Source organism: Sus scrofa, chromosome 6 (genome assembly GCF_000003025.6).
Source record: "Sus scrofa isolate TJ Tabasco breed Duroc chromosome 6, Sscrofa11.1, whole genome shotgun sequence".
NCBI classification, from domain to species: domain Eukaryota; kingdom Metazoa; phylum Chordata; class Mammalia; order Artiodactyla; family Suidae; genus Sus; species Sus scrofa.
In genome coordinates this window covers 83,074,959-83,359,877 of record NC_010448.4, presented here as the reverse complement: position 1 = coordinate 83,359,877, position 284,919 = coordinate 83,074,959, and the positions used below count along the sequence as shown (strand labels likewise).

The 284,919-nt window shown below is 49.0% G+C and overlaps 6 protein-coding genes and 1 pseudogene across 15 annotated transcripts in view; 4 read left to right on the top strand and 3 right to left on the bottom strand.

Annotated features, from left to right (window-relative positions):
- STMN1 (stathmin 1) overlaps positions 1–3,474 on the top strand; it is a 6,143-nt gene extending 2,669 nt beyond the window's left edge. For 2 of the 3 annotated variants that reach the window (XM_005665112.3, XM_005665114.3), the window contains exons 3-5: positions 60–232; positions 2,329–2,520; positions 2,949–3,474. In XM_005665112.3, coding sequence (XP_005665169.1) covers positions 60–232; positions 2,329–2,520; positions 2,949–3,020 — 437 coding nt within the window. In that variant the 3' untranslated portion in view covers positions 3,021–3,474. 3 annotated transcript variants of the gene reach the window in all.
- PAQR7 (progestin and adipoQ receptor family member VII) lies at positions 30,311–41,470 on the top strand. 4 transcript variants are annotated; one of them, NM_213739.1, is made up of 3 exons: positions 30,311–30,348; positions 34,774–34,869; positions 39,379–41,466. In NM_213739.1, exon 3 carries the CDS (start codon positions 39,400–39,402, stop codon positions 40,450–40,452), a length of 1,053 nt encoding a protein of 350 aa, NP_998904.1. In that variant the 5' UTR covers positions 30,311–30,348; positions 34,774–34,869; positions 39,379–39,399; the 3' UTR covers positions 40,453–41,466. The 4 variants fall into 4 exon arrangements, with proteins under 4 accessions (NP_998904.1, XP_020949109.1, XP_020949108.1 ...); XM_021093450.1 differs by lacking the exon at positions 30,311–30,348 and adding an exon at positions 30,701–30,794 and having other exon boundaries at positions 39,379–41,470; XM_021093449.1 differs by lacking the exon at positions 30,311–30,348 and adding an exon at positions 30,714–30,853 and having other exon boundaries at positions 39,379–41,470.
- On the top strand, positions 43,236–82,901 carry AUNIP (aurora kinase A and ninein interacting protein). Its single transcript, XM_013999063.2, has 3 exons — positions 43,236–43,661; positions 79,063–79,204; positions 80,930–82,901. The coding sequence occupies exons 1-3, from the start codon at positions 43,578–43,580 to the stop codon at positions 81,769–81,771; spliced, it is 1,068 nt and encodes a 355-aa protein (XP_013854517.1). The 5' UTR covers positions 43,236–43,577; the 3' UTR covers positions 81,772–82,901.
- Positions 43,674–45,226, top strand: LOC110261117 (annotated as a pseudogene).
- MTFR1L (mitochondrial fission regulator 1 like) lies at positions 82,104–94,527 on the bottom strand. Of its 5 annotated transcripts, none has more exons than XM_021095596.1 (7): positions 94,389–94,527; positions 91,388–91,523; positions 90,838–90,942; positions 88,415–88,524; positions 87,976–88,187; positions 86,357–86,678; positions 82,104–84,328 (listed from the first exon to the last, which is right to left on the bottom strand). In XM_021095596.1, the coding sequence occupies exons 2-7, from the start codon at positions 91,400–91,402 to the stop codon at positions 84,223–84,225; spliced, it is 870 nt and encodes a 289-aa protein (XP_020951255.1). In that variant the 5' UTR covers positions 91,403–91,523; positions 94,389–94,527; the 3' UTR covers positions 82,104–84,222. The 5 variants fall into 5 exon arrangements, with proteins under 5 accessions (XP_020951255.1, XP_020951256.1, XP_003127758.1 ...); XM_021095597.1 differs by having other exon boundaries at positions 94,379–94,509; XM_021095598.1 differs by having other exon boundaries at positions 82,908–84,328; positions 86,357–86,642; positions 94,389–94,518.
- Positions 97,130–112,944, bottom strand: SELENON (selenoprotein N). The gene is made up of 13 exons (XM_021095600.1): positions 112,775–112,944; positions 112,611–112,620; positions 111,983–112,103; positions 108,085–108,218; positions 105,526–105,738; positions 105,202–105,326; positions 104,558–104,695; positions 102,904–102,985; positions 102,331–102,519; positions 101,852–101,957; positions 100,666–100,778; positions 100,471–100,572; positions 97,130–99,055 (listed from the first exon to the last, which is right to left on the bottom strand). The coding sequence occupies exons 1-13, from the start codon at positions 112,942–112,944 to the stop codon at positions 98,885–98,887; spliced, it is 1,674 nt and encodes a 557-aa protein (XP_020951259.1). The 3' UTR covers positions 97,130–98,884.
- MAN1C1 (mannosidase alpha class 1C member 1) lies at positions 131,230–269,936 on the bottom strand. The gene is made up of 12 exons (XM_021095595.1): positions 268,370–269,936; positions 214,073–214,169; positions 164,701–164,816; positions 162,459–162,539; positions 157,937–158,031; positions 151,454–151,586; positions 147,977–148,070; positions 143,028–143,143; positions 137,126–137,345; positions 134,682–134,854; positions 132,961–133,076; positions 131,230–131,993 (listed from the first exon to the last, which is right to left on the bottom strand). The coding sequence occupies exons 1-12, from the start codon at positions 268,889–268,891 to the stop codon at positions 131,873–131,875; spliced, it is 1,884 nt and encodes a 627-aa protein (XP_020951254.1). The 5' UTR covers positions 268,892–269,936; the 3' UTR covers positions 131,230–131,872.

Below are 284,919 nucleotides of genomic sequence, written 5' to 3'. Positions count from 1 at the left end.
ACAGGAAAACTATTTTTCTGAGTGTGTTATAAATATGATATAAAAATCATAAAATCCAGATATCCAGGTGAAGGAGCTGGAGAAGCGTGCCTCAGGCCAGGCTTTTGAGCTGATTCTCAGCCCTCGATCAAAAGAATCCGTCCCAGAATTCCCCCTTTCCCCTCCAAAGAAGAAGGATCTTTCCCTGGAGGAAATTCAGAAGAAATTAGAAGCTGCAGAAGAAAGACGCAAGGTAAACATCAGTTCACAGAAAGCAGGGTATTTTTTTAATGTAATGTGGCAAATCTGTTTTATTTCCATAACAAGAGGAAAACAGAATTGTGGCTAGATATGCCAGTGGGAGGAATAAATACCAGTTATCATTTACTGGGCTCCTGTTACACGTACCCTCTCCTGTACTCTCATTGTCCTCCTTTTCTGCAGTGACGCTGGAGAGTAGGTGTGCTCTGAAAGACCAGATTAGAAAATGGTCTTGGGAATGTAAGTCATTTTCCCAAGTCATATAGCTAGTGAGTGTCGGAGCCAGAATTCACACCCAGGTCTGTCTGAAACCAAAGTTCATGCTTCTCATGCTTTCTCTTTGAAAAATAGATTTGTTGGTGGAAGATTCTTTTTTTCTTTTTGTCTCTATGTTTTGGGGTTTTGATATGTTTTTTGGGTTCGTGTGTGTGTGTGGTTTTTTATTTTGTTTTGTCTTTTGAGACCTGGACAATAAAAACATTTTAAATTGCTAGTAATGTGATTGTGTTGCTCAGCTGGCTCACTGATATCGTGACAGCTCTTTTCCTTTTTTTTTTTTTTTTAGGGCCGAACTCGTGGCATATGGAATTTCCCACGCTAGGGGTTGAATTGGAGCTACAGCTGCCAGCCTACGCCACAGCCACAGCAATGTGGGATCTGAGCCGTGTCTGCGACCTATACCACAGCTCACAGCCGGATCCTTAACTCCCTGAGCGAGGCCAGGCATTGAACCCGCATCCTCATGGATGCTAGTCGGGTTCGTTACCCGCTAAGCACAATGGGAACTGCTAGCTCTTCTCTTTTCTAAGCACCTCTGTTATAAAGTAGCCATCTAAACACTGATCGGAAAAGTCAGCAAACGTTAATGTGCTTGTTATAGAAAAATTGAGAACCACAGAAGTTTATAAATAGGAAATTAAAAGTATTCATTATCCTCCTTCACAGAAATAACTGTTGTTAACCTTTTGGTGTATTTCCCTCTATTTAGTGTTATTCTATTCATTAAGAACTTTACATAAATTTTCATTTAGTCCCCCCTTCCAATAACCCTGATTGAAGTAAGTGGTTTAATTTTTAAATTAGTGGGATGAAGGAGTAGTAACCTGCCTGCTACCAACACAGCTAGTGCTTTGAAGTCTGGTACATTTAAACCACACACACACATTTGGGTCCCTTTTTAAGCTGCTGTAGCACGTACTGTGCATCTTTCAGTGCCACATGTTTTATGTATGTGCGCTGACCCACTGTCAGCACTGAATTACTTCCCCAGGAAGAGGCTGTTTGGAGTGGTGCTTCATCTCCTACCTGCTCTGCTGTTTAGTGTGAGTTGGTGGAGTTTGATGATGAAATTCACATAGTTTGAGTTCATGGAAGAGATGCAGCCGAAGGCTGGACAGATACTTTTTAAGGAATTAACCCTGACCCTGTAGTCATTAGCCTGTGCTTTACATAGTAACTGGCTAAATATAGTGAAACTCTTATCACGACTGGGGTTTTGCAGAAAAGAATTAACAGAACCAGTGGCAGATGCTCCAAGGTTTTCCGGCAAGTTGATGCATCCAAACACATAGGAATCTGTTTGGTAACAAGCGATTCTGAGTGTTTTGAAGGAGGTGCCGTGGTAACAGAACTCCAGTGGTCTGGAAGTTAACGCAGCTTCCACAGAGAACAGTTAACAAGCTTTTCCTTGAAATAAAACTTCTGGTTTAAATAGTAATCTGGAGGCTTAGTCTGAAATTTCTGTCATTTCCATGTATTTTCTTTTTATTGGTATGGTTATATTTTTTATAATGAACTCATATTCTTTAGGGTAGCCTTTGAAGTTAAAAAACCAGACTTTCTTACAGTAAAATGCCATTCCTAAATGCGTATCACTCTGGTTATCTTGATACCATTACGCAGTAAATCTTTCAAAGATTTCCTTAAGGAGTAATTGGGCAAGACTCTGAAGAAACATGGGCAGCTGGAGTTAAATACAAATACTAGAAAAAGAATGTAATTTTCACAGTATTTTGCTAATTTCTTTTGTGATTGTAACTGATACTAAAGAAGGTTTCAGAGACTCTAGCCTATTAAACTTTTTTCCAGTCCCATGAAGCTGAGGTCTTGAAGCAGCTTGCTGAGAAACGGGAGCACGAGAAGGAGGTGCTTCAGAAAGCAATCGAGGAGAACAACAATTTCAGTAAAATGGCGGAGGAGAAGCTGACCCACAAAATGGAAGCCAACAAAGAGAACCGAGAGGCGCAGATGGCCGCCAAGCTGGAACGTTTGCGGGAGAAGGTTGGTGTCTCTTCGTGGCTTTGAGGGGGTTAAGCGCTTGGAGTTCAATGCACCGCTGAAGTGGCTTGAACTCTTGACCTTGATCACACGCTTGGTGTCTTTGTCATCGATTTGGGGGCCTAACATGTTAAATCAGAGGCATCTTATTTTAAATTAAGGTGGAATATTCGGTAATTTCCAACACAACTGAACATTCTTTGAAAGAACAATAGCAAGCTCAGTCATTAAGTCCCATGAGTGACCCAGGAAGTTCAAAGATGATGTCTTAGAACTCTAATTATGTGATTCCCATGGTGTATAATTATATAATACTAGCATATTATTATGTGTATTGTATAACATATTTACTGATGCCGAGTTGAGCCTGTTGCGGGTGGGACTTGGCAGGCTTTTTTACTTGACTGATGATACATACTGTTTCTTTACAGGACAAGCACATTGAAGAAGTGCGGAAGAACAAAGAATCCAAAGACCCTGCTGATGAGACTGAAGCTGACTAATTTGTTCTGAGAACTGACTTTCTCCCCCTCCCCTTCCTAAATATCCAAAGACTGTACTGGCCAGTGTCATTTTACTTTTGCCCTCCTGACAAATATTCTAGAAGCTGAGTAGGACTGTATAGGTAGATCCAGACTGTATGATGTTGTTTTAGGGGCTAAAGGGGAGAAACTGAAAGTGTTTTACTCTTTTTCTAAAGTGTTGAAGTCTTTCTAATGTAGCTATTTTTCTTGTTGCATCTTTTCTACTTCAGTACACTTGGTGTACTGGGTTAATGGCTAGTACTGTATTGGCTCTGTGAAAACATGTTTGTGAAAAGAGTATGTAGTGGCTTCTTTCAAATTGTTAGATGCTGAATATCTGTTCACTTTTAAATCCCAATTCTGTCCCAATCTTACCAGATGCTACTGTACTTGAATGGTTAATAAAACTGCACAGTGCTGTTGGTGGCAGTGACTTCTTTCTCTCTGAGTAATAACCTGTCAAGTGAAAAAGACCCTCCTAGTTTATATTTATTCCAGATGGGGCCTTTAGGCTGGTGGAAATACCCAGCACACACATCACTGCGAGTTCTCTGCGTTCTCTGCCCTGGAGTTTCTCGCTCCAGAGTTGTTTGCATTGTCTTCTGCCACAATCGTCACTTTGTTGTGATGCCTCGGCCCAGATCAGCTGTTAGGATAGTCTTTGAGATGTTTATTTGCACACAAGCATTTTTTGTTTTAGTGTCCCCATTAAAAAGACAGGCTAAATGTGCAAGTGTTTATAGAGAACAGTTTAGAGAAAACTTAAGATCCTAGTTAGGGATAATTGATGGTTTATTTGCTTCATGTTCCAGCTGGGGGTTGGGGGCATCCTAATTCTTTCTTGCCTTAGGAGCCATGACTTGAGAATCAAAAGATTAATAGAACTTTCTGTGCCACTGTAGCAACTCCTATGAACTGAGAAAGGGAACCTTATGTTCTAGAACAGCAGTGACTTGAGTGGTTAAGTTTGGCTGTTGCTGCTTCTCGTATCCAGAGGCTACAGTAGTCACAGTTGTCACAGGATTGCCTCTCAATTCTGGGAAAGCTCTTGGAGGCTTTCCTAGGCTATTTGGGAAATAGCCTTAATTGCGTATGATTGTTTGCTTCTCAGCTATCTGTGGAAAGATCTTAGAAGCCACACACCTACAGTGAGTTTGCAGGATGACGGCTGACACTGCACTGTTGTCATCTTCAGTGCTGCCATGCTCATGCCGCAGTAGCTCTTGATTTGGGTTTTACAAAAATTATAAGGATAATAATAGCCTATCAACTTCCTCCTATGTTGCTAGGATTAAAGGAATGTGTGTATATATAAAGAGCACACTGGAACTGTCTTTAGTGTATATTTAGCTGTATATGATGTCAGTTATTTTCAACCAGAGGCTAGTGAGTGAGCTAAGTTTATACTCGAGTTGGAAATGACTGCAGCTTCTGTGAGCCTTGAATTGACTTAAAAATTTACAAGGTGATTAGTTAATTGTAGGGGTTCTGAAAAAATGCTGAATTTAAAGAGTTGTGGCCACGCAGGGCAAACAGGAACAAGATCAAGTGTAGTTGAGTGTCATGATGGCAGTATCTAAACAAAGAGGCCAAGGTGAGTCCTGTGTGCAGCTGCTCAGCACTGTTCCCGCTCAGCCCATGGTGTTTAGTAGGTGTCAGAGGTCTATGTGAGTGAGATGCTGCCTATGGGAACCTTTAAAGCCAGGCTATAAAGATGACTGAAGATAGAAATTTGGAGTAATGATACCAGGTGTCTTACAGATGGCAGTGAGTGTGTTCATTTGGGACAAGTAGGGGAGGGAACAGCTCAACAAAAAACAAGAAGAGGGTCAAGATGGGGCTGAGGGATCCCCAGTTACAGCCAACCCCACAGCACCCCTGACTTCATATCAAAAGTGGTCCCGAGCTCCCACCTCCAGACAGTGACTGTCACAGGGAACTGAAGGGGTTGCATTTTAGCCACAAAGTCAGAAGCCCTGGCTTTTCTATTTCACCTCCGACCTTTGGAGAGGTGCTAGTCCTGGGCCTCAGTTTCCTCCAGTATCAAATGAGAGGGTTGAGCTCAGTGAAGTGATTTCCACTCAAATTCTTTGCCTGTAACTTTGAGGAAAGGAGGGCTGGTGGGTATCCAGGAGCTTCTGGGGAGGTCTGTGTGCTTTCCTGGGCCTGCGTATTCTTATCCCGTCCTCCGTGTGAGCCAGGCTGGCCGTTCCTGACAACACTTCTGTTCCGGGTTAGTCTCGAAAGGCCAGTCATCAGACTGCAGCCTGGGGGCTCTCACCACAGAGCACATGACATTCCCTGGGCTTGAGTGGAAAACGAGGTGGCTTTTGTACTTGCACATAGTGATTGATGGGCCTCGGCGCAAATGTGAGATTTGGGGGATGTGAGAAGGCCCTTAAATCCACATTTAACAAGCAACTAGAATGTGCCCTGCACTGAGCTATGTGCTAGTGATGGGAAGATGAAATGGGGTCCCAGCGCATCCTGTAAGTATGCATGAAGGGGCAGGAGGGTTGTGGACCACTTTGCTGAAAATGCAGGCTGGACCACACGCCAGTACTGGCCAAGTGTGTTTGGTGGTTTGGTGGAGAACATTACTCAGGCTCGGGTGGTCTGGGGAGCCTGACAGAGGAGGGAAGACTTGAGCCCGTCCTTTGAGGAGTCAGATATGGACCCAAGCACGCACTTGATGAGGACATGCCGTGGTTACTGGCTCATGGCAGGCTCTGGTAAAGGTCCCCTCTCCATCTCCTTTGTCCTAAGCAGTGGGGCTTTAGAACACAGGACAAAGGCTTGAGGGAGAGAAAATGGAGGCAGGATGAATTGGAGAGAGAGAAGGTGATGGAGACCACAGTGGAAGGCCGCCAGAGCCGTATGGGACAAGGGGGTGAGCATCCGAGCTGGAGGGGGCCACTGGGCTCTGGAGACACTGCGCCAAGGGACTGCGAAACTCACTGCTGACTGTGGGAAATGGGAGGAGAAAGAAACCGCTGCGCAGTGGATGGGAAATGGTGGCTCGGGTCATAAGCTGCTGAGGGTGGAGCAGTAACTTTCAGGCATCGTTATCCCTTCCAGTCCAACCTGTGAGGTAGGTGCGCTGCCGTCACCATGGCACAGAGAAGCAGACGAGTCTCGGAAGGTGAAGTAACTTCCCCAAGCTTCCAAGCTGGTTGGGGTCTAACTTGGGCACTCTGGCTCTAGGCCCTGCACAGGGAGGGCACTCTGGCAGCTCGGCATCCCTCTCTTGTCCTGACCAATCCCCTCTGCCCCAGATTCAGCCAGTGCTGCCACTCTCAAAAAGGCAATTAGTGGAGTTCCCGTCGTGGCACAGTGGTTAATGAATCCGACTAGGAACCGTGGGGTTGCGGGTTCCATCCCCAGCCTTGCTCAGTGAGTTAAGGATCCAGCATTGCCGTGAACTGTGGTGTAGGTTGCAGACGTGGCTCGGATCCCGAGTTGCTGTGGCTCTGGTGTAGACTGGTGGCTACAGCTCCGATTGGACCCCTAGCCTGGGAATTTCCATATGCTGTGAGAGCGGCCCAAAGAAATGGCAAAAAGAAAAAAAAAAAAAAAAAAAGCAATTAGTGACCATCTCCTGGTATTCTGGGGAAGAGAGGTTTCATACCACCCCCCCACCAGCCCTTTATAAAGCTGTTCTGTCCTACTGTGTGTATTGTTCTCCCAGTGGAGAGTTCTGATTTCCAGAGATGCTTTAATACCCTGGGTAACTTTGTCCTCCCAGATAATCACTTGGCTACCTGACTGGTTTCTGAATCACTCTTAAATGTGATTGGTTTGGGAACTGCAAGAAGATAAGGCCAGGTTGCATTGGAGGAGCTTTCCTCTTTGGACGGGAGGCTGCATTAGGTGCCCTGGAGATTCCCTTCCAAGTTCAAGACGGCTGTTGCGGTTAGATTACAGAACCCTGAGAGCAGGGACCATGTCTTGGCCATGGAGGACTCCTTCACTGAGCTGAACTTCAAGGCCCCAGAAATGGTGCTGGCCCTTCAGTCTCTTGCCCTCTGCCTCCTCCACCTTTGACCAGATCAAACAGAAGGTCCACAGAGTCCCCGTGGCTGAGGCCTCTGCCAGTGGAAGCTGGTATTCTGTACTTAAGCAGCACAAGGAAGGTTATCAGACTTACTTGATACAGGTACCCAGATTTGTAAAAGTTGTAGAGTTTGATGAACTATAAAATGCAGCAGCCTCACCAGAGGGGCTCTCCCGGTGCGGTCAAGAGAAGTACCCTCCTGGAGTTCCTGTCATGGCTCAGCAGTTAACATCCATGAGGATGCAGGTTTGATCCCTGGCCTCACTCAGTGGGTTAAGGATCCAGCATTGCTGTGAGCCGTGGTGTAGTGTAGGCAGCAGACTGGGCTCAGATCCCGCATTGCTGTGGGTTTGGCATAGGCCGGCAGCTACAGCTCTGATTCAACCCCTAGCCAGGAAAACCTCCAGATACCATAGATGCGGCCCTAAAAAGACAGAAGCCCCTCCCCAAAAAAAGGCAGTACCTTCCCTATCTTTGGGCACCAGATCCTACTAGGGACAAACAAGCAGGATGAGAAATGGATCCAAAGGGAGAAGAAACATAGGCAGGAGACTAGCCAGAGGCCCGTGGCCCTCACTGCAGAATGGTGGGTGCGAGGATGGGCTGAGCCTCTGCGGAGCAGCTGCCCCTGAGCCCAGGCTTCCAACCTGTGGCCTCCCACTCCCCTTTTGGTGAGAAGCTCCAGTATCACTGGGGTTGGGGAAGGCCTGCGGAGTTCTCTGCTAAGCCTAGGCTCCCTCTTAGGTGTTTTCATAGCTCTCTGTACTTCATGGCAGCAGCTAATAATTATTGTCATGATCTCAGTGGGTCCCCAGAACAGCCCTATGACATGATATCAGGCAAGAAATGAGGTAACTGAGACAGATTAGGTTATTTGCCCAAAGTGATGTAACTGGCCAGAGGTGGAATTAGGAATCAATCCCAAACTTTTAACCTCCTCGCTGTACTGCAGCCCATGTGTCACAAGTGAATTCATTATCAGTTATTCACATATGTCTCCCTAGTTAGAAGGAAGGGTCCCCCAGAGCTGTGCCTGTCACATTCATCACTGGATTTCCAGCACCGAGCCTGGCATATGGTAGGAGGTTAATATGGGTCAAATCAAAGCATTATGGGTGGGTGGTGACTCCTCTGGGCACCTGCTTTGTTCTTGCCCTAGGTGGACCCCATGGAGAGTCAGCCCAGTTTTCTAGCAGCAAAGGCTGGCTCTGTCCTGGCTTTGCAGGCTGGCGTTGGAGGCGCCCAATCCTTAACAGCATACTCCTAGATCCAGAAGCACCAACTAGGGGGCCTGCAACCTGAGTCGCTCTGCAGGCATGCTGTCTTCAGGCCGTGCTCTGCTTTAAATTTTTACATTTGTTGATAATTCCACTGGAAAATATGATTTCAGGCTTATCTTGAAAAACCAGATCTGGCAACCCTGGGTTCAGAGTCCACACCCAGTCATAATCAGCAGACTCTGGGCAGATGCTGCCCCCTTGTGGTGGGATGTGTGCCCTACAGCTCTCCTTCCTCTGGCCCACCCACTTTGGTCCTTAAATACCAGCTTGGAGTTAACAGTCCCTGACAGAAGACCTTCACGTCCCTAGTCAGTCAAATTTTTGTTTAGGTTGAAAGTTCAATAAGTACAAAGGATATAGAAAAGAGACCCTCCCTCCTCCGATGGCCCCCAACTCCCCTCTCTGAGGGTCCCTGTGTCTCCTTCCACAGGCATGCTGCCCTACTATGATCACAGTCCCCAGACACTTGCAGGCATCTCTTGCCGGTGGGACACCAGCTGAGTATCATAGGCACGTGGCACTTTTTCAAAATACAGAGAGTCAGGACCTTTGTCAGACCCTTGAGGTAGAATTTCTAAAATTGGAGTCCAGGTGTCTAGATTTTTCAAAAACCCACAGTGTTTTCTGTTCCTCAGCCAAGCAGAGACCTCTGTACTCAGAGGCAACATCCCAAACACAGGCCCCATTCTCCAGGCCCCCACAGTCTGGGGGAGGTAGGCCTGGAGCCCCAAACATCGAGGCTGCTGCTCAGAGTTGTGCAGCAGCCAGCACCCAGCCCAGGCCTAAAATTTGGCCAGACCCTCAAACCCAGGCCCACCCCACTGCAGAGAAGTAAGCGCCATTTTTAAATTTTCCATGTCAACCATTCAATATGAAGACAAGGAGACCTGTGTTGTGTTAGGGGCACAGATGGGGGCTCATCTGGTCCACTCCAGACCCAAGATGACTTCCTGTAGGAGGTGATGCTTGGGCCAAGTTTAGCACAGGGATTAGAAGCAAAGAAGACACAACTGTACCCTGTACTTCTCTCTCTCAAGTTCACTCCACTCCATCCCCCATCTCACACTCCCTGTGCTTATCAGGGGCCACCAACGGGGACACTTTTTAATTTTTTTATTACTTAATGAATTTTACTACATTTGTAAGGGGGACACTTTTTAATAATGCACAGCAACAAGGCCCTGGGAGACAGACTAGGGTGGAAGGAATGGTCCATGCATAATTCAGATCAGGGTGCCTGGCTTGGGGCTGCTTGGGAGGCATGGGGGCCTCTCCGGAGACCTTCCACAAAGCCAGAGTCCACCTCTCAGCAACCCGAATCAATACCATGAAAGAGCAGTCCTGGGACCACTGCCAGTCCACAAAATGTGACTGGTATGCAATGAGATAAGTCTGGAAATTGAAAGTAAGCATTTAGAAACTTTCGTAACAATCCTACAAGGTCTGTTGAAGACTATTAAAGTTGAGGATAGTTTTCGGCATCTTTTTTTTTTTTTTTCCATTTTATTTCCTAAAAACATTATTATAATATACATAACACAAAATATACCATATTAACCATTTTTAAGTGTACAATTCAGTGGCATTAAGTACATTCACAATGTTGTATAACCATGACCCCTATCTAGTGTACTTAGTTAATTTTACAAAAGTCTAATTCTTAGCAGATTAAAAAACATTGTTTTTAGTCTAAGAAGCAGTGACCTAAATCTTGACCTATAGGCTCCCCAAAGTCTTGATGTTTTGGGGGAAATAGGCACCTGATTACAGGGCTTGATTCATTGTTTAGTTTCATTTCCTGAAACTGTTGAGTAGAAATTTGCCTCAGAGAGCAGGGCTGCTGAGGCCCAGGTTCCTGGGCTAGAGGTGTGGGGGATGGTAGGGAGGCAGGGGGGCATCGCGCTGCCTTGGGCTGGGGCAGGAGGCGGGGGTCTCTATGGACAGGGCTGCCCTGTGCTCCTGGGGCCAGGAGGCCGGTGGAGAGGCCGCAGGGGTGTCTGGCAGGCTTTCCTCCTGACTCAGCTGGGGGAGGCTCTTGCTCAGAATTCCAGGAATGTCAGCTCCAGTTGGGAGGGTCCTCTGTGACCAGTGTCTTCCATCCTTGTTTAGAGGAAGAGCTTGAGGCCAGAGAGAGGATGGCCCAAGGTTACAGCCACTTAGTGTGGATCCTTTATCCAGGCCTTTCAATTCCCTGGCAGAAGTGGGGCAGAGTTTTTTTGGAGTCCCACAGAATGGGGTTCAAGTTCTAGCACTCTTCGCTCTTCAAGGGGCCTTGGGCATCTGTACCCTCACCTGTGAAATGGGGATAATCCCTCTCAGGCTGGATGAGTATTGAGTCTGTGCTGGGTTTAGTGAAGTGCCTAGCACAGGGCCTGGGCAGGACAATCAGCCCCCTGCCTCTCCCAGCTCTTCCTGCCCAGAGAGCCTCATCTCAGTCTGTTTGCCCTCCCTGTGGCTGAGGGGACAGAGGCGAGCAGACCCTCTCCCTCTGGACTGCAGAGACCAGGAAGCTCAGAATCCACTGGTCATCCCTTCACTCTTCTGCCAACTCTCTGGGCATCTTAGAGACATTTCTATCCTTTCTGGGGCTCATGATGTTTGTAAAATGAGGGAGTTGAACCAGAAGAACTTGAATCCACTTTGGGCAGCATGTGCTAAAGTTCAGATGCTTTACATTTCTGTATCTTCTGTGGGAGCGTCAAACTCCCAGCAGGTCAGACTGGGCTGCCCCTGGGTTACCAGCCACCTGTCTCTGTCAGTCGTTGCCTCTTTGCACTTTCTCCTTCCTTCCTGTCTCTCTTTCCTCCTCCTGTTACGGCTAAGATCTTTTGAGCACTTGCTATTTGTCCCTATACCATATAAGCATTTAACATATTCATTCTTATTGAATCCTTAAAACATTCTTGTAAATTAAGTATTCTTACTCTGTTTCCACTCGAGGAAACAGGTTCCGAGAGGTTACCGGCACCGACCTCATGGCTGCTTAGTGGCTGAGCCAGCAGAGGGCGCTCTCAACATCATTCCCAAGATGGTCAGGTCACTTTCTGGCTCAATATGGTACCTGTCTGAACTCACCTCCTCCCTCCTGTCTCTCCCAAATGGGCTCTCACGACCAGCCAGAGACCCTCCGCTGGCAGGATCACTTGGGGAGTCAGGGAGGAGGGTTTGGATGTTGGTGGAAAGATGATCGCCAGTTGGTTCCAGTTTCTGACTTGTATCTCGAGTATCATGTCCCCTATCTCTAATCTCCTTCCTCTTCTTTATCTTTACATGTCCAAGGGCTGGAAGGACCCCCAAGGGGACACCCAAAACCAGTCCCTTCGTTCATTCATTTATTCACTGAACAAATACTGAATCTTCCTACATACCAGACACAGCGTTAAGCCCTGGGGATATGACTCTGCATGAAGTAGATATGGATGAAAAGCATTGCCTGCCGTGTCAGTAAACAAAGGATGCTGCAGCCATCACGTCCCTGCAGCTGCCTCCTATGGTGAAGCCTAAGGGAACTCAGGATGGGAAAGAACGGGATACTGGCCCTAGATAGCTAAGGCCTATCAAAGGGATGATTTTCAGACTCTTGCATCTTCCCATACATAAAGAAATTCATTAACCTGAGATACCTAGTGTTCTTTAATTAACATTAACCTTTGAAGTTCTGACTACCTGGTTTTTGTTACAAAACTCCTATATATTCTGGCTCCTCCCTCACTCTTGGGAGCTGTCCCTCTGAGCTATTTGAAAGGCTGCCTCCCAGGCTTGAAGTCCTTAGAGACTCTGTCGGATAAAACATAATTCTTGGGAGTTCCAAATCTGACTAGTATCCCTGAGGACGCAGGTTTGATTCCTGGCCTCGCTCAGTGGGTTAAGGATCCAACATGGCTGTGAGCTGTGGTGTAGGTCAGGTGGTGCAGACACGGCTCGGATCTGGTGTTGCTGTGGCTGTGGGGTAGGCCGGCGGCTACAGCTCTGATTTGACCCTAGCCTGGGAACCTCATATGCCATGGGTGTGGTCCTAAAAAGAGAACCAACTCCCCCCCCAAAAAAATCATAACTCTCCACTTTTTGGTTGTGCTTTTTTTTTTTTTTTTTTTTCAGTCAATGCAGACAAGGTCTCTACCTTCATGAGCTTACATTCTGGTGGAGAAAGACAGCAGAGACGGTTATGAGGAGCGCGTGGAGAAAATGAAAGGGGTCATGTAATAGGCAGTGACTGTGACAAGGCGTGAGGGGTCTCCGCAGATACGTGAGGTGGGGGGAGGCAGTGCACTCCTGGCAGAGGAAACAGTGCAAAGGCCCAAAGGTAGGACCCAGCAGGTGTGAGGAAAGAGCACACACGGTCCTCGGGGCTGGATGGGTGAGCGGGGGCCTGGTGCGAGCAAGGTGGTCTGGGGTTGAGGGGAGGCCCAGCTGTGCCAGCCTGTGGGCCAGGACGGGGTTGCATTATATTCTGTGTGTGACATGAAGCCTCTAGGGCCTCTAGCGGGGAGTGGTGTGATGGGACTATGTTTGGGCAGGATCCTTCAGCCGCCGTAAGCAGGGATGTAACGGGAGCAGGGATGCAGGAGGGAAAGTTAAGGGTAGTTTGGACCAAGGTGAGGTCAATGGGACCAAGAGATAAGGTCTGATTCAGCATCGATGTCACCATGGAGCTAATAGAATGTTGACAGGCTGGATGTGGGCAGTGGGGTGAGGGATGACCCCCAGGTTTTTCACTTGGGCAGCTGAGTGGAGGCGTCATCTACTCCAGGGAAGAAGTCTGAAGGAGTTCCCATCAGGGCTCAGTGGTAAGAACCCGATGACTATCCATGAAGATGCATTCGATCCCTGGCCTCGCTCAGTGGGTCAGGGATCCTGTGTTGCCCGGAGCTGTAGTGTAGGTTGCAGACACGGCTCAGATCTGGCGTTGCTGTGGCTGTGGTGTAGGCCGGCAGCTGAAGCTCCGACTCAGCCCCTAGCCTGGGAGCGTCCATAGGCTGTGGGTGTGGCCCTAAAAAAAGAAAAGAAAACAAAACAAAACAAAAAAAATGAAAGAAGGGAGGAAGAAGCAATGACTGCATTTTGCTATCATGGCAGACCTTCCCGGCCGCCCTCTCAGTATCCATTCTCTCCTTCCTTGTCACCGAAGCCTGACAGGCTTTGCTTTAAGAATGGATTTTTTGGGAGTTCCCGTCGTGGCGCACTGGTTAACGAATCCAACTAGGAACCATGAGGTTGTGGGTTCGGTCCCTGCCCTTGCTCAGTGGGTTAAGGATCCGGCGTTGCCGTGAGCTGTGGTGTAGGTTGCAGACGCGGCTCGGATCCCACATTGCTGTGGCTCTGGCGTAGGCTGGTGGCTACAGCTCCGATTCGACCCCTAGCCTGGGAACCTCCATATGCGGCGGGAGAGGCCCTAGAAATGGCAAAAAGACAAAAAAAAAAAAAAAAAAAAAGAATGGATCTTTTGCCCTTTTCCCATCCTCCTCCTTCCTGCCTGGAATGGAGACACTCTGTGACCACGGGGTCACATGATCAGACGGTCGCAGCAAGGGAGATTAATGGAGCCTGGGTCCTTGTACACCAATGAGCTGACACACCAGTCTTGGACCCCCTACCCCCAGGGTCTTGCTATGGGAAGAAAATTAATCCTCTTATTTGTTTAAATCACTATTCGTGGCTTTTCATTGTGCGCTGCTGAATATGGTTATAGCTAATGGAGTCATGCTGAGTTTGAGATTTGAGGGAGAAGCAAGAATTCAGTCATTCATTCAAGAAATGTTTACTGGGGAGTTCTCATCGTGGCTCAGTGGTTAATGAATCCAACTAGGAACCATGAGGTTGCGGGTTCGATCCCTGCCCTTGCTCAGTGAGTTAAGGATCTGACGTTGCCGTGAGCTGTGGTGTAGGTCGCAGACACAGCTCGGATCCCACGTTGCTGTGGCTCTGATGTAGGCCGGTGGCTACAGCTCCTATTCGACCCCTAGCCTGGGAACCTCCATATGCTGCAGAAACGGCCCTAGAAATGGCAAAAAAAAAAGAAAGAAAGAAATGTTTGCTGAGGACCTATTATGTGCCAGGCACTATTCCAGGTGCTGAGAATTCAACAGTGAATAAACGAGGCAAAAATGCCTGCCCTCAAGGAGTTTATACTCTGGCGTAATCTGGAAGCCAGACTTGAGTTCTGGGCTGGGCATTCTCATGTCACCCAAAGGTGGTAAGATTTGAAGGACAGACAGGTGATGGGGCTGGCATGTGGCATTGGTCAATGAATTTCTCTAGTGTTTTCTATGAGCCAAACGCTGCATTCTCTATGAGCCCTCATTTTGCAGGAAGGTTAGGAAATCAGCCCCAGTCACACAGCTAATAAGTAAGTGGCCGTGTCAGAATTTGAACCCGGGTCTTCTGACTCCAGAAGCTCCACCGTAGTCACTGTCCCCTTGGGCAAACTCATGGCCTTCTTTCCCACGTCCCTTTCGGTCATTGCTTGACAAATCATTTCCTGATTTCTCCTTTCTTCTTGCTTTAGACAGGGATTGTGTCTCTTGCTCATCTGCCTGTTCTAGGCAACTAAAAAAAGCCCAGCACCCTTCATTCATTTTTCAAAAAAGTTTCTTTGCACTGAGTGCTAGGAAGGCAGGCCAAATCACAGAACAACACACCCAGCCCAGGAGGGGACACACAAATAATAGTGTGATGGATGTTGGTATCAGAGGAGTCAGCAGAAGCCCAGGAAAGGGCAACCAAGTCAGATTGGAGTTGTGGGACCCGTCAGGGAGGGCTTCCTGGAGGAGTTTCCACTTGAGCTGAGTCCCACAGGAGAAACAGGAGTTGAGCAGGTAAGAGAAGCAGCAGTGGGTGTGGTGCATGGAGGGCTGAGAGAGGCAAGGTGGCCACATGTGGAGAGTGACTGGACTGTGGATAGAGGGGGAGTAGTGAGGCCTGGGGCTGGGAGGACACACAAGGCCTTGTCAGCTGGGACAGGGAGTTTGGACATGAATTGGGGAGTCACTGATGGGGGGTGAGCAGGGTGGGTCCAGGTCAGATTGGTCTGGGCAGCCCTTAAGCCCTGTTGATGGAGCGAACACACGAAAGAAGGAGTGATAATTATGGGGTTCCGTGCAGGGAAGGGGGTGGTTAAATGAGATGACAGTGGAAGGACAGGGCAGGTAGGCAGGCACCCGGATGCTGGACAGCCACTTCTCTCACCAACTCCGCCACGGCTGCCCTGCCTGGCCCAGCACCGTCACGCGAGGGTATAACTCCCCCACAGCTGCCCCACCGCTGGAGTTGGGTTCTCCATCCTAGCGCTCTGCCCAATGTCAGCTGCATCAACATGCAAGAAGCCACTGCTACCTTGTTGCAAGCTCTTCACCCTCGATGGCTGTGGCAGGTGCAAAGCTGGCTTTTGAGGGAATGGATGCCCCCAGTGTCAGGGGGAATGTGGGACAGGACAGATACGTGAGCAATGAACTCAGAGCAAGAGCGACGTCCTGACCCTGAAGGGTGCCCTTGACCCAGGCCGACATGGGGAAGATCCCCCATCATGTCCTGTCTCACGGCCTCAGATGGCCCCAAGGAATACCCCGCTCCCTTCATCAAAGCTCCACCAAACTCTAAGACCAAGAGAGAGGATGACCCAGCCCTGCCCCCCACCAGCATCTGGGCCTGGCCGACTTGAGAGACAGCCTCATAGAGATACTGACAAAAGGAGGTTATAGCTTCACTACCGCAGCTGGGAGGGGGCTGGGGCTTCATATGGGAGGGGGAGGGACACTGTCCTATGTCACCCTGGACCCGGAGCCTGAGATGGCCCTGTGTCTTCCTCCTTCCCAGAGAAGGGCTGATCTTTTGGTGGTCAGGAGGTTGCCCTTGGCAACAAGAGGTCCAGATGCAGGAAACCCTCTGGTCCCATGCCCTTTTCCCCCTGCCATCCTCAATGTGCCAGGCAAGGCAAGAAGCCCTGCTTCATGCTTTTGTACAGCAGTCTTATCCAAGCGGAATATGCTCCAAGACCCCAGTGGATGCCTGAAACTGCAAATAGTGCCAAATCCTATCTCTACACATGATGGGTTTTTTTTTTTTTTTTATCATAGGTATACATGCATACCTATGACAAATGTTAACTTATAAGTTAGGCACAGTAAGAGATTAATGACAATAATAAAATAGAACAATTACAACGATATACTGTAAAAAATGTTATGTGAATGTGGTCTTTGTCTCTGTCTCTCTCAAAATATCTTATTGTAGGGCGTTCCCTGGTGGCTTAGTAGTTTAGGATTCCTCATTGTCACTGCTGTGACTTGGGTTTTAAAATTTGTTTGTGTTCATCAGTTTTCTTTTGTTAGTTTTCTCTCTTTGCAACGAGGTGTTTAAGACAAAATTCATTTTTACAAATATTTAGAGAAATAAATTCTCAAAGAAGATCTAATCAATTGGTCACAATTTAACTTAACTTTGCTAATAAAAGTATCATATGCTATTAAAACCCTAAGCACCAGAGTTCCCATTGTGGCTCAGTGGTTAACAAATCCGATTAGGACCCATGAGGTTGCAGGTTTGATCCCTGCCCTTGCTCAGTGGGTTAACGATCCAGCGTTGCCATGAGCTGTGGTGTAGGTTGCAGATGCGGCTCGGATCCTGTGTTGCTGTGGCTCTGGCGTTAGACCCCTAGCCTGGGAACCTCCATATGCCGAGGGAGTGGCCCTAGAAAAGGCAAAAAGACAAAAACAAACAAAAAAACAAACCCTAAGAACCAACATATCTCTTTTTACTTTGGCTATTAGGAAGCTCAAATCTAAATTTAACACATTCTATCTGACATTTAAAATTTAATTTTACCCTCCACTTTGTTTCTGATCTTCATTTTTTAGTTTACTTATTCTGTGCTAAAGCATCTTTTTAAAATAGGAAGTCATCTCATACTCTTTTTGCCTTTCCATCTTAACATGACCCTCATGTTAAGTGTCTCATAAATTTCTCATAAGTCACTTGTAAATTTTGTAGTCTCAGGTGCGACAGCAAAACTAGCATGAATTTCTTTAGCTCCTTACAATTTCATGGATAGAGGATTCGATCAACCTCTCTCCTTACTTAGTCCATAACTTTCACCCTTTCATTTAAAGGAAGCCCTTTATGCTTTTCTTTGGCATATCTGAATTGCCAGCATCACTGCTCTCGAGCTTTGGGACCATTATTAAGTAAAATAAGTGTCCCTTGAACTCAAGCACTGTTACTGAGTGAGTAATGGGCAGGATGTGCTGGACAAAGGGATGATTCTCGGCCTGAGAAGGACGAAGTGGGATTTCATCACGTGACTCAGAACAGTGCACAGGTGAAACTTGTGAATGGTTTATTTTTGTCAATTTCTGTTTTATATTTTCCAATCACGGTTGTCATGGGTAACTGAAACCCAGGAAAGGGAAACTGCGAATAACGGGGAACTATTGTACTTACTGTTCCCCTGATAATCACTCAAATGTTGCCTTATCCACAGCAAGGCCTTCCCTGGTCACCCTCCCTAAAACAGCCACCTCCCTGCCCCCATGTCACACCCTTTTCCTTACCCTGCCTCATTGTATTCACAGCCTCGATATATATTCTCTTTCTCCCATTAGGAGACCCGTGTCCTAGGTGACTAGGTGACTCAGGTCTGTAGTGTCCTGAGTCTGTCCTGTCCTGGCCCTAACACCTGGAAAAGGGCCCAGCACACACTAAGTGAAGTGCTCCATGAATCCTTGTTGAAGGAAGACAGTTGGACCACTGATGAAGTCTGTGTGGCCCAAAACAGGTGTGTGTCCCTCCACCCCCCTTGCCATGACCTTTATCTGTGTCCAGCTCTGAGGCACCACATCTCCTACCAGCTGTCAGAGGGAGAGTGGAAATTTCCATTTGAAGCTGGAATGTTAGCCATGTTCCTTTAGCTGGGCTGGAGGGGCTACAAGGAAATTTTCATGAACCGCGTCTGGCAGCCTGATGGAGTGGGTGGGGAGTCCAGGGAAGGCCAGGGGTGTCGTGGACCTTGGCACCTGCCCCTGGCCCAGACCGGAGAGCAGCATCCCTGTCTGCAGATCAGGAACCCCACCTGGGCTGCTCTCACATGAGGAGGTCCAGCCTGCCAGGGCCTGGGGGGGTCCTCCAACCCTGGAGCCAGGGTGATCTTTAGCCATCATCAAGTTTAAGACTTTCCTTTCTTTTCTTTTTTTTTAGGGCCACAACTGTGGTGTATGGAAGTTCCCAGGCTAGGGGGCAAATCAGAACTTCAGCTGGAGCCAATGCCAGATCTGAGCCACATCCAAGACTTACACTGCAGCTGGTGGCAGCTCGGGATCCTTAACCCACTGAGCAAGGCCAGGGATTGAACCCGCAACCTCATGGTTCCTAGTCGGATTCATTAACCGCTGAGCCATGACGGGAACATGTCAGATTCTTTTTTTTTTTTTTTTTGTCTTTTTGCCATTTTTTGGGCCGCTCCCGCGGCATATGGAGGTTCCCAGGCTAGGGGTCGAATCGGAGCTGTAGCCACTGGCCTAGGCCAGAGCCACAGCAACGCAGGATCCAAGCCGTGTCTGCAACCTACACCACAGCTCACGGCAATGCCGGATCGTTAACCCACTGAGCAAGGGCAGGGATCGAACCCGCAACCTCATGGTTCCTAGTCAAATTCGTTAACCACTGCACCACAACGGGAACTCCACATGTCAGCTTCTTAACCTGCAGAGCTGCAATGGGAACTCTGGGCCCTTCCTTTTCAAGATGGAGAAACTGAGGCCCAGAGAGGAGAGGCGATTTGTCCCAGGTCGCACAGAAAGTTAGTGATAGACCATGGACTCCAAAGCACTGCACTGCCTGGGTCTTTGCTTCTCTTCTTTTCCATTCCTTCCCTCCCTCCTGCCTTTCCCTCGCACAGTCCCCCAGCTAAGCTTTCCCAAGGGCCACTTTGGGCCAGCCCAGTGCCCCGGGCCCTGAACTCCCTGCCCTGGAACCTCAGGCCTTGAGGCTGTGTCCTTGCCACTTCCTCCTATGAAACTTCCAGAGCTCCCTGCCCCTCTGCCTCATGCCCTGTCCCTGGCACCAACTTTGCTACACATTTGAAAATCCCGATGCCCTGCTTGCTCCCCATATCCTTTAGATCCGAAGGTCTGGGGATGGGGTCCAGGCAGCATTATTTCTTTTAAAGATCTGGGTGATTCCATTCAGTAACTGTTTTGGCCTTGATAAACATTGCTTCCACCTCCTGTCTTTTGGCCCCAGACTGCAGATTACCTGGCAATTTCTTCTTCTTCTTCTTTTTTTTTTTTTTTTCTAGATCTGCTTTGTGGATGCATGGACCTGAGCCTCAGGCAGACCTCAGCTGAGCAAATCCTTCTCCGTCCTGCTTCTTCCCTTTTCCCAGCGGGGCTTCCAATCTGACAAGACTGCATGGTCTGACCTGCCTCACCACCACCAGGTACTCATTAAATATTTGCTGTTAATGATGGCGGTGACCTCAGCCTAGCCAAAAAGGATCTTTGACCTGGAAGAGAGAAAAGAGCTCTGGTGTCAGGCAAACCTGGAGTCTTATTCTAGGCAGTTCTGTTTGCTGTTTCTGGGTCTTTGTTTACTCAGCTATGAGGCAGGGGTTGAGCAGGGGGTGAAAATATCTACCTGGTAGTTTGCTGTAAAACCCAAAGGTACTACTTATTGTAGGTAAAGGGTCCAGCAGCTCCCCAATCTGTTTCCCTGGGAAGAGGCTGCTCTTGTCCAGATGGTGGGGAATGCTGACTGTTTGCATGGGTGGGAAGTGGAGCCTTAGGAAAGAAGGTGGCTGTGAGCCTTGGGACAAGGACCCTGCCCAGGGGGGCTTCTTCCCAGGGCAAGGCACCTGCAGCAGAGAGGTGCATGGGGGGGCTCAGAAGCGGAGGGGTGGGGGGGTCCTACTGGATCAGCTGGAGAGTGCCACCTCCCTGCCTGGGGTGCAGTGTGAAGTGCCCGGTGGGGCTTTCTCTTGGGAACCCACAAAAGCACCCCATGAGGATAGAATCTTCATCTGTGTACCTGCCATGCTTCTAAGCACCAAAGCTCAATTACAACCACACCAGACAAAGACGACTTGTTCTACTTCTATCTCTTCCTCTGAGCTATCAGAGGGGAGAAGCTTTAGACTGAATAGAATATGCCAATTTTAATGGAAAACAGGACTGGGCTTTTTGAGACCTGGACAATGAGACCCAAGAGGGAAACAGGCCACAGGAGCAGCTCAAGCAGGAGCAAGGTGTTCAGAGAAATTAAGGGGGCCTCTGCAAGAATGAACCAGGGGGCTGCCCTGTGCCAGGCAGAGTCTGGCTCCTTCAGTGACTGGCTCCCCTGATGTTCGTACTCTGAAGCCAGAACGTGCTGGGCATTGATGGAACTGCTGCCAGATTCCTATGCCGCCTTGGCAAGGCCCTTTGTTTCTCTGAGCCTCAGTTCCCCTAGCTGTGAACTGCCTGCTTTTATTATTTTTTATTTTTTATTTTTTTGTCTTTTTAGGGCCACACCTGCAGCACATAGGGATTCCCAGGCTAGGGGTCAAATCCGAGCTGTAGCCACTGGCCTCCACCACAGCCCAGCAACACCAGATCCAAGCCCTGTCTGCAACCTACACCACAGCTAACAGTAATGTGGATCCTTAACCCACTGAGCAAGACCAGGGATCGAAACTGTCATCATGGATGCTAGTCAGAATCGTTTCTGCTGAGCCATGATGGGAACTCCTGAACTGCCTGTTTTTATTTTATTTTATTTTTGTTTGCCTTTTTCTAGGACTGCACCCATGGCATATGGAGGTTTCCAGGCTAGGGGTCTAATCGGAGCTGTAGCCGCCGGCCTATGCCAGAGCCACAACAACGCAGGATCCGAGCTACGTCTGTGACCTACACTACAGCTCACCACAACGCCAGAATCTTTAACCCACTGAGCAAGGCCAGGGATCGAATCCGCAACCTCGTGGTTCCTAGTCGGATTCATTAACCACTGAGCCACAATGGGAACTCTGTGAACTGCCTCTTTTTAAAGGGCCCTGCCAGATTTTGCCAGACTGTAAAAACATATGAGATCTCTTAGTTGCAAGCAGGAAAATGTGTCCTGAGACCAAAGCCTGAAACAAATTCTGGTGGGCCTCAGCAAGTCAGGTAGCAAGCTGAAAATTGATCTCTGAGAGTGAGGAAATTTAAAAAAAGATCAATGTATTGTTTGGGTTTTAATTGCAATGTTATTTGTAATAATTTTATTGACATAATTTACATCCTCAAAATTTACCCATTAAGAGTATAAGTCAGTGACTTTTAGTGAGTGTACAGAGTTGTACAACCATCACCACAACATAATTTTATTTATTTATTTATTTAGTCTTTTTAGGGCCTGAAGGTTCGCAGGCTAGGGGTCGAATCAGAACTGTAGCCACTGGCCTATGGCACAACCACAGCAACACCAGATCTGACTCGCGTCTGCAACCTACACCACAGCTCATGGCAATGCCGGATCTTTAGCCCACTGAGCAAGGCCAGGGATGGAACCTTCGTCCTCATGGATACTAGTCAGATTCATTTCTGCTGAGTCACGACGGGAACTCCACTTAATTTTAGAACATTCAATCATCCAAAGAGATCATTCATACCTGTTCCTACCCCCAGTCCTGGCACCACTAATCTGCTCTTCTGTCTTATAGATTTCCCTTTTCTGGCAAATCTATTTCATATAAATGGAATTGTGTGGTTTTTGCATCTGGCTTCTTTCACTGAGCGTAATGTTTCTGAGACTCATCCATACGGTAGGATGGATCAGTACTTCAATCTTTTTTATGGCCAAACAACATTCTATTGTATGCATATACTTCATTTCACTTGTTTTTTCATTATCAATAGATGTTTGGGTTGTTTCCACCTTTGGGGCTATTATGAATAATCCTTTGAACATTTGTGTTTAAGTGTTTGTGTGGACATATGTTTTCAATTTGCTCAAGCAGACTCCTGGGAGTGGAATTGCTAGCCCATAGGACAAGTCTATGTTACTTCTTTGAGGAGCTGCCATATTGTTTTCCAAAGTGGCTGTATCATTTTTACAGTCCCATCAACAGTGTATGAGCAGTGTTCCAATTTCTTCATTTCCTTGGCACCTGTTATCTCTTTTTAATTATAGCCATTCTAGAGGGTGTGAAGTAGTAACTCACTGTGGTTTGGATTTGCATTCCTGTAATGACTAAAGTTCCTGAGCATCTTCTCATGTGCTTATTGGCCATTCATAAATCCTCTCTGGTGAAATATTCAGATAATTTGCTCATTTAAAAATTAACTTATTGAGGAGTTCCCGACGTGGCGCAGCAGAAACGAATCTGACTAGGAACCATGAGGTTTCAGGCTCAATCCCTGGCCTCACTCAGTGGGTTAAGGATCCAGCATTGCCGTGAGCTGTGGTGTAGGTCGAAGACGCAGCTCGGATCTGGCATTGCTGTGGCTGCGGTGTAGGCCGGCAGCTGTAGCTCCGATTCGACCCCTAGCCTGGGAACCTCCATATGCCACTGGTGTGGCCCTAAAAAAAAAAAAAAAAGAAATTGACTTATTGAGACTTTCTGCTGTGGTGCAGTAGGTTAGGTAAGTTGCTGCTGCTATTGCATAGGTTGCAGATGTGGCTCAGATCTGGTGTTGCCATGGCTGTGGCATAGGCCTCAGCTACAGCTCCAATTTGACCTCCTAGCCCCGGAACTTCCATATGCCACAGTGCAGCAAAAAAAATTATTTTTTAATTGAGTTGTAAGAGTTCTTTATATATTCTAGATACAAGTTCTTTAGCAGATACATGATATTTGGGGATGTTTTTATCCCAGTCTGAGTTGCCTTTTTTAAGGGAATTTATCATAATGTAAGAGTTTATTTTTGGACTCTCAGTTCTATTCCATTGATCTATATATCTGTTCTTATGCTAGTACACGTGTTTTGGTTACATGGTTTGTAGTATATTTTTTTGTTTTTCTTATCTATTTTTTGATAATGCGTGTGTATGTCTTTATATAAATATTATATGTAATATAATATATAATATAATAATTACATATTATGTATATATGTTGTATATATTTTTAAAATTAGGGCTGCATCCATGGCATATGTAAGTTCCCAGGCTAGGGTCAAACTGGAGCTGCAGCTGCTGGCCTCCACCATAGCGACGGCAACACCAAGTCTGAGCTGCATCTGCAACCTACACTGCAGCTTACAGCAATGCCGGATCCCTAACCCACTGAGGGGGGCCAGGGATCCAACTGACACTAGTTGGGTTCGTTATCGCTGAGCTACAACGAGAACTCCTTGATAGTATATTTTGAAACCTATTCTTATGCCAGTATTATAGTGTTTTGGTTATATGGGCTGATAATATGTGTTGAAATAGTGAAGTATAAATCCTCCTCTTTGTTCTTCTTTTTCAGAATTGTTTTGCTTATTTTATGTCCAATGTATTTTTATAATTTAGGGTCAGATTTGGAGGCTGGATCAGGATCAGCTTTCCAATTTCGGCAAAAAAAAAAAAAAAATCTGCTGGGGGCTTGCTAGGAATTGAACTGAGTATATAAGTCAATTTGGGGGAAACTACTATCTTGACAATATTGAATTTTTCTTTCTTTTTTTTTTTTTTTGTCTTTTCTAGGGCTGCTTCCTGTGGCATATGGAGGTTCCCAGGGTAGGGGTTGAATAGGAGCTGTAGCCGCCAGCCTACACCACAACCACAGCAATGCCAGATCCGAGCCGCGTCTTCGACCTACACCACAGCTCACGGCAATGCTGGATCCTTAACCCACTGAGCGAGGCCAGAGATTGAACCTGCAACCTCATGGTTCCTAGTCGGATTCGTGAACCGCTGCACCCCAACGGCAACTCCAATATTGAGTTTTTCAATCCATGACCCTAAACTGTCTCTCCATATATTTATATCTTTTACAATTCCTTTCAGTAATATTTTGTAGATTTCAATACTACAAAATATTTCTCAATACTTCTTTTTTTTTTCTTTCCTTTTTCAGCCATACCCACAGCATATGGAAGTTTCCGAGCTAGGGGTTGAATTGGAAGCCGCAGCTGAGGCCTACGCTACAGTCTCACCAGATCTGAGCCGCATCTGCAACCTGTGCTGCAGCTTCAGCAACGCCAGATCCTAACCTGAAGTGAGGATGAGGAGGAGTAGAGACACTGCCAATTGACATGTAGAGTGAACAAGAGTACAACCTGATTTAAACTGCCGAGGTGGTGGTGTTGTTACTGTGGCATAACCTAGCTCATCCTGACTAGTATATGGATGCATGTCGAAAAAGATGAATGAAACCCAAGAGCAAGATGTTCAATTCTATCTCCTCAAAAACTCTGAAAAATAATGTCTGAAAATGGACTGCAAAAGGAAGGAAGTGAGATTCAAGGCAGCTAGAGTGTTAGAAGCGGGGATTGTGGGCGAATTGTTCCTCTTTTGGCATCCTGGACCCAATTCCAATATCTGTGTGAACTGAGGAGAGGGGACTCCCACACCAGACCAAGCAATCCTCAAACACCAGCAGGGTTTCTGAGAATTCAACAATTCTGACAGCATCAGATTCCACAGGTTAAGGGCTCAGTCCTAGAAAACAACACCTCTTCCCCACTTCAGATGCCAGTCACAAGCCTAGATTATCACCTGTGCTTCTAATCAACCAGCTGTAGATCAGAGGTTCCAGTGACCCGCCTCCTTGGGTTTGATTAATTTGCTAGAGTGGTTCATGGGACTCAGGGAAATACTTATATTTACCAGTTCATTATAAGACATGATAAAGGATATAGAGGAACAGCCAGATGAAGAGATACAGAGAGTGAAAACTGAAAACCCCAATCTTCTAATTATGACTTGGTCTTTGTGGTTACAAGTCCCTGCCCAGGAGCCAACCCAGAGTTACTTCAATAGAAAAAATCAGGCTCCTGGTATTCTTATCACTTAGGAATTTATGAAGATTTTAGGGACCCTATATCAGGAACGGGTTCAAAGGCAAATATTAGAACAAGAGATGGGGAGTTCCTGCTATGGCCCAGCAGTAACAAACCTGACTGGTATCCATGAGAATGTGGGTTCAATCCCTGGCCTTGCTCAGTGGAGTAAGGATCTGATGTTGATGTGAGCTGCAGTGTAGGTCGCAGACATGGCTCGGATCCTGCATTGCTATGGCTATGGTGTTGGCTGGGAGCTGTAGCCTGAGAACTTCCATATGCCATGGTTGTGGCCTTAAAAAGAAAAGAAAAAAAAAAAAAAAAGGGTTCAACATCTCTGTGGTAGCCTGCCTCCAGGATGGTACCCAATAACCTTCTGCATGGTTAAATGATAACGTATTCGGGAGTTCCCGTCGTGGCGCAGTGGTTAACGAATCCAACTAGGAACCATGAGGTTGCGGGTTTGGTCCCTGCCCTTGCTCAGTGGGTTAACGATCCGGCGTTGCCGTGAGCTGTGGTGTAGGTTGCAGACGCAGCTCGGATCCCACGTTGCTGTGGCTCTGGCGTAGGCCAGTAGCTACAGCTCCGATTCGACCCCTAGCCTGGGAACTTCCATATGCCGCGGGAGCAGCCCAAAGAAATAGCAAAAAGACCCCAAAAAAAAAAAAATGATAACGTATTCATGTTCTTTCTGCTCACTAACCCCCAGGTCAGCCAATCTGACCAACACCAGAGCGTGAGGGCTGCTCCTCAGGTGTTAACTGTCTGCATTTCTAGTCTGAACCAAAGCTGGCAGCTGAACTGCAGCCTCCAAGAGAGCCCTGAGGCCAGAAAGTGGAGGCAGGCCTGGCGGGTCTTTGGAGTGGGGCTCAGGTCAGCACATTTGGAACTGTCTTCCACTGCTAGGGCAGAAATCTGAGGTGGTGTGACCTGGGCCACTCACGTGTACCACATGGAGGTAGCCACCGCGGGGCCTCCCATCTGCTGGTCCCTTGCCTCCCTTGCTGAGAGCAGAGTGTATCCACCAGCCAGTGGCTTACAACGCACCTCCCCGGTCCCAAGACATCCCAGGACACCTCCAACCTCTTTCAGCTGAGGCCTCATGGGCTGGATCTAAGGCTGTCCCTGGCCACCTCTCTCCTGTGGCCCAGTTCTGGTCTGGGGGCAGCACAGACCAGTGGCCGGCTTACCTGCAGGTGCAGTTCCCTCCCACCACTGCCCTCTTCTCTGCTGCTACTAATCTCTTTGGGATTCCTGGGCGAGAGTCAGGTACCAGGCCACGGAGTCCCAGGGGATGCCCACCACCTCTCTGTCTCCCTGAAGCCCCTTCACGAGGCCTGAAGTGAGAGGAAATCCACCCCATCCCACCCCACTCTCTCCAGAGAAAACCCTCTCTCTAATCTCCAACTTCATTCTCTGCACTGTCTTCAGGATAAAGCCCTCTCACTGTGGTGAGGCTCTCTACATTCTAGCCCCTCCCTACCTTTCTAATGTTACCTGCTGCCACCAGGTCCCCTATATTCCAGCTCTAGAACATGACGGCTCGAAATCTTCCCCACCACTCATATACCTCTGCATCTTTGCACATGCTTTTCCTTCTGCCGGTTCTTTCCCCCTCCTCATGGCTTGATGAACTTCTCATCCTGTAAGACTCACTCCAAGTGGAATCTCTGTAGGAAATCAGTCCCTCCTGCATTGCACTCCCAATGTGCCGGGGCAGGGTTGAGATTGTGGTCTTAAATCAGCTTCCCTGGATTTGAATCCTGGCTTTGTTACATGTAGGAGTCAGGAATTGCTTCAATGACGCTGTGTAACAAACCATCTCGAAATTTGGGGGCTCACAGTGAGCCTTTATTTTTCTCATCTATTGGCAAAGCGAAGGAGTAAAGGGTTGAAAGAGAGTGATAGTTGGCATTTATGGAACAGTCACTCTATGCCAGGCAGTGTGAGCAGGTCACATGTTATTATTTCATTTACTCCTCATACCAGTCCTATATAGTGGATATTACTAAAACTATTTTAAAAGAGTGGAGGATGGGAGTTCCTGTCCTGTCTCAGTGGTTAACGAATCTGACTAGGAACCATGAGGTTGCTGGTTCAATCCCTGGTCTCGCTCAGTGGGTTAAGGATCTGGTGTTGCTGTGAACTGTGGTGTAGGTTGCAGATGTGGCTCGGATCCTGCGTTGCTGTGGCTCTGGTGTAGGCCAGTGGCTACAGCTCCGATTCCACCCCTAGCCTGGCAGCCTCCATATACTGCGGGAGCAGCCCAAGAAATGGCAAAAATAAATAAATAAATTAAATAAACAAACAAAATAAATAAATAAATAAATAAAATAAAATAAAATAAAAGAGTGGAGGAGATAGAGGTCCAGAGAGGTTATAACTTGCTGGTAAGTGGTAGAGCTAAGATGTGAACCCAGGCAAAATACACTCAAATGCTTCACTGCTTTGCCACCTTCAATGAATGGCTCCACCTGTTTTGTTTAAGAATGTGCTCCAGACAGCTCAGGCTTCCCTATCCATCTTTCTCTTACTCTGAGTCTTCTTAAGTCCTTCCTGATGGTCTCCCACCTCAGACGTTGACTTCTGAGGGCTTTGCCTCCTTAGGTCTGCCCAGAAACCCAGTTTCCCTGGAGACTCTTCCTCCAAGGGCTGTACTTGGCACCTGGGAGGGCAGCTGGATGGTACACAGGTTACTGGGTAGGTTTCCCCTTCCAGGGTTTGGACTCACTAGGCCTCACCTAGGTGCCTGCACTGGGGGAGGGCAGGGAAAGGAGGTGTCCTTGGTTGCCCTGCTGTCACCCTGCCTGGGCTGGGAAAGGACTTGGAGCAGAGCAGGACAGGGAAGGAAGTGTCCCAGCCCCACAGTTTCACTTTTTGATACCAGTACTATGTAGCAGATAAGGGCTGGGCTTGGAGCCAGGCCTGCCACTAGTCAACGGGTTGGCTTTGGGCAAGTAGCATCCTCTTGAGTCTGCTTCCTCATCCACAAACTGAGATAATGACCAAACCCCCACTCATGGGCCTGCAGCGCATCTAACAGGCTTTGCACATGGCACGTGTTCCATAAGTGATTCCTGTTCTTACTTTTATTGTTTTTATTATTCACCTCTCAAATATCCATGGCGGAGTTTCAACGGTTGTTTTTTTCTCCCCCAAGCACACCTCCAGGTCCATTTCCCAGAGCCTGAATACACTGGGAGCTATGTGACCTGGAATACATCATTTCTCTTCATTAGGCTTCAGTTTTTCCACCTGTAAAATGGGGGTCATCACATGCACCATGCAATAATGCTTGAGGCCAAATGAGATCATATAAGAGACCCATGTCCCCTTTCTGAGCCTCAGTTTGCCAATTTGTGAAATGGGTGAATATAGCTGTCTGGATCAAAGGAGGTAACCATGGCAACCATCTAGTACGTGGCTCTACAGGACAAGAGCTTAATAAGTGCCTTAAAAATACACCTTTAAAAATAAGCCCTGGAGGAGTTCCTGTTGTGGCTCAGTGGTCCATCTCTATAATGTCCTTACTTGTTTTCATTTCCTATACCCTACCTGTTCTAAGGGATTGCATTTTCCATGCCATGTTTCCTATCCACATGGATAATAGCGATTTAAGCAATTCTTATATGTTTGCCTGAACCCATTGAAGTAAAGACCTGTTACATCCTATTACATTATAAGTATATATGTTTTGTTATAATAAATGGGAGTTCCCGTTGTGGCGCAGTGGTTAACGAATCTAACTTAGGAACCATGAGGTTGCGGGTTCCATCCCTGGCCTTGCTCAGTGGTTAAGGATTCTGGCTTTGCGGTGAGCTATGGTGTAGGTTGCAGATGCGGCTCGGATCCCGCGTTGCTGTGGCTCTGGCCTAGGCCGGCGACTGCAGCTCGGATTAGACCCCTAACCTGGGAACCTCCATATGCTGTGGGAGCCGCCCTAGAAAAGGCAAAAAAACACGCACACACAGAAAAAGAAATGTACGTTCCTCTAGTACAGTGCAGTTGGCAAAGAACCATCATGTCCACTGTTTTATTTAATTCTCCCCTGTTCAGTTGGTATTATTATCTCCATTTTACAGGTAATAAAACTGAGGCTCAGAGAGAACAAAGAAACATGCCTAAGGGGCGGGGGGTGTCCCCGCACTCTGCCTGGTCCAGGTCCTTTGGCACCTGAGGAGCAGACAAGCCCTGCTATTGTTGGCCCAATATTTACTTACGGCCTTCAGCATGTAGGGGCTTTTCAGCCTTCAAGTGCTCCCATTCCTGGGGGAGATGTTACACTAGGGAGTAGACAGCGCGTGTTTTAATAGAAGTCCAGAAAAGGTGCCTTGGGCTGGGCAGATCAGGGGAAGCTGCCCAAGGAAGGGGCTTTAGGTGGGAACTTGAATAAGAAGGGGGTGCAGAGGTGTGGTGGAGCTCCCCAGGCAGAGAGATGAAGATGTGGAAGATCGGGTGCACCTCCACCATAAGTAGCCTAGGGAGGTGGGTGTGTGGGGTTAAGTGGCTTCAGGGCTGGGCTGCGGGTTTTCACTGGGAAACTCGCGTGCTCCTGGCACACCTTGCCCTTCCCTCTCAGGTCAGCCAGTTCCGGACTCCCGAGTTTGTGGTTAAGTCTTCAGGAGGAGAGAACCACCCAGCTGGAGCCCCAGCTGGATAACCACTTCGGCTGTCTAGGCCTCTGAGGCCCCATTAGCCCAAAGACCACAGAACTCCCAAGACTGTCGTCGTCGGTGTGGGTGACCCCCTCCTGCCTCCGCGTGCAACACGTGGACGTGGTGGGGGAGATGCTGCTGGCGCCCGGCCACGGGGGCGCGGTGGGCAGGCGGGATCACCCAGGTCTGGGCCGGCAGCAGCCGGATTCTCAGCACCCAGCCGCGAGCTAGCGCCTCGGCCGCTGCCCGCGGCCGCCCGGCCCTGCCCCGGCTGGGGGCGGAGCCTCCTCCGGCCGTCCCTTTATCTGCCCCCGGCACTCCCGGATGCGAAGGGCCGCGGGGTTGCAGCCGGGCACATCCTCTCGAAGCTCCGTTCGGCCGCAGGTACCCGGCTCGGGGAGAGTGGGAGAGGCGGGCGGAGGGGCCGCATCCCGCAGGGCGGGGCGGGGAACTGCGCTGGGGAAGCTCAGGGCCGAGCGTGTCGTGGAGGGTGGGAGGCAGGTGGGGAGCGAGTGAGGACAGGCGGGACCCCCCTGGAGAGGGGGCATCTCTGTTAAGGGTAGGGGGCGGATAACGGGGTGGGGAGACAGCTGGAGGGGGGCGCCTCTGCGGAGGGAAGGAGGAGCGGAGCTGGAGGGGGAGCATCTCTTGGAGGGGTGGGAGGAAACCGGAGGAGAGGCGCTGTCGCGGTTGGAGGGTGAGCACGTCTGCGGGGGAGGGGGCAGGAACGAGCACGCCTGGGAGGGCCGTGGTGTCCTGGAGGAGGACAGGCACGGAGCGAGCTCCTTCCACTAAAGGAGTCTAGGGAGATTCTGGGGGCAAAATGGGATGTGAGTACCTGGAACTGGGTGATGTGACGGGTCTCCCAGGTGGGAAACTGGAAGCAGTGGTAAGAGCACTGATGGGGACGGAGAGGGGCTGTTGCTCTAAAGGAGCTTAGGCCTATGAGGGTGGGGGAAGCCTCCCTCCCTTGGTGTCAGGAGAGAATGAAGTTTGCGCCCACCACGTGCTTTCATCCAGACTATAGGCCTTGAGAACCTCCCGGGGCTCGGGGCTGGGGTGTGGCGGGGGTGGCGGCCAACTCCCCCCTCCACACCCCTGGGGAGCTTAAGAGTTTGATGTGCTTAAGAGCCTGGCTGCTCCTAGGTGGATGTCCCATTGGAGAGGGACCCACCCACCCATCATGGGGCTTGTGCTACTTCTGGGTCCTTTGGTGAGAGGCTGCCTTTCCCTGGCCTCAGCTGTCCTGCCCAGAGGGGCCCTTGCTGGTCAGCGGTGAAACTGAGGTCCCTTTTCTGTCCCCTGTGCTGAACAACTGTAGCTGGCTCACTCGACCTCTTTGGGCCTGCTTTGCTCCTCCAGGTTCTTCCCTCTTCTCAGAGCAGTCGTGAGTTTGAGAGCCAGAGGAATTCCTTTTAAGAGTGATTTTTTTTTTTTCATTCTGATCACACTTTTCAGTACAAACGGAGGCCTAAGCGCAGTTAAAAGAACAAAAACGGTTTCTGTTCAGTTTTGGAAGACACAAGGGACCTTTTCTTTAAACACATTGGGCTGAACTGGGGAATTGGTTTGCCTTGAGGGAGGTGACCCAGTTGCTGAGATATCAAGAGGCCACCCCGGGTTGAAACCTTCGCCTATGTAATCTGTGGCCACTCACTGGGTGCCTGGGAGTTGACCATAGTGGATGAAGAACAAGAGCACTGGTTTTGGAGGGAGGCAAACATACTCTGCCATTTGGCGGGGGTGGGATGACACCAGCCTAGCTACACCTACAGTTTCAGAGTTGCTGGCAGGGAGAGGTGAAATGTGAGTGAAAGTTCCTTGTAACTAGCAAGCCCCTGTAAATTACTAATGCTAGTGCCTAGTCTTATTGAGCTATTTCAGGCTCCGCCATACTATGTCATCTGTGTCCGGATGCCTCAAGATGGTTTACCTCTGACAGTCCCCTTGTTAATGTTGGTCTGGTCTTATTCTTATTATCTAATTATATTATCTACTAATTATCTAATATCTAATAATTATTATTGTCTAACTAATAATACAGTTGTCTTGAAGGGAATGGGTTGAACCAGCAGGGCCCAGAGAAAGAACAATGAATGTTTTGCATGCCAGGAAGGAGGCAAAAGAGGAAATAGAATTATAATCAAATAATATTTAAAATAGGCGCTTGCAGCAACATGGATGGAACTAGGGACTGTCATACTAAGTGAAGTCAGAAAGAGAAAGACAAATACCGTATGATATCACTTCTATCTGGAATCTGATATACAGCACAAATGAACCTTTCCACAGAGAAGAAAATCACAGACTTGGAGAACAGACTTGTGGTTGCCAAGGGGGAGAGGGAGGGAGTGGGATGGACTGGGAATTTGGGATTAATAGATGCAAACTATTGGCTTTGGAATGGATAAGCAATGAGATCTAACTGTATAACACTGGGGACTATATCTAGTCACTTATGATGGAGCATGATAATGTGAGAAAAAGAATGTATATATGTATGTGTGACAGGGTCACCTTGCTGTACAGTAGAAAATTGACAGAACACTGCAAACAGCTATGACGGAAAAAGTAAAAATCATTAAAAAAAAGAATTATAATCAAATAATATTTAAAATAGTTAGGTGCTATTTAGTTAGGCTATTAAGCTCCAAGATGGCAGGGTATTAATACCCTTAGGTGTGACCCTTAGCTGTTAATTGGCTGGGCTATTAGTTCCATGAGGGCGGTGTTTTAACTGCTGAAGCTCCAGCTCCTGACACAAGGAGCTGGAGCTTCAGCAGTTAAAACAAATAGTTTTAGTAAGCCTAAAACAAATATTGTTGCACTGTCTCAGGGCCTGAAGGGCCCTTTGAAGTCACTGGTGAAGTCACTCTCTCCTTTGACATTTGGGAAAACATGGCCAAGAGTGGAAGGGACTTGTCCATGTTACCCAGGGATTGAGTGACTGAGCCAGGACTAGAATTCCACAAAAAGTGTGGAGCCAGGGCCGTGCCAGAGCCAACACCTAGCATCTGTGACTTTGTTTTGCAAGAGCCCAAGAGCTCGCTATTATTACCCTCTGATTGTAAGTGAAGAAACGGGCCCAGAGGGGTGAAGGGAATGTAGTGAAGTCACACAGTTAAGTTCCAGACCTCAAATCCCATCCTCACCTAAAAATAAGGACCTGGCTTCTCCTGAAGCAGCTGCCCGAGGTGAGTGGTAGATGCTTTCCTTGGGGGCAGCGGTTTGCTCAGTTCTTCTGGTTACCAGTGGGTGGCTTCTCTCTAGGCTTGGATTTTCCTGGGCCTGGGTCCATGGGCATTTCATTTATGTGGTGTGGGTGAACCCCATTAGCGCAGGGAGCCTCCTGCCTCGTTCACCATGTTCCCCAGCTTTGCAGCCTCGTGCCTGGCATATAGTAAGCACTGAGTACACTCTGTGATGGGTGTAGCCCAGGGCTTTCCCACTCCGAAGCCACTTACTACGCCATCCCCATGACTTGGTCTGCCCTGTTGCCCCCAGAGGTATTGGGGGCCTGACAGTGTGTGTCAGGTCGAGAGCAGGGGGAACTAGGGGTGGCAAGCTTTGGCTGAGGAAAGAGGTGAAGGGGTTGCCCTTGAGTTTGGAAAGGGGGACTGTGAGTTGGGAGGGCTAGGGAAGTGCAGGGGAACTGCTCAGACTGACCAAGGAGCTCTCACTTGGACCGTGGTCATCTCAGTGCTGATGTTCAGCCAACCCAGGAGCCTCCCAAACCTGCAAGACATGCCCCAACCAGGCCACATGCCTTTTGGATGATCTGCCAGCACAGTCTACCCTCTTTGCTTTCCAGCTCCGGGATGGGGCTCCTGGGGCTGCGGGGGTTGAGGCCCTTCTCCCTGGGGATTTCTACTTCCCAGCCTCTTCTCTTGGGTCAATAGGCAAGTGCAAATCTTCCGGGCTCTGGATCCAGAGAGGTTACTTTGAATGGTCTTGGCTGACAACGGTTTATTTATTTATTTATTTTTTGCTTTTTAGGGCCATACTCACAGCATATGGAGGTCCCCGGGCTAGGAGTTGAATCGGAGCTCCAGCTACCAGCCTACGCCACAGCCACAGCAACACTGGATTCAAGCCATGCCTTCGACCTACACCACAGCTCACGGCAACAAGCCAGATCTTAACCCACTGAGCAAGGCCAGGGATCGAACCTACAACCTCATGGTTCCTAGTCGGATTCGTTTCCACTGTGCCACAATGGGAACTCCAATGATAACACTTTAATTATTAAACGAGGTCAATGTCCCCAGAAATCCAAACTCAGCTAAATTTCCCTGGTGTCTGAATGCACCCTCAGAGAAAGGTAAATATTTAAAGAGACACAGATACCCTTCTAAGGTCCCCAAACCCAGTGGAACAAGCTATCGAGGGCTAAAAGAAGACTGAGTTTTTTAGAAAACTTTTCAAGCTGGGAATAATTTAAATACTAATACTCAGGCTGGGGAAATTTCAAATACTATTACTATTAATAATAATTAGTTATTACTACTCTTAGTAATTAATAATAATAATAACCATAATTTATCGAGTCCCTAAACTGTGCTAAAACGGTTCTAATAAATTTAATCTTTGTAGCAATCTGTGAGGTAGGTAATATTATAATTCTTATGAGGGAGTGCAAGATCAGAGATGGTGAGTCACTTGTTTTAGGTCACACAGCTAATATGTTATGAGATTACGAGTCAAACCTGGTTTGTCTGAATTTGAAGTCTTAGCTCTTTCACAAGCCTTTATAGTGTTGGTTTTCTCCTTGATTCCTAACTTCCCTCCATTCTGATTCTTGCTGACTAGGGGACAGAAACCAGTCAAGTTTGCCTGACATCCATCAGCCAGGGCCTGGACACCTGGTCTCAGCCCAGCTCTGCCTGCCTTGCTGTGTGATCTAGGGTAAGTCACAATTTTTCAGTCAGCCCTCAGTTTCTACAGAAGTTTCTTGCAGAGGTTAGCCATGAGCTTCCTTCTACAGCTGAGAAGGGGATGGGGGAAGGGAGAGGTGGAGGGAAGGTGATGGGGGAAGGGAGAGGGTGGAGGTTATCTTTAGCCCCACCCTCTGGTGACATCACACAAGATACCTGCAGTCCCTGGAAGCCCCGCCCCTGGGGACCATGGCCTGTGGAAGTGCCACCCACTGCTTGGCATCTGGTGAATTTGCTCTGTTCCACAGCAGAAGTCATCAGCCCTGCGTTCAAGAGAAACCCTTAGGTAACCAGTGCAATTAGGGAGGCTTGGAGGGGGGCCATGGAGGGGCACTGGACTGGGGTAGGATGGCTGGCACAACCAGGTTCTGGTAGCCTGGTGGGCAGACTACTCAGAGGTTGCCCTGGAGTGCCCTCTGAATACCCATCCTTCCTGCTCATGCTAGACTCCTGCCTCTGTTTCTTTCCTCTGGATCCAGGGCCCCTTTCTGTGGAGTCAGGAGATGGGAACTAATTCTGAAAATAGAGCGATTCAAATGGAACAGGGCTGCTGGCTGAGGTTTAGAGGAAAAAGGGCAGCTTGACCTCTGTCATCCCAGTATATGTATGGCCTCTGGGTTCTGTGCTTGGGGGACAGTATCTAGGGGAGAGGGAGGGCTGGGAGTGAGCTATTGCCCGCCTGAGGAGGTGGCTATGAGCCAGGCCTTCACGGGTGCTGGTCACTGGGGGACACTAAGACCCTTGATGCAAGGCAGTTGCTAGAAGCCTAAGAAAGGAATTTATAGGAAAGGACCTGGTTATTTGCTTTAGACCAGTGTTTTCCAAAGTAGTTCTGAGGGAGGAAGTTAGGTGTAACAGGAGGCAGGGCAGCAGGAGTGGCTGAGAACATCTGTGCATTTAAGTTGGAGAGCTGGGTCCAGGTCCTGGCTCCACCTGTGTGTGTGTGTGTTTCTGGCCTTGGGTAAAAAGCTCCTCATCTCTCTGAATTTTACTATCCTCAACAACAAAATGGTCATAATAATATAATAATACCTACCTCACGGGCTGTTTATGAGAATTAACTGAAACAAGGCTATGAAGAGCAAGCATATAGTAAACACCTATTTCATTTCGGTTAGCTTTATAATATAATTATTACCAGGAAGGGAATCCTTATCATGTAAGCTTGGCAAATGTAGGTTCAACAAAGTGAAGCAAGCTTCTTTGGTGCAGGACTTCTCAGAGCCTTTAACATGCTGTTATGACTTGGGAAGTTATAAGAGTGGGATATCAACACTGGCTGAACTTAACAGATCACAGGGACTCAGGAGCTAAGGCATCATCACATGACATCATTCTCTGGTCTTTACTCTCTTGGTGAAATGGAAACCTGGCTGGACTGGGCAACTCTGGGAATAGCCTTCCTGTCTCTGGGCTTTTGATCCCTCAACATAAAATGAAGGAGCTGCATGAGATGCTTTCAGAGGCCTTTTCTGGCCCCTCAAGATCCTGAGTTGGGAAGACAAAGCTGTAGACAAGGGTGGAGGCCAGACTGTTGAGGCTAAATCGTGGTCTCTTGGGGAGAAGAAGAAATTCAATGTTGGCTCCTCAATCAGCAGGTGGGGTTTTTGTGCTCTGGACAGAAGTGGCTCCACTAATTAGTTCATCAGCAAGGTCTGCTTCCTAAACCTGCCAGGCTGTTTGGGAAGAGAAAGTAGAGGAGGAGTTCAGTGGCTCAGTGGGTTAGAACCCAACATAGTGTCCATGAGGATACAGGTTCGATCCCTGGCCTCACTCAGTGGGTAAGGATCCAGCATTTCCACTAGCTGAAGTGTAGGTCACAGATTCAGCTCAGATCCTGCATTGCTGTGGATGTGGTGTAGGCCCACAGCTACAGCTCTGATTCAACCTCTAGCCCAGGAACTTCTGTATGCTGCAGGTGCAGCTGTATAAAAAGAAATTAAAAAAAAAAAGTTGAGGAGTCTGTACACCCCTGTCAAAGCACTTCGCATCCAATGGTATAATGACATTTAACTCCTTCCTCCCTATGAGACTAGGACAGGCCAGAGACCAGAGATGACTCCAGAATGTAATGTAGGAGGAGCTCAGGAATGTGTATCAGGCTGGGAGTGAGGAAGAGTATGGGCTGGGGGCTTGTCTTGATGTTGCCCTTGCACAGCAAGCCCCCTGCATTTACTTGGACTATGTGCGAATTATTGGGTGGCTTTGGGGGTGATCATGCTGCTGCTGGTGGCAGAGAGCTTGAGGGCTTTATCCAGCCCAGATCTTCTTGCCTCTTAGAGTGGCTGTACAAAGGAAGTTGCAATAAATATCTGATAAATGATGGACATAGTACGTCTATTTGCTGAGTCTAATAAGCTTCTTGGGGAGAATTTGAGAAAGGGGAGTTGTCTGGCAGGTGCTAGGTTTTCAATAGATATTTGATTTAATGAATGACACAGTGAATAATGATAGGCTGAATTAAGCAACTGGTATCAGGCAAAACCATATATATTTATGAAATAGTTAATAGTACTTTCTATCTTGTCTTGCAAAGAGCAGTTTAGGTAAGTGGTTAAGGTTGCAAACTGAGTTTAGACTGTGCCTCTACTGCTTCCTAGGGAAGGTACTTAATTTCTTTGTGCCTCAGTTTCCTTATCTGAAAGATAGGCATAATGATAATACCTATCTCACAGGCTGTTAACGATGCTTAAATGAGTCAAATATGCATAATGTGCTTAAGACAGTGTCTGGCATGTGGCATGTGCTGTGTAAGCCTTTGCCATGCTTTGATTGCCTCTCTAGACCTCTGCCATATCATGAAGTTCCTGAAGGTGGGGATCAAATTTTTTCCCACTCTGCCGTCTTCTGGACCCAGCACAGGACATGAGGCAGAGTAGAGGCTCAGTGTTTGCTAAATGAAGAATGAATGAATGAATGAATATGTTGTAAATGCTTAATTGGGAGTTCCTGTTATGGCTCACTGGTAACTAACCTGACTAGCATCCATGAGGATGCAGGTTTGATCCCTGGCCTCGCTCAGTAGATTATGGATCCAGTGTTGCCATGAGGTGTGGCATAGGTTGCAGAAGCAGCTAAGGTCTGATGTTGCTGTGACTGTGGTATAGGTTGAAGATGCAGCTTGAATCCTGCGTTGCTGTGGCTGTGGTGCAGGCCAGCAGCTGCAGCTCCAATTTGACTCCTAGCCTGGGAACTTCCATACGCCGTGGGTGCAGCCCTAAAAAGCTAAACTAAAAAGAAACAAAAGCCCTAAATTTTATAACCCATTATTGATCTCCTGTAGGAGAAAGTGAGGGGGCATTAAGGAGGTCCCCTGGAGGTGGCAGCTTGTACTGGTCTTAAAGGATTTCAGTAGAGGGAAAGGAAGTTGGCACAAGGTCTGACATTTGGGTTAGGTGGGAAATGATGGAAGCAGGTCATGGGGTCTTGAATGCCAGGGTGAGGGGTTCGTTTGGGTTTATTTGAATTAGCAACTGTGGAAGGGGCACAGGGAGGAAATTTTGAGTGGGGGTATGGCTGAAGGAAAGGGCTCTTTTTATGGGATTAGTTGTTACTAGGGACTTTCCGGAAAAAAAAAGAGGCTTTTTGAGTTGAAGGGTATGAAATGTTATCAGGATGCTATTATGTTATTTTTTTTCATTCAACAAACATCGACCACCAGCTACCTGCTAAGCACCCCCAGGGGTTCACAGAATAATAAGACAAACTGCTTACCCTGGAGGAGCTCACACGAACAATTTAATGCCCATGAGAAGGATAATAGGCATTCAAGTAGAGGGGTCATCCATTGGCGGTTTGAGGGGCCAGGGAAACCAGGGAAAGTATCACAGAAGAAATGGGTTTTGAGGGATGAATAAGAGTTTTCCAGATAGACAAGATGAGGTAAATGTCTCAGATGGAGGGGACAGCTTGTGCAAAGCTATAGACATATGAAACAGCAGACCCAGGGGTTTGTTAAGGCTGTGGCTGGATATGAAGTGCATTGTGGTTGAATAATAAGTCTGGGAAAGGCAGTAGAAACCTGATCATGTAGAGTAATGGAGGGTCGGTGAGAGACTTTGACCACTCTGAAGGAGCTAAGGGTAGAGGCAGTGGACTGCAAGGTCATTGTCGCCACCAGTGAACACTGATGGCAACATGAACACAGGGGAAAATAACAGGGGCTGCCATGTGGAGCCTGGACTGGAAAGGAGTTGGCTGATATAGTGAGCCTCGTTCATGAATGCATGCCTCCAACAGTTTTTGAGCACCTACTATGTGCCAGGCATCATTCTAGGCACCTGGGGTACATCAGGGAGTAGAACAATCATGAGTCAGCTGAGCTCTCCATTAGGATGACTCCTCTTAAACTCAGTGTAGAGATAATGGAATGGGGAACAGGGTGGGGGGAGAACTGGGCAGCACAGCCGCCCAGCGGCTGCTCTTGGGGCGGGAGGGTCAGCACACCAGCCCCCCTGACTTTGCTTGGGCCTCTCCCCAGCTCCCTGCCCCACCCACAGCCATGGCCACGATGGTGGCCCAGAAGCTCAGCCACCTCCTGCCCAGTTTGCGACAGGTCCATCCGGAGCCTCAGCCGTCTGTGCACCCAGAGCCTGTGTTCACTGTGGACCGAGCTGAGGTGCCGCCCCTCTTCTGGAAGCCATACATCTACGTGGGCTACCGGCCGCTGCATCAGACCTGGCGGTTCTACTTCCGCACACTGTTCCAGCAGCACAACGAGGCGGTGAACGTCTGGACCCACCTGCTGGCTGCCCTGGTGCTGCTGCTGCGGCTGGCCATCTTTGTGGGGACCGTGGACTTCTGGGGAGACCCACATGCCCTGCCCCTCTTCATCATTGTCCTGGCCTCCTTCACCTACCTCTCCCTCAGTGCCTTGGCTCACCTCCTGCAGGCCAAGTCTGAGTTCTGGCATTACAGCTTCTTCTTCCTGGACTATGTGGGTGTGGCCGTGTACCAGTTTGGCAGTGCCCTGGCGCACTTCTACTATGCCATCGAGCCCGCCTGGCATGCCCAGGTGCAGACCATTTTCCTGCCCATGGCTGCCTTTCTCGCCTGGCTGTCCTGCACTGGCTCCTGCTACAACAAGTACATCCAGAAACCCGGCCTGCTGGGCCGCACTTGCCAGGAGGTGCCCTCAGCGCTGGCCTACGCGCTGGACATCAGCCCCGTGGCGCACCGCATCCTCGCGTCCCCGGAACCTGCCACAGACGACCCGGCTCTTCTCTACCACAAATGCCAGGTGGTCTTCTTTCTACTGGCTGCTGCTTTCTTCTCTGCCTTCATGCCTGAGCGCTGGTTCCCTGGCAGCTGTCACATCTTTGGGCAGGGCCACCAGCTCTTCCATGTTTTCTTGGTGCTGTGCACGCTGGCTCAGCTGGAGGCTGTGGCGCTAGACTATGAGGCCCGGCGGCCCATCTATGAGCCTCTGCATACCCGCTGGCCCCACAACTTCTCCGGCCTCTTCTTGCTCACCGTAGGCAGCAGCATCCTTACCGCGTTCCTCCTGAGCCAGCTGGTACGACGCAAACTCGATCTCGATCGGAAGACCCAGTGAACGGTGGGGTGGCAGCTAGGAGGGAGGGAGGTGTAATGGGGGCCCAAGGGTCCGGGCTTGGCTCCAGATGGGAACAAGCCCTGGTAAAGTTGTTTGTGTCTGGCTCGCAATGACTTTCTGTGTATGCCCCAGCTGCCAAGGGTGGCACTGGCCAGTCTTTGAATTTGCGGATTGGCTGGAGATGTTGGGGTCCAGTCCTGGGCCTGTCCCAGCTCCCTGCCCTGCGAGAGGGAAAGAAGGATTTGGGACACCCAGGTTTGCCTCCCTGCATTGTCTTTTACTTAGAAGTGAGGATGGGGGATCAGCTGGGGCCAAGACCCTGGTCCAGGGCTTCCAGACAATCCGGGAGTGGGTGAAGTTGGGATTTAGGTCAGAGTCAGATGTGAGCTGAGAGATGGGAAGCGTCAGCAATACCCCCTCTATTCAGATTTCTCTGGTGGATAGGGAAAGGGCAGGCCCAGAATGTGTGCAGAACCTTGAACCCCAGCCCGGAATTTTAGTGTTCCAGAGCGTCCCCAAAAGTAGAAGATAATGCCAGGTAGAAATGGATCCCATCCAGTGTCCCATACTTTTTTAGTCCCTGTCCCAGACAGCGAGCCCCAACCCTCCTAGCTCAAACCTCTGTGTCCTACACATCCTGTTCCCAGCAACTTTCCCAGTTCCCTTACTCACGATTCAGTGTTTATCCATTCATTGTTTCTTGGGCCTTTTCTCAGAGCCAGGCCACTGACTGGGCCCTGTGGATCAATACAGGATGGTGAAGGCTTTAAGATCGGAATGAACTGTAAGGGGAAGCACTGAGGAGGGAATAAGTAGTACTGCCTGGGACCCTCAGGGTCTTGGGTTGGGAAGGGTGACTAGGAGTTTGCAGATGGAAAAGGAGAAGGGTATTCCAGGAAGAGGGAAAAACCTGTCCGAAGACTAAGAGGTGTGGAAGGGAGAGTTCACTGGGGTTGGAGTGAGGGGTAGTTTGGGCCTTGACATGTCCTGGGTGCAATAAAGTGACTGTGGTAACAGATGCCTCTTTGTTTTTTGTGTCCTATCCTAGAGAGGGGACCCTGGTGCCCCTTTAGGCCTGCTCAGGGTGTTGGAGGAGGTTTTCAGGGGGAAGCTGAGGGTGGGCACAGGGAGGAGGGGGTAGTTCCTGCTTTATCTTTGCCTGGGGTTGGGGTTGGCACCTTATTCACTATGTATGTGAACTTTTTTTTTGGTGGGATAGGTAGAGGCAGTTTTATCACTAAATAAGTTTTAGAAATTAAAAGAATGTGGGAATTCCCATTGTGGCTCAGGGATAATGAACCCGACTAGTATCTATGAGGATGCAGGTTTGATCCCTGGCTTTGCTCAGTGGGTTAAGTATCCGGCATGTAGGTTGCAGATGCAGCTTGGATCGCAAGTTGCTGTGGCTCTGGCATAGACCGGCAGCTGTAGCTCTGATTCGACCCCTAGCCTGGGAACTTCCATATGCTGCATGTGTGCCCCCCCCAAATTAAAAGAATGTGGGAGTTCCCGTCGTGGCGCAGTGGTTAACGAATCCGACTAGGAACCATGAGGTTGCGGGTTCGATCCCTGCCCTTGCTCAGTGGGTTAATGATCCAGCATTGCCGTGAGCTGTGGTGTAGGTTGCAGACGCGGCTCGGATCCTGCGTTGCTGTGGCTCTGGCGTAGGCCGGTGGCTACAGCTCCGATTCAACCCCCAGCCTGGGAATCTCCATATGCCGCGGGAGCGGCCCAAGAAACAGCAACAACAACAACAACAAAAGACAAAAAAGACAAAAAGACAAAAAAATAAAAAATAAAAAATAAAAGAATGTGTTTAAATATATACTTTGACAAAGATTTCAATTTTGGACTTTCAATCAAGGATCTTTATGTTAACTTTTTATAATGTTGTTATATGTTAATGTTTACACTATTGCCATTTCCACAGTACACAAGCAATATAGATCAATATATGTACAGTGAGGGAAATTAGGAAGTACAGGTAAGCAAAGCAAAAAAAAAAAAAAAAAATCCTGGATGAAAAAAAAGTAACACTCCATTGCTAAAATAACCTGTTATATATATTACATCTATAGAGATTGTGGTTACAGATAAAAGAAGGATGGATGGGTTACCAGCGTTTTTTGCATTTCTGAAGAGCTTTCAGAATATACAAAATACTTTCACAAAACTTAATCTTTAAAATCCAACGCCATAGAGTAAGTGGTGAAAGCAGGACTGAAAGCTAGTTCCTGACTCCAAATTTTTAGTTTTCATTCTCCTTAACGTTTTCTAAATCCTCTCCCATGTGGTTTCATAGTTAAACTTTTTTTTTGTTTTGAATTACAAAAGTAATCCATTTAGGGTAGTCTTGAGGACCCCAGCTTTGGAGTTGGAGGACCAGAGCTTCAGCTCCTCCTCTTCCTTTTGAGATGTTCTTGAAGATTCACCTGTGAGACATGGCAAACTCTGAGCCCTGATGGTTATAAGAAAGTGCAACTAACTCAGCAAAAAGAAAACGCGCATTCCTTGTGCAACGTCGGGAACACGTTCATATAGCACAGTTTCAGAATACAATTCTTTTTTTTTTTTTGGTGCTTCTTAGGGCCGGACCGAAGGCATATGGTGGTTCCCAGTCTAGGGATCAAATCGGAGCTATGGCCCCGGCCACAGCCACAGCCACCCTGGATGCGAGCCGCATCTGCGACCTACACCACAGCTCACACCACAGCTCACAGCAACGCCGGATCTTTAACCCACTGAGTGACGCCAGAGATCGGACTGCGTCCTCACGGATGCTCGTCACATTCGTTTCCGCTGAGCCAGGAAGGGAACTCCCGGAGTACAACTCTTGAATGAGAAATCCGTAAAGAACGCGCCTTGGTAACTGGAAAGGCTCACGACGAATCAGATCTGTTGAGGTGGTAGTGAAGGTATCCATCCCATTGGGCTTAGGAGAGGGGCGGAGCCTGAGCTGGGGCGGAGCTGACGCTGGGGGCGGTGCCTGCGCCGGGCGGACGCGCCGTTGCTCCACCCCCAGCGTTGGCGCGAGATCTAAACTTCGGCGGGGTCTGTTATGGTGGTTCCCTAAGGCGGCCTGAGACTCAGCGGTGAGTTGCTTCGGCTTGTTCTCTTCACCGGCCATGAGGCGGAGAGGCCCGGAGGAGGAGGAGGAGGCCTGCGGCGTGTGGCTGGACGCGGCGGCGCTGAAGAGGCGGAAAGCGCAGGTGGGGTGTCGGGGCCAGAGGGGTTGGTGGGGAGGGTTTGGGGCCCCGAAGGCATGAGAAGGGAGGAGTTTGGGGGGGACAAGAAGGTGATGGGGGTAAAGTCGGGGGCCGAGTCGGAACAACTTTGGAAGTTTAGGGGAGAGAGGGATTGGAGTCTGAAGAAGGTTGAAAAGCAGGGTTTGGGAGGAGTGAAGAGAAAATGGGGGCGGAAGGCAGGCAGGCCGTGGAGGGATGTGGAGACCCTGGGGCAGCGAAGTTTCGAGGTGAGGGGAGAAGGTGGAGGGAAAATTTGCCCGGAAGAGCGTAATGGAGCAGACTCCTTAGGAGCTCACAGCCCCTACGGGACGGTAGCTGAGGATGAAGTGTGGAGGGCTGGCTGCTTATGCAAACTTGGCTAGTTCTTGCCCTGTGGGTCCCTCCTTGCCAGGTTGCCGGCCATTTACCTGCCCAGAACTTGTAAACTGTAGGGGGTAAAAAATAGATGAGACTGGAAGGGGAGCTGGCCTGATATTTATTGAGCATCCTCTGGGTGCCAAAAATACTGTGTTAAGTATTTAATGTGTATTATATGTAGCATCTCCCTTAGCGGAATAAGGAAACGCAGGTGAGGTAATTAACCCAGGTTCACCCAACTAGGAGAATTGAAAATTACACCCAGGTTTGGCACATATGCAAGAGTCTCTGTTAGTTATTACAGAAAAGCAAAAGGATGCTATAATAGTTCATGTTTATTGAGCATTTTAAGCTGGAGATTGTGCTATTTCAGATGAATTACCTTGTTTGGTACTCATCTACACAGTAGTGATATAATGATATTCATTTTACACTTGAAAAATAGCTTCAAAACAGACCCTAAGGGCAGGATTCTTCCTCAAGTTTATTACAGTCTTGTGGGGGAAGAAAACAGATGTATACATAATAGCAATATGTAATTTATTGAGTGCTTACTATGTGTCAGGCACTTTGCTGGTATATCACATGCCTTATAAGTGGCAGATACTCAAAAAGTTTGGTGAGACAATCTCCAGGTGGTGGTGGTGGTGGAGGTGGTGGAGGGGGAGCCTGTTTTTCCCCAGAGCGGCCATAAGCAAGCAGAACCAGGTGATCTACATGGGGCTAGTCAAGTCGGCTTTCCTGGCCTGTTTCAAGGAATGGGTTGGCTGCAGGGAAGGGACCCCTGAAGAAACCAAGGAATCCTGCCTCAGCTCCCAGATGAAGATGGTGATCACAGTGACAAAGAAAATAACACTTCTAAGTGGTGGTTTTGAAAAAGCGAGCCCTGTCAGCTGAAGAAGTCAGGAAGATTAAAGCAGAAATTAAGGCTGCCAGAGCAGATGAAGAACCAGCTTCAGCTGATGGAAGAATGTTGTATTGAAAACCAGTGAAGTGTTGCTCAGATGAAAAGTATTTGGGTTTAACAGCAAGCTCAAAAAAAGACGATGAAATAAATAAGACTTAGTTAAAAAGAACTCATAAAAGCAAATCAGAAACAGTAGTCTTCTGGACTTCCTGTCGTGGCTTAGTGTTAATGAACCTGACTAGTGTCCGTGAAGATGCAGGTTTGATCCCTGGCCTTGCTCAGTGGGTTAAGGATCTAGCATTGCCATGAGCTGTGGTGTAGGTAGCAGACGTAGCCTCGGATCCAGTGTTGCTGTGGTGTAGGCCGGCAGTTGCAGCTCAATCCTAGGGATTCAGTCCTTAGCCTGGGAACTTCCATATGTCATGGATGAGGCCCTAAACAGACAAGAAAAAGACCAAAAAAAAAAAAAAAAAAAAGGAAACAGTAGCGTCCTTTCTTTTGACAGTGAAGATGAAAGTGAATAAGTGTAAAATATTTTGGACTTAGTCTTCTTTAAGAATTTAGGGGGTATTTTAGGAGTTCCCGTCGTGGCGCAGTGGTTAACGAATCTGACTAGGAACCATGAAGTTGCGGGTTCGGTCCCTGCCCTTGCTCAGTGGGTTAACGATCCGGCGTTGCCGTGAGCTGTGGTGTAGGTTGCAGACGTGGCTCGGATCCCGAGTTGCTGTGGCTCTGGCCTAGGCCGGTGGCTACAGCTCCAATTCAGCCCCTAGCCTGGGAACCTCCATATGCCGAGGGAGCGGCCCAAGAAATAGCAACAACAACAACAACAAAAAAAGACACACACACAAAAAAAAAATTTAGGGGGTATTTTAAAAATAACATTTCCTCCTATTATAAAGATAATATTGGAGAAAATTTAGACACTACAGAAAATATTCAGTAAGATAAAAACTGTCTATCCATCAGTAATACCCTTTTGGGAGTTCCTGCTGTGGCACAACAGAATCTGTGGCATCTCTGTAGCCCTAGAACGCAGGTTCGATCCCTGGCCAGCACAGTGGGTTAAGGATCTGGCATAGTCACAGCTGTGGCATAGGTTGTAACAGCAGCTATTTTTGTAAACAAAACTGTGGTTTTATTCTACATGTTCTCTGTTCTACTTTTGACATATCCCGAGCATTTTTCCAGGTCAGTAAAATTAAAAAACCTGACATTAGTAGCTACAGGGGATTTTGTAATTAAACAGATCCTGTGTTTTGTGTTTTACCTTCCTTATTAGCAGAACTCCACTTTGGATGAAGGAGAAGATCATGTGCCTAGTTGCCAGTACTTCCCCAGCTCTTGCTAAGGGAGGCCACAGCTTTGGCAAGTTAAGAAATATATACAAGTGGATCTTGAACAAGTTAGGATCTAATACAAGGGATCATGATATAAGTTAGAATCTGTTGTATCACATGGTGACTATAGTTGACGAAACAGTAAAAAAAAAAAAAAATACTAGTGGAAGTCTGTTTAATACAACTGCTAGGTTGCAGAAGGACAGATTTGGCAAGCATGAACCTTTGTTCTTCTTTCTGTATCCTGCCTGGAGCACAGACATGAAGCCAAGGAGTAGCAGAGCCATTTTGGGGGATGAAGATAGCCCTTGTTCTGCTTGGTACAATGGAAAGACTCAAGGAGCTTGGATAGAGCTGCTGCACCAGTCTTTTGGATTTCTCGATACATGAGGATAAACACCCTCTTGGTTTACAGTCTTTCTCTCAGGTTTCTGTTACCTGTGGCCTAAGTGACACAATGGTGGAAAATGTGTGCACGGAAACCTCCAAGTGTATTTCTGATGATTTCCTTAGAATGAGTTGCTGGAAGCAGAATTACTATATCTAAGTATTTCAGTATTTCTTCAGCTTTTTTTAAAAGAAGATTTTATTGAAATTTAGTTGATTTATGATATTGTATTGGTTTGAGGTGTATAGTAGAGTGGTTCTGTTATACATGTATTAAAAAAAATTCAGTGGAGTAGGTACTGTAATCTGTTTTTTTAAATCTGTTTTATAGATGAAAAATTGAGGCTTGGATTAGGAAATTTACCCAAGTGAGCAGGTAAGTTCAGGCCCAGTTCTGACTGCTGCAAAGGCCAGTGTTCTTAACCACTGCAAGACAGAATATATGTCCAGATGAGTGGTCCTAAGGGAAAGGTGATTTTGGAGGCCAGAGAGATTGTCATTACTTGGAGTTATCAAGGAAGATTTAACTGAGTGGGTAGAAAGGGATTTTGACACTGAAAGGGTATGCTGGTTTTGGATAATTTGGGCAGTAGTCCAAAGACCAGTGGTTAATCTAAACAATTAATGAAAGTCTGTCTTAGGTAGCTACAACCTGCTGAACAAAATCAATTGCGGGCCATTAAAACAGTGTCTTAAAAGTCATTTTCAACAAATGAATCACCTCAAAATTTTTTTTTTAAATTAAAAATTTTAGGGGGTAGTTAATACATTCATATAGTACATAATTTAAAATGTATAGTATATGCCGTGAAATATCTCCCTAATATTTATCACCATCCTTCCCCATCTTTCTTGGATACCCAAAAAAGAGGTGACAACTTTCTTGGGTATCCTTCCAGAGATCATCTCTGCATCTATAAGCAATTGCATAACAGTTCTTTTAAATAGTAGCATCTTACATATTGTTGTGCAACTTGCCTGTTTCACTAACTGTTTCTTAAGGATTATTTCATATGCTTCACAAAAAGCTGCTTCATTCTTTTTAAGGACTACATAGCATTCCCTTATGAAATAGCATCCATTATATGCAATAGCATCATCTTAGTCATGTGGGGCTGCCATAACAAAATACCGTAGACTGAGTGGCTTAAACAGCAGAGTGTATTTTTTTCATAGTTCCGGAGGCTGGAAGCCTGAGATCAGGGTGCCAGTATAGTTGGGTTCTGGTGAGGATTCCTGACAGATAGCTGCCTTTTTCTTGTGTCCCCACATGGTGTTTTCTGGGTGTATGTATGTGTGGAGAAAGAGGGAGATATGTGTATACTTGACTGGAAGGCAGCAAGAAAGCTAGTGTGCTGGATCTGAGAGAGGCAAATAGAAGACGAGCAGATGAGAGCTAAAAGGTATGAGAGGGCAAACATCGCCCAATACTGCCTTGTGCACATTAGAGCTTAAACATGAATTTTAGAGGATATAATTCAGCCATAGCAAGTATATATAGTCAGTCTTTATATTTACCAGTCTTTTCTTGATAAAAAGCTGTCTCTGATCTTTTCCTATTAAAAGCACTTCTGAAATCAAGAGTTTTATACAAAACACATCCTTTTGTACACTTGCAAATAAACCATTTGTAGGATGAATTTCTAGAAGTGGAATCACTGGGTTAAAGAATACATCTGGGTTTTTTGTTTGTTTTGGGTTTTTTTTGGTCACACCTGTGGCATATGGAAGTTCCTGGGCCCAGGATCAAATCCAAGCCACCTGTGTGCGTGGATTTGCTCCCTGGCCCAGGATTGCTGGGTCCTTAACCCACTCAACCTGGGTAGGGATTGAACTCAAGCAGCCAGAGACAACGCCAGATCCTTAACCTGCTACACCACGCAGGCACTCTTCTGTTTTTAAAATCAAGAACATGAAGCCTGTAACATCATTTAGTAAATAGAAAAGTCTCTTCCTTCTATCCAGTAGTTAAAATGAAGACATATTTTCTACAGCTCAGGAATTCTTGAGAGAGGTTCTCTGTCAGCCTTTATTTTTTATTAACTAAGCTTGTTGACTCAGCAAAGTTAATCTTGTTTCCTTCTCAACCTTTTGTTCTTCTCTAGTGTGTGAATTAGTATGTACAAAAATATGAGTTTTGTCATATTATAGCATTGATACAATGATGACTTTCCCCCCACATATAGGGGAAAAGGCTAGTTTATGAGTGGTAGGGAAATAAATGTATTTATCAAAAATGACCAAAATGTGCAGTGGGTATTTTTTCACTCTTGGAAGTTAGGAGTGAGCTTTTTATACCTTTAGGATATACTTTCTTTTTTCTTTTTTTTTTGCTCCACCTGCGACATGTGGAAGTTCCCAGGCCAGGGGTCAAACCTGTACCACAGCAGTGACGACAGCAGGTCCTTAACCTGCTGAGCCACAAGGGAACTCCTAGGATCTATTCTTGAATGATAGGCCATGGGTGGGAAACCTGTGTGCCACTTTAAAATGAGGAGAGAAATAGAGAGCTAGAAGGGAAAAGGGGAATATCCTACAGGGAAGAGGAGAAACAATATTTGTTTCTATGTCAATGAACAATATTTGTTTCATGGTGTTATGATGAAAACATTTATGTGTTGACCCAGTGCATAGCAAGAGTCCTCTCTCCAGGATATTCTAGGCCCTTAACCTCCTCTGATTTCTTTTTTTCTTATTTTTATTTTTTTGTCTTTTTAGGGCCACACCTGCGGCCTGTGGAGGTTCCCAGGCTAGGGGTTTAATCGGAGCTGTAGCCACTGGCCTATGCAACAGCTCACGGCAACTCCAGATCCTTAACCCACTGAGTGAGGCCAGGGATTGAACTGGCAACCTCATGGTTCCTAGTCGGATTCCTTTCTGATGCGCCATGACAGGAACTCCACCTTCCTCTGATTTTTGTAGGACTGGACCTATGACCACAGTCATTGACACCATTTCCCCTTCTTGTTATTTTTTTTTGCCCAAAGATACTCGTTAAAAAATTTGGTTCTCCTCCTAGGTCCTGTTCCTCTGATCTTAAGACTTCTAGCCTCGAGCAAGTACTAAAGATTCCCTTTTGCAGGATGTAGAATCCTACTTCTTTCAAGAGTAGCTATCAAATTGGCCCATGATTGAGTTTTTTTTGTTTTTTTCTTTTTAGGGTCACACTCGAGGCATATGGAAGTTCCCAGGCTAGGGGTCCAATTGGAGCTGCAGTTGCCAGCCTACCACAGCAACAGCAATGCCAGATCCAAGCTGCATCTGCGATCTACACTGTAGCTCACAGCAATGCCAGATCCTTAACCCACTGAGTGGAGCCAGGGATCGAACCCTCATCCTCATGGATACTAGTTGGGCTCGTTACTGCTGAGCCACAAACAGGAACTCCAGTTGTTTTGAGTTGTGATGTCAGGTGTCAATGAAAAAATTAATCATCAATTTAAGAAAGATATGGAAAATTTTATTTGAGCCAACCTGAGGATTATAATTCAGAAGACAGTCTTTCAGAAAGCTCGGAGGACTCCTCAGCCTGTTAGAGGTCAAAGCACAGTTATGTAAATTTTTGAGATGAAAGGTTATGCACAAAGTAACAAATCGACAGTTTACATAGTCCAACAGGACAAACAGTGGGTTATTCTGACCCACTGCAGATTGAGAAAGGGATGTTATCTCCTAAGCAGTTAACCTTGCAGGTGCCAGGAAGAAATTGCTTCTTTTTTTTTTTTTTTTTTAAATTTTTTTTTTCCTTTAATTATATGCTCCAATTAAATGAAGTTCAACTAAAAACCTCCCTAGCTGTCATTCTTCTTTTCTAAGAGCCACACTCGCCTCATATGGCGGTTCCTAGGCTAGGGGTCCAATCAGAGCTACAGCCACCAGCCTACGCCACAGCCACAGCAATGCCAGATCTGAGCTGCATCTGTGACCTACACCACAGCTCACCGCAAGGCCAGATCTTTTAACCCACTGAGCGAGGCCAGGGATCTAACCGGCAACCTCATGGTTCCTAGTCGGATTGGTTTCTGCTGCGCCACGATGGGAACTCCAGAAATTGCTTCTTATTGCAGAGCAGGCATTCCTGTGTCTTCCAAAGGGATCTTGTTAATATATAATGCAGATGCACCATGCACACTAAGGGAAGGGGTGGTGGCTCAGATGGGCAGACGGAGAATTTTATGTTTAAAAATTTTCTTGTCCTGCCCTAAAAATAATTTTATTTTATCGTAGGGATGGACAGGCAGTAGCTAGTGGTCAGTGTTTGAGAAGCATGCCCCTTCCCACTTGATCCTTAAACAGAACTGTCTGCTTGTGATATTGTCATTTATAAGAAATATATATTTGGTCATTCAGCTTACTAAAATGTATTTCTCATACATATTTGGTCTTTGAGCTTCATGGCTTACCGCTCCTAAAACCCTTGGAATTTCCTGTGTAATGAGTGATAATGGTGTCTTTATATTTAATGAGGTGACTTTTGGAAAACCCTTAGGTAGCCTGAGGATGGGCTGGTTGCCATGAAAACCCTTTGATTAGAGGGTTGAAACTTTCACTCCTCTCATTCTCCTACCTCTAGGGAGGGGAGAAGGGCTGGAGGTTGAGTTCAGTTGCCCATGATCAGTGATTTAATCAACCATACCATATATAATGAAGCCTCCATTAAAAACCCAAATGGACAAGATTCAGAGAGTTTCCAGGTTGGTGAACATGTGGAGGTGCGGGGAGAGTGGCATGCCTGGAGGGGGCATGGAAACTCCATACCCCTTCCTACATAACTTGCCCTGTGCATCTCTTCCTGTTCCTGAGTTATATTCTTTTGTAATAAACTGGTGATCTAGTAAGTAAAACGTTTCTGAGTTCTGTGAGCCACTCTAGCAAATTAATAGAATCCAAGGAGGGGGTTGTGGGAACCTCTGATCTATAGCCAGCTGTTCAGAAGTGTAGTTAACCTGAACTTGTGATTGGCATCCTGAGTAGGAGGGGTTGTTGGAATCTCTAATCTATAACCAGCTGGAGAGAAGCACAGGTGATAAGTAAATAGATGTATGTATATATGTCTCCTACAAATGAGATTGTATCAAACAGTTTGTTCTGCTGTTCACTTTTCACTAAATATATGATGGAGCACTTTCCATGTGAGACATAAGGGTTTTAGTATGGGTTTTTTTTAAACGGCCATTTTAATTTACACAATTTTTGGATTTTTTGTTTTACCTTTATTACCTCTCTATTAAAATATTAGGAAAAAATTTTCTAACAAATGTTTTCCTAGACATTAAAGAGGTAAAGAGATTTAGCATTTGATGTGTATTATTTGCTGTCCTTTTAAGTATATTTAAAATGTCATTATAACTTAGAAAATTTCTATTTCTTTTTCATCTATAATGCAGTTTTAGTTCCTTGCTCTTTAGATATATCGCCGAGAAGGAGAAAGACATAACTAGGAGATAGAAATACAAAGATATTAGAAATCTTGACTGAGTCATCAGTGGTTTCTCCTCCAGCCTTGGAGGAACTGAATGACACTCTGACATTCTGCAGCTTTAGTAACTTTCAGTCCATCAGCAAATCCTCTGGACTGTGCCTTCAAATGTGTTTAGAATTTCATCATCATTTCCTAATGTTTTTACTGCTGCCACCTGAGCCAGAGTGACCCTTTGCTCACTGTTTAAAACCATCTAGCAGTTTCCTATCTTCTAGTAAAAACCAAAATCCTCTTAAGGCCTGTAAGGCACCATTTGTCCATGCATGCCCTCTTAAGCCTTTTAGACCTCATCTACCCTTTTCTCGGCCTTTGCTCTAACCACACTGGCCGCCTTGCTTTCCTTCAAGCCAAGTACACCTGTGCTTGGGACTTTTATACTCTTGTGCCTGAAGTACAGAGAGATTAAAGAGCCATGTCACTCTGCTTCATTTGTTCAGATGTCAACTGCGTTTTTTCTTAACTACCATAAAATAGCTTTTCCCTTATTCTCTACTACCCATACTTCTAACTACCTTAATCTTTTTCTTTTTTCTCCATAGCATTTTTCACCATCAGACATACTATATGCTGTATGTTTACTTGCTCATTTATTGTTTTTGTTGCCCTGCTAGAATGAAAGTTCCATTAGGCAGTCCTTCAGAAATTTTCTGGCATATAATGGGTACTCAGTAAATATTTATTTAATGTGCAAATGAGTGAATGAATTAATCTATCTGATGGGCTTTGCTTTCAGAAACCTGTTAGATAGGCTTGTAGTTGCTTATTCTCTCTCTTACTCTGATGAGAGGATAAGTGGGAAGACTTTGGGCTTTATAGAGCAAAAATGGACTGAAGACCTCCAGTAAAATGGCAGTTAAAGTGTGTAATTTTAACTGTATATAAGTATCAGGGAGGGTTTTTTTGGTTAAAAAAAAAAAACTCTCCTTGATACTTACTGAAATAATTTTAAAAAAACAAAAATAGAGAAGAAAAAGTTTATTTTCACTGAAACTGAAAAGTTTCAATAGAACTACTAAAGTCCATGGTAGCAATACTATAAGGCTGGTAAAGATCTGAAAATGTAACGTAACTGAAGTGTTTATTAATATGGTCTTACCTTTTTTTTTTTTAAAGAGTCTCTTAAATTTCCTATTCAGATTCCACAAGTATTTTTATTTTATTTTATTGTCTTTTTAGGGCTGCAAGTGTGGCATATGGAAGTTCCTAGGCTAGGGGTCAAATCTGAGCCAGCCTAAGCCACAGCCACAGCAACTGCAGGATCCAAGTCATGCCTGTGACCTACACCATAGCTCACAGCAATGCTGGATTCTTAACCCACTGAGTGAGGCCGAGGATTGACACTAGTTGGTTTTGTTACTGCTGAGCCACGATGGGAACTCCTCCATAAGTATTTTAAAAACCAACTCCTTTTGTGCAGATGTATCACATCTTCCTTATCCATTCATCTGTTGATAGAATGGTGGGCTTTTCTTTTTCACAGGAAATTTTAAAACTACTAATTCACTGTCTATCCAGATAAACACTTGAAAAGATACTCAACATCAGTAGTCGTTAGGGAAATACAAATCAAAACCAAAATAAGATACCACTTCATACCCACTAGGATGGCTATAATAAAAAAGACAGATAATATCAAGTATTGGCAAGCATGTGGAGAAATTGGATCCCTCATAAATTGCTGGTGCACACATAAAATGGTGTACAGTTTGGCAGTTCCTCAGATGTTAAAAATAGTTACCATATGACCCAGCGGTTTTACTCCTAGATATATACCCAGGGGATGTCAAAACATATCCACACAGAAACTTGAACGTGAATGTTCATAGCCACATTTCTCATAGTCACTAAAGAGGAGAAACAACCCAAATGTACATTAACTGATGAATGAATAGATGAGTGGATACATAAAATATCTAAACACTTGTCAATAAAAACAGAATGAAATACCTCTTCATGCTAAAACATGGATGAACCCCCAAAACATACTCAGTGAAAGAAGGCAACACAAAGACCAATATTGTGTCATCTAGGAAAGGTCCAGAATTGGTAAATCTATAAAGGACAGAAAGTAAATCAGTGGTTTCTCAGGGCTGAGCTGGGGTCAGGTGGGAATGGGGAATGACTGCTAATGGACACAGGGTTTCTTTGGGGGGGATTAATGAAAAGTGCTCTAAAATTAGATCGTAGTAATGTTTATACAACTCTGAATATACTAAAAAAACACTTAAATGGATGGATTTTATGGTGAATTTTATATAATGGTGAATTATATCTCACTAAAGCCGTTAAAATAGAAAAAAAGACTTTGTGAAAGATGTGGCATTGGAGGCAGACCTTTAAAGCAAGGGTTAGGTGTTGTTGCAAAGCAAGGGAGGTACAGTGGCACTCTGGGAACATTATGAATAGCGGCACAGAGGCAGGAGATAGACGTTTGTGAAACAGTGGATGAAAGTTAGGGAGTCCCTAGGACCACCCTCTCTTCTAACACTAATGGTAAGTTTGAGGCTTATAGGGATTACCAAATCAGGTTCATTCGCCTAGTGCACAGCAAGCCCAATACTGAAACATCAAAGCATGCAGCAGTGGAAATGTTTGTTCACGAGGCAGCCAAGCTAGGAGACTGGGAGAACAAATCTCAGGTCTGCCTCCCAGAGGCTAGGGTTTAGGGATATTTATGGGATAAAGAGGCAGGGTAGTTTGAGGTATGGGGAAAGGTGATTGAAGGTAAGAAAATGAGGTAATCACTGGCCTCTGCAAGTATAGTCAAGCTGTATGGCTCTTCATTGGATGCATGTTCAGAAGATTGTGGTGGTATTGGCATGTTCTGAGGGTGGAGTTTTTGGCCCTCTGGTGTCAAAAGACCATCCACTGGACACTCACACAGGCCCAGTTGAGTGGTTGGTGGTTTCAACCCATCTAACAGGGCAAGGACTAGCTCTGAGTACTTAAAAATCACTTAAGCAACTGTTACTGTAGTGATCCATACATCAGAGGTGTTATCTATAAGGAAACTAGTGGGAAAGAAAAAAATTTTTCTTTCTTTCTTTCTTTCTTTCTGTCTTTCTTTCTTTCTGTCTTTTTAGGGCCACACCCAAATCATATGGAGGTTCCCAGGCTATGGGTTGAATTGACGCTGTAGCCACTGGCCTACGCCACACACAGCAACATCAGATCCAAGCCCCTTCTGTGATCTATACCACAGCTCATGGCAATGCCAGATCCTTTGCTTAGCCCACTGAGTGAGGCTGGGGCTCGAACCTGTGTCCTCATGGATGCTAGTCAGATTTGTTTCCCCTGAGCCATGACGGGAACTCCACTAATGGGAATTTCTTTCTCTTTCTTCCCTCCCTCCCTTCTCTCTTTCCATCCATCCAGGCTACCAACTGTTGACTATATGGGTATTTAATTTTTTTTTTTTTATGGCTGTACCCACAGCATATGGAAATTTCCTGGCCAGGGATCAAATCCAAGCCACAGCTGCAACCTACACCACAGCTGTGGCAATGCTGGATCCTTAACCCATGCTGGACCAGGGATCGAACCCATGCCACCCAGAGACATTGCCAGATCCTTAACCCTCTGTGCAGCAGGAACATGGCAGGAACTCCTATATTAGTTTTTAAATTAACTAAAAGCAAGAGGCAGCTTAAGTTTAGCAGGACTAATCAGGTTAGCCCTCTGTTTAATGGGAAAGGAAAAAGAATTTTCCCTCTATCCTTTTAAGTTCTTGGCTGAGACACTTCTGTAATAAAAGACATTAACAAGAGGAAAACAGAAGTTCAAATAACATATACCTCTTTTATACTTGGGAGGTACCCAGGAAAATAAATTCCTGTAAATGGCCCAAGCCTTCACCTTAAATAACATCTCCAGCTAGAGACAAAAGATGTTGGAGGGTGGGGGAAGGCCAGTTATGGGAGGTTATTAGGAAAAGCACAGTAAACAAGGGTGAAGTTCATAAACAGATTTAAGCTTTTGCCCTCTCCACTAATAAGTGTTTCTAGAGATTTAGTCTTTTCTTCTGGGTACTCTTAGAAATGGAGATTTCCCTTATAAATGTAAATTTCTCTTATAAAAGGGCAGCTTGGTTTTCAGAGCTTTTCCTATGTCTACTGTTTCTTAAATATAGACTAAAATAATCCTTATACCAAAGAGACATATTTTGAGTTGGCAAATTTTATTTCCCTTCAAGGCTCCTGCAAACCATTTTCAGGGTTGATAATTTATTTAGAAAGACTCACAAAACTCACTGAAAGCTATTATACTCATGGTTACAGTTTTTTAAATATCTTTTTAAATTGAGGTTTAGTTGATTTATAGTTGATTTATAGTATTATATAAGTTTCAGGTATACAACATAGTGATTCAAAATTTTTATAGATTATAGTTATAAAATATTTGCTGTATTCTCTGTACTATCCAATATATCCTTATAGCTGACTTATTTTATACATGGTAGTTTGTACCTCTTAATCCTTTACCCCTATCTTGCCACTTTCTCCTTCCCTTTTGGCATGGTAACCACTAGTTTCTTCTCCGTATCTATGAGTCTGTTGTTGTTATATTCTTTAGTTTGTTTTACTTTTAAGATTCCACATATAAGTGGTAGCACACAGTATTTATCTTTCTCTTATTTCACTAAACATAATACCCTCCAGGTCCATTCACATTGTTGCAAATGGCAAGATTTCATTCTTTTTTTATGGCTGAGTAGTATTCCTTCATATGCCCTTTGTGAGAGAGAGAGAGAGAGTGTGTGTGTATACACACCACTACTTCATCTTTATCCATTCATCTGATGATAGACAATTAGGTTGCTTCCATATCTTGGCAATTGTAAACAATGATGCTATGAACATTGCAGGTGCATGTACCTTTTTGAATTAGAGTTTTCATCTTTTCCAGATATATGCCCAGGAGTGAAATTGCTATATCATACGGTAGCTTTTTTTCAAGCTTTCTTAAAAAACTTCCATACTATTTTCCATAATGGCTGCACCAATTTATATTTCCGTCAACAGTGTATGAAGGGAGTTCCTGCTGTGGTGCAGTAGGATGCAGGTTCAATCCTGGGCCTGACTCAGTGGGTTAAGGATCCAGCTTTGCCACAGCTGTGGTGTAGGTAGCAACTGCAGCTCAGATCTGATCCCTGGCCCCTGACCTGGAAGCTCCATATGCTGTGGGGCAGCCAAAAAGCCAAAAAAAAAAGAAAACAGGGTACTAAAGTTTCCTTCTCCACACTCTTTTGCCAACATTTGTTATTTGTGGTTTTTTGATGATAGCCATTTTTTTTTCTTTCTTTTGGCTGCACTTGTGGCCTGTAGTAGTTCCTGGGCCACAGCAGCGACCTGAGCCACTACAGTGACTGTACTGGATCCTTAACCTGCTGAGCCACATGAGAACTCCTGTCAGCCATTCTGACAGGTGCGAGGTAATATCTTATTGTGGTTTTAATTTGTATGTCTCTAATGATTAATGATATTGAGCTTTTCATGTGCCTATTGGCCTTCTGTATGTCTTTTTAAAAATGTCTGTTTAGGTTTTCTGCCCTCTTTTTAATCAGGTTGTGTGTGTGTATGTGTTTGATTTTGAGTTGTATGAGCTATTTATATATTTTGGATATTAACCTCTTACTGTTCACATCATTTGCAAATATTTTCTCCCGGTGAGTAGGTTGTCTTTGTTTTGTTGATGGTTTCCTTCGCTCTGCAAAAGGTTCTAAGTTAATTAGGTCCCATTTGTTTATTTTTGTTTTTGTTTCCTTTGCCTTAGGAGATAGACCAAAAAAAAATTGCTGATTTATGTCACAGAGTGTTCTGCTATGTTTTCTTTTATGAACTTTATGGTTTCGAGTCTTACATTTAGGTCTTTAATCCATTTTGAGTTTTTGTATGTGGTGTAAGAAATTGTTCTAATTTCATTCTTTTATATGTAGCTGTCCAATTTTCTCAGCACCACTTATTTTTTATTATTACTCAATGAATTTTATTACATTTTTAGCTGTGCAATGATCGTCACAACCCAATTTTATAGCATTTCCATCCTAAACCTCCAGCGCATCCTCCCATGCCCCAACCTGTCTCATTTGGAAACTGTAAGTTTTTCAGAGTCTGTGCGTCAATATCTGTTCTGCAAAGAAGTTCACTGTGACCTTTTTTTAGATTCCACATGTGATAGCATATAATATTGGTGTCTCTCTATATGGCTAACTTCACTTAGCATGATAATTTCTAGGTCCATCCGTGTTGCTGCAAATGCCATTATTTCTTTCCTTTTAATGGCTTAGTAATATTCCATTGTGTATATGTACCACATCTTCTTTATCCACTCCTCTGTCGATGGACATTTAGGTCATTTCCATGTCTTGGCTATTGTATATAGTGCTGCAATGAATATTAGAGAACATGTATCTTTTCAAGTCATGGTTTTCTCTGGATAGATGCCCAGAAGTGGGACTGCTGGATCAAAATGGTAAATCTATTTTTAGTTTTCTGAGGAATCGCCATACTGTTTTCCACAGTGGTTGCACCAATTTATATTCCTACCAACAGTGTAATAGGGTTCCCTTTTCTCCACACCCACCCAACATTTTTGTTGGTGGACTTTTTTTTTTTCCATTTTTTTTTAATTACTCAAATGAATTTATCACATCCGTAGTTGTATAATGATCGTAACAATCTCATTTCACAGGATTTCCATCCCACAGCCCAGGCACATCCCCCACCCCCCAAACTGTCTCCTCTGGAAACCATAAGTTTTTCAATGTCTGTGAGTCAGTATCTGTTCTGCAAAGAAGTTCAGTCTGTCTTTTTTTCTGATTCCACATGTCAGTGAAAGCATTTGATGTTGGTGTCTCATTGTATGGCTGACTTCACTTAGCATGATAATGTCTAGGTCCATCCATGTTGCTAAAAATGCTGGTATTTCGTTCATTTTAATGGCTGAGTGATATTCCATTGCGTATATGTACCACATCTTCTTGATTCCCTCCTCTGTCGGTGGGCATTTAGGTTGTTTCCATGTCTTGGCTATTGTAAATAGTGCGGTAATGAACACTGGAGTACATGTGTCTTTTCGAGTCATGGTTTTCTCTGGATAGATGCCCAGGAGTGGGATTGCTAGATCCAATGGTAGTTCTATGTTTAGTTTTCCGAGGCATCTCCATACTGTTTTCCACAGTGGTTGCACCAATTTACAATCCCACCAACAGTGTACTAGGGTTCCTTTTTCTCCACACCCACTTCAGCACTTATTGTTTGTAGACTTTTGGATGATGGCCATTGTGTCTGGTGTAAGGTGGTACCTCAGAGTGGTTTTGATTTGCATCTCTCTAATAATGAGTGATGTTGAACATCTTTTCATGTGTTTTTTGGCCATCTGTATGTCTTCTTTGGAGAATTGTCTGTTTAGATCTTCTGCCCATTTTTTGATAGGCTTGTTTGTTTTTTTGGTATGGAGCTGCAGAAGTTGTTTATAAATTTTGGAGATTAATCCCTTGTCAGTCAATTCACTTGCAAAGATTTTCTCCCATTCTGTGGGTTGTCTTTTTGTGTTGTTTAGAGTTTCCTTTGCTGTGCAGAAACTTTGAAGTTTGATTAGATCCCATTTTTTATTTTTCTTTTTATTGTCAATACTCTGAGAGGTGGATCTGAGAAGATGTTGCTGTCGTTTATGTCAGAGAGTGTTTGGCCTATGTTTTCCTCTAGGAGTTTGATAGTGTCTGGTCTTATATCTAGGTCTTTAATCCATTTGGAGTTTATTTTTGTGTATGGTGTTAGGGAGTGTTCTGATTTCATTCTTTTCCATGTGGCTGTCCAGTTTTCCCAGCACCACTTATTGAACAAGCTGTCCTTTCTCCGTTGTGTATTCTTGCCTCCTTTGTCATAGATTAATTGGCTGTAGGTGTGTGGGTTTAATTCTGGGCTTTCTATCCTGTTCCACTGATCTGTATTTCTGTCTTTGTGCCAGTACCATATGATTTTGATGACTGTAGCTTTGTAGTATAGTCTGAAGTCCCGGAGCCTGATTCCTCCAGCTCCATTGTTCTTTTTCAGGATGGCTTTGGCTATTCTGGGTCTTTTGTGCTTCCAAACAAACTTTAAGATATTTTGTTCTAGTTCTGTGAAAAATGTTCTTGGTAATTAGATAGGGATTGCATTGAATCTGTAGATTGCCTTCTGCAGTATAGTCATTTTGATAATATTGATTCTTCCAATCCACGAGCATGGTATGTCTTTCCATCTGTTTGTGTCATCTTTGATTTCTTTCATCAGTGTCTTATAGTTTTCAGAGTACAGGGTTTTTGTCTCTTTAGGTAGGTTTATTCCTCAGTATTTTATACTTTTTGATGCAATGATAAATGGGATTGTTTGTTTAGGGTTTCCTTTGCTGTGCAGAAACTTTTAAGTTTAATTGAATCCCATTTGTTTGGGATCTTTCTGATCTTTCATTGTATAGAAATGCAGTGGATTTCTGTGTATTAATTTTATATCCTGCAACTTTGCCAAATTCATTGATGATCTCTAACAGGTTTCTGGTAATGTCTTTAGGATTTTCTAGGTATAGTATCATGTCATCTGCAAATAGTGGTAGATAGTTTTACTTCTTTACAATTTGGATTCCTTTTATTTATTTTTCTGCTCTGATTGCCATGGCTCGGACTTGCAAAACTATGCTTAATAGTAGTGGTGAGAGTGGACATCCTTGTCTTGTTCCTAATCTCAGCAGGAATTCTTTCAGCTTTTCACCACTGAGAATGATGTTAGCCCTGGGTTTGTCATATATGGCCTTTATTATGTTGAGGTAGATTCCCTCTATGCCCACTTTCTGAAGGGTTTTTATCAGAAATGGGTGTTGGATTTTGTCAAAGTTTTTTTTTCTGCATCTATTGAGAGGATCATATGGTTTTTATTCTTCACTTTGTTAATGTGATGTATCATATTGATTGACTTGCGGGTATTGAAGAATCCTTGCATCCCTGGGATAAATCCCACTTGATCATGACATATAATCCTTTTAATGTATTGTTGGATGTGGTTTGCTAGTATTTTGTCGAGGATTTTTGCATCTATGTTCATCAGTGATATTGGCCTATAATTTTCTTTTTTTGTGGTATCTTTGTCTGGTTTTGGTATTGGGGTGATGGTGGCCTCTTAGAATGAGTTTGGGAGTGTCCCTTCCTCTGAAGTTTTTTGGAATAGTTTCAGAAGGATAGGAGTTAGCTCTTCTCTAAATGTTTGACAGAATTCGCCTGTGAAGCCATCTGGTCCTGGACTTTTTGTTTGTTAGACGTTTTTAATCACTGTTTCAGTTTAGTACTTGTGATTGGTCCGTTCATCTTTTCTATTTCATCTTGGTTTAGTCTTGGACGATTGTACTTTTCTAAGAATTTGTCCATTTCTTCTAGGCTTTCCATTTTATTGGCATATAGTTGCATGTAGTAGTCTCTTCTGATCCTTTGTATTTCTGTGATGTCCATTGTAACTTCTTTTCATTTCTAATTTTATTGATTTGTGTCCTCTTTTTTTCTTGATAAGCCTGGCTAAGGGTTTATCAATTTTGTTGATCTTTTCAAAGAACCAGCTTTTAGTTTCATTGATATTTTCTGTGGTTTTCTTCATTTCCATTTCATTGATTTTTGCTCTGATCTTTATGATTCCTTTCTTTCTGCAAACTTTAGGTCTTGTCCATTCTCTCTAGCTGTTTTAGATGTAAAGTTAGGTTGTTTATTTGGGCCTTTTCTTGTTTCCTGAGGTGGGCTTGTATTGCTATAAACTTCCCTCTTAGAACTGCTTTTGCTGCATCCCATATTGGAGTGTTGTGTCTGTTGTCATTTGCTTCTAGGTATCTTTTAATTTCCTCTTTGATTTCTTCAGTGATCCATTGGTTGTTTAGTAGCATGTTGTTGAGTCTCCATGTGTTTGTGTTTTTTGCAGTTTTTTTCTTCTTGTTGATTTCCAGTCGTATAGCGTTGTGGTCGGAAAAGATGCTTGATATGATTTCAATTTTCTTAGAGTTACTGAGGCTCAATTTGTGGCCCAGAATGTGATCAATCCTAGAAAATGTTCTGTGTGCACTTCCAGGAGGAGAATGTGTATTCTGTTGCTTTTGGATGGAATGTCCTATAAATATCTATTAAGTCCATCTGGTCTAATGCTTCATTCAGGGACTGTGTTTCCTTGTTGATTTTCTGTCTGGATGATCTGTCCATTGCTGTAAGTGAGATGTTAAAGTCTCCCACTATGATTGTGTTATTGTCAATTTCTCCTTTTAAGGTTGTTGGCGGTTGCCTTATATATTGAGGTGATCCTATGTTGGGTGCATATATACTTACAATCATTATATCTTCTTGGATTGATCCTTTGATCATTATTATAATATTCTTTATTTTAAGGTCTATTTTGTCTGATATGAGTGTTGCTATTGCAGCTTTCTTTCGATTTCTATTTGCATGGAATATTCTTCCATCCTCTCACTTTCAATTTGTATGTGTCCCTAGAAGTGAAGTGGGTCTCTTGGGACAGCATACATATGGATCTTGTTTTTGTATCCATTCGGCCAGTCTGTGTCTTTTGGTTGGGGCATTTAGTCCATTTACATTTAAGGTAATTATTGATATGTATGGTCTTATTGTCATTTTATTAGTCCATTTACATTTAAGGTAATTATTGATATGTATGATCTTATTGCCATTTTATTAACTATTTTGGATTTGGTTTTGTGGCTCTTTTTTTCTTCCCTTCTTCTCTTGTTCTCTCCTCTCATGGTTTGATGACTATCTTTAGTGTTGTATTTGAGTTGATTTTTCTTATTTGTGTATCAACTGTGGATATTTGGTTTGCAGTCACCCTGAAGTTTTGATATAGGAGTCTATATATATATGAGATTATTTCAAGTTGTTGGTCTCCAGTGTCCTGCATTTGTACCCTCCTCTTCTCATGATTTCTGATTTTGGTAGCATATTTGTGCATGGATGATTTCCTACCTTTACTGTGTATATGCCTTTACTGTTGAGCCTTGACATTTGTAGTGTTTTTCTTTGTGCCTTTTCTGCCTAGAGAAGTTCCTTTAGTATTTGTCTTAAACTGGTTTAGTGTTGCTGCATTCTCTTAGTTTTTGCTTGTCTCTAAAGCTTTTGATTTCTCCTTTAAATCTGAATGAGAGCCTTGCTAGTTAAAGTAATCTTGGTTGGAGGTTTTTTCCTTTCATCACCTTAAATATATCATGCCCTCCTTTCTGGCCTGCAGAATTTCTGCAGAAAAATTTGCCAATAACCTTATCAGGGTTCCTTTGTATGTTATTTCTTTTCCCTAGCTGCTTTCAATATTTTCTCTTTGTCTTTAATTTTGGTCAGTTTGATTAGTATGTATCTCAGGGTGTTCCTCCTTGAGTTTCTTTTATATGGTACTTATTGTGCTTCCTTGATTTGAGTGAGTGGTTCTTTTCCCATGTTAGGGGAGTTTTCAAGGTTAGCTCTTCAAATATTTTTCTGTTCCTTTCTCTTTCTCTTTGCCATCTGGCACCCTTATAATATGGATGTTGGCACATTTAATGTTGTCCTAGAGTTCTCTGAGACTCTCTTCATTTCTTTTCAATCTTTTTCCTCTTTTCTGTTCCACATCAGTGATTTCTACTAGTCTGTCCTCCACCTCGCTTATTGGTTCTTCTGCCTCCTGGATTTTGCTGTTGATTGCTTCTAATGAATTTTTTATTTCAGTTACTGTATTTTGCATCTCTGCTTAAGCTTTAAATCTTGTATTTCTTTGCTCAGTGTTTGCTGTAATTTATCAGTCTTTGCTTCCAGTTTATTTCCAATGTCTTGAATCAGTCTTCACTATCATCAGTCTAAAGTCTTTTTCCTGGAGGCTGTTAATCTCCAGATCACCTAGCTGTTTTTCTGTTTTTTTCTGTTTTTTTTTTTTTTTGTTTTTTTTTGTTTTTTCTTGCTCCCTTACCTGAGTTATAGTTCTCTGCCTTTTCATTTTGTATGGGTTTTTGGTGTGATCTCCTTTTTGCAGACAATAGAGTTGTAGCTTCTCTTGCTTCTGATGTCCCCCTCCGTTGTGGCTGAAATTGGTTCAGGGGCTTGTTGTAGGCTTCCTGATGGGAAGGACAGGTGCCTGCCCACTGGTAGGTGGAGTTGATTCTCAGTCCTCTGGTGAGTGGGGCTCTGTCTCTGGGTGAACAGCACCAGTTATTGACGAGACTATCTTTTCTCCATTGTATAGGCTTGCCTCCTTTGTCATAGATCATTTGACCATAAGTGAGTGGATTTATTTCTGGGCTTTTTATTCTGCTTTGTTGATATATGTGTCTATTTTTGTGTCAGAACCATGCTATTTTGATTACTATGGCTTTGCATGTAGTATGAATTCAGGGAGCATATAACTGCAGCTGTGTTCTTATTTCTCAAGATTGTTTTGGTTATTTGGTGTCTTTTGTGTTTCCATAAAATTTTTATTCTAGTTCTGTGGAAAATGCCATTGGTATCTTAATAGGGATTACATTGAATCTGTAGATTGTCTTTGGGTTGTGTGGTCATTTTAATAATATTAATTCTTCCAATCCCTGAACACAATATGTCTTTCCAGTAGTTTGTGTCTTCAGTTTCTTTTATCAGTGTCATATAGTTTTGTGAGTATAGGTCTTTTACTTCCTTAGGTAGGTTTATTAGTAGATATTTTATTATTTCTGATGTGATTGTAAATGTCTCCTTAGTTTCTCTTTCTGGTAGTTCATTGGTATATAGAAATGCAACAGATTTCTGTGTATTAATTTTGTATCCTGCAACTTTAACCACTTCATTGATGAGGTCTAGTATTTTTTTATTGGCAATTTTAGGATTTTCTGTGTGTGTAGATGTATGACATCTAAAAAGAGTGACAGTTTTACTTCTTCTGTTCCAATTTGTATCCTTTTTACTATGTTGAGTAAAAGTGGTGGGAGTGGGCATCCTGGTCTTGTTCCTGATCTTAGAGGGAATGCTTGCTTTACCATTCACCATTTTTTACCATTTCACCATTTTTACCGTTTTCACCATTTTTACCATTTCACCATTTCACCATTGAGTGTGATAAGTTGTGGATTTTTATCGTATATGGACTTTATTATGTTGAGATATTATGTTCCTTCTATATGCATTTTCTGGAGAGTTTTATCCTGGGTGGATGTTGAATTTTGTCAAAAGATTTTTGTATCTATTGAGATGACCATATGGTTTTTAGTCTTCAGTTTGTTAATATGGTGCATCATATTGATTGATTGGCAGAAATTGAGCCAACCTTTTATCCTTGGGATGAAATATACTTGATCACGATCCTTTATTGTTGGATTCAGTTTGCTAATATTTTGTTGAGGATTTTTGTGTTCATCAGTGATATTGGCTTGTAATTTTTTGTGATATCTTTGGTTTTTGTATCAGGGTGATGCTGGCCTTATAGAATGAGTTCAGAAGTGTTTCTTCCTCTGCAATTTTTTGGAATAATTTGAGGATAGGTGTTAACCCTTCTCTAAATGTTTGGTAGAATTCACCTGTGAAGCCATCTGGTCCTAGACTTTTGTTTTTGGGGGAGTGTTTTTTTTTTTTTTAATTACTGATTCAGTTTCATCACTGGTAATTGGTCTGTTCATATTTTCTGTTTCTCCCTGGATCAGTCTTGGGAAGTCATACATTTCTAGGAATTTGTCCATTTCTTCTATGTTGTCCACAATTCTTTATATATTTCTGTGGCGTTGGCTGTAACTTCTCCTTTTTCATTTCCAATTTTACTGATTTGGGCCCCTTTTTTCTTGATGAATCTGGCTTAAGGTTTATTGATTTTGCTTACTTTTAAAACATTCTTGGTTTCATTGTTCTTTTCTGTTTTGTTTTTCTTTATTTATTGGACTCTATTTCTGTTCTGACCTTTATGATTTCTTTCTTTCTACTGTTGTTTTTTTTTTTTTTTTTAATTTTTTTTTTAGCTTCTTTTTGTGTAAGGTTAGGTTGGGTTTTTTTTTTTTTTTGTCTTTTTTTTTTGTTGTTGTTGTTGCTATCTCTTGGGCCACTTCCGCGGCATATGGAGGTTCCCAGGCTAGGGGTCAAATCGGAGCTGTAGCCACCGGCCTACGCCAGAGCCACAGCAACGCGGGATCCGAGCCGCGTCTGCAACCTACACCACAGCTCACGGCAACGCCGGATCGTCGTTAACCCACTGAGCAAGGGCAGGGACCGAACCCGCGACCTCATGGTTGCTAGTCGGATTCGTTAACCACTGCACCACGACGGGAACTCCAGGTTGGGGTTTTTTGACGGCTTTTTTGTTTGTTTGTCTTTTTGCCTTTTCTAGGGCCGCTCCTGAGGCATGTGGAGATTCCCAGGCTAGGGGTCTAATCAGAGCTGTAGCCGTCAGCCTACACCACAGCCACAGCAATGCCAGGTCCGAGCCACATCTGCGACCTACAACACAGCTAACAGCAACGCTGGATCCTTAACCCACTGAGCAAGGCCAGGGATCAACCTGCAACCTCATGGTTCCTAGTCGGATTCGTTAACCACTGAGCCACAACGGTAACTCCTTGATGGCTTTTTATTTTCTTTGCTTTTTGTTTGTTGTTTGTTTTTTTAAGGGCTACACCCACGGCATATGGAAGTTCCCAGGCTAGGAGTCTAATTGGAGCTACAACTGCTGACCTACACTGCAGCTCATGGCAATGCCAGATCCTTAACCCACTGAGTGGGGCCAGAGATTGAACCTGCATCCTCATGGATACTAGTTGGATTCATTACCACTGAGCCACAATAGGAACTCCTAGGTTGTTTTTTGTTTTCGTTTTGAGATTTTTCTTGTTTCCTATATTGTGTTAACTTCTGTCTTAGAACTGAAATAGAATACAAAGGTTAAAATAAAAGAAACATCTAATATGGCATCCCTATTACAATGCCTACCCACCTGTGGGTGAAGCCAGGTCCTGGGGCTAGTGCCAGCCCACTGGCAGGGAGAAAGAAGGTCCTGGTGTCTGGGTGCCAGGCCCAGGATCCCAGGACTGATGCTAGCCTGCTGATGGTAGGCTGGTGTCCTCCCACTGGTGGGTAAGACTGCTCCAAAGGCTAGAATAGGCTTGTTGTTGAGGGAGCTGAGGCCCAGGGTATTCTGGGGCTCCTGTCTTCCCACTGATGGGTAGAGTTGGGTCCCAGCTTCTCTGCTTGCAGGGCCCTAGGGGTCCAAGGTCAGATGTCGGCATACTGGTATTTGGGGCTGGGTCCTGGGCCCTTCACTGGGAAGGGGAGAATTATAAAATGGGCTTGCCAGCACCAGTGTCTGTGTACCCAGGGCAAGTTCCAGTTATCTCTTGCCTCTCCAGGAGACTTTCCAAGATCAGCAGGTAACCCTCACATAGCCTTCTTTCAAATAACTGCTTCTGCTCTGGGTCCTAGTATATGCACCCAGGGAAGAGTGGAGTCTCTTCATGGTTACAGTTTATTACAGCCAAGAAATACAGATTAAAAGTCAGCCAAGGGAAAATTCTAGGAGAATTTCAAGCATATAGGACAGAGGCTAGGAGAATTCCAAGCACGATGTTTCCAGTGTCCTTTCCCAGTGGCATATTGGGCAGCACTCATTAATCTCAGTGTCTTCTCCCAGCGACAGTATACACAGAGTATGGCCAACCCTGGCTTAGTCATGTAAATATGATCTATACCATGTGATTGATTCTTGTGTACCTGACCTTAGTTTCTGTTTCCTATGCAGGTCAAGCTGATAATGTTTGGCCCAAAGCCCTTGCCATAGGTCACATTGTTAGTACAGACTATCTGGTGTGGCCCTATCCAGGTAAACAAAGACATCCCCATCAGGATATTTTAAGGATTTAGAGATTTCCTCCTTAACTAAAGGAATTGAAGGTGAGATTGGGAAGGTAGACTTTTGCCATGTTTTCGGAAATTCATGGAAGGCATTTGACATAATGGGAGGTGCCTCTAAGAAGATAAACTCAAAGTGGTACGAACATAATTGGTACACTGAAAGGTAGGCTGGAGGAATTTGGAGGATATTGCAGAAGTTCAGGTAAGAAATAACAAGGGCCTAATCCAGGATAGTAGAAATTTAAGTTATTTTTTGTAGATTATTGATCTCTACAAGTGTAATCAGGTTTATTTGCCTGATAACGCAGCAAGCCAAATGCTAAGTTGCTGAGGTTTGCAGCATAGAAAGAGTTTATTCATAAGATAGCCAGGTAAGGCATTATTTATGAGATAAGGAGCCAGGGTGGTTTGAGGTGTTGTGATGTTGCATGAGAAGATGGCCATGTCCCTAGTCTCTGGTAAATTCCTGGGTCAGGCTGCTAAGTGAGGATCCTTGGCTTCATGCTGGAAAGAATTCAATAGCAAGCCAGAGTAATGTGAAAGCAAGTTTATTTAGAGAGATACACATTCTGTAGGCAGAATGTGGTCCTTCTCAGGAGGCAAGAGTGGCTCTGGGGTGTGGGGTGGTTAGTTTTTATGGGCTGGATAATTTCATAAGCTATTAAGTGGGAGGATTATTCCAGCTGTTTTGGGGAAGGAGCAAGAGTTTCCAAGAATTGGGCTACCACCCACCTTTGGCCTTTTATGCCTAGCCTCGGAGCTGTCATGGCACCTGTGGGTGTGTCATTTAGTATGCTCATATGTTAAAGTGAGCATATAATGAGGCTCTACTGGAAATGGAATCTCTGCCATCTTGGGCCTAGTGTGTTCTAGCCAGTTTTTGTTGTATCCTCAATGGCTATGTCATTCTTTTAAAGGTCGTGCCCTGCCCCTTCTCTCCTGTCTCAGGGAAAGATGACTGGAAGCAAGAAAAAGCTGTTCTGTGCAGGCCTGAGTTACATGCTTCAGTCATGGGACACATGTTCAGAAAAAGGTGGTGGTAGCATGATCTAAGGGTTCAGTTTTTGTCCTTCTGATATCAAAAAGTCATCTGTCTGACACTCATGCATGCCTAGTTGAATGGCTGGTGGTCTTGACTGGTTTGAACTAGGCAAAACTAGCTCCATGTTCCTGAAAAACAACTTAGGCAACCATTACTATAGTGACCCATAAATCAGAGGTGTTATCTATAGGGAATAGTTAAAGGAGCCTTGTGATTTGTTTTCTAAACTATGTGAAACTCGGAGAGTATGCAGTTTGCAACAAAATTAGAGTTTTGGAGTTCTCGTTGTGGCTCAGTGGTTAACGAATCTGACTAGGAACCATGAGGTTGCAGGTTTGATCCCTGGCCTCACTCAGTGGGTTAAGGATCCGGCGTTGCCGTGAGCTGTGGTGTAGGTCGCAACACGACTCCGATCCTGCATTGCTATGGCTCTGTTGTAGGCCGGCGGCTACAGCTCCAATTGGACCCTTAGCCTGGGAACCTCTATATGCTGAGGGTGCGTCCCTAGAAAAGGCAAAAAGACCAAAAAAAAAAAAAAAAAAAAAAAATTAAAGCAAGTTTTGGTCAGTGAAGGCAGGTTACATAATTTTTAAATTTTTTTTTTCTTTTATTTTTTGGTCTTTTTTTGCCTTTTCTAGGGCAGCTTCCCGTGGCATATTGAGGTTCCCAGGATAGGGGTCTAATCGGAGCCGGCCTACACCAGAGCCACAGCAACGCAGGATCCGAGCCACGTCTGCAACCTACACCACAGCTAGCGGCAACGCTGGATCCTCAACCCACTGAGCGAGGCCAGGGATCGAACCTGCAACCTCATGGTTCCTAGTTGGATTCGTTAACCACTGTGCCACGACAGGAACTCCTGAGAATTTTTTTTTTTTTTTTTTTGCTTTTTAGGGCCGCACTCACAGCATATGGAGATTCCCAGGCTAAGGGTCCAATTGGAGCTGTAGCTGCCGGCCTACGCCAGAGCCACAGCAACGCAGGATCTGAGCTGTGTCAGCCACCTATACCACAGGCTCATGGCAATGCCGGATCCCCAACCCACTGAGCAAGGCCAGGTATCGAATCCTCATCCTCTTTGTTTCTGCTGTGCCAGAAAGGGAATTCCACAGGTTACAGTTTGAGGGATTTTTTTTTTTTTTTGAGATTTGAGATTATTCTTTAAAAAAAAAAAAAAATATGGAGTTCCCATTGTGGCTCAGCAGAAACAAATCTGACTAGCATCCACTAGGATGCAGATTGGATGCCTGGCCTTGCTCAGTGGGTTGCCCTGTGAGCTGTGGTGTAGGTTGCTGATGTGGCTCAGATCCTGACTTGCTGTAGTGTAGGCTGACAGCTACAGCTCTGATTTGACCCCTAGCCTGGGAACCTCCATATGCCACGGGTGTGTCCCTAAAAAGAAAAAAAAAAAGCTGGGAGAAAAAATGTATTATAGTTGATTTACAATGTTCCGTCAATTTCACCTGTACAGCAGAGGGACCCAGTTATACATATATATTCATTTTCTCACATTATCTTCCATCATGTTCCATAGTTTAAGGGATCTAACTGATGGTTGCCCTTGACTTTATATATCTAAAGTATAGTTATGCTCAAGAAGGACCTAATAAACGTGGGTTTTGTTGGGGGAGGAGGTGTTGCTTAAATATTTTTTTTAAGTTGTGACTTTGGTCCAGTTATCTGCAGCCTTCAGTGTCTCTCACCTTTTTAAGGACCTTTGCATCTTTCCTTCTGTTTATATTTAGGAGCCAGAAATTGGTACCTGACTGGTAGAGGATGATTATAAAGAAAAAAAGTTAAAAATATACCTTGATGTAGTGCTTGAAATTGGGAGAAGAGATATAGTATAGGCTGATTTGTGTGTGTGTGTGTTTTGTGTATTTAGGGGCGGAAAAAAATCTCCCTTGTTCCCTTCTAGGTTCTTTGGCTTATGTAATAATTAAATTAGATATGAAACAGATTAATAGAGGAAAAATCAAATGAAAGTTTAATAATATATACCTCCTATATATGTGAGAGTTACTCAGTTATTACACAGGAAAACTGAGTAGCTCTCAGAAATGGCTAAAGTATCATTCTAAATACCATCTTTAGCTAAAGACAAAAGATGTTAGGGGTGGGGAGTGAGTTGTGGGAAGTTACTATGTTATGTAGGTTTAAATTTTGCCTTCTCCATTGATGAGAATTTCTAAATTTAGGGTCATCCTATTCCTGGTTCATAGAGGGAGGTTTTCCTACAAATGGAGATATCCCTTTTAAATATAAATATACTTTTTTAAAAGGGTAACTTATACTCAGTTTTCAGAGCTTTTCCTATGTCTGCTGTTTCTTAAAAGACAATCTGCCTAAAATAATCCTTATGCTAAGAAGGCATATTTTGGGGTGACAAATTCTGCTCCCCTTCAGTATGTGCATACGTATATGTATTATACATACACATAATGCTTTTTTAAAAAAATTTTTTATTGATGTATAGTTGATTTACAGTGTTGTTAATTTCTGCTATACAGCAAAGTGATTCAGTTATACATAACTGACACATACACACACACACACACACACACCTTTTAATATTCTTTTCTGTTATGGTTTATCTCATAATATTGAATATAGTTCCCTGTGCTATACAGTAAGATGTTATTATACATATTATGCTTCTGTTTACAAAGTTGACATTTTCTAAGCGGATTTGGGAGTTGTCCCAAAGTAAGGATTCCTCTTCCATTGCATTTCAGTTGACATACCTACTTTCCCATTTAAGTGAGCACAGTGCTCTTCTTTCTTTTATGGGACTGTCGTCTTTACTATTGAGAGGGTCACATGTGGTTATTCCTATATTGGAAGCAGTTAAACCAGGATGTTTAAACAGATCTTCAATAAATAGTCTTTATTAGGGCAAACCGATTATAAATGTACTAAAACATTGTACTATGGTGAACTCTGACATGCATGACATCCATTAAGTGAGAACAGTCTCATCGAAAGCACCTTTGTAGGAGACTTAGTATTGCTGTTTAGCTTAGACATGTCAAGTGTTTAGTAGGAGTTGTCATACTTAGAAGAAATTGCTTTTCTCTTATCCTTGCTGAATTTTCATTAGATTTAGATAAAAAAGCCAGTACCAGTGTTTCTAGAGAAAGTTCTTGCAATAATTTTCTAGTGTTAGATTACTTTGGGAGGAAAATCTTCAGTTTTCCGTGTGCGTATCCTCCTGTCTGTGTTCTAGACCTTATATGTGTGAAAGAAAAATCAAAATGGGGTTGTTACTGCTACGAGAGCTCTCTAACATGGAACTGGGAGGCATTAAGGAAGTGTGATTTATGCATCTCTCGGCCTGGATGGAATCCAACCCTTTGACCATTTTTTGTCCTAACAAAGTCATCCAGAACATCTGCCAGAAACTCAAAGATACTTAGTGGACCTCTACCTTAAAATAACTCATGATTCCTTACGGACAAATATTTCTTGACTCAATATCAGAGTCAAGCACAGTTCTCACCAGAGAACTTTGAACAACCTCATGGATTTTATTTTATTTTTATTTATTTATTTATTTATTTGTCTTTTCGCTATTTCTTGGGCCGCTCCTGCGGCATATGGAGGTTCCCAGGCTAGGGGTTGAATCAGAGCCGTAGCCACCGGCCTATGCCAGAGCCACAGCAACGCGGGATCAGAGCCGCGTCTGCAACCTACACCACAGCTCACGGCAATGCCAGACCCTTAACCCACTGAACAAGGCCAGGGACCGAACCCGCAACCTCATGGTTCCTAGTCGGATTCATTAACCACTGCGCCACGATGGGAACTCCAGATTTTATTTTTATAAGCCCCTGACTTCTTCTCTTCTCTGGAACACTCTGGGTTTTTACCAGAATCTATGTCTCCCAAATTGCAAATCTTAAGACCCCACCTCACCTCCCTCTTAAACTCTTTGTTTTTCTCCTTTTTATGGCCATACCTGCAACATATGGGAGTTCCCAGGCTAGGGGTCAAATCAGAGCTGCAACTGAGGCCTACGCCACAGCCACGGCAATGCCGGATCCTTAACTCAATGAACGAGGCCAGGGATTGAATCCATATCCTCACAGAAACACCAGGTCCTTAACCTTCTGAGCCACAACAGAAACTCCTCAAACTCTTTTCTTAATTGCAGTCTTCTGCATTGTTTTTTTGTTTTCTTTTGGTGGACGTGTGTGACATCAACTACAGTGATGGGAGCTCATCTTAGCCTTGATCACAGTATTAGAAAAGCTTTAGTTTCTCTGACAGCTTTGTTGATGTTGAAAATGTAATGAGTAGGTATATATAAAACAGAATGTATCTTTCCTGTATATCCACTTCCTAAAATGTTTGTTGAATTGAGTACCTACTAAGCATATTAAGCTGGTTATGTGGAGGATAGGAAAAAAGTATCTGAATCAGATGTTAATCCCAGGATTTTGTAGTGTAAGTCTTGAAATACCAAGTGATAAATGTCAAATCTGGAGGAAGAAGAGGTCGCATCTGGCTGTGGGAATCAGGAATGCTTGGTGCTAAGTCGAAGAATGCTAATATTTCAGATTTGGGTGTGAAAAAGTCCCTTCAGTGTGAGGCATAAAGGTGAGGAAGGTGAGGCCATAATAGTGACTGGTATCTGACTGTTACAGTGTGCATAAAGGGTTTTTTTGGTAATGGAGAAAAAGGAAACTGGAATCATACCAATATATGCCTTCTAAGAGTCTACATTTTATGTTATAAGTTCTTGCCAGAACAACTTGTACAATCACAGTTGTGCTTTAAGATTAATCTAGATGTTGGTGTGGAACTGATTGAAACAGGTAGTAAATGGGGCCTGACCAGTCAAGAGACCATTATTGAAATAGTCTAGGACTATGCAAGAGTTTATGAAATTCTGATCTAGGGTGGTGTAATCTTTGGAGAGTTTGAAGCAAGTTCTGAATTAATATTACTAATTCAACAGAGCTGATTTTTTACAGTGTTGGCGGTAATGAGAATTCTGATAGCTTTTCTTGGTCAGACTCCGTAAACAGTCCACCTTAGAGCATCCTTATTAGGTAGCAGTATCCTTTCAGCCATACTTGAGTGAGGCATGATAGTGACCGATGGGAAAATGTTTCAAAATGTCATCTAATTAGTGCTAAAAGAGACTAAAGAGGAAGGGGGGACTTGATGATGATGCTTTGAATGACTCTAGAAGTGGGCAAAGATGAGTATGAGCCCCAAGAAGCATGAAGGAAGAGGTAGTGTGGCAAAAAGAACCAAATACACATATTTATATATTTCAAAGCTGTCACTTTATATGGAAAGTGATACTTCACACACAAATTCAAGACCCAAGAAACCATTATAAAAAGAAGTTAGATCAAATTATGTCCTAGGCTTGAATGGTATATTAATCGTTTAAAAAAAGGAATTAAAAGGAGTTACCTTGTGGTGCGGTTAAGGATCTGGTGTTGTCACTGCAGCGGCTCGGGTAGCTGCTGTGGTGTAGGTTTGATCCCTGGCCCAGGAATTTCCATGCTATGGGGTTCCCCCCCGCCAAAGGAATTAATGAATTGGTTTAAAAGAACTTTAAGACAAAGTTGCAGATAAATTATCGGAAGAGGTAAGGATAGAATGAGAACTAAACAGAATTTAAATGCTATGGAAGCATGAAAACATTTTCTAAGAGAGGTGACACATATGATGCCAGAGTTGTGAGTATAAGAAAGGGCCACTCTTGGGGTGACTTGCAGCCCCCCCAAAAAGTGCTTTGTTCTCTACAGGAACACATGATAGGAGATCCTTGTAAAATACCAGGAGTAGCAGGAGCTCCACAGTTGTAAGTCAGTTTTTCCTTCTACCTCTCTGAAAGAAGAAAACTTGATGGGTCAAATGTGATATACCAGAGGACTAGACATTCTTAGGTTTTGGAGGGAACGCCTCTCTCTTTTTTTTTTTTTTTTCTTTTTTCTTTTTAGGGCCGAACCCATGGCATATGAAAGTTCTTAGGCTAGGGGTCAAATCGGAGCTACAGCTGCCAGCCTACACCACAGCTACAGCAATGCTGGATTCTTAACCCACTGAGCGAGGCCAGGGATCCAACCTGAATCCTCATGGATACTAGTCGGATTCGTTTCTGCTGCACCATATCGGGAACTCCAGGAATGTGTCCCTTGAATTTAGGTTCTTCAGGGCATTCTTGTAGGGTAAAAATTGTCAATACCTAGGTTATGGCTTACGAAGGTGTTGGTCCTATAGGAACCCTGTACTTATTAGATAGGCTTTCTTATAATGTGTAATGTACAAGGACTGCCTTTATTTTGAGGTTGGGATAATCAGCTGAAGGACTTTGTACTCGGGCCCTCCTCAGTTCCATGTGACCTGTTCTCAGAATCTTCACATTTTACTGAGATAAATTTAGATCCTTGAAGCCATACGTTTTCTGAGAGGTCTATAACTGGGCTGGTATTACTCCTGACATTGCTCTGACCTAAAGAAGCAATCTTTCTAATCCTGCTAAGTATGGCCAACTTGGTAAAAAGCTTGTTCCCAGATGTTTTGCTAATTGAAGTCTTACTGTTTTTTGATAATCTGTAGTTTTCTGTAAGTTGTCTTTATAGGGTTTAGCATACTTGTAGTAATTTAAGTCACTGTTAGTAGTTTGTTCCCCCTTAAGCTATACGCTTTACCTGGACAGAAACACTGTTTTGTTCATCACTGTTTCCCTAGTACCCAGCATATAGGTGTTTCAATACTTGTTGGCTTACTGACTCGCATTATTTCACATATTTAGGATGTGTCTCCCATACGGTATGAGAGCCATATGCCTGCTTGGGCTTCCTCATAGCATGGGGGCCAGGTTCCAAGACTGAGCATCTTAAGAAAGCAAGGCTACATGACATTTTTATGACCAGTTCTGGAAATCATGTAATGTTACTTCTTTCATAGTTACTGGTCAGACAGTCACAACATTCTTCGCAAGTTCAAGGTAAAGGAATATGGCTCTCATCACAGCAGGGTCAGATTATAAGAAGAGCATGTGAAATGGGAGATCTTATATTGGTCATCTTTTTTTTTTTTTTTTTGTCTTTTTGTTGTTGCTATTTCTTGGGCCGCTCCCGCGGCATATGGAGGTTCCCAGGCTACCAGCCTACGCCAGAGCCACAGCAACGTGGGATCCGAGCCGCGTCTGCAACCTACACCACAGCTCACGGCAACGCCGGATCGTTTAACCCACTGAGCAAGGGCAGGGACCGAACCCGCAACCTCATGGTTCCTAGTTGGATTCGTTAACCACTGCGCCACGACGGGAACTCCATATTGGTCATCTTTGAAAAAGACAATCATAGTTTGTAGTTTTCATCAAATTTAGAAGAATTGGCTATTGTTTCTTAATATTTTCTGCCCTCTTTCACCTTGTTTTTGGAATCTTGTTATATGTATGCTTGATACCCCACAGACCATTACAAATTTGTTTATTCTTTTCAATTTATTTCTCTGCTTCATTTTGGGTAGTTTGCATTGCTAAGACTTCAGTTCCACTGTTTTTTCCAGTAGTCTGTAATCTGTTGTTAAATCCATCTAGTAAAATTTTCCTGTCTTCTATTTCTCTCATTATTTTCATGTTTTCCTTTAAATCCCTGGGCATACTTATAGTAACTATTTTAAAGTTTGTCTGCTAATTCTGTCATCCCTGATGTTTCTGTTTTCATTAACTGATACCCTTTTTTCCCCACCCCCTACATTGTCCTATTATGGGTCATTTTCCTGCTGCTTCACATATCTAGCACTTTTTTGTTGTGTGCTAGACCCTGAGTGCTACACTGCTGGGTATCTAGATTTTGTTGTCTTAAAAGAATATTGAAATTTGTTTTGGCAGTTAGTACTTGCTAATCAGCTTGCTTTTAAACTCCGTGAGGACAGGTTTGGAATAATTTTTGCTCTGGGGCTAGTTTAGTTCTCCTGGTAAGGGGTGATCCTTCGGTGAATACTGCTGAATGTCACTGGTGTTAAAAAGCTCTTTCTGGAGTTCCCTCATGGCTCAGTGGATTAAGGATCTGGTGTTGTCACTGCTGTGGCTCTGGTTACAGTTGTGGCACAGGACTGATCCCTGGTCTGGGAACTTTTGCATGCTGTAGGCTTGGCCAAAAAATTAATTTAAAAAAAGTCTTTCTACTCTGGGAACTAGTGGGAACTCTCTCAGCCCTATGTGAGCTCTGGGAATTGTTCATCTTGCAGTTTTCTGGCATTTCTTTGTCTGGCCTCATGGGGTTTCACCTAACACACGTGGAGGTTCATATTCAGTAATGAACTGAAGGGATCTCTATGTAGATTTCTGGATGTTTTTCTCTGTGTTGCAAATCCCAGCCACCATATCTTCCCCAAATCCCAATCTTAGCCTACTCAATTCATCAAAGCTGCCATGCTCTGCCTGAGTTCTCTTTCTATACATGCAGTCAGACAAGTGCTCCCAAGCAGAAAGCTAGGGTGATCGCAGGATTCACTTGTTTTCCTGCTCCCGAGGAAGCACAGTCCTGCACTGCCTGTTACCCATTATCTTAAAATCAGTTATTTCACGTTATCTTATGCATGGTCTTCTTGTTTTGTATGGTGGAAGAGAATGTTCCACACCAGCACTGTAAGAATGAATTTTATGTCCAGGATTTCTTTCATCTTTTAACCACTTAAAGTACATATTAGTTTCCAAATGCAAAAATGATGAGTTTTTGCTCTGGTGCAGTGGGTTAATGATCCAGCTTTTCTCTGTGGTGTTGCTGGTTTGTTCCCCAGTTTGGTGAGGTGGGTTAAGGATCCGGTGTTGCTGCAGTTGTGGTGTAGGTCACAGATGTGGATTGGATTCTATCCCTGGCCCAGAAACTTTCATATACTACCAGGATGGCCAAAAAGAAAAAGAAATGAAGTCAACTTTGGGCTAGAATTAATAATTTGGGTCCAGGCCTACTTTCAACTTGGTACATGGATACTGGCAAATCTCATTTCTTCTGTAGCTTTCACAGCCAAATTGAATTGAATATAATCCTATTCTCCCTACTTCTTGGCATTCCGTAACAAGCAAATGGAAACAAACCCAAATCACACTGGTGCTATTTCATTACTCCTTCTCTTAATAATAGGCAGCTATTATTAAATGCTATCTATGCATCAGAACTACGTAAGATTTTTATGTGAATTAACTCACCAGATCCTCATAACTGCCCTATAGGCTTGGTACTTTTGTTGTCCCTATTTCACACATGAGATTGAGACAGATCAAACAACATGTAGAGGGTCATGCAGCTAGTAACTGGCAGTGGCAGAACTGGTATTGATTTGAACAGAAGCTGTGTGACTTGGGAGCCATGCTATTAACCACTGTGTGACTATTTGAAAACTATTGAAAATGAATCAGTTGCTGCCAATGTAGAATCATTATCTTTTTTCTTCTTTTTTTTTTAGGACTGCTCCTGAGACATACGGAAGTTCCAGGCTAGGTGTTGAATCAGAGCTGCAGCTGCTGGCCTATGCCACAGCCAGAGCAATGCCAGATTTGAGCCTCATCTGCAACCTACACCACAGCTCATGGCAGCGCTGGATCCTTAACCCACTGAGCAAGGCTAGGGATCAAACCAGCATCCTCATGGATACAAGTCAGGTTCATTTCTGCTGAGCCACAATGGGAACTCTCATTATTTTAAAATAAAAGGAGACAATGTCATCCCTGGAATCCCTTCAACAAATTCTGTTTGTTTAGTCAGTTTGCCTGATTTTCCATGGGGATGCAGAAAGAGTGGGCTGTAGTTGGAATATGTGATTTGCAGGAAAAATGAATGCCATCATTATGGCAGAAAATGGTGGAAGATATATAGCAAAAACTAGAAAATAGAGTATGAGTAGACCAAAAGGTCCATTGTGGTTCCAAGAGGGTTAGTGGTGTTTATTTTGAATCTTTCCTGTCTGGCAGCTGTTTTAATAAAATATAATAACCTATTAAAGTTCTATTATTCTTTTTTTTTCCCCTTCTCAGACACATTTAATCAAGTCAAGCACCAAAATGCTAACACTCTTTCCTGGAGAGAGAAAGACTAAGATTTCTTTCACTCAAAGAAGTCATCCACCTGCAGGCACTCGGCAGACCAGCATTGCTTCCTTCTTCACCTTGCAGCCAGGTATGGTGACCAGTCTGGAAGCAGCCAGTAAGCAAAAGGGAGTGCATTCATTTTCCATTGTTGGAACATTAATGAGAAGTGGTATCACTAACGCATTGTGCTAAACTTGGCTGACCTATTTAGAAAAGGTTATAGAGCACAAGAAAGCACCACCTTTGGAAAGCAATATATACATGCTTTTGCAAACATGCTTTTCTGGTTCTGTTTATCTCAGTCTAATGTTAAGTATTGGTATTTCCTGACAGAGCAGTGAGGAAAGGTATACTTGGGAATTGGGGGTTCAGAGGGGAGCTGACCTGCCACTAGTAAGGTATATATATGTCTTGGATTGACCATAATTTGTCCGTGTAAGATTGATATGTCTGTCAGAAGCTCTTCAAATGAATCAAGGTTCAGAGGTGGTTGTTTTTTTTTTTTCCTTATAAAACTTGCCATAAATATGGCTTGTGTCTCGTCATCCTTGGGCAGTTCTTTGCTTGCATGTCCCTCCCCTCTTCAGGGGACCAGCTGCCTCAGAGTAGTTTGGGGCTTACAGAGCAAGGCTTGTGCCAGTTGAAGGGTGTGCAGAAGAGAGCTCTAACTCGTGGTGGTATTCCCAGAATTGCTTTGTATTCTCCCTACCACAAACAAAAACTTAAAACACTCTTCTGCTTTAAGTAACAAGGGCAGATTTTTTCCAAAACTACTTTCCTTTCAGAATTGTGGTATATTCTGTATTCATCTGTACTAAAATCTTAGGCAAAGTTAAGAATTCTTTTACAAGACAATTTCTGCAATATAGTTCTTGGAGAGGGAAAGAAGAAATCAGTTATTGAGGTTTGTCTGTAATGAGATCCTAGCATAGTTTTGGAGAGCAGGAATTTCGTGTCATTTACCCTTAAGGCAGACAGGATCCATTCTATACCTGATAAAATGGACAGGCTGGGCCCTAATAATTTGTTACTGTCCTTTCTACTGATTTACTTCCCTTCTAATTGTCTCTACTCCCTTTTCCATGAAATATTTGGGGAGCAGGAGACCCACACTTTCACCAGGTTTCTCAGAGTTGGCTGGTTAATGTGATCTTTGAAACTTTATATACTGTCTCAAAAGTATGTAAAATGGTACATCCGGACATGTTTCTCAAAGGATAATATCCAGGAGTAGTATCTGACCAGGAATGCTATCTAGCAGAAACTACATTAAATAAAAAACAAAAGCAGGAGTTCCCATTGTGTCTCAGCAGGTTATTAACCTGACCAGTATCCAAGAGGATGTGGGTTTGATCCCTAGCCTCACTCAGTGGGTTAAGGATCCTGCATTGCTGTGGCTGTGGTATAGGCTGGCAGCTATAGCTCTGATTCCACCTCTAGCCTGGCAACTTCCATATGCTGCAGGTGTGGCTCTAAAAAAACTAAAAACTGTTGTGTCCTTTGTTAAACCCTATATGAAAACTCAGCTGGAAAAGTAGGCTGTGGTCTGATGGTGTACCATTTTTTACTTTATTAGGTCATGGGAAACATCTGCATATTTGAATAGGAGAATGGAAGAGCTGTGTTTTAGAAAGGTAATTAAGGAAAGAATAGAGATTGAAAACAGGAAGATCAGTTACAAAGGTCTGTGAAGAGTCTTAAGGCCCCGAACTAGGCAGTTATGGTAGCTAATACTGATTTCAGAGAAAGCCACTTAAATCCCACTCAGGTGTGATTTTCCTACGGAATGATATTTGTTCATCTGTTTTACTAGGAAAGACAAATGGTGGTGACCAGAAAAATGTTTCATCTCATATAGAAAGTCAGGCCAACAAAGAGTCTAAGGAAGATGCAGTCCAGCTAGACCATCTGATCCAGGGCTTGGAGGATGATTGCATGGCACCCCCTTTAGCCACTTCAACCCCTGCAGACATCCAGGAAGCTACTAGACTTTCTCCGAAGTCCCTCCGGACTAACTGCCACCATGAAACAGGAATCCCATGCTTGACTGTGCTGTCTTTGTTCCAGCCTGATACCTTAGTCCATGCTAAAGAGGGTAAAGCCTCACTGGCTTGCTCCTTCACCCAAGACATGAAGAATCCTTGCTTGCTGGACCAAAAGGAGGGAGAAGATTCTTCTTGGAAAAGGGACTGGCTTCATGGATCCAAGAAAAATAACTATCAGAGTGTGGAGAGAGACAGTAAAACACCTGGGCGCAAGCGCCATCAGCTCTTGGACAAGACTAACTTGGAAAATGTGTCTTCCAAGACAAACAGCCAGTCCCCTGTCCTTCAAACATACAAGGAATTCTGGACTGGAGCAGACACAGCAGTGAAACAAAGCCCCTGTCCTCCTCCTGTGTTTTCCTGGGACAGTGAAAAGAATGACAAGGACTCCTGGAGCCAGCTTTTTACTGAGGATTCTCAAGGCCAGAGGGTCATAGCCCACAACTCTAGAGCTCCTTTCCGAGATGTAACCAATGACCAGAATCAGGGCTTAGGGCAGCTTCCTAACAGCCCTTGGGCTCAGGGCCAGGATAGGACCACTCAGTTAAATCTGCAGCCTGATTTGCTCTTTACCCAGGACTCTGAAGGTAATCAAGTTATCAGGCACTAATTCTAAATGCCTTTGTGAGGGTTTGGTTCTGAAAGTACCTTGAAATGACATAGAAGAAAGTATCTTCGGGGAGGTGTTTTTTGTTTTGTTTTTTTATCTTTCTAGGGTCATACCCACAGTATATTTGAAGTTCCCAGGTGAGGGGTCTAATTGGAGCTGTAGCCTCCAGCCTACACCACGACCACAGCAACACCAGATCCAAGCCACATCTGTGACTTTCATGCTGCAGTTTAGGGCAACGCTGGATCCTTACTCTACAGAGCAAGGCCAGGGATTGAACCTGAGTCTTCATGGATACCAGTCAGGTTTGTTACGCTGAGCCACGACAGGAATTTTTTTTTTTTTTGAGGGAGTTCTCTTGTGTAGTGGGATAAGGATCCGGTGTTGTCACTGCTATGGTCTGGGCTTGGTCTTTGGTCCGGGAACGTCACAGACCACAGGCAAGGCCAAACAAACAAACCCTCAAAGTACTTTCTGAGGAGTATGTTTGAATAGAGGAATTTAAGATCTTTGTTTTAGAAAGGTCATTCAGGAGAATGACCTTGGGTGGGTGGGAGGCATGGGATGACGCTGTTATTGAGCATTTTCTTTATAAATAAAGAGGTAGTACTGCTTGTTGAGACAGTATGATTAGCATCGTGCCTCCCCTGAGGAGGTGGTGGCTGGTAAATTCCCTGCATGAGCCTGATGAGCACTGAGGGGTCAGGGCAGGTACACATTCCCTCTGCTGAAGAGCCTGCTGCTCAGCCTGCACAGAGCTACCTCTCTGCTCTTCTCAGATGCCTGACTGGGAACCTGCTGTTTATGGATATGTGTTCTTTTCACCTCTGGCTGGGTAACTCAACCTAAGCTTGTGAACATTATTCTTGACACTTTTTTGGATGAAGGCAAATCTCCCAGATCCATGTTTACAGGGGCAGGGATGTTGGCGAGAGAGGTAATATGATTAGATAGTTTTGTTAGTTTTTGGTAACAGCATTTTAAAGTTACATACTCTCTATTTAAACATCTCCCTAAAAAAAGGCTGACCTGTATAACGATCTAAATGTGACTATGTCATTCTTCTACTACAAGGTGGGAGAGAACCTCCTTTGTAAAACTATGAATCCAAATAAATGACTATTTACAAAGCTGGCTCTGATGGTATTTAAAACATTACCAATTTTATTATTGAAAAAGCAACTCTTTAATAGTAAATGCTCTGTCATTACCATGGATCTAATCTGAACACAATAATCTGACTTGTGGTCTACTCAAGACATCATCCCCCAGGTGGCAGTTTCCCATATTGCAGGTGTGGTACCTAAGAGGCTTAAAAATAAGTCTCTAGGGGGCAGGCTTGCAAGTTATAAGATGGAACTGCTTTAAGAGCTTAGGGCAAAATTTCTACAGAAAGGGACAAGCAGCTCCCTAGGGAAGCATTCTCTTATAAAGGCAAGACCTTATAAGGAAAGGGGCAGCCAGGAACCTGTTTACAAAAGTTCATACACCTTAAAATAGGAATTCTGTACCTGTGGGAGATTCTTGGTGATCACAACTCTCAGATGGACACACCCAATGTAACATCTCTCCAAATCCTTCCTTTAATGTCAGGTGCTTCAACCCAAACACACAGAGGATACATACCTTAGAGAAAGTGACCTGAGGGCATCTGAATCATGCATGGTGTGGTAGGTACAAACCATGGCCCAATGCAAAGGAGCAGTCAGGGGCCTGGAAGAAGGATGGTACTCTTTCCCCTCCCCATTTCTCTTTCCTGCTGGGCTTAAACTACAGTCCATGGAAGAGAAAGAGCTTTCAATCAGTGGAACCAATAAGACCCCAGGGCCTTGGAGGGTAGATTTGGTTGTACAGTATTACAAAATATAAGAAAAAAACAGCCCGGGCCTCCCAGCAGCAGCCCAAGTGTCAGTGGCCCGACCTCTACATGTAGGTGCTGGACACGAGAGGGGGAAAGAGTGATTGCTGGGCATTGGTGTCAGTTCATGATGGAGCAGCATAAGATTTTCCCTGCCCTGTGAACAAGTACATAAACATAATTCCCTCCCCTCAGCCCTGCTCTGCTGCAAGGAAGTGGCTGAGTGAGTGACAGCTGGGTACAAAGTGTTTGGTGAGACCTTATGGGGTCTAATGCAGTGAAGTCAGTCATTTAGGACCTATTTTCATACAGGGGCAAGGAAAAACAGAACCACCTATCACACGCTTTAAACTGGGACATTCCAACCTACACATTACCTGTAATGTGTCTCAGCTCAACACAGGCCTCAGCTTCTGCTAAGGTTTGAAGTATGGAAAACATATAACGCAGCTCTTCTCTTAGTCCAAGCTCTAGCTTTCGGCAAGACTGTTGCGGAAGGTTTGTAATTGAGAGGCAGAAACATCTGTGGTGAGGAAGGCAGCTATTGAAGGAATTCCAGGAGCATGAGACTGAGTTTGCAGAGCTGAGTGCTCTCAGTTTCCTTTTCTACTCATATCTTCCTCCTTCAGAGCAAACTTCCTTCTAAGGACCTCAGAAATAAGGATGGCAGGGTCTTCCTCCTTCAGTAAACTCCGGTTCCTAGAGGCACAATAATAGCTTATATTTATTGAGTACTTATCTATCCTGGGCAGCATTGTGTGTGCTGGAATACCATCTCATTTAATCCTCCCAACACTCTTGTGAGGTAGAGGCTACAAGGCTCTTTTACAGAGCAGGAAACTGAAGCACAGAAAGTTTATGAATCCGTCATTAGTCATTCAGTAAGTGGTGAATCCAGAGTTCAGAACCAGGCTAGCTGCTTGCAAATCTCACCTCTTAACTAGACGTGGCTTTACTATTTTCTGAAACGCCTATAAGACGTGGTCAAGGTAAAGGACCATCAATCTGTTGGCAGTGGCCTGTGGTGGCTGAGCTGCTCCTACTTTCTGGCCCTATCTTTTCTAAACATTTCCCCAGGTCAGCAAGGGAAGTGACGGATGACTTTTTGCATTTCTGACCTTTATCAGTTCTGGGGTAAAGGTGTGCTGAGAATTTACTACCACCTTGTCTCCCCATCAGGGGAGCTGAAAAGTTTTTTATAAGAGATCCAGAATTTACAGTAAGATGTTCACAACATAAGGGCCCCGTGGGTGAAAACAAAGCCAGTTCCAGATTAGGGTAGGTTCAGATTTCCTAGATAATTGGAAAACAGTTGCTTGGAATTCTAGTGAACTAAGTCTGAACTTATATCCTCATGAAGGCATTTTATTGGTCATTATGGTAGATATAAGGGCCAAGATTGATTATTAAACTTTGAAAGCAAAAACAAGAGAAAAGTCTGTCACATTTATGAACCTTGATGACAAGGCTACTTTCCCATTCTTAGTCATCAACCCAGCTCCTTCTACCAGCAAAGGAGAAAAAAATCTCAGGACACGAGTGAGATGAAGGGCTTGACAGTAGGGGGTCCCAGATCCAATATATGGTACCAGAGGCAGGTATAAGAAAGTTGGGAGAGTCAATCTATAAAACATTACCCAGAAGAAAAAGACTCAAGGTGACCCCAAAGCAATAGCAGCTGAATTTGGGAATGGAGGAGACCAAAGACTGGATCAGTATGACCAGCCCGAGGGCTAGAGAACGAAGGTACAAGTGACTTTCACACAGACTCAACCACCAGGACCTTTGTCTAGTTTTCAGAAGAAAGCAGGGCCAGAAAAAAAAGGGATCCTTGTGCGAGGTAACTAACTGTCCCTTCAAGAACATCATCAGCTCAAGAGATGGCCCTCATTAGCCCAGCCTCCAAAATAGCTTTTTAACTGCGTTAACAAACACAACTGCACACCTGGCCTCTGGACTTTGAGGTCCAGATGTTAAATATTTCAGTGCCCAGGAACCTGCATTTGAAAAAGTTTTTTGGCTATGTCCTGTGCAGTAGAGAAACACTGCAAGGTGGCAACTCAGGCTGGAGCTCTAGGGCTTCTCTACTAGATGAGTTTCTCATGGTAGGTATTTCCCAAATTCCTTCCCATTCTCATCAGAAACACCCACAGCTCTACTCCTTGGTGGTTCTGCTTTCGTAAGTTTAAAGTGTACTTTTAACAAATCTGAGCAATCCTGATAGGCACCCACCAGGTTTAGGAACTACCCTGGAGTCTCAAAAGCCTTGTTTGTAAATCTCTGAATATGCACGGCTGGTTTGATAATGGACCACTGTGTTTAAAGGAACTGCTCCTTCCACCAAATAAGTCTCCTTTTTTGAGATACTAAAATAGTTATTATGCAACTGTACTCTGAAGAGGATGGGGCATGGGGACACGTATCATTAAACAGTATGAGAAGTAGTGAAGCCCCTCTGGGAGACAGATGTTGGATCAGATGAGCCTTCTCGTAAAATCTCTATGAGATTGATACCAATTGGTTGAGTTAGAGCACCCCAACCAAATGTAAAGTGTTGCTCTTTCCTCAAACTGGGGCCCCAGGCATTAGCAAGCAGGCAGCAAGCTTTGTGAATGAAATAACAGGGCTACTCCTGAGGACTTACTATGCAAGTACCTTGCATTAGATAATGACCACAGGCAACTTAAACAGTAAACAGATCCTCATAGCTTCTTATCATATACTTACAGGTCTTGGCTCTGCTTCATCCGGTGAAAGTCCTTTAGGATACCCATCATATCTGCAAAGCTGCTGGCCTTGGACAGAGAGACGCAGTCATCCTCTTCAGACGAACTGCAGGTAGCTTTGTATTCTGGTTTGCAACATTCAGGGCTGGCAGAACAAAGCAGGGGGACTGATGGAAGCTCAGGGACCTCTACCTCGGTCTCCTCGGTGATGTCACTAATGACAAAGGAAGTTGTAGAGTGGAATGAGGATCCAAAACAAGGTAAGGGAGAAGAGACATTTGAACTTCCTGGAGATAAGAAATCTGGCGTTAATGAAGCCGAAGCTGAAAGAGAAAACAACAGGCATGGATGGACACTGGGGCTATAACACAGCAGTTATATCTTCCCCCCACAAGCCCTGCCTACCAAACATTCATTTCCTGGGCTGATGCCACGGCATCCTGGGTTCCTCCATTACCTTCCCCTCTCAGGATCTCAAGAAGGTGTAGAAGCTCTGGGCTCTTCCTTCCAGGAGGGAAGAAAAACCCACCCTATAAAGGCCTTGCCTCCTAAAGGCTCCCATTCTACAGTGGGCTATGGAGTGACAGCACTATTTAGACTGAAATGACAGTGCAGAACCAAAGTCTGAATTTGTCCTTTTCCTTAACTAGGCCAGTACTTCTGACTATGCGCCTCTGAATCTGGCTATCTGTGGCTAGAAAAATTGTTCTGCGACAAAACCCAAAAACAATAAACAACAACAAAAAAAAAAACCAGAATAGTTATGGTCCTCCTAGGACCCAAATTTTAATGGAGAGAATTTTCTCAACTCTAAGTTTCCAAGGAACACTCTGACTTTTCCTAAACTACTCAACTTATCTCTTAGATGACAAAAAAGCAGCCAAAACTATAAATGGAAAATTCAAGTTCAACTCCTCTAGAAAAATGCCACATGAGGGAATTAAATACTTGAAGATTTTAAAGAGAACACCATGACTTTCATGTGTTCTACCAACTGACAAGGTTTGGGAGCTCTGGCTTTGAATCAATGAGGAACAAAAAAGTGAGAATGGGAAGAATGTGAGGGTTAATATGAGAGCATCTCCTAAGATGCTCTCTCCCGAGCATCTTAGGAGAGATCTACCTGTTGGTATTTCCTGCCTCTGGTCAAGGCAGAATCCCACCCATGTCTAGTGGTTCTGCCTTAAGTGCAGACAGAAAGGTGGAGGGATGGAGAGGCAGTCTCTGGTAGAAAGGGGAAGGAAAGGGAAGAGAGGTGCTTAAAAGGGTTATGACCCTTCGTGGTAAGGAATGCGTCTTCTCAAATTGGTAAGGAAAGCCACGGAGAGCTCTCGGAAGACATGATCTTAAAGACACTTGGAAGAAAGCGTTGGTTTTTGCGGCCAAGAGAGGGAATCTGCCCAGGTTTAGTGAAGATTTTGTTCCTAATCCAACCAGCCAGTCCCGAATAACTGACAGAAATCCTCCAGAGATTATACAGGTTAGCCAGGCCTCTGGGCGACCCCAGCGTCCTAGGCCCAAGCACCACTGAACCAAGGATCATCCTTATCCCTATCCTGTCCAAAAGCCAAACAAAAAGGAACAGGCTGCTTGAGCCTGGCCTGGCTCAGGGGCTCTTACCTGCATCAGCTGCCACTATTTTAGCAATCTGGCTACGCAGGTGGCTCAGCTCATCCTGCAGCTCTGTGGTGCGGCTTAGGGCTGGCAGGGCTGGCTTCTTCAAGGCCAGGAGCCTCTCCTCAGACCCACGCAGGTTGGGCACTGAGGCGTTGCGCTGTATGACCATCAGAGGGCTGGGCTTCCAGGTGTGCCTCAGGGGGCGGGTATCACTCCTGGACCAGGGAAAGACGAGTGTGTCAGAGACAGTGGGCCACTGCACCCCTTCTAAAACTCCTTTTTCCACTCCTACAAGAGTAACACAGCCAGGTTCTTCTCCCCGTTTGAAGCCACAACTCTCATTCCTGTTGCCCTCCCCCTCTCACTCTCACTCTTCCTGTGGCTCCACCTCATCTGGGAAGAGCTTTTTGTTCCCCAGCCGGTAGGCCATAGCCTCAGCTACCTGACCCGGGCATAAGTCTCCTCTTCATCTGCAGCAATCCAGGCGATGTCAGCCAGAGTAGGGACTGGGGGCACATCCCTCAGACAGAGGTCAGAGAGGTTGGGCAGGGTCTGTGGGGAAGCAGAACTCATCAACAGTCTGTGAAATTACAAATAATCCAGCATGGCTAGAACAGAGGACTGGAGGGGTGGGAGCTGGGAGAGACTGGGAAGTGAATTAAGAGTTTTGATTCTCAAATCAATAATGAGCCACCAGCAGGTTTTAAGTAAGGATCAGATGTGAGGTTTTCAAAGATCACTCTGGCATGAATGGGAAGGTTAAGAGACCAGTCATGAGCCTGTTGTATCCTCCAAGCAAAACACGGTGTCCTAGAGCAGAGCAGGGATGGGACCTGTTCTTATATATAAAGTTTTACTGGGAAAACAGTAAACATCCATTTGTTTAAGTATTATCTGTGCTGGCTTTTAAGCTACAACTGCAGAAGTAAGTAGTTGACTTCCATGGCTCTCAGGCTAAAATACTTTCTATCTGCTCTCTGCTGACCCCAGTCTAGAACAAGGGGGTCAGTAGAGTTTTTTTTTAAGAGATGGCCTCTAAAAGTGTCTTGCCTTCTGGTTGTAAGAATACAGGTGGACATGGGACAATCTGTTAGACCAAGAGAAATCTTCTGGCAAGCTCTTTACAACACCTTTGAAGCTAACTGGGATCTGTTATTTATAAGCAAAAATTTGATAATATGACTATTTATATTTAAATAAAAATAATTATACAAAAGGAATCATAACTCCTTAAAAATAGGTCCTCCAACCAAATGAACTAGAGAACAGAAAGACTGAGTGACACTAGGTTAAAAAAAAAGTGACACTTTTTCACAATTTAATCTTTTTAAGTAGATAAATTAAAAAATAATAAATCAGCAAGATTCCCTTAAAAAAATTTAAGGTAATCAATTTACAACAAATCAAAAGATAATTTCTCAAAACCCCATCTATACATGAGTTAAATTCAGATGTTTCTGCTAAGGGCTGTTTGGCAGGTAAATCAGGAGTTGATAGCTCTGACACCTGGGTCTCACAGGAGTGAAGAGATACTCTAAGTTTACATGCAGACCCAGGAGCTAATGCTAAGAGGGCCCCTGAGGGGAAGCCTTCATTAGCTTTCCTGGATTAGCCACAGTGCTCCTCTATGGGCAATGAGATGAGTGAGCCTAGACAAAATACTTAGCGTAGTGCCTGACACATAGCAGGGGCTCAATAAATGTTAGCTAGTATGACTGCTCTTACTGCTGCTTGGTGGGAGCCTGTGCCCTTGATGTCTCTGCCCCACAGCATCCAGCCAAAGGACTAGAGAAGCTATGCCAAGTGTGGGGACAACCTCAACTGACTCATGCTCCCTAGCTGTCTTTCCCTGGTGCTGTTGTTCCTGGTGCTTGAGGCAGCTAGGGCCACATCCCGCCCTAGACAACAACTGGCAATAACTGGCAACTGGGTCATGGGACAACAATATCCCGCACACTGCATTCCTGTCTCTAATACCAACCCTAATGCCAAGTCAGACTCCAGATCAAGCTCCTACACAGACTTTGCAGCTCAGCATCCTTTATTTCTGCTTCCCCCTGGGCCCACACCTCTTCATGCCTATATTTCTGTCTCCTTTGTAGGAAGAAAGATAAGTATTTCCTTTGTGTCCCAGCTCCCCAAGCTCACACACCTTAAGATATTTAGCCTGGAGCTGATGCTAGTTCTCAGAGGGAGGCAGCTGGGACTAATAAATGGTACTTAGCTTTCCAGTGCAGCACTCACCTGGGCCAGACAAGAATCTGCTGCAGAGGGGGTGCTAAAGGCCCCCTAGGAACAAGAGGTGAGACTGAAATAGCCCAGTAAAAGAATGGCTAGATGTCACCCGAAAGAAGATGGGGAGTAATGGCCTCAGGGAAACACTGAAAATAGATAGCTAAGCGGGCAAGTCTTAGTGCTGGTGTAGAAAAGTAGAGTTCAACTCAAAATCACCCACAGCCCTTAGTGTCCTGCGTGGGGACCTGCCAGGGCTGCAGGCACACATCTCAGAGCACAGACATGGCTAGTCTGGAAATCCAGTTCGGCAAGGGCCTCTGGCCTACTCTGTTCAACTGGATTGCTGGAGCCTGATGAAACCTGAGTCACTTAGCCAAGGCATCAAAGATGCAATATGATTCATTTATGAGCAAACTGGAATCCTGACTGTTGTGGTCACAGGTTTGTGTGTGATCAGGAAGCCACAGTGACCAGGATCCATGAAAAACAGTTAATAAATGTTTCTTGAAACAAACGAAGTGACCAGGAAAGCAACCTGCCTTGGCCACAGCAAGGAGTCTGGGGCACAGAAGCAGCACCATCCCCCGATACACTGAGCCTCTACTCGCCCTGCTCTTCCAGCTCACTTACCTCAAAGGATGCCCGAGGACATGGTTTCAGGGGCAGGTTGGTCCCGATTCTTCTCACTACACTTCGAGCAGCCCCATGCGGCTTGTTTTGCCAGATTGGGATGGTCTAGGCAGAGAGAGACAGGGACAGCCACAATTTCAGAGAAAATCCAGCTACTGTCCCCATCTTCTCCCCCTTGCCCCTTTAGCAGGAGCCAAGCTTCACCTTGGCCAGGCACCTAAGGGGACACTGCCGCTACTGAGGCACAGTCGATGATGGGCAGGTCCAGTGAAAGGGCGAGGAATTAGCTGGGTATAGGGATTAGCCAGGCTGCCCTCCCTTCCCTTTGCACAGAAAGACAGAAACACACTGACTCCGTAACTGCCCCAAGATCATAGCTGGTTCAGCCTTGGGGGAGGGGATGGAAGGGAGGACCCTTCAATTCCAGGCCTGGGTTCGGGGGAAAAATTAACTTGGGAATCTCAACACTGCCTACAGAACTTCAGCAGGTCCAGTGCTTAACCTCCACACACCCCCCACCCAGCCCCCTGCCCCCAGGAACAGGCCTTACCACATTGGCTTCCATTCCTGATGTTTAACTGGCTTCTGCACTTGAAGGACAAGGCAGTCACAGAGCAGCTCTGGAGGCTTCGGGAGGCGGGAGGCCTTCATATCAGGCCATTTTAAGGAACACCAGACTTCCCTTCCTGTGAAACACCCCCCACAGGAGACTCGGTGACCACCATACAAGCCCCCCCATAAAGCCAGGCCCTGCAGAACCATGACTAACAAGGCTCCTCTGACATTTCACAGCGGAAAAAACCAGCCCAAGAGGCTGCGCTCCCCCAACAATGACTTCTCCAAATCCAGACCCTTAAAGGTTCTGTTCCAGACTCACTACATGTGCTTGCCCAACCCTGGGAGCCTTCTGGAGCCCTTGGATTTCCTGAGGCAAAACTTCTGAAGACTATGTATAACTATATACATATGAATCACTGTGCTGTACACCTGAAACTGATATGACATTGTAAATCAACTATACGTCAATTAAAAATTTTTTAAAGAGTTGATAAGAAAGATTAAAAAAACCCCACTCCTAAAGATGTAAATAGAACACTTTGGTAGTTAAAAAGCTCATGGGAAAGCCGGAATGTAGGTACCATCCAAGTCCAACATTCATTTCTTAAGATGAGAAGTAAAAGCCCAGCATGTGCCACCCAGTCTAGCGCTGCTGAGCTGTCACAAGGGGAAGAGGGAAAACACAGGACGGCGGGGTGGGGGTGGGGGAATTGCGGGACGGACAGGGGGACGGACAGGTAGCCAGCAGTAGCCACCAAACTCAGTCCCTTGGGCTACAGGGAAAAGTGCCCAAGTTTTTATCTTGGGTTAGTAGCATTAGGCAAGTCACTTAACCTTTCTGAATGTTGGTTTCTCCATCTGTAAAAAGGTGACAGGAGGGTCAATCAGTGAAACAGGGGATTTTAAAGTGCTTAATGAACCGTTAAAACAAGACACAGATGCATGGAGTCCCTACGGACTGGGTTGCTCACAGCTGTTCTTGCCTGGTGAGCAGATGCAGTCAATGAGCTCATTCAGTGCCTTGTTCATCAAACATTAACAATACTCACTCTGTGCCAGGCCCTGTGCTGGGTACTGTAGGGGCTATGGAAGGAGTAAGACACAGCCATGCTCTTAAGGAACTCACAATCTAGAAGACAGATAGAACCTGAATACAGTAATTCTAGCAGAGGCTGAATATCATTGCTTAAGAAAGGCACACCAGGCAGGTGGCCAGGTGAGTTCAGTCCCCTGGCCCCAAGGCCCCATGGTGAGTTCAGAGGGGGTAAGAAGGGAAGGAAAACCACAACAGCACAGGTCTAGGCCAGGAAGGTGAGAAATATGTAAAGAGGAGAGTATGACAAGGCCACAAAGGTGGGTGAGGGGGTGGGATGTCAAGTCATGAGGACTGGGAATGCCCTTGGTGAGAAGTCACCGGGGAGCCAAGGGCAGCAACAGAAGAGGGGATGGGGCTGGACTGACCAAAGCAGCTCCTTCTGGAAACCTCCCCAGGAGGGTCTCTCTTCCACCTCTAGGAGAGGAGGTATCATTCACTTTATGATACAGGGGGCAAGGAAGCTGGAGAGAGAAAAGTACTGGTCTAAGGTCACTCAGTACTCAGCATCTAAGTCTGGTCCAGATCCTGCTGCCTCCTACATGGGCTTCATCTTTCTCAGCTAAGTGCAAGCCTTTTATCAAAGTCATCCGTATTCCAGGCTCTGGGCTGAAAGTCAGTGCCTGCCACAAGTTCCACACAACAGTGCTTCCCTGTGTTTCTCACTTTAGTCATGCAGCCACTTCTCCAAACTCACCTCCAAACTCAGTTGGACCTAACCCTCACATAACAGCCAGAGGCATCTTTCTAGAACTCCTGGCTAATCATGTTCCTGTCATGCTTAAAACCCACTGTGCTTGCTAGAGCCAAGAGGATAACATCTAGACTCCTCAGCATGGCTTGCAGGGCCTCGGCAGTCAGGCCCAACCTCATCTTCACCCTTCTCTGTCCTGTCTACCCACTCACCGCATTCATCCTCCAGGGCCTGTCCACTCTGGCCCCCGCACACTTCATAGCCACACCTGCTTTCCCCTTGCCCTCCAACCACACTGGCCCTTCAGCCCTTCGATGGTCTTGTCTACACTATTCCCTCTGCTTCAAACACCAACACCCTCTTCACCAAGTTCATCCTTAATCATTCTTGGAGCTCAGCTCAAGCATCGCCTCCCCTTCCCTGACAGTCACCCCGAGGCACCCTGCGTTTCCTTTGGGGTCCTTCAGCAGTATCTAGGTAACGGTGTGCCGTGAAGTTTGCCCCAAGGGCGACGACTTCCCAGCAGGGCACAGCGCCTGCTCCATACACGGTAGGCACTTGAGCATTTCATTTGTCCAATCGAGAAACGGACGAGAACGCCGAGTTCAACCCTCCACCCCACCCCAAGTGCCCGGCTAGAAGACCCCCCAGCTTGCTGGCCGCGCTGGCCGCGCTGGCCGGCTCCGACCACTTCTGCGCCCCCACAGCCCCTTCCGAGGCTGCCGTCCCAGTGTTTACACACGGCCTCCCGCAGGAGCCGCAGCGCCTCCCGAGCGGGGCCTGGTCCCATCATCCCCGGTCTCCGCCGCGCCGACACTCTGCGCGACCCCAGGGACCTCGCCCGGGACACGCCTCCCCTCCCCCGCAACAGCCCGACCCGACAAGGCCAAGGTCGGCCAAGTTCTTGCCGCAGCTCCGGCGGCCCTTGGACCCACAGGCCCGGGGCCGGGTCCCGGCAGGAGCGAGGGGGCGTCCGAAACGAGCAGCCTCTGGCGCATCTGGGTGACTCCGGCGAGCAACTGCCTCCGGGGACTCCGTTTCCCCCCTGCCGAGTGAGGTGGACAACAGTGGCTGCCGCGAGAACCGGCGCGGGCACCGGAGCCGCGGGCACCGAACGCACAGCGCCTGGCATTCATTAGGCTGCGCGACGGCCGGACCCGGAAAGCCGCGCTTCCACTCTGGGGCGGCACTCGCACCTAGTCTCACCTCAGCCTCCGGCTCAGGACTCTCACCTCACGGCCCCTCCTACCGTAGCGGGCCGCCCAGCCTCTACCACCCTCACTTCCGCTGACCCGCCCCCCGGAAGCGATCCCTTGCAGCTGCGCACCGAGCCGCGGCCCCGCGCGCCCTGGGCAGGCCAGCCGCGGAGGGCGGGGCGGCGGCACGTGCCGATCCCGAGGGCGGAGACAAGCCCCGAGGCCACGCCCCCTGCCGTCCGAGCCTTGGGGAAAGTTGATCCCCGAGGTCCGCCCAGTCGCATCTCCCGCTGGTCTCGGCCTCCTTTCCCTCCTTACCACTCTCCACGCTTAGTCCGGCTCCAACCTCTGGAAAGGGCCTGTGTTGCTGCTTGGCCCCCACATTGATCGGTGTTTGCTCTTCCCAACTGTAGTGCAAACTTCAGAATCCTCCCTCTGGCATCCAAGGCCCCAGATTTAGTGCTTGCTTTGCCCCATCTCGCCCTGGTGGCTTCACAGTTCATACTTCCCAGCCAAGACCCTCTACAGTCTTCTCTGCGGCAAGAATGGGCCTTTCTTCCTCTGACTCTGCTCTCCAGGGCTTTGTAGCTTTCTTCTATTTTAGCAGTTAGGTATATCACAAAGACACACACAGGTATACTCAGTGAGTTGGATGATCAGATGGCTAGACTGGCAAGACACCAGATGCTTTGGGAAAGAGACTCACATTCCTTCCAGACTCACTCACCCACTCCCTCTTTGTGCTCAAAGCCTCAGAGTCCTGGTCTCCATGACATCCAGGCCTGGGTCACATGTCCTCATCTGACCTCAACACGTGGCTGTGCTTGGCTTCCAGGCTATAGTTCTTTGGTTGCAAGTCCTAGCTGCCAGAGACAGACTGGCTTCTTGGGGAGAGAAGCTGTGCATTCACACAGGCCTCACGCTCAGACTAATTGGTGCCTGCTGTTGCCCTCTTGAAATTAACAACAATTTTTTTTTTTTTTCAACAAAGGCCCTGCGTTTTCATTTTGCACTGATCCTGTAAACTCTGTAGCTGGCCGTGGTCAGAGACGGTGTCCACCCTGATCCCACCATATTTTAAATGATGAAATTTGGCTTCCATTTCCAACCCTCTTTCCAGGATGACAAACATGCTTTAACCATTACTTTCCTGTCCTGGGCAATGGCAGATCTTGCGAATTCGCTCTAGTTGCCTTTCCTTGGTGTGACAGATGCTATCTTGGTTCTTCATGAAGATCCCTTTTACCCAACCAGTGAATCATCCCCCAGCAACTCTACTGGCTGCTCACAGCTGCCCCATTTTCCAGAAAATTGCCCTTGCAGGAGGGAGAATGGAAGCCCTAACCTGGGAAGTTACTCTACCCCATAAGCCAATGACTACTAAAGGGTACAAGAGGCCAGTTTGGATGGCAGTGTGGGTTATGCTCCAGAGCCCTGCACCAGCAATCTGGCCAAGACTTGGCTCTGAGACTCGATCTCTGCTCAAGGGTTTTCCTTTTCCCATTCTACTCCAATCCTTCTTTTACAAGTTTCTCTTAATGGTCCCACCCTCAAATAAGAATTACCCTCAAAAAAGAATTAGCTAATGCCTGTCTCAGGCTCTAATTCTAACATGATGGCTTTAACTTCAGAATCTTTCTCAACACAGAGCATCAGTTTCTAAAAATAATTAAGTTGTACTATGAAGCCTATAACAATTTTTTTTCCTATTTATTTTATGGCCACACCTGGGGCAAATGAAAATTTCTGGGCCATAGATCAAATCCCAGCCCCATCTGTGACCTATGCTATATAGCCTGGGCAATGCCAGATCCCTTAATTCACTGCACCGGCCGGGGATCAAACTCAAACCTCTGTGGTTGGATTCTTGACCTACAGCTTAACTACATGGGGGATTTCTTACAAACTTATTTTGAGCAAGTCACTTAAGCCTTCTAGTGACAAATAAGACAGCAGAAGGTAGTCCAGCCATGCTCCCTTGCCCATCTGCCAAGCCAATCCCAGCAAAGGAGTGGGACCAAGGACAGAACTGAACATCCAGGTCAAAGAAAAGGCACTTAGAACCACTCCAATCTCTCCAGTTGTATTGTAGGACATGTTGGGGACAGGGGAGGGAAGTGGCAGAAGGGTAACAGGCGGACAGCTGGGAGCCCTTCCCCACCATGAGCCTTAAGACATAGTGGAGGTCGGGCAGAGGCCTCAGGTGAGGATGCAGAAAGCCCAGGCAATCATCACCTTCCATGGGACAAGGGCTGCTCAACACGGGCCGGCCCTCCCAGACTAGTCCAGGGGAAGAGCCCGCTGAGCGGGAGGGCTGAACCTCTGCTCACACCAGATGGCTTGTGGGACAGGCTGCTGCCACCCATGCTTAGAAGCACTGAGACAGACTTAGCGTCCCCCTCCCCGCCCCCTGTAAGCAGCATGGAAACACTGCCTCCCAGAAGGGATACAAAGAACATGGCTGAGGAGTTCCCATTGTATCCATGAGGATGTGGGTTCCATCCCTGGCCTCGCTCAGTGGGTTAAGAATCCGGCGTTGCCGTGAGCTGTGGTGTAGGTCGCAGACATGGCTTGGTTCTGATGTTGCTGTGGCTGTGGTATAGGCCGGTGGCTACAGCTCCGATTAGACCCCTAGCCTGGGAACTTCCACATGCTGCAGATGTGACCCAAAAAAGCAAAACAAACAAACAAACCTGGCTGAGCTTGTGGCTCATGCCTCATTTGCTCTGGAGAACAGAGAAGAATGAGACATTTTGATTTGAAAGGATTTCTTTTTTTCACCTCAGTGAAAACAGGCAGAGGGGAGAGGAGCAGAGGGCACAGTGCAAGACAAAACAGTCCAACATCAAGATACAGGCTGAATTTCAACTCTACTGCTGAGGGGCCTTGGGCAAGTCACTTCACTTTCCTGAGACCCAGTTTCTTCAACTGCAAAATGGGAATGATTAATATCCAACTAGGATTCCATGCGCGAAATACCTGTAATCTTAAAGTGCCTTAGACAGACTGTCTTAGACTCTTGACAGCTGGCCATTACGATGGTACTTGATGACAACATTGAGAACAAGACGTCTGTGAGGAGGACTCGGTGTGGCAGGCAGAGGCCTGGGGCGCATCTGGGGGAACGTCTGCCTTCCTTCCCTTCCAGGTTTAAGAGGGAGGCCCCCGTGCGTTAGGGGAGGGGGAGCAGGCTTGATGAAAGCCCAAGGAAGCCCAAGGCCCCTTGTGGAGAACAAGGAGAGAGCTGGGGGTATAATGACTCTCTGAGGACTATTTTTAAAAAGCTGGAAGAGGAGAAGGAAGAGAGGGATATTTCTTCCCGCAGGAGCAACTGCAAAGACATCAAGCTGGACCCACCGAGGCTTTCAGATCCAGCAATCATGGGGCGGCTGCTGGGGATACCATGGCCCCCTTCTTTCTCCTCTGTGCCAGGGCTATATCAAAAATACATACAAACCGTGAGAAAGTTCACATAAAAACACTTTTTTTCCATGTATAAAAAAGAGACTGGCTATAGTCAGTGGCTTAGGATGTGGGCCAAGGCCCTAGAGTGGCCAGAGAGAGTCGGCGGCCTCTCAGTGGTGGACAAGCTGCTCTGGGTGGCCCGAGGGCCGGGACAACGCCAGCTCTGGGGGAGGCTGTGTTCCTTGGGGGGGCTGCACTTCTGTGGGGTTGCGGTCCGAGGGGCAGGAGTTGGTATTGTGGGGACACTGGCTCTAGCAGTCCTACTGTGACCTGCGCTAGGGTGGGTGGTAGGGCTGCTGTGGTCCTGGGCCACCGCGGACTCCGTGCCAAGGAGCCTACTTCACAGTAAACCTCCCCCAGAGAGCTGGCCTCCAGCAAGTCCTAAAATAGGTTCTGGGGTCCTGTCATCAGGTCGCACATGAACCATCTTGGGAGCAACAGGGGCACAGTGTGACCTCCCCTTCTGAAGGAGGGTTCCGTCCTGCAGCTTCCAGAAGGTTCTCTCCCCTAAGACCGACCCCACTGGCACAGGACGGAGCCAGGGCTACGGCAAGAAGGCTCCAGACAAACAGGAGTGCTTCCTTGATAGCCTCCCCCACCCCCAGGCCAGGGCTTCTGGATGTTTCTTCTGGGAGAGGGGAGAGTTAGGAGAGAGAGGTGGCCCTTTCTTCCCAGCACCCACTCTTTCCTCCTGTTTACCCCTCAAGGGCCTGGGCCATATGCCTGAGTGGGTGTGGTCCAGGGAGATGCCCCCAGGCCCTGCTTGGGGGCCCCTGAGCAGCTTCTGGAGCCAGGCAGGCAGTAAAAAGCTGATGTTGGCAGCTGGAGCTAGAGATCCCCCCACCTGGTCAGCCCAAGATCCCTTGTCTCCTCATCATTGAGGCAAAGCTCGGATGCCACCCTTGGCTGACCCCGGGCCCACAGGCGCCTGACAGGTGCAGTGGGAGGGCCTGCCGTGTGAAATGTGTGAGGACCTCGGGGCAGAGGGGCCGAGCGGCCCCCGTCCAGCCTGGCTTCTCATGGCTGGGCCAGGCGGGCACACTAGGGCTGGAGGAGAGGCAGGCCGCGGCGAAGGCCCTCCTGCAGGAACTGCATGTATGTGGCTGTGGACGGGTCTTCAAAAGTGGACGAGAAGCTGAAGACATTGTTCTCGATGTCCTGGGGCTTCATGGAGGTGATGTCCAAGAAGTAGTTGGCGTTGATGTGGTGAACCTGCGAGGAGGACTGGTGAGGAGCGTTCCCCTTGCCTCGCCTGCTCACCTCTGACTCCAGGCCTCCACACCTTGCCCGCCAGGCGAAAACCCAACACCTCTGACTATCACCTTTCCCTCCCTGCCTCCTGCCGCACCCTCTCTCCTCTGTTTCTGTAACCCCATGCATGCTCACTTCTGTCAAAATGCTCCTCCGCCCACCCAGGCTGTGTGCCCTGCAGCCTCCATGTCCAGCTAGCGGGCACCTTAAGGGCAGGTGCCTAGTAAAGGCACAAACAGGTCAACAAGTGGGGCATCTGCACTTGCTGCCCAGGCGGGGTCCGATCTGCCCAGCTCCAAGATCCCAGAGCCTGTGGCCCACGGTGGGCGCCATGAACGGGTGTGAGCTGGCCGGTTCCCCCAGCCCTTTCCTCCTGAGCTTGAGGCAGAAGGCCCCTGGCTGGTGCCCTCTTTCTCACCGCCAAGCCCGTACTTCCAGGGCAGCCCCAGCTCTTGCTCCTGCACAGCTCCCCACCCCCCTACATCGCCCAGCCCCTCACTGCCCATTCCTTAGGACTTAGAAGATAAGGGGTGGCTTCCATCAGAAGAGTAGGAGATGCTGAGGCTCACGTGTGGGTACCTGTTTTTTTTTTTTTTTTTTTGGTCTTTTGTCCTTTTAGGGCCACACTGGCGGCATATGGAGGTTCCCAGGCTAGGGGTCTAATCGGAGCTATAGCCACCAGCCTATGCCAGAGCCACAGCAATGCCAGATCCAAGCTGCGTCTGCGACCTACACCACAGCTCACGGCAACGCCGGATTCTTAACCCACTGAGCGAGGCCAGGGATGGAACCTGCAATCTCGTGGCTCCTAGTTGGATTCACTTCCGATGCACCATGACGGGAACACCATGGGCACCTGTTTTCAAACCCAGCTTATACTTAATCATGCAGCTTTTGCCAAGTCTCTGAACCTTTCTGAGCCTGTAACCATGTTTGTAAAACCAGCCTTCATGATCCTCTATCTCCCAAAGCTTCTGGGAGAATCCAGCGGAGGGCGTGAGTGCTGCATGAGGGGTCTTCTCTGCTGTCACAAGTCCTGCCCCGCCCTCCCCAGGGCTGGCCGCCAGGGTCTGGGGCAGGCTTTTCCCTGCCAGGTCGCGTTCCTGTCCACTCTGCTGCTAGACTGTACCTGTTGCTGCCAGGCCCCCAAAGTGCTATTGAGGTCCCCCTTCTGAGGGAGTGTCCCAACACCTGCACGAAGCAGGCCGAGGGAACATCAGGGGATAAGTGAGGCTCAGACCGGCTAAGGGACCAGCCAGGAAGTGGCAGAGCTGGGCCTGGAGCCGATGGGGTCTGTAAGCCCTGCCCCTAGTTTGCTGCTTCCTCTGCTGCACGGCGCCTGGCCCAGGGCTGGGTACAGGGGGCGGGGGACCTACCACGGTGCCATTGGGCAGGCAGATCATCATCTCCACGGGGAAGCTGTACTTCTCCAGGTGCAGGCCAGCCAGCTTCTTGTGGGATGGGTTCTCCTGGTTGTTCTACAGGGACAGTTGGGCACATTCCTGATGCCTCCGCTCCCAGCGCTGTCCCAGGGGCTCCCGTGGGGCTCTTCCCACCCACCTGCCACTCACCTGCAGGTCCTCCAGCTCTTTCACCAGGGACCAGGTGCTGATGAAGCTCTCGTTGAGAAGGGTGAGGATGGGCGAACTTTCCAGGACAGTCTCCCGGAGAGTCCGCCCTGAACCTGTTTGGGGAGAGGCAAGGCTGGGTGGCTGAGGCACCCCACATGTCATACTGGGTTTTCTCTCAGCCATAAACCTTGTGGACTGTAGAATGGTCTATGTCGCCAGGTGAAATGGCAGACTCAAAGCGTGCACTACAGAGGAGGTGCTGAATAAATGGGAGCCATAATTAACATCAACAACATACTAGCATCCTAGGCCGAGGCCTGGGGTGGGGGCCTACCTGGCCCAGCGGCTTGCACAGTGACAGTTTCTTAAACTCATTAAACTCTGGGCCCCAGGGCCTTTGCACAGATTATTCTCTTACCTAAAACACTTCCTCCCTGTTACTTGGCAAACTCCTCCTCATCCTTCAAAGTCTCAGCTTAAATGTCACTTTCTCTAAGAAGCCTTCCCTGCCCTCCTGTTACACACTTGCACCTTGCCTTGTGTAAACTCACCACGCTTGTACTTATTCATTCAGTGTCTGCCTTCTGCACACACTGTGTGCTCCCTGAGGACAGGGACTGCTTCTGACTTCCTTAATGCAAGATACCCAGCACCTAGCCTACGGCTTGGCACAGGAGGGGCCCAGGATGTTTGCTGATTGGCTGGATGAGGGTACGGCTGCTGTTTGCTCATCTTTGAACCCACTGTCAGGCACCCAAAGAACTTTGCACCCAGCAGGTCTCCACTGAATTTTGTGAATGAGCGAATGCAGCCCAGCCTCTGGCACTACCTTCTCTCACACGTGTGCAACACTTTACAGAGCACAGGCACTTTCATGCCTCTTTTCACATACTCTGGGTGAATGTTACCCCCTCACTGCTGAGAAAACAGGCTCAGGGAAGGAAAGTCACTTGGCCAAGGTCTCTAAGCTGAAAATGGCCAATCTGGGCTCTTCTACTGTGTCCAGCAGCCTCCTCCGAGCTTAGCACAGAACCCCCGAAGCCCTCACCCCACACCCCTGCCCCATGTCGCCCTGAGTCCCTTGTGCTCAGGTAGGAGAGTTCCACTGCTCTTAGAACCTCCTGCACCCACGAGGTGTGAAACCCACCCCCCCATTCTCCCCTCAGACTGGCGGGGTGTCCCTCACCTCAGCAGGACTGGTCGTCCAGGGCCCCCCACAGCAGGATTGAGTGCACCAGCTTGTTCTTGGCCTGGGCTTGCTCAAAGGCCTCGGTAAACGGCAGGTAGGTGACCTGGGGCCAAGTCGAGACGGAGAGAAGCTATTGTGTGCGGCTGGTATCCCAGTCAGGGGCTGAGTGTGTGATGTGTACGTGGGTGTGTTGGCAGTGTGTGTACGTATGTGTGTGCGGGTAGTGTGACTGCATGTGTGTGTATATATGTCTGTACGTTTGCTGTGTGTGTGGTGTGTGTGTCGGGGTGAAGGGGTGATGCTGAGCCCAGGGGATGCCTCCTCCAAGTTCTGAAGGGCAAATGGGAGGCTCCCCAACCCAGGCTGGGCCCACAGGGAGGCAGGCTCAGCAGCAGCCCTGCCCAGACCCCACGCCCAGGGCCCACCTGCTGCTCCCCCAGCTCCGGCTCCGGCCCGGGGAGCCTGACCCGCCTCACCTTCTTGAAGGGGTACATGGCCACCTCCAGGCGCCGGGTGGCCTCCTCCCAGCTCAGCTCCTGCTGCCACTTGATCTCCTCAAACACAAACTGGAGGGGCTCCCCCGAGGGCAGGCGGCTGTCGATCATGTTGCCGTCCTCGTCCAGGATCACAGAGGGCACTGAGGGGCCCATGGCCTCCAGCTCCATCTGGGCCGGAGGTCAGTAAGGGATGACATCAGTGAGGCCATCTCAGCGAGGGCCAAGGGTCCTCTGGGGAACCTGAGAGGCCCTCAAAGATACCCCACTCACTGCAGAGGTGGGGAGACAGACCCAGGGCAGGGCCTGGTCAGGGCTGTGCAGTGAGTCGTGACAGAGCCAGCGTCCAGCCAGGGCTCCACCACCTGAAGGCCTGTGGCAGAGGGTGGGCTCTGTGTGCAGGAACAGGTGGCTTTCTAGGATCCTGCTTTGGGGACAGTGGCTTTGGTCTGCCAGGAGCTCTGCCCTTCACTGCTCTGAGGCTCCTAGCCAGCTGGGCCCCCCCGAAGCCGAGCTCTGCCTTCCTACCAGGCTAAGGACCACCCGTGCGCTCACCTGGGGTATGTAGCCGATGTCCACCTCCATGTTGCTGCTCTCACTGGCCCCGTATAGCCACTCCATGTCCACATTCAGAGACCTGGGGACAGGTGCGAGGGTGGCTAGGGCAGATCACCCCCATCAAGACCCACGAACCATACGCCGGACTTTATCTCACTGAAAGTATGCACCTGACCCCATTTTACAGAAGAGGACACTGAGGCTTGGCAAGGTGAACCCAAGGTCTCAGTCACTGAGACTCTGATGGCAGAACTTGGGCCCTTTCCTCTGCCCAAGCTGCCTCCTCGGAAGGCACTGTGAGCACAGCACCCTCCGCTGGCCCGGCCCTTCACAAAGGGCTTCCCCATCTGTGTCTCACGCACTACCCGTGACTCGTGACTCTTCGAGGCAGAGATCACCCAGGACACAGGGTGGGGCAGGAATGAAAAGCCACCAGTGTCCTTCCTGAGCTGGCCTCCCCAGGTGGCTTGATCATGTGCAACCTGCGCATCCGCCACATGGGGTCGCCCCAAGACTGACAACCAATGGACTTGGGCCAGTGAAACCAGCGTGGTGAGCTCAGTGCCCTGGGAGGGGGTCAGGCGCCTGCGGCTTAGTCATGACACGCGCCCAGGAGCATTTGCTCCTGTTTCTCCTAGTCCAGGACCCCACCTCCAATCCCTGGGCTGAACCCTTGCAGCATGAGGCTTGTGTGCTGAGGGCAGGAGGAGGAGGAGAGCTTTCCCCTGTGAACTGGGATGCTCGCGCTTGGGGGGACAGAGAGGAAGCTACTCCTGCTCCTAGGGGCAACTTCCTCTTCCCAGGCTACCCAACAACCCCCTCGCTCCTGCCTGGGAGCCACCCCCCCATCCAGAAGATGAGGAAACAGGCCTGGAGGGGCCAGGGTCTCGCCCACTGCCACGGAGCCCACTGGTGCCACGGCCGAGACTTAGCTCTGAGCCCCTGGGCTCCCAGCCCAGGGCTTGTCCCTGTACAGTCACTCAGGCCCCCTACGCAGCTACTTGCTATCAGAGAGGAACCTGGATTCTCTGCATCCTCTGCTCCTGACAAGAGGCTGATTCTGAGCACATTGGGCAGGCAGGCCAGTGATTGGCATGGAGCCCTCCCAGGAGTTCCCTTCTGCTCCCCAGGGCCTGTGGTAGCAACTGCAGGCGTGGAGGGCCGGCCCCTCAGGCCTTTGGGTGGGGTTCCCTTTGCCTGGCTAAACTCTCCTCGGCCCCCAGGTCACTGCATAGATGCTTCTCTCTTTGGGAAGCCTTCCTGGACCCCGACCAGCCAGGTCCCTGTCTACCACCTGCTGGCCTCTCCCTAGGGTGGCATGAGCAGGCTATGGTGACAGACTGTCAGCAGTATGAGGGTGGAGAGGCCGCAGCTTCAGGGAGGGCCTGCTGGCTGCTGCACTAGGTCCCAGTACAGAGCTGGGGGGCCTGGCCCACGTGGCCTCTGGAACACACGTATTGGATGATGGCGTGACCCTCCCATCAGCCCACCTCAAGCTGCCTCCTCCTGGGTCAGCTCCAGGCCCCTTCCAGGAGAAGTGGCTCTGGGGAGAGACTGAGGGGGCCTCTCGCCCCTGCATCTGAGCTCCTGGAGCTAGTGGGGGGCAAAGAGGAGCAGGATGCTGGGGCTGGGCCGGGGCCAAGGCTCTTACCTGTGGTTGGGCACGAAGAGCCGGAAGTCGCGGACGTGGGTGGCGTCTTTGGAGAGGATGATGTGGCCGGTGAACTGAGCTGGTGAGAACCAGAAGGGGAAGTCGGGCGGCTCACTGAGCTGGAACTCGGCGTGGATGCTGTGGAGGAAGGTGCCCGGCTGGAAACAGGCCTCCTGCTGAGCAGAGCCCTGCACTTGCCCCCACCCCCCCACTTCTGCCCCAAAGCCTGGGACCCCTCGGCCAGGCCGGGTGGGGAGGGAGGAAGGAGAGCGTGGGCAGGGAGAAGGGAGGCCAGCCAGGCGCTGCCCAGCCTCAGGGCCCGGTTTGTGTGCTACCCTAGCTTGGCTCTCCTCTGAGCTCTCACGGCCTCTCCAGGTGCGTGTGACCTGGCGTCACAGCTCTTACACACCCGCGGCAGTGAGGATGACAGCCCCATGCTGAAGCACATTTGATGCCCTTCCCCTTCCTCCTGGAGGAAGTCACCGTCTCCCTGACGCACAATGAGGGAAACAGGCTCCGAGAGCCAAGTGGCTTGCCCAGGACCACAGTGAGCTAAGCAGTGGGGTAAGGCCCTGCGCTCCCGGTGCTGTACCCTCCTGTGCTGCCCTGGAGTCCCAGGTCCGGGGGCTGCGAGGACCCCTTACCGGAACATCACGGTGTAGTAGAAGTCACTGATGGCGGTCAGGCAGGCGACGGCCCCCTGAGGGGCAAAGCGGGTCTTCACGAAGGGCCGAGGGTGGAACATGCTCAGGAGCCGGTGGATGATGACCTGGGGGAGGGCGAGGGGACCGGGGCTGGCTTGCTGGGCCCTGCTCCTCTGCAGAGAGTCTGCTCTGGGTCTGGAGCCCGGAAGCAGGGGGGTGGGGGTGGGAGGAGAGCGGGGGGAAGCAGGCACACACACGGGGTGGGGGGGCCCGATGCCAGCAATGGGGTGCAGGGCCCAGGGGCTTGCCATGGGCTGCCCTCACCTCCTTGCCCTTGGGTGGTGGTGGGTAGAAGCGGTTGTTGGACAGATAGCCGGTGAAGACGCTCAGCTCACTGGGGATGATCCACCAGGGCTCGCCCAGCTCCACGTGGCCTCGAGGGGGAAGGAAGGGCCGGAAGTGGCGGGCGGCAAACACTGCACTTGGTGAGGCTGCGGAGGTCCAGTTGCGGAGGCCGGACAGGGCCAGGCGGGAGACCTGGGGCGGGGGAAAGCCGGAGCTCTGTGGCACTGAGAACCTCCCAGCCCACAAGCCCAGGAGGCAGAGGGTCTGGGGAGGCTCCTGCCCTGTCGACGGCCATGAACCTGGCGCTGTCCTGCCAGAGCCGAGGCTCATCTCACCTTCCCTGGCCTTCTGCCCGAGAAGCGGTGCCCCTGCGGTCCCTCAGGCCTAGCCCAGACCAGAAGTGTTTGCTTGAGGGGAGAGGAGCCAAGGCAGCTGGAGGGGCCCACCAGGACCGGAACGGGGGGCTCTGCACAGGAGCTTCTGCCTCCTCTTCCTGCCCTCTCCAAGCCCCTGGCCTCACATGGTCCTGCCTCGTTTTTTTCTGCAGAAGCCAGCAGGCCAGCCCTGCCTGCCACTGCCCTGTCCTGGGCTTCCTCACCTCCTCCAGCGGCCCTGCTTTCCACTCCCTAATCCCTGCAATGGGCAAAAGGCCTTACCTGAGCTGTTTTCTCCTCAGTAACCCACCTCCCTGCTGTCCAATGGGTGAATGGAGGGAGACAATGAGACAGACGTGCAGACTCCCGGCTGCACATCTGCCTGGAGCACGCAGGTCCCCTGATAAAAGCTCCAGCTTCAGTAGCTCCTCCCCACCCTTCTGGGCCCATCAGGGGCCCCTGTGACAGTGAGTGCCTGGTCCCCCTCAGGGGTGCTCCGCTGTACCACTTTTGACAGTAGCAGGTCCCCTACCTCCCTGGTGGTGGGAGCCGGGCTCAGTGGGAAGCAGAGGTGGGAGGAGAGGGATCTCACAGGCAGGTTCTCAAAGCAGAGCTGGCTGTGCAGGGTCCTGCTTACAGACTGGGGAGCTCTTAGGGGAGCAACCTGCAAAGGGGGGCTGAGCTAGGGAGGCAGGACGGGGGGGCCGCCCTGGCCCCACTCCCCTGTAAGCAGGGGTGTAGGAGGGACTCAGCTCAGACACCACTCCAGCCCATCAATGCCAAACCCTTCTCCACCCAGATCTTACTGGACTCTTCTCCTGGATTTCCCCCTGGGACCTCAACCTCAACATACCCTCCCTATCAGCCCCACTCCCCCCTCCACACTCCGTCGGGCATTAGGGCCACCATGCACCTGACCCCCAGCCAGAAGTCTGAGTCCCGCTGCTCACCGCCCCGCCCCACAACTTTCCATTAGTAGCCACGCCCTGCCTTTCTTCCTTCCCAGGCATCCTCTGGGCAGTCCTTCCTCTCCATCACCACGGCCTCTCCCGGCCTGCCTTCCCTCCCTCCTAGGACCTGGTCTTCTGGTCTCCCCTTCTCCCCAGCTGCCATCCTGGAAAGCCTAAATCTGATGAGAGAAGTCTCCTGTTTCAGAATCTGTTATGGTGTTTTACTGCTGCAGAACGAAGGCCAAAGTCAGGCAGCTGAGGTCCTCTGCCCTCTGGCAACTTGTCCTCTAGTCCCACTGACTGGGGTGCCTCTGCATGTGTTCCCAGGGCTCTGGGTCCAGTCATACCCTCTCTCTGCTCTTTGTTGGCCTGCCTGGCACTTCCTGCCTTCAGGCCCTTGTTTATGTTGAAGTGACAGTTCAACTGAACCATGAGGGCCTAGTGGGTGTTGGCTGGGCAGAGAGAAAGCTGTTCCTGGCTGAGGGACCAGCATATGAGAAGGCTCACGGCTGGAAGAAAGCCAGACATCCAGAGTAGTGGAGAGCTGAGAGCAGAAGGCAGGGGAGAGGCCGGAAAGGCAGGCAGGGCCTGGGGATGCCTGGACCCTGGGAGGGCTTGAGACCCAAACCACAGGGCATCGGGTTGGGGTAGGGCTGGTTCGGATGGCCCACCCCACGCCCCCTGCCAGGGGCTGGACCTCTGAACTCAAGAGAACGCAAGAGAGCACCTGTCAGGTGCCAGGCACTGTGCCAGGGGCCTGGAGATGCGCAAAAGTGTGAGTCACAGGCCTGTCCTGAAGAAGCTCACAGCCTGGGGAGGAAGACTGACTTGCAGAAAGTAATGATTATAAGTGAGGTGCCTACATCAGCCTGGGCACTTGCTGGTTCCTCCAGCCGGATCCTTCCTGCCCCTGCGACACGGGGCAGAGCCCTCTGCCCCCTGCAGTCACTGCCAGAGGCCCTTCAGGGGCTCATGTTTATCCCTCCTACCTCCCCTACCAGACCATGTGTCAGGACAGCAAGGAGGGCATGCCACCCACTTCGGGACCCCCACAGCCTGGCCCACTGGGCCACAGAGGGTGGCTGATAAAGGAAGGAAGGAAAGAAAGAATGAAAGCAGAGCACAGACCCATTCTCAGGACGTGACTGCACACAGATGGTCCCCGCCTCTGGTCCCGCATGCGGGGGCCTCCTGCCACCCCTGCCCCAACTTACCCCCAGGAACCCATCTTTGCTCTTGGTCATGGACTCTGGGAGCAGAGGCTGGAATCGCGCTTCTATGGTGAGTGTCTCCTCACTGGGGTCAGGGGGCAGCTCCTCCTCCTCGTAGCTGGCCGAAGGAGTTGACCCTACGAGACACAGGTCGCTGGAGAGAGGTCCTGCCTTAGATGGCAGGGCCTCACTTCTCTCCGGATGGCCACGAGGGCCAGGGATTAGGGGAGCCAGGCTTGGGAGGGAGAGGGGTGGGGAGGGCGTGACAGGGAACAATCACCAAAGTGACAACATAGATCACATTGTTTAGCAAACACGTACAAACAAATGGTCTCTGTATGATACGCAGTGTATATAATATATAATATATATAATATAGGACAAGGTATATTTCATTGTAGTTTCACAGTAGCCCTGTGAGGCAGTGTTACCAATTTCATCTTACAAGGGAGAAACTGAAGAAGGCTCAGAGAGGTGAAGTCAGTTCCCCAGGGTCACACAGCTAGGTAATGAAGGAAAGAGGATTCAAACCCAGGCCTGTTTTACTCTAAACCCACAATCAACTACGACCCTCTCCTGGGGGTGTTAAGATCTCAAAAGTTTCTCAAAGGCTGAGGAACCAGATAGCCTGGGTTCAAATCCTAGTCCTCCCTCTCACCAGCTGTGTGATGACTGGCCCAGTGGCTCAGTATGAGGATTAGATAAGATAAGCCACATGAGGTTAGCACTGGGCCTGGCACAGAGTAAACCTGTAATAAATTTTAGCTGTATTACTATTACCAGAGGTTTCAAGGGTGGGGATCCCATGGAACTGGGGCTCAAACCTAACTCCATTTCTTTCTTTCTTTTCTTCTTCTTCTTTTTTTTTTTTTTTTTGCTTTTCGGGGCCGTACCCACGGCATATGGAAGTTCCCAGGCTAGGGACTGAATTGGAGCTACAGCTGCTGGCCTACACCACAGCCACAGCAACACCAGATCTGAGCCATGTCCGCGACGTACACCACAGCTCATGGCAACGCCGGATCCTTAACCCACTGAGCGAGGCCAGGGATCGAACCCGCAACCTCATGGTTCCTAGTCAGATTTGCTTCCACTGCGCCACGATGGGAACACCCCTAATTCCATTTCTAACATGTGCTCTCTCCTCCAGGCCGGGCTGGCTGCAGAAAGGCCATTCTCACGGTTTCACTTCCCTTGTTCTCCCAACCAAATCTGAGATGAATTTGGTGCTGCACCCACACAAGGTGACAGCTAGGCAGGCAGCTGCCTCTCCCAGCAGCCGGGATCCCCAGTGTCAAAGAGACAGCTAGAGCTTGGAGAGGAGAACACTCTCGCCAGGCACTGTCGGCCCAGCTCTAGCACGAGATCGGCTCCATTTCTTGGATGTTTTGGGCCAAATCACTCAGCCTCTCTGGTTTTCCTACATGAGAAATGGGGACCACGCTACCGTGTTTGGCCTATCATGCGGAGGGTGGGCTGGGGGGAGGCATCTCAGGAAGAAGCAAAGGCTGCTCAGAGAGGTGCTCAGTCAGGGGACAAGGAACATTGAGCAATAGCAAGAAGCAGAAGCAGCGGATCTTCGATGTCACAGAAAGAGCACTGGTCTGGAAGGGAGGAGACCTGCTTCTCCCTGATTTCCTGGGGGCCACGTTTCCCCGCGGGAGAGGGGCTGGGTGGCGGAGGCTGAAGTCTGATCTCTTCCTGCTCAGAGTCTGCAGCCTTTCAAGGGTGGAGGGAGTCACAACACGGCTTGGGAGGAGTGAAGCCTATCTCAGGAGTGACTGAGGGCAGGACGGCCCCACAATACAGATAAGATAACAGCCAGCAGCAGGCCAGGCAGTCCTGTCATGTCTGCGCCCTCAGGGCAGAGAGCATGCTTGGCATTTGTTGACTGACTGAATAACGGACAGAATGAATGGGTGCATTCAGGGCTAGGGGTCAAATCAGAGCAGCAGCTGCCGGCCTATGCCACAGCCCCACCAGATCAGAGCTGCATCTGCCACCTACACCATAGCTCACGGTAACACCAGATCTGTAACCCACTTAGGGAGGCCAGGGACCAAACCCACATCCTCAAGGATACTAGTTGGGAGCAGGAACTCCCTCAAGGCAGTGTCTTAACCAGGGATCATCAGAATTGCCCAGGATGCCTTTTTAAACTGCCGATGCCCAGAACCCTCCTCAGACCTATTGAGTCAAAGTCTTCAGGGACCAGAATCAGGAAAACGTGCTTCTGATTAGTGCTCCCCAGTGGCTCCTGATGCAAATCCCTGTTCTGAAGAATCAGGGCTATGCCTGGATTTGTAAGACAAGGCAGAACATTTCAAAAGAGCAGGCTAGAAACCTCAACAGACGGGAACAAGAGGAATACGCAGGGTTATTGGTCAGCCCTGTTTATCTAATTATTTTACTGTTTATCATAGATAATTACAAATAATAATGCCCAGCAGTTGATGGCTCTTTGGTTTTTTTTTAATAAAATGTTTTATTTCCTGACATAAATAACATTTACTCATAGACAATTTGCAAAACTTCTATAAATGAAACACATATAACCATACCAACTAGAGAGGACTGTCTGCCTCTATTTCCTGCATAGATGTGGTGTTTTTGGTTTTGTTTTGTTCTCCCAACAATGTGCTCCAGTGTTGCACTCACAGTGGCCTAGGAGTTAATGGAGGGAGAGGCTATTTGCCTCTGATAGAGAAACAGATTTGTGTGAAAAAATTAAAAGCACCTCCAAGCCCAACAAGCTTGGTCAACATGTCATCATGAGGCACCTTTTGCTCCCTGGCGATGAAAAAGGACAAGGAGGTGGCTGTGTGGATGCTCGAAGAAGTGTGTTCAAAATAAGTCAAAGCAAAGCCACACGGGGCTGACCAGTACACCCGTCCATGTGCTTTCATGACAGAACTGACTGCCCCTGGGGGGCACTGTCACATCCCCTCCAGCAAATTAGCATTTTTAGCTGACCTTCCTCCTCTGGCAGTGACCACAGGCCACCAGGCTAGCAAGTGGCTGACCTACCTAACCCATCCTGAGACAGAAAGCCCATGGCAGTCCTTTCGTGCTTCCTCACCTGAGAGCAGCTGGCGTCTCTTTTTCATCTTTCCCATATTGACCTACTTACACCAAGCAATTTGGGTGACAAGTAGATGCCCAAGATCGTAAGTTTAGGAAATGTCACCAAATACGGACACAGAAGTTAGGGTGATGATAGAGCGTGAGCATTCATTAGAATGCTTCGGCCCCAAACATTTACCAAAAAAAGAAAAAAAAAAAATCACTGATTACAACCAGACAAAAATGGATGACAAGATGGGATAGGACTCTGACAGTATCCAAGCAGAGTTTAACATTTAGTAGTAATAGTGGTAGCTCCTGTCTATTGAATATCTACTGCCGTCAATTTGCAGACAGTTTCTCTGATGTGCAAATGAGCTGGTGCAGGACCTGAGGACATGAGGTCCCTAAGCCTGGCTCTACACTTTTCCAGCCTGGGCTTGTCTCCCAAACTATAAACATGAGGATCAGGACAGTGTTCATCTCACGGGGCATTGCACAGATTAGAGGCTTAACTCCCAGGAGGTGCTTAAAGTGATGTCTGGTCCTGAGGAAGTGCTCAGGGAATATTAGCTACTATTATTCACACGAGGAGAACAGGCTCAGGGGTGTGTGTGTGTGTTTGTGTGTGTGTGTGTGTTGTATGTGCATGTGTCTGTTAAAGCAGCTTGCCCAAACCCCGGCTAGAAAGTGTCAGGGATGGGAGGACCCCAGGGCTGCTAGGCCCCACAGGCCTCCCCCCGACTCCAGGCAGCCCCCCTGCTTAGAGCAGACACAAGCAAGAAGCAGAGGGCAGGGCCTTGCCTCCTCCTCCCCAGTCCCCAGGCTCTCCTGGTACCTGTCAGCTTCTCGGCGATGGGCTTGAACTCCTCAGGGCTGATGTACATGTCCTGGTCAGTGTCCAGGGAGGAAAAGAGGAAGAGGCCTTCTGTCCCCAGGGCTTTCAGTGCTGAATCCTGCTTGGGAGGAGGTGGCTGGGCTGAGCAGTTGGATTCCCAACCCATATCCCAAAAGCATGCAAGGAGCAGCTCCTGCCACCATCTTCCTGAGTTCCCTCAGCCCACCTCCCAGTTCGTGTGTCCAAACACCACCTCTGTGCACCCCAGAACCCCAGTCCCCTTCCCACCCCTCCTGGTCCCTTTGCTTCACTCCCTGCCCTCATCCAGTATCCACTCTGGTGATCCCTTTCTATCTGGACCCATCCCCCATCACCCTCTGGTCCACCCATTGTCCTCGTCTGACTCCCCTGCCCACTGTCCCAGCGCTCCCTGGACCCATCCAGAGGCTCCAGTCCCTGCTTCTATGAGCTTTGTCTGCGGTCCACTGTCCCAGTCACCCACATATACTGTTCCCCTGAAGCCTGTCCCAGCCCCTGCTGCACGCTGGCCAGTCCTTCCACCTCCCCCATCAGTCCTTCCAAGTCTGCCCGCCCCCCCAACCCCGTTTTCTTAGCCCTTCCATGCAGCCCTCCCAGCCCTAAGGCCCCGTCCCCTCGGGTCGGGGCGCCCTTCCATCCCCGACCTCGCCTGGTCCCCCACCCGGCCCGGCCCCTCAGAGCCCAGCCCCTCCCAAGCCCACCCGACTCTCCCGGCCGCCGCGCCCTCCCCGCGGCCCGGACCTGCCGCGCGGCGCCTGGGCCTCGGAGTGGCGGGCGAAGGCCCGCGCGGCGGCGGCGGCCGCGGCGGCGGCGAACAGCGCTCCGAGCAGCGCCAGGATGCGGCCGCGGCGCGGCGGGGGAGCGGGCGGCTCGGCGGGGCCGGGGCTGGGCGGCCCGCGCTCGCCCGGCCGGGCCCGGCCCATGTCGGCGACTCGCGGACGCTCCGGGCGGCCGGGAACGCGGACGGGCGGCGGCGCGGGCGCGGGCGGGCCGGGGGCGGGGCCGGGGGACCCCGCGGGCCGGGGCGGGGCAGCCGGGGGCGGGGCAACCGGGGGCGCGGCGTCCATGGGCGCGCTGGTCAGTAACCGGGCACCGGGACCCATTCCTGCCATTCGGTGCCTTCTTCTGGCATTTAATCTTCCACAAAGAAACCGGGCCTCCGCGTCCCATCCGGCCTGGAAGTGCCAGGCCGAGGCCTGGGAGAAGGAAGGGGCTGGGCTGGGCGGGGTGGGGAGGACCGCACATCTGAAGCTTTGTCAGCTCTCTGTCCAGCTCTGTAGGCAGATGTGAGGGACCCAGCGGAGGGCACTTAGGTCCTCCAGCAGCTTCCAGGAATCTAGCTTCCACCCTTATTCCACCTGCCTTCTAAAATGTCCTCAGTCATCCCAAACCAGAAAAACCACCAGGTCCAACCCTCGCTATCCTTTTCATGGTCCACCTGGAAGGGCACTCCTGTAAATTCATCAGGATGGGAGCTACCTGTAGCCCTGAACCCTCACCTGTGGGACTAAAATTTCCTCACCTATAAGGAGGATTCAGGCTCTTCCGTGGGTTGTGGTGAAGAGGAAATACCCGGGTTGGCTGGGGTGGCAGTCCCTGGGCACCAAGCAAGGCTGGCTGTGAGTTGCCACCGCAGTGGTTTTTCTGGAGGACAACACGTGGAGGACTACCTTGAGGATAGAGGCAAGTGAAGTTTAATGACGTAATTTCTTTTTCAATTTTTAGGGCTACTCCCATGGCATATGGAGGTTCCCAGGCCACGGGTCGAATGGGAGCTACAGCTATCAGGCCTACACCACTGCCGCAGCAACGCGGGATCTGAGCTGTGTTTGCGACTTACGCCATAGGCTCATGGCAACGCCGGGTCCTTAACCCACTGAGCGAGGCCAGGGATCGAACCGACGTCCTCATGGATACTCGTCGGGCCGCGATGGGAACGCCCAGGAAGCACTTTCAAATCTGTTAAGTTCCTTGGTTCCCCTGGGCCTCTTCCGTTGTTATATCAAAGCCCCACGGAGCTCAGAGATGGCTCTGCCTGCACTTTGCCACCAGAGGGCAGCAGAGGCCAAAGCTTCTAGACAAGTACCCGGAGCCCAGGAGACCGGGAGAGCCCGGCTGGCACTTTGCCACCAGAGGGCAGCAGAGGCCAAAGCTTCTAGACAAGTACCCGGAGCCCAGGAGACCGGGAGAGCCCGGGTGCTGTCCTTGGAGATCACTGCCTGCCCCAGGGCCTGTGCACCCAATAAGTGCGGGATGTTGGAGGAGGGATTTCACAGGTGCTGAGCACCCACTTGGTGCTGAACTTAGTGTTGGAAGATTCACACTATCTTAGTTTGTTCTCAAGCCATGCAGTGGGGTGAGGATTGTTTGCCTCGTTTTTAACTTAAGGAGCCTGAGGAGTTCTTGTTGTGGCGCAGCAGAAACGCATTGACTAGGAACCATGAGGTCGTGGGTTCCATCCCTGGCCTCGCTCAGCGGGTTAAGGATCTGGCATTGCTGTGGCTATGGCGTAGGCTGGCAGCTGTAGCTCCGTTTCGACCCCCTAGCCTGGGAACCTCCATATGCCGTGGGTGCAGCCCTAAAAAAAAGCAAATAAATAAATAAATAAATAAAATTAAGGAGCCTGAGCCCCGGCACCCAAGTCTGAGTCCAAATCTCTTGCCGTGCTGCCTCCCAGGGGATGGTCTAGCTGACTGAGTGGGGGCAGGGGCTGGCTTCTGTCACCACTTCTGTCCTTTGTGGGTAACCAGCTGTGACAGTGCCAGCTGTCAGGGCCCCACCTTCCCAATGCCCCTCCATGCACGACCTAGCATGTGGTGGGCACTCCCATGTCTTTTGGGTGAATGACTCCCAGGGGATCCTGGACCCAGCCCCTCACCCAGCACTCTGGCCCCACAACCTCCAAGGGACCCACTGAAGCCCTGACATCTGGTGTTGGTTTCCGAAGCCCTCCAACTGTGCCACGTCCAACTCATTACTGCTAATGTTTGGGGATACCCTGCATACGACAGATGCTATCAGAAAACCAAGTTCCCTTTTATCAGGAAGCAAAGCTAACAGAGCACAAAGCAGGTTAAGGGGGAAAGATGGATGAGCCAAGTTCCCTGGAAAATAAATGAGGGAAGTTTTCTTTGCCAGACTACTTTTATTTATTACCCTTGCTGGTGTCCATGGCCCAGGGCTGGAGAGACGTGGCTGGACTGGGAGGGGCATGTCTCTCAAAACTCAGGAGGATTGACGGGGTGGGGTGGGGGAGGAGGGACTTATGCAATTTGACTCAGATCAGTGAGCCTCTGGGGAAAGGATCAATCTTGGGATCCAGCTCTGGGGAGACATCAGCTCTGGGCCTTGGCCATGGAGCAGGGCTGGGTGTCCCGCTGATGGGCACATTTTCCAGGAGAACTTGCCTCCAAACCAAGGCCTGGGACAGAGGAGCTCAGGGCCTGGAGAGACTGGGCCATCGGGCAGTGGTGGCTGGGGGAAGCCCTGCAGGAGCTCTTTGGCCCCTGACTGGGTGAGAGTGATATGTGGCACTAGCAGCAATTGGAAACTGTGCCAAGATAAATGGCACGTTGGCCATGTCCTCGAGGAGCTCATGGGTTAGCAGGGAATTCGCTCATTCACTCACTCAACAGAGAGTCACAAGGGTTTTCTGTGCCCTGTCCTGGGCCCTGGGAGCCTTCAGAGAAGGAAGTAGAGTCTCTGGTCTCCTAGATAAATCCGCCAATACTCTGACTCCCCGGACGTGAGCGCTTGGTGAGAGGGATGTACGCAGAGGAGGGTCCCCCTGACTGTCGGGAGGGGTCAGGGGAGGCTTCACAGAACCCCAAGTCCAGCCGGGTTAAGGAGTTCAGGGGGTCACCTTCCGGAATCGTGGGAAGAGAATCCCAAGGGCAGGAAGATCAGGAGCAAAGGCCCCGAGGCATGTTCATGGCATTGGGAGGGTGTTGGCCAGGGAGTCTGAGCAGAGGGACTGGGGGTGGTAGGAAGGGAGAGGATGCAGGAAAGGCAGGCTGGGCTCCAACCAGCTTGAGAAAAGCTTGGACTTCATCCTGGGGACAATGCAGCCATCAGAAGGGAGGGACTTTCTGCCACTGTGGCCAGATCAGACTGTTGGGGGGCAGTCCCTCCCTGCTGTGTCCTTGCTTCTGCCTGGAGGCAGAGGAGGTGGTGTTTTCACACCCTGGGTGTCTGTGTATACCCTCCCAGTGCTCCACCTGCCCCCTGGGAGAGGGAGCTGGCTGGCCTGGCTGCAGCCTTGGTAGCAGGGTCACAGCCTCAAACTCTGGCTGTCATTCTTTCTCTCTCACACACACTGGCACCTACCTGCCTTCTGGAAGCATCCTCTTTTCTTCTGCTTCCTGTATTTCTGGGCTAAGCTCACCAGAAAGGGGGTCTCCCTCCTGCAGTGGCTCTGCTGCTCTCTAGGGAGTAAGAGCAAATTAGGATTTTCAACACCAGCTCTACTGGGAAAACGAACCTGGTGGGCTGCGGGGGCGGGGGGTAGTGAGAGCCACTGGCTCTGTTGCTTTGTGTTTCTCTGGTATCATCTGGGACCTTGGAGAGTCAGAGGGGTGATTTACCCCATACCCAAACCTGATATCTTGGAAGCCAATAATAGGACCAGCATTTGAGAGCGAAATGTCTCTTGGGAAAACTGAGGCTTCTGGGGCCATTGCAGGAGTGGCTTTACATGCCTGAACCCCGTGGGCTTCTCAACAAACTAAGAATTCCATGCTGGGACCAAGAATTCTTGGTCTCAGGAACACAGTAGCAAAGAAGACAGTACCCTTTGAAGCTAAATATTCTAGTAGCAGGAGAGAGGGGATGAACAGAGAAGATAGTTTCCGATAATGGTGAGCATGAAGGGGTGAGACAAGGTGGTACAGAGGGACACAGGCAGGGGATGGGTGACTTTGGCTAGGAGGTAACCTGCACCTTGCAACCAGAGTGGGAAGAAGAGGCCAGCTCAGTGGGGATGGAGGAAAGGGCCTCCCAGGCAGAGGGAAGAGGAAGCAGCCAGTGCAAAGGCCCGGAGGTAGAAACAAGCTGTGTTCAAGAAACATCAAGAAGGCAGAGTGAGTTATTGGGAGAGTGACAGGAGAAAAGTTGGTCACAGGCTGGGGCCATGTTATCAAGAACCTTGCAGGTCATGGCAACGAGTTGCATTTAGATATGATGGGAATCCAACCTAAGATCTTAGGCGAGGGAGTGATACATGATTTCTAGTAACCAAAAAGGAGAAACACACTATATGCAATAGCCAAGACATGGAAACAACCTAAATGTCCATCAAGAGGAAGAGTGGATAAGGAAGATGTGGTACACATACACAGTGGAATATTACTCAGCCATTAAAAGGAAAGAAATAACGGCATTTGCAGCACATGGATGGGCCCAGAAATGATCATGCTAAGTGAAATCAGTCAGACAGGGAGACACCAGCATCAAATGCTATCGCTGACACGTGGAATCTTAAAAAAGGACACAATGAACTTCTTTGCTGAATAGATACTGACTCACAGACTTTGAAAAACTTATGGTTTCCAAATGAGACAGGTTAGGGGGTGGGGGATGGGCTGGGGGTTTGGGATGAAAATGCTATAAAGCCGGGTTGTGACGATGGTTGTACCACTATAAATGTAATAAAACGCCTTGTGTAATTAAAAATAAACTTAAAAAAACCAACCAAACAAAAAGGAGAAACAACCCAGATTTCCATCGATGAGCAGATAAGCAAAATGTGGCAAATCCATACAGTGGATCTTAATCGGCCATTACAAGGAGTGAAGCGCTGACATGTCGTGTTATAGCGTGGATAGGCCTCTGAAACTGCGCCGAGTGAAAGAAGCCAGACACAGAGACCACAGAGCGCATGACTCTGTTTCTAGGAAGTGGCCAGAATGGGCACATCTACAGAGATGGGAAGGTCATCAGTCCATTAGTGGTTGCCTGGGGCTGGAGTGGGGGAAGGGGAGGAGGAGGGAGAGTCTGCTAGTGGGTTCGAGGCTTCTTTGGGAGGCATAACATGTTCTAAAATTAATTATGGTGATGGTTGTACAACTCTGTGAATGTACTAAAAAATATGGGTGTACCCATGGTGGCTCAGTGGTGCTGAACTGACTAGTATGAGGACACAAGTTCAATTCCTGGCCTCTATCAGTGGGTTAAGGATCTGGTGTTGCCGTGAGCTGTGGTGCAGGCCGGCAGCTGTAGCTCTGATGCATCCCCTAGCCTGGGAACCAGATATGCTGCAGGGGCATCCCTAAAAAGCAAAATAAAATAAAATTTAAAATTTTTAAAAATTAAAAAATAGGAATTTTATGCTCTAAAGGGGTGAATTTTATGGCATATGAATTATAAGGCAATAAATCTTTTTTTTTTTTTAAAGAACTTTCTGGTTTCTGAGTGAAGAATGGACTGAGAGGAGCAGGAGTGGAAGGAGGGGGACAGGCGGCTCTGTCTCCAGCCCGAAGGCGTCAGGGGCCTGAGCTTATGATGAGCTGGAGAGGTTGGAGGATGCAGCCAGGGATGTGGTGGCCGACAGGGCGAGCTGGTGGGTCAGAGAAGGGGGCGGCTGGGCTCGGTCTCGGGTAGGTGGTGGTGGCCTGCCGGAGGCAGGGAAGCCTGAGAGGATGGGGCTGGGGCGGAACTCGGTCAGGTCTACTGCGCGACAGTGCCCCAAGCTGCCTGCGTGCAGCAGAGCGTGAAGCTGTCAGGAGGCAGCGCATGTGGGGGTCTGAGCCGTGAGCCACTGGGAAGACAATGCATGGCCTGTAGGTCTGGGGGTCAGAAGCCTATAGATAACATTGAAAGCCACCAGATTCAGTGAGATCTCAAAGGAGAAAGAAGAGGCCTTTGGCCTGTATGACCACAGCAGCAGTACATGGCCACAGATGTGGCTGTGCCTTGGCGTGCTGAATGGCTTTGGCCGGGCTTTCAGGCACCGGGCTGGGGCTGTGATTAGCCAGAAAATAGATTAATTGTAGGGGTCACGACAGCCTTTGGCTAGACTCTCATGCTGTCCAGGCAGGGGGAGAAATTTGTTTCCTGGGGTCAGGAAGGCCCTTGGGACTCTGCCCACACACTGCTTTATCCTCAGCATCTCAGGCACAGCGGCCCTGGGATAGCTAGCCTGGTTGCCACCAGCGTTGCCTGGGGCCTTTGAACAGAGACCAGTGCCCCCATCCCCACCCCCGAACCCTAGCTGGTCTGGGAGCATTTTTACCAGTGCAGGGGTGGGGGGCGGGCTTCTGATGCACAGTCAGGGTTGAGAATCACTGCGCTGGAGCAAGCACTAGCTGAGTTTTCTGTGGGATTTTTGGAGTGCAAGGCATTGAATGCCAAATCTGGGAGAATTTTCCTTTTTATAAAACCACCCTCCCTGCTATCCTGTTGTTCATTCAGGACTGGAGCCTGAGAGTTCTAAATGCAAAGACAGCCAAGTTCCACATAAGCTACAAAAAAAAAAAAAAAAAAGGGAATCTGACATTTAGGGGCCTTAAAAGAGTCAGTGTCTCTGGCACAGGAAGATGGTGTGGGGTTAACTGCCCCGCAGTCGGCTCCTTGGGTCTGTTTTGAACTGTGGCCAAGGCGAGAACAGGGGTTAGCGTCAACCTCCGGGTTTGCACAGGACTGAGGGCCACTCAGGGAGAAAAGCTGCAAAATCCTGGGGGAGGTGGGATGAGCCGGCCACCCCACAAGGGAGGACGGGTCTCAGGGGCCTCCAAGATGCTTTATTCATAAGCTCTGATCTTGGTTGTATACTTGAGAGGTTTGAACCACAGAGGATAGATAAGGGCTTGATGATGGCCAGAAAAAAAATCACCAAGGCCCTTATTATTTAGGAAATAAGTTGTTATACGATGTCTCTTATGAATTGAGACAGGAAAACTCAGCGGAATTTTTATAATTCAAAGACTAAGAAGGAAATGTAAAGATTTTGTGCTGAAATCAGCTGTGGAAGAGGTCAGCCTAGGGTTCACCCTGGAGATGCAGGTATTGCTAGGAAGCAGCAGGAGGGAATTTTCGGGGGGCTGGGACTGTTCTGTGTTGATGGAGGAGGTAGTCGTAGGGCTGCATGTGGGTCAACATTTCTTGAGCTGTGCATTTAAACTACTCTCCTTTACATGTGTTGCTGGATCCACATTAAACCTCAATCAAAAAGTTTGTTTTTTGGAGTTCCTGTTGTGGTTCAGCAGGTTAAGAACCCACCTAGTGTCCACAAGGATTTGGGTTCGATCCCTGGCCTTGCTCAGAGGGTTAAGGATCCGGCGTTGCTGTGAACTGTGGTGTGTTTTGCAGACCTGACTCAGATTCTGAGTTGCTGTAGCTGTGGTGTAGGCCAGCAGCTGTAGTTCAATTTGACCCTCAGCCTGGAATCTTCCATATGCCACAGGTGTGGCCATAAAAAGCAAAAAAAAAGTCTTTTTTTTTTTTTTAAATTTAGTCAACTTTTTCCTATGACATTAGACACCTTCAATTTTCAACTGTCTTTCATTTTATTTCCCGTACTGGGGGAGGGGGCTAAATTAAAAATAGGAAATTACACCCCCATCAAAACCCCCCTCTTTTTTTTTTTTTTTTAACAAAAAGATTCATTGAAAAACTCAAGGAGAAATAGGACTAATTTATTTTATTTTATTTTTTGTCCTTTTTTAGGGCCTCACCTGAGGCATGTGGAAGTTCCCAGGTTAGGGGTCGAATTGGAGCTGCAGCTGCCGGTCTACATCACAGCCACAACAGTGTGGGATCTGAGCTGTGTCTGTGACCTACAGCATAGCTCACAGCAATGCCAGACCCTAAACCCACTGAGCGAGGCCAGGGATCGAACCTGCATCCTCTTGGATACTAGTTGGGTTTGTTACCACTGAGCCACAGTGGGAACTTCCAGGGCTAATTTGAACCATGGAAAAATCGGAGTTCCTGCTGTGGCACAGTGGGGTGAGTGGTGTCTCTGCAGGTAAAGGGGAGAGGAGGCTGGCGGGCTGGCCAGATGGGAGCAGAGGCTTTGGGCTATGGGGATTGTTATTCAATAGGAATGATCCCAGAGGTTTACAGAGTCAGAGCAGGGCAGATGTTTGCCAGGGGGCCAGGGCCGGGCACAGAGTGGACCCCTTGGCCCTCAGGTGAGTGTTGGGCAGTGTGGAGGCCACCTAGTGACCACAGGAGGGGAGCCTCAGGCCAGAGGGAAAAGCCTTGGAAATGTGTGGAGTCAGGGCCCTCTGGGAAGTGCCAGGAGAATGACAGGGCAGAGGAGGGTGCTGTGGGCACATGGGTGGAACCCAGGCCTGTGCGGGATGCTCAGGGAGGGCCTTCTCCCGGTTGGCATTCGCTGCGGGGTGGGGTGAAGCTGGACAGAATATTACATTTGAGACCCAGAACTCACTGACATCATACCTGCCACGAATCCAGAAGGTTCCAAAGAGTAAAGAGCGGAAGGCCCTGGATCCCACAAACAGCCTTGGTTCCGCATGTGCGAGGGGAGGAGAGGGGCTGTCTTGGGAAGCACCTTCAATTTTTAAAAAACACAGCTGGGCCTGCTTGAAAGGCCTGGGGGAGACGGAGGGGAGTAGACGCTACGGAACAAAGGTCAGAGGAAGACTGCGGTGGCTCCAAGTCTCCCGGGCCTGAGACTGAAGAGTCCAGAGGCCAAGAAGGAGCTGCAAGGACAAAGGCAGAGGACACTGGTCTCTGCACACGTGGATCCGCCAGTTCCAGAAGCTTCAGCTTAGGAACCCAAGAGAGGTTTTTCACTGAGACAGCTGGAAGGGGAAAAAGAACTCCCAGGAGTTCCTGCCATGGTGCAGTGGGTTAAGAATCCAACAGCAGGGGCTTGGGCTGCCGTGAATGTGTGGGTCCAATCCCTCGTGTGGATTCAATCCCTCGTGTGGTGCAGTGGGTTAAAGGATCCAGCATTGCTGCAGTTGTGGTCTAGGTTGCAGCTGTGGCTCGGATTCAATCCCTGGTTTGGGAACTTCCATGTGTCGCAGGTGCAGCCACAAAGATTAAAAAAAGAAGTTCTGGAGTTCCTGTCGTGGCGCAGCAGAAATGAATCCCGCTAGGAACCATGAGGTTTTGGGTTTGATCCCTGGCCTTGCTCAGTGGGTTAAGGATCTGGCGTTGCTGTGGCTGCGGTGTAGGCCGGCAGCTGTAGCTTCAGTTAGACCCCTAGCCTGGGAACCTCCATATGCCTGGGTGCAGCCCTAAAAAAAAGGCAAAACAATAATAATAATAATAATAATAGTAATTCCTAGGCCTCTCTACTCAGAATTGAGAGGAAACTTATAAAGATGCAAAGTAGGGTCATCATATGCCCTGGCTTTAAAGCCTCCCCCTAGCTTCTTGCTGCTCTCAGATTAAAATCGAACTCTGCCCAGGTTCCGGTGGCCCTGCAGGGTGGAGCCCTGTCCATTGGACCCCCTCCAGCACACAGGACAGCGCCTCCCCCTGGCTTGATGCCTACCCATCCCTCAGAAGCACCAGGGATGACCTACCCCTGAGCCTTTGCACTTCCTGTTCTCCCTGCCTGGGATGCTCTGTCACAAGTGTCAGCCCTCCAGGGGCCATCTGGTGTCCTCCCCACCCTCCCCCGCCCCTACCCTCACTCTTGTCTGTGGCCTGCACCTGCACTCACCTTACAGAGATATTTGTGTTTCTGTCACTAGCCTGCAAACCCATGGGAATAGCAACTTTGTCTGTCTTGTTCACAGCTGCAATTTTAGCACCTTGCTCATTGCCTGGCAGAGATGGTTAATGGCTACTTGTTGAATTACAAAGCCTGGAGGATTCCGGAGCAGCAGCAGTGAGCCCCATAACCCAACCTCAAGAACTTACTGGGTGGGGAAATGCAGAGAGGAAAAGCACAGCCTGGTAGGGAACAGATCTGTTACAAACATGGGGTCCTAGGCTTATAGAAGGGGTGGAGGCTGTGACCCCAGACAGAGCCCACATTTCAATCAGCACCAGCTGCCAGGAACCAGAGCTAAATATTAAAAATATGCAGAATCAGGAGTTCCCGTTGTGGTGCAGCAGAAAAGAATCCCACTAGGAACCATGAGGTTAGGGGTTCAATCCCTGGTCTTGCTCAGTGGGTTAAGGATCTGGCGTTGCCGTGAGCTCAGGCTAGGCCGGAGGCTACAGCTCCAATTAGACCCCCAGCCTGGGAACCTCCATATGCCGCGGGTGAGGGTCTAGAAAAGACAAAAAAGACCAAAAAAAAAAAAAAAAGCAGAGTCAGGAGTTCCTGCTATGGTGAGGCTTGAGTTGCTGCAGAGATGGGGGTTCTATCCCTGGCCCAGGGTAGTGGGTTAAAGGCTCTGGTGTAGCCACAACTGCAGCTGGGATTCAACATCTGGCCTGGAAACTTCCATATGCAGTGGGTGTAGCCATAAAGTTAAAAAAAAAAAAAAAAAAAAAAAGAATCAGTGACTGAAGAAGGTTCCAGGCAGGTCTTAAGGCCTAGGACTGCCACAGTTGACATTTTCTAGAGAATATCAGAAGATGGAAGTTGTCGTGGCGCAGTGGTTAAGAATCCGACTAGAACCATGAGTTCGGTCGTTGCTCAGGAAGATCGCGTGCCTGACAGGCACTTATTGGGCTCTGGTACACCCTGGCCCATGAACCCCAGATGCCGGGATTGCCGACCCATGGTGCCCGGGGACTGGGGAACCCAACCTAAAGCCAGATTGGAAGTTTAACCCATGGTTTTCTTTATTTTTGTTTAGGGCCGCACCCTCGGCCTATGGAGGTTCCCAGGCTAGGGGTCTAATCTGAGTTACAGCTGCTGGCCTACACCACAGCTACAACCACAGCAACTCCAGATCCGAGCTGCGTCTGTGACCTACACCATAGCTCACAGCAAAGCCGGATCCTTAACCCACTGAACGAGGCCAGGGATTGAACCCGCAACCTCATGGTTCCTGGTTGGATTTGTTTCCACTGCGCCACGCCATGAACTCCCAAGCCCACAGTTTTAAATTCGAATTACTCACCCTGTGTCTGGACTCACTAAGATTCAGGTTCTTTATGCCTCCCCGCAGAAGGAATTCGGCGAGAGACAAATTGATAGAAAAGAAACAGATTCATTAGCATAGGACGCTTGTGAGAGATGCAAGCGGACAGGCAAGGAAGCTCTGTCCCGAGGATCCAGTGGGTCACGGTTTTATCATCCAAGGGGAGTGGGGTTTGGAAAGGCCCACCTCTTCCTTTCTGGGAGTGGTAGCTCCTCCTTAGGTAAGGTGTATATTCAAATCAGCTGAAGGGCAGTCCTCGAATTCTTACCTTAGGTCTGAATCTGAATGCAGGCCTCATCCCACCCCCCAACCCAATGACCGAAGCAATTCTGGCACCTCCACTAGTCAAGCCAGCCTGCCTTGTTCTGATGGCTTTCTTGAACTTACAGTGGTCTCCCAGCATCCCCCAGGTTTCCCTATCTATGATCCCCTGTTGTGACTTCAACCACCTGTGCCTACTTCAGCCCTATCAGAAGTATCCCCAATGCCACTGTCCTTGTGGGAGGCTGAGCAAGTTCAGTGCTTTTCTACCAGGTAGAGGAAGTGGCCCCCCGGTGCTATACTACCTGTCCCCTGGGAGGGCTGAGGCCTTTCTCCAGCCCTTCCTGTCTGTCACTGCTCCAGTCTCTGCATGATGAGGGCATTATGGGTCTGGATTAGTGGGACTGCAGCATCATTTTGCTGGGAAAACGGCCAGAGGAAGTGGAGTTTGCTTGTATATTCTAACCCCTGGCTGGTGCTGGAATTCTTCAAGTCCTATTGAGTCTGACCCCAGAAGAGCAAAATGTTCCAGAAGCTCCGGTCAGGTTAAAACAGCATTGGAGGTGGTGACAGGGCCACCCTCGGTGAGGTAGGAGATGGCCCAGGACACAGCCGGGACCGTAGGAACCCCAACATCTGGGGAGCCCAGACATCTAAGGAAAAAAATTGAGAGCAGAATTTTTATTCCCATCAAGACTGAGCAGAATAGAAAATTTGAGAAGGAAGAGTTTGGACTGTCATTCTTTTGGATCTCAGTTTGCATGACGAAGGAGATTTTATTGTGAATTTTATTTATTGTTTGAGGAGAGGCTTGAAGGGTTGGGGGGTATTCCTGTCGCTCAAAGAGGGACAGGCTGCTGCTTCTTATTTGCTTAATGGCAGAACCTCCGATGAGCCCCACACAGAGTTGAGGTGGGGGGATACGGGATGGAGACGAAACAGACTCTGGTTTTGCTCCGGCTTACAGGGTGGCCTTGGAGATGAGCCACTGCTGGTTCTCTCACCTCTGCTTGTGACAGAGTCACCCCAGGGCTTGTTACACACACGGACAGCTGCCTGCCACCCCCCACCCCCAAGCTGATGATTCAGTCGGTCTGGGGTGGAGCCTGAGACTTTGCATTCCTGCTAAGCTCCCAAGGGCTGCTAGTGCTTTGGATCCAGTTCCACACTCTGGGAGCCACTGATCTAATGAGCATATCCAGTTCTGAATCATTCTGCGGCCCCAATGCAACAGCCCCCTTGCCTTCTAGGTCTCGGGAGATCCCAAAGGGCAATGACTATGGTGAGGGGCTCCTGAGGGTCAGGGCGGGATGGTCTGGGTGCGTTCCCCACGCCCCCTAGAGAGACAGCCGCACCCCTGGTGGCGGCAAGACTGGCCAATAAATCTTAAGGCTTAGGAGAGGGAAGTCGAGGGGTGTTTTGTGGGTGTATATTTGTATGTGTGTGAATGTGTGCGTATGTGCGTTTGTGTGCATGTGCAAGCATGTGTGTGTGTGGGAGTTGTGTATGTGAACTGTTTCCTCTGTTCAGTAGGCTCTCATCTCAACCCCAGACTGGGGCCATCCCGACGTGGAGAGTGACAAGTGGGTCTGGCCAGGCCCCCCGACTCTCTCCATGGGACGAGGGCGGAACTCATCAAAGGTTTCCTCCTCTGTAAATAGCTGCTGGCCTCGCCTCCCATCCGAAGTTGTAGAAAGGCTTCTGGGTCTCCAGGAAGAGGAAAGATGAATAGCACCTCCCAAAGTGGAGAGGCCTCTCTGTCAACATCCTGGACAAGCTCTCAGCATCTTCCACTGGCCGTCCATCCCTGACTGAGCAGCCTTCACAACCAGGCGGGCCCCCAGAAGCCCTTAGACAGCCAACAAATCTTCCTCCCAATTTCCCAATTTCCCAGAGTCAGGGCCAACGGCAATCTGCTTGTTCTATGCGAAAAGCATAAAATGTTCAGATTTATTGCTTTGAGAGGTTTGGTCTGTCTCTTGGGCCTGGTTGATGCAGTTTCCTCCAAGTTCATAGCATTTTATTTTAAAAAAGGAATTTTTGACAACAGTGTTTTGCCTCACATTTACGCAAGGTTTGGAGTTTACAAAGTGTTCACATAATAGCAAGAATAATCATCACTATGTGTCCTGAGTCCCTACACTGGGAAGCTCAATTAAGACTTTTTTTTTTTTTTCTTTTGTCTTCTTAGGGTGCACCTGCGGCATATGGAGGTTCCCAGGCTAGGAATCTAACTGGAGCTGTAGCCGCCGGCCTATGCCAGAGCCACAGCAACACCAGATCCAAGCTGTATCTGTGGCCTACACCACAGCTCACAGCAACACCGGATCCTTAACCTGCTGAGTGAGGTGAGGGATCAAACTGGCAACCTCATGGTTCCTAGTTGGATTTGTTTCTGCTGCGCCACGATGGGAACTCCTCAATTAACCCTTGAAACCACCCTCCCTTTCCACAAATAGAAAAGCAGAGGCTCAGAGAGGTTAAGGGACTTGCTCAAGGTCACACAGCCTGGGGAAAGGGCAGAGGGGAGCAGAACCCAGGTCTCTTTGGTTTTAGCCTGTGCTTCTCTTCTGTCCTTCCATTTGCCTTTCTTATCTTCAAACCAACTGAATGCATGCCAATCTGTAGACAGACAGTGAGTGAGAAAAGACACAAAACCAAACCCAAACCAGAGGCTTTTGCAGAAAACAGAGCTGGAATGCATTTAAAAATAAAATTCCTCAGGTCCCCAAACAATATGTTTTGTGCTAAGAGTCTTTCTGTAAAGATGCAAGTGGTGGAGGGTCCGGGGGCAGGGAGTCAGCGAGCAGAGGACTGGCTTTCTAAGTTCTAGGACTGCACTGCCGAACAGCAGCCAGTAAGCACACAAGGTTATTTAAATTTAATTAAAATGAAATAAAATTAAACATTTATTTATTTGCTTTTTTTAGGGCTGTACCCACAGCATATGGAGGTTCCCAGGCTAGGGGTCGATCAGAGCTGTAGCTGCAGGCCTATGCCCTAGCCACAGCAGTGCTGGATCCTTAACTCACTGAGGGAGGCCAGGCATCGAACCCGCATCCTCATGGATCCTATTTGGGTTTGTTAGCCACTGAGCCACAAAGGGAACTCCGAAATAAAATTAAAAATTTGGTTCTTGAGTCGTACTTGCCACATTTTAAGTGGTCATTAACCACACGTGGCCACTCTTTTGGACAGCAAGGACAGAGGACATTTCCATCATCACAGAAAGATCTACTGGTCAGCATTGTTCTAAGCCACCAGTGAGCCTGCTTCTGTCTTACCCTGACTGTCCTGGTTGGGGGGGCACAGGTGACAGTCATCCCTTTTGAGGTAGGTCCCCCTGTAGCCAAGGTACCTACAGATGCCATCCCCAATACCCAAACCCCTCTACTTTACTCTGGAGAGGTTACAACTCCAGGGATGCAAATTGAGGACAGAAACCAAAGGAGTGGCCATTAACTTAGGCCATTCTACTCAAAGTGTGGTCCAAGGACCGGCTGCATCAGCGTCTCCTGGGAGCTTGTTAGAAACACAGAATCTCAGCCTCCCTGCCAGACCCACTGAATATGAATCTGCATTTTAACAAGATCCCCGGGTGATTCTGGTGCACATTCATATTTGAGAATCTCTGACTTAAGAGACAGCCTGAGCAGGATCAAAATATTGTCCCAAATATAGGAAACCAATCAGATATTTTTAGATTCCAAAAAATAGCACCAGCACCCTATCCCCCCAGCAGTGTGTGATTAAGCGTGAGTCACCGAAGGCTGAGCATCTCCATGCCATGTGATCAATCAGTAAATTTCCAAGGACAGCCCCCTAGGGACCAGCTGGGGGGAGTTGACCCATTCCCTATTTCCAGCACCTTCTTGAACCACAATGGGGTCACCTCCCCCAGGTAAAAAAACAGAACTAAGAATCATATGCTGGATCTCAGGGATGCTGCCTTTAAATCAGGTTTTCTATTTTTGCCTTTCTTTCCAATGCATTTGGCTTTTGAACTTTGCAAATTGCCAAAGACACGATGCAATGAATAAAGCCAGTCTGAACAAGCACAGTCCTTTAAAGGGGGGCACCTGGCAAAGGACTGTGTCCCCCTTTCCAGGGATGTGGTGCCCCGAAGGTGCCAGTGCCTGAAGGCAGCTAATGAAGCTTTCTGGGAAGGAAGGAACCAGCATCAAGCCCGACCAAGAAAACTGATGAAAAAGGTGCTTCCATCTGCAGGGAGGGCAAAGATGAGGCTTGAAACGAGACTGGCAGCACGTGGGCCCCGGCCGGGGACAGAGGGGTCTGCTTCGGGAACGGTTCTGGAGCTGGATCCTGCGGTTCCTCCTTCAGTCAGAGTGACTCACCCCTTAATTCCCTGCTCCTCTCAGCCTACCTTGGGTCCTACTCATTTTTATCCCTGGAATGGAGTTAAGTTGCCAAAGGAATGATATTTCTCCACCTGCAAGGGTCCTCCCAGAGGATGAGTTTTAAAATATTCATTTTTATAACTTGCTCCCAGCGATAACACAGAAGACAAGAATGCTTGGGGAGGAGAGGGGGACAGCAACATGGGCCCAGCTTGAGGGAGCTTGAGGCCGTGAGGAACTGTGGAGCTGCTCAGCCACAGAGAGACATTCCAGGAATTACCACCAAGGAGTTGGGCTGGGGGGAAAGGGGAAGGGTCCAGGATGCTTTCATAGCTCTGCCGAAAAAAATCAAAGCCATGCCTGGGAACAGTCCCGTTGTTTTCGCTTTGCCAGAAGGCAGGTCTGTTACTTTGGTAGCAAACCTCATTCTGCCCCCACCTCCCCCACCAGGGAATAGCCACTAACTGGGTGCCCATTGCATGGCTTCTTGATGGGTCTGTCAGTCAAGATGCCTCGCTACCCCGACCCCCCTCAACTTTGGCCATGGGCACGTGACCCAGGCCAGGCCACTTGGAAACTCATGTCCTTGAAGGGAGATGCAGTAGGATCTGGAGCAAACCTTTGGATTCACTTGTCCTGGTGGTGGTGCCTGGGGAGGCGGCCCCCTGGTTCTTGAAACCTGGTCCCCCAGTTCTTGCAACCTGGCCCCCCAGCCAAATCCTCTTCCTAGTCCTTCTTGAGGTCTGGCTGTTCACTTTACTGAGATTTCGTGAGCTACTCCAAGGCTTTTTTTTTTTTTTTTAAATGGCTGTACCTGTGGCACATAGAAGTTCCTGCACCAGGGGTTGAATCTAGGCTGTAGTTGCAACCTACGCCAGAGCTGTGGCAACGAGAGATCCTTTCACCCACTGCGCTGGGCTGGGGAGAGAGTTTGTACCTCCGCAGCCAAGCGAGCTGCTGCCGTTGGAGTCTCAGTCCACCGCACCACAGCAAGAACTCCTTACTCCAAGGCATTTTAATACTTTTTTTTTTTTTTCTTAAGTTAGAGTTGGTTCCTATTATTTGTAGCTAAGAACTCAGACTGCCACAAACCCAGATGCCCAGCAATAGGGGCTCAGATCCAGAAAGCATGATACAGCACATGATGGAATACTTCCCAGCGGGTATAGCAGGGAGATAAATGTATGTTGACAGGGAAAGATGTTCATAATATACAGTTCAGGGCAGAGGGGATGACATTCATACTGGATGCCAGAGTAGGGTACCACGTTTGTGAAATACATTCTGTACATTCATGGAAAAAGATCTAGAAGAAAATGTAACTATTCATTCTGGAGGGTAGGAAGGTGAATGATTTTTCTTTCGACTTATCATAAAGGTATTCCTGAACTTTCTATGATGTTTGCGTAAGAATTTTTTTTTTTTTTTGGTTTGCTTTTTTCTTAATGGGCCCAAGCAAATCACTGGAGCCACACTTTCTCAGTGCCTATCAAAAGTGAAGTGGTTTATTGGGTTCAGAAAGTGACTTATTTACCAAACTCCAGGGCTCCTGCTAAAGGGACGACTCCCCTTAGTTCTGACTCCAGTGTCTGAGTTTCCAGAACAAGGAAGCAGCACTTCCTATGCCCCCAGGACAGCAGCACCACCCTACTTAGTCTCACAGCAACCTTATGGGGTGAAGGATCCGCCCCCCGCCCCCTTGGTGGAAAAGAGTGGTCCAGAGAGACAAGGGACCTGCCCAGGTTCCCGCCAGTGGGGGCTTAAAGCCAGGTTACCTGGCCAGGGCCCCAGTGCCCCGGGGGCTACTTGAGTTTACCAACAGCCCAAATGAAACAGCTGAGTCTGGGCAAGGGCTCAGATTTACCCTGTGAAGGCAGCTGCATGGACGCGCTGCAAAGGGGTGAGGGTGAGGGGGGTCCGAACTCCTCGCCCTGCAGAACGGCCTCCTCCCAGGAGAGGTGGTCAGCAGGAGAGGGGGCCTGTGGAATATTCTTACCTTCCAGGTCTCAGCCTGAAGGTCACCTGCTCAGAGAGGCTCTCCTTGACCTCCGAAGGCAGGTTCAAGCATTAGTACCCTAGTGTCCATTTGTCTCCTGTGGAACATTTCATGTAACTGGCAGTCGTTTTACTTCCCGCCCGTCTCTCCCTGAGGGTGGAGCTCAGGCTGACCCGCTCAGAGCTGTGGCCCTGGCCTTTGGGCCCCCTGTCTGGTCCCCTGCAGGCACTCAACAAGTAATCTGTTGAATGATGAGCAGATGAACACAGGGCTCGGGGGGTGTGCAAACCTCATGAGTGGGGCTTTCCTCTGCCTTTACTAGCTGTGTGAGCTCAGGCCAATTGCTGCCCCTCTCTGGGCCTCTTCCAAGCCTCAATGTAAGTATAAAATACCCAACCCCACTTAAAGGAATGGCCTCATCCTTCCTGAATAAACGAGGACCAATTTAAGGGAAGGTAATAGCATTGGGTATCTTTATTAAATTATACCTTAAATCAGCTGCCAGTTGATTATTCTTTCTGATGACAACATTGCAGTGGTTTCCCCAGGAGTCACTGATGTGCAATGAACCCAATCGGATTTCTTATTCAATAAACTCTTTTATTGTAAGTTTACAGATTTTTCCATTACAATAATGAAAATGGCACTAGTGATTCGTAACACTTAGGCCCAAATCAAAGGGGAACCCTCTCTTCAAATTATAAGGTAAATTACACATAATTGAAGTATAGTAAATATTGGGCAAAAGGAATTCAAAATATAGAAAATGGGGTCAAGATTCGTGTGTGTGCAAACACTTTAAGGTTCAGTTTATCGAGATGACACCCTTTTTGAAAGCACATGATGTTGAAAGCTGCATTTGTAATCTGCGATAAAACACAACGGGCGAGAAAAGGCAAAAATCAAGCAAAACTGAAAAAAAAAAATCCTAAACAAAAAGAAGTGGATCAAATACAGGAGGTTGCAGGGCAAACCTCTGGTGCTTTGGCCCTGGAATGGCAAGTGAGCGGGTTTCAGAGAAATTCTCCGTGGAGAGGAATGTCTGGGCCTGGGCTGACACGGTCGCGTCTCCAAGTCCTGTCTCCTCACAGAGGAAAAGAAGTGGCTTGTCCAACACATCTGCCGGGTCCAGGCAGGGGCCCCCATCCCCAATCCATTTGAGAACAGCCCCAAATCCTGAAGAGGCGGCCTGGGAGCAGGAGCCGCGGGAGCCGGGGCCGCGTCAGCCCCCGCCCCTGGCTGAGCTGTGCGAGTGGTTCACGGGGAGTGGGTGGGCCTCCGTGTTGAACACCCAGTCTTCCAGGGAGAGCACGTCATCTTCAGAGAACAGAAGATAGAGATACCTGCGCCCCGGCCGGGAGCGGGGAGGGAGCAAGACACGGCCCGTCAGCGCTCTGGGGCAGGGGCCCACTGGAAAGGACTCCGGGGTCTCTGACATGGGCCTGGACCCACGGGTGCAGGGAGGTCGGAGACCCCGATTCGGCCTGGAGGGCCGGTCCCCGGAAGGCGCTGAGGACCAGAGCACCTCACTTCAGGGCAACAGACCCGGGTTAAGGCCTTGGCCCCCAGCCCTTGCTCTGCACCTCCGCCCCCAGCTTCATTCTGGCACTTGCCCCACTGGCCCTGTGAGCACCCCGTGTGGCCTCGAGTCCCTTTCCTTTGCACTGGGACTCAGGCTGCTTCCTTAGGTACCAGGAGGTTCCACGCTCTAGTGGATGTTCGGGCACTAAAGTGAACAGGGAGCTGTGACTCCAGAACTCCAGCCTCCCAAGCCAGGGAGCCAGGGAGCCAGGGAGCCAGGGAGCCAAGGAGCCAGGGAGCCCTGGGGGTTTCATGGAAGGAACAGGCCATCCCAACCCATCCTAAGAGCTAAGGCACAAGGGGGCTGCTTCAGGGAAGGGTGAGGAAATGAGGGCCCAACTTCCACCCCCTGAAATCAAAGGAAGAGGTGGGGCGTGGGCAGCAGGGGCCGATACTGCCACCGTCATGTTATTACCCCGGCCATTTTACAGAAGGGGACAGCGTCAGAGAACTCAAGGCGCCTGAGGAGACAGGCTGGAGGAGTTCCCTTCTCACACCAAGGCTCAGGGGTGGATCCAGCCCCGCCTCACTCTCTGAGTGGAAACTGGCCTGACCCAGGGCCCACCCTGGTGGTATAACCCTCTGGATCTGCAGCCCCCAACCCTCTTGGGCCTCCTCCTGGGAGGCCAGAACCTGACTGATGGTGAAGGGGGGCTGCCCACCCCTCCCCCTTCCCCAAGAAGAGCCCAGGTTGTGCTGTGGAAAGAACATGGCTGAACCCCAACTCACTTTAGTGTCTCCGCTAGAAAGAAAGTCTGCTGCTTGTTGTCGTGGCTCGGAACTGTGCTGTACACGTCTTGGATCCCGGAGAAGCCGGCTTCTGTCCGGCAGTATTTCTCCAAGGCCTGAAGGAAAGGAAGGCAGCGTCGGTGTGGGGACAGGAGAGGCCCCCACCCCAAGACACGTGTCTGGCCAGCTCTCCAGGGCAGGCCCCCAGCCCCTCTGCTGAGGACCCTGGTGGCACTGGTGGGAGCAGAGGCCGGATTATTGTCGCAGGGCTCAGCAGTGACCATGCTCCCTGGACCCAAGCCAAGAACTTAGTCCCTGCCCCCGCCTGAGCGCTTCACCTGCTATGAACTCGGAGGAAGCTTCGCGGCCTTTGGGGAACTAGACTGACCTGACCGATGCACTCCCCATGGAGGATGGAGGTCAGGGAAGGTGCTGGTGCTGTTCTTGGGCTGGGATGTGGGGGTGGGATGTAGCAACCCTGGGGGTTCTCCATAGAGATGTAGTCCCTGGGCCAGAGGCTCTGTCGGCCTTTTGTATAGAAATGGAGTTTTGGAGTTGTGCCACAGAGGGTTAAGGATCTGGCATTGTCACTGCAGCAGCTCCAGCTGCTGTTGTGGGGCGGATTTGATCCCTGGCTCAGGAACTTTCCTATGCCACGAGCTCGCCAAAAAGAAAAAAAAAAAAAAAAAAGAAATGCAATTTTTACCCCCTGATGGTCCTCAGTTGGGGCTCAGGAGTATAAAAAACTTGGCCTTCAAAGGTCAAGAACCAGGGTCTTCAGGGAAGCAGGGGGATTCTGGCCAATGACGTATGTCACTGAGCCCGAGTAGGCCCTGTGCCCCGCTGAGTACAGTGCTCTGGATGTCTGGCTCTCCCCAGGAAGTCTGTGTCTCTGAGAGCCATGGGCCAGTAGAGAACAACAGAGAAAGCTGAGCATCCAACAAAGAACCTTCTGGAGTCCTCACACCTGCCTTTGACACCTACCTCAGGGGAGGGGGTGGCAGAGCCCAGAGAAGGGTAGGGGCCCCCTGGGGCTGGGCTGGCTTTGGGATGAGGACAGAGGCGAGCTGGCAGCTCCTTCCTGTCTGAGAGGAGAAATCTAAAGTCTTCTGCTCAGGCTTTGAGGTTGGAAAGCAGTGACCACATGTGTGCTGGGCCGCCTCTAGTTGCTGCCCCACGTTTGCCACTCTAAGCTGACACTGGCCCAGGCCCCCAAGGCCACCGGTCGCTTGGAACACTCTTCACAAGTCCCTGACCTGCCTTTGCTTGCTGGGGACTCTTGGCTTTGCAATTCAACTTTGAACCCCCCCCACCCACCCTTTTCTTTCTTTTTCTTTTTAGGGCCGCACCTGTGGCAAACGGAGGTTCCCAGGCTAGGGGTCAAATGGGAGATGTAGCCGCCGGCCTACGCCACAGCCACAGCAACACCAGATTGGAGCCACGTTTGTGACCTACACTGTAGCTCAAGGCAGCAGCAGAGCCTTAACCCACTGAGCGAGGCCAGGGATCGAGTCGTTATCCTCATGGATACTAGTGAAGTCCATTATTGTTGAGCCACAACGGGAACCCCTAAACTTTGACCCTTTACATTCAAACTTTAGCCGGATGCCAGCCTGGCTCGACTTTCCTCTTGGTTTTGGAGCCTGACTGTGAATTCTCAGGGGCACTTGCCACCAGTTCAGCCCCCGCGCCACCCCCGCCCCGCCACCGCCGCCACTCACCATGACCACATCCCAGCCCCACTCCCTATAGATGGGGTTGTGGGTCTGTCGCCACAGGTACATGTAGCTCTCCACCACCTCCGGCCGCAGGATGTAGTAGCTCTCGCTCATCTGCGTGGCCATGGCCTCTAGGCCGGAGTTAAACCAGAAGGCCTCAGGCCCCAGTTTGGTATCTGTGGGAAGGACCAACAAGGGGGCCTGGGTCAGACCTCCCACCTCCTGCTCCTTAGGATCCCGCTGCCCCAGGAGGGATGGAAGTGGTCTGGAAGCCCTGGCCGGGCTGGGTGGCGATGGGCGGGCACAGGGTGGGCCTGCCTGCTTTGCCCAATAAGCTGCCTGGCGGATGCACAGCTCTGCTCTTGGCCTAGACTGGCCAAAGCAAGACCCTTAGGCCTCGAAACTTCTGCAGTTTTAGACTCTGAGGACCCAAATGAACTCCCCAGCAGTCTGGGGAGATGAATGTTTGGGTAGAATTCCCCAAGTGTGTATTTTGAGACATTAGCTCTGCAAGATGTTAACCAGAGCTTAGCAGATTTAAACACCGTGGGGGGAACAGTGGGTCAAACAAAGGGAAAGTCTCCTGTCTGCAGGACTTATCAGACCCTTTCATTTGCTATGTGGCGATGCTTCTCCACCTTCTCTGAGAGGTGCTTTTGACACTTCCCTGGACCAGCCCTCTTGAGCAGACTGTGGGAGGGGAGATGAGGGAAGATTTGCCCAGAAGACAGATTCAGGCAGAAGGAGCTGAATACAGAAGGTCTGGATTTTGTTGTTGTCATTGTTTGGGGACAATTTCCTCTTTTCTGGATGACCTCCACGATAACCACCACTGCAGCCACCATTTATGATCTCAAGGGCTGTGCTGGGTGTTTCACATACATTTTTTTTTTCAAAACTTAAATACTGGTTTGGTAAGGCAGATGTTATTATCCCCCTCTCATGTATGTGGAAACTGAGGATCAGAGAGGCTATGTAGTTTTGTCCAAGGTAACACAGCAAGTTGTGGCTGAGCTGGGATGTGACCCTGGATCTGCCTGATGCCCCTCCCCTGGGCTGTCTCTCTTTCTCTGCGGGGTGTGACTCTCTAGGTTCAAAATTTAGGGTGTGTAGGTCAGCCCATCCTCCCTTTAAGGCCTGAACATCCGGGCCCCTCCCACCCTCCCAGTGGCGCAGCAGCCGGCAGAAAACAGTCGAGCTGCTACTGCAGCCATCGGGGCTGAGCTGGGCCGGCTGGAACAACATGCTCTATTAAGCGGACTGTCTTTAATGGTCTGGGCTGATTGTCCCCGACAAATAGCAAGCTTTTTATTATTCCCGAGATTTCCCATCTGTTTATGGTGCCGGCAGAGGTAGCTCTTTGAATGGAACTGAAGACCAGTTTTAAGGACCCATTGCGAATCGCTGGCTTCTCGCAAACCGCTCCAGAAGCACTGGATTCCACCGTGCGCTCACAGACACATGTTCGGTGGACTGCTAACCCATGCCCTCCTCGCTGCTGGAGGTCGGCGGCTGGCCAGGTGCTTCCTGTGGGGGCCTCTGCTTCGCCTGGGAGACCTGTGTTATTGTTCCCATTTAACAGATGAGAAAACGGAGGCCACCAGCTGGTGAGTGGCAGAGTGACACTCGAGCCAGGAATTTATACTGCAAATCTTGGGTCCTCTCTTCCAACCAAGGCTGGGATTATAACTCAGAGCAGTGGGCCCCTTCTGGGGTCAAGGGGGCTGGGGCTTTTTTTAGGGGCACTGTTGAGAGAGGCAGCACACAGGGTGGGGCTGGGCATCAGCAGACCTGGGTTCTAGCCTGGGCTTAGCTACTCACTTGCAGTGTGGCTTTGGCTAAGCCACTTCCGCTCTGGGATGATTCAATTTCTCCATGTGTAAATGAGGAGTGGGGATCCCGTTCTCTAATGTGGCTTCTGAGTTGAGCATTTGACAGTTTTGCTGTGAGCGCTGCTGGGGATGATCCAGAAGCTCTCAAGCTCTCTGGGGATCTTGGGTCAGAGGATGATTACAGGGTGGTGTCAGGAGGTGGTGAGACCCCCCTAAATGGGGGGGGGTTCCGGTGGGGGGAAGGCACAAGTTTGGGGGTAGGGGCTCAGGGAGAAGGAATTTGCTAGGCTCTGTGCCCCTCTCATGGATGCTCGGCCAGGTCATCTCTGAGCCTCAGTTTCCTCATCTGTGTCGTGAGGGTCAGTCATGTGTTGAACGCCGAACCACAGTCAGCACACACACGAGGTGCTAACACGTCACCCTGTTTCCTTTAATTGAAGGCACAGGTTCTGTGCCTGGAGTCACACCGCTCATTGAAATACTGTGTAACCTCCAAGGTGAGGCTTCCCTAAGACCACGTGGTCCCTTCACTCACTGCTGCTTTGCTGGTCTTTCTAGTTCTTCCTGGTGTCTAGCCTCAGTCTCTCCTGCTGCCCCTTCCCCTTGCAGGGTTACCTGAGCGGGCGTACGATTCGTGGCACGTCTTGGTGATCTGGGCCGCGAGCTCTCGGTAGTGGGCCCTCTTTTCTTCCTTGGCATCGTCAGCGCCGAGGGCGATCATGCCCCCCGAGAAACAGGCCAGGTGCCCCATCTTGTGGTCCAGAATCCCCCCTCGCCACTCAGCAATGTAGGTCAGCCCCCCGGGAGAGACATTCAGCAAGTGGGTCTCTATTGCCTGGGAGCAAGGTGGGAGTCGGGCGGGCGGGGAGGAAGGGCGTGGGAGGGAACAGAGAAGGGAAGGGAAGGACGCAAAGTGAGCGCTATGGAGACAGCAGCGATGCAGCTCTGTCGAGCCCTCCAATCCAGGCACAGGAGGCCCGCCGACCTCCGCTGGGGGCAGTCCCTGAGGGGGTTGGAGGGAGGCTCTGCCGCTCACCCAGCTGAGGCCTGGTGCCCACTGGGGGCTTGGACACAAGGCAGCTCCCCAGGGTGAGTTCTGTACACAGACTTTAAAATCCTCCACATTCAAAAAGCTTTTAGGAAAAAAATTATCTTTAAATCAAAATTATCATTCTGTATTATATCCACTGTTAGGGAATCTTAACCTGAAGCCCACCTGGCCTGTGGATGAGGTTGAGCAGTGCCCCTAAAATTGTATGTGACACTTTAGGGCATTTTCATGGGCAAAGGGTCTGTATATTTGATCAGATTCTCATAAAGGACCAGCAGAAAATAAGAGCTGCCCTGTGCAGGCCGGTATCACATGCTTCCACTTTTGACACCCACAGCAAACCAGGCACATGGGCTATAGGACTCCCTACAGACACAGGGGTCGAGTGACTGGTCCCAGGTCACCCACCACACCAGGATCAAGACAGGGACCCCCGGCTAGCCAAGCATGGCTCCTTCCACTGACCAACAGCTGATCCTTTTGGTGGCCAGGGGCCTTGAGAGCCCTTCCCTGCTCCCATAAGACTAATGCTGATGGGCTGGACTCCTGGGATGTGGGGTGTAGGTGTCAGGCCACCAGTGCATCCCCTCTACTCCCTGTCGTTACTCCCTGGGTCTCCTAGAGACTGAGGCGATAGTGGCTGCCACCCACACAGCTATAAGGCTGGACTCAATGGGCTGGTGGGTCCTGGTCCAGGACGGAGCCTCAGGGGCCCTGGCCGGACCTCTGCCTCCACTCTTGCCCTCCGATCTGTTCTCCAAGGAGGGGTGAGGGGTGCCCCTACACTCTGTGGCCAGCGAACCAGACTGCATCTTGTGCCTGTCTACCGTCCTCCCCTGGTCTCCTAGGGGCGGCAGACAAAAGTCCAGCATGGCCTTCCAGACTCCCTCATCTATACCCTGGGATTTAACCACGGACATGGTCCCTGGGCGCAGACTCCAGTTCCAACCCCATCTCCACCGGTTCCAAGCTGTGTGACATTGGGCAGGTTTTATGTTCTCTCTGTGCCTCAATTTCCTCATGTATAAAAGAGGGAGAAGAACATGAGCCCCTCCTAGGGCCGTGAGGATGAAATGGCATGTGTCTGCAGAGCTTGGCCTGTTTCTTGGCACTGAGCCGCAGGAAAGGCTGGCACAGCCATTCCTCTCCAGCCCACCCTCCTCCTCCCGTCCTGCCCCCGCCACGCTGGTCCTTTTCACTCATGCGGCCCCTCCCCAGTGAATATTTTGAGCTGAGTGCCTGTTGGTGCCAGTGCTGCACTCCGTGCAAGGGATACGGCCCTGAAGAGGGGCCTGGACCCGGCCTCAGGGAGCTCACCCGTGGGCGCGGACTTCCCAACAAAATCACATACTTATGAGAATCATGATTTGTGATCAGCATCTTGAATGAAACAAATGAAGGGGAGGAGATGGACAAAGGTTTGGGGAGAGGGTCCTCCTTTGCAGTGAGGTCCGAGAAGGTCTCTCGCTGGTGACCTCCACGAAGGCCATTTTCTTCCTGCCTCGGGGCTTTGCCGCCACCCCTGCTTTTCCCAAAAACTCCATCTCCAACTGGGCTCCTTCCAGCTCTGCCTTTGGGTCCCTCCAGGATGTCGCTTCCTTGGCCAGAACACCCCAATCTAAGCTACCGTGACTCTGTAACTCTGCTGCCCTGTTTTCTTTCTCCGTGGTGCTGTTCCCATGTGCACATACCTATTTGTATAGGTTTCTGCGGAGTGTCCATCTCTCTCCCACGACTCTGAGTGCCCGGTGACAGCAGAAGCCACCATTACCACCCTCCAGCCAGTGCCTGGCATATGGGAGCAGCTCAAACAACATTTGCTCCTTGATCTGTTTTTTCCTTTTCCTGGGCTCTAAGGCCCAGGCTGGTGGACCCTTGCTGAGTAGCAGATGGGGAAGCTCTGATGATGTGACTGACAGGCCAGGGCACCTGCTCCCATGGGGAGGAGCACTGAGGAGGTCCGGAGGGCTGCCATGTCAGGCCAGGCCCTGGCTTCTGGGCACAGCTGGGTCCTCAGAAGCTGCTCTGCAGGGCTAAGCATGCTGGGGTGGAGAGAGGTGGCAGGGCTAGTCCCAGATGCAGAAAGCACAGAAGCCTGGTTCAGTGACCTGTTGTCAACACACTTGGGAGAGCACACAGACCTCCAGGGAGATCCCGGGAAGCTTTGCCCTGTAGCTGGAAATCTGCACCTTTCAGGCTGTCTCCCATCCGTTATTTCTATTCGGGGTTAACCCCACGTTAAGTAATTGTGGTGAAGAGGAAATGATAGGCCAGTCTCTCTTTGAGAATATAACTGAGACAAACAAATGCAAAGATTAAAAAAAAACCTCCAAAAACCAAGGTTTTCTAAAATCCTAAGCAAAACCACAGACAGTACAGGCTGGCAACTGACTGGTAAAAAGACCAGAAGCATAGCAAGAGACATAGCAAAGAGCGTTGGAATCCCAGCTCTGCAATTTGAGAGCTGGGTGACTTTAGGCGAGTTATTTCACTTTTCTGAAGACTCCTTTTCCTCGTCTGTAAAATGGGAATAATAATTCCTGAGATGGTTATGAGGCTACTCAGAGCCTGACTAAGTGCCAGGCACTGACCTCGCTTCCTACATCTCCTGGAGGGCACCTCGTCTCTACACTCCCGAGAGGAGCCTTCAGCAAGCCAGGCTCCTCAGTGATTTGGCAGCTGGTAACTGGAGGCAGGAGCCCCGGATCTAGAGTTGGTGAGTCCGAGTTTGCGCCCTGACTCTGCCCCTTGTTGTTGTGTGACCTTGGGCCTTTATGAACCTCAGTTCCATCACCTGCAGGAAGGGGGCTAAATAAGACCTGCCTGGAGGAGGCTGCAGGGCAGAAGCTCCTGGTTCCTGTTGTGCCTCCTCCCGTGCTCCCCGGGTGTGCTGAGCCGGCCTGTCTGAATTCCCCACGCCCACCCTAGCTGGTCAATGGTCTAACTTGCACACTGGTGCCCCCGGGGCAGTTTTTAAGGCTGTGGACTGGGCCCCAGCCCGGAGGTTCTGATGTAACCTTGTTGGGGTGCAGCCTGGGCATTGGGAATTTTACGGCTCCCCAGGTGATTTTTAACATGCCAACAAGGTTGACAACCGCCAGAACATTCTTCAAAGTCCCAAACTCGCCAGAGGCCCAGCCTTTACCCAGGGTCAGAGATACTGCAGGCTCTTCATGGGGAGATCAAATGCAGGAGCAAAGCTGAGTTCTCTCCTGTTCAATCAAGTGCTTCTATAAAACTCCCCGTTTGCTTAAATAATTCATGGCCATTTCTTCCCTTGAAGCCTCCACTACAGGGTGCCCTGAGGGCTGGGAACCAGGCTGCTCGTTAAGTTTGTGTTTACTCTGCAAGGAAGGCAGAAAGGGCAGAAAGGGCCTTTCCAGGCAGCACACCCTGCCGCCCACTAAACCGGAATGCTAATCCTGATAGAAGCTGCAGTTGAAGTTCAGCCACAGAAGTTTTGGGGGTAGATGGGGCTGAGCCAGACTGAGCTGGGACTGGAGTCCCAGAAGCTGCTTCCTGACAGAGGTCTTGGTACTGGGGAGCTGGGCGGGAATAATTCATCACCGAGCCCACAGTTTAAAGGGTGCTTCCTTTAGGGACTATCATTCCTGGCCAGATTCATGTGATTAGAGTATAGTTAGTTATCACTCATCCATCCAACCAACTGCTCACACCCACCCATCCACCCATATCTAGCCACCCATCCACCCATCCCCACCTACCCATCCATCTCTCCATCCACTCACTCATCCACCCACCCATCCATCCATCCATCCATCCACTCACACATCTGTCCATCCATCCTTCCTTTTATCCATCCATCCACCTGCCTAGCTAACCTACTTTCCTTCCTTCCTTCCTCCTCCCTCCCTTCCTTTTATCCATCCTTCCACCCACCAATTCGCCCCATCCAACCTTCCTTCCCTTTTAGCCATCCTTCCAACTACGCATCCACCCATTCATCCCATCTACCCAACTGTCCCTTTGTCTTCCCTTCCCTCCTTTCTTCCTTCCATCCATCCATTTATTTCTTCACAAATCACAAAATAGTGATTTGTATGTATCCTAGGTACCAGGCACTGTTTGGGGAGTGACGTGTACAGGAGTAGACAAGATCCCTGTTCCACACAGCCCAGGAAGGTAGACAATAAGCAAGGAAACAAATACGTACACGTGACCGTTTTAGATGCCGATAAAGGTGAAGACCGCTAATGATAATAAGCCTAAGCTCTGTAAGAGAGAGAGAAGCTGGGGAAGGCTAATTCAGAGGCATTTGAATTGACCAATAAGCAGGACACGGCCATGTAAATGATATTCCAGGTAGAGGGGACAACACGTACAAAAGCCCTGAGGTGGGAATGAGTGTGTCTGAGGAAGGCTGGGGACCAGAGCTCAAGAGCAAAGGGGAGTGAAGGGTGACTGGCAGGCCCAGATCGGGGACCGTGGGCAAAGGTGAGGAGTCTGGTGTAATCCGAGGGCCAAGGGAGCCACCAGGGGAGGGACGTGCATTGGCAGCTCCTCTGGCTGCTATGGAAGAAGTGACTTAGAGGGAGGGCGGTGGGGGTGGGGTAGAGCAAGGAGTCCAGTTTAGGGGACATAAGGCGTGGTGACAGAGTAGATCCAAACTGCTCAATGTCCTTTATGAGAAAACTGAGGCCGGAGCCTGCTCAGTGCCCTTCCCTTGGTTGGGCTTAAAGGTATCTATCAACAGACTGATGGGATTCCATAACCCCCTTCCCAACAGCCCAGGCCGCCCGACTTCTCCACCCTACAGTCTCTGCCTCTTTGGAGGGCCTCACCTCCCCATCTGCCCCACACCCTGTAGATAGACCAGCGGTGCTGAGGGACAGTGGGGAGCACCCGGGGGGCCGGCTTAGGCACCCTGGCTCTAGTGCCAGCTCTGCCAGTTCTGCACCGTGTGGCTTTGAGCAAATGCCTTCCCCTCTCTGTGCTTTGGTTTCCATCCACATAAAGAGGAGCAGAACTGGATGCTCCACTGAGGGAAGCCCCTCCCAGCTTGGATGTGCTTAATTATGTCACCTTAGGTGCAGCAGGAGGATGGCTGAGGGTCTTGCTTTGGCAGCCTCACTTGGGGGCTCCCAGCCCACCGTCTGGCTGTGTTCTGGGCCTGGACACATTAACTGAAACACAGACACCATGGTTTCTGAATCGGACTGTCTTCCACGTCCTGTGAGACCTCGGACAAATGGCTTTACCTCCTGGAGCTCGGTTTTGGATTTGACACTCACAGGGCCCTAATTTCAAGGTGTTTGAGAAGAGTCGCAAGACAGGGTTGCAAAGCGACAGGCTGTGGAGGGGACTGTCTTGTTCCTCTGGCTAGCTCATCGTGGAGTGGGGGACAGTGTGGGGTGGGGTGGGGAGCAAGCCCCAGCTCTCAGGCACCCACGCGGGAGCTGGCGGCACGTGACCGACCGCCCGCAAGGAGTCAGGACCCCGTCTTACCTCCAAGGCTTCGTAGTACATGTCTTTAGCCTCCATATCAGTCTTGGCCGACATCAGCCAGGATTTGATCAAATATTCATAAAAACTGTCCCCGAGTCCTCCAACCGAGACATGGTCTGCCAGGGGAGAAAGGACAGGGACGTTATCTTTGCGAGGCCACCGGAGGAACTGACTGGGCGCGGCTTGTCCCCAAGCCTGAGCCTGCGTAGGGAGCGAGCCCTTAATCCGCATCCTCCCAGCCCCCCAGGGAAGAGGGGCCGAGGGAAGGCACAGCCTGAGACCAGGGGAAACCAGGGCAGCCTGAGCACCATTGTCCTGCCCAGAAATGCAGGGGCTCATCCAGCTGCTATAAATCATGTCTCTTTAGCAGGCTGAGAATGGCTGGGCCCCTGGTTATTCACTGTAAATGAGTTGCATTTCTTTAAAAAGATAATCTGGTGGCAGGGAGTTCAGAAATTTTTATTACCAGGTGACAAACATGGTAATTAATGCTGGGCAGGTTCATAAAAGGCCACGGAAAGCAGGAAAGAGAGGCTTAATTTAGCTGGCCAGAGCACAGAGCCGTTTTGGAAAAGCAGAGTTTAAATTTAGCAAATTGGGATGAATGGAGTTCAAAGGCGCAAGGGGGAGGGAAAACGGGGTTTGAAGACCCCCTCTGTCTGTCCTGATGGAGCAGGACCTCCGGGTGTGGCTGGACCAGGAGGTGACCCCACTTGGGGCTGACCCAGGACAGCAAGAATCGACAGAGGTGCCCTTCATCACAGATGCAAGACACAGAAACACTTCACTCGGGGGGCTCTAACGATTAACAGGGAGACGTCAAGTTGTTTCATGGATACAACGGAGAGCGAAGGGCAGTTCCTTGTTCAGCAGGAACAGAGACGAAGGGAAGGGGGTGGGTTAAGGCAGGATCAGGGGATGGGACCAGGACTGTCAGCTCCTCTGGAGAAAGAGGGGGATGAAGAGAAGGGAGAGGGGAAACGTGTAGAGAATAGGGCAGCAGCTACCCTTTATTGAGGGTCTCCTGCAGGCCGGGAGCTTTGTTGTATTATTTGTAACAATCTTGCCAAGAACACTGTAAGGTTCATAAGCACTATGAACCCCATTTCGCAGGTGGAAAAACTGACAATGAGTCTAAATAGCCAAAGCCACCAAACCAGTAGAACTTTCACTTTCTGCAGCTCTACACAGACAACCAGAGAATGAAATCAAAGGTACAGAGTGAAAAAAGGGACAAGTGTGAAGAGAGAGGGACAGAACGTCAGAGGGGAAAGACAGATGGGAAGCAGGAAAGGGGGCCGACAGGAGGCCCCCCGCAGTCAAGCAGCCCTTCCGGCTGGCCCTCTTCTTGAACAAATCCTGGCTCAGCAAGGGTTTAGGACCTGAACAAGCCAGAAGCACTTGCAAAAATGGGAACAGACCAGATAAAACCTGAGGCTTGGGGAGGGCTGGGAGAGGGTCAGGGTGGGCTGGACTTGGTTACATGAAGAGAGGAGACAGACCCAGCACAGCATGCCCCTCGCCCTGGTTCCCGGAGGGGAGGACACAGCTGGGCAAGCAGAGCATGTGGATGGTGTGTCAACGGCTGGGGCAGGAGATCTGTGCAGAGCAAGGGTGGGGGACGCTGGGAGTCAGACCGGCTCAGCATCCATGAGGGTCCCTGGCTTATGGCACCTGGCCAGGGGCACAGTCACCTCCACACTCATCCCCTGGGCCTGCCTCGTCCCTGTTTCTCCATCATCCCAAACACTGCTAGCCCCCTCCTCCCCCACTCTGTCCCACCGGTGACGACCCCGCTGCCAGGAATACCTGTCCCCACCTGGCATGGTTAACACCTCCGCACCGCTTCCCCTCAGCTCAGAAAGGCTCTCCTCTGTGTTCCCATTACACTGAGGTCCCCACAGGGTGACCAGGAGGAGTGAGTGTAATAAGGCACCCTCTGGCCCAGCGCCCTCCTGTGGGAAGTGCTTAGTGGCAGCTGCCCCACCAGGGCTGTGTGGCAGCCTTGCCCTCCGCTGCTCCCAGGACTGTGTCATCAGTACCTCTGCCTTCCCCATAGGCTGTGGGCTGTTTGGGGAGGGACCATGTGTGATTCACATCTGTGCCCAATACCTGTGTGGCACCCAGCAGATGCCCAGTAAGTCCTGAATGAGTAAAAGGAAGGTGGGGTGGGGTTGGGCTGTGCTGGGAAGGGCCTTGGCTTCATCACGTGATTGCAGATCCTGTGAGTGACCGGGTGGAGGGCTTCGCCTAGTGGTGTGTGCAGGGGAGGGGAGCCAGGTCAGCAGGAGTTGGAGACCTGACACCTTCTTGGGGATACGTGTACGGTCCCCCGGGGCCTCGGCTGAAGCGCCCAGTTCTCATCTCTGGAGGTGTCACTGCTTTGTAGCCATGTGTCTTCCCCAGCACCGAGGGGCGCATGGGGAGAAGCACAGGCCAGGGAGTCAGAGGCATGGATTCACCATTAGCTCAGGGCAAACCAGTGTCCCCTGGGCCTCAGTCTCCTGATCCGTAACATGCAAAAGGGAGTAGAGTTGGTGGGCGGGAGCCCGAGAGCTTCCTGACCATGTCAACAGTGCTGCCATCACACTTGGCAGCGGGAGGAGGCTCCCCTACACTCGGGGAACCTGCTGGCAGGAAAGCAGCATGAAGATGGGGGAGGCAGCTAAGCTGGAGCTGACACTCCGGCACCCCCAGGGGACAATGTGGACTCACCACTTCCCTCCCACTGAGGATGTGCGGGATTCAGGCAACAGACAATGAGGATAAGCCACTCCGGCAGCCGAGCCAAAGGGCTGGCAGCTCTTCAAGCTCTCAGCGGTTCCGCTAGGGTCAGTCTTAGCGGTGCTTGCTGCCGGCAGACTTCTGGCTGTGAAGTTCTGGTGGCAGAAGGGTCTTAGCCTCCCGTGTGACCCTGAAGCTCAGCTCCCAGGGGGCATGGGGAGCAGCCAGAGCAGAGGTCTGCGGCTGGGATCCCCAATGGCCCTTTGCCTTCTCAGCTACCATGTCTGTGGTTGCAAATGGGCTGCACAGAGGGTTCAAGGGGAGAAGGGAATGGGAACTCAAGTTTACGCAAGCTGGAAATGTTATTGTCTGCTGGAAAAACACACACTCACCAGAAGAAAACCACAGAAAACCAGAGATGACCCCGGGCTCCAAGCCTGGAGAAGAGGAAGGCAGGCACCCAGATGAGCAGGGCTTTCTTTATAACCTTCCCTCTGCGATTCAGCAGGCCTTGGATTCATATTTTATTAACATGAAACAATTTTCCATATGTGACTGACTCTGCCCAGCCCTGCAATCTGGGGGCAGCCTGAAAAGAAAATTACGCTTCTCAGTGACGTGGGGGGCGCTCCCCTGTAATTTGCTGAGGTAGCTGTTCAGGCTGGGGAGCCACGCCCCTCTCCTTCTTTTTATGGGTTTTGCTGCATTGTCCTGGAGCAGCTGAGGCCCGTAGCTGCATAGTTTATTTCTTTATCCAGTCAGGCCGTACAATTAAAGGCAGTAACAGTTATTGAACTGTCTCGTCCTGTGGCTATAATCTGTAATTCAAACCTTCATTTTCTCCCCGCATTTTTGGATCTGGCAGTGTGTTTTGCTTAACAATCCTTTGCATTTTCTATAAGCGGTTTTTGCAGGAGCTTCCTTGGGAGTGAGGTCATTACTAAGGAAAATTCCTGGGTCGAATTTTCTGGGCCTCCTGGACCTGTGGGTCATAGAGGCTCTGGGCTGGAAGGATAGGCCTCTGCAGTTTCCTCACTGTATCCCTGCTGGCAGGCCAGCTGACCCTCCAAGCATACTTTAGTCATGGGAGCGTCTTACCTTTGGGGACAGACCTTGTCATCTTTGTAAGATGAACTGATGTGTTTCCTGCCACTTCTGACCATTATCCCACAGCCCCCACCCCGGACGGTACACAAAGAACAGAACTCTTCTCCCTCCAGCTCTTCTCCCATTTGGCAAAAGAGGAAACTGAGTTTGAAGAGATAAAGTGAATTTCTCCCAGCCACGAAGTCATGAGATTCAGGTCCACTTTGTCCCCGAGCCCTTGCTGATGCCATAACAACTGGGGTTAGAGGCAGGGAAAAGGAGAGGGATCCTTGTGCAGGTAGAGGCAGTGGAGACGAGGACTCTGGGCAAGTCTCGGGGCAAGCTCACGGAACCTGCTGCCACCAATTCACGCTGACTGTGACCACACAAGCAGGGCCTTGGGCAGGAGGGCAAGGCAGAGCTGGGCTTCTCAACAGGGGTGCAATACCAGGGGCTGAGAGACTTTCCAACACTCTCCCACCTGAGGGTCCTCCAAACCGCACGCTGTTCCAGTGGGTGGAGCTGGGGCTCCACAGGTGACTCACAACTGTCTGCTTGAAAACAAAGCCTCCGAGCATAGAACAGCAGGAAATCTTGGGACCTATCCTTGCAGGTGTAAGATACCTGTCAAGATCCTTATACTGCTATATAGTTAGGAATCTGTTTAAATGCGGTTTTTTTAGAAATTAAAGTTGGAAGTAGGGAAGCAGATGAAAAGGGCTGGGTGAGGATGCATAGCCTTTCTTGGAGCCACTTTCAGAGGAAACCTCTAGCTGGGGCACTCTTGCAAGTTTGAGGAATGATGCAGGAGGCTTCGGTGGGCACCGTGAGAGACCCAAGGCTGTAGCCTTGATGGGAGGCTGGGACAGCTAGTGTGCACGGGGGCGGGGGGGCGGGTGCACAGGGCGGGGCAGGGGATGGCAGCCTTCACATATGTCACAACAGCACCGGTAACAGTAATGACTGCTCCCCACGGGGCCTGGCAGGCGAGGGGTTCCCAGGAGCCCTGAGCCCATGCCTTGCTGGTAGGGGCTCTGATAAACACACTGCTCCGCACTCAGCCCATATGCCTCACCCAGCAGGGCCAGGAAGCTGGGCAGGGAGTGGATGAAGGAGGGGCAGCAGCGCCCCGTACTCACGTTGCATCCAGTTCCCGCTGACAGGGCTGAGGAAGTTGGGGTAGAGGCCGAAGGGCTTGTCAAGATCCTTAAGGACCTTTCGGATGTTCCTGACCTGCCGAGAGACGGACACCAGGCACATCTTCACTTTTCCCGAGAAGCCGCCGGCTCCCAGCCCACTGAGCGCCGGGGCGGCGGGTTTGGGGTCAGAGAGGAAACCACTCTGATGAGACAGAAGGGGAGGGCCGTGAAACCGCCAGCTGGTTCCGGTGTCAGACAGCCCTGCCCTTGTGCTCAGTGCGGGTGAGGCAGGACGTGGCCACGTGGGGCCTGACCCCCCACCCCTGCGCTGACCCCTCTGCCTGGGGCCCTGCAGGTTCCTCCCCACTTCACCCCTTCCTCACTGCCTGCCGCTTTGGGGGATGGGTCTTTTTAGGAGGGGGTTCGTGGAGTTCCCATCGTGGATCAGTGGTTGATGAATCCGACTAGGGACCATGAAGTTGCGGGTTCGATCCCTAGCCTTGCTCAGTGGGTTAAGGATCCAGCGTTGCCGTGAGCTGTGGTGTAGGTCGCAGATGCAGCTCGGATCCTGTGTTGCTGTGGCTCTGGTGTAGGCTGACGGCTATAGCTCCGATTCGACCCCTAGCCTGGGAACCTCCATATGCCGTGGGAGTGGCCCAAGAAATGGCAAAAAAGAGACAACAAAACAAACAAAACAAAAACAAAAAGAACAACAAAAAAAGGAGGGGGTTCGTATAAGTGATAGCAACTCACTCATAAGTGCTAAATAGCACTGCCTTGTTAATAGGTCAGAAATGGTTAAATCCTGGCAACTTCATAGGGTTCGGCCTGGTAATAGGCTACTTTGTCTGACCGTACAGGAACGGTTCCAGAGGGGAGGCCTGGCTCCTCAGCATCCCGGTGCCCTAACAGGCATCTTGGGGTTTTAATAACAACAACTACAACAGCTGCTAACATTGCTCAGCTGCCCTGAGCCAGACTCATTAGACACAGTATCTGCAACCCTCATAGCAACCTATACAGTATATTATCTTATAATCACAGACAAGAAACCCGGATCTGAGACGTTCAGTCCCTTGCCCGTGGTCACGGGGTTTGTAAGTGGCAGAGCCAAAATGTGAGGCACACGGAGCAGCCGTGGGTCCAACTCGGATCAGGGCAGGGACTGTGCAGCAATGTGTAGCCAAGCCCACCCCTGCTGGGCCAGGAGGCTGGAACCACCACCTTCGAGGCTATGACGGGTGAAGAGCAGGATTCAGGACCTGCTGTCTGGCAGTACATGAAATCCTCCCAGTACAGACTCCACAGCACAGAAAGGCCCCGGGGCCTGAGCTGCAGTCTGCTCACAGATTTATCTACAAGGCCAGGAGCAGAGAAAGCAGCCCTTTTAGCTGTCAGACCTTTCTGTCCAGGGGACGGCCCTTCTCTTCGCCACACAGATCTCATATCCATTTATGTTAACGGAGCCCATTATGGGGACAGGAATGCGCTTGTACCTGAGTTGTTCTCCACTGTCCTGGTGGCGAGCAGTGAAGCAGGCTAAATTAGCTCCCCCTGAGGGTGCGGCTGCTTCTAGAATTTGGGCCAATTTGTTGACTGCCAGTAATCACCTCTGTGGGAGGCATGACTGGGGGATAAAAGTAGCTGGAGGATATAAATGGAGAGAGAGACAGAAACCCAGAGAGGTGGCTGGACTCTTGAGAAAAAACCTGAAGCCTGCTGTACAGATCTGGTCTTAAAAGAATGGGGGTTCAGAGCCAGAAAGTCTTGGGTTTGAGTCTCGGCTTTATCACTTATGAGCTGGATGACCAGGACAAGGGGTTTAACTCTGTGAGTCTCAGTTTCCTCCTCTGCTAAATGGGGATCACAGAAGACACACCTCATAGGGCTGGTGGGAAACTCAGAGCTACTGCATGGTGCGCAGCACAGAGTAGGTGCTCAGGCAGTGGCATCTCCAGGCTAGCCTGGGCCTGGGGTGAGCTCCTGGTCTCACCCACTTGGAGCCGGCCGTGAGGGGCCTGGCTCCAGAGCAATGGAAATGGGGAGGCTGGGGGTGGGGAAAAGGACCCGAAAATAAGACCCATCTGAAGTGGGAGTGAATTTCTTCCATGAGCTCTAAAGGCGGGGGCGTCCCTTGGAGGCAGAGGCCTTTCAATCTAAGAAAAAGCTTCCGAAGGGAGAACCGACAACATGAGGGCCATGGGCACCAAGGGCAGAGGAAGGGATCAGGGGGTTGAAAAGCTTCTGGAGCTTCTCAAGAAGGCTTTGGGTGGATTCCCACTCTGAGTAAGCAGTGGTCCTACACCTGGCATCAAAAAGCCCATGGGTCCTACTGTATAGCTCAGGGAACTATACTCAGTCTTTTGGGATAGATCATGATGGAAGATAATATAAGACAGAGAATATATATATATATATATATACATATATACACACACACACATATGACTGATCACTTTGCTGTACAGCAGAAATTGGCACAACATTGTAAATCAACTATACTTTAATAAAAAAAGCACATGGGTGCTTATTTAAATGCAGATTCCTGTGCCTGGAGTGACAGTCAGAAAGCTGCTTCTTCACTGGGGTGCGAGGTGATACCTGAGGCTGGTTGGCTGACACCAGACTGGGAGCCACTGGTGGAGGCGTGAATCTAGGATCTCCCAGCTCCCCGGCATTCAAAGAGACTAACACTCGGGAAGGAGATGGCTTTGGGAGTGGGGGCCTCCTTCTGGGAGGGCAGGCTTCATCTCTCTAGAAGCTGGGGACTCGGGAGGGGACCAGCGCCATCTGAAGGGGCTGTGTGTACACTTCCCTTCTTTGGGTTCAGGGTTGGACCTACAGAGACACTTCCAGACAGAGGGACTGCCAAGGGCTGTGACACTGAGGGCCTGCTCCTTCTGGAGGGCTTCACAGGGGGCAGGATGGGCAGCTGTCGGGATGGACAGAGGCCTGGATGTTAGCTCAGCCAGCCCGGCAGCAGTGAGAAGGAACAGACGTGAGCCTCCGCTGTGGAGTGAAATCGCTTTGCCATCCTGCTGAACAGCATGAGCTAGACGGGCATCTGGAAGGGAAAGGCAGGCAGGTCTCACATGAAGAAGTTAAACGTCTCTGGAAAGGGGACTTTGTGCCGGGTGGCCAATTCCTGCCAATGCAAGCTGGTGCCTAGCTTGCCGTGGTTGCACTTTCTCCAGATTTCAGACGTGTGTGGTTTCCACTGAGCTCACACATACCAGGGAAAACCATCTCGCTGGCAGCTGTGTCTCTTCCCTGCCCTCTGCAAATGCCGGGTCCTCGCTGCACTCACCTTCCCTGCCGCCTGGCACCACATACCAGCCAGGCAACTATGTGCTACACAGGCTGTGGCTGGTGGGCTTCAGCAGCAAGACCTCCACTGGCCCAGACCCCTCTCCCTGCCACAGGCTCACCCCCTGCTGCTCTCCGTGGGGAGAAGAGGAAGCAGGGGAGAAGACTTGCCTTTTCTGCGAAGACCTGGTTGCCAGAGAGCTCGGTGAGGTGTAGGAACTCCAAGTGCAGGGATCCAAATTCCGCCAGGATGCTGCTGCTCCCTGCCATGGCCCAGCCCCAGCTCTGGTTGGAACCACGGTTGCTGAAAAGACAGAAGCACCCCTGGTCACCCCCTGGCAGCAGGGCTGGCTCCTCCGCTTCGTGGGGGAGCACCTACTATACGCCAGGCACTGGACCAGGAGCTTCACCATATGATCCCAGTTAATCTTCCCTGGGGTCGGCACCAGCCCCATTTAGCTGATGAGGATACAGAGGCTGGTGAATAACTTGACAAAGGCCAGCTGAACCCAGGCCTGTCTGATGTGCGTTATTCTTTGTTTCTTTGAGCAACTTCGGTAAGATCTTAGCAGAGCTGCCTTGGTGGCCCAGACCTGGCACACATGTGATGCTAAGTTTACAGGTGATATTGATAATGCTGTTAGGGGCCACAAAGACCCGCTCCCCCCAGAATCCTCCATTTCTGCCCACAAGCAAAAGGCAACCGACGGCTCCCCATCATTGCTGCTGAGCGTGGAGTGTGAATGGCTGAGGTCCGAAGGGGGCAGATGAAGAGCAGGGACCCCTCCTGGCCCTTGTGCTCCCTCCTCGGTCAGCGCTGCCCATGGACACACAACGGTCCCCACCTGGAGCTTCATGGGACCCACACCCGAAGGGTGGGTGGCTCTGCTAAGACCAAACAGCTGGGGCGGCTGGATCCAGGGGAAGCCCGAGGTCAGGAAGGAAGGCAGCAGGGGCTCTCAGAGCAAAGGTCTCCTCACCTGCTAAACATGCACGTCTCACCAATGTAACTTTAGATGGATCACCAGCATGACCCCGTGACCCCCAGGAGAAGGGTATCCACTAACTGCTTCCTTGCAGTGGGTGCTCTCAAGGAGGAAGAATGCGGAGGCAGGGCCCGGGTAATCCTCCCACCAGCCCCTTTCCCAGATGAGGAAAACAGGCACGGACGGTGATATAACCACCCCCAAGATCACACACTGATACGGCTGGGACCCAGGGCTGGTCTGACACCAGAGCGTGTCCCAGCCACCATGTGACCAGCCTCTCCTTTCGTCACGTACTAAGGCAAGGATGCTGCCTTTCCAGGAGCTGTCACTTAAAATCTCCCTGGGTCCTGCAGCCAGGAGGCACAGGTTCAAGGCTGTTAGCAGCAAGGCCTTGGACAAACCATCTCCTCCTGTGCACTTTGGTTTCTGCATCCGACAGGCTGGGTAAGGATAATTCGTTCCAGTCTCGGCTCCTAGGGCTTTGTGGGGACTGACTGAGTGCAGAGTGGGGTGGCCTTGACCAAGCCGCTTCTTCTCCCTGCCCTCAGTTTCCTCATATGATCATGATGCTCTTTCCTGTGGGACGTTTAGGGCAACCATGCAGACAAGGGTCAACTTCCCTCTGTAGGGAGGTCGTGGGGGACGGGGATGGGGGCAGAGCAGGTGGGCTGAGCCCCTATCTGTAGGGGCGCCAAGGTGCATTCAGTCCCTGGGGGACTCAGCCAAGCTCCTCTGCTTCTTGGCTTGGTGGCTCTGGCTCCCCAGGAACTGGCCTCTGTCAACCCCTTCTCCCAGGGACGGACCTAGGAAGGCAGGCGTGTCTAGGAGGTCACAGCTTGCCAGCTGAGTGGCACCGCTTTATTTGGGGTGGGCTGGGGCGCCCCCGAGGCTGCCCTTTTATCTGATGCAATTTCCGGAAAGAAACTCATCAGTCTCCCAGCTTCCAGAAACAGATGGAATCTGTTTAGGATCTTTAAAAGCAGGTGCTCTCAATAAACATACTGGCTTCCTTGGTATCTCCCTGACTTGGGGACGGTGGGGGGAGGGCAGCTGCACAGAGAGGGGAAACTCAGCTCCTGGGGAGTAAATAAAACAGCTTCTAGACTCAGGTACTGGGGCAGGCTGTTCACATCATGCCCTCATTTAAAGCCCATAGGTAAAGCATCATTAATCCCTGAGGAAAGTGAGGTTTCGAAACGGAAGTGAGTCACCTTGGAGGTCAGAGCTGGAAGGTGGTGAGGCAGGATTCAAACTGAGGTCTGCTGGCCTTGGCCTCAGAGGGCACTTCGCTAAGGGGGTCTCCCCTAGATGGCCCCATATCCACCCCGAGGGAAGGGGAAGCTGCCCCTCTCTGCCCCCCTCACCCCCCAGTGGGAGCCGCAGGTACCCACAGAGGGCTTCCTGAATAATTGATGCCTCCTGAAGAGAAATTCAAGGTAAAAAAAAAAGGCCCCAGCCACTCAGCCGTTTTTGGTTCTTCTTTCCCCCCAGGGGCCTCTCCTTCCTCGTCCCTTCCCTGCCCTGCTCACCCTCCCAAGTGGGCCTCCTGTCGTGGAGCGCTGGGCAGAGGCAGACAGTGGGCAGGCCTTCTTTCACCAGCCTGGCTTCAAACGCTGGCTCCCCCAGTTCCCAGCTCGGGGACCTCAGGCAGGTCAGTGAATTCCTCTAGACCTCAGTTTCCTCATCTGTTACATGATGGTAGCCACACTTTATAGGGCCATCATGAGGTATAGAGTATGCATGTAATGACTGCCATTGTTGCCATTAAATAACTAGGCACATCTAAATGGTGGGTTCCAGACAGTTCTCCAAAGAAGACATACAGATGGCCAAAAAACACATGAAAAGATGTTCAACATCACTCATTATTAGAGAGATGCAAATCAAAACCACTCTGAGGTACCACCTTACACCAGACACAATGGCCATCATCCAAAAGTCTACAAACAATAAGTGCTGAAGTGGGTGTGGAGAAAAAGGAACCCTAGTACACTGTTGGTGGGATTGTAAATTGGTGCAACCACTGTGGAAAACAGTATGGAGATGCCTCGGAAAACTAAACATAGAACTACCATTGGATCCAGCAATCCCATTCCTGGGCATCTATCCAGAGAAAACCACAACTCGCAAAGACACATGTACTCCAATTACCGCACTATTTGCAATAGCCAAGACATGGAAACAACCTAAATGTCCACCGACAGAGGAGGGGATCAAGAAGATGTGGTACATATATATACAATGGAATATTACTCAGCCATTAAAAGAATGAAATACCAGCATTTTTAGCAACATGGATGGACCTAGACATTATCATGCTAAGTGAAGTCAGCCATATAATGAGACACCAACATCAAATGCTTTCACTGACATGTGGAATTTGAAAAAAGGATAGACGGAACTTCTTTGCAGAACAGATGCTGACTCACAGACATTGAGAAACTTATGGTCTCCAGAGGAGACAGTTTGGGGGGTGGGGGGATGTGCATGGGTTCTGGGATGGAAATCCTGTGAATGATCATTATACAATCACAGATGTGAGAAATTCATCTGAGTAATAAAAAAATAAAAAAATTTAAAATTAAAAAAATAAATGGTGGGTTCTCTGTTAAAGTTCCTGATAGGTGCCCGGAAGCTGTGGTATTTTATTTTACTTTCACATCCCATCTCGGAGGTAGATACCAAGATTCTTATTTCATAGGTTAGGATACTCAGAGAGGGAAGGCACTTTTCCAAGGTCACACAGTAAGTGATAGCACTGACCAAGCTGAAACCAAATCCAAATCCGAGGTATTCTGTGCCCTAAATACATCTGATCTGGGCAGCATCCAGAGACCAGGAGGTCTTCTTATCAGCCCTGAGATGGCTGATGGAAGCTCCCCCTCTGTTTGCTTCCCTGCCTTTAAGCCAGAAAGTGGGCCTGCAGCCTGTGTTCTCTCCCCGGGTGGGAGGGGCTACTCCACAATGCCCTTCCTCAGGCTAGTGGAAGCGTCTTACATGTGTGTACGTGTGCCTCTGTGTGCACACAGGCGTATGGCGTAATCATTAACTCTGGAGTCAGACAGACCTGGATTTTATTTTATTAAAAATTTAAAAAAAATTTTAGGGCTGCACCTGTGGTATATGGAAGTTTCCAGGCTAGGGGTCCAATTGGAGCTATAGCTGCCGGCCTACACCAAAGCACAGCAACGCAGGATCCGAGCTGCATCTGTGACCTATACCCGGTTCATGGAAATGCCAGATCCTTAACCCACTGATCAAGGCCATGAATTGAACTGGAGTCCTCAGGGATATTAGTCGGGTTCGTTACCACTGAGCCACGACAGGAACTCCCAGACCTGGATTTTAATTCTAACTTTACTTTGCTGCTGCGTGACCTTAGGTAAGTTACCTCACCTCTCTGAGTCTGTTTCTTCACTGTTAAAATGGGGTGCATGGGCTGTTGTGAGGTGAGAAGAGAGAATCCATGTCATCGTGCCTGGGACACAGTGAATATTCAATAAATGTGAGCAATGATGACAATGGGATTGTGTGTGGCAGGAGCATGCACTTATAAACATATCTATGAATCTGTGCACATACACAGAGACGCGGGAGTGTGTGTGACAAAGGTGAGCTTGAGTAGCTGAGCTTCATGATTTGGGTGAGAAGCGGCAGAGAGCACGTGTGTGAGGCTGTGTGTGGGTATGAGAGGGAATGAGGCTGACTTGGCCGCAGAGGCCCTTGGACTGGCCACTGCCCCTCTCCCAGAGTCCAAGGACCCCTGCAGGTCACAGGTCACAGCTGCCTCTGCCTCCCAGGCCTGCCACCAGGTCACGCTCACTGGGGGATGGCTCTACGTAGGGTCCTCATCAGGTGGTTTGGGGACAGGGCCTGGTTACTGGGCCCCGACTGGGGCCCAGGTCAGCACGGCCCATGGCCAGCTCTTCCGTGAGCAGGGGCAGCAGCATGGCCCCAGCTCTGCCACCAGCAGGCCCTCTCTAGAGGGAACACTCAGTACCACGTGTAGGTCCCTGACGTTTTTCCCTCGTGGAAGGGGGAGGCATTTTTAGCAACAGACTCTCTTACCCAGAAAATGAGAGGGAGGTGTTGCCAAGAAATATGCATATACATACATATGTATACAGCACGGGCGGCATGCAAACAGCCTAAAAATAAATGGGCTTCTTAATCAGAAATGTCAGGATCTGTGTACCATCAGGCCCGGGCTCTGAGGGACACCGGTGAGGCAGACAGCCAGGGCTGTGGACCAGAGGGCTGCTTGGTGGCAGGGGTGCCATGCACGGAGGAAGGAGGGCTGCCTGAGCCAAGGCCTTATCCCAACCTGGGGCAGCGAGGCCCCAGAGACTGGACAGCTGGATCTGGGACAGGGGCCACAAAGACAGGGTGTTTGTGTCTTGGCTCTGAGACGTCTGGCTGTGTTTCTCCAGGATCAGTTTGTGGGAAAGAATCTGAGCAGAGGTCCCAGTGTCTGGCTCTGAGGAGCCAACCCTGGCACTGAGAAGGGGCTTCGATGGGCCCTGAGGGCCCCTGCCCACAGAAGGCTTTCTGACCGCAGAGACGGAGGAGAAGAAGCCGAGCAAGAGAGTCCTCTGCTCTCTGCAAGGCCCTAGAGGGTGGGCCCTCCTCAGACGGAGAGGGGCTGGGGGCTCTCCACCAGAGCCCAGGGTGTCCACCTCCCTTGGCTGCTGGGCTATACCCCTGAGATAAGGCAGTGCTTCAGGAGCTGGAGCGGGAAGTCTGGTGTGATGGAGCCAGTCCAGCCTTCCTCCTGGGCCCCAGCTGTAGCAGGGCTGTGAGGATGGCCCCAGGCCCCTGGGTGCCTGGGGATGGGCATAGGCCTTCTACCACATCTCCCGGGTCTGCTCCATGCAGCACAGGGTGGCAGGGGTCCTGTCTGAGGGAGGCCCAGGTGGGCGTGAGGAGCAGAGCTTTTGATCCAGAACAGAATGGGTTAAAACTTGGCTCCACCGTCTGGGAGCTAGAAGACAGGGCAGTGGGTGTCATACAAGTCCCCCCCCCCCAGAGGAGGAGGAGTGAAACCCCTGGCGTAATGCCAGGCACAGAGAGACTGCTCACTAAGTGGCAGGACCAGCAGTCCCCGGAGTCTGTCCATCCTGCACACAGTGCTGTGCTTGTGTGACCTGGGCCAGGGTGTTTTTTCCTTGGAGGCAGAGCATCCGTGGGATTGATGCTCCCAGAAGCCCAGAAGCTCCCAGAAGCTCCCAGATGCTTCCAGGTTATGACACTGGGCTCCTGGGACCCAGCCCTGACGGAAGCCGACAGTGAGGGTCAGCAAACCAGGGTCCCTCTGCCCGGGGTCCCGACCCCCAGCAGCTTTGGGCTCCTGCTCACGGTGGGAGGACTGCTGTGCCTCCTGGCCTGGGATCCTAGCTGGGGGGAGGGAGGGAGGCTGGGGTGCAGCTGCTGGGCTGGGAGTCGTGGTGGTGTTACAGGAGGATCACATGCCAGGAAGATCAGGCCTTGTGTGGCCTGAACCCGAGAATCTGGTTTCATGACGAAGGCCAGCTCAGGCGAGCTTGTGGCTAAGGCTGGTTTTCATGGTGCACTGGCCCCCACCCCTGTGATTCCCATGGGTGGGGGGATCATCCCATCCCTGAGCCTCAGTGGCCACGCACACCTGGGAAACCAGAAGGGGACCTACCTTTTGAAGTTCACCACGCCTTTTGGGATGCCTGTGGGGGTGTCGAAGGCTGGCAGGAGTTTCTCTCCCAGCTTGATGGCTTTTATTCGGAACACCTGCAAAGGGGGGTCAGAGGGCATTGTGAATCCTGGGAGATAAACCCTCCAAGGCACTGACCCCATTGTCGAGGCAAGGATGAAGGTTCGGTGATCACAGGGCAGTGGGTCACGATGGTCAGCACCTGCCGGCCCCGAAGGAAACACATTTCGACAGAGTGTAAAGAGCACTGGCTGGGGAGCTCCAGGCCTTGCTTCCCAACTTGGCTTCTGTGTGCTTCTCAGCAAATTCCTGCTCCACCTGTACGCCCAGGAGAAGGGCCTTTCTCCTTTGACCTTCTGATTCTGGGCAACGTCCCTACTTTTCAGTGGTAAAGGTGAATGACTAAACTGGTGATGTTAGCCATTCGGAGGTCCCAGGGTCAGGTACTCTGCCTGATGCTGTGAGCCCCTCAAAATGCTCTTCTGATGCATTCAAAAGCCTCCCTGACCTTTTGGTTCAGCAGGTTCCCTCCTAGGAATTTATTCTAAGGAAATAAATCATCGAGGATGTTGTAAAGACTTAACTTTATGGCTATTTATTTCAGAGTTGTTTATAACAGTAGACAAACTGGAAATACTCTAAATATCAAGCAACAGGGAAGTGGTGAAATTCTTGCTTCTCCATGCACTGGAGACCATGCAGGCACTGAAGGGATATTGGGGAAGGTTATTTCACAGCAAAGAAAGGGTTTATAATCTATGCAGAGAAAATACTTCGAGATAGCATAACTCAACTTTTGTAAAAATTATATACACCTGGATGTGTGAGGAACCGTTGGGAACATGCTGGAATATTAACCATGGTCTCCTTGGACGACGAGGCTCATGGACAATTTTTATTTTCTTCTTTTGGCTTATCTCTATTTTCTGTGCTATTTTATAATACAAGCAATCTCATAATAACCTTATTTACTTCTTAAAAGAGGGGATGCCAGTCCCCAAGCAATCACTCCTGGCAGGACAAGGGTTTCATTTCTGGGGCTTGAGGGGGACGCAGTGTGCTGACCCCGTGTGTCGTTGCAAAACAAAGTCTTCTTGAGGTCTCTCCTTCTAACACGTGCAACTGAAAGATGCTGAGGCAGCTGTTTGGGGACGGAGGTGGGGAGGAGTCTGTGAATGCTTGATGGGACGTGGGTCAGAGGTCTCTGTGGGGTGGGTATGGTTCTTGTTTAGGAAGGAGGGAGGGAGGGAGAGGGAGCACCTGCACCAGGCGCCTGGCAGCGATGGCTGAGAGAAAATGATAATGTCCAACGCCAGGCAATGGGCCCCGGAAGTGGGCACAGGGGCAGACACAGCAGAAGCCACACCTTGTCTAGAATCCGGATTCCAAGGTCTCAAGTCACCCCAGAAGCCATGGTTTAGCGATAACAAGGGGCTCTCGTTTGAAGCTCCTGATATCTTCATTTGACCCTGGGGAGGCTGAGCACAGAAGCACAAGGGGACAAAGGAACCTGAGGGCACCTGACCCAAGGCTGGGGTTCCAGGCTGCCCTCTGCCCAAGGACTCCGAGCTAATTCTTCTGAAATGCTCCTCTCTGCCAGCAAACCATGTCTCCTCCTTTGGAAGGCTCTGCTGCCGGCTGGTCTGACGGGGTCTCAACATCCTGGGAAGGATCCCGGGTGAGTGTGTGGACAGCCGTGGTACCAGGGGGAACGGAACACGCATCCTCCTTACCATTTGGAGGTGAGTATGTGTGCCAGGCATCTTATCTACGTGACCTTCAATCCTTGCAACAGCCTTGTGGGAAAGGTGCTGTCCCACTTTGGGGAAGACAAACTGAGTCTCAGAGAAGCAATGTGCTCAAGGTTGCAGAGCCATGAAGCGGCTCTTTTCCAGGACCCCAAACCGCCTCCCCAACACAGAGGGATAAGGCCTCAAATAGCCATAGCAAGCAATGGGACGAGGCCTAGTGGTTCCAGCACAGAGGTGAGAGAGACCAGCAAAAATTATTCCTGTAGAGTAGAAAGGCCACTGGACTGGGAGTCAGAGCCCAGGGTCAGATCTCCCCACTTAGCAGCTGTGTGACCTTGGGTGGGCCATGCCTGTTTCTGAGCCTCATCTGTGCAAAGGGTCTTCTAGAAATCAAATGAGAGGATGTGTACAAATGAATGTGCCATCTAAACTGTAAAGTGCTGTGCAAATGTCACCGGGTGTGGCTGTGGTTGTGCTTGTTATTCTCATGGGAGCTGGGTCTCTGTAGGGTCACCCTACCCAGTAGGTTCCCTCTGAAGCAAGAAAGGCCTCAGCCCAGAAAAGGGTGTGGGGTCTCTTTCACGGTTCGTTCCACAAACACTTGAGGGAAAGACCTCCCTCCACGGGCACCAGTGTGTGTGAATGGAGGATGAGGCAGGAGGGAGGCCTTGGTCTAAGGTGGCTGAGTCCTGGTGACAAGCAGTGATGCCAGGCCAGGCTGGACAAGGGCCAGAAGCCAGACCCACAGTGGAAAGGCCACAGAGTCATGCGACTAAGGTAGCCCTCAGAGCCGTGCTGCCTGGGCCAGTTACCTCTTCTATGAGTCTCTGCACCCTGCCCCCCCACACACATGCGGCCTCGTCTCTGTCACGTGGAGGTGCTGGGGACCAGAGGCATGCCTGGGGTTTGGGGCTGCCGTAACCCGGGGAGCCTGCCTGCTCAAGGGTTCTGAGCCACTTGGGCTGCCCTTGGCCTTCTGAACACAGGTGTGCCTACCATACCACACTGCCTGGTCTGCCCCTGCAAAGCCAGGGTGATGGTCCCTCCTAGGGAGACGAGGCCTCAAAGCAAGTTCTCAGCATCACAGCGGCCCTCTGAGGAGGAAGGAGGAGGGGCCAGCGTCAGGTATGAGGAGTCCCAGCTCCTTCCGGAATTGCTGGCCCCTCCCTGTGAGCCCTGGGCTGCATCATCCCACCCCATCCCTCCCAGGACCTGGCCTGAGGCCTGCAAGTGCCTGTGCAGAGCGCAGCACGTTTCTGCTCCATGTCACTTTCCTGTCCTGGGGTTTTTCTTTCTTTTTTTTTTTTTTTTTTTCTTTTTTTGACATTTCTTTGGGCCGCTTCTGCGGCATATGGAGGTTCCCAGGCTAGGGGTCGAATCGGAGCTGTAGCCGCCGGCCTACGCCAGAGCCACAGCAACGCGGGATCCGAGCCGCGTCTGCGACCTACACCACAGCTCACGGCAACGCCGGATCGTCAATCCACTGAGCAAGGGCAGGGATCGAACCCGCAACCTCATGGTTCCTAGTCGGATTCGTTAACCACTGCGCCACGACGGGAACTCCTGTCCTGGGGTTTTTCAAATGAAATCCAGGCCTCCGGTGGCTCCCAGGGTTCCCATGGACAATCATTTGGGGGCAAATTGGTACAAGCAGTAATCTCTGCAGAGGCGATGAGCCTTGATGGAGGGGGCACCAAGTGACTGGAGTGATCAGGCTCTCGCCTGTGGTCTCACCACCCTGGCTTCCGCCCCAGCGTGGAAGGGAAGCAGAAGGAAAGGCTTTCTCCCGCAGCAGCAGCAGCGGCCCCCGCCAGCAGGGGGCAGGATAATGACTCGTCTCCATGTGGACAGAGCAACGGTCAAACCCAGCAGTGCACACTGCCTCTGGGTAACGGGGACACAATGGATGGGTGACATGCTGGGGACTCGACCAGCCTCCCGGCCACCTCAGGCTGTGCTTTCCCTGGAGATCACAAGGGGAAGAAGCCTCCCATTTCTGTGGTTCTCAAGATTCCTTGTACTTTGGAGAACGTGGACTTGGGAGCCTTTTAGCCCCGGGGCCAAACCCTTGCCCTCTCCTCCTTTTCACAAGAGCTCTTTGACCCCAGGGGGGATTGGGACCACCCCACGGTGGGAAGGCCTGAGGCCTGGGGCAGGAGAAGGGACTTGCTCAAGGCCACAGGCAGGTGCCCTGTCGGGAGGAGACGCAGGTTTTCTGGTTGTGTCCAGGGCTCTGCCTTCTTGCCACACTGAACCATCCTCCTAGAAGCCAAGGCAAGTGGCCTGGGTCGAGAGACCAGCAGTGGCTGCCCACCTTCCCTGTCTTCCCCTTGAGACCTGGAGCTGGTGTCTAGCTGATGGCTGGCCCAGGGGCAGAGGGCAAGGGATGCCTATGAAGTGGGCCAAGGGCCAGGGGCCCCTGAGTGAAACAGTGCTCTTGGCCTCATCAATCCTGAGAACCAACACCTATGAGAACCAGTCCAGCAACAACCCAAACCCAGACGGAGCCCAGATATCGCAGGTGCCGTGCGGGGAGCCGTGAGGATGGTGGGCCGCCCCAGCTGCTGCCACTAGAGAATTTACGACTGACTGTGGGAGCAGAATGGAAACCTTACACAGAAGAGGAGGAGGAATCTGCAGGTGGCACCATGGAGGCGGGATTCGGATCCCCTGGAATTCCGGTTTCCTCACTGCCTGTTCTCCCAAGCCCTTCCCAGCCTGGATGGTCCAGGCGCCTGGAAAGGCCAACTCACCTCCTCCCCCGTCAGGTAGAAAGCTGACAGGAGTCCTCCGATGTACCGGATGTTCACTTCGAACAAGGACGCTTCTCCACTCTGCGGGGCAGAAAGATGGGGAGGGCGGTGGGGACATTTGTGAGATGGTCACAGGCCTCCCTGGGGCAGCCAGGCCCTGGAGACAGGTCACACCTGCCGCTGCCCTTGCTCCACTGACCTGGCCACACCTCCACCTGGCTCCAAGCCCTTGCCCAGCGGGCCAAGCTACCCTTGGTGGTTTTCAGAGCAAAAGATGAGAGGGATCAGCACCTGCCTGGCGGGCAGCTGCCGCACATTGACAGAGCTGCACATAAACACTGGGTCTGGCTTCCTGCCCCAGCCCTTGCCAGAGGCCATGGCAGCAAAGTTATGCCTGGCTGCTCTCCAAGGAGTTCAAGAACTCTTGTGGCTGCAGCTAAGCCTGAGGAGAGGCCAGCCCCCTCCCCTCCCCAAGGGAGCACCTTGGCTTAGCAGGAGGATGGATGGGGTGGCCCTTCTTTGGGGTGACAGGCACATGGAAGGGTCTCAGAGGAGGTTCTGAGGCAGAAAGGAGGGTGCCAGGCAGATCCTGGGAGGCGACCAGCAGTTTCTCAGCCTCTGCTCTGCAGCCCTCGGGGCACACCCACACTGCCTTAACCATTGTTGTTGTCTTCCTGAAGTCTGCACTGCAAATCAGGGGTATTGGGGCTTCAGGCCAAGGCCCAGATAAAACCCCACCTGAGTCACTCCCTTGGCTTTGTGACTTCAGGCAAGAAATTGAGCCTTCCCCTGCTGGAGTTTCTTCACTCCCTGCAGGGTGGGAATGAGATGCTGAGTGGGGCAGATGAGATCCCTGCCAGGGCAGGGAATGGCTTCACAAAGGTGCCTGTTATTACCCCGACCCCCTAGCCCTAAGCACCCCCCCAGCACCCCCCGGCCTGCTTCCCACATGGAGGTCTTTTATTATTGGTAACCACCACGGTTGTCCTTCTACCTGGGAGAGCTTTTCCATCAGCAGAGCCCTTGCAAAGCTACTCTCTCTCTCTGGCCTTCACTCCCACTTCCAGATGAGAAAGCTCAGGCTAGAGAGGTGGAGAGACCACATCTTGCTTTCTTCCAGGGACCCTAACCTGCCCCAGCCCACCTGCATGGGCCTAGGCTCCCCAGCCCGTCCCCACCTGCCCCAGGATGGGGCAGCTGCCTGGGGCCCGCTCTCTACCCACCCCCTGCATGGGGGAGAAAAGGGGGGTAGGGGGACACTCCTTCCTCTTCCTGCCTCTGCCTTCCTATTCACTGTCCTAGAAAATGGGAGGATTCTGCACTTGCGAGCGCCTCGCACAGACTTGCAGAAGTCCTAACAAGCCTCAAAATTATCACAATGATGGTGGCACCGCTTTGCATCTGTGTCAGACCTTAGCGGGTTATCAAATGCTTTTTACAGCCCTCTGTGGCGGTCAGTCCTCAAGAGCCTGTGAATGAGGCGCTCTTGTTGTACAGCCGTTTGGTTGGGAAAACTAAGGCGCAGGGGGGCTAACGGCCTTTCCCAGGCTGGAGCCCTAGAGTGTGACCCTGCCCCCACCCATCTGTCTCCATGTCTTGCTCCCCCAAACCATCTAAAGAGCCTCTCTCTGCGGTGAGCTCAGACCCCCAGGATGGATCTGTTCCTCCACTGGGAGATCAGTGGGAGTGGCATCTGGTATTTAAGGCTTTTGTGCCAGCCATGCATATGGGCATCACCTCCCCCAGGCCTTGGTCCCTGCCTAGACACCTGCAAAGCTGGAAGCCAAGTGGGTCCCAGACCTGGTCACAGGCCTCAAGCCAGACGCCCGCCCCGCCGCCCCTCTCAGCCATCTCGAGGGCAGCAGGTTAGAGCAGCTCCGAGCAGATAACCACTCTTCTCTTCCCAGAGTCCCTGTTGCTGCTGTTCTGTCAGACAGACTCAGTCCCACAAGGGGCTTCTGGGTGTGAGCAATGTGCCCAGAGCCCAGCGAGGGGAAGCAAGGCTGTCTTCCATGCCAGGGAGATCAGGCTGGTAAGTACTCATGAGCCAGCCAGGGGTGGCGGGATGTCCCCCGCCTTAAGGCTGGTTTGAGGGGAGGGGCCTCAGCATGAGGGCATGGAGCCCCACTTCCAAGAATGCTCTGCTGGGCAGCCTGGGTCTCAGAGGTGATGGCGGTGGGGGAGCTGGTAGCTGATCTCTCCAGTCCCTTCTGGCCCTAATACCCCAGGGTCTCTGACTTACCACATTCAGGTGGAAGCTTTCTTCTACCCAGGCCTTGGCCTCCTGGAACTCCTCCTTCAGCTCCATGAGGTAGAGGGTGTCGAGGGAGTCAATGACTGTGGCCCCGCTGAGGCCTCCTGCAGGCACAGAGGATGAAGCTGTGACTCAGGGTCATTCTGACCCTTTCCACTCCAACCATGTGAGCCACCATTCCCCAGGCCTCCTCTAAACACCTGGCCAGGCTCTCGGGCACCATCCAGGGGGACTCTGGGCCTTTGAAGGCATGTCTAAGACCCAGAGTCCTGCTATGGGCTGCTTCCTCCTCAGGACAGCAAAGAGTGGGTGGCAGGTCAGGGAGACCAAGTTTAATGGCTGAGCCATTTCCCAGAACTTGGTCCACTCTTATGTCTGCCAGCAAGTCAACCATCAGTGCCAGCCAGGCATCTGCCACCTTTCTCTGAGGCTGGGGGTGGCGGGGATGGGGCAGATGAACTGACTTGGGGGTCTACAGAATCATAACAAATGTTCCAGTCCTCTGACTCTTCAATTTCATTTCTTTTTTTCTTTTTCTTTTTTTTGTCTTTTTGCCATTTCTTGGGCTGCTCCCGCAGCATATGGAGGTTCCCAGGCTAGGGGTCCAATTGGAGCTGTAGCCACCGGCCTATGCCAGAGCCACAGCAACGCGGGATCCAAGCTGCGTCGGCGACCTACACCACAGCTCATGGCAACGCCGGATCCTCAACCCACTGAGCAAGGGCAGGGATCGAACCCACAACATCATGGTTCCCAGTCGGATTCGTTAACCACTGCGCCACGACGGGAACTCCTCAATTCCATTTCTTAATTTATTCTAAGGAAAAAAAGATGTTCATAAATATCGATCCAGAAAGATACTTATTGCAGCATATAATGGGTGAAAGTTGGGGAAAAAAACCCTCAAGTCCAACAATAGTGGATTCGTTATACCCATTGTGGCTTGTATATAAAATAGGACACTATGCAGACATGCACACAGGTGAGGAAGACCTGTGTTAGCTGGGGCACCATCCATGGGATCTGTTAAACTAAAAAAAAAGTAGATTGAAAAAAAAAAAGGCAATAGAATTTCTTTACTGTATGCCACCATGGACACAATTAAGTCTGGCAGGACATGATTCAGTGGCTATCTCCTCTCTATGCTGGGATTATAGGTGCTTCTTGATTTCTTCAGCTCATGGATTATTTTTATAACCAGAAATTAATTAATTTCTCTTCCTTCCTTCCTTCCCTTTCTTTCTTGGAAACAGTTTGGGCAAAGCAACCAACAAATGCAAAACCCAAAGATTCCGTGGCCACTCTTGCTCTAAGCCCGTGAGTACATAAAGCATGAGCTACCAGGCTTGGCCCCTGCCTCGGGGCCTTAGAATCTTGTCCTGGAAATAAAGGCTGAGAAAATGGAGCAGTTTTCCACATCACAGACTGGATAGCAGAGTGACGAAGACGACATTCCCATGAGGGACAGCCAGGGCCTGGCTGGTAGAGGACGGTGACGGGGCGGGGGAGGAGCTTGCTTGGTGCCATCTGGAGGGCTTCCGAAGAGATGGCAGCCTCCAATCAACTCCTTCTGAGTACAGTCATTGCAGGCAGCAGCAATTTCTTTTAGGGACTAGAGGGTAGCTTAAGAGGAGCAATTGTTTCTTCAGTGTCCTCCTTGCATAGGCTCAAAGCATTGAGACACAGGGGCTCCAACTTCCCCCAGTGAACACAAGAGCTTGCTGACAGGCGCCGCGGGCCCCACTTGAGTCTGAAGCACGGCTTTGTGGCCCCCCTCTCCCGCATTCAGAGTTCACATTTAATCTCCTTAATTAGTGCTTCCCTAGCTGCTCACTCGTGTTGACTTTGCAGGCAGAGAATCCTTGTGAAACCCAAACACTTAACCGCCTCTCTAGACTGGGCAAGGTCTAATAAATTAAAAAAAGGCATGGCCCGGAAAAGGATGGGAGGGAGATCCAGGAGAAGTTGGAGGTTAAAGACCCATTTCCAGAAGGGAGGGTTTGCCAGGAAGAGTGGAGGGAGGGAAGGGTGGGGGCACGCGGACGCTTTGCAATCCAGAGGCACGTGTCCTGGGATGGCTTTGGCACTTGGGTTGAAGTGAATTTCCAGAGTGTCAATCCTTCCTACACTTAGGGATTAGTAGGCAAACGTACTCAAAGCCAAACAAAGTTGATCTTTTCCTGGTTTATCCTGGCTGCCTCCCCTGTAGGTGTCCAAGGCTGAACACAGTTCAAGGGAACTCCTTACCCGCCTGAGGTGCCCAGGCCTTGGGGCATTGATGGGCCACATGTGGACAGAGGCTGAGAGAGTCCTGGTGTCCATACTCCTGGCTCTGAAGCCAGGCCCTCTTCCTGTTAACCACGGGGCCTCAAACCTGACTTCTTAAAGGCCTGGAGGGGTTTCTGAGATCCCACTCCCTTACCCCTAAATTTCATAGATGAGGACCCCAGGGAGGTCCCGCCCCAGATAAGACTGAGGGAGGCGTGGAGCCCCAGCCAGGGCCCAGTGTGGTGTGTTTTCCACAAGGAAAGGGGCCTTCAATTCCCCGTGAAGACAATTTCAGCTCTGCTTGCTAACCCCTCCCCCGCAGGGGCAGGAGGCTGCTCTGACCAGTGAAGAGGAGCCCAGGCTGTGTGTCCTTCAAGGCCAAGGGAGGGGAGGCCCGGAGTATCTGATTTCTGAATCCTGCCCCAGGCTGCCTGGTGTTTTCACCCCACGGGCCCTCTGTCCCCTGGGCCGACCCTGAGCCCAGAGTCCCCACGGCCTCAGCTGGGCCGGGAGGGCAGCCAGGGCACCTCATGACCAGCTATCCTTCCTAAACACTCCCGAGGCAGCTCGCTAAGAGATCTGTTGGCAAGTTCTGCCCCTGCTCTTGGGTTCCTGAGGCCTCCTCTCCTCCCCGCCCCCGCCCCCTCCCCAACACGGCTAGGCTGCAGGCCAGGAAGTCACTTATTGGAACGCTTTTTCTTTCAGGCCAGGGGTTACCTGGCGGCCAGGCTGGGCAGGAGAGAAGGCCCTATCCTGGATTCAACTCTATCTGCACCTGCAGCGGCCTGGGGAGCTCCCCGGGGGAAAAAGACACTTGCCCATTCAGTAAACAGACCCCCAACGGGCACGGACAGTCAGGCAGCCCGCCTGGAAGCTTTGGTTCCTGGGTCTGGAACCCTCGCTGTGCACAAAGGACCCCCGCTCCCTCCCCTTCCTGACAGGCAGGAGGCAGTGAGATCTGTTAAAAGAACACATCTTTGGGTTCAAATCCGGACTTGGGCCAGCAACACATTTGTTGTCAGTGTTAAAGTTCTCACCTGTAAAATGAGGTGAAGACCACTGGGCTGGGGTACTAGGGAGCCACTGAGGGTTCCTGAGCTGGTGGGTAACGGTATCATATAATACATCTGATAAAGACATCTACACATGCCTGGCACAGAGTAAGTGCTTGACAAATCAATTCATTGTTCTTATCTCTGGGGGTCCTTAGCTCCCCTTGAAACACTGGCCTGGCCAGGGAGATGCTGATTCAAATCCTGGCTCAATTATGCATAAGCTGTGTACAAGCGCAAGTCACTATACCTCACTGAGCCCCATTTTTCTCATCTGCAAAATGGAAATTATAGTAGGACCCACCTCGTAAGGCTGCTGGGAGGGATAAATGGGGCAGTGGATGGAAAGGAGGTAGCACAACGTTGGGTACATGTGAGCTTGCCCCCATAAACAGAAGCTGGTCCTGGGCAGCCCTTCCACAACGGCTTCTGGGGTCGCTGAGACTTTGTGATGCTCCTGCAGTATGGCTTTTCCCCACCCTGTAGGGCAGTGTGGGCATGAGGCGCAGCTTGCAAAAGCCTTGGCCGAAATTAAGGGAAAAGCGTCATATGGGTCCCACCTGCATCTGCTGCTGAGCCTTTGTACCCCTGACTTGAATGTGCCCCTGCCTCTGAAAGGGTCTACCTACTTCCAGGACCCCTCCCTTCCACTCCAATTCACCCTGTACACTGTCCCTGACCTGTCTTCCTAAAACCAGATCCACTGTGCCCCTCCCCGGCTCAGGAACCTGCAATGGCTTCTCAATACCCATGCACTAAGTACACGGTAGTGGTCAAGCCTTTTGGGCTTCAAAGGATCTGGCTAATATCACCTCCCAACAAGCTCTGCTTCCTGGACACAGGCTGCACGCTCCAGCCTCCCTACCCCTGCACATATGGTCTTGCCAACAAGACTTCTTTGTGCATCCGGGCATAGACAAAACCTATACCTTCTTCAAGGCCTCCTCCCGGCAGCCTTCCCTGATTGCAGCCAGCCAACCTCCTGCCCAGAGAGCTCCCAAAGCACTTTCTCAGGCGTCCCGCTCAGTGTTCTCCATTCCCACTCTGCACTGTGGAGCTGTCTCGCCCCCTAACTAGACAGTGAGCTCCTTGAGGTCAAAGGTTCCCACCACCTCTCTTGCACCCCTTCCCTGCCTTACCTCCAAGCAACCACAAGGGCCAGAGCCCTCAACCCCAACGGGCCACTCGCCATTCCCTGCAACCTCAGCAGATGCCTCGACTTCAGTGACTGCTACAAAGTCTGCTAGGATCGCCTTCCCCATGCCACCTTCTCCCGTGCGGGCTAGAGCCCACCCCAGCGCCTCCTGGTCCAGGAAGCCATTGTGGTCCTCTGCTTGAGGTCTGCATGGAGTCTCTCCCTCCCTGAGAAGTCTTCCCCAGCCCTCAGGGCCCACCCTCTGTGCCCCTACCCTGTGCACCCTCATCCCCAAGAGAAGTGCTCCTGTCCTCATCACACTATAAAGGAGGCATCCATTTACTGTCCCTGTCCTCGTAATAGCAGGGGCTCAGCCTGCAGCAGATTGGTCTCCATGCTCAAGAGCCAGCTGCTGAGTGAGAGGGGGAGGCAGCAGGCCTGGAGACCACGCTGGCCCATCTCTGGAGCCTGTCCTAACTCCCTGGCATCATGCTCGCTCTGTGCTGGGTCTTGGCGTTCAGGATGCCACTCTTCATCTTCCCAGTGCCAGCTTCTTCCCAGTCCTTTTTGCTGGTCCTTTCTCCCATCCAGGCCCCGAAAGCCTGGGGTCCCTGGGGCTCTGTCCTTGGGCCTCTTCTCTGCTTTCCTTCCGTCCCTTGGTGATTCAATCTTGTCTCACAGCTTAAATGCCATCACCTGCCGATGATGCCCAGATTTATATTTCCGGCCAAGACCTTGACCTCAAAGCCCAGGCTCTCTAGCACATTTCCACTTGGAAATCCATAGATATCTCACCTTTAACTTTAGCTCAGCAGGATATGTCTGAAAGCATCTCCTGCTCCTCCCACCAAACCTGTTCCTCCCACAGTCTTCCCCCCTCAGTGAATGTCAACTCCCTTCTCCCAAAAGCTGTGGCCCTGAGCCCTTGACTCTGCCCATCTCTCGCCCCCACCTCTGGTCCCAAAGCAAATGCTGGTGGCTCTATCTTTACAAGCGTTCCAGCCTCCGCCCACTCCTCACCTCCTCCGGGCTACCGCTTTCATAAATGCAGGTCCTGTCACACAGCTCTTCTGCTCAAACCCTTCCCAGAGCTCCCCCGTGACCTGGAGGCTGTGATCTGGCCCTGGCTTCCTTTCGCTGCCTGGCCTCTCCCTCCACTGCAGTTGCTCCCTGCTCCTGGAACCCTCCAAGCCTTCAGAGTCTTGACTCGGCACCTGTGCCTGTTCTGCTGAAATAGCACCCCCGTCATTCTTCCCTTTCCCTTGGCACCTTTATCCTAGCAACGTCACACTAGTGAGCTGCCCCCATCACTGTCCTCCCTGATGGTGTGTGTGTAAACTCCCGGAGGGGAAAGCTCTGTTTTGTGCACTGCATCCTCCACTGCCTAGAACACGCTCCTGCCCATCACAGGTGCCCACTAAGTATTTGGGAATAAAGGGCCCCTCCCTCTGGGCAGGGAGAGCTTCTGCTGTGGCTCATTCATATCTCTCAGTGCCCGGCTACAGTCTGGCACCCAAAGGATTATAGGTAAATGCGTCGGTAGAACAGACTGAGCCTACAGCATGGGCATCTGTGGGGACCGCGGTCCAGGGCAGCTTAACTGTCTGCTCTAGGGGCTGGTGCCAATAGACAGCAGAGACCCTCCTGGCAGACTGTGGTGAGATCAGCCAGGGTGGCTGAGTGTGTCCACACCATCACCCTGTACAAAACTATTTGTCACACGAGTCAGTCTCTACAAGGGAATGGCCCCGGGGTGCCCATAACCCCCTCCCCTGGGGGCTGCCTGGCCAGGAACTACCTTGCCCTGCTGGACTGTGGTTTTGTAGCCCCTCTCCTGACTCTACCATATTAATGATGATGAGGTTTTTATGTGACATTATATTAGCAAAGAGAAATGGGTCAGGCTGGGCAACATAAGCTCCGGGAAGAACATTTAGACAGAAAAAAAATCACCCAAGGCGTAGCCTATTACCGCAATATCCCCAGAGCCCATATACTAATGGTTGCATTTAATTTGATGATATAATCCATAGAGAGTTTTCTTAATCTGTAAAAAAAAAAAAAAAAACCAAAAAAAAAACCAATGTTTTTCTCAGCTTCCAAAGAAACTAGTGTGGATGTGTGGCAGGTCCCAGTTTCCAAAGATTGCCATAGGACAGCCCTTCCCACAAGAGGACCTCTTCCCACAGCTCACCTCCTTGGACCTGCATGGAACTTTGTGACTACCTGGAACAACAGAGTAAAGCAGGAAGGATGATGAGTGAGTTTCCAGGCCCAGACTTAAGAGACAGGCAATTTCTGCTTCCTGTCTCTTGGAACCCTGGCTCTTGGGATCAGCCACCATACCGTGAGGAAGCCCAAGGTAGCCCAGAAGAAGAGACCACGTGGAGATGCCATACATGTGTCTTCTGACCAGCCGTCCATCTGCGGTCCCAGCCAACAGTCTGCATCAATTCCAGACATGTGAATGAAAGAGCTTCCAGAAGGTTCCAGCTGTCCAAGTCATCCTTCCTAGCTCAGGGCCCATATATCCTGGCAGAGAGATAAACTGTCCCCCTTGTGCCCTTTCTGAATTCCTAGCTCACTGGATCTGTGAGCATAATAAAATAATTATTTTAAGCCAGTAATGTTTGGAGTAATTTGTTATGCAGCAGTAGCAGCTGGAATGTTCTGCTACATGGGTTTCTATGGAGACTGATTAAAGCAATATCCCCATGACCCCAAAGTACAGTGTCTGAAACTACAGCATTTTGGATGGTGAGATCTTCTGGCTGCATGAAAAATCTTTTTTTTATTGTCTTTTTGCCATTTCTTGGGCCGCTCCTGCGGCATATGGAGGTTCCCAGGCTAGGGGTCCAATTGGAGCTGTAGCCACCGGCCTATGCCAGAGCCACAGCAACGCGGGATCCGAGCCGCGTCTGCGACCTACACCACAGCTCACGGCAACGCCGGATCCTTAACCCACTGAGCAAGGGCAGGGATCGCACCCGCAACCTCATGGTTCCTAGTCGGATTAGTTAACGACTGAGCCACGATGGGAACTCCATGAAAAATCTTCTTAGGGATTAGGCCCTCTCCGTTTCTATCAGGTCTGGGATTTTTGTTTGTTTGTTTTTCTTCCAATAGGAATATTTCTCTTGAATCTTTCCATGATGGTTATTTCCTGAATCACATAAAGTTGTTTTCAGAGGCTATTTCCAGGAAAAGGTTTTTTAGAGTCTCTGGAAGGACTCAAGATATTTTTTAAGGAGCTATTCCTGGAATCCCGCAGAATGCTCTTACTGAGGCTGGTTAATAAAAGATGATCAGATCTGACCATGTCACCGCCCTTTCAAAAAGCTTTCAATGTCTCCTGCTCTCCGAGTTCAAGGTCTTGAGGAGAGTGTGCAGGGTGCCTGTGGTCCAGGCCTTAGCAACCTCTCTGGCCTCGCCTCTCCTGGTCTCTTTGCACATGATGCTCTTCCCAGAGCAGACCAGATGGGGCACCTGATGATGCAAGATTGTGTTGTGTCTTCTCTCAAGATGTTCCAGAGCCACCAAGCAGAGCTGACCACCTCCTCCTCTGCAAGCCCACCCTGCTCTGCAGCAGGTGCCTCCGTCACCTGATTGCACTACATCCTGCATCTAGATCCAGTGGCTGGATCTGACTCCTCTCAGGAGCCCCAGCATCCATCCCCAGGCCAGGCCCAAAGAAGGCAAGACCAAACAACGGTTGAAAGAATAAGCAGCTGGTAGAAAGGCCCATAGCACTCTCTTAGGGATCTCCAAACACTTTACAAGGGCTCTTGGCCTCAGAGAAAACACACCACTCACAGCAGTGGCCAGCTAGCCAAGGAAAACACTGTTGGAGGGACTAGAAGGGCAGCTGCAGACGTCAGAGCCCTGGTGGAACTAATAGCTTCCTCCATCCTTCCCCACCAGATGCCCTGCTTTGCAGCCACAGCCGGCTGGAGAATGTTTGCCGTGGCTGACCGCTGGATGAGGTTCACTGCGACGAATAGCCGGACACGGTTCACTGAAGCAGTCTACTGGATAGGTTCCTCGTTGGAAAACAGTCTGTGTTAAAAATGTTAATGTTTTGTTTGTTTTTAAATAAGAGCTGAGGGTGCTGTCTGACCTGGGAACGGGTATTCAAAAAATTCCCCGTGACAGTGCTGTATAGCCAACTCTGAACTGCCTTTATCTCAAAACACCTCTGAGAGAAGAAAAGGCAGACAGAAATTGGAACCCAGGATGCTCCAAAGTCACCCAGCAGCTCAGTAGCTCAGGGCAGAGCTGTAACTAGACACTACCTTCCAGACCATGCGACTTTGTAGGCTTGGTTTTATCCTAGCTTTGTCTCTTCCCAGTTGTATGATCTTAGGCTGACTTGAGCTCTCTGGGCCTCAGAAAAATGGGACAATAGGGCCTCCTTTTCAGAGAGGCATGGCCAGTTCAGACAGACATATACAAAGAGCCCTCAGTAGGAGTTCCATTGTGGTGCAGTGGAAACGAATCCGACTAGGAACCATGAGGTTGCAGGTTCCATCCCTGGCCTTGCTCAGTGGGTTAAGGATCAGGCATTGCCATGAGCTGTGGTGTAGGTTGCAGAATTGGCTTGGATCCTGCATTGCTGTAGCTGTGGTGTAGGCTGGCGGCTATGGCTCCGATTCGACCCCTAGCCTAGGAACCTCCATATGCCGCGGGAGCGGCCCAAGAAATGACAAAAAGACACACACACACAAAAAAGGAAGAATTGCTTCCAACTTTCATTATAGTCATCTGTGTCCTTTTTCTCAAGTCCATCAGTGAATGTCTTCAGGGCTGATTCCTAACCTATTTAATCAAAGCTGGCACAGACCCCACAGAATAAAGGCATCCTTGTGACCTAGTAAATGATGCCCTGTGCCCACTGCCTCACACCTAGACGAGGAAGCCTCCTGAGAGCAGTGCCCTTACTAAAGGCTGTTCCCATGTGGTGGGAGGTGTAGGGGACCAGAGACCATCTTCGCGGTACTCTGAGAACGTGGCCCAGGGCAGATACCACCCAAAGTCTGCTTGTGGAATGTGGGATTCTCCTCAATGCCCACCACAGAGATTAATAAGAACAACTGCAGATGGCACTTTGTGCCAGGCACTGTCATCTGCTCACACACATCTTCTTTTTTTGTCTTTTCAGGGCCACACCTGCAGCATATGGAAGTTCCCGGGCTAGGGGTCTTATCGGAGCTACAGCTGCCAGCCTACACCACAGCCACGCCAGATCCAAGCTGCATCTGTGACCTACGCCGCAGCTTGTAACAACGCCAGATCCTTAACCCATTGAGTGAGGCCAGGGATGGAACCCGCATTCTCATGGATACTAGTTGGGTTCTCAACTGGCTGAGCCATGTGGAACTCCCACATCTTCTTTTTTAAACCTCATGAAAACTCTATCATTGTCCCTCTTTTACAGAAGAAGATTGATGCTTCAAGGAATTATGTCACCTGCTCGAGATTTATTCATTTACCCAAGACATAGTGTTGCGTGCTCACAACGTGCCTGGGGCTGGAGCACAGTGGGGAACGCACAGCCTTGGTCCCTACCTCCAAGGAGCTGAAGGTCTGGTGAGGGAGAAAGACACCAGCCAGGTCTCACACAGATGACCTCGTTAAAGGACCTCGGGCGATAAAGGGAAAGAGAGCAGGAGCATGGTCAGGAGGAGGTGGCATTTGGGCTGAGGCCTGAAGGAGGCACGGGAGGAAAGAGGGGCTCGGGGCAGGCCAGGCAGATGCACAGCAAAGGGAACGGAGTGGGGAAGTCCTGGCATGTCTGTGGAGCAGAGAGGAGCTGTGAGGTGGTGAGAAAGAGGGAACACAGTGGGTGGTGAGGGGTGGGGCCAGACCACACGGGGCCTCAGGGCTCAAGGAGGACTTAGGGACCAGAGTTGTCTGACATTTTAAAGTGATACAAAGCTGCTGTGTGAAGAGTGTCCCAAAGGGGTTCCAGGAGGCCCCCATGCTGAGTAATGCCGGGAGCTGCTATCTTGGTTGGTGAGGGCCCACCAGTCACTTAGGATTAGGGGGCAGGGAGCCCCTGGGGCTGTGCTTTGAGATCCTTTGAAGGAAACTGGAGATGCCCCCCCCCGCAGCTGATGGGAAGATGTTGACTGGTCCAGGGGCAAGAAGAACTAACCCCAAGCACAGGGCAACATCAGCCCATTGCCTCACTTTAGCCCCACTGGGGGAGCCTCCAGCTGCCCTCTGAGGGCGCCAGGGCCTCCCAGGCCCACAGATGCAGGGTCAAATGTCATCTCGGGTATTCATGGTGGCCACACAGAGCCATGCATTGATCATGGCAAACACAGCCTGTGGACCAGAGCCAAGAGGCACAGATGTGTGGCGCTGATAACAAGATGAATGATGATTATTGGAAAGGAGAAAAGCAAGGAAATTAGAGAGGTCCTGTTCACCTCCAGAAACATAAAGAGATGGCAGAGGCAGTGCCAGGAGAACTTGGTACAAAGCTGTGTCCTAGTCCCTGGGATGGCTGAGCTGCCGGGAATGGGCCAGCAAAAAGGGCTGAGGCCTGGAGCCATATGTACTTGTTTGCCTCAGTTTCCTCATCTGTACAGTGGGGACAAGCATATCTCACCCTGCAGAACCCTCCTGGGTGTTATGGATCACACAGTGGACGCAGCAGCCGCTCTGCAGCCAGCCTCAGCTGAGTCTGTGTACAGGCAGATAGGAGCACCTCTTTAAAAAGCCTCCCAGACCTCCCAGTGTGGCTCAGCAGGTTAGAACCTGACACAGTGTCCATGAGGATGCAGCCTTGCTCAGTGAGTTAAGGATTCACCATTGCCACAAGCTGCAGTGTAGGTCGCAGACGCGGCTCGGATCTGGTATTGCTGTGGCTGTGGCATAGGCCAGCAGCTATAGCTCTGATTCAGCCCCTAGCCTGGGAACTTCCAAATGCTGTGGGTGCAGCTGTAAAAAGAAGGGGGAAAAAAAGCCTCCCAGCAGGGGGTGCAATTTGTGTCGCTCTTCTCTAGATAGGGCTGAGAGGTCATGTAAATTTCCCCTGGTTGACAAATGCAGGAGTTAGGATTCAACTCAGGCCACAGGCCTGTGTTTCACTGGCATGCTGTCCTGATCTTGTGCAATTTCTGGGAACTTGGCCAGGTTCAGAGGGTCCGAGAGGGTCCCAGGGAGGTATCCACAGCCACGAGGCCCCCAGGCATCTCCTCAGGGCCTGGCAGCACCTCTTGCCTATGGCTGGAGCAGTGCCCCTATGTAGCAGGTACCACCTGTGTGAGAGGAGCTGGTGCTTCTCCCCCCAGGAGCCCTGCCCGTGGTGCTCACACCAGCCTCCACGAAGCCTTCTCAGGTCCCCTCCAGGGAGTGACGCCTCCTCCCTGCACCATTCTGGGTCCCACTGCTGATCACTTTGCCAGGCAGACTCACAGGAGGGTCCATGTTGGTCTCACAGGTGGGAGCCTGGGAGGCAGAGGTCCTGCCTTATTCATCTTGGAACCATCTATGATGCCAGGCGCTCAGTAGGGTCTGAGTAAACGTATATGGAATTAACCCAAGAGAACTGAGAAGGAGCCAGAGCAAGTGTGAACAGAGGCTGGACCAGCTGGCCTCTCCCCATCGGGCCCACGATGGCCCCGCCGGGTTCACTCTCAGCATCTGGGGATGCGGAGGGGGCCAGCTCGCCCTCCTCTACAGACCAGGGGCCTTCCCTTTCCTCCATAGGCCACTTCCAGAATCTACTAGAAACCACCCTAGCCCCTCCCCTTAACTGAAAGGACACTCAAGTGCATTTTACACAGAAAGTAATGCAAGTTTCCCACTGGCAGACCTACCTGTGTTGATCACCTGAGATAAGAGGGCAGGGAGGTTCCTCTGGGCAGGTTTTATTTACTACAAAGGATGAGGTAAGGAATTTATTTTGGAGTCAGGTAGACAGAACCAAATCCTCCCTTGCTATTCCTAGCTGTGTGACCACTGGTTGGCTGCTTTACCCATATGAGACTCAAAGTTTTCATCTGTGAAATGAGGATAATGTCAGCTAATGCATATTATTAGAGACTGTGGCAGTAGCTGTACAAAGAAGGTTTTTTTTTTTTTTCTCTCTTTAATTGTAAATGGACTGCAGGAGGGGCCTCTGGGTCACCTTTCGTTTCATTTTATTTATTTTATTTATTAAAGAGGCAGTAGCGATAGTGGAAAATACACAAGCTTCTAGTCGAAATGCTTAAGCCTTGGCACTGCACATTACTGGCTATGTGGCCACAGCCAAGTTGCTTAACCTCTCTGAGCTGAGTCTGCATCTGTCAAAAGGAAGTGATAACACCGCCCTTGGAGGTGTGGGTGGCTTTGATGTGGTCCAGAGTCTGGCAGAAAGAGGGAGCAGGAGGGGAAGGGTCTGTGCCTGAGCTGAACGGGGAGAGGCCCCTCACCCACCTGCCCCAGTCCACCTGCCCCTCATCCCTGGCGTGCTTCCTGGGTGAGGACTGCCTCTGCTTTAGATTTGGGGGCCAGCACAATTCGCAAATGTGCAAACACTCCACGGCCTGGAAGACAGCTCTCTCTGCTTCAGAGAAAACACACAGTTCAATTTCCTAAAGATTGAACCCCAGGAGCCTTTTAAGGCTTTCCTGGTGAGAGAGCAGTTCTCAGAACTCTCGGGCGGTGCCACCCTCATGGAACTAAACAATTAAAGTCTGAGTATTTGTCATTCTCAGCAAAGGTTCGCAAGGATGACTGAGAAGATGGGGGGGAAAAAAAAAAAAGCAAAGCCTGATTTCGGCGGCACAGTTTTCAGAAATATATGGTAATCCATTTTTGTCAATCCACGGAAGGCACAGCTCAAATCATTAAAAAGCCATCATACTTAATCATGCATGGAGAGGGCTGGCCTGTGCCTCTCAGATCATTTTCAAATGGTTTCAGGTTAACTTTCAAAAACTGACAGGCAAGCAGGGAGGGGATTATGACAGATGATAATCTGAGGAATTTCTGGTTCTGGTTCTCAGAGGACGAGGGATTTACTTGAGAGAAAACTGCCACCCCGAGCTTGGCGTGGTGGCAGTGGGGACAGCAGCGAGGGAGACTCCAGGATGGATCAGCCGTGACTTCTGCCCTCGGAGAGTCTGCAGCTGCTTTCTCAGAAAAACAGCAGATCCCTAGCAAACGATTCAGCAAGCAATTGTAATCTATTGTGATGGGAGCCAAGAAAAGGCAGACATTTACCCAGTGGTTAAGTCTCATCTGTGGGCCTACAGACCTGGGTTTGGAATTTGTCTTTGCCGCCTCCTAGCTGTGTGACCCCATGCAGGTTTCTGAATCTCTGAGACTCCAATTCCTCATCTATAAATGGATGGCCAGCCCGTGGGCTCAGGAGGTTATGAATGAGTTCACTTCTATGAAGACTTATCATGTAGTGCCTGGTGCACAGTGAGCTCTCCGGCAATCCCACCCAAGCAGCTGACTCTGCTGAAGGAGGCCTCACAGATGCCCTGTGATTTGGAAGGGTGAGCCAGAGTCTGCAGGGTGGAGAGATCGGGGAAGGACATTCCAGGTGGAGGGCACGGCCTGTACCAAGGCTCTGAGGGGAGCCATTGGTCAGGTATGTGGGGAGGGGGACGAGGGAGGGAAGCTAAGCAGAGTGGGGGTCCTCTGCGAAGGTCAGCAAGTGCCAGGCTGAGGGGTTGGGACTTTCTCGAGAGGGCCATGGGGAGCCCTGGAGGTGTGCCGGCCGGCCAGGCCTGCGATCAGCCGTGTGGATCAGAAGCTAGCTGAGGGCAGGGGAGCGGCTGTGGAGAAGGCTGGGCCAGGAACATCCTGTCTTTGTCCAATCCTAGTCCACGGTGACCACCTCCCATCAAATGCCGATCCATGGTCCCCAGCCTTTGTTTGAGGGGACATCCTTGATGATGCTCAGCAGAGACGATGCTCTTCTTCCCAAGGCAGAGACACTGGAGGGAAACCACTGTCCAGTCAGGAGCTGCATTCCCCACACGGGGGTCGTGGGGCCCCACGATCAAGTTCTGGCCAATGCAATGTGAGCACCAGTACGTACACCACGTTCACCTCTGTGGGATCCTTCAAGGCAAGGTGACCTTGGGCGTCACAATCTGAAGATGACGGAGCCTCCAGCACCTGGGTCCCTGACTGTGACTAGAACTCCCTCCTCCATCAATTGACTTTAACGTGAGCCAGAAATCAAAGTCTTTTCTCAATTCATAAAAAGACCTCTGGGTTTATCTGTTATAGCAGCTAGCGTGACCTTAAATAAATCCACCTGTTATAAAGAATGACCCTGGACAAGTTAGTTTGCTTCTCTGAGCCTCAGGGTCTCTCATGCAGATTGTTGTGAAAGGCGACAAATGTTGAGTGATGCTTTGCAAGCAGGGAAGGGCTGCAGACATGCCATTCATTGCTGGTGTTATGCTTCAGTCTCTTCTAGCTAGAGCCTGAAGGCGAGGGGACTTGGTAGAGCCCCTGCTGGGACAAGGGGGAGGACGGCCAAGGGTTTGGAGAAGCTCCAGGCAAGGGGTCCAGATCTATAAGCAGATCCTGGCCCAGACTGGAGATCCCCACTCCAGGCTTTAGTTCTGCCTCTTGGCAGAGATGCTCCCCAAGTGGCTGAGCCCCCTGGGAGAGGGGGCTGGGGCTTGGCTTCTGTCTTCTGATGGCTCCCCTGGGAAGGAGTCAGCCCAGCCTCCCTGATAACTTGTTTCAGCCTCTCACAACTCATTAACAGGAAATTGCATGCCCTGCCAGGAAGATGCATGTCTGCTTTTTCAGACACGTCAGGTAGACACTGTTATCACAACCGTGTCACGTCTCTGCACAGCCCCACAGTCATCCTACTGCTCTGGGGTCCTCCTGCCAGGCTCTGCTCAGGGCACGCACTTGCTGTCTTTGGAGATCTGAGGGCCTTGTGTGGTTGAGTGTCAGGCCAGCCAGTCTGGACAGGGGCAGGGGCTCGGGATGGAAGCCCATTTCGGTGGCCAAAGCTCACTCTGCACCCGACCCCTAAGCAGTCCTGCAGTCCCACCCCAAGACTGACGCTGAGACACTGTAGGAAGACAGGAAGAAGGCTGAGTGTGTGTGATGTATGGAGTTGGATCCGGTCAATGGCGACTTTAACAGGACCCCGGTCATTACGTGTCCATTTGCTGAGGGGGGTTCCTCTCCCATAGCTTGGAGGCAGGGATAGAAAATGCTCCACCCCCCAGCCTCTGGAGCCTCAAGTCAGGGGGAGCCACCTCATCCTGTATAAGGCTCCACAGCCCCGTTCTCAGGCAGGCAGTGTAGACACTGATCTTCTCCGCCTCCAGTGCTCTCACCTTTGGCCATTGCCCTCTTGCCAGCTCTAGCTTGGGGCATGAGAGGAGCTTTCAAATCACCTGAAAGAGTGAAAACTACCAGCACCCTGGACCAGGCTCTGTGGAGAGACGGAGAAGAAGCAACAACAAAAGGACAAAAAGCATCCACTCCTGCAATCTTTTCACATACAAATTACCCCGTTTGAGCCTCACCACCCACCCTGAGGGGTGCTATTAATACCCTTATTCCACTGGGGAGGAAACTGAAGCTCATGGTGATTAACTGACTGATGTTCAAGGTCACCCAGCTGGTGCACTTGGTGAGCATCTGAGCTGCACCCTATAAAGTTCCCATAATAACTATAGTCACCTGTTGAGTAGGTCCTACATACCAAGTACTAAGCTGAGCATTTTGTAAGCTCTCCAGCAGAGGTTATATTATCTCCAATTCCAGATGACATACGGAGGCTCAGAGAGATTAAGCCACCTGTCCAAAGTCACACAGCAAGTTAGTGGTAACCATAGCCTTAATGCCCATGGTGTTGGTGCTCTCTCTCTATAGCGGCTGCCTCACCAGTGTGAAGGGCCCCTCCTGGGGAGGGCAGGAAAGAGGCTACCAGATCCTAACAAGCAAAAAAGCAGCATATAAAGTTGTACCCATGCTGGTCACTACTCCATTAAAAACTTGAGTGTACATGGGTCAGGTAGGGTGGGTGAATAGGGGCCAGGGGGGCACAGGTGTGGTGGCTCCTCATTTCCTTGGCCCTGGCAGCAGGGGGTCCTCCCTCCCTCCCCCAGGTGCTGGAGCCACCTGGCCAGGTAACCTCTCCACCTCGCTGCATTCCAGAGAGCCTTCAGTCTCAGGCAAAGATCCAAGCAAACACACGACCACTGCTCTGAGCACATATCGCTTTTGAAATAGTGAAAACTTGCAGGACAGGGGCTGCAGCAGCAGCAGCAGACCAAGCAGTGTTAGAGAGGCCCCCACATGGGCAGTCCTCCCATCACAGAGGCCAAGGCCAAGGAGCTGGTCTCCGATTACCTTCAAAAAGGCCCTTTGTGATGTAGCCCCTGTCCACCTGGGCAGCTCATTACCCACCGTTCCGTTCCCGCTGGAGTCACACTCAGTTCAGCACCCTGTGCCGCCAAACCTCTGCCCTGGCCGCACCTTCTGCCCAGAATGCGCCCCCTCCCCGCCCGCCCGCCTATCCTTCAGCTCTAGAAAGCGCATCTGCTATTCTTAGTTGCCCTGACTCCATCCCCCTGCTTTCAGACTATTCAATGTCTCCTGCAAAGGTCATGTATCTTAAACTTCTGTTAAAACAAACACTTTAGGAGAATCCTTCTACAGCACCTTCTAAAAGTCAAAGTGGGGTCAAGACGGAGGAGCGGGACGGGAAGAGGGGAACTGAAAGGTGAGATGGGATGGCCCGAGGACACTCTGCACACCTGTGCTCTGGGAGGTCCAGGGAGGGCCTAGGAGGCCCCGGGCAGCCTTGCTCTAATCTGCCTCTACAAGGGCTCCAGGCTCTCAAAAGGCAATTCCACTATTCTCTGCCTGGGCAGCTCCAGCTCATCCTTCAAGGCCCAGCTGGATATTACCTGCTCTGTGAAGCTCCAGAGGGAGAGTCAGAGGCTCCTTCCTTTGTATTTCCAGCACTTCATATCTCACTACTACGCGTGGGTCCTTGTCTCTCAGAGGAGAACTCTTCGGGGGCAAAGGACCTGGCCAATTCACCTGCGCACCTCTCGCGTCAGCCCAGAGCTGGCTTGGAAATGTCTCACGAATGAATGAATGAGCCTCTTTCTCTAAGATCCCAAGATGCCTAATTCCCCACATCCTGCTGGACCTTGCTCTCCAGCCCCGAGTGGAGCAAACTGTGCCCTTTGTCTTCACACCGCGTTGGTATTGACCAGAGTTGGGTTTTAATGGTGCTTCGACAAAAGGCAGCACCCACATTCATTTTCCTTGGCTAATTACATTTCCCAATTGAAACGCTTATCTCTGGGCTGGTGTTAAAGACATAATCAGTTTCCAGAACGGATTCAAAAGAGGTGAGAAGCAAGAAAATAATTAAGCTAACTTCTGATTGAATCAAATAATTAAGCAGATTAAATCAGTTGCCTGTGATCTACAGCCCAGCCCAGGCCTGGGGAGGGAGTGCATTTCTCTATCGGAGAGATCATTTCTGATTGTTTTAGAGATGGAGCGCATTTCTTCCCAGTAGTAAGTAAAGGAGTGACTCTTTCAACGGAATACAAATCAGGGTGGCAGGATCCCAGCTTCCTGGTTTAGGCAGAATATTCTGGGTTCGGCAGAAGAAAGCTTGATGGGGGGTTGTGCTCTGTCCCAGAGCCACACCTGGACACCCATGGCACAGAGGTTGCCTTGATGGCCCCAGTTCCCCGCTTCTCCCTGTGTCCATACCCTTTGGGCTCCTGAGCAGGGTTTCCTGTCTTGTGCTCTTGCTCTGGGCTCAGCCGCGTGGCTACCTTTAGCCAATGACAGTAAGTGTGACATAAGAAGAGGTCTGAAGAAACACGTGCATGTTTCTACTTGCTGTCTTGCCCCTCTGCCATCACCATGAGGACCCCGCAGGACTAGACTGCTGAACATGAGAGACATGTGGAGCAGAGCTGAGGTGACCAGCTGTCCCAGCCAAAGGTCTCAGGAGCCCATTGTCAGCCACCCCCATTCAAGAATAGCAGAGTCACTTAGCCCATCCAGTCTGGAGCTGCTAAATCCTGAAGACTCCTGGGATAAATAAAAACTTAGTGTTATGTGCCAGTGAGCTTGGTGGGTATATGTTATGCAGCATCACTGTGGCAATAGATAACTGATAAAGTATCCCTCAGCCTGGATTAGCCTATTCTCTAGCCCTAGCTTCTAGAAGGTACCTTTTACCCTCAGCCAAGCATCACTTAGAACCCTGGTATTTGAACAGTAAATATTTATTAAAAAACCCATCTGGGCCTCACAAAGGCTCCTGGGCAGTTGTCAGGACAGAGACCATTTGCACCTCCCCCTCTTTTTTTTTTTTTTTTTTTTTTTTTTAGGCCCACACCCATATCATATGGAAGTTCTCAGGCTAGGAGTCGAATCGGAGCTGTAGCTGCTGGCCACAGCCACAGCCACAGCCTTGCCAGATCTGAGCCACATCTGCAACCCACACCACAGTCACCCACACCACAGTTCATAGCAACACTGGATCCTTAACCCCCTGAGAAAGGCCAGGGATCGAACCTCCATCCTCATGGATACTAGTCAGGTTTGTTACTGTTGAGCCACGATGGGAACTCCCCATTTGCCCCATTTTCTATATTATGATGTTAAAGTTGAGGGAACCAAGCAATTAGAAGAGCAGAGATTATGGTTAAGGATAGTGGGTTGGATGAATGCATTAGCCTCTATTTCCGGCCCACAGCAAAACTCCACCAAAACAACAGTATGAGATTTTTTTTTTTTTAAATGTCACCTTAGCCATTTATTTTATTTTATTTTTTTGTCTTTTTGCTATTCCTTTGGGCCACTTCTGCGGCATATGGAGGTTCCCAGGCTAGGGGTCGAATCGGAGCTGTAGCCACCGGCCTACGCCAGAGCCACAGCAATGCGGGATCCGAGCCGCGTCTGCAACCTACACCACAGTTCACGGCAACGCTGGATAGTTAACCCACTGAGCAAGGGCAGGGACCAAACCCGCAACCTCATTGTTCCTAGTTGGATTCGTTAACCACTGCGCCACGATGGGAACTCCTGAGATTTTTTTTTTAAGGCCTCAATTTATAAGAACAAAACTAACAGAGGAGAGGCAACAGCAACAAAGTCTTGGCCTCTGTTAAGGAGAGAGATGCATAACTGACTTAGCAAAGTCAGGAAAGCAGACTAAGCCAGGATGCTGAAAGTACATGCATTTAGGCCCATATCAGAGAACCTCAGAGGGTCTAGGATTCATGGCAACACTAGACATCTCTGGAAGGATATACTGAAATTCAGCTTTAGAGGCAATAAGACCCCTTTTCTCCTACATCTGCCCAGCCAAGAAAAAGTCTCCCTCTTATCCCAGCAGAAAAGGGGTTGAGTCTTGAGAGGGAGGAAGACAGAGGGCCTCTGGACTGTGGGAGACTCAGCAGAGACAAGGGCACCATCCTGAGAACACAGGGGTTAAGGGAAGTTTTCTGGACTGTCCCACATTGTCCCCCAGCCTTTCTGCCCACCTGGCTCTCAGCAAGCAGAAGCCAGAGGTCCGCTCTGAGATAGGACTATGGAAACATATTCTACGCAGAATCTGAGCAGCCCTGGAAAGCAAAAACCAACACCAAGAGTTCCCCGTTGCACCATCCTACAGTGAGGCATCAGTAGAGTCCACTCACCACACCAGAGCCCCAACCATCTTTTCTTTTCTTCTTCTTCTTTTTTTTTTTTTGTCTTTTTTGCCTTTCTAGGGCTGCTCCCACATCCCATGGCATATGGAGGTTCCCAGGCTAGGGGTCGAATCGGAGCTGTAGCCACTGGCCTACGCCACAGCCCCAGCAACGCCAGATCTGAGCTGTGTCTGCGATCTACACCACAGCTCATGGCAATGCCGGATCCTTAACCCACTGAGCGAGGCCAGGGATGGAACCCGCAACCTCATGGTTCCTAGTCAGATTTGTTAACCACTGTGCCTCGACGGGAACTCCCTCAACCATCTTCTTTTCCAGTCTGCATTTAACAGGCACAAACATTTGAGGAAGACCCACAAGTGTAACAGGTATACATCTACCCAGACAAACAGGAAAAGTATATTTAGAAGACACAGAGGCTCTGCAGGAAGAAGGAAACAACAAAAAATAATATCCTCAGAGAGACAAAAGAAAATGCTGCACCCATGAGATATCAGGATGCTCAAAAAAGCACATTCACATGGGAAAACAGGACTCTTGGAAATTAACACAGTCTGACAGACGAAATAATAATAATAAAAAAACCTCGACCAAAATGTTGGATGATAAACGTGAGGAAACTTCCCAGTGTAGAATCAGAGAGAGGGTGCGATGAGGTGGAGAGCAACTAGAACTCTCAAACGCCACTGGTGGGGATGGAAAATGGGACATCCACCCTGAAAAAGACAGTTCGGCAGTTTCTTCCGAAGCTAACCTACACTTAACACATGACTCAACAGTTTCACTGCAGGGTATATACACAAGAGAAATAAAAATATACACCCACACAAAAACTTGTACATGATATGCCAAAGAGCATTATTTTGTGATAGCCTCACACAGGAAACAACCCAAATGTCCATCAACTGGTGCACGGGAAAAACCAACCACGAAAGAGCCATGGAATGGAATACCACTCAGCACTTAAAAGGAGCAAACTACTGACACGACAATGTGGGTGAATTTAAAAACATTATGCTAAGTGAACCTGACACAAGAGTACAGCCTATATGATTCTACTTATAAGAGACTAGAAGGTTCACATTAATCTAGAGTGACAGGATGTAGATCAGGGATCGTCCCCGACTGGAAGTTGAGGAGGGGTGAACTGCAAAGGGGAACGAGGGGACTTTCAGAGGTAAGATATCCTATAGCTTGATTTTGGTGGTGGTTAAAAGTACATCTCAAAGTGCATTGAATTGTACACTTAAAACTGTGTATTTTACTGTAAGAAATTATACATCAATATAGTTGATTTGAAAGTGAAAAAAAGGGAGTTCCCGTCGTGGCGAAGCAGAAAAGAATCTGACTAGGAACCATGAGGTTGCATGTTCGATCCCTGGCCTTGCTCAGGGGGTTAAGGATCCAGCATTGCCGTGAGCTATGTTGTAGGCCACAGACGTGGCTCGGATCCTGTGTTGCTGTGGCTCTGGTGTAGGCCGGCAGCTATAGCTCCAATTAGACCCCTAGCCTGGGAACATCCATTTGCCGTGGATAAAAAGACAAAAAAAAAAAAAAAAAAAAAAAAGAAAGAAAGAAAGTGAAAAAAGATAGAGCTATTCATCCAATTGGGATTAATATCAAGGAGGTTTCATGGAGGAGGCAGTGCATAAGGTGTTTTTCATTTTTTTTTTTTGTTGTTGTTGCATCCATGGCATGCAGAAGTTCCCGGGCCAGGGATAAAACCCATGCCACAGCTGCCACCTGGGCCAAAGCAGTGACAATACCAGATCTGTAGCCAGCAGAGACATCAGGGAATTCCATAAACTTGGTTTTTAAAAATGCATTTTATGGGAAAAAAGGGCAGGAACCTGTCAAGTTGCCCCTTAATATCCATTCTCTCTTGATGTCTATAGAAACAGAAGCCACAATTTTATCTGAGTACATGGCCCTGAGAATAAAAACTACATTTCCTAGCCTCTCTTGTAGCTAGGTGTTAGCATGTGGACAAGTTCCAGCCAAGGGCATGTAAGTGGAAGTGGGATATGCAACTTCTGGAGGGTATGTTTAAAGTGAAGGGACATTTCTTCTCCTCTCCTTTTTCTCTTCCTGCTGGCTGAAAGGTGGACATGATGACTGGCGCCAGAGCAGCCATCTTGGACCACAAGGTAAAGCCACTACTGAGGATGGATGGTGGAGTCTGCATCCCCAGTGAAGTGGAGTCACCACACTGGTCCTAGATAGACTACCTGGTCTTGCAAGTGAGAGAGAAAAACTTTTCTTTTGTTTAAGCTACTGTTATTTGGGGGTTTCTGTTAGTTCCAGTAGAATCCAATCCTCAGTAATAAAATGAGCAAAGGCAAAGAGAGGTAAAGTGAACAGGACCCAGTGCCATAGACCCCTGGACATCACCATCATGACGTGACCGTACTGCTTGAGGGCAGGGCCCTGGTGTTCCTTCTTTTTCTGTGTCCAGGGCATGGCACTCAGCAGGTGCTCAGGAAAAATATCGAGTTGGCTGGAAGACCGTGGCATGGCTTAAGCTCCAGCATGATAATCTGGATTGAATGCCTGTGGGTCCTCCAAATTCATATCGAAACTCTAACAACCCCCAAGTGATGGTATATAGAGATGAGGCCTTTAGGAAATACCTAGGGTTAGATGAGGTCATGAGGGTGGGGCCCTCTAATGGGATTAGTATCCTTACAAGAAGAGACATCAGTGAGCTTGTGCCTTCTTCCCTCTCCCACTACAAGTACACAAAGAAGTCACTTGAGATGTGAGCACACGGCAAGATGGCAGCTGCCTACAAGCCAAGAGAAGAGGACTCAGAATGAACCTCACCTTGCCAGCACCTTGATCTAGGACTTCCCAGCCTCCAGAACTGTGAGAAATGAATTTCTGTGTTTAAGCCAGTCTATGGTATTTTGTCCTGGCACCTCGAGCAGACTAATACACACAAGATGGACTACATGTTTATTCTCTGAGGGCCCTGCCTGAGCCCTCCTGTTCATCCCTGTAACCCTTGCACCTAGCTTCAGGCTTGCTGCAGGATCTCAGGTATTTGTTGAAGGAAAGAATGAAAGGCTGCTGGAGTAGAAATCTGAGGCTTCACAGACCAGCATCTGCCCACCCTTCCTGTTAACAGGTCCCCAAATTGTTTTCTAGATTACCTCCTTTCCTCCCCGACTCCTAGTCCATGTCCTTCTTGGGGTGGGACTGAGTGATCTAGACCTCAGCTAATACACATCTTCCATCCCTCTGGACATAAGGATATGTTAGGGACAGAGAAAGCCATGGGCCCAATTAAAGCTCCTAAGGGCTAATCTTGGGACTTCAACTGAAAGATCAAGAAAGAGGCACTAGTTCTTTTTTTAACCACACACAAATTGAGTGGATGGAAGGTAAAGCAGCTACAACCAAATTGCTCATTAAGGAATAACCAATCTGAGAATGAAGCCAACTAAGAGAAAGTAGAGCACAGAGACAGGAGGAATTGAATTTTGGTGACTTCATTTGATGCCTGGATCAAGCCGTGCCTGAAGTCCTATCCTAGTGATTTCAACTAAGTGATCTAGTAAATTCCTTTGGGGCTTAAACCAAATGGGCTTGAGTCTTTGTCTCTTGCAACCCAGAGAGTGCACACTGACACAACTGACCTTAAAATATGTCATCTTGGAGTTCCTGTTGTGGCTCAGCAGTTAACGAATCTGACTAGCATCCATGAGGATGCAGGTATGATCCTTGGCCTTGCTCAGTGGGTTAAGGATCTGGCGGTGCTGTGAGCTGTGGTATAGTTTGCAGACGCGGCTCTGATCTGGCATTGCTGTGGCTGTGGCATAGGCCAGTGGCTACAGCCCCAATACGACCCCTAGCTTGGGAACCTCCATATGCCACAGGTGTGGCCCTAAAAAGCAAAAAAAAAAAAAAAAAAAAAAAAAGTCATCTTGGGGGCAGTGCTGCCATCTAAAACAGGGAACAGGAGTTTCCGCTGTGGTGCAGCGGGTTAAAGGATCTGGTGTTGCTGCACTTGTGGCTTGGAAACTTCCATATGCTGTGAATGTGGCCATAAAAAATAAAAATAAAATAAAACAGGGAACAAGGCACTACCAGGTTGTTCTATTAACTCTACCTCCTTTTAAGTGTAGCTGACTCTGAGAACTCAAAGCCTTGTTGATTCTACCTGGTATGTGACATTGTAAACCAATCGCAAGTTATCAGCATTGCAAAAATGCCCCTATAAAAACACGGGAGTCTAAAATGTTAATCTGGGAATTAGTGGACATTTATCTTCTTTTGGATCAGTATAATTTCCTCCCATTTTTTCCCTCTGCTTTCTGAGCCACCTCATTTATCTAAGCTTTCAAAAGCTCATGCAAAACACATAATGCACTTCAGCTACAAAAATCAATGCTTGAGGATGTGTTTTTACCAGGATTGCTACAGAAATTTTTCCCATTGCTTGTCAGAGGCCTCACTACCAAAATTTGTATTCATGAATAAGAACCAAAATAGTCTCACGTATAAACAAAGCTTTCCCCTAATCATCAAATCAAGGAAAAAATGTAGTTTTTAAAAATATACATTTTTTTAAATTTGGAAGGGAGATTTGTATTAGTGTGAGATTCAAACAACTGCCACCCCCACCCTTAACTGAGACTGACTTTAATTAAAGACCATTTACCCTGGGAATGGATTGCTTGCTGCAATTTATACCAGAGAGACACATTTGCAGACAAATGGATTGCAGTCTTTAGATTTTGCTCAAATGACAAAAGAAGCGATTATGTTTCCTCGTCACTTCCTCACTCTGAAGAACTCTATTAAGAGAATAATTTGAACGGTCTCTTTGCTACTCTGCATTTTAAAGTGTGATCTATTTCAATGTCACCAACATTTCTTCCCCTTTTAAAAACGAGTGATATTTAAGGAAAAATGCCAGCTGGGTGTCTATTTGAGGAGGGGTTGCAGGAAATGTGAAGGTTTATATAATTCCCTCCAAAGTCCCAGTTGCTTGCAAGTGCATGGCTAACCTGTAGCTTTGGTTTGTGGCTGCAAATAGCAGACAGAGACAGTCTGAGAGCACAGGAGGAGACTAATCAAATTCACACGCCGGCTCTGGACACCTTGTTCTATTTTTCCATTTCCTGGCTGCCCAGTGCCGGAGGGGTTTGGATGGGGCTGTCTAACTCCGGAGCCATGGAGTTTAAATGGAACTGTCGGGCCCTAAGGCCTCCTGATTCATATGTGGTCTGAAAAGAGGCCCATGGATCTGCCACAGCATTGGTCTGAAGAAAGCCCAAACTGGAGGGAGGTCACTGGTGTTGTGTTAAAACAAGCCCCGGGGGTGCCTCCTCTATGACCCAATGAACACCTGCTGCATTATGATGCTTCATGTGTCTGTTACCATAAAGAACTGAGGGTGCCTTGATAGCAGAGCCTAGTCTACCTCTTCGGAGCTTAGCTCAGTATCCAACACACAGTGGCGCTCAATAAATGCAGAGCGAATGACTGAATTAAAACATGTCCTTTAGTTTTGTCCATTTGGAGCTGAGCTCAGCACCAGCTCTGAGTGGGTACCTGGGCAAACCATATCCAGAAAAGGCATATCTAGCCTTGGCCTGAGATGATGGGAATTCAACTTCTTTCCCACACTCTTATCCTCGAGCTATTGGATTTTAGGGATTTTAGAGCAGGAAGGAATCTGAGTGTGGTGGATTGTAAAAACATTCCTGATTCTCACCCTTCCCTGTGCCTATGCCTCTGGCAATGTGGCTTAGCAGCTAATTCCATCAAGAGATAGAGTCCAGGAATTCCCTGGTGGGTAGTGGGTTAAGGATCCGTGTTGTCGGTGCTGTGGCCTGGCTTCCAATCCCTGGCCCCAGAATGAGGGCCACATGTTATCAGCATGGCCAAAAAATAAACAAACAAGCAAACAAAGAGGTAGAGTCCCTGGCCTTTTAACTTGCTTGACCAGCGGAATCTGAAGAGAGTGACAGTGTGCCTGTTCTGAACCTGGATCTTCAGAGGATATGCATGCTCCCGCCTGTTCTCTTGGACCCTTGCTCTGCCCTGAGAAGAAGTCTCGGTCAAAATATAGCAAAGCCAGGTCATGCAACCAAAGCCATCCTAGACCAAACATCCCCTAGGTGACTTACCAGCTGACTGCAGATGCATGAGTTAGCCCAGCCAAGACCCACAGACTCATGAGAAATAATAAATTGTTTTATGTTAAGTCACTAAGTTTCAGGCTAGTTGGTTACAACACAGCAATAGCTGACTGATACACAGACTACAGTATTCCAAATAAGTGGGTACCCCAGGGCCCAGAGCGGGGGAGAACTTTCCTAAAACCACATCTGCTAGTGAAAAGAATCCACATATAGGAACCACCACCCAAGGCCCTTCCAACTATACCACACACTGACCTTTCTTTAAGAACCTTTTTTTTTTTTTTTTTTTTTTTTTTGGCGTGTGTATCTTTTTAAGTCATCAGTCCTCAGGTTCTAATTAGGTAGGTGACAATTATGGAGCCGCCATAAAGAGGCAAAGTATATGTTATGAGTTTCCCGCTTGCTGCCTCTGAGTTTCTAGAATCATGCTCCTAGGAAGCCATTGGGTTCCCATCCACTGTAACATGGGTTCTGCTATGACAATCAAACCACAGTGGCATTTTCCCAACTTGTAAAGAATTATGGAAATCAGTAGGATTTTTAACATTAATAGTAATTTATAAAAGGCACTTAGAACAGTACTTGGCACACAATAAATGCTCAATAAATGTTACTTATATTTTGGTTCAATTCTCCTCTCATGATTTTTTCTTAAACCTTCGGTGCCTGCTACTGGGGGTCTGCCAGCTGGCAAAACACGTGGAGAACAACAGCCACAGCTAACACTCAGTGAACACCTGTGCATTTCTTTGAGGTACCAACCCCATCTTATGGATGAAGAAACCGAGGCTAAGTGAGATGAATTTGCCCAAGGTTAGTAAAGTTGGGAAGTGGCTAGACTCATGCATAAGCCTGGGGGAGCAGAGACCATGAATATTCATCTCTGTTCTCCCTCATGCTCAGCCTAGTGTGGACACTGAACCAAAGTGCCAAATGAATAAATAAACTTCAAGAAGGTCAAAGAAAATAGTGTCTCCTTGTCCTAAGAAGGGTTGAAATTGAGAAGATTGACAATACTACGTACTGGTGAGGATGTGGAACTGGAACTGGAACTGGAACTCGTGTGCACTGTCTCCCCTACCTTCCACCCCCTGCCAGATCCCAGGCCCTCCTACTTGAAAGGACATTTACTGTAACCAAGAGGGCTGCGCAGCAACCATGTCTGATGGACCAACACAACTAAAGAGGCCTCACAGAGCCATGGTTAAGAGCATGGGCTTCAGAGTTGGAAGGTAGGGTAGACAAGAACTATCTGTGAGCCTCTAGAGCACTGGTTTGATTCAGTGGTGTTCCTTTCCACAGGACTCACTCATTCTACACACTTCACTGAGCACCTACTATATGCCCACATGGAGACCCTGGAACTGCTACTGTCATGACTGCACTATAAATAGGTGGTCCTACTGGACTTTTCAAAATTCAGTCAACCTGCTTGGTCTTTGGTCTCCTCCTCTATAGGCTGCATCAGGTCCCCAAGTGTCTTTTCTCTTTGAGAGCAGGAAATGTCACCTACAATATAAGCTTCACTGACTTAGAAATAACCAAAGCAGCAGGCACTTCCATCCATGCATGCCCTTCATTCCTCAAGCAGGAAAAACTGTGCCCTCCCTGGAACATGAAAGCCTAGGGATCTTCCCCGTTCAAGGGCGCTGCAATGGACTGAATGTTTGTGTCTCCCCAAATTTCATGTGTTGGAATCCTAACTCTCAATGTGATGGTACTAGGAGGTGAGGCCTTCGGGAGGTGGTTAGATCATGAGGGTGGAGCCCTCAGGAATGGGATTGGTGCCCTATAAGAGGGACCCCAGAGAGCTCTATTGTCCCTTTTACCATATGAAGATACAGTGAGAAGATGGTCATTTATGAACCAGGAAGCCAGCTCTCAAGTAGACAATAAATCTGCTAGTGCCTTGATCCTTGGCTTTCCAGCCTCCAGAACTGTGAAAAATAAATGTTTGTTCTTTCAGCCACCTACTTGGTAGTATTGTTGTTATAACTGACTAAGACAGGTGCTGTTTCATAGGGCTATATGATCTTCCACCTCCTCAGGATTCCCTTGCTTAGTGCCCTGGGGTGACAGTGGATCCTGGACTCCTGAATGGCAGTGTTTCCTCTGGGCAGATCTGTGGATTCCCATGTTTCCGGGCTCAGGAAAATGCAAGTGCTCAAGCCACACGGGATAATAAGTAAGAAATTCACCAGGGGGGGTTTCCACTGTGGCTTGGTGGGTTAAGAACCTGGCTTGGACCACCACGGAGGTGGGGATTCAGTCCCCAGCCCAGGGCAGTGGTTTAAAAGACCCAGCATTGTCAAAGCTGCAGCTCAGGTAGCAGCCGTGGCTTGGATTCAGTCCCTGGCCTGGGAACTCCCATATGCCGCTGATGTGGCCATAAAAAGATAAGAAAAAAAAAAAAAAAAAGCTCTCCAGGGATTGTCTCATACTTTCTACGAGAGCAGCTCTTTGGTACTATCTGGGGATTGAACTCCCCACCACCTCAGGTTCTAAGGTCGCATAAGCAGTTGTCCAACACTGTATATTTAAAAAATACTGTCAGGTAATTCTTCTTGTTGAGACTTTCGAACCCTAACTCTTTGAGGCCAGCCAGAGTTATGAATAGTCTCCCCATTTTACAGATGAGGAAACTGAGGTCTGAGAGGTGAATTTCAGGCCTAGAATCACACAGGCCTCCTGCCTTCCTGCCTAACTCAATTCTGTACTCTTTCTACTATATATGTCATAACTAAGGTGGGGTGGGGAGCAGAAAGATGGGGAGAAAGGGGGTTAGTACTATAGTGCCCCGGCACTTGGTGCTTTTGTGTGTTATCCCTATAACCTGGTGAGACAGTATTGTACCCATTTTACAGATGAGGAAATAAATTCAGGGACGCTGAGGGATTTGCCCAATGTAACGATACTAACAAATGGCAAAGCAACATCCAAAGCCAGGTGTTGCATCCCCATGGCAGCAGGCAGAGACCCACTTTCTAGAAATGGAGTACTGGCGTCCCAGTCTGGCGAGTGACAACGAATTAGTAGGATGTGATAATGCATGGTTCAGGCGCTGACTCCTGAAAGCAGCTCTCGGTGGCCTAGAGCTGCTGGGTAGCATCAGGGAATGTGAGATAGCCTCTCAAAGAAATGAGTTGCTTGTTTTTCTGATAGATTTGTTTTTTAAAAAATATGTAAGTGTTGAGGTCAAATAAAATGAGGCTGTCAGTCTGGAAGGATGAAAGGCTGTCCTGGAATTATGGCTCTAGTGTGTCTTGTTATCTCAGGCCACATTCTTTGGATTCTGCCCCCAAATACTTATTTCAGCTGCAGACCTTCACCTCCTCTGTCCTCTGGGGCAAATTAAAGTTACTGGCCCTGGAAAACAGAAAGAGTCTAGCTGAGATCCACAGTGTAGCTGTCACCAACTCCTGGGACACCTTTTCCAAACTCTGGCCCATGCCAGTTTGCAGCATCCGAATGCTTTGCAGAGAAATGAACAAAAATGCCTTCTCCTTAATAGCTGGTCCCAGACTTCGGACGTGGTCCATGCCAGGCACCCACAGATAGGAAATGGAAGCAGAGCACCTGCACTGGGGCCGGGGCTAGAGGCCTCTTCCTTTCTGCTCTCAGCACTTGTTTCCCAACATCTGCGTCTTAACTGTTTGCAGCTGTCTCTCCTGTGAGACATAAGCAATGTCAGGCCAGGGCCCAGGGCTGGTTTCTCTCTGAAATTTCCAGTGTCTAATCCAATACTTGGAAATCTGTAGGAGTTCAACAGTGGTTTCTTGAATAAACAAGTGAACGAATGGTAAGTCCTATCTGGTGGTTTCCTCTCCGGACCAGGGGACTGGCTGGCGGTGACGACTGTGATGATAATACGGAGGAAGAGGTGAAGTTGTCATTCAAGGTTATAGCAAAGTTCTGGGCAGGGAGAACAGACGCTGACCTTCCCAAGCTCAAAGTCTGCCGTAGCTTTTCCCAGTTGACCTACACCCTTTTGAAGCCCTCATGTGCATTTTCTCCCCCAGATCAAGTTACTGCAGAGGCAAACCTATTCTCTGCTTAAGTAAAAAGAATGGTGAGCAGATTATCTACTGATTGTCATCCTCCCAGGTTTTCTGCATAAAAATCCCCTACCTGGGCCCGGGATGGAGCACTGACAGGCCAAGTGGCCGTGTGATGGGAGGTCCAGAGGCCAGAGCTTTGAACAGCCTGATTTTAGCGCTTCGGATATCTCTGCCGCATGTGATGGCTTTCTACGTTGGCATTTCCGCTCCCTGGGTTTTAAAGAATGAGAAATCTGTGGCTGATCACATATTCAGCTACCAAATGCACTTATTCGAAGACCTAAATTGCAGAAATAACTTGCGTGATTAGTTGAATGAATATGAGTCAGATCATCAAGCTCAATCTATGGGTAAATCAGGAAAAGATAACAGGGCCGAGCGGAGGGCAGGCCCTCCCCATCAGTCTCTTCTGCTGGGCCAGGGCACACCTTCCCTGCAAGGTGGCCAAGGTGGAACTCCTTGAGCCTCCACTCCTTAGAGATGCTTTGCCTTGTTCTGCTTACATACCAGGACCAGCCTCGCCCGAAGCCCCAGCTCCAAGGCAGAGCTTCACGTTCCAAGGCAGCTGGACCTCTGGTTATTTCCAAAGGGCAGAGTCACTGACAATGAGCCAGGCCCAGTAAGGGACATGAAAAGAGGGTCCTGGTCTCACCCTGGGCCACAAGCCTGTCCTCCTAGTGCTCACTGGTGAATTCCTGCAATATAGGCCTTGGCTTCTAGGCTCTGACCTTGGATTTGCCCAGTCCAGCAGCATTCTCACCAAGCAAATATCTATAGTCCTTGAGCATGCCTAATTATCCTACAGGGGCCTGCAAGGGTTTCCCCAGCCAGAGCCCAGTTTCTAGAGCGAACCTGTCTTAGGAGGAACACAGAGCCTCTGAGCACAGCGCATGCTCAGCCGGCCAACCCTCAGCCAAGCCTACAGGCCAGCCGACCTTGCTGAGTTGTACAAAGACCTCATGGCTCCCCTAAAGCAGGCCTTCAGTCACCTCATCTTCCCAGCTCCAGATGGTTTCTGAGAAGGCACCTCCCAGGGACTGAGAGCCACCTTACATCATAGCGGCTCAAATACCAGTTCTTCCTTCCCCATTACTATTATGCACCTGTGGGTATGATAGGACTCGGAGGGACCAGCATCAGGAAAGCTAGTCACAAAGTAAAGAGCTGCAGGAGATGAGGTAGGGAACAGGTACCTTTATATCATGCAGTGAAAGGCTATACAGACTTAGCCTTTTCTTTATTTTTTAAATTATTTTTATTTTTATTTTTTTGTCTTTTTTAGGGCCACACCTGCAGCATATGGAGGTTCCGAGGCTAGGGGTTGAATCAGAGCTACAGCTGCCAGCCTACGCCACAGCCACAACAACGGGTGATCTGAGCTGCATCTGCAACCTATGCCACAGCTCACGGCAACACCAGGTCCTTAAACCACTGAGTGAGGCCACGGATCAAACCCGTGTCCTCATGGATGCTAGTTGGGTTTGTTAACCACTGAGTCATGATGGGAACTCCTAACCTTTTCTTTAAAAACCTTTTTTAAAATTATAGTTGATTTAAAATGTTGTGCCAATTTTTGCTGTATAACAAAATATGCCCAGTTGTATATCACACACACACACACACACACACACACACACACACACACACTCCCTTTCTTATATTATCTTCCAACATGGTATATTCCAAGAGACTGATCTATAGTTCCCTGTGCTATATTATATAGTAGAACCTGATTTCTTATCCATTTTACATGGAAGAGTTTGTATCTACTAACCCCAAACTCCCAGTCCATCCTACTCCCCCCACTCTTGGTGATCACAAGCCTGTTTTCTATGAGACTTAACATTTTCTATCAAAGCTTCTAGGATCAAAGAGCTTGGATTCCAATCTTGGCTGTGTAATTTGCCAGCTGTGTGATCTTGGCCAAAGCATATAACCTCTCTGGGCCTCAGTGTCTTCATCTATAAAATGCAGATCTGTCTGTACAGAATTCTTTGTAGGATTCAATAAATAATATATTGAAAGCACTCGATAGAGAGGCATGTGGTAAAGGCTTGAACATGTTCGCTAGTCCTGTTCTAAAAACTTATCCCAGGGAGTTTCCGTCATGGCGCAGTGGTTAACGAATCCGACTAGGAACCATGAGGTTGTGGGTTCGGTCCCTGCCCTTGCTCAGTGGGTTAAGAATCCGGCGTTGCCATGAGCTGTGGTGTAGGTTGCAGACGTGGCTCGGATCCAGCATTGCTGTGGCTCTGGCCTGGGCCCGGGAACCTCCATATGCCGCAGGAGCGGCCCAAGAAATAGCAAAAAAACTTATCCCAGGAAAACATTAAGACACGTATGCAAAGATTAGTGAACCGAACAAGAAGTTTTTCTTAAAATGGCAAAAAAATGTGTAAATAACCTAAATGCCCAATAACAGGATAAGAAAAAATTATAAAATGTATGTAGATACACGTTTGTATGTATATGTTTACACGTACAGTCCATTCATACAAGACTACCACACAGCCACTGAATATGACAATATAGTTGTTCAGTGTTTGACAGCCTAAAAAGATGATCATGAAATACTGTTAGGAGAAAAAAGGAAATCACAAAACAGTATTATGATATGATTCTACTTCTGTAAAAATACAGATTTATAGCTATTCATTTTCATGGGGACATATCTGGAGAGAAGCACAAAACTATGGGTCACCTCTAGGTGATAGGACTTTACGAGCTTTTCTTTCTGGTTCTCATTTGGAATTTCTAATTTCTCTACAATGGGCATATATTACATTTATCATTTTTTTAATAAGGAAAAAAGAGATGGAGTAATTTTAAAGGTAGAAAAGGATTTTTACACTCAGATAATTCCAACACAGATAAAGGGATCTGTTCAAACTTCATCACTCTTCAACCAAGAAGAGGCATGAAGAATGGCAGCCTTAAGAGAGAAAATCCCACGTTTCAAGGTTTAGTGTCTGAGAAGAGTAGCTTAAAAATGAGAGTGTCCCCAGCCATCCTTACGTAGCCTTCCCCATCACTCCATCCCGTGGAACACCGACCTTGAAAGTCAGCAACAAACCAGACATGCTACGTGCCTTCCTTACCAGGAACACAAAATCAGAGTATCAGAATGACAAGGAATTTCTCTCTTACCTCGCAAAGAGACCCTCCCTGCTGAGATGGGGAAATCTGGAGCACAAATCAGCTCTCTGGGAGGAGGAGACATTTTCACAGGATCAGCTGGAGGTCGGGGGAAAAACTGCAAAGTCTAAACATTCTTCCTGTCATAACTTTGTCAGCTGTGTTGAAGTTGACAAGATGCTTACCCAGCACCTCAAGTCATATGCCAAATTCAAGTGGTTAAATGCGTAAGCCATAATAACCACGGCGATTCTTCAGCAAGCTCGTGCCCAGCAGCCTGTCTGCCTCTGCTCTCCACACCAGGGGCTGCACAGCCCCATGGTCCTGGGGTTCGGTCTCAGGACAGGAGCGATGGGTTTATTCACCCGCGCATTTCTAGCGTCTAGACTGAGGCTGGTGTCAGCACCATATGTAAGGGTCAGTCAGAAGCTGTGCCTGCCTTCAGAAAGCAGGTTTTACTACAGTTATACTTGTTTTTTCAAAGAAAAAACACCAATCCAACTTAACCACACAAAGGGAACATCCAGGGTTGGAGGCAGGAAGGAAGAAAAGGGGGGATGGATGGAGACAGAGAGGCTGTCCTGCCACTCGGCCTTGAGAGAGAGAGAGGGACCAAGGTTCCCTAGTTTCCTGGCTGGATCAGAGAAGGGAGGGGAGATGTGCTGAAGAGGTAAGGAGCCAGGTCAGTGTGCCAGGTGGGGGTCAGTGTGCCAGGCGGGGCAGTGTGGTGAGCTCCAGCAGAGGAAGGTGGGGCCCCATCAGTGCCCAGGGAGATGGACCATTTGTGATAATAAGGCTCCTTTGAGGCTTTTCTTATCAAAAGCACCCAAAATCCTCCCCCTAGCACCACAGGAATGTGGGGCTGACATACATCCATACCCCCAGCCCCTTCGCAACCACATTTCAGGAATAGTTCAAAGTTACACCAAGAATATCCTCTGTTACCCGGGGGTAGGGTTACCGCAGGGCCAGAACACACTCTCTTTTCACAATTGCTCCACCTGCCATTTGCAAATACCATTTTCACTGAACATCAGCTTGATGAAAACCCCTGGACCTGCTGGACCCACTCATACCACATGGCTGCTCTCCAGGTCACCATAGCCTTTCTGCTGAACTGCGGGCTGGCCTGCCACATCCAGTAAACGGGACCCCCGCCCCCTGCAGGTGGCAGGCTCAGCAGCCACAGGGGGCAGCGGCTTGCCCTTGCCAAGACACCACCTGGGCTCAGGGGGCTGAGGGAGGGGGTGCTGATCCTTTAGGCCTGGGAGGGTTCCATGGTTCCTAACCCAGCTCATGGATCAGAATCACCAATAGAGATTCTATTTTTAACACAGGTCCCTGGGCCAGCTCCAGGCCCACTGAATCGGAATTTCTGGGAATGGAACCCGGAAGTCCATGTTTGCAAAAGCCCATGGGGTAATTCTGATGCTTTTCCCTGGTTAAGAACCGCAAATTGCTTCACACTGCTCATTTCTTAGACAGCAAGACTACCACAGGGAGGTGGTGGTGGTGGGGGCAGTGTGCTGTCCAAGATCACACGGGCAGTCACTGGCAGGGTGGGGATGGGACCCAACTCCGGCTTCCCTGGGCAGCTTTGGCAATATTAATGGTAAAGATGACGATGATAACAGCAATTACTATTTCTTGGTACTACTCTTCACATGTATTAACCAACTGAATTCTCACAACTACCACTCTGTGAGGTACATACTATTGATTCCTGGTTTTTTCTGGGAGAGGAAACTGTGGCACAGAGAGGTTAATTCAATCGTCCAAAGTCACACCACCAGAAAACAGTGACCAGGAAACCAGGTGCCAAAGCCTCTGGTTCTAACCAGTTGGTGTAAGTGCCTCAAATCACCAGAATCCTCTGTTGGGCTTTGCTTCTTCCTCAGTCAGTGTTTTGAGCTGCAGATGCTGGGGTGTTTGGGGGGGATGGGCTCTGGAGCTGTGCAGACTACGGAGGAGGCAGAGTCACAGCCCCAACCCTGGGAGCCTGAGGGAACCCAGAAAGGGTGTCTTGTTGGCCAAGGGACCTACTTTTGCACTTCCCCTATTGCTTTATGGCCACACCCGCAGCCTGCGGAAGTTCCCAGGCCAGGGACTGACTCCAAGCCACGGCTGTAACCTATGCCACAGCTTGTGGCAACACCAGTGCCAGATCCTTTAACACACTGTGTTGGGCCAGGGATTGAACCCATACTGCTGCAGTGATCTGAGCCACTGCAGTCAGATTCTTAACCCGATGCACCACAGTGGGAACTCCTGCACGTACCTCTGAGTCTGGGTGTCATTCGTGTCCCGGAAATTCAAGGCCCTTCAGATAAAGCCACATCCTTTGTGGAAAGAAGGACCCTGCTGTTGGATTTGGCAGCTTCCCCAGTGCGGCCCCTGTGACATCCTCTTAGATGGGGGCGAGTGCCATGCAATAGCCTTCTCTGGGGAGTTAGAGATTTTGTCCTCCTTGGTTTAGGTAAGATAAATAATGACTTTGGCTTCACTTCTATAGCCTAATGCAGGGAAGAGGGACTCAATGAATCAAAGCTGAGCTGTGTCAAGAGAACGTCACAACCTGCTTTTAATCAACACAGACCCTTCTTTGCCATTCACCGTCACCTCTACACACCCCAAAACACCATCTAGGCCTGAAGCCATGCTGGTATTGCACAAGGCAGGTTACCTGAGGGCCCATGGCCTGAGAAGGGTTCATAGTCCCCGAGGCAAAGGAAACAGGATGTGGGGACTTCAGAGGTTACACAAGCCTGGGTTGGAACTGTTGCTCTGCCTCTTCGCAGGTACTTCTCTCAGAGTCTCAGTTTCCTGGCCATACTGAACACGATCTCGAAGAGGCACCGTATACATGAAATTCACAAGAAAGTGCCTGTGCTGGGAGGTGAGCACCTGCAGAGAGGCCCCCCCTCCGACCCAGCTCCAAGAGGGACAAAACACCAACCCAACAAGAGCTGTGGGTATGTTTACTGCCAGCCTTCCTGATGACACTGAGAAGGAAGGGGACCCCTCCCATCAGGTCTGAGCAGCTGCAGGCTTTCAGAACCCTCACCCGGAGAGGAAGAGAGGGATGCAGGGGCAGGGCTGCCTGTGACTTTCACGGGCCCTACCTCGGTAAAAAATATTAAAAATGATCATTTACAGTTGCCCTGGAATTGGCACAATATTGCAAATCAACTATACTTTAATTTTTTAAAAGCGAAAAATCCAAAACCAAAAAAAATTTGCTTTGATATAGAGAGGCTGGATCCACTGTTTTATGTTCATTATTACCTTTACATGTTTCTCTGGTTTAAAAAGAAATTAAAGTACTTTTATGAGCCCTAGGCACTGTGCAGAGAATGCAGGGCTGTGTGCTGGATACTCAGACTAGGTCTCGTCCCTTCAAGCCCACAGCCTCTATTCCCCCACCCCCGCCTCCCACCAGCCACTCTCCTCTGTCTGAGCACCAACACTCTACCAGCAGGACCGCATAACCTTGGTCCTCTACCTATAACAGAGATTTCATGGATGTTTGTCAAAAACTACCCCCTGAGCAGCTCTGGCGGAGGAGCCACCCCCCCCGCCACGTGACTCCTCTCACATGTCACCCTCTTTGTGACTCCCCAGCAATGAAATGTGGGGAACTTTACAAAAACTTTTCAAATAGTCTCAAGAACTTGTTCAGCAGTCTCCTTAGGTACTTGGAGCCACGCTGCTCCGGCACGCATCCTTTCTGGTTGCACAGGCAGACATCACTGGTCTCCTCTCTAACGAGCTCATCATGTTTTGTTCTTTTTTTACTCCCTTTTCTCTGCTCCACACCCAGCTCAGAGGCCTGGCACTTAGTAGGTCCTGGCACTTAGTAGGTCCTTATTAGTTGCAGCATGGAAGGAAAACTCTCCATGTCCCCATAAGCTATCCGTTGCTTGTTGCAAAACAAAATCCAGATGCATTTCTGGGCAACTGCTATTTTGGGAACAGGGTTATTTGGGGAGCCGAGCCCTGGCTGCCAGAAGTAGGAAGCATGGCGGCTGCTTTCCTCCCTGCCCGGATCGTTCGCTTGGTCATCAGTGGGATTAGACAGCAGCAATTATCCCCAACACAGTCTGTTCCCACAATTCAAAGTTATTGGGTGAGAAAATGCAATTGTGCTTTATCCAGTCATTAAAAAACAAAACGAAATAAGAGCAGTGGATTTCAAACCGCCTTTCAGACTTGATGAAAAGAAAAACAAACTTGAGTATTAGCCCCAAATTGTGCTGACAACATGCTTCCGGGTCTCTTTGTCCTCCTCCAGGCTCGCTTCAGAATTTTTCAACAATTCCTATTGATCCCAGCACGGTTCTCATGCAGACTGTTTATGCTCGGGAGAGCAGCCGTCTGTGGAGCAGGGAACTGATCTGCCCATGTCAAAGGCCCCCAGAGTGGGGACATGAAGTCCTGGCCCTTCCAGAGAAGTGGTCACCATGACCATGCAGCACCTCTGCCACCAGTGCAATGCCACCGACGCAGGCTTTCACCAGCCAGTGTGAGACACCCCCCAAAATGGACTTGTCACCTACTGTTTTAGGACCTAGAAGTAACATGAGAGACCATATGCCAGATGCCCATGCTGTATGATGAGGAAAGAAGCTCAAAGAGGGACCGCGTCTTGCCTGGGTCACAGAGCAGATTGGTGGCCAAGAAGCCATTAGAAGCCAGGTCTCTTGGCTCTTGGGTCTTGGGGTGGGGAGACAACACTGAGGAGCATTCATGGGACCCCGTTAATATGCCAGCTGCTCACAGATGGTCCCTTACCATGCCCTCACCCTCTCTACCCACACTGAGCACTTTTTTAACCCCCAGGGGCCATGGTCTTGCTCGATCTCCCCTTCGAGGCTTTGTGCGTGTGTTTCTGCACCTGCTATCCCGCTCTTAAGCTTCTTCATTCATGCTTCCAGCCTTGGTAGAAGCCGCCTTCCTCAGGAAATATTTCTGAAGCCCATCCCTCCAAGGATGAGTTAAGGAGCACTCGGAGTGAACTTGTATCTCGAAGCACTCATACTGCCTTAAACTAAAGCTTAGGCATTTGTCTTCCCACGAGCCTGGGTCTCCATCTCACTCCCGCTGCCTCCCCGTCTCTGGAACAGAGTCGAATGGCACAGTAGGCACTGAGTAATCACCGGCAGATCAAGGAATGGTTTCCTGTGACCCCAGTGATAATCTAGGATGTCCTCATCCCCATTCTACAGGGGGAGAAAACTGAGGTTTTGAAAGGAATGTGACATCTACCCAGCGAGTTATCCATGGAGCCAGGATTCGGACAGCTCCATCTTCTTGCTTCAAGGTCAACATCTCTATTAAGACCCCTTTCTGGCCCAGTAACTGAACTAGAAAAGCTCCAGTTCATGCTCTTGGGCCATGTGTCACAGCCAGGTGGCCTGGGAGACAGAAAGGCCATTCCACGGTGCTGGGGAGACAGTGTGGGGAGCGGGTAGTGAAGGAAGACTCTGCTGACCACTCCTTCTGCCACAAAGAGCACTGGGGCAGCTGGCCTGCGAGCCGCAGTTCACCTGCGGAAGGTAAGGCAGGAGGAGCAGAGGCCGTCTCCAGACCAGGGCGGAGCTGGCAGTGAGGGCGGCTCTGCCCTGGGGAGCATAAGCCTGGGAAACTGAGGCTTTGAACATGGGCAATCTGGGGGCTTTATTAAAGGGGAGGCAGCACTCAGCAGGAGGCTAATATTAAGCACACTGACAACAGCAAGCATTGGCGAGGAAAATGGAACTAGAACTCTCATACCTAGCTGGTGGGACTATTGGTCTATCACTTTGGAAAGCCGGCAGCATTCAACTAAAGCTCAAAGTATGGATACAGAAAGACCCGGCAGTTCAAATCCTGGGTAGGTCCCAACATAGATACCGCCTGTTTCCACCAAAATCACGGACCAAAGTGGTGATAAACAACCAACATGTAAATGGTGCAGCTACAGTGGAAAACAGGCTAGCAGTTCCTCCAAAAGGTGCACACAGAGTTCCCACAGGATCCAGCAATTCCACTCCCAGGCATATACCAAGAGAAACAAAAGTCTACATCCATACAAAACCTTATACATGAATGTTCACAGCAGCATCGTTTGTTTCGGGGGTTTTTGGTTTTTTTTTGGTCACCCCATGGCATATGGAGTTCCTGGGCCAGGGATCAGAGCCAAGCCACAATTGTGACCTAAAGCCAGATGCTTTAACCCATTGTGCCAGGCTGGGGATCAAATTTCCATCCTGGCACTGCATAGATGCTGCCAATCTTGTGCCACAGTGGGAACTCCAGCATCATTTGTAATAGCCAAGAAAAGCAGACACGATCCAAATGTCCACTGATGGTTACACAAAATGTGACAAGCCCATGCAATGGAATGTTGTTTGTCAATATAAAGGAATGAAGTACTGCTACCTGCTACAATGTGGTTGAACCTCAAAACATTATCTCAGGGAGTTCTTTTATCGCGGCGCAGTGGAAATGAATCCAACTAGCATCCATGAAGATGCGGGTTCCATCCCTGGCCTTGCTCAGTGGGTCAGGGATCTGGCGTTGCTGTGAGCTACAGTGTAGGCTTCAGACGTGGCTCAGATCCTGTATTGCTGTGGCTGTGGTGTAGGCTGGCAGCTGTAGCTCAGATTTGATCCCTAGCCTGGGAACCTCCATATGCCACAGGTGCAGCCTTAAAAAACAAAAACAAAAAAATAAACTAAAAAATATAAAAATCATTATTAAAAAAAATTATGCTCAGTGAAAGAAGCCAGTCACAAAAGGGGCTGTATTATATGGCTCCTTTTATACAGAGTGTTCAGAATAGAAGAATTGATAAAGGGATGGAAAGTAGATTAGTGGTGGCCTAGGGCTGGTAGAGGAGGGAGGGCTGGGGAGAAATGGGGGGTGACAGCTAATGGGTACAGGATTTCCTTTGGGGATACTGAAAATGTTTTAAAAATGACTGTGGTGATGGTTGCAAATTGAATCAAAGTCACTGCATTTTATTTTTATTGCTTTTAAATTTTAATTAAAGTACAGTTGACTACATTTTAAACAAAAAAACAAAAAGTGTTTATAGCAGCTTTGCTCATAATTACCAAATAACCAGGAACAAAAATGTCTAGCAACAGCAGAATGGATGAACTTGGGGGAGAAAAAATGAACCCTTCATGACATGATTATGAGTGAAAAAAGTAAACTCTAAAAGTGCACACAGTATGACAGGACATTTTAAAGCAGACAAAACAAACCTAAGGTGACAAGTCAGAACCAATGGGGACTGCTGACCAGGGAGGGTCTGGGGGAGCTTCTGGGGTAACAGAAGGGCCCTCTATCTTGACCTGTGGGGTGGTGACAGGGGTGCATCCACATGTAAAATTCCTTGGGCTATGCACTTAAGATTTGTGCATTTTACTGTAAATTGTAAGTTACATCTTAATTTTTAAAAAAATAATTAAAAAGGAAAAAAAAGATAGAGGCTCAAGTTAAAGGACCAGGGTTCAATTCCTGGCTGTCAGACCTTCCGAGTGCCCTGTCCCTCTGTGCGTCTTTCCCCATCCTTCGATGCTGGACCAGATGGTTTCAAAGAATCCACCTGGCATGGACAGTCTGAGATTCTGTGAATTCGCAGACCTATTTGTTACTGAGTTTGCTGGGAAATCTGGCAAGTGCTTGCCATTAATGCAAGGAAGCAAAGAGGGCTGGCTGGCTGCTGCGGGCTCTGCCTTGTTTCCAAGGAAGGGAAGGCCTATGGAAATTGGGCAGGAACACGTCACCCCCAGGAGGGAATGTCAGTTTCAATATGAATCATCTCATGCTTCCCCGGTAACTTGCTCTGGGAATAGATACCCTGACTCACTCCTCTCCAACAGGCACAAGACTTGCTACTAAAATTTCAGATTTCAACAGAAACTGCGTAGCCCAAATAGCCTCTCAGAGGCGGGAAAAAAAATGAGCCCTAGTAACGAGCTGAGAATCACAGAGGGGACAGTGAGGGCCCAGGGTGCCAACCTCTTTGTACTGAAGCCGAGTCGAGACCCAGAGGAGGTCGCGGGCTCAGGTGGCTGCTGGTGCCGGGCTGGGGCAGGGACCCAAGGCTCCAAGCCTCAAGTTTTCTTTTCACAACAACCTGCTGCTATATTTTCTAGAGACATAAATGATGCTCTGTGCTGGTGGGAAGTCTTTTAAACAAAAAGAGAAAGAAAAAAACAGCAAAGATGCATCTTAATTAGAAACCGCTTGGGGGGAAAATATCTTTCTGGTAGGAGGGTGCAGAGCAGCGCGGCCTGAGTGGTCAGCAGCATGAGAGCGTGGCAGTCGGCAGGCCAACTGAGAGGTGAGCGCTCTGCTTTGCTAATCACCCAGCGTCACTCCAGGGACATTCTGGTCTTTAGAAGCTGGCCGAGGAATCGTGGATGTGTCACGCAAGGCCACAGGGAGGCCACCACCGGCTGCAGCATCTGACCAGAAACTGCCAGTCCTGCCTGGCCTTCCCATGCGTGGGGTTAATACTTTCCTCCCATTTTCTTCCTGGTGCTAAAGGCCATTTGCCTGTGACTGGTGTTTCTAATCCATTTCCTCTGTGCTTTGACAGCCTCTGGCCTCCGGATGGAGCAGCCCCGGCTCCCAAGACATGTGACTGCCGGGAAGGTTTGCTCGCTGCCCTGTAGCCTGACCCATTCTACCCAAGGAATTGCAACATCACCACCTCCGGGGCTGATGACAGCGCTTTCTCAAAACAAACTCAAAGCCGGGGTCAGGAATGTGCACCACCGCCTGCCAAAATCAGGGAGCATCATTGCCTGATATTGATCTTCCAAGAGCTATGGATATTTGGTGTTTTGTTTTTGTTTTTCAGAAAAAAAGAAAAAACAAACCTCCAAAAAACAAAACTTACAAAAGAGGATATGGCATTTTCAGCCAGAGAAGTCCCAGTGCTCTGTCACCCAATAAAAGAGGAGACAGGGAAGGGGCTGGGAAGGGTGTATCTGCCCTCCGGGAAGGAAAAGTCCTTTATGAGGGCTTCGTAGGTGCTGGGCACTGCACTGGGGCTACCTAGCTCTGCCCTCCCTCTTTTATAGGTGGGTAAACTGAGCTTCAGAGCACTTTCTGACTTGCCCCATTTAATTCAGCTGGTAAACGCCAGGAATCTGAACCCTGGCATAGCTCCCAAGTCAAAACTGCTGCCACTCAGAAACAAATTCAGAGAGCTGTGGAAACAGCATGGAGATCTATGGAAAACTGTTTATCTTTTGAAAACAGTTTTCAAAACTGTCTGCAAAGTGTGTACCTCCCCACAGCCACACTGCGGAGCGGCTTTCTAACCTACAGAAGGACCCAGGAAGACTGGAGTGTGTGTGTGTGTGTGTGTGTGCATGTGTGTGCACCTGCACACACACGTAGAGACTATGAACACTGTACAGAAGGCACAGCTAAGTCACACGCCAAAACGCAGTTGTAAAAATGATATCTTGGGGCCTGGATTTATTCCCTCTCCAATATCATATTTGCTCCGTTTACAAGGCAAAGGTGATTTTTCTCTCTGCGAAGGCCGACCATTCGCAGCCTGTGATCTAAAAATCGTGCCGTGCTCATTTTGCCTCTTAGCTCACCCAAGGCTGTAAATCATCTCTGGAAACAGGGATTTGGTCAGGCAGTTCTACTGGGGATTCACCAGGCAGAGGCAGAATCCAATCTGGGGCCCTCACGGTCACCCCGAGCTGGCTCGCAGCAGGGGGACGTTGCTTCCAGCCGCAGATGCACCTCTCTCCTTCACAGAGAAGATGCCTGGGATCAGAGCCGCTGACTAAGCAAGACTGCTGCTCTTTCAGGGTCAGTCTGCTGATTCCCAATGTACTTTGTGACGGAGGAGGTCATGGCAGCTGCAGAGGATGAGCGGGACAGAGCACAGCAGGAGCGGGATGAAGGGCTTCAGGGAAAACAGAGCAGGTAGGGACCTCAGGGGCAATTCATCCATTTGGCAATATTGATTGAGAGCCTACTGTGTGACAGCCACTATTTTTTTCTTTCCTTGGAATATAATTATTCTCACAATTATTTTATAACAAATGTAACAATCATGGCTGCAGCTTATGGTTAATGCATGCCTATGGGCAAGGATGTTAAAGCACATGGGCAGGTTTTATACACATCAGCTTTCTCTAACCCTCACCACTGCTGAGTGAAGTGGGTATTATCTTCATTGTATAGATGGAGAAACTGAGGTGCAGAGAGTTTAAGAAACTTGCCTAAGGTCACAGAACTAGTAAGTGCTAGAACCGGGATTCAAACTCAGGCTGGTCTGGTTCACAAATCCATGCTCTTCGCAGCTCATCATGCTGATGGCTAAAGGCATGTTTTGCAAGTAGATATTTTTAGGTTACTGGGCAGAGGTAAAATATTTTTCCTGTGGTGGGAGAAAAGAAAGAAATTGGAATCTTTTTTGCCAAAATACTCAGGTGATGTCCAACAAATAATGATGCTTTCAGATGGGTGGCTGCAGACACTGCCCTACGTAGTACATGTCTTTCTGTGCTTCCATGAGGGCAGTGGAGCAGAAGACGCAATGCCACCAACCCTGAGACTGTCTCTCTGTTCCCACTCCCTTTTCTACAGCCATGCTTGGGGTCACTGGGGGACAGGGCAGCATGGTGATTTATGGCTTGGGTTTTGGAGTCAGACTCCTGTGATTAAATCCTGCTCTACAAATGTGTGACTAAGCAAGTCCTAAAACTCGCCAAGTCTCCGTTTCCTCATCTGTAAAATGGGGATATGTGGTAATGTATACCTTCCCAGGGCTGCGAGGAGGACAGGAGAGAATGCAGCTAGGTGCCTGGTGTGATGCACGTACAGGAAGCAGGAGGGCTCCTGGCCCCGAAATCATATACATCCTGAAAGATGACTTGCTGTTGCGAGAGTTCTGAGAATGTCTAGCTCCTAGCAGTGATCTGGCCAGGACCACTCTGTGCTCTGACAATCTGGCTAATCTCAGAGTGGGTGGTGGAAAGAGCAAAGTGCTGGGACTCAGGCCACGAGAGTTCAAATTCCTACAGTTAACATGCTGTGCCACCGGGTGGGTCCCTTTCCCTCTCTGAGCTTGGTTTCCCTGGCTCTAAGATGAGGCAGTCAGACTTGGTGCCAAAGGGCCTCTTTGATGGCGACCTCCCAAGACTCTGTAACCAGTACCGATTCCCCCTCACCACTGCCAGGGGAGAGTGAAGTTCTTGGGGCCACTCGGACTTCTTGGAGGATTTAATGCTCATTAAGTACTTTAAGGTGGCAGCTGGCACGGAGCGCGAGGTCACCCTTACCACCCTCCTGGACACTCTTCTTCTGACAGAAGGCCGATTTATTCCACAGCCTTGAAACTTAACCTTCCCCTGGCTCTTTCCTGCCAAAAATTCCAGTGGAAGATGATGATGAGGGACACCGCCTGCCCATGGGCTGCCCCCCTATGGTCTCTGTGTGGACGCTCGAGGGCTGAGGGGAACAGGCAGGAGGGATGAGGGCTGGGAAAGCCCTGGGGCCCTGACGTGGGTCCCTGGGTCCAGGAGGCTCCAGGGGCCTTGGGTGTGACCCAGTCAAAATGGGAGAAGCACACACTGTCCTAAGGGCCTTACATCATCCTCATCACAGCTGAACTTGAAGAACGTTTCCTATGTGCCTGGCGTGAATACAAGCACTTCTCATGCATTAACTCTTAGTTCTCAAAACGATCCGATTAGTAGGTCCTGTCGTCCCCACATTATAGCTGGGAAACTGAGGCCCAGAAAGGTGAAGAAACTTGCCTAAGGTCACACAGCCGGGAAGTGGCAGAGGAACACACACATCCAAGCTGTCAGGCCTCCGAGTCCAGGTTCTTCGGCTGGCTTATTTAATAGTCCCCCAGGTCCAGCAGCAGCCCCTTTACAGGTAAGGAGGCTGGGGCTCTGTGTACAGAACCCCTGTGCTTTACGGCATCGCCAGCGGCTGCTTGATGGCTAGTTCCTCCACCCTCCCCTCCTCAATTGTGTTCTTCAGGTGGCAGACTCACCTCTGTGACTTCATAGAGATAAGAGCATCCCCATCGAGTCCCGGCCCTGTGCTCATGAGGAACAGGACATGTCCTCTTGGCTGGCAGCCGCTAGGGTCTCGGGGGCATTTTCTGATGGGACCTCCTGAGACCACCGTGGTAAACAGAAAGCTACTTTAACACTGAATTGCTCAGGACACAAAGACTGGCTTGAGAAGTGCCTCACCCAGAGGCCTTACTCTCAAAGTGAAAACAGGTCCAGGGAGGAGCACATGGGTGGTGTGGGGAGGGGACGTTCAATTTGGTGACATGCCACACAGGGAGATCAGGCTCCGCATCCCATGTCTTCCCTGCAGCTCCTGTAAATCCTACAGAGCCGGGTACCAGCATGAACTTGTTACTTTTCCCTATACGCAGCTCGGGCACCAGCATGAACTTGTTACTTTTCCCTGTAGGCAGCTCTCTTGGCCCTGCAGGCCCAGGGAGGAGGCTCCAAGAGCCCACGTCAAACTGATAGGCACCAAGATGCAGGAGGCAGCTCAGGGACCCAGTCCATGGCCTCAGCCAAGCAGGCAGGGTGGGGACAGCTGCCGCCTGACCATGCCTTGCAGTGCCCAGCCTACAGTGAGGTCACTGATGACAGCAGCTGCCAGAGCCCAGGAAGGATGCCACCCAGAAGCCCAGGAGTCCAGCAAAAGAAGTGGTGGTGTGACAAGCTGCTTAATTCAGGCCAGTCCATCTCGTACCTTCTAGAACAGTCTGACTTCCAAGCCCCTCATGAGTCTACCCCAAATGAGGCTCCAGGCCTCTAAAGGCCCCTAAACCCTCATAACTGCCTCCATTGTGATGGTTCTACATCAGGCAGGCCCTGGGCTGGGGGATGATGTTTTCATTAATTCCACTTTACAGAAAATACAGCCTCAGAGAGACACGCCTTGCCCAAGGTCACTCAACGAGGGAGTAGTGAAGGCCGTTTGAATTTGTTGGGCTCTAGGGCCCAGAACCACACGCCAGTGAAGGACTGTGCACGTCATTGATCACGATCCCGTCTACTAGGCTTTCTTTCTGGGAGCACCTAGACAGACCCCAGGGAGAGTCATCTCAGCAGTGCTGGCGGAGTTGTCACGGTCATTTATCCCTGTATCCCCAGCAGTCAACACTGCGAATGACACGAAACAAGCACCTCTGTTGAGTAAAAGAATAAATAAATCAAGGCTAGCTTCTCCCTGCGCAGTGCCTGGGGCCCTACGCATCCTCTTTGCCCAGGAGCCAGGCGCCACTGCAGATCATCTGCCAGTTGCAGAAGGAAGGCTCTTCCAGGACTACTGCCCACACAGGGTGCCTTGCCAAGGCCGCTCTGGGGACACAGACAACCCAGGGGACCTGAGGACCCTCCATGGGCTCACCTGGGCAACTGCCAACCCCATTTACATCCTAAGCCACTCACACATACTTGGGCCGCATGCACACTCCCTGTATGCTCTCCCAGCAACCTGAGTGTGAAAGCTGAATGAACAAGGGCCCAGAGAGGTCAAATGACCTGGACGTGGTCACACAGATAGTTCAGGGCAGAGTGAGGACTTGCACCCAGGTCTTTCGGCTTGAGGTCCAGGTTTCTTTCCGTAATTGCAGGTTGCCTGCTTTCCATCAGCCTCAGGGCTGGGAAAGGGGCCGAAGGCTTGGGGTAAATGACAGGCCCTGAGGAATTTCACAAAATGGGACTTGGTTTAACCCACCTCCTCCCAGTCATGCTCCCCATGGCGCTCCCTCTATCCCCAGGGATGGTCAGAGTGACAGCTACACCCTTGCCGGGCAGTTTCAGCGATCAGCAGCCTTCCCCCCAACCTCTACCAATTCCTGAGTACCTGCGCACTGTGTAGAGAGGAGAGGAGAAGCTTCCCTGATTGTGTCCCTCATTTACACTAGCAGCCAACGCTCCAACAACTTTGATGAGAGCCACCAGCCATCTTTCACCAGGGCTGATGTGGACGTGGGGGAAGGTCTGTGTTCGAGGCAGGCAGCAGAGTGAGCCTCTGAACCTGGAATCCACACATCTCATCTCTGTTCAAGAAACATCTGTCTTTCCCTCTCTGATGTGGGAGTCCTCTCTCAGATTCTATCCTAAGACAACATTTTATGCACAAAGATGGTACTTGCTGCGTTATTTTTAATAGGGAAAAACTGGAAATGACCTTTGTCCAACATTAGCGGGATGGTTAAATGAATTATGGCACATCCGTGCAATAATTGAAACCATTAAAAGTATTCTTTATGAAAAAATTTACATGAGTTAGAGAATCGCTTAGGATGGAGCATTAAGTTAAAAAAAAAAAAAAGGGGAGTTCCCATCGTGGCGCAGTGGTTAACGAATCCGACTAGGAACCATGAGGTTGCGGGTTCGGTCCCTGCCCTTGCTCAGTGGGTTAACGATCCGGCGTTGCCGTGAGCTGTGGTGTAGGTTGCAGACGCGGCTCGGATCCCGCGTTGCTGTGGCTCTGGCGTAGGCCGGTGGCTACAGCTCCGATTCAACCCCTAGCCTGGGAACCTCCATATGCCGCGGGAGCGGCCCAAGAAATAGCAACAACAACAACAACAACAACAAAAAAAAAAAAAAAAAAAAAAAAAAAAAAAAAAAAAAAAAAAAAAAAAAAAAAAAAAAAGAACATAACATTGTATAGAGAGGGGGGAAAAGCATAGCAAAGAAAATTAAAAGGAAATGAGCCAAGATGTCAACAGAGGCAGCATTTACGTAGTAGAGCAAGTTCTTTTTTGCCTGCTTTACATTTGGTGATGCTTTCTCTTTTCCCCTACATGCCTATGATAATCAGGGGGAAAAGCTGCAGCAGCAGCAACCCCAAATCACACCCCCTACCCAAGGGGAGTGAACTGTCTCAATTGCCAGAAAGGTTGTAATGCTGCCTGGTTAGGGGGTAGCTCTTATGTCCCTTTTCCCAAAACACAAATACTCAGACAAGGCCATACGCTTAGGGGACATTCCTTATAAACTTGCTTTTGAAAATTTTCTGGGACTTTTCACCTGACTGAGTTCCTTGGTTCTTGAGGCCAAAAGCCTGGGTCTCTAAGGGGTGGGAAATACAGGTGATCAATTTCTGTCTCCAGCCCTCATCCTCCCCACCCCAAGCTCCCATCTCCCAGGGAAGAAGGAAGCCAGTTGCCTCCAGCATCTTTTCATGTGGAAGGCCTGCAGAGAGGGGAGCCGGCGATTTGTTGGGAAGTCACATTGGAAGTCTGAAGCCACACCCACAGTAAGGTACCTGGCAGTCTCTGAGGCTGAGAGGGCCTTTCGAGGCTCTGGGTTAGGAGGATCTCACGGCTGCAAAGGGCAGAGATGTCGGCAAGAGAGGCTGCAGATCAAACTCAAGCTGCCCACACATGGCAGCAACCAGGCTGCTCCCTAACTTGTAAGCCAGCCAGTGAGAGGCACTTCCAAGACCCTAAAGGCAGCGTGTGTGCCCATTCTATTGCAAATGTGTTTCGTTTACCTAGGAAAACACCCAAGACCATGGTACAGCCACTGGGAAGAGTGGATTTAAACCCAATTCTCCACATCCTTCAGAACAGCACATCCTCTCCATGGAAACAAGCATCCATCAATCACCATCCCCACTCACATTTCCGAGTCACTTGCTCTGAAAATTAACCCTAGGTGCATATAAAGAAGTGAGTGAGGTAAGCGAGGCCGTGGGTTTCCCCCAAACCTAGCAGGCTCACAGGCCTAGACGGTCCCAAAGGATGTCAGACGTGGAAGCCCCCAGGTCCGGGGAAATAGGGACACAGCTCAGGAGGCGAGAAGCCAAAAGTGAAATTCCGCCTGGCCCCCAGGGGCAGGGGTCTCCGGCGCCAGCTCACCGAACATGCTGCCCTCGTAGCCGTCTTTGGTGAGGGGCCGGAGCTCGTTTTTCCCCATCGCGTACCGCTTGTAGCTCTGCCAGGCGAACTGCATCATCTGCGAGAAAGAGCGAGAACAGAACCTGAGCGCTGATTCCAAACAGTGCAAACAGGCCGCCTGACCCTGCCCTTTGCAACAGGATTTGAAACCCCGTTATAAAAACAATTTTCTCCATTGAGACGTGGAGAGAGTCTACTTGCTCTCACCATGGCTGTGTTCACAGTTACAGCTGCCTGGAAGGCCGGTCTCCTCAGACAAGCCCATGCATCCAGCGTCTGCTGACAGATGCCTCAGAGAGGACGCAAAAGGCACGCAATACACTCTGGGCTGCTGTCAGTGCCTAAGTGAAAAGCTGCCTCTTCCATGAAGCCTTCTCTGACCTAAAGTGACCCTCCAAAGGGAAGGAAGGAAAACTCACCGAGTGATGCCAGTTAGACTCTAATAGAACACTGACCTGAGCTAGGGATGGTTCGCTCCATCTTGTAGCTAAGGGTAACTTACCCAGGGTCATCCAGTGCGTCAGTGAGAAAGCCGGGAATTGAACATGTGCCCTCTGGCCCCCACCCTTTAGGTCTGTCTCCCAAAGCCACCGCGTGAGTCTCCTGAACTCCTCCAACACTTGGCTTGACCTACCCTGGCTGTCCCAGGTCTCCTAGCGCCCCAGCTGGTCCCTGTTCGTTTTTGTTTCCATAGCCCTGAGCCACAAGCTCCTTGAAGACTGAAACGACACATTCCTTGCCTCAGTTTCCCCAAAGCACCCCACACAGGCTGTGGCAATGGAGACCTGTCTGCTTGGTCACCAGTGCATGCACGAGTTCTCACTACATTAAGGCACCTATGTCAGCCTCTCGGGCACATCACATAAGCACTGAACTGTACTGAGCACTGGAGGGAGGACTGCAAGGTGACAATCTGTTCCTAGTGCGGTTCCCTCCTCTCCCAAGGTCTCCCTTTCACCTTTGATGGCAGGCCCTTGACAGAGGACAGCACAGCAGGGCTCTGGGTGACCATGGGGCCCAGGGGGAGCCAGCCCAGGCAGTGAAGCCACAGTGGAGAGATGGATCAGTGGGAGGCAGCCTGATTTCGTGGACAGAACTCAGGCTCCGGGGCCAGGGAGGTCTGGGTTCTAGTCCTACCTCTGCTGCCATCTCTTTGACTTTGGCAAGTGATGAAACGTCTCCAAGCCTCAACTGCCTCACCTTTGAGATGTGAATAACAAGGTCTGCTTTGTCATAACCCTGAGAGGTGTCACTGAAAGAAAATAGCTGGAAATGCCCAGTTTTCAAGCGGACACAGCAAGTGACTGACAAACACTAGTCCCCTTCCCTCTTCAGCCTCTAGAAGCCCCACCAAGAGCTCCAAGCCTCATCCCTCCACCTCTCCTTTCATCCATCTTCTTAGTCCTCAGATGCTGGCCTGCATCAGAGTCAGCTGGAGAGCTTGCTGGAATAGACCACCGGGCCAATCCCTGGGCTTCTGATTCAACAGGTCTGGGGTGGGGCTGAGAATTCGCCTTTCTAATACGTCCCCACACGGCCCACGGGCTGCATCCGAGAACCACTGATCTATCACATGTGTTTATTTCTACCTCTCACCTCACTTGCAGACACTGTCCGGAAGCGAGACCCTTCTGCTCTTCTCCTTCCATCTCCTGGCTCACCTGCCTGCCTGAGCTCCCTCTTTCTGGACAGCGCCATCTGTGTTCTCCAGGCTCTGCACTCCTGGTGTCAAGGCCAGAAGCCACCTCTTCCAGGCCCATCTGGACAGTAACTGCCGCCGTGCTCACCGCCACGGCCCAAATGCATAGATCAGGAGGGCAGACCTGGCAGGCCTGTGGCCTGGGCTCTCCATGAAATGGCAGAATCATCTAGTACCATCTCTCCATTTCACAGATAATGAAGCTGAGGCTCAGAGCAGAAAGGGGTCAGGACAGGATAGCCAGCAGGGCTGGAATAGAGCTCTTTGAACTCCCAGGCCAGCAGACCCCATCCCCACGCTCGGCCTGATATGTGTCTTTCCATGAGAAGCACATGCAAATGTCATGGTAACGCATGCCAAGCCCTTGGCACAGGCTTTGCATCCTAGTTCCATTCCTCTGTTATTTTCTACTTATCTTGAATTGGCAATAAGAGAAACTAATTGCCGGGTATGAGCGCTTAAGTGAGCCTGGCCTCCTCCCTCAGTCTCTCCTATTTGGGGGCCCCTCGATTAAGTCAGTGTGAGGGGAGGTGGCTGGGCTGGGGAGCAGCAGGAGGCTGTTCAAACATAAATGGCATCAGGAAAGCAGGAGCAGAGGCCTGGAAGGGGAGGGCTGCACCCTGCCCTCAAACCCCTCCTGCTTAGAGAGAGCGAGCGAGAAGGGGGCATACAGGAGCAATTAAGAGAATCACAGGTGTCTACAGGTTCTCAAAGGTGCTGTTGCTGCAGGGACAGGGTAATGTTTGGAACATGGCCCATTCTCGAGTCACCCACATCAATGGAGGGGAATGAAGGCACAAATAATCCCTGTGTCACTTGGGGCAGGATTCAGAAGGCCATCGGAGCTGCTCTCTCACTCTCTCTCTCACTCACACACACACACACGTGCACAAAAGCATAAGCCCCTCAAAGGCTAGTCCTCATGTCTCCACCTCAGGTCACAAGCCCAGGTGTTGGATGAGCAGGGATAGGGAAAGGCAGTCCCTGCTTCTCTTCCTAACAGACCAGGTGTCACGTCCTGTGCGCAGCCGCAGTTTGGGCTGCAGTCATGGTGAGAGGGCTCCCCCAGCCCCCACCCTCTACTTCCCTGCCAACCGCTCGTCTTCCTTCAGATCCCAGCTGAAAGGGCACTTCCAGGTTTTTTTCCCCCAGCCAAGCCTAAGCCAGACCCCCAGCTCCTATCCTGCATTTCTGATGCTAAGTCCCACAGCAGCCTGCAGTTAAGCGGATACAACGCTTTGGTCACTGGCCCCTCCCCTGGTCACTGCTGCAGGCTCGGCAACTCCCCCGGGGACTGGCGCAGAATAGGGTCTCATTAAATATTTGCCTAATGAATGTAAGAAGAAACAGAAGCATTGGTTCAGGAGCTAACAAATGGCTGGGAGACTCATGTGTCAGACCACACATGTCACAGGTAAAATAGGTAAGGGGGGGGGGGCGCTGGTGCTCAGAAGAAGGCAAGCGTGTGTCTCAAGAGAAGCTTCATGGGCATGTGACATCCTGGGTGACAGGACAGGTAGGACTGTGAGGGGCAGAAGAAGAGGATGACTCACAGAAAGGCTGATCTCACTCTAGAACTGATGATATGTGTCTTGGGCAATCCCTGGACTTGGCTTCAGAGATGGACAGTCCGTGGTCCATGCTTAGGGGGTTCTAAGGCCTCAAATGTTACCAGGCCACCTCCTTGCCCATGCAAGTCCCTTAACAGAAAACTAAGTAATCTCTCATTGAACACCCCCCAGTGACGGGGTGCTCACTACCTTACCAGGCAGCTCATCTGATGGCGGAGTTTCACACGGTTCTTCCTTAATCAATCCAAATCTGCTTTCCCCATGGGCCCTGGGGAAGCCAGCCTGTTTGCTTCCACCACTGACCTTCATCCAGGGGAGCCAACTCTCAAGTCACGCAAGGCTGCCTCTTGGCTGGCCGAGTTCTGAATTCCCACTGTCACCCATTTGCTACGGTTGGCTTTTGGTGGCGAGCAAAAACCAAACTCTTCCCGGTTATATCTGGACCAGATCCTGTGGGTGTGGACTCACCATTTGTCCCTAATAATCCCCACCTCGTTGGAGCCTGCCTACCATTCTGTGCTGTCAGGATCTTTCTGGAATCAGATCTTATCATCTGGCGTGTGTGTGTCTGCCTGTTTTGGGTACTCTGCCTGCTTTGATGGGCCCGCCATCTGCGTCAGAAATATAACGTGGCTGGGCTGAGGGCAGAGTCAGGGAAGGAGCAGCAGGGCCCCTCTCCTGGCTCCGGCACTGCTCTGAGTGTCATCCGTCAGCAAGCCAGGAATTTGCCCATCAGCCCAAGCCCTATGTCTCCATTTTTGTAAACGAAGATATTCTGAAGGACGGGACCAAAATACAAAACACTCTGCCCCAGTACAGCTAGTACAGAGAAACCAGATTGCCTTTTTTGCAAAAAAAAAAAAAAAAAAAAAAAAAGGAAAGAAAAGAAAAGAAAAATCAGGGGTTAGTCTGGCATGATTTGTTCTTCGGGAATCTGTTTTGGCTATGAGGGCTCCTCATTTTTGGTTCTAAATACTTACAGATCACTAGCTCACAAACATATCCATCCCACAAGGATGGCTACAATCAAAATGGGGGACGATCACAAGTGCTGGCCTGGCTGCGGAGAAACTGGAACTCTCATCAACTGCTGGCAGAAAGGAAAACAGTGCAATTGCTCTGGAAAACAGTTTGGCATAAAACGTTCAACATGGAGTTGCCATGTGACCTGGTAATTCCACTCCTAGGTGCAGACCTGTACACAACCGAGTTAACATTTCTATCCCCAGAAAGGCTTTGCTTGCAAGTCTGGCTGGCGTCTGGGAACTTAGGTTTAGGGAGCGTTCCAGCATTCTCTGACGGGTAAGGGTGCTTCGGGTACTGATACTCTACAAACAGTGTGGCATAGGCTGAACCTCTGCTTTTGCTGGGTGAGTTTGGAATTTTGGTACAGGTTGGGTAGAGGGTACTCATGCGACCAGCCTCCACTAAAAATCTTGGCCCTGAGTCTTTAACGAGCTTCCCTGGTGGACGGTGTCTCACTCGTGTTGTCACAACTTAGTGCTGGAGGGATGAAGTGTGTTCTGGGTGACCCCACCCGGAGAGGACTCCTGGAAGCTGGGGCTGGTTTCCTCTGGGCTTCTCTGTGTGCATTTCCCCTTTGCTGATTCTCTTTGTGTCCTTTCACTGCAGTAAATCACAGCCGAGAGTAGGACTATGTGTCAAGCCCTGTGAGCCCTCCTAGTGACTCGCCGAACCTGGCGGTGGTAGTGGGGACCTGACATACACCCTAGGGAATTAAAAACCTAGGCCAACACAAAAAGTTGTGCACAAGTGTGCACAGCAGCACCATTTGTAAAGCCAAAAAGGTGGAAACAACCCAAATGTCCTCTGACTGATGAATGAGTCAATAAAATGTGTAAATACAGAAAATAAAATCATGGACATGGAGAAGAGACTTGTGGTGGCCAAGGGGCGGGGATGGATTGGGAATTGGGGGTTAATTGATGCAAACGATCGCCTTTGGAGTGGATAAGCAATGAGATCCTGCTCTGTAGCACTGGGAACTATGTCTGGTCACTTATGATGGAGCATGACAATGTGAGAAAATAGAATGTGTACATGTATGTGTGACTGGGTCACCATGCTGTGAAGTAGAAAATTGACAGAACACTGTAAACCAGCTATAATGGAAAAAATAAAAATCATTACAAAAAAATAAATAAGTAAATAAATAAAAAAATAAAATGTGTAAATAGATGCAATGGAGTATTACTGAGCCCTAAAAAGGAACACAGTGCTAATACACGCTACAGCATGGATGAACCTTGAAAATACTGTGTTCAGTGAAAGAAGCCAGACACAAAAGGCCACACGGCTTGTGATGCCATCTCTATGAAATGTCCGGAATAGGCACATCTCTAGAGACAGAAAGTAGATTAGAAATCACCAGAGGCAGGGGAAAAAGACGGGAGAATAACTGCTAATGGATATGATGGGGCCTTTTTAGGGTGATGAAAATGTTCTAAAATTGACAGTTGCCTGTACAACTCTGGGAATATACCCCAAACCACTGGATTTTACACTTTAAAATGGTGCATTTTATATGTAAATTATAACTCAATAACACTGTTATTAATGTATAATTTAAAAAACTATTAATGGGGACAAACAGCTATCATATTGTCATTTGCTATGACACACTGAGAAGGACACACCATCATTTTCGTGGTGCCAAAAAATGTGCTCCTGAACAGGATCACGAGAAAAAAAATCAGACAAACCTAAACTGAGGTGCAACCTACAACAGAAGTGGCCTTCACTCTTCAAAAACATGAAGGGTGAAAGAAAAGGAGAGACTGAGGAACTGTTCCAGACGGATGGAGACTAAAGAGACAGGAACTAAATGCAATACATAATCTCAGATGTGCTCCTGCAGTGGAAATAACAACAATTACTATTACTATTTTTATTACGACTACTACTGTAAAGGACAATGATCAAGATAACTGACAAAATGTGAATGGGGTACAGGGATCAGAGAGCAGTGCGGTATCAGCGTTAACTTTCTGGTTTTACTGTGTTTATGTAGAAAAGCAGAACCACCTTTTGGAAATACACAATGCAGTATTTAGGGGTGAGGAGAATTATGCTCCTTGTGTGTGTGTGAGGGGGAGGGAGAGAGAGAGAGAAAGAGAAGGACGGAGGGAAGGAGGGAGAGAGAGAGAGAACAGAAATGGGTAAAATGCTAGCATTTGAGGAATCTGGGTGAAAGGTAAATGTGAAATCTTTGAAATTTTTTTGGCCATGCCTGTGGCATGCAGAAGTCCCTGGGCCAGGGATCAAACCCAAGCCACAGCAGTGACAACACCCTGTCCTTAACCTGCTGGGCCCCCAAGGAACTCCATGTAATAGTTTTTGCAATTTTTCTACAAGTCTGAAATTCTTTTTTTAAAAAATTAGGGAACTCTGCTGGAGGTTGATGTCATTTTTGCCCAAATTGACACATTACAGGATTCTGCTTTCCTCTACTTTTATAAATTAGGACAGAATGTGTTTGTTGCCAGTCTCCTGTGGCTCCTCCCACCCCTCACCTCCTCAGAAGCCCTTCAGGGCTTTTGGGTCCCCCTCACCAAGCCTGCCCCACCCATGCTGGTCAGAAGGTGAAGCAAATGAGGAACTAGCAATTTTGGTTTCTTCTTTTTTTTTTTTTTTTTTGTCTTTTTGTCTTTTGTTGTTGTTGTTGTTGTTGCTATTTCTTGGGCCGCTCCTGCAGCATATGGAGGGTCCCAGGCTAGGGGTCCAATCGGAGCTGTAGCCACCGGCCTACGCCAGAGCCACAGCAACGCGGGATCCGAGCCACGTCTGCAACCTGCACCACAGCTCACGGCAACGCCGGATCGTTAACCCACTGAGCAAGGGCAGGGACCGAACCCGCAACCTCATTGTTCCTAGTCGGATTCGTTAACCACTGTGCCACGACGGGAACTCCGGTTTCTTCTTTTATAATCATATTACCATGTTCAAATGAAGTGCCTGTCCTTACTCTCTTCTTCCTGCTCCAAAAATGAACCACAAGGCACCTTCTACGGTTCTAAGCATCTTCTAGAAGTCCCAGCTCAATTTGGGCTTCAGTCCCCCCCCCATGCCCTTTTCTCCCACCTCTGTGTCACTCCTTTCACTTGAGTGCAGTTCTGGGCCCCCTACTTCCCTCTTATGCCTTCATTCTTTCTAATAGTTATAAAAATAAGGTTAATCTATCTACCTACCTACCTATCTTAATGTATATAATGTATATGCATTAAAATGTATATGTGTATTTAATGTATATTATGTATATAAATTGCAGAAAAGCAGACAGAAAGAAAATAATCATCCATCATTCAAATAGTATAATCACTGTTCCCACTCTGGTGTCTTTCTTCCTTCCTTCCTTTCTCCCTCCCTCCCCCACCCCTTTCTTTTCTTTCTTTCTGCCACACCTATGGCACATGGAAGTTCTCAAGCCAGGGACTGGATCCACACCACAGCAGTGACCCGAGCCACAGCAGTGACAATGCCAGGTCCTTAACCACTAGGCCACTAGGGAACTCTTTTGCTATCTTTCTTTCCACTCTTTTTCTTCTTTTTTTTTTTTTTTTTAGGATCTTTCCATTTTATTGGGTGTAGATTATACTTCAGTGAGATTTTTTTTTCATTTTATTAATGAAATGACTTTATTTTTTTAATAGTTATTTCCCCAGTACAATTTTTTTCTCCTGTACAGCATGGTGACCCAGTTACGCCTACATGTACACATTCTTTATTCGCACATTATTATGCTCCATCATAAGTGACCAGACATAGTTCCCAGTGCTACACAGCTGGATCTCATTGCTAATCCATTCCAAAGGCAAGAGTTTGTATCTATTAACCCCAAGCTCCCCAACCACCCCACTCCCTCCCCCACCCCCTCGGCAACCACAAGTCTATTCTGCAAGTCCATGATTTTCTTTTCTGTGGAAAGGTTCATTTGTGCCTTCTATTAGACTCCAGATATAAGTGATATCGTATCTTTCCACCCTTTTTCATTCAACTTTTCTTCTTCCAGTGGTGATGACATAAACATTTTCCATTTTTATTACAAAGGCTTTGTAAACATCATGTTTGAGGGCCATATAATAGCCTGGCAAGTAAGTTCAGCATCATTTACTTAACTTTCCTCCCATATAATTGGATGTGCCAGGGATTTCTACTTTGGGGCTACTGTAAATAAGAACATAACGGACATGTTTGCGAACACTCCTTTTTCTATATTTCAGGTAAGTTCCTTAAGCCAGATACCTCTAAGAAATTGCTAGGAAAAAAATTAAAAGTTACTAACAGGAGTTCCTGTTGTAGCTCAGCAGTAGCAAATGTGACTAGTATCCATGAAGTTGTGGGTTGATCCCTAGCCTCCCTCAGTGGGTTAAGGATCTGGCATTGCCATGAGCTGTGGTATAGGTTGCAGACATAGTCAGATCCCGCACGGCTGTGGCTGTGGCGTAGGCCGGCAGCTGCAGCTCTGATTGAACCCCTAGCCTGGAAACTTCCACAGGCCACGGGTGCAGCCCTAAAAAGAAAGACCAAAAAAAAAAAAAAAAATTACTAATAAATCTGTTCCCTTTTAAAGATTAAACCCAGACAGCTTATTTTGCCCACCACTGTGCAAAACGTGGTAAATAGGAAAATATCTAAAATTTTATGACAACACATAAAGTAGTTTACTTGGGAAGACAAACCTAACAGCATGAATGATCATTACTCGTATTTGTGCAGCTCTTTGCACACTTTCTCTCCTCTGATCAAGCAGTTCAATGCGCTTGACATGTAGGTATTGATCCCAATTAAAAATAATCACGCAAGGGCTAAAGTATGAGATGTGAAGTATGAAACATATTTAAAATTATGCTTCCAAATGTTTAGTGATATGAACTAAATATCACTATACATAGAGAGATACAAAAATGCTCATTACATAATGTTGATTAGAAAACCAGGATACCAAATTATATAGTGTGAAAATCACTGAACTACTTATGAGTGTTTTAAAGGGAAAAAAGAGACTGGAAGGAAATATCCAAAAACGCTAACGATGGTTATGTCAGATAGGGAGAAGTTTAATGCTTACTTTTTCCTTCTTATTGACCTGTATTTTCTATAATGAATCTCTAGAAATGTTTGTAAGGTGAAAATGAAAGACTGATAAACTGCAAAACATAAGGAAGAAAGGACGTGGTGCTACTCCTGAGTCAAAAGGGAGTGTGCGGGTGGTTGGCCGTGGGTGGCTGGGAGGGAGTGGGTTTTGATAGACGAGAGGCCTTTAGAGCTGGGAGTCAGAGAGGAGGCCAACCAGCAAGGGAAACAACACAAATAGAAGCAGAGAGCCGGAGTCTCAGAGTCAAGTAGGATTTAGTGCCAGAGACACTATCTATTCCCAAAGCCACATTATACAAGAACTGTGTGAGACCAGACAGGGGAAATGACTTGCCATCGCCTGGGTGAAGACGTTAACAGCATAGGAATGGTTGTGCTTCCAAAACCACGGCCCGGGACAGTGAAGCAGCTGACGGGAGCAGGGGCAGCCTCAGCTATGACAAAAGGAATCTGGGACAGACTCAAGAGTGTGGCTGTAAGAATCATGAGACGCAAGAACTAAATGCTTCTGCCCCCTGGGTTCTAGAAACACACACAGGCAGTCACCAGTTGTGTGTGTGTGTGTACGCATGCCTGTCCATGCTAGAGACAGATGGAGCTCTGAAAGGTCTCTGGAAGCCCCTCCCTTCCGGGAGTCTATGATTTATAGGTTCAAAGAACACCTAACAATAGACCACAAAGCCTTCCTTCCGCTGTGTTCTGCAGAGGCAGGAAGCAAAGCTCCAGTGACAGAGAGACAGGAAAAGCAGTCAGAGCCTAATCCTAAGACACCTCTTCAGTTCTTTCTCAAACAAAAGCTGCTCTTTGTCCACCTGAACAAATTACAATGGCATGAAATCTTTTTTTTTTTTTTTTTTTTTTTATCTTTTTGCCTTTTCTAGGGCCGCTCCCGCGGCATACGGAGGTTCCCAGGCTAGGGGTCTAATCGGAGCTGTAGCTGCCAGCCTACGCCAGAGCCACAGCAACGTGGGATCCGAGCCACGTCTGCGACCTACACCACAGCTCACAGAAATGCCAGATCCTTAACCCACTGAGCAAGGCCAGGGATCGAACCCGCACCTCATGGTTCCTAGTCGGATTTGTTAACCACTGTGCCATGACGGGAACTCCTGGCATGAAATCTTACAATGAAAAATATTTACTAGTTTGAGGCAGACATTACCTTTTTTTTTTTTTGACCATGTTCTTCCACCTGTCTCAGAGCTCTAGAATCCTCTCCTGCAGAAAAGTGACTAGAGCCCACCTTGTCACCCAGGCACAGATGCTGTCCCCAGGCCAAGGAGCCCCCGAACGATGGAACAAGAGAAAGAGGATACATTCGAGGAGAGAAGGAAGCGGGAATACCTGCAGCCTGCCTGGAGAATGGAAAGCTAATAGAAAGTTTGCCTTGGAAAGTTCTTGGGCAGAAACTGGGGGGGGGGGGCGGGCAGGAGTGAACGCTCAAACAGTGAGCCATTCTCCCCTTTTTAAAATAAAACACGCCCACAGACAGGATCAGGTCTGGCAGTAATCCAGGACCACAGTTGCAACATCTCGAAGCTGCCAAGAAGGGAAACGGATTTTCCAGTCATTAAAGACAAGTGCTCACACCGTGACTCGCAGCCTGACCGACATCTCCCAGCAGCCACACCTGGCCCACCTGCAGGGGCTGAGCAGGAAAGGACATGGTCTCTAATGGTCCCCAGATCTGAGGACCACACAGATAAAGAGGTTAGAATGTTGTGCTGACTTTTTCCCCCTTCACTTTCAGCACAGTCCAGGGAAACAACTTGGTACCTAAAAACCATCCATGTTAGATTTCTCAATTCACCCCCATCTATGGGTGCCCCCACAAAACGCTCCGTCTGGCCATGGCTGATGAGACATCTGTGAATACACATAACCCCTGGTCTATAGTTCAGAAACCGGATGCAGGATGGGGTTTGGTTGTGCTGAGGGGTAGAGGGGTGGGTGGGGAGCAGACCAGGAGGTGCTACCTCCAGCCCTTTCACTTTTGGGTTTGCTTGAGTGATTGAAGGGCAGATGTAGGAAGTGAAAATGTGACATGACTTCCTACCTATCTGAGGTCCAGGCAACTCTCCCACATCTTGCCATGGGATTCAGACGTGAGCGTCTCAGAAATTTCATGCTGTCTGTAGCTGTTCTAAGGCACCATGGCTGAGAGTGTGGGCTCTGGAGGTAGGCAGACCCTTGCTATTCAAAGTGTGGTCCAGGGGCCAGCAGCTGGCATACCCAGGGAGCGTGTTAAGACTGCAGCATCCTGGACCCCAACCCAGACCTGCTGAATCAGAGCCAGAACTTTTTTTTTTTGGGGGGGGGTCTTTTTAGGGCTGCACCCATGGCCTGTGGAAGCTTCCAGGCTAGGGGTTTAATTGGAGCTGCAGCTGCTGGCCTACGCCACAGCCTCAGCAACACAGGATCCAAGCCATGTGTGCGACCTACACCACAGCTCACGGCAACGCCAGATCCTTAACCCACTGAGGGAGGCCAGGGATCGAACCCGCATCCTCATGGATACTAGTTAGGTTCATTACCATTGAGCCACGACAGGAACTCCAAAGTCAGCAATTTAACAAGCTCTCCAGGTGATCAAAATGCACATTAAAGTGTGAGAAGGTGCTATAGGGCTCAAATGCCTACTGACTGTGTGGCTTTGAATGAATGACTTAACCTCTCTATTTCCTCATCTGTAAAAGGACAGGAGTATTTAATCCTTAGAACAACTGGAACAACATGTAGAGTGCTTAACACAGCAGCTGGTCCATAATATTTGCCCAGCAAAAAAGCAGCCATAGGATTATTGCTACCTTATTAATTTACTTACTAAGTATCTCTCTCCATCCATCTCTCTGTGCACCACGACTCTATCCATCTCACTCCCATCTCTCCACAGGACTCCTGCCACAGCCTTCTACCTGGCCGTGAGGAGTGCTCTCTGGCCTCCTACACTTAAACACTTTAATCAGGAATAAAGATCAAACTCAATGCAGCCCATCAAGCCTTGGAGAATCCCAGCCACTCATGCCTCCAGCCTCAGCTTATCCTCCCCACCTCTGCTCAGCCATACTTAGCTTTCTTTCTCAGTCCCTCAAGGAAGCATGCCTTCTCCTGCCACAGGGCCTTTGCACATAACAGTCCTTCTCCTTGAACCACTCCTCCCTCCACTTTTTGCCTGGTAAATTCCACTCATCTTTCAGATCTCAGCTTAGGTGCCGTGTCCTAAGGAAGCCTGACCTTTTGGATCACGTTGAATCCCCCTATTACAGAGAGTTATTAAGGTCAGAATTTTATATTCATTGTATGATTGGTTAATTAGTATCTACTTCCCCCCACACACACCAGAAAGGAGGCTCCATTTGCTCCCTACTGCTCCCCAGCACCTAGCAGAGTGCCCAGCACAAGGGTATGTTGATAAATATCTAAGGATGGGGACAACACAGGGGGAGCTCCCTGGGCTGCTCATGTCGTGGGGACTACGGGGAAATGAGGACGGAAAGGACAGAAACACTTACTGCCCAGTGGCTTTGCCGCAACAGGGGTTTACAAAGGTCCAACATGGGAGCAGCTCCAACTGTGAGGCCGCAAGAGGAAGAAAGAATGTGTGAGACACTTTCCCACGGGACACTTTTATGATCTTGGTGCAGCATCTGCAGGTAGACAAAAGCTGATGGAGAGGGTCACAAGCAAATCTGAGCTCTGCCACTGCACTGAGGTTGGTTCGCTGCAAAGTGAAGGGTGCCCCCAACTCCCAATACACACTCTATTCTATCAAAGACTGGGCTTGGGGGTGGAGGCAGGGAGATGGGGAGTTAGGGAGCTGGGGACAAAGATGAATGCTCGTAGGGAAGACTCCAGAGCTTCTATGAGTGAAATTCCAAGGGGAAAGGGTTTGACAAGGCCATTTTGAAGAAACTGAGTATAAACACTGCCTTTGTGCAGGTAGCTCCACCATTTCCGAAGTGCTTTGCCCTCCTGATTTGAGCCTATGGTCCCGTGAGTGAGGCAGAGGTGGGGTGGGGTGGGGGTGGGGTGTCATCAGCACCTCCTTTTTACAGAAGAAACTGCATTTCCATATACATACATTTATGGAACATAAAGTGTGTGCCAAGTACAATGATAAGAGCTTTTACAGGTACTGGCCTGCACAGTTTTCATTACAGCTCAAGGAGGAGGTAATACATAGTAGTTAAGAGCCTGGCTTTGGAGCCCAGCTCTCCCCAGCTGTGTGTCCTTAAACAAGACACTTAACCTCTCTGTGCCTTGATTATCTTATTTGTTTAAAAATAATGATACTGATATTGTACGCTTATCCAGTGTTTTTCAGGAATCATCAGTGCTTTACGTATATATTAACTCTTTAATCTTCTCATTAATTTTATAAGATTAATATATCATTACAACCATTCTCCTATTGAGAAACTAAGGCACATGCCCAAGTATCACAGCAAGTAAGTGGCAGAGCCAGGATTTGAACCCAGGCAGTCTATGCTCTTGGTCACAATACTCTATGCTTCTCACAGACTGGAGCAATTACCATGCCTGCCGCTGATGGGGCTGTAAGGATTATAGCCGTCCCTTGGTATCAGAGGGGGATTGGTTCCAGCACCTGCTGTGGATACCTGAATCCATGGATGCTCAAATCCCTTACATAAAATGGCTTTGTACAGTCGGTCCTCCTCATCCTCAGGTTCTGCTCCACGGATTCGCCAACCTTAGATGAATTTCAGCTGGTTGAGTCCATGGATGTGGAACCCACAGACAGGGAGGGTGACTGGAAGCACAATACAAGGCATTCAGCACACAGAAAACTCTGTGGTCAGTGTTAGCACTTGTGGCGGCTGCCCTGGGTTTCACACTTTGGAAAGAGCAGCACCATCCGCCTGAAACCTCAGAGACCTCTGGAGTCTCCTTCTACCCCACGCCTCACATTCTCTCTCCAGCGAGTCTGTCGACATCTCTGGTTCACCTCTTTCCTTGCCCCTCCCAGTCCACCACGGTCCCTGAACCTCAGCATGGTCTCCCTGCTTCCTCCCTTGCCTCCCCTACCCCCGCAAACCCCACACCCAGATCCTTTCTCTATACGACCACCAGAGCAAGCCCTTTAAAAATGCAAGCTGTGAAAGAGCCTCCAAAAAAGTGTAAGAGCCTCTGAGAGCCTCCTAAGACACCACGCCTGAAAAGGCTGCCTCTGACCTCTCCCCAGACTCCCTTCCACCCTCCTCGCTTCAGGACAGCACTTCAAACACGCACAGCGCTTTCCCACCTAGGGTCGGCCGAATAATGGTCCCTAAAGGCGCTCACATCCTAATCACTGGAATTTGGGGCATGTATGGTAAAATGCACCTAAAGTTTCAGACGAATTAAGATTGCTAATCAGCTGACCTTGAGATGGGGACAGTAGCTTGGGTTATCCAGGTGAACCCAATGTAACTACAAGGCCCCTTAGAAAGAGGGAGGCAGAAGAGTCAAAACCATGAGATGGCCATTGGTGTCTTGGCCATTGGTGTCTTGAAGACGGAAGAAAGGGCCATAAGCCAAGGAATACAGGCAGCCTGCGGAAGCTGGAAAAGGCCAGGGAATGGATTGTCCCCTAGAGGCTCCAGAAAGGAATGCAGCCTGACTAACACGCAAATGCAACCTGGCCAAATCAACAATGCAGCCTTGATTTTAGCCCAGGAAGACCCGTTTCACACTTTGGATCTCCAGAACCATAAAATAAATTTGTTTTAAGTCACTGAGTTTGAGTGATTTGTAACTACAGTAATAGGGACCTAATATACTACTTCAGGGCCTTAGCACCTCCCAATGAAAAACTCAGTAAACAAAACCCACCAGATCTCCAATGCACTTCTTAAAAACTTTTTTCTTTCTTTCTTTTTTTTTTTTTTTTTTTTTGTCTTTTTAGGGCTGCACCCAGGGCATATGGATGTTCCCAGGCTAGGGGTCGAATTAGAGCTACAGCTGCCGGCCTACACCACAGCTCATGGCAACGCCAGATCCTTAACCCACTGAGTCAGGCCAGGGATGGAACACGCCGTCTCATGGTTCCTAGTCGGATTCGTTTCCACTGTGTCAAGACGGGAAGTCCTCTAATGCATTTTCCATTCCACCATAGCTCTTATACTACATAAGAAATTCTGATATTCTAAGGGCATAGGTGCCAGCATTCTAGAATTCGTTGTTCTACAGCCCCCAGCCATCCATCGATGACAACACTTAAGACTTGTACAGGATAATAATGTACTCATGTCTGTCTTCCCTGCCCTCGAACTCTGTGACTTACTTGCCAATGCTTCCCAAAGCCCTAGCATGAGGCTGGCCCAACAGAGGAAGTCAACATAGCACATTAATAATCATAAGGGCCACATGTGTTGCCTCTATTTCCAGGGAGAGAACTTAGCCTGGGCTCAGCCCTTCAGAAGCACTTCATCCTCCACCAACCCTGCAAGGTGGTTACTATTATCATCTCTACTTCACAGGATGAAGCAGTTGAGTCCTGGAGGGTTAAGGACACAGAACAAACAGTGGCAGAGCAGGCAATGGATGCAAGAGGACGGCTTAGGAGGCTACATGCTGAACCACGACAGCACACTGCCTCCCACTCAACAACCCTCCGAGAAAAGACTGCTGTCTCCTTTTCCCAACACTTGGGGCCAGGCAGCTGGCCACCAGGTCTGACTGATTCAAGAGACTGTGTCCCTTCCACCTCATGAGGCTGCTCTTCTCTCTAATAAATGGATGGACAAGACATCAACCCAGCACCTCCGTGCAGCATGTGGCACACTCAACCAAAACGAGGATGGGCTGCTGTTGAGTGCCTAGGCCGCATGGCCTGTCCTGAGGTCTCCTTCTTTTAGAAAACAAGAATCTTCCAAATTTCCAAAAAAAAAAAAAAACTTCCCATCATGGCTCAGCGGTTAACGAGCCCAACCAGCCTCCATGAGGAGGTGGGTTCGATCCCTGGCCTTGCTCAGTGGGTTAAGGATAAGCTGCCGTGAGCTGGGGTGTAGGTTGCAGATGCAGCTTGGATCCCTGCGTTGCTCTGTTTGTGGTATAGGCCAGCAGCTGCAACTCTGATTGGACCCCTAGCCTGGGAACCTCCATATGCTATAGATGTGGCCCTAAAAAAGGCAAAAAGGCAAAAAGGCAAAAAAAAAAAAAAAAAATCTTCCAAATGTCCACCACTGAAGGCTTGATCTGCTGAACTGCTTTAAATCTGCCTCAGCAGAGGCTGGGGCCTCTGGAAGTACAAAAGAGTCATAACCACTTCTTTTGCCTAAATGTTAAGATTTAAAAAAGAAAAAGAAAGAAAGAAAGAAGGAAGGAAGGGAGGGAGGAAGGAAGGAAGGAAGGAAGGAAAGAAAGAAAGAAAGAAAGAAAGAAAAAGAAAAGAACAAACAGGTTTATGTGAAAACAAGGAAAATACCAAAGTGAGTGGTAGGGAGCTCTTGACTGGAGCGTAGAGAGAAGTAATCTCTGTTGCCAGGTTTCCTAGGGAGTAATGCAATTGAAAACTGGAAGATCAGCCTTGATAACTGCTTTCTAAAGGCTTTTAGTGGCATCTCTGTGACAGCAAGGGGCCTAGGTGACCTGTTTCAGGACTTTGGGGTTCCCAAAGGAGGCCCTCAGCCGAGAATGAGAACAAAAAGCTCCAGGAAGGCAGGGGTCTTGTTTTCTAGTCAGTATTGCCACCTCTCGAGGACCCAGCTTTGGGTACAGAATCCTTGGAACCCCATCTCTAACTCATGCATGTAGAACCAGGTGAAACTGTCTACATTTTCTGGTGGTTCTCCTTGGAGCCAAAAAAGGATCAGTACTATTTTCCTCAGAGATACCATTCCTGGATTCAAGAAGCCTGAGAACCACTGCAGATTCCTGGGCAGTGAGGGGTCTTGTTTCTTGCCCAGCAGTCATGTCAATCAAGGCTTGGGAGAATGAGCTAGTATTTACTGAGCACCTCCATGGACCAGCCTCTGTGCCAGACGTTACCATACACTTTATCTCATTTAATTCACTGCTGCTACTCTAGGAGGCAGGTATTATACCCACTTTATAGATAAGAAAACGAAGGCTCAGAGAGGTTCAGTAGTTCTTCCAAGGGCACACAGCCAATAAGTGGCGGGGTCTGGATTCAAACCTAGGTCTGACTCCAACCTTTGCCTCTTCCTTTCCTTTTCTCAACCTCCCCTCACCTGACATCCATTTTAAAAAATGTGTATTGAGCACCTACTATGTCCCCACGTTCTGGTACCTGTAGCAGCAAACAAGACAGGCAAGGTTCCTGCCTTCACGGCACGTATACCCTAGAGTGGGGGAGATGGACAATAAGAAGGAAACAAATAAGCAGGGTAATTTTGATACTGATAAGCACTACGAAGAAAAATCAAGCCAGGTAAATGGGGAGAGGATGACTGAGCAGGTGGAGGTGGCTGAGGAAGGCCTCCAAGAGGATTTAATTGAGCTGAGATCTTAATTAGGATCTTTTTTAAAAAGCTCCTTCTGTGTTTCCCACATGTAGCCTGAGAGATGCATTTGACTTTTGTCTTTATTCCTCCCAGGCCCCCATCAGCAGAGATTGCAAAGTACATATTTTCTTTTCTTTTTTTTTTTGGCTAGAAAGGCTTGCAAAACCCACTGATAAGGTTACCCGTTCACACCAGGAGAGAGGATTTCAAAGCAGTGAACAGACCTGCTCAGCCTTACAAACACCATATAAAACGACTTGGGTCCTGGAGCTCATTCATCCTACGGATCCAAGGAGCTGCCACCCCATAAACACTCCTCGGGTTTGCATTAATCAGGCAGCTCAACGTAGGTTTTCTTTTCATTTTTCTAGGTCTGTGATGATGGATGATGTGCAGTGGCACTTCTGGATTAATAATAAGGAGCTGGTGGTGTTTTCTCACTCCTACGAGACTAAATTTCATGGGACATTTAGGACATCTTCCTCGACAGGGCTGAGCCGAAGCTCTGTGTTCTTGAAAGGATTATTGCAGCCCTATTACAAAGATAACCTAACCACACGGGAGAGAGTAAAACATCAAGCCATTTGATTTCAAAACCCTGAAACAGAATACCAAAGAATAATTAACTATGGAAACCCAAAAGCTCTAATCTTGATGAACTGATGGGACAGACTAGGAGAGAGAGAAAACACAGATCTTCGAGGCTCACAGGCTTCTGAATTGTTTGAATGATCAGAATCAAAGCTCACGCAGGCCTTCAGTGGGCTTGATACTGAGCCTTCTCCTCCCACCTCGCTCACATCCACACACCCCACTCCCAAGTCACTGAATGCACCTGTCCCAGCTCTGCTGCTCTGGCTTCTAATAAGAACAGAATTGTCTCCTCCTCAGCTGGCTGCCTGGTCCAGATCTGGGCTTCCTGCTGGGGCCTGTAAACTTGCCGCAGGATGGAGCCAGCTCCTGCCGAGCCGGCAAAACAGACCCTTTCACGGAAGGGAGACAGATGGACTGACGGCCGGTGACAGGTGATTCGATAAAACCTTCACAAAATTCCTCTTCCCTGTATTTGCTTTTGAGGTGCAACTATAGGTGATGGTGGTTCACGGGGGCTCTTTCATAAATCTCAAAGACAGACCGTTTCAGACACTGCCTGCAAAAGAAAGGCCTTGGTGAGATTTCTGTCACCGACAGCCGTATATTCTGTTTAAAGGAGAAAACCACCGTATTTTCCCAATTTTGAACACAGTGGCTGAAAAAAAATTGCATGAAAGGATCTCAGTTTAGCTGGCAGGGGTGGGGGTGGGATGAGGGTGGGGGCCAGGGTGAGGGTCTTCTCCTGCTGCTGTTAATAAAATCACACCCCATCTTGGGTGCCTTTTCTAAGGAGGGCAGCTTCTACTCAACCTGCTGACCCAAGAAGCTGCTCTTTTTGTCTTTCTTTTTCTGGACAAGAAGAGGAAGAAATTCTTCTTTCACCATGGACCTGGTGTTCCATTCATGGACCTGAGAAAAATGTGATAACCTTCAGTCCCAGATCTGACTCCAGGCCTGGCTGGTACCACTTAAAATGAATCAAAGAGATGAGCCTCATTAGCTGGAATTCAACGGCCCCCCTCTTGGATGGGAAGTCGCTGAGTGAGAGAGTTACATTCAAGGGTGATGAAAGGGGGTCAAGGATGGAAATGATGCAAAAGGGAAAATGTATATGCACAGAGTTTCCTGCGTGATTAGCTACGGCTATTTAAACCATTACAAGTTTAAACCCTCTTGAGGTCAGGGAAAGAACCAGTGGAAAAATCAGAGGCAGATTCCTTCTTTTCCTAGGATAAACCCAGCACAATTTTAAAATGCAAAGCATCTCTAAACAGCTATTTGATTAGGGTTTTTTTTTCCAACTAGGCTATGATAATTAGCAAATGCCTGGGAGATGAGATTTAAATATGCCAATCAGTCCATCTCAAGAGTTTAGCAGGAACAATGTGGAATGTAATTATCTTTAAGTGATAACCACTTTGGTGGGGTTACAGCCTTAACTAGCGACCTGAAATCCAATAGATGACCTCTCCCCGTGCCCGGAGCAGCAGCTTTCCCACTTTGGGGAAAAAAAAAAAAAAAAGCAATGCCAAGTGTCATCTGGAAAGTCCACGGGTGTGACCTTTAAAGAGAAGGATTTTGAGTACTTCTGGTGAAAACTCTGCCACCATTTCTTCCACTAATGGGGCACTTTCAAAAGCAGCAGGGTGATGGAGACGGCCTGACTTCAGAGAGGTGCAAACAGACTACCTGAAATACCTAATTCCTCCCTTTCTCCATCCGTGACCATTTCTTAGTTTGGAAAGCATCAAAAACCTAAAGATCCACAACTTCTGGCTTCTCCCGCAGTCCGGAGGGATGTGCAAAATAGGTCCCACAGTAGAGACTGGTCTATAATGGGACAGAAAGCTACCTGAGAGAGGAGAGGGGGATGCAGTTAACTGTTTGGGAGTGTTTTCCCATCTTGCTGCAGGGGCACATGTTTTTCTGTCTTGCTACATTGCGAACTACTCTGGTTAAAACCAAGTCTTTTCAAAGACCCAAGCTCTCGTCACACAGGGTCCCTTCTTCACCCCACAAGCTGGGCTTGACAATCTCTCAAAACAGTTTTTTTAGAATATTGTGATGGCAAATGGCTAAGCTCGAGGAAGGTTTCACTTTTTAGCCCATAACTACAGAAACATGCCTGTCTTGGGCACAAAAGGACATTACCAGGCAGCAGGACAAAAGTGAACAACACTGATAATCCTCCCCTTGTGATAGGTTTTATAATTAAAGATTACTGCAAGGACAACAGATCCCAACGCAAATGGGAATACTGGAAACTCGACCGCCTCTCTGCTTCTGCGTCACCAAGTCCCCTCCTGTCTACACAGGGGCCTGCACTTCCACGGACTAGAGAAGGCTGTAATTAACCACCTGCCAGTGTCGCTGGCTATAACTCCAACCAGGCCAGCACTTTCTTGACTAGGTTCTCGCAAGTGATAATTAAATCCATCGGCCTCGCTTGTGCGGTCTGCTTGTAACAGAGCCATTCAGACATACGCTGGCGTGTCTAACAGTGACGGATTCTCCAAGCGCCCTGGCTGGTGCCTAGGCTGCCAGCACTCTAATCACAAGATAAGCATCTCCTTACGTGAGTGCCTTGAGTCACAGCCTCTGCCCCGTGAGCCTTTGCTGCTTCTTTTAATTGAACAACGTTTTGCAATTTCAGCTCCATCTATCAGGCACTTTCGCAGTCTGCTAATAGAGTTTCAGAATCCTATTCCCCAGTCTATAGCCAGGCCGAGAAATCTTCCGTCATTCCTCCAAGTCCAAGAACACTTCAGATGTCCTCTGAACGTAACGTCAACGTGGTCCACCATCAGCTGCCGATCTGAGAACGTGCCAGCAAGGGCTTTAATTCATAATTAGATATTGGCCAGACAAATTACCCGCAACAGTACCTTTGCCTACCACCATCAGGCAGGAGAATGATGTTCAGTGTGGGGATACATGGAAAGGGAGAGCTCTCCTGGGAGGAAATGTTTTGCAAAGTCTATTTCCTTGACAACTTTTCCAAGTGAAAGGTACTACTGTAGGTTTTTTTTCCCCCCATGGTTTTGAACAATTCTGGTGTCTAAAAATCAACATTGTCAAACGCCCTAATGTGAAAAATAGAGATTTAAATAGAAGCAGAAAAAAAAAATTAGGCTTCCAGAGCTGAACATTTTAAAAGCTAGGGATTCACACACTGCCTTTTTTTTGGTGGGGGGGATGATAATGAGCAGATGATGGGCAGCATTTAGTGGTCGCCACTAGGAATTAGTTACACAGGTGACCATGGAGAAGACAGTGGAGGACAGATGGGCTGCCATGCTGGACCCCTCTATTTGGAATTGGAGGACTAACCTAGTCTCTATGGGGAGTGCAGTCTAGACCCCAATCATCTGCTTCCAGGGGTTTAAAGAAACTCCAAGAACAACCCAATCAGCCTCAGGACTAAGTTATGTTCCTTTAAAATCACACAATCCCTGATTTTCTGAGGCAGGCCCAATTTCAAATATTCTACTCCATTATCAGACAACGTGTCAGACACCACGTTCTAAGTTTTTATGTGGAAAATGGTCTTATGGAGTTGGTGGGCCTCCCATGTGTAGGCAGAACTGCACTCCTTGGGCAGGAGAGAAGGGTGGTATAAGAATGGTACCATTCTCTGCTCAAGCTGACCCTCTCCCCTGTCAATGGGATTTTCAGCTCCAACTCAATACAGCTCATAGCAAATCAGGACACTTTTGAACATACCCATCTACCCATTCGATCCTTCCAGACATCTACCCAATATTAAACACTGCCCATTTGCCAAGAACCATGCTAGATATCAGGGCTACAGAGGGACAGGATACGCCTACTGGGAAATCATATTTTTTTAATATAATGATTTTTATTTTTTCCCATTATAGCTGGTTTACAGTGTTCTGTCAATTTTCTACTGGACAGCATGGTGACCCAGTTACATATCCATGTATACATTCTTTTTCCTCACATTATTATGCTCCATTATAAGTGACCAGAGATAGTTCCCAGTGCTACAGAGCAGGATCTCATTGCTAATCCATTCCAAAAGCAATAGTCTGCATCTATTAACTTCAAGCACCCCATCTATCCCACTCCCTCCCACTTGCCCTTAGCAACCACAAGTCTATTCTGCAAGTCCATGATTTTCTTTCCTGTGGAAAGGTTCATTTGTGCCATATATTAGATTCCAGACATAAGTGATATCATATGGTATTTGTCTTTCTCTTTCTGACTTACTTCACTCAGTATGAGAGTCTCTAGTTCCATCCATGTTGCTGCAAATGGCATTATTTTGTTCTTTTTTATGGCTGAGTAATATTCCATTGTGTATATATACCACATCTCCCTAATCCAATCATCTGATGATGGACATTTGGGTTGTTTCCACGTCTTGGCTATTGTGAATAGTGCTGCAATGAACATGCGGGTGCATGTATCTTTTTTAAGGAAAGTTTTGTCCGGATATATGCCCAAGAGTGGGTCATATGGTAGTTCTACGTATAGTTTTCTAAGGTACCTCCAAACAGTTCTCCATAGTGGTTGTACCAGCTTACATTCCCACCAATAGTACAGGTGGCTTCCCTTTTCTCCCAGTATTTGTTATTTGTGGACTTATTAATGATGGCCATTCTGACTGGTGTGAGGTGGTATCTCATGGCAGTTTTGATTTGCATTTTTCTAATAATCAGTGATGTTGAGCATTTTTTCATGTGCTTGTTGGCCATCTGTATATCTTCCTTGGAGAAATGTCTATTCAGGTCTTTTGCCATTTTTCAATTCGGTTGTTGGCTTTTTTGCTGTTGAATTTTGGAAATCGTAATTTTTTTAAAGCAAGGTTCTTAATTTGGGGTTTATGGATGGAATGGGAGTCCATGAACCCCTTGAAACTGAACATAAAACTTCATGTTTATGGAGTTCTCGTCATGGCTCAGTGGTTAGCGAATCCAAGTAGGAACCATGAGGTTTCGGGTTCTGGCCTTGCTCGGTGGGTTAAGAATCCGGCATTGCCGTGAGCTGTGGTGTAGGTCACAGACACATCTCGGATCTCGAGTTGCTGTGGCTCTGGTGTAGGCTGGTTGCTACAGCTCCGGTGCGACTCCTAGCCTGGGAACCTCCATATGCTGCAGGTGCAGCCCTAGAAAAGATTAAAAAAAAAAAAAAAAACCCAACAACACTTCATGTTTTTGCGTGTGCACATATGCATGCCAGGAGCATTATACCAAGGAGGAAAGTTTATAGAAGTTTTTTTTTTTGGGGGGGGGGAGCCAAGTCCATGGTATGCGGATGTTCCCAGGCCAGGGATCAAACTTGCACCACATCAGTAATCAGAGCCACAGCACCATCAATGCAGGAGCCTTAACTTGCTGAGTCTCCAGGGAACTCTGGAAGGTTTATAGTTTTTATCAGATTAGCATAGGGGTGGTCCAAGAAAGGTTAAGAATCACATTAATGCTATACTGCCAATTGCTGTGTCCTATCACAGAGGTCTCTCCAGAGAGAAGGGGTAAGAAAAAGCTACGCAATGGAGGTGCGGTTTGGGCAGGACTTTGACAAATCCAAGAGTTTGGCTTCACTGGCCAGAAGTCAAAGAATGTAGGCTTCATTTTTCTAGCTCCAGCCTCTCCCCTCAGATGCCCTCTGGGCCTCCCACCCACATCAATCTCCCTCTTCCAAGCTTCTTCGGGTCTTCATTCCCTTATTCAACAAGTTTTTCCTGATTGCCTACTGATGTGGATCCCTGTCTGCCCTCTGGGAGCTGATATTCTTGTCAGAGACAGATATCCATCAAACATGCATCCAGATACATCCTTACAAACTGAGATCAATGCTAAATAAGGGGAGAAGAGAGGAAGATGAGAATGGCTGCCTACGGGGGCCTGATTCCAGAGAGATGGTAAAGCTTCAGGGGCATTCCGACAGCCATGCTCACTGGCCAGAAATCTAGATGGAAAACTGCCCCCACAAGCTTGAAAATCCCTCAACGGGAGAGATCACAGATCATCTGGCAGCTCAGAAGCTTGCAAGCACCTGGCTGGCTAGGCACTTGTATCCGCTGAACAAACAGATAAGTGAATCAGCAGGCTATCCTGTGATACTTCTTATACTGAATATTTTTAAGCCCTTTCAGGTGCAAAGGTCTCATTTTAGATCTCCTTCAGCCCTGCAGCACAGAGAACGGTGAACCATTCTTTAGGCCGAGAGGATGCATCCTATTTTCACAAACTCGACAGAAACTGATTCTGCTTCTCCCTTACTGGCTTTGTCCCACCAAGCTGCTTCACTATTCCATCCCCAGCCTTCACGCAGGTTCCAAGCCATTTGTACCTAACTCTGCTCAGAATCTGTCCTCAGGCTGAGGCTCACCCCCAGCCCCCCAAAGTTGAAAGATGGGACCATGATGGATGCAGAGGTTACTCGCAGTCGGGGAGATCAAGACACAGAGAGGGAGTTCCCACTGTAGCTCAGCAGGTTAAGCACCTGGCGCAGTGTCCCTGAGGATGCAGATTTGATACCTGGCCTCACTCAGTGGGTTAAGGATCTGGCATTGCCAGAAGCTGTGGTGCAGGTCACAGATGCAGCTCAGTTCCTACATGGCTGTGGCTGTGGCATAGGCCGGCAGCTGCAACTCTGATTCCACCTCTACCCTGAGAACTTCCATATGCTGCTGGTGAGGTTGCGAAAAGGAAAACAAGAAAAAAGAAAAAAGAAAAAAAAAAGACACAGAGAGGGAGCACTCATGCCTTCAAGGAGGGAAGAGTTTGGAAATGGAGTTGACATGTTTATTCTGTTTATGGTCTGATTTATTCACTGCTGTGTCTCTGGTGTCTGGCACATAATACACACGCAATACGTATTTGTTAAATAAATGAGTCAGTGAATGAAAGGGGACTTGGGCAGGCCAGTCAAAGTCAGGGAGGTGGCAGAATACATGGGACCTGCAGCAATGTGCTGACAGATGTGTCATTCCCACATGAGCACTGCTCAATACTTTTGTTTACCTTAAAGAGTAAGACAAAAATGAAATAACAAAAACACACCAGAATTTCATTTCTCCATGATGTGAGTGAATTATTTGCTGAACTGGATGGTTGTTTTTGAAAGCCAAAAGAATGTTCTTTTCCATTTTTTATGGGTCTTGCAATGATAACGGTTTTAAGTTTGCACGATTAACGTTTTCTTGGGAGTTCCCTGGTGGTATAGTGGTTAGGATTTGGTGCTTCCAGCACCGCAAGCCCAGGTTTAATCCCTGGTCTGGGACCTGAGATCCCACATCAAGCTGCTTCATGCCAAAAAAATTGTTTTTCCTCCACCACTTTCCTAAGTCTAGATAATCATCAAAACAGTAAATAAAATCCTGATTTACAGTGTTGTCCAATTTCTGTGGTGTAAATATTCCCACCACAGCCTATTTCAAGCTACCAAAATGAGGTTGGAGAAAGACACACAGGAGCACACCCTTATATACAGATATGGTAGATGTATGTAACCTCAGGATCGTAGGTAAATTATAAAGTACAAAGATTAATTAGGAAGTAATGAGATTTGCATATTTGTTACCTTTGCTTTCGGTATAATTTATTTAATTTTACCTTTATATAATTAATTTTAAAATAACGGCTGTTTTATCAATCAGCCCACAGACTTCCTGAGAATTTAACAATGGCTCTCACCACTCAGCTCTAGCACCTCACTAGGCAGTCCTACAGGCAGACCAAGCCCTGCTTTGGGATCATAGAAGACACAGCATCAAGGCGCTCACCAAGGATGGTGCAAACCGAAAAGCTAGAAAGCAGCCACATCAGTGTTTATACAACATGTAACTGCTGTGATTAGAGAAAGGGATTTCTTACGAATTACATTTGGGGATTTAGGGTTTCCACAAGGCCTGCCCTGGCCCCAGCCGGGGCCTGCTCAGTTCCTAGAGGAAGGGTCGGCCAGGGTATTCTCTGCAGGGACTGGTGCTCCTCTTGGAGGGCTTGAGAAAGATGGCGCCAGCCCTGGGCCTTTTAGGTTGTAACGTACATATTGGAGAAAGCTGTGGCCTGAGGGCCAAAGCAAAAGCTTCCAGGTGAGAGGTCACTCTAGGTCGGCGAGGGTGGGAGGACAGAGCCAGGGGAGCTGCAGAGGTTGAAACGTGAGCTGTGAGCTGTGCTGGCTCTGTGGGGAAAAAGCCTGGGAGACAGGATCTAGAACAAAGTGGCCTTGACTTGACAGGCGGCCCACAGTACCATCTCAGCCCCAAGACAAATCTCCAAGCCCTGCAGATACAGATGCTCCCTGAATTGAGAGGGGCTGCAGGGAGGGCCTCAGAGGGCCTGGGGTCAGGGTGGGGGCAGGGGATGGGTGGAGAGGGCCTCAGTTATCCCAAGATGCAGCTCAGGGTCCCTTCCAAATGACAGTCAAGCTGAAATTTAGGAGACACAGGAGTTCCCGTTGTGGTGCAGTGGTTCATGAATCTGACTAGGAACCATGAGGTTGTGGGTTCGATCTCTGGCCTCGCTCAGTGGGTTAGGATCTGGCATTGCCGTGAGCTGTGGTGTGGGTCACAGACGCTGCTCAGATCCCGTGTTGCTGTGGCTCTGGTGCAGGCCGGTGGCTAAAGCTCCAATTAGACCCCTAGCCTGGCAACCTCCATATGTGGCAGGAGCAGCCCAAGAAAAGGCAAAAAGACAAAAAAAAAAAAAAGGAAAAGAAAAGAAATTTAGGAGACACAGGCAACATGAGCATGGTGGGGGCGGAGCTGGGGTGCTGGGGTCGGGGTCGGGGTAGGGTACAGAAGACAGACAGAACATGAGTCAGGGCTCCAAAGTCCTGCTAAATCAACTGTCTGCTACACCATCTTGGACAAAGTGGCCCTTCTCACGGGCCTCAGTTTCCCCATGTGGAAAGAAAAGGCGACTTCTGGGGATCATTTAAAAGACCAAAGAGAGGAAGAAAGGCTATATAAGAGGTAATGGCCTAAGCAGATGGGAGGAACCTCAGAGAAAAGAATATCAAGAGGTAGAGTTGGAAGAACAGCAAGCAGTCTCCTTACCAGGCTCATGCCAATCCTGGGCCACTGCCCTTCATTCCCAGGAAGCCTCAGCCCCCTCCCCACTCATGCCAGCTCTTAGAGCCTATGGTGTGCACATCTGATGATCAAGGGCAGAAAGGGATAACCAAGGTTCCCATTCTGGGTCTGCCACTTTCTAGCTGTGTGACTCTGGGCACGTTGCTTAACATCTCTGAGCCTCAGTTCCCTCAACTGCAACACAAGGAGAGCCATCTCTGGAGGCTACAACCGTAGTGAAGATTAATAGCCTATGGGAAAGGCCCACTCCCTGGCAGTTACTGAGCTTTGGCTTCGAATGACTGACATCTGCTCGGCCACCCAGAGTGAGACCAGGTGTTCTTAGACAGCAGGGGATGCGGTCTTGTTTATACGGTTCAAGGCCTGGGGGGCAGGGAAGCGTGCAAGGAGAACAGCGGGGAGCACAACAGGGACCTGGCTGTAAATGCTCCTTAAGCGGGTGAGCCCTCAGAGTGGGCAGGTGTCCAGGGGGTGGGCCAGGCTCTGTGTGTGGTCATCCATGTCCTTTCATCCAGACGCAGGCCACAGCCTCGAGTTCATTTCCCCCGACCACACTACAGGATGGGTGACTGGCCGTGCAAGTTACGTGGGATTTCTTTATTCTAGTAAGGATGACACATGAAAGGAAGGCAGTGGTAGCCGCTGATTACTTACTGAGGCCAAAGCCCCCTTGGGTAACAGGGCCTAACATGAGGTTACCAAGCTCCCCGGTCCGGCCTTCTCATTTTTCTATGACTTTTGCTGGATCAATCTCTTTTTTGTGTGTCTGTCAAAAGGGCAGCCCCCAGAGCGCCCAAATGGGACATAAACAGAACTGATGTACAACAAGGTACTACAGTCTCAGCACAGGGAGCGGAAGGCGCTTAGTCTTAAAGTGACAGATGAGCCGGAAATTATTTCTTGCTAAAGAATAATGAAGACCATAAATTGCTGTGTGTGTGGACGGTTCACTAGAAGGTAAGCATCCCCGACTGAAAAAGGAAGGTGCCACCACTTCAAGTCTCAGGGCCTTGCTTCAACACTTTGTTTCTATGCTTCAAGCACCCCACCCACTCCCACCCCCACCCTCATAAATAACCCTTGCTCTTCTGTCCCCCAGCCTCTGGAAAAAGGCACCTGCCAAGGGTGGCTTTCTCCATGTGAAAATTCCTTCACTCCTAGGAAAGGGTTTCAGGACACAGAACTGTCCACTGGGTCATGGTGAGCGAGGCCTGTGACAGGCTTGTGCTTTGGAGGTGGAAGGCCCTGGGGTCCATTTTCTGACCAGACCCCACCCACGAGAGCTTTCCTCAGCCTGGCTAGAACCCAGGCTTGATTATCGATCCCTCTCTCTCTTCTCTTTGACACCCCCAGTCAATGAACGTAACAGCAAGATGCCAGCACGGGTGTGCCAAACACATGTCTTCCGTTTTCTACTTCTAGCTGCACCTGCAAATGAACCCCTACAGTTAAGCAAACACAAGCAGAGCCTCACGTACAGCAGAGAAACACACGTGGAATTATCTGGATGAGGTAGAGACCCAGAAGGAATTTAACACTCAGCTTATTTATTTCAAATACAAAGCTGACCCTAGAGAACAGAGGAAACTGTTTCGGCTAACACTCAGCCAAAGCACTGCTAAGACCAGCAAATCGCTCGCCCTGGAACGGGGCCAGATGTGCCTGCAGCTGTCTGATGAAATGATGTTTTTTAACAGGACATGGTAATCCCAACCTAAGACTCACGTCCGCTTTGCAGACTGTCCATGGAGACACAGCCCCTTCCTGCCCACCTCTACCCTCCTTGTCTCACCCCCGGCAAAAAAAAAAAAAAAAAAAGGAAGCCACTCCTAGGACCTCCAGGTCCAAGCCCTGGGTTGCTCTCCCACCCCTAGGGGAGCTATTTCATTGCCAGGTTCAAGGATAAGATTTTTTTATTCAAGTAAAACTGCAACAGGAGAATTGAGGTTCTGGTAAGAGTGAATTCCTTTACCTTGGGTTAAATTCCTTTAACTCACGACACAGGTCCCTGAGGGAACACTGGCATTTTCCAGAGGGTTTTAACAAGGAAGAGGTTTCGACCAATAGATGCGGACATCAGGACCCCGATCTGAGGCCACTAACAGCCGAGGAGAGAAACCAGCAGTTGAAGAGGGATGCTGGAGCAAGAGGCTGCCTTCTCACCGGCCTCACCCTGCCCCACTCATTGATCACCTTCTGTCCCCAAGGGCCAGGGAAAGAGCCAGAGAGCAGTTTGCCATCGGAATTTGTCAAACTCGGCTCCCTCCCTGGAGAAGCCAAGAAAAGAGATTTAAAGTAGGAGTGTCGGCCAGCTCCGTGTCACTAAACCAGTCATCTGGTATTTTGGGAACGTCTGAGAATCATAATTACCAGGTGAGGAGAGAGGGTCATTGCTTCAGCGCGTCCTCGCCTTTCAGAAGGGGCGACGTGAGCCCTGGAAGAGGAGTCATGAGCCGCACGCTCCGTCCCCAAGTTCCACGAACCCCGGGCTGAGCAAGAGACTGGGTGTGGGCCCCACGTTTTATAGACACACTCGACCTGGAGAAGTGAGAACCCTTGCCCAAGATCACAGAGTGAATTAATTCCTTAATCCATGATCTTTGGGGATGAAAGAGGTGGGAGCCCACAGTCAGAGACAGGCTCTAAGTTTTGTTTTCGTTTTAAAATAGAACGCTGGCTCACAAGACGGTTTACTTCAAACCAAAGAGGCCTTGCTTTGTCTGAAGCCACTCCAATTACCAGAGGACAGCGTGTGTTCTGGGGTGCACTCCACCACTCTCTGGAACCACGGAAAATTTACAGCCTAAACGTGAGCAGATTACGTTCCACGCATCTGCCATAAAGTCAGGCTTCCCAGTGCGGCCACACACAGATTAAAGTGGAAGCTCACTAAGCGTAAAGAAAGGACAATTATTTGGAGGAGAGAAAAACACTGCTTTGGCGACAGCACAGTCCTGGGACCTTGGAGGGCTCAGGTTCCACCCCCTGGGATGGTGCTTCCTTGATTCAGAGCCTGGATCCAGCTCAACAATCCCCCCAAAATAAAAGTCAGCACTGTATTCCTTTTACAGAGCCTTGCCCTCTGGAAGGAATCAGGTGGCTCAGGAGTCAGTATAGCAGCTTGGGTCCCCTAAGACAGCAATCTCTACCCCCAATGTGAAGTCTTTGATGGATCCTCATCTGGAAAGGCAACCCCCAGTATCCTTGTGTATAGGAATAAAAATTAAGGCACAGAGGGTTTAATTTGTCCACAGCTGCACAGCACATCAGTCAAAGAAAAGTGATTCTAGGTTCTGGATTAGGAGATAGGAAGGGATAAAGGACTCAGGCTGATCTATCTGGATGCTGCTGCTTTACCATTCTTAGCATTCCCAGCGTCTCTCTTGGTCCAGCTGGAAATAGATCGGGGTTTCTCAGCCTTGGCACTATTAACTTTCGGGGCTGGATAATTCTTTGTTGTGGGAGGCTATACCATACGAAGTCAATGTTGAGTAGCATCCCTGACCTCGATCCACTGGATGCCAACAGCATCCCCAGGTGTGACATTTAAAAATGTCTCCAGACATTTCCAAAGGTTTGGGGTGGAGGGGAAAATGACCCCAGTTGAGAACCCTGGGATGGGTGGATAGCAAGAGGGAGAGAGAGAGCAGTCTGTCATACTGTCCCCCCAACATGCCTCACCCCCGGCCCGTCCTCTAGAAAAGAGCCAGGCCATTTGGCAAATTTCCCATAGGAGCCAAACTAGAGGGAAGCTGAAGCCAGTCACAGCAGCCTAGTTCTGGGAAAGCAGCTTAAGCCCAATACTCACTTGGACATGGCCCCTCAGCTCAGGGGCCATGGATACCTGCTGGATCCAAGAGAGTTCAGGTAAGTCAGGGAGTCCACGGAGCTCCCCACATGAGAAGCCAGAGGACCTCATCCAGGGCAGGGTGACAGGCCATCTAGTCAGAAGGCAGCTGAATGAAGGGCACAGAGTAGCCACAGCACAACAGCAAAAAAAGACAGTTTCCTATAAGCCCCTTGGAGAGCTGGGTGATAGCTGCTGGTGCGGAGAAATTTTCAGGGGTCTCGGCAGAGATGTTACAATGGAAGCTACTCTTGGTTAAATACCTACTAGGTGCCAGCACTCCTGAAGCACTTGATGCAGACTCCACCCCTAGGGATGGTCCCATTATCACCCATTGTGCAGAAAGGGAAACTGAGGCAGCAGTAAAGTACCACTTGAGGCCCCCTGTTCCTCCTGGGTGTCTGTGGGAGGGTACCCAGGCTCTGTTTGGTATGAAGCAACCTCATGATGGAGCCTCGTAAGGCTGGGTCCCAGCTCACAAGACCCATAGAGCTAGAGGAAAAGAGGGCCTGACTTGAGGCTGACAGCAGGCTCTAATCTTGGCTAAACAGCCTCGTGCTAAGTGCTGCCAGCAACTGAGCCCCATGCCGGAGTGGGTGCTGGGGGCCTTCCAGCCTGCGGAGCAGGAACAGCGGATGCCAGCTGGAACAGAACTTGAGAACACATTAGCAGAGTCTCACTTCCCGGGAGAATGCAACTCTGCCACACGAGCAGACTTCTTTGGCAGCAAGGAGGACTCTCAAGAGTCCCAGTGTCACTTAGAGAAGCCCTTTGTTTTCCAACAGCAGCCGGGAAGGCGGCCGCGGTCCTGCGGCAGGAGCCCCTGGCGCTGCCTGGACCTCTGGTCAGGGAGGCCTCTGCCAGGAACCACATGGGCCTCTCAGACTCGATTCAGGGCACGGGCTCCTCAGTACAGAGCTGGGAGCGGTGTCTCTAGTGTCCTCGGGGTCGGCTGGGCAGGCTCTTAGGAGTCAGGAACTGATGTGAAGGGACACATCAGAAAGAGATGGCACTTGGCTCTGGGTGGCCATTGCTGGGAAAAGGACAGGCCCTCCGGGTCCCCAAAGCACTGAGCAATCCCTGCTCAGGCTGGCCCTGCCCTGTAGGCAGGCAGCAGGCCTCCTCTCCCGCCTCCAGAACCCACCATAGCCTGACATGGGCCCTGGTGCTCACATGCCTCAGAGCGGACACCTGATGATGGCTTTTCCAAATCCCACAAACTGAGAAAAGCCCCCTACAGCCCCCAAAGCACAGATTTTCCCCACGGGGAACACCCTTCCTCCTTCCCGACAGCTGACCTCAGGCCCCAGCCAGGGTGCGGATTAGAATGCCCTCTAACAGCCAGAAGGATCCATCTGATGAGCAGGTTCATTCTGTGCGAGCTGTTCAGTGGCAAGGGTCAGACAAGCGCACATTCGTCTCCCCTGCAGAGAGCATCTCCCTGGAAGAAACAGAGTCTCTTTCGCCTTGGGTCACAGCTCCACAGACACAGAAGGGGTGGATGCTGACAGACACTGAGGAGTCGTGACCACAGGGCTGGGCATGGGCTGCCCTTCCCACCAGCTGGGAGGCTGCTCAATGACAAGGGCAGATTCCTGTCCACACTCACACTACCTTCAGGACAAGAGGCCAGCAGCAAGAACAAGGCAGCGAGCTCAGAGAGAGGCTTAAAGTACAGCTGAAGAGCCAAGCAGGCTCAGGCTCCAGGCCCAGGAGAAGCAAGAACCCTCTTGCCTCTCAAGCTGGCAGTTTGTCTCTGTGACCATCTGGGCCCGGATACGTCAAGAGTCTCAGCAAGGGTGGTCCGCACGTCCCCTCTGGGACAGAAGAAAGAATGAGAGAGGGTTTCCAGCTATCCCTCCAGAACTTGGCAGCAGCGGGCCTCTGGTTCTCGGCATCCTCTGATTTCTAGAATGTTTGTGTGTTAGTCCGTGCCCTCCATTCTGAGTGCCTAGCAGGCAGGAACCCTCCAGAAGCAGGCTCCCTCCTCGACTCTTGCTGTGGTGATTTACTCCCTTTCTCCCCAGCCAACCCTCTCCAGTTCCCCTTGGAGGGGTTCTTATTTACTAAGTGGACAGGTGAAAAAAATAAGCTTAAAAATAAGCTCCGATAAGAGCGATAAAGCCTTCCTTTAGCCTTTGCCATAAAACTGATTTGAAATAGGAGAGCCAGGTTTTCCAGGTGAGAATTACAGGGTTTGTGGATTAGGGAGACAACCAAGCCTCCTTTATTTTTCTTCTCTAAGGACTAAATTGATATTTACTTGCACAAGCCAAGAGCCAAAAAGGGCAGCCAGCTCTCCTAACAGCCATTTATACATCTAAGTGTGGTGGATTTATCAGAGTCTAAAATGGCAGAAAGAGAACTCAGGACATGATATGTCGGAGATGAGTTCTATATTGTCCCAAAGAGAGTGCTCTCCTGTTAGAAGCCCGTGTTCCTTGCTGGAGGGGAGATCTGGTTAGGCCACAGAGAGGCCACGGAGTCAAGTGGACAACGTTTGACCTGGTCTCTCTCATGAACTCTCAAGAAAAGGCCCCTAAACAAGCTCAGCAGCAACCACACGGAAGCAGCCTGGAGCAGCGACTGCTGCAGAGGCTGATGGGTCTCTTAGAGGCCTCAGCAGGGCAAGCACCAGGCACTGACTTAGCAACAAAAGGCTCCAAAGTCCTACAGTTTCTCATTAGATCCTTCAGCCCTTGTCTAAACTTACATGTTCACCCAGGTCACAGCCCAGCAAAGAACCTGATGCCTCCTCAATCCTCCCTTGAGGGCAGAAGAAATTAACACTGGGTAAGAGACAGTGCTGAGGAGCTGGTTTTAAAAAGCAAGGACAGTCTGTCTTGTGGCAGCAAGGACCTGCCTTGTGCCCTGGGTAAGTGGAGGCCCCCAGGCTCCCAACTGCACTGGGGAGACAGGTATGTGTCCGTGGGGGCTGCCAGCATTTCTACCCTCTGCTTTTTGAGTCCAAAGCTGTCCCACCACTTTGGCGACAAGGCATGGCCAGTGGCTTGGGAGTCAGTTATAGGCAAGATGGAGCACCCCAGAGTTTTCAACGTTAGACACAACAAGGCTGGACTATGTCAACCTCTGGGTTCACTCTGTGACACTGGATAGGAACCAGATCCTTCCATCAGAGGGGGGCAGCTGGAGAAGAGCAGCAAGCAGGCTCTCAGAACCCAGAAATCACAAGGTCCTCTCGGAGGCAGGGAGTCCAGCTGGTTCAGGGACCCTCCAACCCAGGGACCCTAATGCTGGTTCAGGGACCCACCAACCCAGAAGCCACAGATATACAAGCTGCCAGGAACAGAAACACGTGTATGGGCAGATGGCCTCTGAAGCCCTGAAAGCATCTCGTACTGTGAAATGACAGCAGAACCTCACAGAACAAAGGGGCCCATAGAGAAATACAGAATAGCAGAGAATGGAAAGGACAGTTAGGTTCCTAGGCAGGTATTCAGGGCAGAGGCTGAGGTTCCCATCTCAGAGCTCACCACTGGCAAACTCTTCTAATGGCAAAAAGATCCATTGGCTTGAACTTCAGAACCATTAAGAACAGCTACCCAGCCCCAGGACCAGGAAGGCAGATGCAGTCAAAGGGTCAGCCAATAGGGACCAAGGATGACAGGTAAGTCCAGAAATACAAGGACTTCTTTGCCCATAGAGGGGCTCAGGCAGCAAAGAAAGTCAGCAGGACAGAGGTGAAAACAGGGCCAAGGCGAGCCAGAGAGATGGGAAGGCAACAGCTAGACTTAGGTCTCTGAGGTCCTTCCCATCTCTCCCACACTCTGCGGATTCACACCGCTGCTGGCAAAGTAGTAGGACTTCTAACATCCAAAAGGTGCCTGAGTATTAGCGTGCTCTGTGGGTCATCGTATGGTGCATCTGTCACAACGGCAAAAACTGGAGTCGCTGGTGGAAAACACAAAGCATCTTCAGAAGACCTGCTCAACCTGCACACTCTGGAAAGAAAAGGATGCCAGGAGTTCTTCTGAGACTCGAGTGCTTATGAGCGGCGAGTGCTTGGCAGTCCAAGAAGGTACCCTTTCTAAGCTCAGTGAAAATTCAAATCAAGAGTCCTAGGGTCCTTCCTGGTACGTGCCTGGCATAGAGGTTAAGAAGGATGCCTGTAAAATTCCTAAGAAAACGCAGCAGGCTGATTTGGCTTCCACCATGATGCTGTTGACAGGAAGCCGGAGACAGGTAGCCAGGGAAGAATGACAGTTTGGGGCTCCGTGTGACGACAATTAGCCAAGTTCTGCTAGGCTTCTCTTTACAAAGAAAACTTCCCTTCTCTTTGCTCTTGGAATGCCATGTTAGAAGAGAGACATTTCCATGGCAACCACATACACATTTAGTGATGTGTCACTAAATTTGTGAGCGCACAAAGGCACATTAGGAGACTTTTTGAATGTGGCAAGAGAAATAGATTTTCATAATTGAATGTTGCCCTCAAGTAGAGTTTACCATTTGCTGAAAGCCGAGGCTGCAGCCGGAGATGCTAACTCTGCCTCATCAGAACTGAGGCTTGACCCAAAAATCTCAGCCGACTTTAGATGAGGGCTGTCTCTTCGGGAGGCCGCTGCCCAGAAAGGGACATAGACAGATGGGGGGCATAGCTGGAGGGCCAGGATGGCCTTGGCAGAGGCAGGGAAAACAGAAATATCTCACATTTGACCGGAGCCTGGAGAGAACCGGACGTGGACATGACCCTGATCCTCCCCCACGTTCTTAGCACCTCATGACCCCAAGACTATCATCTGTTCTAACAAAGAGAATGGGAAAAAAAAAAAAGATGAGCACCAATGTTGGAGAGCATCCCCAAGAAGGAGAACAAAATAAAAAGAATGCTGAATCTAGAGCCAGAAGTCCCAGGTGTGTGTCCTAGTTCTATCTGTTCCCAATCATGGAAATTCGAAAGCCATTCTTTTTCTAAGCCCCAATCTGCAAACTGGGAATATGCTTCCTGATTACCAGATGCTTCAAGGAGGCAGCGGATGTTGAAGCATCACTATTAAGCATCACTATTATGGTAAGGCTGGCAAAATGTAACACTGTTTATCAGGTGGCCCTGGCTTGGCTCACATGCCCTTAAAGGGGCCTCTGCCAGATGCAGGCTGGGCTCTCAGAGCGTGGCGTGGGCATGGCAGAGGGGCTGCCCCAACTCTGTTTGTGCCCATTGGAGCTGCTGTGGGTCTCTGGTGGCCTGACTCCAGGTCTCTCCAGGAGCTGGTACAGCCGAGAGTGGAGTCCAGCCCTGTAGCACCTACCCGGCCCCAGAGGCTCTGATATTGGCCCTCGTGGTCCTCCCTCGTCTCACACCAAACCCCAGGACCTAAGTCAGTGAGTTAGTCTAGCAGCTAGAAGGCCTCGAATATTCAATTCTACCATCCGCCATGCCCTCCCCCAATCTCTCTATTTCCCCCAATACTCTTTCCCCACTCAGACTAGACCTTGGCCTCTTCTGCTTCAAGGAAAAAGAAACCACCACTGGAGAGCAAACAAAAGAAGCTAAATTTTAGCTCTTGAGCTTCCAAGGGCCTACGTCCTGGACATGGGAGGTTTTCAAGAACAGTTTTGACTACATGTGATTCATCTCACATGCTTGATTCGGGACTTACCCCCAGCTGCCTCTGTGTCAGGAGAGGGGCACACTTTGGGGTATGGTGTGCCACCCCCTCCTCCCCACACATCACCCTGATCTGTGCCTTGGGCTTGGACCTGCCTCCCTATTCTACCGTAACCTGTCTTCTCTGGGAAGAGACCACCATCCCAGGCTCAGGGTCTAACACATGACACCTCCACACACCACCTGGGTCAGCCCTCCGAAGCTTGTCACGTGGTCCTTCCACTGCCCAAGTCACTGCTCTGTATGCTTCCCATCATACACTCTAGCCAAACTCCAGAGGCTAGAGCACTGCGCCCTGGACTGCCAGCTACACCTGTGAACCCCACCTGCGTTCCCCAGGCCCTGTGTCCCCTCCTGGCTCACCTCTGATGCCACGGTCCCAGCCACCCTACACGGAGGCTCACCCCAAATAACTACACACTGGGCTCCAACAGTCATCACCTCCCCTCATTCTGCTGAGGTATTACCATCTGACCCAGCAATTCCATTCCCAGATATGTACCCAAAAGCACTGAAAACATACGTCCATCCAAAAACAAGTTCATGAATGTCCATAGCAGCAGAATTCATAGGAGCCAAAAGGTAGAAGTACCCCAAATGTCCATCAACAAGTGAACTGAACGGGTAAACAAAATATGGTATATCCACACAACGAAGTATTATTCAGACATAAAAAGAAATGAAACTGACACATGCTACAACGTGGATGAACCTTGAAAATGTCATAAAGGCTGATATTGTATGATTCCACTTATGCAAAATGTCCAGAGGAAAAAAATACATGAAGACAGAAAGCAGACTAGCAGTTGTGAGGGCTGATGGGGTGGTGGGGCAGGGGGCGGGGGGGTGGGGTGGGGAGTAGCTGTTTAGCAGTTGGAGTGATGAAAAGTTCTGGAACTAGACAGTGGTGATGGTCACACAACATGTGCGTGGACTTAATGACACGGAATTGTATACTTTAAAATGGTTAAGATGATCAATGGTATGTGTATCGTACCCAAAAATTTTTTTAAAAGGCACCACCTCACGGAGCAGTCTGTGCAGTTCCCTGAGCACCCCCAGCAGCCTCTGTAGCTAATGCAAGACTGTGGAGTTTCCAGAGCTCCAGGACTGGAGAGGGGGATGCTGGCTCAGGGCAGAAGATCTGGGTCCCCCAGGGGGCAGCGCTGCAAGTGCACAGGGTCAGGACATGGAACACTTTTCAACTTAGCTGGTGGGGCTGCTACGAAGGCTCCTGCCAACATAAATAAACCATATGAGGACAGGCATGGACAAAGGAACGGGAACTCATTTTAGCTTTTGGCTCCTCTCCGAGGAGGCTGAACAACCCAACACAGGCAGCGGTGGCAAACACGGCGACCCCAGGGGAGAAAGACGCCTCATACTTTTCCGTCCCGCGATGACCAGAAACCACTGTTGATTAGCACTGATCACATTACAAACCTGTTACCTGAATTCGATATGCAGACTTTAAGATGCTCAAACCACTACGGAAAAGTCAGAATGATTTAGGCAAAGACAGAAAAGGCCGGGACTACCTGGCTGCCGCTGGACAAGGACTGCTTTGAAACAGAGCTTTCAGAATTTCTTCGAGATATACAGTCCAGCCTGTTTTCAGCTCCAGGCTGAGGCCGGGAAACAGGGCAGCTTCTATAGCACTGATAGGGCTCAGAAAATCTGGAAGGGTGGCCAGAGTGAAACATTCCTTAGATGGCAGTTTCAGCAGGGACTTTGCCAAATGGCCCTCCCTTCAGTGGTCAGGGGCTTGCTTGCAAGACAGCACTCCCACTGGCGCAGAGGATGCCAGCCACAAGCTGAGAAGAACCCGGTGGGATCTATTGGGCCACTGCTGTGGCCACAGGGAAAAGACAAAATGCATCTTCATCACTGCACGGTATCTGCCTTTCCTTGAGAGCAAGGAAGATTAAAACAGGCCACACCAAAGAAGGAGCTGGCCTGGGAATCTTTAGGGTGTGGTCAGGCCAGAGAATGCACACCCTATTTCTAGAAAGGAGGTGGAGGAGTGGCTTGCCATGTCCCGCTATGAGGCTGAGCTCGCTCAGGCCGGGAGAAGAGTCCCACACGGTCCTCAGGTTGGCTCCTGGGCTCTCAGTTGGAAATCAAAAGGCAGGCAGCTCTGAGCACCAGCTCTTTTTAGCAGAGGGCCTGATACACCATCAGAAAAAAAAAAGAAAGAAAAAAAGAAAGAAAACAAAGGAGAGAAACAGGCTCCCTGATCCTTGATGCCGGCTAGTAAGGAGAGCCGAGGGGCCTGTGGCCGGTGAAGACAGGGCTCTGAAGCTGGGAGATGGTTGAGGAAGAGAGGAAACTAGGCCAGGCTGCTCAGGAGAGGGGACAGGGCTGCATGCTGCCATAAGCCTGAGAGATGCCCCGCCTGGGGCTTAGTCAGCAGCCAAGTGTGGCGGAACCAGTCAGCAAAAGGAAAAAGGAGACTGGACGTGGCTCTCGGTCCCGCGGCCACCTGCCTCTACCTGTCCCCCAAATCATTGTTCCTTCTCTCAAACATTTATATCCCTGAAGGCTCTGACCCCTGTGCCTTTCAGTCCTGGTTTTCCTCGAATGCCTTTGAGCTCAAGTTTTCAATCCCTGGCACTCCATCCTTCTAAATCTACCATCACCCCAACCAGTACCAAACTTCTATTTCCTACCACCTAGATTTCATAAGCACATCATTTTTACCTCATCTGGAATTTGATCCATCTCCCCCTCCTGGGATTTCTCACTGTCCCCACTTCCTGACATCCCCATCTACCCCGGGTAGAAACCTTGGCCATTCCAAACTCCACCTCCCACATCTGCACCTGCATCACCTCTCCAGATCCAGCACATGGAGCCTCTTGCTATCTGACAGCCTACTCTGACTGGTACTCTCCACGTTCGTCAGAAATGCTGACCTCCGCCCTCCCTGGCCCCCGAGCTCACATCAAGTTGATGCGATGCCCAGCCCTTTGACTGGGGCACCTCCATGGTGTTACAACTGGGCACACACGCATCTGTTGCACCCTGGCGAAATGTGGTACTCAAGAACAGAGGCCTCATCTTTGCATCCTCAGCATCTAGGGCATTGCCTGGCAGGTAAGTTCTCTGGAAAAGTTGGGCTGGAATGAAACAGATAAGCAGCAGGTAGTTAATATTCCTCTCACTGAGTATCAGTTCAACTACATGATTTCATAAAGTCTGGCTTGGACCTGTTTGACAACTAGATTTCCAACACGAATCAGCTCTGCAAACGCTGGCAGTCACATGAAGGTGGTTTCTAGAACAAAAATGATGGGGGGTTGTGGGGGACAGCAGCTAGAAGGAGAAAGGACGAGGAGTGCATGGAGCGAAAATGAGGGGAGAGGAGGTCAGGCTCAGAAAAGCCCCAGACCCTCTCCAGACTAAGGAACGGCATCCACCTTGAGGACCAGCTGAGAGGGACCCATGCAGAAACGCCTCAGCATCTAATTAAACATTTTAGACTCCACTGCACACGAGAAGGAAACCTACGTCCCCCACGGAACCTTGACAAATGAGTTGTTTCCAACCAATCTATCACCATAGCATCTGGGCACCTCAGGAAGATGAAAATAAGACCAATACATAAATGAAAACCAATATACAAACAATCGTCTCCCTGCACAGGCCTCCAGGAAGCCACAGCCACAGCCATCTGCCAAGTTCCATCCTCGTCACTGCTTCCTGCAGCCAGAGGCCTCTGAGTGAGCCCACTTTAATATAAGATTTAAGAACAGAAGGAAATTTCTTCTCTGAAGTCTGACTCTCCATTAACGCTCCTACGCTAAATGTCCACCGCTTGAAGCAGGAATGAAATAAGTTTGGCATTAATAGGACTTGTTCTATATGCCACGTCAGCCAAAGAATTTGCTAGAAATAGTTGGGACAGATTGAAGAAAAATTGTGACTTGGCACAGGTTGAGAATTCAAAGGTTTCTTGCATGGAAACGGAGCTCTTGGGGAGAGCTCCTGTCACCAAGCCGTGGGAAGGATGCTCACACTCATCTATAGAAGCTTCCTACCTCCTGTGGCTCCTTCGTGGAGGTGGCCTGGGCACCCCTGATCTGCTCAACCTAGGACAGCCATTCTCAGGTGAATTCACAGCTGGCATGATGATGTGGCACTGCAAACGCTGCTGCCGTGAGTCTCAACACCTAGGGCCGGGTTCAGCTCTTCCACTTCCTCAATTATCTTTCTCCTTAGCATCAGTTACTCAATTTTAAGGGCCAAGCAGCAAGGTGAAAGGCTGCTCTGGTGACTGGAAAGGGGCAGAGGCAGACACAGGAGGGAGGGCGATGGCCTTTTGGGAAATCTACTTCTGGGCAAGCAAGGAGTTTCATTCCAGATGTTTCTGCTCTGCCTGCTTCCCCCCAAAAGACTGAGGTGGAACAAATATTTATGCAGCTAATGAATGTTCCCCTCCCTCTATGCGTCTGTATGTCGTGGCAAGTGACTGAGACACATGATAATAACACACAACAAAGTTCTTTAAAGCCAGAGACTCATGTTTGCCTTTTCCTTTGGCTCACATGGCCTTCAGTGTTATACCTGGGCCTCAACAGATGGTGAGTGTTTCCAACCTTTGTTCTTAAAATTTTAATAAATATATGGCTTCTCTTGATGTTAACAATCTATGCTCTTAACACTGGAAAAGTCTGTTTGAGTCTTTTCTCCAGCTCATTTTTTCTTACCCAACCTTGGTCTAGGTCTTCATAAACAGAGGAAATTTCCAATCTATACCATAAGTGGGTAAAAGGAAAACAGACCCAGAAAGGAGATACAGCCTAGGTGAACACAAAACTCCCAGAGGCGAGTTCTAAAGCCTAGCTGTGCATCGGAACCATCTGGGAAGCCTTTAAAACCCCCCAATGCTCAGGCTGTATTCCAGGCCAATTAAATCAGAAACTTTGGTGTAGGAACTCAGGCACCAGTATTTACTAAAATCCCCTGAGGGATTGCAGACTGCAACCAAGGTTAGACTCCCTGTTCTGAAGATTCACGACACCAGTTCTTTTGAATGTCTAGCAAGACTATGACAATTTCTGCTTCATTTCATGCCAAGGTGAAAACTCTTCCTCTAATTTATCATCCTTGAGCCTTCAGATAACGTGACAGAAAGAATGTCAACCAAAGAGTCCGAAGAGGAGGTCTGAATCAGTGCATCACCATTTAAACGGGTGGAGCCTTTGCAGGGGGTTCATCCTCGGAGCTATCAAATGGGATTATCATCCATGCCGTGTGTGTCACAAGGCTGTTGTGGGGATCAGCTAAACCCTTTATGGAATGCTAGGGCTCTACTAAGAATACCACACACACAAGGAATCTTTGATCTGATCACGAGGGGGTGGGCATCAGCCCAGCCCCGACTTCCTTCAAAAGCACCCCCCTCTCCCCCTCCTGGGGATTTAAAAGACAATGGATGGTACAGGGGGCCAGAGGTCAGAAACCCCTTTTCTAACATGCAAGAAAACTTCAAATTCCAGGGCTGACAAACTAGAATTCTGTTCCCCCTGGTGCCAAGTTTAAGAGCACTTTACTCAGAGCACAGTGAATCTTATTATGCTTTAATCTAATCCAGGGCCTCATCACAGGAAATGTCTAATGCTGTTTGTCTCCCTCAGCCCCATTTGGTACCACTCTTAGTTACTTAAGGATCAGTAATGAAACAAAGAGCTCCTACCACGAGCACAAGGTGGCTATTACTCCAGGCCACCTCTGAGACTACATCCGCGAGAAGTCTCTGCCCCTTATCTAATTACACACCCCAAAGACCTGAGTATGAAGCGGCTAGCGAAGTCTCTAGACTGAGCTGCTATTTTTCTGTCAAAACACGAAACCTTCTCTATAAAGGGTTTCCTCATTTGCTAAAGTAGCAAAATTGATTATATTTATAGGTTGTTCTCTAGCAGGGCCAGTTCTGAAAGCAAGAAACTCAAGTCTTCTTGTCCCACAGATTCTTATAATTAAAAACCAGGACTCCTCCAAGTTCCATCAGGTGAGTGACCGTCACGGAGAATGGCTTCCGGGAGAGTGGGAAGGAGAAAGGTTTGCTGATCTCAGTCAAGAACACAAGTCCAGAAGAACAACAACAACAACAACGGAGGTGCCAAAATGCCTTCCCAGGAGATCAGCATTTATTTGGCAAAGTTGAGACTTAATCGCTGAAAGAAAAGCTCATTCCAGGAGTGAAAATAGGAGATAGGGATCTTAAATAAGAGACTGGCAGTCAACACGTCCATCACTCCAAATGAGACTAATAGAATTAAAGGCAGCCTGGACATTACTTCACAACACCGAGCACAAACCCTATATGGTCACAGCTACGTTTACTTCATATCGAACTTTCCTGAATAGAGGAGATAAGAGATCACATCCCACAGCCTATCGCTCGGAAATCCTTCAATCCTGTATATTTAGCTTCCTTCTGAGAAGTAATCAGCAATTTGGCCTATACAGTTTTGTTTTGTTTTGTTTTGTTTAATGAGGGGATTTACAAACCAAGGTTTTTTTTTTTTTAATAGTGATATTTATGTTTTCCATTATAGCTGGTTTACAGTGTTCTGTCAATTTTCTACTGTACAGCAAGGTGACCCAGTCACACATACATATAGACATTCTTTTTTTCACATTACCATGCTCCATTGTAAGTGACTAGATATAGTTCCCCGTGCTATACAGATGGATATCGTTGCTTATCCATTCCAAAGGCAAGAGTTTGCATCTATTAACCCCAAATTCCCAGCCCATCCCACTCTCTCCTCCTCCCCTTTGGCAACCACAAGTCTTAAGTTTTGAAAAGTCTTCATTAGACTTAAGGTAGAGAGACCAGACAAAATATTTGACAGCTTAAAAAATCCTGAGAGGAAAGTCACACTAATGGAGGCTGCTAGAACATCACAGATCAACAAATATTTCTCCCAACACTGAGAAGCAGATTAGAAAAAAATGAGTAAATAATTTAAGATGATATCAACCAGAAATTAGGTACCCTTTTGAGAACTATTATATCTAGTCAGGATATAATTTCAGTACAAAATTACACTCCATGCATCCAATACCAATTACCAAAAATAAATAGCCTAAACTGTACTAATACATGTACGTTAAGGTTGTGCACTTGATTGAGGAGTCTTTAGAGACCTACTCAAGGTCTACTTGTTTGTACTTTACATATAATGCTAACAAGCTAGATTGGTTTCCTAGCCACCTACAGGTTGGAAAATAGCAAAATAGGAAGAGCAGAGAATAACGCAGCCAGAGGCAGGTATCCTGACAGCCAAAAGAAGGGACAGCTGACAATCTTAACAGAAAGAGGGGAGAAAAACTGCTTAAAAGCAGAAGAATCTAGAATCTCAAAAAGGCACCATTCACAGTGTTTGGTATAAATTTTTTTTTTAAGTGAGTAGCTACATGAAGCTATAGGAAAAATTTAACCCATAACTAGGAGATAAAACTGTCAGTAGGGGCTGACCCAATGATGTTGGAAATAGCAAAAAAAAAAAAAAAAAAAAAAAAAAAAAGGACTTTTTGAAAAGCTATTATAAATATGCCTTAGGATTTAAAGAAAAACATGGAGATGATGAGTGAACAGATGGGTAATACTGGAGAATCAAAAACAATGAAAAAGATCCAAATGGAAATCCAAGAGACAAACAAACAAAAAAAAATCCCTGAAAATTAAAAATCCACTGGGTGGGCTTAACAGCAGATTGGACACTACAGAAGAAATTTTCAGTGAAGCTGAAGATGAGTTAATATAAATTACTCACACCAAAGCACAGAGATAAAGACAGAAAAGGAAATGAACAGAGACTCAGTGACTTCCAGAAAACCATTAAGCAATTTATCTTATGTGTAAATGGAGTTCTAAAAGAAAAGGAGATAGACTGAGGTGGAAAAAATATTGAAGAAATATGGGCCAAAATTCTTCCAGACATGATGAAAAACATCAACCCATAAACATAAGAAACTCAACAAACCCCAAGAAAGATAAATAATCACCTCTACATTTAGGCAGAACATAGTCATACTGCTGAAAAATAAAGAGAAAATCTTAATAGCACCCACAGGGAAGGGAAAGTCATTACATGCAAGGGAATACACTCTAATCTCTCATCAGAAACAATGCATGTTACAAGACATTGGGTCTTTCATATAAGGAAAGGGAGGAGGGGAATCAACCTAAAATTCTCTATCCAGGAAAAATATCCTTTTAAAATTAGGGCAAAATAGGAGCTCCCCCTGTGGCACAGCAAGATCAGCGGTATCAGTAGGTTGAGGATCCAGCATTGCCTCAGCTGCCACTTGGTTTGCAGCGGTGGCTCAGATCCGATCACCAGCCCAGGAGCTCCATGTGCCGCCGGGTGGCCAAACAAAAATAAAGAAAATGAAATAAGGGCAAAATAGAGACATTTTCAGAAAACAAAAGGTGCAAGAATTTGTCACCAGTAGACCTACACTGGAATGTTAAGAGGAATTTGATTTATAGATTCAAGGCAAATCCAATGAAAATCCTAGCAAGACTTTTCATAGAAACTGATATGTTTGTTCTCAAACATATCCAGAAATGCAAAAGACTTATAATAACTAAAGCTATTTTGAAAAGGTTCAAAGATGGAGGAATCACACTACTTGTTTTTAAGACTTGCTATAAAGCTCCAGCATCAAAGTAGTAGAAACTAACAACAAGGATCTACTGTATACCACAGGGAACTATATTCAATACCTTATAATAACTTATAATGGATAAGAATCTGAAACACACACACACATACCCGTAAAATGCTGAATCACTTTGCTGTACACTTGAAACTATATAACATTGCAAAGCTATTATACTTCAATCTTTAAAAAAAAAAAAAAAAAACCCAGGAAACAAACACCAAGATGGTTGGCTTAAACCCAATCATATTAATAATTACATTTTTAAAAAAAGATAGTATGAACTGTCATAAAGATAAATCAATAGAAGATTAGTTCCCACTATGGCACAACAGGATCCATGGCATCTCTGGAGCACTGGGATGCAGGTATGATCCTCAGCCCTGCACAGTGGGTCAAGGATCTGGCGATGCCACAGCTGCAGCATAGGCCACAACTGTAGCTCAGGTCTGATCCCTGGCTGGGGAACTCTATATGCTGTGGGGCAGCCAAAAAAGGAAAAAAAAAATAGAAGATTCCAGAAACAGAACCACACAATATGGTTAATTAATCTAACATGGCATCAAAGCAATTCAGTGGGGAAAAGAGAACTTTTCAACCAATGGTGCTAAACAACTATACATTAAATGGAAATAAATGAACCTCAACCCCTACTTCACACCACATATAAAAATTAATTTGAAGTAGATGAGAGGCCTAAATGTAAAAACAAAAATGGTCAAGATTCTGAAATTAAAAGAAGACTATCTTCATGACTTCAGGGTTGGCAAATAATTTTTTTTTAAGTACACACAGAAAACACTTAACCATAAAAGAAAACACCGATACACTGGACTTCATCAAAATTTAAAACTTCTGCTCTTTGAATGACACCATTTAGAAAATGAAAAGACAAACCATTGAACACAGTATATACATCTGACAAAGGACTTATATCCAGAATATGCAAAAGATTTCTAGAATTCAGTAAGAAGATAATAAACAGCTCAGTTTTTTTAACTTAAAGAGGGCAAAAGATCTAAACATACCCTTGAAAGGAAGATAAAGAAATGGTAGATAAATATATGAAAAGATGTTTAATATCAGTAGTCAACAGAGAAACAAAAATTAAAACCATAATTAAATATCACTACACATTAAATAAAATGGCTAAATTTTAAAAGGTGGACAATAGCAAGTGTTGACAGAGATGCAGAACTGTCACATGTTGCCAATAGGAGTATAAACTGGTCTAACTATTGGGAAAAATGTTTCCATTTTTCAAAAAGATAAACATACATTTACTCTATGAGCCAGCAATCATACTCCTAGATACTGACACAAATGAAAATATACCTGCATAAAAATGTGTGTATAAAATGTTCAAAACAACTTTATCCATAATAGCCAACAAAAACAACCAAAAAGTCCAATCACAGGTGAATGGATAGATAAACAAACTATGGGATATTCCATGGACTACATCTTAACAATAAAAAGGGTTAAAGTACTGACACACCTACAACATGGATAAATTTCAATTTCAAAAACATTATTCTCAGTGAAAGAAGCCTTGCACAGAAGGGTGTATGTTGTACCACTCCATTTAGTTCCATCAAGTTCTAGAACAGGTGAAACTAATCAAAACCATGGTTGCAGGTGTGGATGCTGGGGGACTGACTGGGAAGGAACAGAGGGAACTTTCCAAGGTGATGGAAATATTCCACATCTTCATAGGGGTATGGTTGACATGATTTTCTGCATTTGTTAAAACTGAGCAAACTGGATATTTAAGATCTGTTCATTTCCCTATATGTAAATTATAAATAAATGAACTGTACATTATAAATAAATTATAAATAATAAATTTATATATAGGTAAATTATAAATTATAAATGTAAAAAATAAATAGGTAGTACCTGCATCACAGAGCTGTTGTAAAAACAACAAGATGAGAACATAATGGCCAGGTGTTGAGAGACTAGCAATCTTATCTACATGACTCATCAGGCCCTATGGGACATGCTATATTGCACAGTGGATTTTATGGTGAACCCCCCACCCAAGTCATGACAGAAGGGGAATGAGGGGAGAAAAGTCTCCTACAATTCAGCCATTGAAAACGGTTGCTATTTCATGAGAGCTGTTTGCCTAGAAGGTTCACCTGCAGAGCAGCTGACGCCCAGAGCATGCCAGGTAAAAGCCTACTTAATGCTTAGTCACTAGGGAGGACACACATCAGTTTGCCCAAGTTTCTTCTCTGAACGTTACGATGGACAACTTTTGCACCAAAACAGGGGGACGGACAGCCATCCTAGTCTTAGCCTTGAAATAATGAAAATTCTGAGTTCGGAGGCATACTCAGACCTCCCTGTAAGAGCTATTCTGACCGACTGCCTGCCAAGTCTGGGGAGTTCTCAACCCAGATCTTAGAAAATCTTCTCAAGGGAGGAAGCACCTACAACTAGGCCACCGAGGCTGCAGCCTGCAGCTGTGATCTCCGTGGCTTCCGTTCTCCTTGGAGATGGAGACACCAAAAAGCAGGTCTGACTTACAGGGACCTCGGCCACACCCTGCATTTAAAAGAACCAAAACCAGAGTTACCATTGCAGCTCAGTGGTAATGAACCCGACTAGTAACCATAAGGATGCAGGTTCAATCCCTGGTGGCGCTCAGTGGGTTAAGGATCTGGTGTTGCTGTGAGCTGTGGTGTAGGTCACAGATATGGCTCGGATCCCGTGTTGCCGTGGCTCTGGCTATGGCCGGCAGCTACAGCTCTGATTCGACCACTAGCCTGGAAACTTCCATATGCCGCACCTGCGGCCCCAAAAAGCAAAAAACATACAAACAAACAGAAAGAACCAAAACCACACTGCCTCAGCTATTAACCAGCCCTCAGAGCGAAGTGGGGGTCAAGGAGGGGCCAGGTGGAAGACTTAGGTCCTTGAGTCCTCAGACATCCTTGAGGAATCTCTAGTTTGTTTCTTACCCTCATTTGCCATGAGAATACAGAGCTTTAAAAGTCTGTTGTTTTCCCCAAATTATGCAAACACTTGCACATAGGCCTGGGCCCCGGGGTAGTAGGAAATCAAGAACCAGAGCTTATTGTTTGAATGAGCCTGGTCTTTTTGGACTGCAGTTGCACAAAACTGGAATAATAATAATCCTCAGTTCACGATGCTCATTCCTGTTCCAAGGATGGCCCCTCTGTTAAAGTTAATGTAATAAATGCCCATGAATTCACCTGAGGTAACTACTCTCCTGAAACCTGTCCATCATTCCCTTGCGAAGGCTGTCCTGGCTGGGCCAATGAAAGCAAGGCAGGGAGAGAATTTCCTGAAGCTCCTACCACTTCCCTGAGCACAGACTCGACTTAGGATGCAGAGGCAGGCACCTTCCCCAAGCCAGAGGCAGTGCCCACAGGCTGGTTGCCCACCTAGATTACCAAACAGCTGCCCTGCATGAGGCTTTCCAATCTGCGAGCCTGATTTATTTTTTTCAATAAGAGAAAAGATGTAAGTCCCTTTGAGCAAAGTGTGCCTGATATATATCACAATATTTATTTTTGGTGGAGTAATGGATCAGTCTTTGGGGAAAGCTAGAGAAAAGGCATTTCTTGAGCTCGGATGTAAATCACTCTGAAAACTGCAGGGGATTCTATAGTCTCACCCCCCTGCTAACTACAGTATGAAATAAGCAGCTGACTTTTAAAAGTCATTGTACTTACTTGTTTCTAAACCTAACACTAAAGACAGAGTAAAGGATGTGAGGTCTGAGAAGCAATTGCTCCTGGAATGCTGGCACCAAGTTTCCCAATAACCCTGCAGCTCAAATGAGAGATCCAGGAGTTCCTGCTATGGTGCAATGGGCTGGATGGCATCTCTATAGTGTCAGGATGCAGGCTGGATCCCTGGCTCAGCACAGTGGGTTAAAGGTTATGGCATAGGTCACAACTGTGGCTCGTATCTGATCCCCGGTCTGGGAACTACTCATGCTGCAGGGCAGCCAAAAAAGGGGAAAAAAAAAAAAAAGTAGCGAGCCACCCAACCTGCGGGTCTTAAGTCATATGCCTGGTGGGGACAAGTTCTAAGCTTTGCTCTATTTGCAGTGTTCAGATCTAAGGAAGAAGGATGAGGTACGTGGCTGGGGTTATGATATAAGGGTCTCCCAAGGGACCTGTCTGATTATTATAGGCCAGTCTTCCTGTCTATATTAAAGATACCAAGGAACAGGACAAGGGAGAAACGAAAGGAAAAGGGGAGAAAAAAATCTTCAGTGGATTTTCAACTCCAGCGGAGCTCTCCAAAGGAAAGCTATTTAAATCTGAGATGTTGCTAATATTAATTATCCGCACATCTCACAGACTCAGATTCACATGCTACAAAGAACACAAAGCCTTTTAATTTTCCTACCTGTCCCTCGTACGAGTGGTGATAAATCAGATATACAGAGAAACCACACATGACTAACGAACTAGCCCGTTAATGGGGAGCAAAGATCATTTGCCAGAATGACTTATTCAGACACAGTCACCTATCACAACCATCAGTATCCTAGAGGCCTGACACAGCAGTCATGGAAGGCAAGAGCTGGAGCACTTGCTGCCAAGTCTCAGGGACTCCAGGGTGACTCGGACATCCTCCAGATGCCTGCTCTCCAGGCACGAAAGATTTTACTCATGGCTGCCACCTCCCTGTTCCCTTCAAGTTAAACTTGCACTTGGAAAATTCCTATAATTTCTATAAGGCTTCCTGGGTCTAAGCCCCCAAACCTTGCAGTGGTCCCTACTCTGTGACTCTTGGAATTCCAGGGACCCTTAGGAAGAAGATCCAGCCTCTGCCACCAGCTGGCTTAACTGTTTACAGATCTTTACCAGAGCCACTCATTCAAGTATCTGGGCTCCAATTAAATCTCAGACCCTATTGTAGGTGCTTCGGCAGATACATAAACAAAACGGTGGACACGTGGGAGTGAGGGAGAGAGAAGCGGCCCCTAAATGCCAGTCTCTTCATTTTACTAGGAAAACTGAGACCCAGTGATAACCAGTAATTTTCCCCTAAGGTCAGGGCTGATGGCGTGGCTGGGACTTGAACCCCGGTTGGACTCTTAGGAGGTCTGCCACGTACCATGGTGCAAAAGGGCACCAGGCAGAGGAAAGGGGCATGGGGGTGAAATTCAACCCCCAGTCTTCATGTGGGCTAGGGGCAGCCCCACTCCAGGGCCATGTTGTCACTTCCCTAGACTGCCCAATTCCTTTTAACAAAAGCCCCTTTCGCTGGAAGGGACAACTGAGATCCTGCAGATCAGGAACCAACCATCATTAGGAGGACCCGACATAGTTTGAAACCTTTCTTCAGGATGTAACCCTGACAAGCTATTCACTCCCAACTCTTGCCATGTATGAGAAAAGTCTATTGCACTTGAATGGTAACCCACCAATGTCCCCTATGATAATTATAATAATAATTTCCTATATCATTATTAGATCTGAAAGAGCAGGCTGCAAGTCATTTCCTATTCTCACCAACACCTTTATTCTCCATTGGTCCCTGAGATGAGGATCTGTCACTGTTCAATCTCATCTCTAAAGTTCAGTACAGGAGAAAGGAATAAATAACGGAATCAACTATATGAACATCTCCCCTTGACTAAGAGCTACGGAGACAACAGTGAACGCCAGCATCAATGACAACACAACACTGTCCCTGACTTCCTGGAATGGAGACATGTGAAAAACAGAGCTGAGAAAAGCCCAACTGCTATGGAGTCCCTTGGCAGCCTGGCAGTCTACTTAGGGGTCAGGTCTGGAAGCAAGAGTTCATGTGACCAGTCTATTCTCCCCTCTGCCATCCCATTTTACAGAAGGAAAAATAAGGTCCCGGAAGGAGTGGAGGTAGTTTTTCCCAAATCAGCTGATGGTTGAGCTGAGACTCGAACCCATGTTCTTCTGGGTTCCCCTTTCCACCTTCTGGCCTCCTCGAAGCTTCCAGAAGTACGAAATGAGAAGAAATAGCTGGTTCTAGGGAGAGATTGTTTCCTGATGCATGTATACCCAGGACATGCAGCAACCAACCATCTCTCAAAATAGAATGTTCGTAAGTATATGTCATTGATCTAGAGAACTGAGTGTCCAGTCTTCATTCATTCTCATTTATCACCCTCTCTGAGTCTCTCTTGATGTTTACTTTCACTTTAAAAACCTCATCTGATAAGAACAGAGCCCTTTTTATCTGATGCTAGCTCCCCCTCTGCTCCTGGGGTCTAATCAATCCATGTCTGGAAATAAAGAAGCGAGAGAGGAAAGCAACGGTCCCTTTTCTGAAAACAGGCACCTTTCTAAAACAATCTACCTCTGGGCATGGCACAGATAGAAATTTAGATGAGAAGGAAATGAAGACATCCTCCAGCAGTAGTCATAAGCATTCCCCAACAGATGGGACACTAGGGAAGTTAACTCTGTGTTAACAGCTAAACCAAACACTCTGCCCCACATTTTTCAGGTCGTTAGCGGAGAGGGGTGGTCCAAACTCAAGAAGCCTGAAGAGACAATAGGCTTCAAAATATAGTGGTGTATACAGTCCAGTCCCCTCCATTCTGTGGAGCTTAAGGTCTTCAAGGTACTAAGACAGGGCTCACTGAAGGCCAACTGCAGGTATAGACAAGGAGGCTTCCAGCAACTACCAGGGGTATACAGATATGCCAGACAGAAAGATCAAGACTTCCGGCAACCAACACAGACCACCCATTGTGTTAGCTTGCACCCACCTGCAAGGCAGTCTCCACATCTCCCTCCACCCCTAGCCACTGTCGCACATCACTGCCAGAAACCTAAGCCCATAAGAGAGGTTCTCTCTTTTTGAGAGGCAGAGCCTGGTTCCCCATTAGCCAGCCAGCCCTTCCTACCACAGCTTCCGACCACAGGCTTTCAGAAATGGGTCACATATCTAGATGCAAATGCAGAAAGCACCTCTTCTGAAAAGGACGAGTTAATTCTTAATCCTTTGGGGGATCCTTTTGAAAACCTGACGGCAGCGCTATGCTCCATGAAAAACTGCACATGCGCATTTTATATGCAATATCACTGGGCGTTATTGCTCTCCAAGCAGGTATAATAGGGTTAATGTGCTCAGAGGCAGCTTTGGGAAAGGGAGCTGGGGTGGTTCAGGTGAGTGTTCAACAAGACAGCTCCTTAACCAACAAAGGAGAAATAATGGCCCTTCCTCAGCCTTGCAAGTTTCAGAGGTTAACTGTGGGATTTCAACAGAAATTTAGAAACTGCGATTGTGCATACATACAAAATAAGGACTCATCTTTGTGGTTTTCTATCTTGACATCACAAAACGTCCAGTGATTGCTAGTTGAGATAGAGTCTCCACAAGGCTTAGCATGGAAGGCTGAGTAACAGGAGCGGAGATGAGTAGGGGAGAAGTGGGTGTTGGGAGAGAGGACAGACTGGAGAGGGAGAGGGGGGACAGCTAAGCTCTCCACTGGCTCTCAGTAAGTCCTGGCAGGGCAGGTCCTGACCCTTGCTGCCTGCCCCTTCCGGAAATCAGAGCAGACTTGCTTACTGCTTTGCAGCAAACCAAGAACTCCAGACAGAAGCAGTCCTTTCCTTCTGGGCCCACGGGCATGGGGGAGCATCCTCTTATTTCTAGGAAGGAGACCCTGGCCCACTGCTTGCCCACAGCCCCCTCGTGGCCCGGGGGTGTCACTGCAGCCCCCTCTGCAATGCTGGGCAAAATCCTCATGCAGGAGGTTCCAACAGCAGGCAGCTCCAACAGTGGTTGAGTAGAACATTTAGTTATCAGTGGTGGCTTGGCAACAGTCTTCAAGCCATGGTGAGGCGAATTTGCTTTTGGTTTCTTGAACTAATACTAAGATTCAGACTTAAAGTGATCCTTCTAACCTCTCTCTGGTAAAATCCCTGCAGGGCACAAGTCCAAGACCTGCTTCATTAAGGCAATAACCTCAGAGCTTCTATAACATTACCACTGCCTTATTGATCACTGCTCCCTGCATCACATGCGATTATGTACAATTGTTCCAAAGCTCAATAGAAACAGTTAGCAAGAATGCACAACATTCTCTGGTTTGTAGGTTGCTGGCTTGATTACAAAATACTTGCAAGACACCAAATACCCCCCAAATCCTTGATTTCCAGGTAGTAGATTCTACAGGAGTTTGGGAGAAGTCGTGACTGAAGGACACACATTAAGAAAGAACGTGGCCTTGGTCCCTTCAAGGAGAAAGGTTGTCCATTAATGAACCTTACTAGCAACTCCATCAAAATCTTATCGGCAACCCTACAAAGAGAGGGAGCAGAGCCCACCTGGACTGAGGACTGGACTAGAAAGACCAGAGTCTGCAGATGGGGCAAAGTTGGTCCAGTGGTTCAGCTACCACCTGCTAGGCGTGGGGATGATTAACTGAACCCAGTGGTGGAAAAGTGTGCAGGAAGGAGTGAAGGTAGGAAGTTTTGGAGGAGAGAGGAGGGTGCAGAGTGTGCCTAGAGGGCCTAGAGTAGACCAGCGTGCAGGGGAGTGACTGGGGCCCAGGGCAAATGGATGGAAGCACAGTGGGTCTTTTCTTTCATGAGGGAAAGACAGTCCTTACCTCCTTGATTTTCTCCCGTTGGGTTTGAACTAGGCTCTGGGGCTCCTTACTCTTGTTGGCCCCAGTCCCCAGGACCGGGTGGCGGAGGCGGCTCCTGAAGGCGTTGAAGTCAAAGCTAGACTGGATGCTCCCCTCCTGGGGTCTGAGGGGGGCCGCGGCAACCTCCTCCCGTAACTCAACGAGGCGGGTGCGCCTTGGCCATCCTTTCCGACTGCGGGGACTGGCTTGGCTGCTGGGATCGTCCTTGCCTGGTGCTGGAGCCGCGGGGGCCGGGTTGGGAGGTGACTCCGGCTCGCGGGCCAGAGAGTGGCCGGCGACTTGGGCCACTGCCTCCATGCCGGGCTGCTGGGTCCGGGGGGCCAGGAAGAGGCGCTTGAGGCGAGAAGAGTTGGGCAGCAGGAAGAGGGCCCCGAAGCACAGGGTGATGAGGCCGGAGAGGAAGAGAAGGAAGAGGAACTTCTGCGGCAGCCGCAGCCCCCACGAGGAGGCCGGGACGAAGCCGGGCACTTTCCTCATGAGCATCGTGGCCGGGCACAGGGCTAGGGACAGTCAGCTCCAGCCAGGCCCCTGAGGCCCTTGGAGTCCAGGCACTTGTCAGCTGGGGGCTCGGGGAGAGTAGGTCGTCGAGGAGCGTCTCTCGGGGTGGGTGTCCCTGAGAGCTTCGCCTCTCGGGGACGGCTCCTGAAGTTCAGGGAGTTTGGGGCGCGTCCTCCCGCGCCGGGGTGGGGGCGCAGCGACCTCGGCGGGGCCCGGGCGAGCGAGGCGGCGGGGCCCGGGCCCGCAAGGGTCGGCCGCCTGCCGCAGCCCTTTCTCCGGCCGCCGCTCAGCCCCTCCTCGCAGCGGCCGGAGCTCCCGGGGCCCGCGCCTTCCCGCGCTGCGGCCGCCGCCGGGGCCGTCACATGCCGTCCACGGCGCCCACGCTGTTGGCGCGGAGGGGAGCCCGCAGGCCTCGTCCCCGCGCCGAGCCGCCCTCAACCCCTCGGCCCAAAGTTTTAGCCTCAGAAGCAGTTTCCAGAAGGGGCCACCTTCTGGGGGCGAAGCGGCAGCGGGGCTGGAGTGTCAGTGGCGCTCAGAGAGCGCGCCGGCCCAGCCGGGTCGCGGCAGTGCCGGGGCTCGGCTAAGGGGACGCGTCCACAACTTTGCTCCGCCGCGGAGCGGGCGCCGGCGAGCGGGAGCAGACACTTCGGAGCCTGCAGGGGTAGGGGCTTCCCGGGTCCCCAGGAGCAGAGGGATGCCCGAGCCCTGGTCCGGTGCCCGGCACCGTCCGCGACCAGCCGCGGCGGGGCGGCTGCAGCTGCGCCCGGGAGTGCGAGCTCCCGCCCCGCCAACTCGGTGGGGCTCCGGGTTCCTGCTGGGATCACCTGTTCCCGGTCCCCGCCGGCTCCGCGGAGCGCGCAGTCCCGGCTGCGCCTCCCCCGCTGCAGCTGGCCTCCTCTCAGCGGCCGCTCCAGACGGGCCGCTGCAGCCGCAGGCTGAGCCTCCTCCACCGCCGCCGCCGCCGCCGCCGCCACCGCCGGCGCCGCCGCTGCCGAGCCTGCGCCCCACAGGCGCGCACACCGCCCGGACGCCCCCGCCGCTGCCGCCGCAGCTCCGGCTTTCACTGAGACAGCACCCTCGGCCCCGCCTCCCGTCGGGCCACGCCCTCGGGCCACGCCCACTGCGCGCGTCCCGCGGTCCACCACCGCCGCGGCGCCGCAGCCAGGCCAATGGCCTCGCGGCTGGAGTAAGGAGTGCAGGGCCTGAGCCCGGGTGGGGAGAGGAGCTGGGACTCCAAGCCACGCCCCCTTCCTCAAAGGGCCGGCGCCGAGCACACTACCCCCACCCCCACCCCGCCCCATCCCGCCGGCACCAATGGTCCAGTTGCGCGGGGTTGGCGAGGGCGGGGGTGGAGAGCGGAGCGAGGTCATTGGCTGCCTCGGAGGGATCCCCGTTGGGCCGCAGTCGCCCATTGGTTAGTGCCCAGCATTCTCTGGACTGGGAGAGACCGAGACACCGCCTCCCACCCTTGTCCCCGCCCTCGCCGCTACAGTTGTCGGTCCCCCGGAGGGGGCACGAGCCCCAGCTGGTCTGGAGGGTTCTCGTAGTGGTTTGGTAATCTCACTCACCCCTCTGTGCCAGTCCGGGATTGGCGGGGAGCTGGAGGCCTGCCCAGGGAACCCGAGAGCTTCCGCAGGGGCGGCCGTGGTGCTGCTGTGGCAGGCTGTGAGGAAGGGCTGGCTGGAGCCAAGCCAACCCGGCGGTTGGGCCGGGCTAAGGCAGTGTTTCCACTAGACCCCCTCCCGCAGACCACAACTCTGCCTTCCTTTTCCCACAGCCCCAAACCAGGCCGGCCCCCTGGGTAGGGCAGATAAAGAAGCTAACCGCAGCGGTGCCAGAGCAAGGAAGGAGAAGGAACCTTGGTCATGTGCGCAGAAGACCATACACATCAGGTGATGTGCGTACCCAGATGCCTGCGTGTGTTTATGTGCACATGTGTGCTCCAGTGCATAGACATGGATGCACTCAGAGATTGCATGTGGGTGTGTACCTGCACACAAACATACACTTAATTTAGGTATGGACGCCAAGTGATTTTCCAAAGTACATGAAGACATATCAGTACAAGTACTGACATGCACAAACTCAGACACACAATAGATAGGTTCAAAAACATGCACTTATACACACAGTCAGGCTTATATTCCTAGACACAGGTGTATCTCAACCCCAAGACCCTCACACCTTCCTTCCAGGATTCAATTCTCTCTGCATCTTCCCTTTCTGTTAAACCAAACCCAAGGCAGAGAAACATTGTGTTGTGTGGGTCTTTCATGCAAGACACTTTATAGAGACAAATAGCAGAGGGAGAGACAAATTAAGAGGTGTAATAGGCAAGAGGGAAAATATCTGCTTTCAGCTGTAATTTAAAATGAAATGCAGTGTTGATGAGACAGAAAATACTGCAGGGAGGCCTTTGCTACAGAAGAAGTAGCCCAGGCAGGCTCTCACCTCATAAATCTTGCTTCTTCCCTGAGGCCTTTTACATGATGGGCCACTGGGACTCAGACATCCTTCTACCTCTGGCCAGGCCACTGACAGCAGACCCTCCCCTGATATTCAAACATCCTGAGTGTGCAAATCTCTTTCAATTGAAAACAAAAGATTGCTCTGGGTAACAGGTGCAAATATTTTGGTCACTCCCAACCCCACAAGTACACCCAACTTAAATGTCAATTCTGATTCAGATGTTTCAGTCTCTCATGAGTTTGACTGGCAGGAGTCAATTCCCTGGAACCAGCTGTGAACATCAGAGACAAGCATGTGACCCACCGGGATGCTGGCTAGGCTCCTTCCAATCTCCAACACACAAGCATCTCCCTCCCAGGACCCACGTTAGGAAGGGGGAGCCTTGTCTTTGGAGAACCAGGCAGCACCCCACATAGCTCTACATTGAGAGTGTAGGAGAATCACTGTTTAAAGTCCCCCGAGAAGGGAGGACCCAGGAGAAGGGGAGGAGGGTGAGGCTGAGGCTCAGAAGGCTGTGTCTGTTGGGACTCGTTCCTTACTGTCATTGTCACATCTAGACCTGTCTGGGACACTGGTGAGCCGGGATAGAAAATGAGGCTACAGCAGGAATCCACAGACTCAGGCTACAAAAGCCAGAGCCCAGAAAGGACAACTCCATTTCAACCCGATGCCGTGTTGATGATTATACTGGTTGGTGATACCATAACCTTTTACAATCTCCCTAACAAGCTTGCTGAAACTCTGGAAGTCTCCATCCCCCAAACACCCCAGCCCCCATGAACCTGACTCACACTGCGGCTCTTTCTTCTCTCACTGGATTTTTAATATTGACAAGCTGTTCCACAGCAGACTTAGTTCCTCATGGCAAGGACCATGGCTCAGTCACCTCTCTGACTGCCCTAGGTCTTATCTGCACATAGGCACTGTGTTTGTTGAGTAATGAATGAATAAATAAGTGAGTAGATGCCCATTTCACAAAATAAACTGAGGCTCAGGGGAGGGAATAATAATGAACCAACATTTTCTTCTTCTCCTTCTCCTTTTTCTTCTTCCTCCTCTCCCACTCTTCCTCCTGTTCTCCTTCTTCTCCTCCTCCCCCTCCCCCTCCTCCTTTTTTGGGCTGTGCCTGCAGCATGCAGAGGTTCCCAGACCAGGGATGGAAGTGCACCACAGCAGTGACAATGCCAGATCCTAACCCACTGTGCTGCAAGAGAACCCCATGAACCAACATTTTCTACGTGCCGAATAATATGGCCTCATTTACTTTTCAGAACACTCTTACGAAGTAGATATTATGACTAGACTCATTTTACAGATAAGAATACTAAGGCTAGAGAGATTGAGCATACGTTAACAGGTATATTTCTCAGTTCAATTCAGGAACTTGAGTGGGACTGGGAAGAGAAATGAATAGTCATTTTAAAATCTATTCCGTCGACAAACATTTATTGAAATTAGATGCTAGGCATTTCACCAGTCTTGGAGTGGATACAAAGATGAAAAAAGCGTGGTCCCTGTGATTACTGATTCATTCATACAGTAAAGAACTATTTATTAAACACCTACTATGTGCCAGGTACAGAGGGGCTGGAGATAACAGCCCTAGATAAGGTAAATGTGAAGCCTAACTTTCTTGTCTAAGAGGCGACAGGGGCTGGTTCAGCCTGTCAGGAAGGGATTCACCATGCCCTGGGTGCTGTGCTGAGTGCTTGCTCTCTCTCATCCTCTCTGCTCTCACAAAGGCCCTCTCTGCAGTAGGCTTTGTGATCCCAACCTAACAGATGGAGAAACTCAGGCTCAGGGGTGTGACATGACTTATCCACAGTCACACAGGGAATTACCTGCAAGTATAAGAGAAAAGCAGACTCATCGAATCCCAGATTCTATTGTCTTTCTGTTAACAATACTAATAGAAACTAAGATTAATAGAGCACACACTATGTGCCAAGCCCTTATAATAGCGTTTTATAGAAGCTCCATTATTTTGACTCTTACAACCACCCCATGAGACAGGTGCTCTTATTACTGACATTTTACAGAAGAGGAAACTAAAGCACAGAGATGTTAAGGACATTATCCAATGTCACACAGCTGGGAAATGGCAGAGGGGGGATTTGAAATCCAGCTGGTTAGGCTCCAGAGCCCTTTATGTCTTTCAGAGTCTATTGCTCCCGGCTGCATAATGCCAGGAGAGCAGGTGCTATAGGGAGTCAGAGCTGAGAAAGAGCACTGGCCTCAGGCAAAATTTTCACAGGCTTGTTGAGAGGATTATTTGAGCTCATCCAGCCATTCAGTAAGTATGTATAAAGTGCCTGCTATGTTTCAGGCAATATACTAGGCTTTAGCGATGTAATTGATGAGCAAAAATAGACACATTGTTCCCATTGTGGAGTTTACAGTCTTAAGGGGAAGAGGAGTTTAAACAAATAAGCAACCCCCCAAATAAGTCTGCAAGCTGAGATAAAAGTGAGGAAGGAGAGAGATGCTGCTCTAACATGTAAGGATGGATCCAGAACCAACTAGGCTTGGGTTGAGTGAGAAGGGGTCAGGAAGACCTCCGCTAAGGATGAGTGGAGTCAGATAAGCAAAGAGGGATAGTGAGAACATCCAGCCTGAGAGAATAGCATATGCAAAAGCCCTGGGGTGAAGAGAATATGGTGCCATTGAGAAGAGACAAGCCAGTATGTCTAGAGACGAGGCAGTGATGGGGAGAGACAGGAAGCACCATTGAATGATTTAGGGCAGGAGTAGGAATGTGTGTGGAAGGGAAGGGGGGTAGGCGGCTTCAGATTAACATTTTTAAAAGGCTACTCTAGCTACAGTGTGAAAACAGAATGGAAGGCAGGAGTCAATGAAGTTGGGTGCCTTTCAGAGGACATTGCATTTGTCTGAGGTGGCTTGGATTGGGGAAGCAGGAGATGGACAGGACCACAGGATCCAAATCATACTTAGAATTCCAAACTGAGAAGATCTGATGGTGGCTTAAGAGTGGATGTTGACAGAGAGAGAGAGGCTGGCAACAATTCCTAGGACTCTAACTTCCCTGGGGACAGGGGCATTTGTTGAGATGGGAGCAGTGAATTAGGCTAAAGGAGGCGTCCCATCTGCTCCTCCAGGAGTTTCTGGGCAGTTGGTGCAGAATTTGAATCTCAAATGGTCATTAGTCCTATTTAAAATCAAAGCCTAGAGATAAAGCCAAGTTGAGCCAAGAGAGAATCATCTCGGGCAGCTTTCTGAATGGCCTCCAGACAAATTCAACTTGGGCCGGAGAGCTTCTGAAGATGCACCCTGCTGGGTGAGTGCACACCAGGTTAGTCCAGAGGTGAAAACTCCTGCAGCTGTCCTGGGCTCTCTCCAACAGGCTGCAGGGCCCAGTCAATACCTCGATGTGCAGGGGGCAGCCAATTTCAGGGTCACAGAGCGGGAATACCTGCCCTCAGATTCCTTTTTTTTTTTTTTTTTTTCCTTTTCAGGACCACTCCTTTGGCATATGGGAGTTCCCAGGCTAGAGGTTGAATTGAAGCTGCAGCTGCTGACCTATGCCATAGCCACAGCAATGCCAGAACCTACACCGAAGCTTGCAGCAATGCTGGATCCTTAACCCACTGAGCGGGGCCAGGGATCAAACCCATATCCTCATGGATACTCGTCAGGTTCTTAACCCTCTGAGCCACAACAGGAACTCCCTGCCCTCAGACTCTTAAGAGAAGATCACAAAAGTTTCAGCTCTTCTTGCATGCATCCCCAGTCCTGAGGTGGCCCGGGCAGCCAGCCAGAAGTAAGAGTTCTCAACTGGGAGAAATTTTGCACCCAGGGAGCATTCGACAATGTCTGGAGATGATTTGGGTTGTCACAATTAGGGGAAGAGAGTCACTAGCATCTAGTGGATAAAAGTCGAGGACACTCTCAAACATCTTCCAATACACCTTCCCCTCCCAACAAAGATTTGTCCAGCCCCAAATGTCAGCTGTGCCAAGTGTGAGAAACCCTGGCTTAAACCCAAGGCTTTGAAGTCAAAGAGGCCTAGCGGTCTGGGTTTGAATCCAACATTGGCTGGTTGATCTTGGGCAACCTATCTGACCTTGGAGCTTCAAGACCTTCATCTATCAAATGAGGGACAACAGTAACACACACCTTAGAAAGATGATGTGAAGATTAAATAATTGGCTATAAGGAGTCTGGAGCACATGTTATGCTCATGTGACTTCCACATAAGCAGGGGGTGGGTTGGACTCAGTATGCCGGAGAAGGGAAAACAGGGGGACAAAAACAAGGACTCAAGTCAGAGCACCAGGTTGAGCCTGGATCTCCTGCCTGTAGTGAGACCCTGGGAAACTGTCCCAGTCCTTGAGCCCCAGTTTCCTCATCTGAGAAACAGAGATGCTCAACATGGGGTGGTTATGAGGGCTAAAGGAGCGAATGGTTGTAAATGTCTTAGCACAGAGTCTGGTACACAGTGAGCTTTGGATAAATGTGAACCAAACTTTATAGAAGACAAAAAGAATTAGTGCTACCTCATTTCCTAGTAACAGACAACCTGACAACCACATTGAAACTTTGTAACTCAAAGTTTCCAAGGAAGTTCCCATTTCAAATACTCTGCCCATGGTCCCTTCACTTATCAGATCGTACACACCAATTTTCATTTCCGAAAACACGGTCTCTGGATTATAATAATAGCACTGTTTATGCAGTCCTCTTGTGATAAGCACTGTGCTAAGCACTGCTCAGGCAAGCCCCTCCTCTCCAGGAATTTCCAGATCATCCAGCTCAAAGGTAGAACGCTGCAGACTTGAAATCTAAGGATCAGAGTGCGCGAAAGTAATTTGCAGCTGGAGGCAGAGCCGAGTCTGGATCCCATCAGTACTTGAGAATCCCAGCTGAGACCACTTCCACACGCATGATAAGGGTTCTTCTCACTCCCACAGTCCTGGGTTACATGTGCTTCACTGGTGTTGTGAAGGTTAAATGAAATAATCCACATTACTGTCTTACCAGGGTGCCTGGCATATAGCAGGAACTAAATGTTAGTTATTATTATTTATGGTACTGGCACTTTTAAAGGGCATGTAAAATAAATATCTTTGAATCTCGTAAAAGTACATTTCCAAAAGCTTACATCAAGCCCCATAAAGCTAGAAATGAAACAATATCTTTAAAATGTAATCCTGGCATGATTTAGTCATCTGGTTCCACTTACTAATATCAGGGAGTCCTCATCTTTTGTTTAATGTATGTGTGTGTGCCAGTTTCTTACCTTCCATGGGTTACCGATGCCCAGATTCTATGCAGGGTCTCAAAGGATCTCCCACTCTAGGGCTAGGAATATAAGAAGAGCCCAAGGCATTAAGCAGGAGTTGCTGGAACCATATGGACCAAACAATCATGGGGTGTTCCCTCAAACCTTATCCATTATGCCATTCAAGTGAGTTCTAAACTCAGATCAATAAGCCAGAGTGGCAAAAGAACATCGTAGTTATAGTCTTGAATCTCATAGACTAGGGTATGAACTCAAGTCCTACCAAGGTTACCATGAGCTGTGTAACCTTAGGTGGTCATCTCATCTGTTTGAGCTTCAGTTTCCTTGGCCATAAAATAGCAATGATAATAGTATTAAACTCAGTATATGTTAAATATTAGTATTATTAAAAGAAGTCAACAGTAGCAAGTTATTGGGGTGAATAAATGAAAGAGAAGCAAGATTGGGGTTTGACAGGGAGTTTCATCAGTTACCTTACTTGTCCCAAGTCCCAGCTCTGCCATTTGATTGCATGACCTGGGCAGATCCCTCACCTCTCTGAGCCAGTTTCGCCATCCATAAAGGGGGCCCCAAATACCCCAGGTAAGATTACCAGTGGGCAAGCACTTTGTTAGTGACAAAGCAAAAAAAGACGTTTGTTGTGGCTATGATCCCTTTTCAGAAAGAATTTTCATCATCTCAGAAACATTTATTGAGGAGTTCCTGTTGTGGCTCAGCGGTAAGGAACCAGACTAGTATCCATGAGGATGTTGGTTGGATCCCTCGCCCTGCTCAGTGGTTAAGGATCCAGCATTGCTGTGAGCTCTGGTGTAGGTCACAGACGCGGCTCAGATCCGGCATTGCTGTGGCTGTGGCATAGGCTGGTAGCTGCAGCTCCCATTACACCCCTAGCCTGTGAACTTCCATATGCCACAGGTGCAGCCCTTAAAAGCAAAAAAAAAAAAAAAAAAAAAAATTGCGCCTTAATCATAATTTTAAAACTTTGTGATGCCCTATGATATTTCCTGTTTTATTCCATTCTACTTTTTTTGCTTATAATCTTCTATATATTTTAAAGAAATAAAAAAGTCCATAGAAACCAAGCTAGTCATTTGCCCAGGCCACCAGGTATTTCTGGATCTCTGCCTTTGGGGGACAGGGTAGGATCGCCCCGCCCCCTTGTGGTTAAGTAGAGGCATGTGACTAGTTCTGGCCAATGAGCTGTGAGCAGAAACCACAGGGGCCACTCCTGGCGAGAACATTTAATTGCCGCCAGTGCCATACCCTCTAGAGTCCGGCTTCCCCTCTGGCAAGGTGACTGACAGTGATGGAGATGGCAGCTGCTCCATGAGCCCGAGTTCCAGTGTGAGTATGATGAGCAGAACCTTCCGCACATCTGCTTTGGCTGCACTGGCTGGAGTGTAAATGAAAAATTAACATGTGTTGTGTCAAGCCGAGACCACGGGGCTTTCAAAAATTTTTAAACTGAAAAAATGTTTAAGGTTAAATTAACTTTAATAATACATTTTATTTAATCCAATATATCCCCAAAGCCACTTCAATTATTATTTTAAAAATCAGTAATAAGATAAGCTATGTTCTTTTTTTACATACCAGTGAAAAACGATCTTCACGATCCAGTGTGTATTTTACATTTATAGCAAATCTCAATTCAGACAAGCTACATTTCAAGTGCGCCAAAAGCCCCATGTGGCCAGTAGCTGCTGGACTGGATGGCACAGCCATAATGGCTAATGACCCTCATTTTGAAGCACACTATTCTAAGGTGCCTGAATAAATAAATCTTTATCCCAGTCCAGAGGACCTTTAGAAAAGGAAATCCAGTGTCTCATAAAATAGGCTGTGGCTAGATTTTAGATCCATTTTATCTCATTTGATCTGCAGTGGGGACGTTTCCCTCAGGATTACAAATGGCTGCCATTGCCCTCCTTGTAGCTAACTCACCCCATTCTCTTCCTGGAAGAAAAAAGGGAGAGGGGGCTTTCAAGTGGCCCAGGTTAAAAGTAAAGAGAAAATTATGATGATTTAAAAGTGTTCTCAGTACCTACAGTATTCCAGGAGTAGACTCACTAAACCCCAGGTGGAGGTGAGGATGCAGGAGTAGTGGATGCACTTTCTTTTCAACTGGATATGAACAGTAGACTTCGGGAGAAACTGAGGGTTGGGGGGAAGGGTTCGAGGCAGGTGAGACGAAGGCCTTAGAAGCTGATCTCGTGCCTTGGGGCAGACAGGATTCCTTTTGACTTTGGATGTTGGCTAGGGACCTACACTCAAGGATCAGGGTTGCAGGTAAATGTTAATTCCTTTTTTATTAATTTGTGATTTTATCTGTGTGTTTATTGTTGTTGTACCGCATCCACTGATTAGAAAATGTGCTTTTTAATTTCCCAATATGTCAGGAGCATTTGTCCATGAAATGAAGTATTCTCCAGCCTCATCATTCTGACAGATAGGATCTTTAAAATGGATATACCATCATTTATTTAGCCAGTCCATTGCAGTTGGACATTAAGGTCATTCCAGTTGTTAATTACATCTGACAATAGTTTATCACTCTTATAAGCAGTCACAGAGGACACATTCAGATGGAGGAAGGTGTCCTTCTTGCAAACTGGGTGTTACCACATAAGATGCCAACTTATGGAAGGCATACTTCTCTGGTCGCTGCTAGGAGAGCTGTGGGAGATGAAGAGTTTTGGACTTGTTAGTTCACCTTATTAGTTCCACTTATTAATTCCGCAGATGTCCTCTCTGAGCCTCAGTTTCCTCATTTGGAGCATGATGATAATACTGGCCCTTTGGTATTTTTGTGAAAATTAAATTGGACGGACCGAATTCTGACTAAATAAGACAGATCGAGCACACACACAACTCTGCTCCCTCCTGAACCTCCACTAACACGAAGGCAAAAGTTAAAGTCATAAAATCACAAGGATAATTAGCTCAGAAGAAGAGATAGCATTAACAACATTTGGAGGACAGAAAAGCAGATTGATGAGTTGTAACTTAGGGCAACCAAGAACGCCGAACCCTAAGCTCCCAATGGAGAAAGCTGGAAGGAACTGGACTTAAACTTCAGAGCCCCTCAAAGGCTCAGTGATTACCTGCAGGGCCCAAGGGGAGGAGGGGCTACAAACAGGAGAGTGGGTCCCTTCTCTTCCTTGTCCTGTACCCAGTCACTGCTTCTGAGGACCTGAGGTCAGGTGGGAGGGAAGCTGCCCCTCCCGTGGGCACGCACAGCCTCTGTACCAGGCCCCAGTTGTCCGTGGTAGGGGAGGGTGGCAGCCAGAGAAACACAGCAGAAGTGGCCTCTCCTGGGAGCGAGACTCTGCAGGAGGCAGCAGAAGGCTAGACATTCAGAGAAAGTTCAAGATCATGAGCAACGGGTCCGGAACCAGAAGGCTGGGGGGCAGAACACTTGCTTCAACCACCCACGTTAAGATGGGGGCCCTGAGGCCTTGAGGGGACCGGGCCTGGCTCCAAACCCATACTCTTCAGGATGTCCTGCTCCACTTCCCTGCCCCCACGCTCTCCGTGCCTCCCCCTTCTCCACCCAGGTGGACAGTGGCCTCATCCAGGCGCTTGCTCTTCAGACTTTGCTCAGAGAAGCGCAGGGAGTATCCTGCTCAGCCAGTAGCGCGAGCCCCAGCGTGGGACCCTCCCCCTCCTCTCTGAGGCCATCCCCCCACACTCCTGGCAGCACTGCGCCTCCTTCCAGGAAATCACCACTGAATCCTCTTCTCAGAAATTCCTGCTCCCACATGAGTGTCAAATCATGTGCCAGTGGATGCGGCTTCAACCCTCCCAGAGGCAAAGGAGAGCTGCTCAAAGCTCACCTGGTCAGCTTTCCTCCGTATAGACCATGTCAAATGCACTAAAGGGAAACAGGTGGAAGGAGGTATTCCTGGGCCTGTCTGCTCACCTAGAGTCCGATGTCCTTGGCAGAGGCAGAGAAAGCTCATACACCCACGAGACGGGGCCAAGGCACCTCGGTGCTGTGATTTCGCAAATAAAAACACAGGAAGCCCGATTACATTTGAATTTCTGATAAGCAACAAATAATTTTGACTGGAAATATGCTCCATGCAATGTTTGGGACGTACACATACTAGCAGATTATTTGCTAATTTATCTGAGATTCAAATGAATGGGGCTTCCGGCATTTTATCTGGCAATGGGGTCTGCCCCCAGCACAGGGTCTAACACATGGCAGGAGTTCATGAAAGGAGGTGTTTGTTTGAACTTTGCACTGGATGTGTAATCAGAATGTTAGATTTCCCTAAGTGGACTTTCTAATTACTGGAAGTGAGTTTTGATTACCAAAATGAAACAGTTATTTTGCCCAAAAGGGACTGGAAAGTCCTGCTTTCTGCCTGCTTATCATCTGAATCTGCCTGCTTATCATCAGGAGTCAAGGAAAGGAAACCCACCTTTGAGAGACAAAATTTTCAGGAGGAGGAAAAAAATAAGGCCATTTCTTTCTAATACCTCATCAGCTCCAGCCCACTAAATTCATCCATTCAACAAATGTTTCTTGAGTGCCTACTGTGTGCACTCAGACACTGTTTAGTAAACAAGTGGAATTACTATGACCATTCTTCTTATTGTTCGCATTTGATTGCAGAGGAAAACAAAGTCCCGAGAAGTTAGGTGACATGCTCAAGGTAACACAGCAAAGAGGTGGTGAATCTGGGATTAACATCCAATGTATCTGATACCTGAGTCCTTGCTCTTTCCACTGTGTGACTCTGTTGGGGTTTGGGGCACAGAGACTAGGAGGATTAGTCAGGGAAACCCACGTAGGTTACCAGCAGTCCTGAGCCATCACCTCATATTATAATTTGATGTCCTAAATATCTCGAATCATCCACTTCGCTCCCTTTCAATCACTAACTCCCACCCGCACCCCACGCCCCAGTCTAAACCACCTTCAGCTTCAATGTTCATTTCCAGGCTGGCTCACCTCTCTGGCTCCCCCTTCAGTCTGTTCTGCACACAGCAGGCAGGGTGATCCATATTAAAGGTAAAAGTAAATATTAAAGGTGATCCATATTAAAGGTAAATGCATCCCACAGCTCTTAGGATGGTAACAAAACTCCTCACCATGGCTTACCTGGCTCCACATATTCTATTCTTCTGGCTTCTCCAGCTTCGTCTCACTTCCTCGTACTCCTTCTGCCTGTCTGTACAAGTCAGTATTTTGGTTCCCTCTTGCTGCACAAAAAATCATCCCAAACCTAAGTTCTCTTTTGATTCTTGGGCTAAATTAGGCTCATCTGTGTGGTTCTTCTGTGGCTGGAGCCACCTGGAGACACGACTGGGCTGGGCTTCCAGGGTGCTCACTCACACGGCTGGTGGTTGATGCTGGCTGTTGCCTGGGAGTTCATCTAGGGTTGTCAACTAGAAGCCACATTGGACTCTCCATGTGGCTTGGGATTCTCACTGCATGCCAGCTGGATTCTGAGAGAGAGTGTCTCAAGAGAGGCCATTCCACAAGATAAAAAAGCAGAGACTTCCAGCGCTTAACCTCAAAGCTTGGCCTGGAATCAATAGGGTATCCCTTCTGCCACTTTCTTTTGGTTAAGAAGTCACAAGCCAGCCCATGTTGAAGGTGGCAGGTGCGGGGTGCTGGGCATTGAGCTCCATTTCTTGATGGGAAGAATGAGTGGCCCTTCTGGCCATCACAGTCCGTCTCAGGTTCGTATCACAGAAACCACTGCCATTCGTTTAAGCAGAAAGGAATGTGATACAGGGAAACGGTGCTCACCACACAGTTGGGAGGGTTGGAGAGGTTGGCTCTAGGCTGAGATTCCAGAAATGATTCCCAGAGTGACACTGCAGCCTCTGCCAGGACCAAGAATCGGGGAATCCGGATGCTGCCACCTCCACTGCCAGCTCTGAGGCTGACTCTGCCCCGAGGGCTGCCAGCAGGTTGGGTGCACAGGTTCTTCAACCACAAACAAGGGGCTAGCACTGAGTCCTCTGAAACAGCGGCTGCAGGAAAAAACAAAAAAAAAAACAACACCCCTCCCCCGTAACTCCATTTGCCTGGAAATCAGAGAATCATGACCTTGGCCATACACTGTTAATGCCCATGGTACATCTGATCAATAGAACTTAAATCTGATGCTTGGCTTCAGAAGTCTAGCTTCTAGGTCTCTCTAGTACAGGAAGGCACACTACAAAATATGCTGAGCCAGCCAAGCTACGATATCTCCACAGTCCCCAGGCTTCTTTCAGTCTCCTTTCAGTCTCCTAGCAACTGCTCTGCTTCCTCTGGCCACAGGGCCTTTGTGGATGCTGTTCCCATCTGCCCACAATTTGTTTTTGTTTTTTGTTTTTTTTTTAATGGCTGCACCCACAGCATATGGAAGTTCCCAGGGAAGGGAGTGAATCCGAGTTGCAGCTGTGACCTATGCTGTATCTTTTAACCCACCATGCCAGGCCAGGGATTGAACCCATGCCTCCACAGGGTTCAATTCTGAGGTGCTAGAATCAGGTTCTTAATCCACAGGGGGAACTCCCTGCCCACAATTCTTTTCCCTCCCTTCTTCTTCCCATCTTCCTTCAGAGCCCACTGCAAGTATTTTCTCTGATCTTCCTAATATTTTTTTTTACTCCATTTTGCAGTTGAGGAAACTGAGGCCCAGGGAGATTAGTTTTCCAGAGAGCACATCACCAGTAAGCAATGCAGCTGGAATTTGAACTCAGGTGGTCTGACTCCAGAGCGTGCTTTTAACAGAGGTTATGCAAAGAGAGTGTACCTGTGTTAAAAGGCCAGGGGCAGGGCATAAAGCTGCCCTGAAAATAAACACGGATGATGCTTCAGCAAATGTTGACAAGCCCAGAAAACTGTGAGAGTGACAGGAGGTGCGGACAGGAGGTCTCAGGACAAGGTCATTGTTATGGACCTTGGCCCAGCTCCTGGAGAATGTCCATAGACTGCGTTTCAAATACAGCTGAGTGAGAGGAGTCCACAGAAGTGGTCCTGCCACCCTTCACGTGGGAGCAGAGAACGGCGCACACCCCATGTCAGCGAGGAAATCATCTCGAGTCTCTCCAAACAGGATTATCAATTTCAGTGCAGAGCCCACAATCACAGTGGACAACGTGTTTTCGCTTCCCATGACCTTAACAGGTGCAATTTTGCGGAACAAAGAGACACCTGCCAAGGAGAGGGGGCCATAGTGAAAGTGGGGCCGGGGGTATAATTGGTGCCCTTGCTTGCCTCCTCCTGCTGACCAGGTCCCAGGAATCTAGAAGACCACAACTTTTTTTGTTGTTTTTCATTTTTATTCTTGTTTTTTTGTTTCATCTGCAACCTACACCACAGCTCACGGCAATGCTGGATCCTTAACCCACTGAGTGGGGCCAAGGATCAAATCTGTGTCCTCATGGATGCTAGTCGGGTTCGTTACCGCTGAGCCGCAGTGGGCACTCCCACAATTATGTTTTAATGTAATATGTCCTGGGTCCATAAGCAATGATTGGGGTCATTTCCCCCCCCCCCGCCGGCCCCAAACTAGGTCTGGGAATTCCTGGGATAGAGGAATAACATTCCAGAGAGGTAAGAACCTGACTAGGATCCATGAGGATGCAGGTTTCATCCCTGGGCTCACTCAGTGAGTTAAAGATCTGGTGTTGCCATGAGCTGTGGCATAAGTCACAGATGCAGCTTGGATCTGGTGTGGCTGTGGCTGTGGCTGTGGTGCAGTCTGGCAGCTGCAGCTCCAGGTGGTTGAATGGATGGGTAGGTTTTACAATGTAGGAGGAGTGAGGGGATAAAATGTGATTGATTGGCTGGCTTGGTTTTCTTAGCTACCTACCCCATTTCCTCTTCCATACCCTACTTCCATCAAACACATCCGAAAGCTTTGTAGTGAGTCTCTGTGGAAATTGTACCACTGGTCATGTATTAGATTATTTTCTGTCATTTGGAAATAATCTTAGAAGAATTCCAGCTACAGTTTGTTTTTTTTTTTTTTTTTTTTTTTTTTTCTTGGCCTCCCGCATATGATTCCAGCTAGTTGAATTGACTGCAGCCCCCCCCAGCCACAGCAACGCAGATCCCCGCGCTCACCTACACCACGCCACCCCCGATCGTCCCACTGACAGGCACCGAACCCGCACCTCATGTTCCTGTCATTCGTTACCACTGCCCACGAACGCCCTCCAGCTACAGTTTGAAGTAAAACGCCTCATATAGTAAGAAAGATATTTCCTTTGAATCTTCTTTGAATCTTTTTGATGGCCTAGTCAAGGAGAAAGTCTCATTTGAGGCTTT

Excerpts from the sequence above, each read along its gene's own strand:
- PAQR7 (XM_021093450.1), top strand. The coding sequence starts at position 39,400 with ATGGCCACGATGGTGGCCCAGAAGCTCAGCCACCTCCTGCCCAGTTTG.
- AUNIP (XM_013999063.2), top strand. The coding sequence starts at position 43,578 with ATGAGGCGGAGAGGCCCGGAGGAGGAGGAGGAGGCCTGCGGCGTGTGG. Across the intron at positions 43,662-79,062 it reads TGAAGAGGCGGAAAGCGCAG|ACACATTTAATCAAGTCAAG; the intron begins GTGGGGTGTCGG and ends TCCCCTTCTCAG. Across the intron at positions 79,205-80,929 it reads CTTCTTCACCTTGCAGCCAG|GAAAGACAAATGGTGGTGAC; the intron begins GTATGGTGACCA and ends CTGTTTTACTAG.
- MTFR1L (XM_021095596.1), bottom strand. Across the intron at positions 88,188-88,414 it reads GAGACTTATGCCCGGGTCAG|GAGTGATACCCGCCCCCTGA; the intron begins GTAGCTGAGGCT and ends TCCCTGGTCCAG. Across the intron at positions 84,329-86,356 it reads ATGAAGCAGAGCCAAGACCT|GAACCGGAGTTTACTGAAGG; the intron begins GTAAGTATATGA and ends TTGTGCCTCTAG.
- MAN1C1 (XM_021095595.1), bottom strand. The coding sequence starts at position 268,891 with ATGCTCATGAGGAAAGTGCCCGGCTTCGTCCCGGCCTCCTCGTGGGGG. Across the intron at positions 158,032-162,458 it reads TCTACCTGACGGGGGAGGAG|GTGTTCCGAATAAAAGCCAT; the intron begins GTGAGTTGGCCT and ends CCCCCTTTGCAG. Across the intron at positions 131,994-132,960 it reads TTTCTAGCGGAGACACTAAA|GTATCTCTATCTTCTGTTCT; the intron begins GTGAGTTGGGGT and ends GCCGGGGCGCAG.